The 257,820-nt window shown below is 43.7% G+C and overlaps 7 protein-coding genes across 14 annotated transcripts in view; 4 read left to right on the top strand and 3 right to left on the bottom strand.

Annotated features, from left to right (window-relative positions):
* Nucleotides 1-3,037: 3,037 nt before the first annotated feature.
* On the top strand, nucleotides 3,038-56,900 carry LOC112244682 (histone-lysine N-methyltransferase 2A-like). Its single transcript, XM_024412412.2, is given in 35 exon segments — nucleotides 3,038-3,418; nucleotides 16,341-16,413; nucleotides 18,241-21,605; nucleotides 22,431-22,608; nucleotides 22,851-23,085; nucleotides 23,206-23,270; nucleotides 23,355-23,614; nucleotides 23,617-23,917; nucleotides 24,141-24,220; nucleotides 26,147-26,386; nucleotides 27,163-27,309; nucleotides 27,977-28,072; nucleotides 28,289-28,409; nucleotides 29,575-29,688; nucleotides 30,035-30,219; nucleotides 32,133-32,306; nucleotides 32,656-32,766; nucleotides 34,478-34,551; nucleotides 39,331-39,533; nucleotides 39,721-39,821; nucleotides 39,916-40,053; nucleotides 42,875-43,033; nucleotides 43,346-43,463; nucleotides 43,936-44,014; nucleotides 44,105-44,265; nucleotides 44,483-44,650; nucleotides 44,762-49,358; nucleotides 49,491-49,559; nucleotides 49,671-49,849; nucleotides 50,051-50,125; nucleotides 50,259-50,433; nucleotides 51,156-51,260; nucleotides 51,481-51,564; nucleotides 51,760-51,889; nucleotides 52,221-56,900. Coding segments are annotated over 35 exon segments (12,882 nt in total). The 5' UTR covers nucleotides 3,038-3,172; the 3' UTR covers nucleotides 52,497-56,900.
* Nucleotides 56,901-66,454: 9,554 nt separating this feature from the next.
* Nucleotides 66,455-70,711, top strand: c1qtnf5 (C1q and TNF related 5). Of its 4 annotated transcripts, none has more exons than XM_024412435.2 (4): nucleotides 66,455-66,693; nucleotides 66,969-67,063; nucleotides 67,638-69,364; nucleotides 69,520-70,711. In XM_024412435.2, exons 3-4 carry the CDS (start codon nucleotides 69,013-69,015, stop codon nucleotides 70,053-70,055), a joined length of 888 nt encoding a protein of 295 aa, XP_024268203.2. In that variant the 5' UTR covers nucleotides 66,455-66,693; nucleotides 66,969-67,063; nucleotides 67,638-69,012; the 3' UTR covers nucleotides 70,056-70,711. The 4 variants fall into 4 exon arrangements, with proteins under 4 accessions (XP_024268203.2, XP_042151773.1, XP_024268206.2 ...); XM_042295839.1 differs by having other exon boundaries at nucleotides 66,458-66,693; nucleotides 69,129-69,364; XM_024412438.2 differs by lacking the exon at nucleotides 66,455-66,693 and having other exon boundaries at nucleotides 66,714-67,063; nucleotides 69,126-69,364.
* An 11,622-nt stretch (nucleotides 70,712-82,333) lies between these two features.
* Nucleotides 82,334-87,848, bottom strand: LOC112244704 (E3 ubiquitin-protein ligase RNF26-like). Its single transcript, XM_024412448.1, has 2 exons — nucleotides 87,644-87,848; nucleotides 82,334-83,598 (listed from the first exon to the last, which is right to left on the bottom strand). Exons 1-2 carry the CDS (start codon nucleotides 87,846-87,848, stop codon nucleotides 82,334-82,336), a joined length of 1,470 nt encoding a protein of 489 aa, XP_024268216.1.
* Nucleotides 87,849-97,774: 9,926 nt separating this feature from the next.
* On the top strand, nucleotides 97,775-142,533 carry LOC112244714 (cell surface glycoprotein MUC18). Of its 4 annotated transcripts, none has more exons than XM_024412467.2 (17): nucleotides 97,775-97,945; nucleotides 125,569-125,693; nucleotides 126,023-126,254; nucleotides 126,403-126,473; nucleotides 126,729-126,816; nucleotides 127,279-127,458; nucleotides 127,810-127,937; nucleotides 128,196-128,331; nucleotides 128,698-128,813; nucleotides 134,943-135,084; nucleotides 135,170-135,300; nucleotides 135,637-135,775; nucleotides 136,022-136,057; nucleotides 137,278-137,367; nucleotides 138,406-138,532; nucleotides 138,951-139,056; nucleotides 139,467-142,533. In XM_024412467.2, exons 1-17 carry the CDS (start codon nucleotides 97,882-97,884, stop codon nucleotides 139,494-139,496), a joined length of 1,941 nt encoding a protein of 646 aa, XP_024268235.1. In that variant the 5' UTR covers nucleotides 97,775-97,881; the 3' UTR covers nucleotides 139,497-142,533. The 4 variants fall into 4 exon arrangements, with proteins under 4 accessions (XP_024268235.1, XP_024268234.1, XP_024268236.1 ...); XM_024412466.2 differs by having other exon boundaries at nucleotides 125,566-125,693; XM_024412468.2 differs by having other exon boundaries at nucleotides 125,566-125,693; nucleotides 139,462-142,533.
* A 4,031-nt stretch (nucleotides 142,534-146,564) lies between these two features.
* On the bottom strand, nucleotides 146,565-201,400 carry LOC112244677 (Cbl proto-oncogene, E3 ubiquitin protein ligase). The gene is made up of 16 exons (XM_024412405.2): nucleotides 200,610-201,400; nucleotides 188,565-188,812; nucleotides 171,287-171,433; nucleotides 170,568-170,724; nucleotides 157,773-157,894; nucleotides 156,646-156,783; nucleotides 155,667-155,754; nucleotides 155,175-155,306; nucleotides 154,809-155,021; nucleotides 154,020-154,151; nucleotides 153,305-153,682; nucleotides 153,034-153,128; nucleotides 151,297-151,449; nucleotides 150,963-151,051; nucleotides 150,021-150,245; nucleotides 146,565-149,565 (listed from the first exon to the last, which is right to left on the bottom strand). The coding sequence occupies exons 1-16, from the start codon at nucleotides 200,751-200,753 to the stop codon at nucleotides 149,252-149,254; spliced, it is 2,775 nt and encodes a 924-aa protein (XP_024268173.1). The 5' UTR covers nucleotides 200,754-201,400; the 3' UTR covers nucleotides 146,565-149,251.
* Nucleotides 201,401-224,919: 23,519 nt separating this feature from the next.
* ccdc153 (coiled-coil domain containing 153) lies at nucleotides 224,920-228,817 on the top strand. 2 transcript variants are annotated; one of them, XM_042294998.1, is made up of 6 exons: nucleotides 224,920-225,062; nucleotides 225,227-225,295; nucleotides 225,791-225,910; nucleotides 227,075-227,167; nucleotides 227,343-227,473; nucleotides 227,847-228,817. In XM_042294998.1, the coding sequence occupies exons 1-6, from the start codon at nucleotides 224,990-224,992 to the stop codon at nucleotides 227,973-227,975; spliced, it is 615 nt and encodes a 204-aa protein (XP_042150932.1). In that variant the 5' UTR covers nucleotides 224,920-224,989; the 3' UTR covers nucleotides 227,976-228,817. The 2 variants fall into 2 exon arrangements, with proteins under 2 accessions (XP_042150932.1, XP_042150933.1); XM_042294999.1 differs by having other exon boundaries at nucleotides 227,701-227,989.
* A 12,370-nt stretch (nucleotides 228,818-241,187) lies between these two features.
* Nucleotides 241,188-257,820, bottom strand: part of LOC112244702 (glutamate receptor ionotropic, kainate 4) — a 439,406-nt gene continuing 422,773 nt past the window's right edge. The window contains exons 14-21 of the mRNA XM_042295838.1: nucleotides 254,734-254,847; nucleotides 248,495-248,604; nucleotides 247,372-247,545; nucleotides 244,889-245,054; nucleotides 244,156-244,381; nucleotides 243,385-243,513; nucleotides 242,955-243,073; nucleotides 241,188-241,731 (exon numbers count right to left, since the gene is read on the bottom strand). Coding sequence (XP_042151772.1) covers nucleotides 241,330-241,731; nucleotides 242,955-243,073; nucleotides 243,385-243,513; nucleotides 244,156-244,381; nucleotides 244,889-245,054; nucleotides 247,372-247,545; nucleotides 248,495-248,604; nucleotides 254,734-254,847 — 1,440 coding nt within the window. The 3' untranslated portion in view covers nucleotides 241,188-241,329. The remainder of the gene's footprint in view (nucleotides 241,732-242,954; nucleotides 243,074-243,384; nucleotides 243,514-244,155; nucleotides 244,382-244,888; nucleotides 245,055-247,371; nucleotides 247,546-248,494; nucleotides 248,605-254,733; nucleotides 254,848-257,820) is intronic.

Below are 257,820 nucleotides of genomic sequence, written 5' to 3'. Positions count from 1 at the left end.
GGCCTCCATCATTCTTAAAAGAAGTTTGGAATCACCAAGACTCTTCCAAGAGCTGGCCGCCCAGCCAAACTGAGCAATCGGGGAGAAGGGCCTTGGTCAGGGAGGTGACCAAGAACCCTATGGTCAGCTCCAGAGTTCCTTTGTGGAGATGGGAGAACCTTCCAGAAGGACAAACATCTCTGCAGCAGGAAGCCATTCCTCAGTAAAAGGCACATGACAGCCCGCTTGGAGTTTTCCAAAAGGAACCTAAAGACTCTCAGACCATGACAAACAAGATTCTCTGGTCTGATGTAACCAAAATGTAACTCTTTGGCCTGAATGCCAAGCGTCACGTCTGGAGGAAACCTGGCATCATCCCTATGGTGAAGCATGGTGATGGCAGCGTCATGCTGTGGGAATGTTTTTCAGGGACTGGGAGACTAGAGAGGATCGAGGCAAAGATGAACGGAGCAAAGTACTGAGAGATCCTTAATGAAAACGTGCTCCAGAGCGCTCAGGACCTCAGACTGGGGCGAAGGTTCACCTTACAACAGGATAATGACCCTAAGCACACAGCAAAGACAATGCAGGAGTGGCTTTGGGACAGGTCTCTGAATGTCCTTGATTTGCCCAGCCAGAGCCCGGACTTGAACCCAATCGAACAGCTCTGGAGAGACCTGAAAATAGATGTGCTCCCAATCTAAACTGACAGAGCTTCAGAGGATCTGCAGAGAAGAATGGGAGAAACTCCCCAAATACAGGTGTGCCGAGCTTGTAGCGTCATACCGAAGAAGACTCGATGCTGTAATCACTGCCAAAGGTGCTTCAACAAAGTACTGAGTAAAGAGTCTGAATATTTATGTAGATGTGATTCTTTTTTATAAATCAGCACACACTGAAGCCACTCCTGCACAACAAAACATATTCCCCCTCAGGAGACTGAAAAGATTTGGCATGGGTCCTCAGATTCTCAAAATGTTTTACAGCTGCACCATCGAGAGCATCCTGACTGGTTGCATCACTGTCTGGTATGGCAAATGCTCGGCCTCCAGAGGGTAGTGCATACAGCCCAGTACATCACTGGGGCCAAGCTTCCTGCCACCCAGGACCTCTTTACCAGGCTGTGTCAGAGGAAGGTCCTAAAAATGGTCAAAGACTCCAGCCACCCTAGTCATAGACTGTCCTCTCTGCTACCGCACGGCAAGCGGTACCAGAGTGCCAAGTCTAGGTCCAAGAGGCTCCTAAATAGCTTCTACCCCCAAGCCATAAGACTCCTGAACAGCTAATCAAATGGCTACCCAGACTATTCGTATTAGCCCCCCCCCTCCCCTCTGGAACACTGCTGCTACTCTCTGTTATTATCTATGCATAGTCACTTTAATATACCAACAATATTACCTCAATTACCAAGACACTGGTGACCCCGCACATTGACTCTGTACCGGTTCCCCCTGTATATAGCCCCGCTATTGTTATTTACTGCTGATCTTTAATCATTTGTTATTCTCATCTCTTAGCTAAAAAAAATATTTTCTTAAAGCTGCATTGTTGGTTAACGGCTTGTAAGTAAGCATTTCACTGTAAGGTCTACACCTGTTTTATTCAGCGCATGTGACAAATAAAATTGGATTTGAATTGATTTGACTTCGCTCCGTTCATCTTTCCTTCGATCCTGACTAGTCTCCCAGTGCCTGCTACTGAAAAACATCCACACAGCATGATGTACATTTCTACCTCAATTACTTCATACCCCTGCACATCGACTCGGTTCGGGTACCCTGTGTATATTGCCAAGTTATTGTTACTCATTGTGTATTTATTCCTTGTGCTATTATTTGTCTATTATTCTATTATTTCTCTTTTAATTTTTCCCTCTGCATTGTTGGGAAGGGCCCATAGTAAGCATTTCACTGTTAGTGTACCTGTTGTTTTCAAAAAATCTGGAAGGGTATGGCTTCTAATTGATTTAAGTAGCTGAGATGAAAGTGCAATTTGTTTCTGACAAATAGTTAAAATATTTTTAATTAGATTTATTTTCAACTGCAGTGTTTGTGTTTCTGACATCTGAAATAAGAAATCATATATTACATAATATAGTGTTATACAGGTGATCAAGTTATAGTGTAAATATAGTTGAAGTAACTGTTATACAAATAAATGATAAATTAACTATCATTAAAGACTGTAAATTAGTGTAAATTAAGTATTTCAGAATGTCGTGTGTTTCAGGTACAATTGCAGGTGCATTGCAATTTTAACACTAACAATTGTAATTAAAAGTTTAATAACAGACCAAAAACAATGTTAGTGACTGTCTTGTAGGATTTATGAAAGTAAGCAATTTATGCTTTGCGTTTTCATGATTTTGGCACCAATCCCGATCGATGTCTGACCCATATATGACCACGTTCCTTCTGCTCATATCAGGTTGTTTATGGCGCAATTAAATAAATAAAAACTTAAGCCTAGCTACTTCCTGATAGAAATTTAACCACTTGTATGTGTAGTCGCAGTTATATTTTTTATTTGGTCAAATACCTAGCTAGTTGTTTCAATCATTGTTTAATTAAGAAAACGTATCTATTTTTTGTTGTTGCCAGTCTACACTTTCGAACTAACGTTAAAATGTGGCTAGCTAGCGAGTTGGTCTACCACGTCATGTTGTAAGACACGGTCTAGCTAGCTAACGTTAGATACTTTAATTTCCAGTCTGCCATTTGGGATTCGTCGACTAAATGTAATATATGTATCTATTGGCATAGTTGTGAAGAACAGCGTTAGCTAGCTATTAGCTGTTCGTTAGCTAGCTACGACTTCTCTGCTCTGTTTGACTGCGAGTTCGTGGCTTTCTAGTTGGCTGGCAGCTACACATCTTTCGTGTGGGCTAGCGTTGGATGGATCATATAATTAGGAATTTAATCGGTTCTCTGAGATGGATCAAGCATCAGTAGCTAAGAACTGTTAGGTGTTTTTCCGGACCCGGCCCTGGAACCTGTTTAGCTATGCTATGGCTATACGCTTTTTGACTAGGAACATTGAATAAATGCATATTCGGGGCCACTTTATCTCCACCCCGCAACATGGATACGGATGTTTTTCACCGTGGTGAATGGTGCGGGGGTTATGTGAAACGCTGGTTTAGGGCTACGCCCACTGAGCTCTCTGATCTTAGGGCAGACAGGCAGAGTGTAAAATGGCGCACAGCTGTCGGTGGCGGTTCCCCGCTCGGCCCGGAGGGAGCAGCAACTTAGGCACCGGGAGGAGAGCGGGCCGAATCCGGGTCACTGCCTCCCTTCGAAGTAGCACAGGGACCCACCCGAACACGGCTGGGCTCGGACCCGGCTTTGATGCTGCGTTACAGGTCTCATCTGCTATCGGTTGCAACCTGCAGAAATTTCGGGATGTTTTGGGAGAGTCGAGTGGTTCAAGCAGCGGGGAGGTAAGTGAAAGACCAACTTGATTGTGGTTGGTTGTTAGCTAGCTTGCTAACGTGAAATAGCTGCAATGAGAAGTGTAACATGAAGTGTCGAACACGCGCTAGCTATGGTATAGTACCAAGGAGTTATGTTGCTGCCTCCGTATTCGGTGTTAAGAGTGTGACTCAACTTGTCATCGCAGAGTAGTTAACTTTTTGTTTGGCCTTGATCCCCACACTGGGTATCAACATGCTTCAATCCATGTGCTGTTACTAACGTTACGTTATCCCTTTCACATTGATTCACCACACAAGTCACAACAAGGAAGCCCGTTTAGGATCAGTAGCTATCTGAGTAGCACCAACGGTACTGATGTTGTTTATAGTTAAAAGTAGCCTGGTGACTTTCTAGACAAAATTTGGCCAAAGTGAATTCATTATTGTCTGTCTAGTTGTCTAACATTGCCACAGAGGTGAAAATAGAGGGATGTGATATAAAGCTACAGTATCTGGTTAGCGGCCATTGTTGGCTTAGTTGTAGAGTGGTGACTTGTGGGGATAGAGCCTCATCATATCTCACCATCAACTCCTCTTCAGAGTTCAGGATTAGGTCCTACGAGCTAGTGTGATACAGTAACATGCTAACTTTAGCTAACGTTGGCTCAGTCTTTGGTACATTTCTGTGATGCTAGTGTTACATTGATTAACACTGTAGCATGGGACCTCCCGGTTAGCTAGCGAGGTTCCTGTTTGAAAACAAAACATGTCAATTTAGGGAGGACAAGTTAACAAGAATCAAAAACATGAAGTTCAGGTTAAGGCATCTAGCTACCTAACGTTAATTATACTCCACTCATTTGAATTGCAATAACCTAGGAACGTTAGACAATTTATTTTGCAAACATTGACTAGCTTAGCATTAAACACCTATAGTAAATCGAAGAGTTCAAGAAGCTGTCGTTATCCATAGCTTGCTGCGAGGTGTCAGTTCAATGCTAACCATCGAACGAGGCTATTTACCTTGCCTAAATGATCAGCTAGCTACTATTCGTCTTTCTGCCTTGATCCACGCTTCTAAAGTTGCTAGGTAGACGCTACAATAGTTAGAAACAACATTGTCGATTTAGATATTTGGGTATGGCTAATGGTCGGGGTATCTCGCTAAGTGATGAATTTGAGCTTTTGTAGTAAGACTCGCACATTTGGCTAAGTGTTTAGCTCATGAACCTAACGTTACCATGCTACGCACTACGCCACGGTAGCTAGCTATTGCTGATCCATAGGAAAATGGGAGGTGGACATGTTTTTCCCCGTCTTCACACAGTGCGTAGTATCAAAATAATGTCGGCATTGTGGACATCTGATGAAGTGCTAGCGAACTACATTTTTTTTGGTGGGCTGAGAATGGTTCGCCAGTGTCATGTGTGTTTGATGTGTGCTCCTCCGAATTCCATCTTTCTAAGTACTGACCGTAGGCTAGCGAGCTACAATAACGAGCCTTTTTTTTTTTGTCGGACCTTGTAATGTGGGGGTGTGTTCGGGTTTAGCGAACTACCATCTTTATTTTTTCATGATGAGCACGCGTTCAATGCAGTGGGAGTAGACCCTAGTGTTAGTAGAATCGGACATGGAGGGTAACTCAACACTTTATCAACGTTGTAAGATGTACTGTTATATTAGAGTACTTATTGGGGTAATTCAGGTTTGATGTTAAGAAAATATATCTTGAGGTTTCTCCAGTCCCTCACTCCCTCATGTGTGATTTTTCAATAAGCCCCTTATCATAAGAACTATTGCGGTATCTGGAAACACTGATTCTGTCCTGTGTGTGTTTACACGTCTCCTACCATCACTAGTAGATTAGCCGAAAGGTTAATATAATATACTTTGATGCTGGCCAGTGCTATAGAAATGAGTCCCTCTGTCTGGGCTAACACTTTTTTTTTTAAATAGGAAGGCAGATCAACATGTCCCCCTCTATCCCAAGACACACAAAGAGTGGGGGAAACACGCTGGGATGCAGTGGGGACATACGGCCAAAATCCCAGTGTAACTTGCCACTCATGGATGTTGCAGACACAGCATTGTGATTTCATTCAGTGGCTGTTGCGCCTGGGCAGGATTGTTCTGGCTCATCGCAGCCTGCTGAGCTCATGGAGCAGCCGGACACTGAGCCCCGCCTTCCAAGCAGACCAAATCCACTTCAGCCACACAGGGGCCGTCTGAGCTCAACTTTTCTTCTGACAGCTGCCACTTTGGAATAGATTAGCCAAGCCTTTTGGGATCTCTCAAAAGAGGGCTTGTAGACCATTGTTGTTCAAATTGCAGCATTTGTAGGCTATTGAATTGGCTATTTAAATGTTTATTGATCCAGCCAAATGATGGTTGTCTATTTAAGCGCCCATCTGCCAAAGGTGTCTTTTTGGGGACATTTGTTTGGCCTTTAACAAAAATCAGACTCACTTTTGTTTTGTCTTTAGAATCAAACCCCTCTCGCTTGACTCCGATTTAAGACCGATGTCAATCCCTCACACAAGTGCAGCTGAATAGATGTTAGCAAACTGAATGCTTTGCCTCACTGGTTTTTGCTAAATGTTGTTTGGGCGGAAGGGGTCCAGCAGGTGTTTGCCCTATTTATATGGCGGAGCTCCCGTCCCGGAGACAGTGTGTGGATCCAAGCAGGAAGCTTTGTCTGCTTTTATTCCAGCTTTCATGAAGTGCAGACGGCTGAAAGAGCACAGGCACTGATATCAAAGGGTGAAGAGCGAAGCCTCCTCCCCTAGGGACTACGCTGGGAGGAGAATTAGTCACAGACCCTCCCATCCACTGCTTTATTCTGCTCTAGCAGGCGGCCAAAGGGTTTTCACCTCTACTTTCAGGGCTGTGAGAAAGCCATCAATTGTGTGTGGGGTTGGTCCCCCATACTTTATGCCCCTTATTACACCTCGCAGGAGGCGTCTTCAGCTTTGTTTTGATTAGGGTGCTGGTCGGAGCTGCCTCTCTCTGCCACTGTGGGTGTGAGGTGTTGGGAACATGAGCCATCAATTCTAGCAGTATCTGTTTTTTTTACCCAGTATTTTGGCACCCGAGAGAGACGAATATCAATCTTTAGTGGGACACTCAGAATTCACTTTTTTTTTTCTTGAATTCTTCCGAGACTCCCGATTGGCGCAGCGGTCTAAGGCACTGCATCTCGGTGCTAGAGGCATCACTACAGACACCCTGGTTCGAATCCAGGCTGTATCACAACCCGCAATTGGCCCAGCATAGTCTGGGTTTGGCTGGTGTAGGAAGTCATTGTAAATAAGAATTTGTTCTTAACTGACTTGCCTAAATAAAATTTAAAAAATCAGTCATTGGCCAGAGCAATCTGACCAGAATTCCCCAGTGGCCTTTTATTAGGAATGTGCCACCGGAAGGGCATATACATACAGTATGATCTCCTCCTCAATTGAAATTCAAAGGAGGGGAGAAGTATCCATAGTAAATCGGAGTGAAGCCTCTAGCTCTTCATTTGGCTGCTCAGAGGTATCAAATCAAATTTATTTATATAGCCCTTCGTACATCAGCTGATATCTCAAAGTGCTGTACAGAAACCCAGCCTAAAACCCCAAACAGCAAGCAATGCAGGTGTAGAAGCACGGTGGCTAGGAAAAACTCCCTAGAAAGGCCAAAACCTAGGAAGAAACCTAGAGAGGAACCAGGCTATGTGGGGTGGCCAGTCCTCTTCTGGCTGTGCCGGGTGGAGATTATAACAGAACATGGCCAAGATGTTCAAATGTTCATAAATGACCAGCATGGTCGAATAATAATAAGGCAGAACGGTTGAAACTGGAGCAGCAGCACAGTCAGGTGGAAGTTGAAACTGGAGCAGCAGCATGGCCAGGTGGACTGGGGACAGCAAGGAGTCATCATGTCAGGTAGTCCTGGGGCATGGTCCTAGGGCTCAGGTCAGTTGAAACTGGAACAGCAGCACGGCCAGGTGGACTGGGGACAGCAAGGAGTCATCATGTCAGGTAGTCCTGGAGCTCAGGTCCTAGGGCTCAGGTCCTCCGAGAGAGAGAAAGAAAGAGAGAAGGAGAGAATTAGAGAACGCACACTTAGATTCACACAGGACACCGAATAGGACAGGAGAGGTACTCCAGATATAACAAACTGACCCCAGCCCCCCGACACATAAACTACTGCAGCATAAATACTGGAGGCTGAGACAGTGTGGATTTTGAGGGAAGGCTGCTCCAAATTACTATCATGAGAATATGATCAGGAGGCACATTTGTCTGTACCCAGCTCCAGACCTTTTCTGTTTTTATTTTTAATTTTTTAATTCTTGTAGCCCACATTTGAATAATACAGTTGTGTAGTACAAAATATCATGCTGTTTTATCCTGCCCTCCATTCATTGCATCAATCGCAATTGTTAAATAAACACAGATTGAGTTCTCCCTTTGCTCGTAATCTTATTCCCTGACCACGTTCAGAATTTTCAAACTGCAAAGCAAGTCTCTTGGCATACTTTTTCCCCCCTGACACCTCTCGATATTCACTCGGGGTTTTGCGCAGTGATGTACAAGGACACTCTGAAACTTCAAAAGGCAGATGTCTCGACAGATAATTATACAGTATGAAATTATTTAGAATTCTGGGGGAAGCGTCAAAGTTTAAACTTTTAACAATGCTAGTAATTAAAGGGGTACTTAAGGTTCTCTAGGCATTTAGATAGCTCCAAACTTCCAAGTTGAATTCTACAGCTTTCAAATATGCCAGGGCTGAGAGTTAATGATCAGTTGCACTACATGATGTGGATATATGGGGTTACAGGGATGGCAGGCAGCCATGTGTGTGTGTGTGTGGCGCATCAGCAGTCCTGAAGAGCAGAGCAGCCCTCAGTGACTCTAATTTACTCTGCGTTTTAAAGGGAGCTACTGCTGGGACTTCTCTGTCTGGTGTTTTAAAATGACAGATGTTGAAAGTAGGTGAATACATTTTATAAAGGGTTAGCTGAATAGAGCTAACTAGTGTTTTCTTCTGATTCAAGAACCGTCACATTGGGCTTCTCACCTCGCCCACATACACCCACTTGCTAGTGATGCAAAACCGAATACCTTAAACCACTTTTACATCCGCTCTGATAGTTATGTGCTTGCAAGGGACAGGCCCAACTAGCAGACCGGAACATGAACATCTCCGCATTGAATTGGACTTGTTGCTCTGTTTTAGCTATTCTACGAGGCAATTCATGATGTGGAAATGTAGGTTCAAATTAGCATGTTGTGGATGGGAAACAAACACAAGCAGGAGTAAGAAAATGTGGAGTCTGAGTAGACGACAAAAGCTTTTGTCACCCTCTTCTAACAAGAGCCTTCCGACTAGGCTATGCATGCTGCCTTTCATCCCCTTTCTCCCTGACTGTACATTCTACATTTTTATTTGTTTTGTAGACACTCTTATTGATTTAGTAGACACTCTACATTATGGCCTTGCTCAAGAGCACAGACATTTTATTTTATTTTTTTCCTTTTTTTTTCTTCACCTAGTCAGCTCGGGGATTTGAACCAGCGACCTTTCGGTTACTGGCACAATGTTCTTAACCGCACGTCTACCTGCCTTCCCCTGTCCTAGCCGTAGCAGGTGGCTCCCTGTCCTGCAAGCGAGCCCATAAGCCTTTTTGGTTTCGCAGCATGCTGCTCTCCCCGGGTTGCCTGTGGGCGCGGAGTGAGTGTGTGCCTCTGTAGCGCATGGCTGGCTGCACGGGGAGTGGGAGGCTTTTAGTGTGTGGGAGGCTTGTTTAGATTGGGATTTAGCTTGCTTCTGTGCGAGCGTGTTCAACCCCAACCCCTTTTCATCCTCGCAGTCCCCCTGGAGACATGCACAGGCTCAGTTGCTGTACCAGGTGGTCAAGATGCTGCCCCCCACCTCCCCCTTTTACACACACACACACACACATCCTCCTTTTCTGCCCATCCCCCTTTCCTCTTCCTCCCCTCGTGTTTTGGCTCTGTTGTTTACATCTTGCGGTGTGGTTCATGCGAAGGGAGGACGAGTGTTTGTGTGAGTGCCAGAGAGGCAGAGCTGTGATGTCATCGAGCTACTCGCGTTTGTCACTTTCCACCCCCCTTAGTTCCATGCAACCAACCAACAGCTTTAGCAGCCTGCCTGAGAAGATGCTGAGAAACACTGCCTGTATGAACTGCAGCACAGAGTCAATCAGTGTCAGAGTTGAAGTGAGAGATGGATCGATCTAAAAATTCAGGTATCGGTGGGCAACATGATTTAAAAATAAACTATTTTAAAACGGCAAAGCTGGTCATTTGAGGCTGCTATTATATTGCAAATGATCAACACTTGTCGTCACAAACAAAAATCTAGGCTATATGCCAAATTAAATTGCAGCTGACCGAATGTGGCCTAATCACTATATTAATAGTAAATGTGATGTTAACAAGTTGGCTGTGCTATTCAGGTTGGAGTTAAAACTGTAGTGTGGACTCCTAGACAGCAGCTGCTCTACAAACTGGGCCGAAGGGACTTAAACTGCAGCCCCACATGCTGCTCTAAATAAAGATTATGAAATGACACACCCCCACTCCTCTGACACGGAGTCACACAAAAGACTTCCACGGGAACGTTGAGATATTAATCTCACCAGCCCTAGGGTTGGGTGGCTGTGGATGGTCTGTGGGGGTAAGGCCTAGCAAAGATGGGCATCTAAGGACTTTTTTTGTTTTCTGACATGCATATATGAGTTGTCTTTGGCCTCTTAACTTGCCCAGTTGTCCAAGTCTCTAATGGTCAGTACTGCTGACTGTCATAAACAACAATACTTGTGATAGTTAAGCTGACAATATAATATAAGTTTGCTGATAAATTTACAGGCATTTTGCAGTTCATGAGCAGAGTCCCTCCTTGGTGTTGGAGGACATTGAGTCCGTCTGCCTCCTGTTTTATCTGCTTTCTCTATAATTACTGTTACACACTCATCCTGTGGCCCAGACATAATTACAAATGGAGGGTCCTGGAGACTGAGTAATATTCAATTTCTGTCCAATTCCAAGTGAGCGGAGCGGATCTTTAATTGAATCAATCCAAGGACACACTTCCTGGTGCTGTGATTGTGACTTGTTTATATCCTGATATAAAGTATCCCACACCCCACCGTAGAGACTGCACTGATTAGGTTCACCATCATCATGTACAGTTGTAGATGAGGGTTGTGTCCCATATGACACCCTATTCCCTGTCTAGTGTGCGACTTTTGACACACGTAGTGTTTTAAACCGGCATTTGAGACGCAGCCTAGTCAACTGAGAGATCACTATTAGTCATGTGTAACATGCTGTTTGGGTTGCTTTGGAATTTTTGAATTCCGGTAACTCCTACAGATGGCCTCGTTCACTGTGCCTTACCTCAAAATTTAGAAGAGAGAAACATTTAAGAGGAAATTACAATAAGTACCCCAATAATGAATGTGTGTTATGTCAGGAGATGAGTCATCCAATCAGGCCCTCTCAAAGATGACCTGACTGAGTGGGTGACATCACAGCAGATGTTAGGCAGCCTAGCAACCACTGCTGCTATGGATACCTGTGTGCTTTGATGGTACTTCCTGGAAGTGAAGAGAAACAAATGTCATTCTCAACAGTGCAATAGATATCATTAAATACATCTGTGTAGCCTTATGACTGCCTGTGGCCATCAAATGCTATAAGAAATGTTTCCCCAAAGATTTTAGAACTAAACCAAGGTAGGCCACAGCTTGTCGTTTCAAATGGGAACAAATGAGCCATAGTGGGCAGAGCCAAGCACGAGCTAGATCCGATGGCGCGTTCTAGCATACATTAGCATATTTCTGTTGGAGAACGTCTGCTCTGAAGTGCGCGTGTGCAATAACTCAATTTGCCTTTGCATTCCTTTTTAAACAATGCCATTTTTTGCAACTTTGTCAAAGGCTAATATCTACAAAACCTAGTCCACTCTGTTGGTAACCGATTCTAGTTTTGGGAACAGAACTGTATTGAGATCAAATGTTTCATCGATAAGTACATTTGCAGAATGTTGGCCCAAATCCATCTTCTGAATGCCATCCGGATGCTTCACATTTTATACATCTGATAAAATATCTAGCTCTAGCTTCTCTATCTAGCTATGCTAATAGGCTTATTCAGCAATTTTCCTTTTGTGGTATAGGCTACGAAAAAGCCTTTAGTTCACAGGGGCCCTGTTAACGCAGAATTCTGTGTTTTTCACACAGCAAAAAAGAGTGCCTAAGAAATATCTTGCTGCTTTTGTTAAAACCTCTTGATGCTACCCATCCCGGATCCGGGATCGTGACTACGGCTCAAGCTCATTAGCATAACGCAAAATGCGAAAAAATATTCTTAGAAATATTTAACCTCCACACCTACACAAGTCCAATAGCTCAAATGAAAGATAAACACCTTGTTCATCTACCCAGCAAGTCAGATTTCTAAAATGTTTTACGGCGAAAACATAGCACACATTTATATTAGACCACCACCGAAACAAAAGGCAAGCGGCGGCCATTTTGTCCCAGAAAATATAAAATTTAAAAGTAGGATTAAAAAATAAATAATTCACTAACCTTTTGAAAATCTTCATCAGATGACAGTAATATTACATGTTACACAGTACATTTTTTTTTTTTTCAATAATATGCCATTAATATCCATAAATCTCTGTTTACAATGACGACATTTCAAAAAATGCTACTCAAAATGTCCGGAGAAATTATGATAGCTCCGACAGATAACGTCAGATAACAAGCAATAAACATGACTAAATATACATGTTCTACATATAGTTACAAAGATGCACTTCTTCTTAATACAACCGCTGTGTTACATTTATTTTTAACGTTACAGAATTCGTTCACTAGTCTATGCTATGAGTCGGCGCTCAGATATTAGCAGTGTCTCCTCTACGTTTGGAGTCCACAGAAACCCAAAATAACCACATAAATATTCCCTTACCTTTGATGTTCTTCGATCAGAAGACGTAGAAGGAGTCATACTTACCCAATACATCGTTTGGTTTCAAGTTGTGCGTCTTTGTATTAGCATATGCTAACAGCTTCAGCTGAAATGCACCCAAAATAACTTCTGCTCCTTCTGGTCCCGCACTCTTGCGCATCAAAACTTCAAAATTACATATTATATGTCGACTAAACTGGTCAAACTAAGTGCAGAATCGAGCAAAATGATGTTTTTATCATGTAAAACAATGATAATCGCGAACAAACGAACCGGCTTCAAATGGTGTCTATTGGAAAAGAACGTTCCCCAAATCGGCCGCGCGCAATAGAGTGCATGTATTTGAGAGTGACCCGGGCATTTTCGCCCGCCAAAGGATGAGGGAGCGCGAAATTCAAACAATGAACGTGCCAATTGAAAGCGGACATCGCGCTGAACAAATACATACTGTTCCCAGATCGGTAGCTGCCTGGGAAGGGTGGGGGCGATGACGTCAAAGTTGACCCAACTTTTCTCTTGACAAGAGAGAGTTTGGGAGAAAGGCTGCCCTGAGAGTTCTGCTTTACATACAGACATAATTTAAACGGTTTTAGAAACTTTAGAGTTTTCTATCGAATAATAATAATAATTATATGCATATATTAGCAATTTTGGAAAAAAATATTTTCAGTTTACTATGGGCACGCACTTTCTCCAAAGGGGGCAGTATTCAGCCATAAGCTCGAGGTTAACGCATCTTAAATTATTCTTATTAGGGATGAAAGATATCGTAATTGGCCGATATTAGCTAAAAATGCCACATCAGTATCTGCTCTAACGCCGACGATAACCTCTTTTGGTGGGTGAACCGCTAGCGGGACACCTACGACAACATCCAGTAAAATTGCAGAGCGGGAAATTCAAAATACAAAAATCGTAATATTAAACATTCATGAAAATACAAATGTCATACATAATTTAAAAACTTAACTTCTTGTTAATCCAACTGTTGTCAGATTTCAAAAAGGCTTTATGGCGAAAGCATACCATGCAATTATCTGAGGACAGCACCCCACACGCATACTTTTTCAATTAGTACAGGCGTCACAAAATCACAAATAGCGATTTAAATAAATCACTTACCTTTTTGATCTTCCTCTGTTTGCAATCCCAATGGTCCCAGCTACATAATGAATGAGCGTTTTATAGTAGAATAGTATGTTCAATAGGGAAGATAAATAACGAAGAGCGAGCACCTCATTCACCCACCAACAAGGCTACTTTTCTAATGAGACACCTTGGAAGAACTACAACTACTTGCTCATTTACAAAAAAAGAGCCTGAAACCCTTATTAAAATCTTTACATCTAGTGGAAGCCATAGAAACTGCAATATGGGTCCTATCTATTTGTATTTCCCATAGGCTACCACTGAAATGGCCTGTGACCTCAAAAAAAAAAAAAAAAGAACTGGATGGATTTTCCTCGGGTTTTCTCTTGCCATATCAGTTCTGTTATACTCAGACATTATTTTAACAGTTTTAGAAACTTCAGAGTTTTCTATCCAATGCTACCAAGTATATTCATATCCTAGTTTCTGGGCCTGCGTAACGGGTCACGTCAGTCATCTGAAATTCTGAACAAAAACCGGTCTCCAAAACAGGTTTTAAAAACCGATGTGAAAGCTACCGTGCATACCTATATAACGTAATAACTGCACGTGAAATGTTGCGCTACACGTGCAACACAGGACTCCTAACCCAGCCCACAATGTCTGCTGTGTAGATCGAGCAGTCATTTGAAAGAGTAAGACATTTTTCAGCGAGGCAACTCAGCCGAAATTCATTAAAGCAAAGATAATGGAATTCATTGCCCTTGACAATCAACCGTTCTCTGTCGTGGGTGATGTTGACTTTTGCCGACTGGTCGAGCATCCGGTACACACTACCGAGTGAGCTATTTTTTTCAGATGTTTCCTTACCGGAGTTACACAGTAATAGCGTCACTGCTATTAGCTTCACGACATGCATACTATGGAATGCCGTTTGGGTCTTTGCGTGTCAAAGATAGTAGCACTGTCAAAGCTGTACAAAAAAAAGTTTGTTCGTGGCCGGTGTTTGCAATACCGCATTGGTAATAAAGCATAATTTGTTTGACCACAACTGCTGGGGTAGCTAGCTAGCACCAATGTAACCAACCTGAAAACAATCACCAGTGGAACCTGCAGTCATTTTCATTATTCTTAGCAATGATTTAGGGATCCTTGTGAGTAAGTATTAGCTAGGTTGCCACTTGTTGTTCGTCTATTGAAATTTAACTTCAGTATATGAAAATAAATAGCTAGTCAGCTACTTCACCCTGTTTCCCAAGCAAACATAAGCAGCCAGATAGCTTCATCTGGCTAGTGATGCTCGACCGGACCGGGTTATGTGTTGTGAAGCTAGCCACAATAAGAATTAGGAAAGAAATGAGTGAAAGAAATACGTTTGGTTATGTTTTACTGGTAATGGGGATTTATGTAAATTCCGACAAAATAACTTTTGGTTAGTCTGTGTGTGTGACCTTTTCTTTAATTAGGCAAGTCAGTTAAAAACACATTCTTATTTACAGTGACGGTCCGGATGACGCTGGGCCAATTTGTGCCGCCCTATAGGACTCCCAGTCGCTGCCGGATGTGATACAGCCTGGTTTTGAACCAGGGACTGTAGTGATGCCGCTTGCACTGAGATGCAGTGCCTTAGACCGCTGCGTCCATGTGTTTGTGTGTGAGCTATTTAACTGTACTAGAATGCTTAAATGGCCGCAAAAATTGTAAGTATCGGTTATCGTATATATAGGATATATAGGATATCGGCCAAAAATATCATATCGGTGCATCACTACTGCCTGACATCAGAAAAAATTTTGTGTTTCAGTTGCGCTTCCCCAGGATGGGAATTCACTAACAGGCATTATATCAGCAGACTGCGCTCTGACTGTGTAGCTACATTTCTCTGCTACTTTTCTCGCTGTAGCCTACTTTTCTCAGGTAAAATGCCAGATTAACTTCAAGCCAAACAGAAAATGTAGCTGGATACATAGTTCTAATGTTTATCATTGAAACAATCATGGCCACGAATAATTTTTGCACAAGTACCTTGCTTTTTCAATGTAAGCTCATTTACTTGTGTGGCTCCTAGCCAAATAGTGTTGCGCTTCTGATGAAAATTAAGATTTTCTGCTGTATTATGTTTTGCGCTAATGTATTTTCTGTGAAGGGAATAGTATATTTGCATGCCCCTGATCACTCTTATTGAAGAAAAAACAACAACTTGGCTTTCAGTATAAAACGCAGGTGAAATGGTTTAAAACGCAGATTATTTTTAATTTTTTATGCTCTGCGTTTGAAAAGGTTGATTTCTGAACTCTAACGCGGACCCCTGCTTCAATTGCTCTTCTTGGCTTTTTTCCACCTGGCCTCTTATTCAGATATTTTAGATGGTGAGACTTTTTTCCCCCTGAGCGTGCCTAATCAGCTTAGCATTTACCTAAGACAGGAAAATGCTCGACTGACTTGTGGTTTTGGCTTTACTGTGTTACTCAGCTCCAAGTTGGACATTTTCAAATTGAGAATGTCTAACGTTCTGACAACCTTCTCCAGCGGGTTTAGGCACCTAATCTGGAAAGCATAGGGAAACGGAATGACTGGAACCTGACTGGAGTGAGTCAGCAGCCTGGTGAAAGTGAGATGGGACTACTGTAATTTTAAGGGGACTAAACTCTTCATTGTGAGTGGTTTCAGTACAGGGATGACTGAAGTGCACAGCTAGGCCTGAATATTGTCTTTGGATGCTTTGAATTCTGAATCAGTTTATTCATTCATTACTTTGACCTTAAAAAAAACAACACTTTAATCATGCTGTTATTCTATTGAAGTATTTCGGCAAACGTGTTAACGATTTGGTCAGATTTCATGTTTCTTGTCTTTTCCCGCCATAGGAAGGAGCGTTTGGAGGCTTTGGTACAGTCAGTGAACACCGAAGAATGCAGAGTCAGTCGAGGACGTTGGCAGGTGAGGTGTTTTTATTTATGTACACTACATGACCAAAAGTATGTGGACGCCTGCTCGTCCAACATCTCATTCCAAAATCATGGGCATTAATATGGAGTTGGTCCCCCTTTGCTGCGCCACTCCTCTGGGAAGGCTTTCCCGCTAGATGCTGGAACTTTGCTGCAAGGACTTGCTTCCATTCAGTCACGAGAGCATTGGTGAAGTCGGGCACTGATGTTGTGCGATTAGGCCTGGCTCACAGTTGACATTCCAATTCATCACAAAGGTGCTTGATGGAGTTGCGGTCAGGGCTCTGTGCAGGTCAGTCAAGTTCTTCCGCACTGATCTTGACAAACAAATTCTGTATGGACCTCGCATTGTTCTCGGTGGCGTTGTCATGCTGAATCAGGAATGGGCCTTCCCAAAACTGTTGCCACAAAGTTGGAAGTACAGAATCATCTAGAATGTCTTTGTATGCTGTAACCGTTTAGGGGCCTAGCCCAAACCATGGAAAAACAGCCCCAGACCAATATTCCTCCTCCTCTCAACTGTAAGTTTGGCACTATTTCTATTTTATTTAACCTTTATTTTAAAGTCAGTTAAGAAAAAATTATTATTTACAATGACGACCTACCAAAAGGCTTCCCGCCTGGACGAGGGCTGGCTTTAGAATAAAAAATATAGGACAAAACACGCATCACGACAAGAGACAACACTACATAAAGATACCTAAGATGACAACACAACATGGCAGCAACACATGACAACATGGTAGCAACACATGGCAGCAGCACATGGTACAAACATTATTGGGCACGGACAACAGCAAGAAGGTAGAGACAACAATACATCATGCAATGCACCCACAACTGTCAGTGTCTATACATTCGGGCAGGTAGCGGTCTCCTCGCATCCGCCAAACCCAGATTTGTCCATCGGACTACCAGATGGTGAAGTGTGACTCATCACTCCAGAGAACGCATTTCCACTGCTCCAGAGTGCAATGGCGGTGACGCTTTACACCACTCCAGCCGACGCTTTGCATTGCACATGGTGATCTTTGGCTTGTGTGTGGCTGCTCGGCCATGGAAAACCATTTCATGAATCTTTCGACGAACAGTTCTTGTGCTGATGCTGCTTCCAGAAACAGTTTGCGACTTGGTAGTGAGTGTTGCAAGCGAAGACAGGTGGTTTTTGCATGCTTCAGCACTTGGCAGTCCCATTATGTGAGCTTGTGTGGCCTACCATTTCGTGGCTGAGCCATTGTTGCCGAATCCACTAATTTGAAGCGGTGTCCACATACTTTTGTGTGTGTATATACAGTGCATTCGGAAAGTATAAAGACCCCTTTTACTTTTTCAACATTTTCTTACGTTACAGCCTTATTCTAAAATGTATATATTTTTTTAATCCTTGGGAATTTACACAATACCCCATAATGATGAAGCGAAACAGGTTTTTAGACATTTTTGCACATTTTATAAAAAAATTAACTGAAATACCACATTTACACATGCATTCAGACCCTTTACTCTGTACTTTGAAGCTCCTTTTGGCAGCGATTACAGCCTCGAGTCTTCTTGGGTATGACACTACAAGTTTGGCCCACCTGTATTTTGGGAGTTTCTCCCATTCTTCTCTGCAGATCCTCTCAAGCTCTGTCAGGTTGAATAGAGAAAGTCGCTGAGCAGAACCTCCCTTTTAATGCCCAAGATATTGGAATGAGATGTTTGACAAGTAGGTGTCCACATACTTTTAGTCGTGTGTGTGTATATATCTATCTCTCTCAAAAGTAGTAAAGTAGCCCCACTTATTTGAAACCCATTATTTTTGTTTGTTTTGTACCAGTTACTCCCACGCAGGAGAAGAAGCCCAGAGGCCGACCCCCGCGGGCCCTGACTGCACAGAAAGGGCCCGCGGGCGCCGGCCCTTCCCCCTCGCCTTCCTCGGGGAAACCCGAGGGCCAGGAGTGGCCTGTGGAGAAGGCCAAGCGGCTGCCCGGGAGGCCGCCTGGCTCTGGAGAGAAGAGGAGAGGCCGTCCTCCGGCCTCTGGCACCCAGAGAAGTTTGCAGGCAGGCAGCCATACAGACAATGACAGCAGGCAGGTGGAGCAGGAGCACAGCTCCACAACTACACACCGCAAGGACCGGGACGAGGAGAGGAAAGCCACAAAGAGAACGCCCCTGGGCTCTGTGCAGCAGCACGACACAGAGGCCAAGCCTCCCAAAGCGAGCCGCGAATCCAAGGTGACCAAACTGAAGCGGCTGCGGGAGGTCAAACTGAGCCCACTCAAGGCCATCGCCAGGAAGTGTGTGCCGGTGCCCGGTGTGCCCCGGCGCAGACGAGGACGGCCTCCATCTGCCGAGCGCCTCAAAGCCGAGGCTGCTGCTGCCCAGGCCTCTTGTTCAGAGGAAACCAAACAAAAGTCCTTCAGCGTCCGCCGGGACAGAGATACGGACCCCCACACTCCTCAACAGCAGTCTAAGCTCAGGGCGTCCCACTTTGCTGAGGAGGACGACAGCCCCGACGTCCACAGCTCCTCAAGCCCGCTCCCCTCATCCTCTCCCTCCAAGCTGGGCAGGCCACTGAACCTGAGAACCAGCCCTCGCCACATCAAGCCCGTGCGCATCGTTCCCCCCTCCAAACGCACTGATGCCGCAATCGCCAAGCAGCTGCTGCAGCGCGCCAAGAAAGGTGCGCAGAAAAAAAAACTGTTAGAGAAGGAGGTGGTTACCATAGGAGGCCAAGGGGTAGCAGCCATGGAGGCAGGCATCCGGAGGAGGAGGAGAACGCAGCTGAAGAACATCAGGCAGTTCATCATGCCCGTGGTGAGCACTGTCTCGCTGCGCATCATTAAAACCCCAAAGCGCTTCATCGAGGACGAAGGCAGCTTCGGTGCCTCTCACCCCCACATGAAGATGGCACGGTTAGATGCTGTTCCGCCCCCCGTCGCTGCCCCCCATCCCGCTTCGGCGGCCTCCCCCATGCGGGCGTCTACAGCTGCAGTCGCCGCTGCTAAAGCTGTGACCGCAGCTCCGGTCGACACCATCCCTCCCCCGCCTCCCACTGTCACACCCAGCAGGGCCACGGCCGTGGCGGCCAGCCTGCTCAACAACAGCTGCAACAACAGCACCAGCAATGGGCGCTTCAGCAGCAGTGTCGCCTCGTGTGGCTCCAGCGCGGTGTCCCTGCACTCATCCCAGCTCTCGTCGGGTGAGTCGTCCCGATCCAGCAGCCCCAGTCTGGACGACTCGTCGTGCGACTCCCAGGTTTCGGAGGGCACTCAGGCCCTGTCCGAGCCTGATGATGAGCATGACGACGAGCGAGACCACTCCCCATCCTCCCAGGGAGAGAGGGAGGGGGACATGCTGCACTCCTCCAGGCATCCGTCAGAGCCCGAGCCGGAGCAGCGTGTTCTGATTGAGCGGGGCCGGAGGGGCCGCAGAGGGCAGGGTGTGGGCAGGGGCAGCCTTGGGGCGAGGGGAAGAGGCAGCCTGGTCACCGGAGGGAAGAAGGCTATCATCAGCCCGGCCACGGGAGTTTTGATGTCCAACTCTCAACAGGCCGCCTCCGCCGCCTCTTCGTCCCCCCCGCCCCCCCCTCTCCTTAGCTCCCCGCAGCAGGCCCAGTCAGGCTCCAACACAGCGGAGCATCACCCCCACTCCCCTTGGATCCTGCCCCACCCGTTTCTCCAGGGCCAGTCATTGGTGCTCTCCAGCCTGCAGGACAAGCGCAGGTCCATCCTGAGAGAGCCCACCTTCCGCTGGACATCTCGGTCTCGCACCGATCAGCAGTACTTCTCCTCCGCTAAGTATGCCAAGGAGGGCCTTATCCGCAAGCCTATCTTCGACAACTTCCGCCCTCCACCTCTCACGGCTCAAGACGTGGGTCTAATGCCCCATGGCGCTGGTACCGGGGCGGTTGCTTCAGCGGGTTACCCGGCGCCGGGCGGTGGGTCCGGGGCGGGCACCCGCCTGTTCTCTCCACTACATCACCACCACCACCACCAGCAGCACCCCTCGTCCCGCTTCGAGTCGCCACTCCAGAAGCGTAGCCCCCTGCTGCGCGCCCCGCGCTTCACTCCCAGCGAGGCGCACTCGCGCATCTTTGAGTCGGTCACCCTGCAGTCGTCATCGGGGAGCAGCCCGGGATCGCTGTCTCCCCTCCAGTCCTCCCCCAAGTCGGGCCGGTCGGTGAGACGCAAGAAGAGGACAACCCCGGGACCCCTGCGAGGTCAACCCCGGTCCCCCTCACACTCCATGACCACGAGGAGCAGCCAGCCAGGGGCCCCGCCCGGAAAAGGTCCCTCTGAACCGTCTGTACTGACAGGCTCCATCTCCACTGGTGCCAGCAGCACCAGTAATTCCTCCAGCTCTCTGCCCACTAGTGCCTTAACGCCTGCTGCTTTCAGCACCTTCTCACCGGGCCCCCTGGGCCACTCCACACATGGACCTTCCTCCTCCGACGGACATAGAGCAGCCGGGAGCCTTGGTGGTGCGGGTGGCAACTCCGCTTCTTGCTCCTCTTCCCAACTCTTCTCTCTCTTCACTTCCAGACCCCAGGAGACGGGCCGCGGTGCTGGGAAAGGGGGGAGAGAGAGGAGCGCCTCGGCTTCCCGGGACTCTGCTCCTGTCAAGGAGAAGGAAAGGGAGACCGAGAAAAGCAGAGAGCGTGAGAAAGAGAACAAAAGGGAGGGCAGAAAAGATTGGGAGAGGAGAGGCAAGGCGTCCACTCCAGACGCCTCTCCCAATAGGACACCCAGCCTGTTTGCCGGGGAGGGGCAGGAAGGGGAGGAGTCTCTGACCTCCCTCGCTCCTAAAAAGACACCTGGGAGGAAGAAGTCTGTTCCTGTGGACTCGGGTACAGAGGCATCACCTGTAGAAAGGGCTGCAGTCCACTCCTCTATCCCCCTTATCTTGACCAAGGGCCGCGCCTCCAAAAAGACCCGGCCTTCGGAGAGGGGGCCAGAGGCTGAACTTGGGGAGAAGGAGAAAAGAACATGTGTCCCTGCCCAGCAGGCAGGCCTTCCCCCGGGGCAGACCGGCTGCAAGAAGCCCCCGGCGGTCCCATCCTTGGGCTCCATGCTGGCGCACGCCGAGAAGCAGCCTGTGGCCGACAAGCGGGTGGCAGGCCTGCTGAAGAAGGCCAAAGCGCAGTTGTTCAAAATCGAGAAGAGCAAGTCGCTGAAATCCCCAGACCATCCTAAAGTTCAGGTTAGTTCCCCTCTTCCTCCCCCGCAGCCTCTTCTCTGCTGACTAGGGCTATTTCTGTTGGTTTACTTGAACACGGAAAGGGTTTTGATACGTTTTATTGCTGTCTCCTCACAACCACAATGAAATCATTTGACATGATTCTGAGAATGTTTGCTGCCATCAATAGCACTGTGAGTGTTTTGAACACCGACTGAAACTTGATAGCAGGAATGTCCCTGAAAGGGGTTTATTCAAGGGGAATTCTGCCAAACCACGTTGTACATTATGCATTATGCAGACAGATGTGCACAAATATATTCTCCTTTAGAAAAACCACCCCCAAAAGATGTGTATGTATTTAAGAGGACTGTCGTCAACTGGTAAGAGAGCCTTGAGAGTGATGGTTTACAGATTAGGGCTGTCACGATACCAGTATGGTGATACTTGATTTTCCACCAAAACAAAAAGAACTTGAAGCAGACTGAACTCTGCTTCAAGACTTTACTGTATGTAAATGATTGTATGGTAGTCTATAGCTTGGAAAATAAACAAAATGTGACTGCGATAACAGGCTATGTGTCTGCAACATAACTATTTTCCTCAAGAAATGTAAGTCTGCTTCATGCTTTGCTTCCTTTCCACGAATCTGCATAGCTTGTCAATACTGGTATTGGGACAGCCCTATTACAGAGTAGCCCCTTTCAGAGTCTGATTTAGAGTTAACATAATTAAAAAACTTTTTTTTTTTTAAATAATCATAATTTAAACACAGACCCAGAATTCGGCCACTTTCTCGAGCCAGTGGAGTTTTAACTGTGCAGATTTGTTTTGGCTTTACTCCACCAGAGTCATGAGAGCGACTCTTCGGAGACGTCGGTGCGAGGGCCGCGCATCAAGCACGTGTGTCGGCGCGCCGCTGTGGCCCTGGGCCGCAACCGGGCCGTGTTCCCCGACGACATGCCCACTCTCAGTGCCTTGCCGTGGGAGGAGAGGGAGAAGATCCTGTCTTCCATGGGGAATGATGGTGAGATCCGTGTTAAACGGGCACGTCCCCTTTTGAATATTTGTAATGAAGTATGACCCGCTCGCATAATCAAATGCTCCTCCGACAAATCAATGAAGTCGTGGCGTTTGATGATAAGGGCCGTATCTCATTCTGTTTCATATGTTCCTGGCCTGGCACCCCATTACAAGAGTGATTACCTGTTTCCACTTGGGACCTTTTTTGGATCCGTCACCATATTATGCTGTGAATGCTCCCCCCAGACAAATCTTCAGTGGCGGGCTCGGAGGAGGCGGAGCCCCAGTCCCCTCCCATCAAGCCGGTGATGAGGCACACCAAGATCATCCAGGAGGGAGGGGCGGCGCCCAGGAAAGGGCGGCGGTCGCGGCGCTGCAGGCAGTGTCCCGGCTGCCAGGTCCCCGACGACTGCGGAGTCTGCACCAACTGCCTGGACAAGCCCAAGTTCGGGGGCCGCAATATCAAGAAGCAGTGTTGCAAGTGAGTATGAGAAATTGAGAATCCTGTTATGTTGACTTGAGCGATTATCCCAGTCTCACTCATTTCACGCCACAATGTTTGACTGATGTGACTGACTGTAATGCTTGTATGTTGTCGCAGAGTCCGAAAGTGTCAGAACTTGCAGTGGATGCCTTCCAAGATTTTTCTCAAGAAGCAAGTGAAAGGTCTGTGTCTGCATAAAGCCACATTGTCTTTGTCATTCACAGTTCTCAGTGTAATTGATGGGATTGTATCATTTTTATTTTTAGGCAAAAAATACAAGAAGAAGAACAAACTGTCTGAAAAAAAGGAGGTTTTACACCCCGTCAAGGGCCCAACAAGCACTGAGCCCAGTCTCAAACAGGTCCCGCCCCCTTTGAAGGAGGAGCCTCTTCGCAAAAAGAGTGTAACCCCTCCCCCGAAGCCAGGTGAGGAGAAGCAAAAACAGTCACCGCCACAGTTGCAGTCCCCCCCAGCCGACAACCCTACCCCCCAAACGACCAGGCCCCCAGCTGCACCACCGCCCCTGGGCAAGACCAGAAACATCCTGCACCGGCACCCACGGGTGCTGCTAGTAGGAAGGAACGTAAGCCCCAGCAGCCCACCCCTCCCTCCTCCCCTTCCTCCTTCTCTTCTTCATCGTCCTCCTCACTCCAGAGCTCCCCCTCCCCACCAACACCCCAGCCCCAGCAGCTACCACAGCAGCATCAGAGGCCACAGCCCACCCAGGGGACTGCAAAAAAGGAGGGTGCAGGGGCTTCCAAGTCTCCGCCCACAGAAACCAAGAGGAAGCCCCAGCAGCAGAGCTTAGCCACGCCCATCACAGACACGGGTAGGATGAGTCATAGCATGAAATCTCCAATTGTAATGGTTATGATGACCCCTTTCTGAAATGGCTAGAATATAGCTGTTTTCCCTTGGATGTTAGTATATCCAACTGTTAACGCTATTAAATAATATAATTAAGTTTCTCTCTTGATGCGGTCTAAAGCACTGATTTGCTCTAAATGGGATAGTTGCTAACGTTGGTACTCTTATAACCTGTGTCTCCTCAGCACCCGAAGGGAAACAAATGAAGAAACAGGCATCTCGCTCTGTCCCACCACCACCTAAACCCACCAAACCAAAAGAGAAGGTATGTTCTGCACTAGGGCTGTTGCGGTGACTGTCTTACCACCACACCGGCAGTCATGAGTCATGACCGCAGTAAAATTCCATGTGATCGCTGAGTCACGGTAATCTCCTCTTATGCACTCAGGACTTGCGTTGGTAGTACCTAACTCGCTAACAACCATCAGGTCGCTAATGGCCTGATAATCAGGGCTCTATTGTCCATCTAACCACTCTGACATCAATGCAAATGCAATCAAAAGTCACAAACACTTATCATCAAAACAGTATCATGCTTTTAAAACTCATCTCACTGGGGGATGATTCATTTGAAGGATGAAGTTCAACAGCCGATTGAAACTGAGTGAAAAAACACACACACGCACACAGTACCGGTCAAAAGTTTGGACACAACTGCTCATTCTTCTTTATTTTTACTATTTTCTACATTGTAGAAGAATAATATTGAAGATTTCAAAACTATGAAATCGCACATATGGAATCATGTAGGAACCAAAGAAAGTGTTAAATATATTTTTGATTTGTTTAACTTTTTTTTGGGGGGGGTTACTAGCTGCAGAATGCTGTGGAAGCCGTGCTGGTTAAGTGTGCCTTGAATTCTAAATAAATCGCTGACAGTGTCATCAGCAAAGCCCCCCCCCCACACCATCATACCACCACCTCCATGCTTCACGGTGGGAACCACACATGCGGAGATCATTCGTTCCCCTACTCTGCATCTCACAAAGACACGGTGGTTGGAAGCAAAAATCTCACATTTGGACTCCAGACCAAAGGATATATTCCACCGGTCTAATGTCCGTTGCTCGTGTTTCTTGGCCCAAGCAAGTCTCTTCTTATTGGTGTCCTTTAGTAGTGGTTTCTTTGCAGCAATTCGACCATGAAGGCCTGCTTCACATAGCCTCCTCTGAACCGTTAATGTTGAAATGTGTCTGTTACTTGAACTCTGAAGCATTTATTTGGGCTGCAATTTCTGAGTCTGGTAACTTTACTTTTTTGGTTACTACATGATTCCATATGTTTTATTTCATAGTTTTTGATGTCTTCACTATTATTCTACAATGTAGAAAATAGTAAAAATAAAGAAACCCTTGAATGAGTAGGTGTTCTAAAACTTTTGACCAGGTAGGTAGGTATGAGAACCGGCAGAAAAGCGGCCTCCATTTGCTATTCGAGTGCATACGAATGACGTGATCACTTGACGAGAGAACAGCGCCTGCGACCTATCCTTCACAACTAAAGGTGCCAGATAACTCTAAATCTAGCATATAGGACCTGGTTTTTAAGTGATCACTTTTACGCTCAACATAGCCACTTCATATGCACACTTGCCCTAGAATGGGAAAAATGTCTTATTTATTCAGTTATATTCTTCTTACTATGCGATTAAAATAATGGCACGGGACTTATAAGCATATCTTGTCTGCTAAATGAACAAGCCTACATCCTATGGTATGGTGCGTAGCCAGAAAACATACAGTAGGCCAACTCATCTTCTTCTGAAATGCATTTTCTTCATATCATAATGGTTCTTTAGAACTGCCTAAAAAAGATTTATTGTCATGGTGTACATTTCTAAAATACATTTATTAGACTTTCTTCAATGTTGATGTTCCAAAGATGTGCATCAGCTGCTTGTATGTGGTGTGGAGGCCTGGAAATGTTAGATGTGTTTCTGTTTGTTAACGGTCAGTTACCGTGAGACCGTCAGTCTTTTGCATGACAAGAACTGGCTGACCAAATTCCATGACCGCCACAGCCCTATTCTGCAGTTCCCTTTATGACATGATGTTTTTTGTAAGGCGTTGCCAAAGGCAAATAAATGTCCATCTTTGGATGGGCAATTAAGTGATATACAATTATATTCCATGAGTCCCATGCATGCCACTTGGCCTTCATCCCTGACCCCTCTCCTCTACCTCCCCAGCAGCAGAAGCCGTTGGCCAACAAACCTGAGAGCAGTACTTTAAACTTGCTGAGCACTCCCTCGACTGGGGGCACCGCCAAGCAGAAAGTGCCCTGCGACGGAGTGCACAGAATCAGAGTGGATTTTAAGAAGGACCATGACGTGGAAAACGTGTGGGCCACGGGCGGCCTCGGCCTCCTCACCTCCGTGCCAATCACCCCGCGGGTCGTCTGCTTCCTCTGTGCCAGCAGTGGCAACGTCGAGGTGAGTCACGGGCACCACTTGCAAGCTCTTGCTCGCTCTACCAAGGTGAGGACCGGCTGGCCTCACTCTCAAAATGAGGGAAAAGGAGAGCTTCTTTGTATTTCAAAAGAACAATTGAATAAAGTGAGCTACTCCTCTAACATAACATGGTGGTACACCCCCTGGACAGGCTGCTAGTCTATCACAGGGTTGTACCGGACAGCACCAGCGGGCCCACTATGACATATCAAAGGCTACGAATGGGTTTGGAAGGTATTCAGATTTCCATACATATTCTGTACAGTATACGGTATTACCAAAACAATTTAGGTCGGAGGGGATTCTTGGTCCAGGAGGGGATTGATTGTCTCTGCTGTAACCAAGAAGCTTGATCTTGCCATCTAACCACTTGGCTAGCAATTTGGCAAACCAAATGCATAGCTGGAGCCCTGAGCTGGATAGAATCTATTTGGCACATCTTAGTTAACTTATAGTTAGTTATAAGCAGTGGTGTAGAACGCCCTGGTGAGGGTATTGATAATCATACCGTCGGAATATCTAAATACCCTAGTATAGTATACAGCAACAAACACTCAGATGGCACACATGCCACATGGTTGAGACCCATAGTGGTAGTCTTCAGGCAGTTCAAAGTGTCTGAATAATTCCTCTCTCACACACAGCCTTTTTATATCCACACATCCCACTTTAGTCCCCATTTTTATTCATTTGGAACTGACTGAAAACTCTCCACTGACTGTGTACTGCACCAACACGCCTCCCTCCTTCTCCTCCAGTTTGTCTTCTGCCAGGTGTGCTGCGAGCCCTTCCATCTATTCTGCTTGGGGGAGACTGAGCGCCCTCTGGAGGAGCAGTGGGAGAACTGGTGTTGCCGCCGCTGCCGCTTCTGCCACACCTGTGGCCTCCAGCACCAGAAGACTAAAGTAAGGCTCTCCCTTTTGAATGATTTGAGTGAGTAACACAGGCTATTTAGCAGTTTGAGATTGCGTATTTGTTTGTGGTCATTTCTTCTCCTGCTTGTGGAAAGAAACGCATGAATGTTAATTCACGAAGCTAAAGCGAAACAACATTATTTTGAAATCTCATAATGACACGCCCTCATCTTCCTGAGTTATTAGATTGGGATGGGGATTTTCCAATATCCCACGGGGACTTTTCAGAAAATATTCATTACAGAACCAGTTACTTAATCATGCTGTTTACTCCTCTTTGTCATTCTAATCAGGGTTTTGAGCCAGACAAATAAAGTATGTGTCCCAAATTGTTCCCTTTTTAGTGCACTACTTTTGACCAGACCAGGTCAAAACGGAGTGCTCTAAATGTTGAATAAGATGTCATTTGGGACACGTACCTTAACAATATCATGATGAAGGCCTTTCGGTATGCACTATTGGGAGGAAAACCTCCCATCCCTTGTCTAGCCTTGCTATATCATTATCCCTGTAATGTCTGGCTCTATTCAATGTCTTCCACAAAGGGGTAGAGAGAGATTTACATTTCAAGCTTCAATGTTTGTCTAATTACAAAGTGAGGCAAGATTGGCAGTTAGGTTGCTAACTTGCTTCTCTCTACCTCTTCTTCCCCAAGCAGCAACTTCTGGAGTGTGAGACGTGCCGAAACAGCTATCACCCCGAGTGCCTGGGACCCAACCATCCCACCAGACCCACCAAGAAGAAACGAGTCTGGGTATGAATCACGCCATTCTTCTCCTGCTCCCTTTTTGTTAGTGTATATCTGGCCAGCAGACTCACAAGGTTAGGGCTAGGCATATAGATTGAATTTGGTGAAGTTTAGGGTAAGGTTTAGACTGGTTAACTGCCTGCCTTTTTGTTTAACCATTAATTGTCATTGAATGAGTTTGTCATGAATTCTCCCTCTGTGTCCTCGTGTCCTCGTGTCCAGATCTGCACCAAGTGTGTTCGCTGTAAGAGTTGCGGGGCCACAAAACCCGGGAAGGCCTGGGATGCCCAGTGGTCACATGACTTCTCCCTATGTCATGACTGTGCCAAACTTTTCGCTAAAGGTGAGTCACAAGCAGGACCATAAATAATATTTTTATATTGGTTACACTAATGCTCCCAAATTAAAGTTTGGAGCACCACATGGAATTTAGGAACACCCAGAATCTTTTTTTACACAATTGATAGCCTGTATTGGGCCTATATAAATTTGAGATACTTTTGAAGCACTTTTTTTTTTTGCCCCAGAAAGGAATATGTAACACTGTAAATACATCTTTTGTTTATTATAAAAGCTTAAACGTTGATACGAATACCTGTCATTGAAAGTAGTCTTTTGTGGAATATTAGGTTTCTACACTGTGTAAAATAACTCTTCCTATTGTGATGCATTACATTGAAAATCGTACACGGTCTCTTTAAAACGTCAGGTTTGTGATGACAACATGCAAGAGATCTGTCAATCATTGTCGTCCTGAAGAAGCTATCCCTTTTCCTTTCTGTGCCCCCCCAAACCAGGTTGTTAGCCAGTCAATGAGGTAACATGACTGAGCAAAGTGTAAACAAATGGTTAACCACGTCCACCCGTGACTACTTTTAGAACTGCCCAAGACATAGTTTATGAATGTGTAATGTGGTCTCGGCGAGCTGCGACAGGAACGTAAAAATGTTGCACCATTTAATATGGGTCAGCTCTTGACCTGTTTGGGCTTAGAGGCAAGCTGTTTTCGCTGTAGTAGTGGTGCAACCAGGACGCTAACGAATGTGCACTCGCTAGTTTCTCTAGGGCACTTGGAAACAACGATAATTCGAAGCCCTGTCATTACAACAACTATTTTTCTGGGAGATGAGTCACACAGTACTCCCCAAATAAAACTCATGGTCGCACAGCAAAATATTTTGTCACAAATGCGACCAAATTGAGACCTCTGGTCTCAAGTAATGTAGAAGGATGTAGCTCTACAGTACTCGGGCTATTGCCTCACTGTCTACATCTGTAATTGACCAAGGAAAATGTCAAAAGCATTCATTAGGAGGCACATCGATATATAAAATGTTTTGCTACAGAAAACAATGTTTCTAGTCGGCAAAGTCCAGGTAGTCCCTTCTGGTTTTGTCCCTAAAGAACACTACCCTGGCATCTGTCTCCTCAGTACTATGAGAAGGGTTGAGTAGGGTTTGGGGGGGAGAGATTATTTTTTCTATGACCCAACGACTTGTGTTTTCCAGGTAACTTCTGCCCCCTTTGCGATAAGTGCTATGACGACGACGACTACGACAGCAAGATGATGCAGTGTGGGAGGTGCGACCACTGGGTCCACTCCAAGTGTGAGAACCTCACAGGTTAGCGGGCACTCTTGTTTCACAACTCGACTCACTGGAAACAATGCCATCTTTCAGTCTGTCTGTTTTTCATCACCACTCCTGTTATGTGATACAGATTTGAACACTGTTCTCTCATTTGGCTGCTATATGTTCACTACTTAGGGGTATTATATTTAAATGTGTTTATCAATTTCAACTTCTGTTGATATACCCAAAAACACTTGTAAAATGCCTTTCCGCAGTCATATACTCGGCATGGATCTGTTGTCAACACTTTTTGATACTGAGAATTGACCGATAACCAACTGATAAATGAGTGTAAAAAGTCAACCTCCCTCTCTGCTCCCTTGTCTCCCACGACCAGACGAGATGTACGAGCTGCTTTCCAATCTGCCAGAGAGTGTGGCCTACACCTGCACCAGCTGTACGAAGCGCCAGCCGGCCGAGTGGAGGACGGCCCTGGAGAAGGAGCTGCAGGGCCTGGTGCGCCGGGTCCTCACCGCGCTGCTCAACTCCCGCACCTCCACGCACCTGCTCCGCTACAGACAGGTGAGGAGAGAAGGGGATATCGGGTTGCATGTTTAGGGCCAGGAGTTTTTCCTGACCGTGTAACTTCGCCAGGGAAAGACTCAAAGCTCTGGTTATGGGATGTAACCTGGCCAAGTTTTTCCTGCTCATGTGATAGGGGTCAGGAAAAACTCTGGGGACTGGAATGTCGGCTATAACTAGGGCCTAGAGTTTGTCCTGGTTTGGTCGCATGACCAGGGAAAAACACCTGGCCCAACAGATTAAACAGTGGCAAAAAGTATGTCAACCCTTTGGAATTACGTGGACCTCTGCATGAATTGGTCATAACATTTCAGTCAACACAATAGACAAATAGTCTGCTTAAACTATTTAACACAAACAATTCTAAGTTTTCATGTCTTTATTGAACACACCGTGTAAACATTCACAGTGCAGGGTGGGAAAAGTATGTGAACCCTTGGATTTAATAACTGGTTGACCCTCCTTTGGCAGCAATAACCTCAAACAAACGTTTTCTGTAGTTGCAGATCAGACCTGCTCAACAGTCAGGAGGTGTTTTTGACCATTCCTCTTTACAAAACTGCTTCAGTTCAGAAATATTCTTGATGTCTGGTGTGAACCTCTCTCTTGAGGTCATGCCACAGCATCTCAATCGGGTTGAGGTCAGGACTCTGACTGGGCCATTCCAGAAGTCGTATTTTATTCTGTTTTTGATTTACTTCTGTGTTTTGGGTCGTTGTCCTGTTGCATCACCCAACTTCTGTTGAGCTTCAATTGGAGGACAGATAGCCTTACATTCTCCTGCAAAATGTCTTGATAAACTTGAATTCATTTTTTGTCGATGATGGCAAGCTGAGGCAGCAAAGCAGTCCTAAACCACCCTCCACCATAGTTTACAGTTGGGATGAGGTTTTGATGTTGGTGTGCTGTGCTGTGCCTTTTTCTCCACACAGTGTGTTTTCCTTCCTTCTAAACAACTCAACTTTAGTTTCATCTGTCCACAGAATATTTTGCCAGATGCTCTTGCGAACTTCAGACGTGCAGTGGCTTCTACCGTGGTGTCCTCCCAAGAACACCTTTCTTGTATAGTGTTTTACATAACATAGATTCGTCAACAGAGATGTTAGCATGTTCCACAGATTTCTGTAAATCTTTAGCTGACACTCTAGGATTCTTGTTAATCTCATTGAGCATTTTGTGCTGTACTCTTGCAGTCATCTTTGCAGGATGGCCACTCCTAGGGAGAGTAGCAACCGTGCTGAACTTTCTCCATTTATAGACAATTTTTTTTTTACCATGGACTGATAAACAGCAAGGCTTTTAGAGATTTTGTAACCCTTTCCAGCTTTATGCAAGTCAACAATTCTTAATATTAGAGGTCTTCTGAGATCTCTTTTGTTTGTGGCATGGTTCACATCAAGCAATGCTTCTTATTAATTAGCAAACTCAAATGTTTTGTTATATATTTTTTTATATGGCAGGGCAGCCATATCTCGACTCATGTCCAATCTCGGCTTAATGATGTCCAATCTCGGCTTAATGATGTCCAATCTCGGCTTAATGATTGGACTCCAGGTTAGCGGACTCCTGACTCCAATTAGCTTTTGGAGAGGTCATTAGCCTAGGGGGTTCACATACTTTCCCCAACCTACACTGTGAATGTTTAAATGATGTAGAATCAATATAAAATGTTTGTTTTTAATTTAAGCAGACTATTGTTGTGACTTAGATGACGATCAGATCAAATTTGATGACCCAATTTATGCAGAAATCCAGATCATTCTAAAGGGTTCACATACTTGTTTCTTGCCACTGTACATATTTTCTTTCTATGTCTGACATGTTAGGAGAGCAAATGGACAAATAGATCAATGTATTTTGTCATTTGACTGTCTCCCCCACCCCGCTATATCCCCATCTCTCGCTCTCTTTAGGCTGTGATGAAGCCACCTGAGTTGAACCCTGAGACGGAGGAGAGCTTACCCACACGTCGCTCTCCCGAGGGACCCGACCCCCCGGTCCTGACCGAGGTCAAGCCCCCCAACGACTCCCCCCTCGACCTGGAGTCGGTGGAGAAGAAGTTAGCCACTGGGCGCTACAAGTCTGTGGTGGGTCTAAAATCGCATCCCACTCATGTGATCTCACAACCTGGCACTTTGAAAACACAATCAATCAACTGCCCCGCAAAAGTGGTTTGTATATTTGCAGACTCTGTTGTCTCAGTCCATTTCAATCCTTTCATCCCATCCGTATCCACCCAGCATTGTGTGAGAACAGGAGCTATGTTTGTATGAGTGCAGAGCCACATTATCCACAGACACCTGAGTAGTGGCATGAATGCTCATCCCCTGGGGAGCTCTCTTCGCTCAGTTCAAACGCAGTTCACTGTCAGAGAGAGGGATGAGATGGAGGGCAGTGTGTCACTCACTCAGTGCGGTGTTTTCTCCTTTCTTTCAGCTCGAGTTCAGTGACGACGTAGTGAAGATCATCCAGATGGCCATCAACTCAGACGGCGGGCAGCCAGAGAACAGGAAAACCAATAGCATGGTCAAGTCCTTCTTTATCCGGGTGAGGAGAGCCAACAGGAATTGGCCTACAGAGAGCTTGCTCAGCCTCTGCTTCAGTAGTATGCTGAGGAAATATATATAAATGCAACATGCAACAATTTAAGATTTTACCGAGTTCATTTTTATATTTTTATTTAACCTTTATTTAACTCCCAAGGAAATAATTAAATTGAAATAAATTCATCAAGCCCTAATCTATACATTTCACATAACTGGGAATACAGATATGCATCTGTTGGTCAGAGATACCTTTTTTTATTTTTAAGGTAGGGGCTTGGATCAGAAAACCAGTCAGTATATGGTGTGACCACCATTTGCCTCATGCAGTGCGACACATCTCCTTCACATAGAGTTGATCAGGCTGTTGATTGTGGCATGACAATGGGCCATAGGATATCGCCACGGTATCTCTGTGCATTCAAATTGCCATCGATAAAATGCAATTGTGTTCGTTGTCCGTAGCTTTTGCCTGCCCGTACCATAACCGCACCGCCACCATGGTGCACTCCTGTTCACAACGCTGACATCAGCAAACCGCTCGACCACATGACACCATACACCTGCTCTGCGGTTGTGAGGCCGGTCGGACGTACTGCCAAATTTTCAAAACAAAGTTTGAGTCGGTAGGGAAACATTCCATTCCATTCTCTGGCAGTCGTCATGCCGATTGCGCACTCCCTCAACTTGAGACATCTGTGGCGTTGTGGCACAATTGCACATTTTAGAATGGCCTTTTATTGTCCCCAGCACAAGGTGCACCTGTGTAACGATAATGGCTCTTTAATCAGCTTCTTGATATGCCACACCTGTCAGGTAGATGGATTATCATCGAAAATGAGATGCTCATTAACAGGGATATAAACAAATTTGTGCACAATTTGAGAGAATTAAGCTTTTTGTGCATATGGAATATTTATGGGATCTTTTATTTCAGCTCATGAAATATGGGACCAACATGTTACGTGTTGCATTTATATTTTTGTTCAGTATACTAGTATTCACCCTGATTTCAAAAGTGGTGCACTATGTAGGGCGTAAGGTGTCATTTGGGATGAAGCTATAGCTGTTTGCTTTTGTTTCTATTTGAGTCATTTTGGGTTATGTTAAGACGGTGCTAAGCTCTTGACACAGTTTAAGTTTATATTCTTAAACTATTTAAAAAATGCCCAGGTCTGAGACTGTACCTTTTTTTTTTAAGGGCCCAATGTATGTGTACCTTTTTTTTTTTTTAAGGGCCCAATGTATGTTTTTATCTCCATATTAAATCATTTCTGTTTAACAATTTAAGTTCCTTAACTGTGTTTTTCAATTAAAATGGTTAAATAAAAAAATAAAAAAATATATATATAAAAATAGCCTCTTAGCAAAGGGCAATTTCTCAAGCAAGAATTTGGCTAGGAATGTCAGTGGTCTGAGTGGGGAAGGGAAAACTGAAAATGAGCTGTTATTGGCAGAGAGGTTTAGAATGCTTATTGGTCTATGAACTAATTTACCGCATGGCGACGTCACCATCGACGGCCAAAACTCCATCCCACCAAAACAGGCTGACATTTCAGCTGGTCTTTTCAACCTGCTCTTACACTAAAAGGGCATTTTCATAATTTTCACAGTATTACTACAACCTCATAGTGGAGAAATGTATAGAAAACATGCAACTCAGGTTTTTGACTGCAGTGGGCCTTTAACGTCTATTTTCCCCGTCTCTGTTGCAGCAAATGGAGCGCGTATTCCCTTGGTTCAAAGTCAAGGAGTCCAGATTCTGGGAAACGCACAAATTCTCCACCAAGTGAGTGTTTATAACAGCAACATATCAATGAGATTACACAAGAGTCTAATAGATCGGTACACATGCTGCCTGTCGCATTAATGATTCATATTGAAATGACACACTGAATTATTGTTACAGTAGATTATTACTCAAAATACAGCTTATATCCTAAGTGAACTTAACTTTTCAATGTACTGTCTGATACTCCCATGCGTTGTAGGCCCCTATGTAACTGTGTAAACACCGACTGACCCGCTCGAGGAGCCAAGTCCATCTGAATGTTTAGCTCTCTTGCCATAGATCATGAATTGTGCATGGTCCCACTTCCATTGTGTGAACACTCCTCTGTGGTCGCCCTGCGGTTTCAGCAGCACCGATTTTAGTCCTGCCTTCCAACCCCATTTTTGTTGATATTAAATATTTAAAGTGAGTGTAGCAGCTATTTCTCAATGCCAGAAATGCATGTAGTAACTTGGAACACCCCAAGAAAACATTCCCAAATCAAAAACTCATCTTGATTTTTTTTTTTATAATACTTTTAATATTGTTCTATTAAGTTTGGTTTGAGTTTTTTTTCCAAAGCGGCTCTAACTACGGAAACAACCCGACAAAGCCTTGCGGTCAGCATTGCACAGTGAGGAATTAAAAAGCCATGCTCACCCTTCATATACTCAGGGGTAAAAACAATTTAAGAAACAAGTTGTGGCATAGTAGTATGGAGCTAGCTAGCAATTGCATAGGAAGTGTTGCTGCACCCTACCACACAAAGCTTGGCCAGCTTGAATAAACAAGTGCCAGTGTGCCTCTATAGCAACGCAAATTAAACACTTTGGGGAAAAAGTGCGATACATTTGTAAGAATGAGGCGGACAAATTGGCCGCCTACTCGTCAATCTGCGGGGCACACCGGTGGAAGGGGGGCTTCAGCGAAGCATTGCTTTTCAAAGTGGATGCTGTCCCTACCAACAACGTGGCTTATAAAGTATTAAAAACAGCCAGCAGAGCGCGCATTATTCAAGGCTTCACCGTGTAAGTGAAAGAGCTAGCTTATTACAACCAACTAATTCCAGCAAGTGGAAGGGGGAGAAAGTAAGGAACTTGTCTGTCAGCCCTGCATTAAAGACCAAAATTGGCAAAAGAAAATGGTGATAAATAATGTATACTAGTTTAATTAAAGGACCCAAAAATTAACAGCTGCGCCATACAGGTTGCAAAGGAGTTGAAGAGATTTCCGATGTACCGATTCCATGGCATATGGTTTAGGAACTGATGCACAAAACAATGCTGGATTCAAAACTTCATTTTTCAATTTGAATTATTATACAAAATTCTTGCAGTAATGATATATGGGGTATAGCCATCCCAGATCATTGGCCATTGGTACTGTCTGTATGCAGCTTCTTTTTGGTCGCAGGTCCAGGAAGAAGAATTGCAATGTTTACCTGGAACTAACTGCAAATAGCCCTGTTGGCTAATTTCTTTAAAGTCAGTCAATTGACGGATAACACTCTTATCAAAGATGTTTCTTGAATTCACAAAATGTCAAATCTATAAGAATAGAAAGTTTCAGAACTTTTGAAACAGCACAGTTGAAAAAAGGATGGGACGAAAAACAAACACAGCATAACTATTGTAAACTGTACTGCATCTGTAAAATGTATATAATATGCAGAAGCCTTAGTAGTTGTCCATTAGTTTACTCCAATCAGGGGAGGGATCAAATCTATTCAAATGGTATTTCACATGCGCCAAATACAACTGGTGTAGACCTTAGAATGAAATGCTTACGTACAAGCCCTTAACCAACAATGCCGTTTTAAGAACATTTTTATTTTTTACTTTAACACTTGAGTAAAATAACAGTAGTGAGGCTATACACCGGGGGTACCTGTACAGAGTCGATGTGCGGCGGCTCTCGTTAGTCGAGGTAATTGAGGTAATATGTAGAGGTCGACCGATTAACCGGAATGGCCAATTTTAATTAGAGCTATGATTTGATAGAGCAGTCTGACTGAGCGGTGGTAGGCAGCAGCAGGCTCGTAAGCATTAATTCAACCAGCACTTTCGTGCGTTTTGCCAGCAGCTCTTCGTTGTGCGTCAAACATTGAGCTGTTTTTGACTTCAAGCCTATCAACTCCCGAGATTAGGCTGGTGTAACCGATGTGAAATGGCAAGCTAGTTAGCGGGGTGCGGGCTAATAGCGTTTCAAACGTCAATCGCTCTGAGGCTTGGAGTACTTATTCCCCTTGTTCTGCATGGGTAACGCTGCTTCGAGGGTGGCTGTTGTCGTTGTGTTCCTGGTTCGAGCCCAGGGAGGAGCGAGGAGAGGGACGGAAGCTATACTGTTCAACTGGCAATACTAAAGTGCCTTTTAAGAACATCCAATAGTCCCAATAGTCAAAGGTTAATGAAATGCAAATGGTATAGAGAGAAATAGTCCTATAATAACTACAACCTAAAACTTCTTACCTGGGAATATTGAAGACCTTGTGTTAAAAGGAAACACCAGCTTTCATATGTTCTCGTGTTCTGAGCAAGGAACTTAAACGTTAGCTTTCTTCCATGGCACATATTGCACTTTTATTTTCTTCTCCAACACTTTGTTTTTGCATTATTTAAACCAACTTGAACATGTTTCATTTATTTATTTTAAATTCGACCCCGTTTTCTCCCCAATTACATGGTATCCAATTGTTTAGTAGCTACTATCTTGTCTCATTGGTACAACTCCCGTACGGGCTCGGGAGAGACTAAGGTTGAAAGTCATGCGTCCTCCGATACACAACACAACTGCTTCTTAACACAGCGTGGAAGCCAGCCGCACCAATGTGTCGGAGGAAACACTGTGCACCTTGGTTAGCGCGCACTGCGCCCGGCCCGCCACAGGAGTCGCTGGTGCACGATGAGACAAGGATATCCCTACCGGCCAACCCCTCCCTAACCTGGACGACGCTAGGCCAATTGTGCGTCGCCCCACGGACTTCCCGGTCGCGGCCGGTAACGACAGCCTGGCTGCGAACCCAGAGTCTCTGGTGGCACAGCTGGCGCTGCAGTACAGCGCCCTTAACCACTTATAATAAGTCTTTTCAGTCTCCTGAGGGGGAATGGGCTTTGTCGTGCCCTCTTCACGACTGTCTTGGTGTGTTTGTACCATGATAGTTTGTTGGTGATGTGGACACCAAGGAACTTGAAGCTCTCAACCAGCTCTCAACTACAGCCCCGTCGATGAGAATGGGGGGCGGGCTTGGTCCTCCTTCTCCTGTCGTCTACATCATCTCCTTTTTTCTTGAACACTGGAAGGTAGATGTTGCTATCCTGGCACCACACGACCAGGTCTCTGACCTTCTCCCTATAGGCTGTTTCATCGTTCTCGGGGATCAGCCTACCACTGGTTTGTCGTCGGCAAACTTAATGATGGTGTTGGAGTCATACCTGGCCTTGCGATCATGGGTTAATGGAGTATAGGAGGACTGAGCACGAACCCCGGCGGGGCCCCCATGTTGAGGATTAGCGTGGCAGATGTTGTTGCCTACCCTTACCACCTGGGGGCGGCCCGTCAGGAAGTCCAGGATCCAGTTGCAAAGGGAGGTGTTTAGTCCCAGGGTCCTTAGCTTAGTGATGAGCTTTGAGGGTACTATGGTGTTGAACGCTGAGCTGTTGTCAATAAATAGCATTCTCACGTAGGTGTTCCTTTTGTCCAGGTGAGAAAGGGCAGTGTGGAGCGCAACTAAAGGTGCTTCAACAAAGTACTGAGGGAAGGGTCTGAATATTTCTGTAATATTTACGTTTTTTTATGGGTTGTTGTGTGTAGATTGAAGGGGGAAAAACAATTTTAATCCGTTTTAGAGTAAGGCTGCAACTGAATACTTTCCGAATGCAATGTATATATTAGGTACTAAACAGAACCAACTACATAAATATCTGATAGGGTCCATTATCTGCTACCATGGCCTTTTTTGTGTTTTGGCTAATTAACGTTGTAAACCCAATTTTTAGTGAGTCGTTCAGAAGATTATAATTTACATTTTGGATTGTCTGCACTCTTAAATGTACTGCTTTTCGGTATAACAGTTGTGTTTGCAATAATTCTCAATCTGTGTTAGACCCTGTTCATATGTTCTTGCTGTACTTTCTTGAAGTACTGTATTCACTGATCTAAATTGCAATAATTGGTGAAATCAATGCAGTGTGAACTTGCTTTCACCAAGTCAATGTTGACCCTTCAAGAGTGGAAGGCCGGCCTCCCGGGTGGTGCAGTGGTTAAGGGCGCTGTACTGCAGCGCCAGCTGTGCCACCAGAGACTCTGGGATCGCGCCCAGGCTCTGTCGTAACCGGCCGCGACCGGGAGGTCCGTGGGGCGACGCACAATTTGGCCTAGCGTCGTCCGGGTAAGGGAGGGTTTGGCTGGTAGGGAAATCCTTGTTTCATCGCGCACCAGCGGCTCCTGTGGCGGGCCGGGCGCAGTGCGCGCTAACCAAGGTTGCCAGGTACACGGTATTTGCTCCGACACACATTGGTGCGGCTGGCTTCCGGGTTGGATGGCGCTGTGTTAAGAAGCAGTGCGGCTTTGTTGGGTTGTGTATCGGAGGACGCATGACTTTCAACCTTCGTCTCTCCCGAGCCCGTACGGGAGTTGTAGCGATAAGACAAGATAGTAGCTATTAAACAATTGGATAGCATGAAATTGGGGAGAAAAAGGGGTAAAAATTCAACAAAAACAAAGAGTGGAAGGCCGGAAGGATGCGTTTTATATACGATTCAAAGCGGGTCTGAGTCTATACCTGTGTTTTTCTTGCAGCAGTGGCCTCCTCCCCAACGCTGTGTTGCCCCCCTCCCTGGACCACAACTATGCCCAGTGGCAGGAGCGTGAGGAGATTGCCCGCGCCGGGCAGCCCCTCAGGAAGAAGATCATCCCGGCCCCTTGCCCCAAGACCCCCGGAGAGCCCTACTCCCCCCCTCTGCCCCGGCCTCTACTTCCTCAAACACCCCCTATGCTCCATGGTGAGTCTGCTCAACACAACTATAGGGCAACACCTAGGGACAAAAGTAGTGCACCCGTTCCCTATATAGGGAATATGGTGCCATTTGGGTTACACACCTACACTAAGTATTTAATGGATACACTTTTTGATACTGTTTCAGTTGCAGGAAATGATGTGTTTATGGCTTGCTTTCTTGTCTCTCTCAGACCTGAGCTGTGAAGACAGTCCTGAGCTGCTCCCACCCCCTGGTGTCAGTGACAACCGCCAGTGTGTGCTGTGTCTCAAGTACGGAGATGATAACACCAACGTAAGTCAAAGTTGGGCTAAACACCACCTTAGCAGTCGCGATTAGTCGTGGTACAGCTCTTGATCGTGTTCTTTGTGCTTGTGTCTGGTTTCAGGAGGGCGGCAGGCTGCTGTACATCGGGCAGAACGAGTGGACCCACGTGAACTGTGCCCTGTGGTCAGCCGAGGTGTTCGAGGATGATGATGGCTCTCTGAAAAACGTCCACATGGCCGTGATCCGAGGGAAACAGTTGGTAAGACTAATAAACCAAAATACCTATTTGTACGAGATGTACAGTGCTTTTGGAAAATATTCAGACCCCTTGGCTTTTTCCGCATTATTTTACGTTACAGCCTGAGTATAAAATGTATTAAAACAGTCCTCTGCAATCTACACACAATACCCCATAATGACAAAGTGAAAATGGGTTATTAGAAACTTTTGCTTTTCTAAAGTATTCAGACCCTTTGCTATGAGGCTCAATTGAGATCAGGTGCATCCCGTTTGCATTGATCATCCTTGATGTTTCTACAACCTGATTGGAGTCCACCTGTGGTAAACTCAATTGGTTGGACATGATTTGGAAAAGCACACACCTGTCTATGGAAGGTCCCACAGTTGACAGTGCATGTTAGAGCAAAAACCAAGCCAAGAGGTCGAAGGAATTGTCCGTAGAGCTCCGAGACAGGATTGTGTCGAGGCACAGCTCTGGGGAAGGGTACCAAAAACATTTATTCAGTATTGAAGGTCCCCAAAAACACAGTGGCCTCATCATTCTTAAATGGAATAAGTTTGGAGCCACCAAGACTCTTCCCAGAGCAGGCCACCTGGCCAAAATCGGGGGAGAAAGGATTTGGTCAGGGAGGTGACCAAGAACACTATGGTCACTCTGACAGAGCTCCAGAGTTCCTCTGTGGAGATGGTTGTCCTTCTGGAAGGTTCTCCCATCTCTGTAGCACTCCACCAATCAGGCCTTTATGGTAGAGTGGTAAAAGGCACAGCCCATTTGGAGTTTGCAAAAAAGCACCTAAAGGAATCTCAGACTATGAGAAACAAGATTCTCTGGTCTGATGAAACCAAGATTGAGCTCTTTGGCCTGAATGTCAAGCGTCACGTCTGGAGGAAACCTGGCACCATCCCAAAGGGTGAAGCATGGTGGTGGCAGTATCATGCTGTGGGGATGTTTTTCAGCAGCAGGGACTGCTAGTCAGGATCACAGCGAAGATGAATGGAGCAATGTCGAGATCCTTGAAGGATTTTGGGCTCCTGAGTAGCGCAGCGGTCTAAAAAACTGCAACTCGTTGCAAGAGGCGTCACTATAGTACCTGGCTGTATCACATCCGGCCGTGATTGGGAGTCCCATAGGGCAGCGCACAATTGGTCCAGTGTCGTCCGGGTTTGGATGGAGTAGGCAGTCATTGTAAATAAGATTTTCTTTTCTTAACTGACTTGCCTAATTTATTTAATAAAGGTTAAATAAAATAAAACATTAAAAAAATTAATGAAAACCTGCTCCAGAACGCTCAGGACCTCTGACTGGGGCAAAGGTTCACCTTCCAACACGACAATGACCCTAAGCACACAGCCAAGGCAACGCAGGAGTAGCTTCTGGACAAGTCTTTGAATGTCCTCGTAGCCAAGCCGGAGCCCGGACTTGAACCCGATCAAACATCTCTGGTAAGACCTGAAAATAGCTGTGCTTCAATGCTCCCCATCCAACCTGACAGAGCTTGAGAGGATCTGCAGAGAAGAATAGGAGTAACTCCAAGTACAGGTGTGCCAAGCTTGTAGCGTCATACTCAAGAAGACTCGAGGCTGGAATCGCTGCCAAAGGTGCTTCAACAAAATACTGAGTAAGGGTCTTAATACTTTTGTAAAAAAACTATTTTTGCTTTGTCATAATGGGGTATTGTGTGTAGGGGGGGAAAAGTTTTTTTTTAAATACATTTACGCTTTATCGTAAATTTGTTTGGGAAAAGGTCCAGGGGTCTGAATACTTTGCGAAAGCTCTATTTATTTTTAGTAAATGGATATTCCATCTTTTGTATGTGTGTGTATTAATTTAGTATGTGGACACTCCTTAAAATTAGTGGATTTGGCTGTTTCAGCCACGTGTTGCTGACAGGTGTGTAAAATTGAACGTACAGCCATGCAATCTCCATAGACAAACTGGCTGTAGAATGGCCTTATTGAAGAGCTGTGACTTTCAACGTGGCACCGTCATAGGATGCCACCTTTCATCAGTTCGTCAGTTGGAGCGATAAATCGTGCTTCACCATCTGACAGTCCAACGGATAAATCTGGGTTTGGCGGATGCCAGGAGAACACTACCTTCCCAATGCATAGTGCCAACTGTAAGGTTTGGTGGAGGAGTGGTTCATGGTTATGCCCCTTAGGTCCAGTGAAGGGCGATCTTAACGCTACAGCATACAATGATATTGTAGACAATTCTGTTCTTCCAACTTTTGGGAAGGCCCTTTCCTGTGTCAACATGACAACGCCCCTGTGCACAAAGCAAGGTCCATACAGAAATGGTTTGTTGAGGTTGGTCTGGGAGAACATGACTGAGCCCTGAACATGACAGAGCCCTGAACTCAACCCCATCAAGCACCTTTTGGGATGAATTGGAACACCGGCTGCGAGCCAGGCCTAATCGCCCAACATCAGTGCCCGACCCCACTATTGCTCTTGTGACTAAATGGAAGCAAGTCCCCGCAGCAATATTCCAACATTTAGTGGAAAACCTTCCCAGAAGAGTGGAGGCTGGTACAGCAGTGACGGGGGGACCAAATCCATATTAATGCCTATGATTTTGGGATGAGGGGTTTGACAAGCAGGTGTCCACATACCTTTGGTCATGTAGTGCATGTTTCACTTGAAAACGCATGTTGCCATTACTTTAGTTCGGTGCATAATTTACATTGTCTTCTATTATGCATGCTCTTGATACTAAATATACAAAAGTGTCAAAAAAAATCATAATTATTATTACTCAAATGACCTTGAGTTGTTGTTGTTGTTGATTATCTATGTCTAATGGCAGTGTCCTGTGATGTTTGTTTTCCTCTCGGCAGCGCTGCGAGAACTGCCAACGTCCCGGCGCAACAGTGGGCTGCTGCCTGACCTCCTGCACCAGAAACTACCACTTCATGTGCGCCCGGCAGCGCCAGTGTGTCTTCCTGGAGGACAAGAAGGTCTACTGCCAGCGCCACCGGGACCTCATCAAAGGAGAGGTGAGACGCAAAGCTGAACTCCTTCCTCATCTTCTCCAGCCCACCTCCCTTACCCACCTGCAGCATCACACACAAACAAACATCTAGAAGATACCAACACTTTACATATGAAAATGTTGACTCAATGTCAGTGTTTTTTTTTGTGTGTTTTTTTTAAAGCTCTGGCTTACCGGTAAAAGGTAAAAACAACATGCATGCAATTAGCCCGTATCTATCGAAATCATACTGCAGCATGGGTCAAACTGTGGTCATGGTGAGGAGAAGGGCGCACTTGTAGGTACTTTGTTTGAAATGCATGACTTCCTTGCCCAGGTGGTGTCCGAGTCTGGCTTCGAGGTCACGCGGAGGATCCTAGTGGACCTGGAGGGGATCAGCATGCGGAGGAAATTCCTGACCGGCCTTCAGCCGGAGAACATCCACATGATGATAGGTGTGTATGTTTATTATCCCCCTTCACAGCCATATATAGAGATCTCTATGGACTAGTCCCAAACAGCATTACTTTTGGCATTACTTTTGACCAGGAATCATAGGGTTCTGGTCAAAAGTAGTGTACTTGTATAGACATTAGTGTGCCGTTTGCGACGCACACTACATATGGCTCTGCTTACTCTGTCTGTAACTTCTCTCTGGGACCCCCAGCCGTTATCTGGGGTTATCTGATCATATATTCCAGCGCTATGCAGCACACCTGGTTTTTCAAATGGTCGACTGATCATCAAGTCCTTGAATTAGGTGAATGAGCAGTGCTAGTTCAGGGCTTTCCCAAAGTAGTGAAACGGCCAGGGGACGTCCGCGGCGTTTTGAGACACTAGCTGGCCCAACAAACATGTTTCTGAATGGCCTCCTTGGATTAGGGGCTCGTAACTTTTTTTTCTTTTTTTTTCTCCCCCCCATCGCAGGCTCCATGACCATCGATTGCCTTGGAATACTGACCGAGCTCTCGGATTGCGAGCGCAAACTCTTCCCCATCGGCTACCAGTAAGTACACACAGTGCTGCGCCTGTCTTTTTATGTGAAGTAGTCAGTGCAACAGAAGACTGATCAATTTGCTGGTTTCTGTCAACACAGGTGTTCCAGGGTGTACTGGAGCACTCTAGACGCCCGGAAGCGTTGCGTCTACACCTGCAGGATCCTGGTGTGTCGTCCCACTGTGGTGGAGCCTGACCTGAAGAGTGCTCTTCCAGAGGAGAACCGCACCATCTCCCACAGCCCTTTTACGCCCATTTTAGGTGTGTGTGTGAGCCAGAATGCTGCATCACTACATTATTAATTATTCAAATTTATGCAGCACTGCATTTGGTCTAGTTTGTTGCCAGCGTGTAAACGCATTCAATACGTTTATTTGACACGTGCACAGGGTACAGCAGGCAGAAAACTGTACAGTGAAATGCTTACTTGCAAGAATTGAATCTGAAGAATTGATTCCATCAAACTTTTCATTGACAGACAAAGCCCTGTCTCCGGTGCCCGATCCTTTTGACTCTCTGAAGCCCTCCAACCGCCTCTCCCTGCTGCCCTCCAGCCCCAATCCTCCTAAAGTTTACACACGAAACAGGCACCCCAGCTACCCCCCGTGCCAGCGCTCCCCTGGCTCCAGACCACTTCCATCCCCAGGTATCTTCAAACTCTTTACCCCATTTACCTCAAACTGTCATTGTAAACTCCCATTCACACGTGGAGACATGCAGTATGGTAAAATGTGTTTTTGTCCATGTTGTTTTGCAGGCGGATCCTCTCAGTCGGCCCATGAGATTGTGACGGTGGGGGACCCCCTTCTGAGTTCCAGCCTAAGGAGCATCAGCTCCCGGCGCCACAGCACCTCTTCCCTCTCTCCCCAGCCCAGACAGAAGGTAGTCTCCCCTCCACAGGCTGGGGAGGCTGCCGCCATGAACCAATTGGCCCTGCTCTCTTCTTCCACCCCACCCCCTGTGCTCTCCTCTTCCTCTGCTTCCAGAGACCAGGGTCTAAGGGATACAGGGAAGCCGCCCGCCGGCGGAGTCCGAACGCAGAGCCGCGAGACTAGCTCACCCAGCCCTGGAGGTCAACACCGACACCACCACAGCATCTCTGAGATGAAGACAGACGGTGGGAAAGAAAGTGCGCCTTGCAAGCAGGCTGTGGGGGAGAACCCCAAACTTTCCCCAATGGCCCCAGGGATGGCAGGAGCGAGCCAGACCTCCCCACCACCAGGTACAGGTGTCCAGACAGGGCACCAAAGGGCCAGCAACAGCAAATCCCAGGCGGAGAAGGGGAAGCAGGGCGGGAAGGTCCCTGACCTGTCGGCTGGCGTCACGCTCCACTCCCGCCACTGTGTCACCACGACCCTGTCCAAGGACAGAGGTGGTGGTGGTGGTAGTAGTAGCAACCTGGCTAAGGAGGGAAGTGTGACCTTGGCGCAAGCCTCTAAAGATTCTGTGAAATTGGGGTCTCCCCAGCCCCTGTTCCACAAAAGCGTTGGGAGGCAGTCCCATCTGTCGGGGCCAGCCCCTGCCGCCGCCACAAAGCCCCTGTGGTTTTCGGGGGCCGATGATGACGTCATCAAACGGAGCTCCCAAGCCACCCCGGCTGTTCCCTCCAGCCACTCGGCCGCCACCACCAAAGACAAGCACTCCAAAGTCCGAACAATCGACAGCCGAGAGGCATCTAAAGAGAGGGAGAAGACCCCTCAGAACAGCAACAAGAACCCCACGCTCAACAACAACAATGCTAAAGAGACTGGTGGAACCACTAATGCTCCAACCCCAACCTCGCAGAACTGCAACAGCAAAGCTGCAAACCTCAGTAACAACACCAAAGCCATTGTCAAGCAGGAGGTGGAAAAGCTGGAGAATCAGGGAAGAGGACGATCTTCAAAGAGCAGGGAGAGATTCTCCAGTCCTGAGAACAGCTCCAGCCTAGAGGCCATTAAGCAGCCCAGGATAGCCTCGGAGAGAAGCATGAGGGCTTCACAGGTTCAAGCAAGAGTAACAGCCAACGAAGTCGCGGCTGCTAGAGACAAAAAGCGGGCTATAGTCAAGGCGTCCCTGACGCCGCTGAAGACCGACCCGAACGGGACCAACACCGTGAGCACTTCCTCTGACTCCTGCACTACCACTTCCATCTGTCCAGTAGGCCTGGAGGGACCCCCCCACCGCAGGTCCTCCTGCTCCATGCTCTTCTCCCCGTCGGCCTGCTCAGTGTCGAACAACCCGCCACTGCACCCCGAGGACCGCGAAGAGAAGCGACTCCTGGCTCACTGCACCGAGGACGAGGGGACCAGCGACAGGGACGACCACGCCTTGCTGGAGGAGGAAGGCGGCGACGGGGACAAACGCCACGAGGACGACAGTGACTGCTCGGGCTCGGCCAAGCGACGTTACCCAAGGCGCAGCGCCAGGGCCCGCTCCAACATGTTCTTCGGCCTGACTCCTTTCTACGGGGTGCGCTCCTATGGAGAGGAGGATATCCCTTTCTACAGCAGCAGCGGGGACGGGCCTGGGAAGAGGAAGGCTGGGGGTGGCAGGCGCTCGGCCGAAGGCCAAGTGGACGGGGCAGACGATAGGAGTAACTCCTCCTCAGGGGACAGCGGAGAAGAAGAGGAAGGGGGATTCAGCCAGTGTTCCAACAAGGATCCATACTATTACAACTTCACCCGCACCATCATCAACCCCGGCCCTGTGATGCCCTCAATCGAGGGGATTGACCAGTGCCTGGGGAGGGGCTCTCAGCTGCAGCGCTTCCTGAAGGATGAGAAGGAGGAGAGGGTTGTTGCTGCTGTGGATGGAGTTCCCACCCGGAGCCTCCTGGGCCACCAGCAGATTGGCCAGCTGGACGGCATTGATGACAGCTCAGAGAGTGACGCCAGCGCGAGCACCACCAACACCACCACGGCCACCGCAGCGTCCTCTTCCCACAAGAGCACAGGAAAGAGGAAGGGCAGAGAGAGGCACATGGAGAAGCTGGAGCACGACTCTGGGAAGGAGGTGGACAACAGCAGCGGAGGGGGTGGGAGCAGCGGTAGCAGTAGCAACAACAGCCGAGAAGGCAGGAAGAGCCAGAAGGACAGCTCTCTCCCTCTGGGTGGGGTGAAGTCGTCCCAGAGACAGGACCCCCTGGAGGCCCAGCTCTCACTTAGCACTGATCTGCTCAAGTCAGACTCGGACAACAACAACAGTGACGACTGCGGCAACATCCTGCCGTCGGACATCATGGAGTTTGTCCTCAACACGCCCTCCATGCAGGCCCTCGGGCAGCAGCCTGAGGCCTCCTCTTCTGAGCTCCTCTCCCTGGACGAGGGCTATGGGGTGGGTGTCAACCGCCGCAAAGACATCCTCTTCGAGGACTTCCCTCAGCCGCTGGCCAGTGCTGAGCCCGCGGAGAGTGGGGTGAGCACGTCCATCTCGGTCGAAGAGCCATATGGTCTGCCTCTGGAGCTGCCCTCTGACCTCTCTGTCCTGACCACTCGCAGCCCCACGGTCAACAACCAGAACCATGGCGGCCTCATCTCAGAGGGCTCAGAACGCACCATACTGTCCCTGGCAGCCTCTGATGAAACCATCGCAGAGAAAGGAGGCGAGGACAAGCAGCAGAGAGGGGCCGGTGTGTCCCCTGAGAGCCAGCAGGAAGGAAGTGGAGGTAGCCGAGAATCTCAGGTAAGAGAAGGCCACATGACCCCGGAGCAGTTTGAGCATATCACTAGTCCCTCCCTGGGCCAGGTGGTCGAAGCAGATAACCAGGATCTGACCAGGCGCTCTGGGACCCCCGTCCTACCCAGCTCCCCCACCCCACCTCTCCAGGGACAGAAGTACATCTCTGCTCCATCTTCAGCCAGCCCCGGACCCTCCCAGGTGGCCAGCATGGCTGTCCAGACCACCTCTCATTTAAAACAAGGCCCAGAAAAACTCATAGTGGTCAACCAGCATCTGCAGCCCCTCTACGTCCTACAGACGCTCCCCAATGGTGTCACTCAGAAGATCCAGATCACCCCATCGGTCAGCGCAACAGGAGTGATGGATACCATGACTCTAACCACAGGGCTCACCACCGGGATAACCACCTCCCAGCCCATCTTTCCTGCTGGGGGTAAAGTGTTGGGCACCATGTCCCATCACCCTCAGATCCATACTTTCACCGGCACCACCCAGACGGGCTTCCAGCCTGGCATTCCCAGCACCACCTCCGGCCTCCTGATCGGGGTGCCCTCCCATGAGCCCCAGATCCTGGTGACCGAGGCCGGACGGAGGCACGACTTGGCCCCCAACATGACCATCGTGTCCAGCGCCGCCTCCATCTCCACGTCCTCGGCCGTGCTCGTGTCTGGACACGGCAAGAAGCGACCCATTTCCCGTCTCCAGCCGCGGAAGACCAAGAAACTAGCCCGCTCCAGGAGCCAGCCCACCCTGGCCCCGTCTGAGGTGAGACCCAACATGACTCTGATCAACCTGTCTTCCCCACAGATAGCCCAGTCCGGACTGGTCGAGCTGGGCACCCTGACCACGGCCGCCACCACTTCTCACCGCAATGTCCCCAACATTATCAAGAGACCCAAATCAGGAGTCATGTACTTTGAGCCCATCCAGCAGAGGAGACCTCTTCCCAGTGGGCAGCCTGGCATCCTGGGCCACGACTCCTCCACCCACCTGCTGCCCTGCACTGTCTCGGGGCTCAACCCTAACCAGTCAGCAGTGCTGAACATGGTGTCCATGGCTCAGCCCAGCGGGCCCGGAGGCCTCATTGCGCCAGGCTCTGTCTCTCTCAGCACCCCGGTGCTCAGCTCTGCTGAAATCACGGGACCCATCAGCAGCCTCCTCTTCAAAGCCACCCCGCACAACCTGGGCCTTCCGGAGCAACAGATGCTCCTCCAGTCTGGAGCACCTCTGATGTCTCAGCTGTGCAGCCCCGCCCAGACCTCCATCGCCAGCAGCATCTGTGTGATTCCCTCCCATCAGACCATCAGCATGTCCTTAAGCCAGCAGGTGGACCCAGAAAGCAGCGCTTTCCAGCGGCAGCAACACCCGCCAAATGCTAGTGGACAACCTGTTGCTCTGGCCCCCAGCCCGGTCTCACAAGACGCCGGCAAGGGACATCCAGTTGGGGTGTTCTCCCAGAGTTCCCGCTCTCAAAGCTCAAGCACCATGCCTATATCCAGGTCCTCATCAGAGCAGAAACAAGAGCTGAGGTGTAGCGCTGCAGCAACGGCATTTACGGGCTCTGGGAAAGGGAAGCAGAAAGCCAAGCGGACGAGGCAGAGTCCAGACAAGGCCAGCGGGAAGAAACACAAGGGTTGGCAGACAGAGTCTCCTCGGGAGACAAAAGGAGACCGGGCAGCACCCTCCACTCCTGGGTAAGATTCTCACATCAAAGATAACTCATGAAATAATCAACTAGTACTATACTGATTTCACGACAAGTGTGTTATGATACTATGGTTGGCATCCGCTACATATCCATATTTGAATTCCCTCTACCACTGCAGCTCTAGAGAGCCAGTCTCTCCTGAATCCATGGACACAGGCAAGCCCAGAGACAGGGGCACCTGCAAAAGGTAAGTCATGCAAGCTTGTCATCCATTTCCATTTTTTTCCTATACTATTAAAATGTCAATGGGTAATGTTTCTCCTGCTCTAACCAGTAATGTTTCTCCTGCTCTAACCAGTAAAACCAGTGAGTTCCCTGAGGAGAAAGGCGAGACCACCACTGGCTCTCTACTGGTGGCCACCCCTGACCAGGAGGGCAGCCGCAGGGACTCTTCCATGGACCACAAGCCCAAGAAGGGACTCATCTTTGAGATCTGCAGCGACGATGGCTTCCAGATCCGCTGCGAGAGTATCGAAGGTATCCGAAGTCCTGACCTTATCCTCTTGCTCCGTGTTTCCATGCAGCATGGTTATGAAGCCCAATGGTAGAAAATAGCTCTACATTTATTGAAGTGAATGTGTAACAGTCAAGATCTCTCATTTCCAAATCCTCGCGCAGATTAAGAAAACTACAGGTGTACTTCAATGACCTGTCGTGTCTTCTCCCTCTCACCCACAGAGGCCTGGAAGTCCCTGACAGATAAAGTCCAGGAGGCCCGCTCCAACGCCAGACTCAAAGAGCTCTCCTTTGAAGGTACCATTTCAGATTTTTATTTTGTTTATGCCGGTTCATTTCTTTTGAAGAATGAAATGATCACTCATCACAAACTTTGTATCCTCTGTACCCCTCAACTCCTTCCTTTGTTCTCTCTTTCTTTCTTTCTCAGGAGTTAACGGTCTGCGGATGCTGGGGGTCCTCCACGATGCCGTGGTGTTCCTGCTGGAGCAGCTGTATGGTTCCAGGCACTGTCGCAGCTACCGCTTCCGCTTCCACAAGCCCGAGGAGGCCGACAAGCCCCCGATCAACCCTCATGGCTCGGCCCGCGCCGAGCTCCACCAGAGGTACAGCCCTCTTCCAACACATAAAGGCATAGGATGCAGACAAATGTACAGTATTTGCCGTAGGAAGTGCAATATGACCCCATTTACACTGTATATTGGAATGGCAAAGAGTTGAAAAACTACAAACCTCAGATTTCCCACTTCCTGGTTGGATTTTTTTTTTCTCAGGTTTTTGCCTGCCGTATGAGTTCTGTTCTATACTCACAGACATCATTCAAACCGTTTTAGAAACTTCAGTGTTTTCTATCCAATACTACTAATAGTATGCATATATTAGCATCTGGGACAGTGTAGCAGGCAGTTTACTCTGGGCACCTTATTCATCCAAGCTACTAAATACTGCCTCCCTGTCACCAAGAAGTTAATGTCATCACTGAGTCATGACTGGACAGGTGAAGACCATGTGGCGGAGACCTTGACCCTGATGAATCATGTCTAATTATTGATTAGTTCAGGAAGCACTTCTAAAGTTTATTTTATTTAGCTGGACCCGAGTCTATTAGTTTTCTTTTAATTGTTGAAGAAATTCAGATCTATGCATTCTACTTCAGCAATTAAAATGTAGTGAGCCGTTTGTACACGGGCTCTCTTAACTGTTGTTTTGGAGCTGATAACTGCATCTTCGTTAACAAATCTCAAGTCCCTATTTGGGAGAGGTCCTTCCTAGGGTTAAGAGTCTGCATCATTGATTTGTGTGTCTGCTCCATCTGCCTTCGCCGCAGGAGGTCTGTGTTTGACATGTTCAACTTCCTGGCCTCCAAGCACCGCCAGCCTCCCGAGTACAACCCCCACGAGGAGGACGAGGAGGTGCAGCTCAAGTCTGCTCGGTGAGTCACGCCGCCCCGTTACACAATTCCTGTTTTTAGTTTATTTTTACTTCAGAAAATCAGGACTATTTCTTTATTCTCCGTATCATCATTACAATGGACTTGTAGTCTGTTGTCTTGGTTTTCTGTTCACATACCTGTATCCACCGGTTGGAGCTTCACAGTGGTAGTAGACCATCCTTCCTTCATTGTAACACACTGTGCTACTGTTGTTTTTCAGCCGGGCCACCAGCATGGACCTCCCCATGCCCATGAGGTTCCGACACCTGAAGAGAACGTCCAAGGAGGCGGTGGGGGTGTTCAGGTTAGGAAAACGCTGGCTCCGTGACGTTTCGCCTGATACAAATCCAAATGCAGTGGGATGGTTTTTAACAAGAAGAGGAACTACTACCGTAGCTTTGCTGTAGCTACGTCCTTGTTCCAGAGAGTGGGGTTTAAAAGCGGGAAACCTTTCGTTGAACCAGTTGTCACTTAGCCCCTGTGTGTCCTCCCCTCACAGGTCAGCCATACACGGCCGAGGTCTGTTCTGCAAGAGGAGCATCGACGTGGGGGAGATGGTGATCGAGTACTCGGGCAACGTCATCCGCTCTGTCCTCACCGACAAACGGGAGAAGTACTACGACGGCAAGGTGAGGGAGAAGCCAGGCGTCAATGGAACACAAGTCCTCTGTGCTCATTCGCTTCGAGTCTGAACGGGGTCCCTTTCGATGGGCAAACGTTGTGGAACGTTGCAGATAGAAATGTCATGAAAAGAACTTGCGCGAGTCCTTATTCTGCTTGTCAGAGAGGGACGTTCTGCATAATGAAGGTATTTTCTGTCTGAATGTTCTATAATGTTGGGCCCTGCTGAATGTGGTTTTCATGTGTCAACAGCATTAAACCACCCATCTTTTAGTCATTTGATAATGCAATCCTCAGCCAATGGCGTCTCTCTCTCTTCTCCCGTTCCTCCCTCTACAGGGCGTTGGCTGTTACATGTTCCGCATTGATGACTACGAAGTGGTGGACGCCACCGTGCACGGCAACGCCGCCCGCTTCATCAACCATTCGTGCGAGCCCAATTGCTACTCGCGAGTCATCAATGTGGACGGGCAGAAGCACATCGTCATATTCGCCACGCGTAAGATCTACCGCGGCGAGGAGCTCACCTACGACTACAAATTCCCCATCGAGGAGCCGGGCAATAAGCTTCCATGCAACTGCGGAACCAAGAAGTGCCGCAAGTTCCTCAACTAGCCCCCCCCACGCTGCTGTGTGATGGTAGTGGCGTTAGCAGTCCTTCTCCCACTCTGCCGAAGCAGTCGCCTCGACTAGCGTGGCGCCATCCATGCAATGCCAGGTCTTAGAGCGCAAAGTGATGCTTCCAGTACTGACCTCTCTTTTTGCTGTACGGCTTGTGCAGAAAGAGGCGCGTTACAGACCGGGTTAAGTTCGATACAAGCTATGTTTTTGAAAGAGAACAAATTATTATTGTGCCTCTGGTTGTTTTTGTTTACTTTTCAGACTCTGAGAAGTCAAAGGAAATGGTAACTGTAAGATTAGCAATTTTCAATGTTTTCTGTCTCTGACTGATTCAAAAAGATTTTATTTCCCTTTTTGTTCTGAATTTTAACATCACCTCACATTATTTTTCTAGAGATGATATCTCAATTCTGTGTGAGCATCGAATCCATTGATTATGTGCACACACAAAAAGAATTGCCACCTTGTAAGAGTTCCATTTTACACACCAAAGTGCAATTTGTGGAAGGGAATTTTCTCTGCATTTTAGAAATAGAACGAGGACGTATTAGAACCGATCAGAGGACGCTTTTCTCTTGGCCTCATCTGTTTATACACATCTGCCTGTCGGAATGTGCATCCCGTGCAGCCTTCGGAGTAGCCGCAATAACATAAAGCTTTGCTTGGGCTGCTTCGCTGTGTATTCAAAGACACTGTAAATAGTTCCTATGCCTGTCCAGAGCAACAAGTCACAAGATGTGTTAGGAAGAGAAACACTAGAGGGAGTCGGGGTCGAAACGAAAGAAAGAAGCCTGTAGATTATTTATTTTCTAGTTGTATGTTATTGTTAAGCGCGACTGTACTTGTACAGGGTCATTGTCAGACACGTAGGCGGGCGGCGGTCATTAGATTGTCGTGGCCGTGACTAGCAAGCTAGGCGGAGATTCTGGTGGACTGACAGTTGAGGGACTAACTTTTATTTTAATTTTATTTTTTGCTGTAGTAAATGTTATTGTTGGTTTTGTATAGGGAAAATGATAGACTGAGCCATCTATTTGTGTCGCAGGTATGCACTCGTTATGTCGTCTTATTCGGAATTTGGTGAGAACAGAGTCCGGAATTACAGCGATGAGAACCAAACGTCATCCCCCTAAATCTGATTTCCCCTTAAGCCCGTTTGAAATTATGGCCTATTTCATTTATTACTGTTGCAAAGGAATTGTGTTTTTTTTTCTTTTTTAAAAATCGGGTCATTTGAAGTCTTGTCTCTTCTGGCTCTTTTTTGTTATGGGCAGAAAAATATCATGCTTGCTTTGAGAATGTAAATAATATATATTTTTCTATACAAACGACTAAAAAGCACTCACTAGTGAATAGCACTTAATGTTATAAATAGTATTTATATTTTTAAGAAATCCTATTTATTTTATTGCCATTTTTGTAGGAAATAGAGGTTTACAAACACTAATGCTTGGTCTCTACATTTTTTATTTTTATTGACCTGCCTTTTTTCAAAGCTGTTTTTTCGTTGCAGTTAATTTCATTTTGTAGCCTGAATGTTTCTTTTTGGATTCCAAAGACTGAAGCTGTCGCTCCCCGCTGAGCCCAGTCCACCAGTAGCTCTATTTGTCAATCAAGGACATTTCCATTGACTGCATGTTAGCAGCATGGAATTATTATATGCCCTTGATGGAGTCTGTTAGTGCTCATCTTTTGGAATAGCTGTCTGATATCACCTTTTCCCAGCCTTAATTCCACGTGTCACGTGGAGGCTCCAGCCAGGCCATTCAGACCTGGGCGTTTCACCGTGCGCAATTCATTCACGCTTTTAAATTAAAAAAAAAAAAAGTCTACAAATCTCCCTTTTGGGATCAAACGCGTTCCATAATCCACAAACTGTAAGGACAACCCGGTTTAACGCCTATAGCCACATCAGTGCTCCAAGATTCCCCATGGTAGTGTTGCCTTCATATTAATACCTGTCAATGTTTTATGTTTCTAATCGACTCCCTCGTAAAGTCCAGCATTTGGTTTGTGGCATTTACATGAGACAGGCTACACGTGGAAAGCTTTTTTAGAAGCTGATGAAGTTAGGAAAGGTTGGATGAGGCTCACCGTTTACCATTGACCACAATGCAACCCCTGTTAGAGTTCATCAACATCTCTTGCTTTGCATTTGTTGTAACTGAGCACGCTTTGCTTAGAGAACTTTGTGACTTGTAAATGTAACAGTAGTAGATTGACAGAAGTAGTCCCGGTTTTGGTGAGAATGGGGACATTGGGTACAAAAAGTGGATAGGTTGATGACCGGCATATATTTCCTCGAACGAAGCTCACCAAATTGCTGCTTTGTACAACTCTGGCTCCAGTTGTCCTATAGCGAGCCACTTCAGGCCAGTGACTTTTTTTTGTTATGTTTTTGATTTGTAATCTGTTTTTTCCTCGTAGTCTGTTGACTTTATATCTTGTAAGGCCGTCGCAGAATCTCTCCAACCCTTACCCTGCCCAGGCTGTGAAGTGAAACCATAACTTTGCCAACACATTGCACTTGTGACAGGCACTGAATTAACATGGGAAATGACGTTCTACTCATTGTAAACACAATGGGTTCCTATGTTTTAAAAACCACAAGCACAGATGCTGTTTAAGCTCCCTTAGGAATTGTGGCCCCCAGGAAAGTGCACTTCTGCTCGACCTTCTCCCAAGTGTGTAAGGGACGTTCCGAGTGCAGGGACCACTCTGGAGGCCAACAGTGAACACTCCTCAACTTCCTTGCAGCCTGGGTTTTGCCAGCTAATTCAGGGATACAGTTTTGGTTCAGCTCTCGCTGTCCTCCCATCCTGGCTAGCCTTAGGGTGAGGCACAGGGTCATGCTGAATTCTGCTGCTAGGTCTTTAATGAATGTATATACAAAAACTGAATTGTGGTGATTTCTGGTATCAACCACGTTTTTGTTTTTGAGTTAAATAGAACCCACAAAAAGACTGGGGAAGATGACCTCACAGGACAGTTTGTTTGTTTCATTTCAGAGGGAAAAAGATTGAGGGATGGCTTTTTAGTTTAACGTCAAAAGGTCACACTGAATAAACTAAGACTTCAAAGATCGCTTTGGTAATCCTTTTACTAATCCCAAAGGCTCCGTCTCTGACTCCTCTACAGATCCATAGCAGTAAAGTGTGACGTTTCAGTACTTGGTGAACAACAACCCATTAGTCAAGTGTTTTTAAATGGCAGATAGATTCCGTTGTTTCTTGGACTTCATAATACCATGCCACACCAGTGGCCCTTTTCCTTCACTTGTAATTATGCTATATATACATAAAAACATATACCGAAACAGATAGTAACATGTACTTCAGTATCTATACAATATACGGAATGAACAGACAAACTTAGTTACAGTAGCAAACAGCAGGTTTGTAATGGATAATAGCAATGTTCAATGTACTCTATAATGGTTTTATGTTACAGTATCAGTTTAAAATAACTAACGTACATCATCTTTGTATATTGATGTCCAGTACCAGTTTTCCTGTGCCTGTGTATGTTCCATTGGCAGGAGCATTGCAGTTTCTTTCACTTTTTTTTGTTTTGTTTTTTGCGAAAAGAAACAGTATTTATGTGATAAGATGTATAACGTGGTTGTGAACTTCTTGAAGTCAGCCATTTTGTGTTTGATTGTTGTAGTGAATGTTTTTTTATTCTTTGTAAATTCTTAACAGGGATTTTAGACTGCTTACTTGATGGTGGTATAATTGAGTTGAGTTTGGAGACCAGGGGGAAAAAAACGAATCCCACCAAAATGTTATTTTACAGTCTTCCATGTCTCCCTTACCACCCCCCCTCTCTTTGGAAGCTTTGGTTGTACTTATGTCTTGTTTTATAGAAAGTGATAATGATGATACGTTTTTATTTATTTTGTGTGTTGGAACATCCATGAATTTACAGGTCAAGGTAGTTGCCGGGAACCTGCTTGAAAGAAGTTTGAAAAAAAAATACTTAACTGTATTTGTAATTTTATAATTGTTCCTTGTGTATAGAACTTATCAGCCTGAGAAGGGACGTGGCATCAAGGGGAGTTGGCGGTAGGACTTGGGAACGGTTAAACGGCTCTTCTTATGCCTTGAATATACCTTTTGTCTTGTTAACACTTCCTCCTGAACTCCATGAGAATAATGATGATTATGATGATACTATTTTTCCCTATTAGTTGTACATCAGTGTTCTCTCATCTGTCACAGAAATGAAGGAAAGTTGAACCACAATAGTAAACCACAAACTACTTAAGGTTGAATGTATAATTAGGAAACACAATTGTACATAACTGTAAAAAGAAAAGTTTCTAATCATGTTTATTTTCTATGCACTTTTTTTATTTAAGTGATAGTTTAAATAATAAACATGTCTCGTTTACTCTTTCTTAAGGCTCTGTCTCTGTTTCTGTACCTTGTTCTGTCAACCTAGAATATAGTCCACGTATGTGTTATTGAGAACATTCCCCGATTTAAGCGACGCAACGTAGGCTTCCAAATGTTTTTAACCTTTCATTGTTCCTACAACGGCCGACGATGTAACATGCGTTTTCCAAAACGCCGCGCAGAAAGAGCATTCGCCAAGTGTCGTTTGGAGCATGTAGATACTGATAGGATCGAAAGAAAGGCAGTGCTGCTCTCTTCAGATTTCTCCATTCAAATCTTAATGTTAACGCTGTAATTACTTCACAATCCTGATGATGGATCGGCACCTAGAGAGAGACATCACCTTATGACTACAAATATTGAGGCGGCTTATTCTAATGCTTACTCTGATGCACTAAATCGCATTCATTTGGCACATTGCGCACTTTACATATGATGAAAAATATTCAGGCAAAATATAGGCCGTCCTAATATTGACTTTCACCACCCCCTTTTGCCTTCAGAAAAGCCTCAATTTGTCAGGGCATAGATTACAAACTCAATCGTTCTACAGGGATGCTGGCCCATGTTGACGAATGCTTCCCACAGTTGTCAAGTTGGCTGGATGTCCTTTGGGTGATGGCCCATTCTTGATGCACACGGGAAACCGTTGAGCGTGAAAAACCCAGCAGCGTTGCAGTTCTTGACACAAACCGGTGCACCTACTGCCATACCGCGTTCAAAGGCACTCAAATATTGTCTTGCCCATTCACCCTCAATGGTGCACACACAATCCCTTTCTCAAGGCTTAAAAATCTATCCCCTTCATCTACACTGATTTGAAGTGGATTTTACAAGTGACAGTAAGGGATCATAGCTTTTTACCTAGATTCACCTAGTCTGTCATGGAAAGAAGTTTTTTAAAACTTTTTTTTTACCTTCGCTTGTTCAATTGCAAAGACATTGGCAACTTTGTATTTGTAGTCAACTTTGTTCTGATGTTAACGGTCACAGAGGCAGATTAGAATAGAGCTCTTTATGTTTAGCGGAAATCTTCTGTGTATAAAGTGACGCCATAGGGGGAAAAAACACATCTAACAACGCACTTTAGCTGTTTTATGAGGCAGTTGGTAAATATCGAGAGTTTCAGTGCACTTTTAGGAACTATGGTTTTGGGAAACGGCTCAGAGATTGAACAATGCTCCTACAAAGGTTCTAATGATGAATTTAGCCTTGGGATGCTTTTGAGAAACCGTGGCCAGATCTGTCACTCCTTGTTCAGTTCTCAGTTTCTATGTTTATGAACCCCATAGTACCCTATTGTAAAAAGTGTATCCCACTGATATAAAGTGTGAGGTATGAAGTTTATCTAGTTTGCAAACAACTTGATTTCCTCGGTTGACAACCTATTTTGAAGGCAGCAGGGTAACCCAAACTATAACAAAGCCTAAATTAAGTTGCCAATTCAGAATACAAATCTAGTTCATAAATACTTCCATTGAAATGCAAGTTCCAAACGTGTAGTAGCAGATAACCATCTTTGGTCAACTCAGAAGCAGTTTGTGTTATAGAAATAATAGGCAGTGTTTTGGGTTTAGTGCTCCAAGACACAACAGGTGGCACCTCAGATATAATCCTGCTAGCAGCCCTCTGATTGAGCAGATCACATTTCACTAGATATTCTTCTCCCAGACCTGGGATTCCTCAAATCAGCTACCCAGATCACCCCACGGATATTAGTGTGCCTCTACCTTTTAAAGCTTAATTCACATGCTCATTGCTTTTCCAGCCAGCTCCTCAGATGGAACGAGAGAGCTGGAGGAAAGAAATTGAGAGATAGCGTTAAGGAGAGTGGATGCAGAGATGAAGAAAGACTGAATTCTCTACGGACTGCTGGAGAAAATCCAGGCGGGAGAGAAAATCGAAATAAGAGGTGTTGGATTAGGGATATGAGAGCACAAAGGAGGAAATTAGGAGGGAAGAGGTTGAGAGGAAAGAGGAGGCAATGCAGAGAAATGTAGCAGAGAAGGACAAACAGGGTGAGGAAGGAGGAGAAGAAGCGGGAGGAGGTCGTTATGAAAGACAAGTATCTGGATAGACAAAGAGAAACTGGAGAAAAGTTGGAGTCGGACAAGGAGAAAGAGAAGCTGAAGAGGAATAAAATAGTGGAAAGGTTGACTGGAGAAGAGATGGAAGAAAATGAAAGGAGATGGTCAGAATGAAAACCGATGTGGAAGAGAAGGTGGAGGTGAAGAAAGAAGTTGGAGGGATTGAAGATGATGAGAGGCAAAAGAGAGGGAGAAAAGAGAACAAAGTGGAGATATTTGAGAAATGGAATGACGAGGTGGAGTGTGTGAAGCTGGATATGGAGGAGAAGATGTAAGTAGAGAGGGTGAGGACAAGAAAGAGAAAGACATACAGGAACTCAAGTCCTTCTGCTCACCCGATCTAGAATTCCTTAGAGAATTCTCGTCACTCACAGCTGTGTGCCTTCCCCCTCAAGCAGACAACAGGACGGCCATCAAGGAACTTCACTGGACTATATGCATACTGGAAACCATACATCCTGGGCTGCATTTATTGTAGCTGGGGATTTTAACAAAGCAAATTTGAGAACAAGTCTACCTAAATTCTTCCAGCATATTGATTGCGCTACGCGCATGCGCAACACCCTCGACCACTACTACTCTAACTTCTGTGATGCATACAAAGCCCTCCCCCGCCCTCCCTTCAGCAAATCCGACCACTGAGGCCATCTTGCTCCTTCCGTCTTATAGGCAGAATCTAAAACAGAATGTACCAGTGACGAGAACCATTCAACGCTGGTCCGAACAATTGGAAGCCACGCTTTAAGATTGTTTTGAACACGCGGACTGGAATATGTTCCGGTCAGCCTCAGAGAACAACATTGACCTATACGCCGACTCGGTGAGTGCGTTTATAAAGAAGTGCATTTGAGATGTACCTACTGTGACTATTAAAACCAGAAACTGTGGATGGATGGTGGCATTCGCGTAAAACTGAAAGCGCGATCCACCGCATTTAACCATGGAAAGAGGTCTGGGAATATGTCTGAATATAAACAGTGTAGCTATTCCCTCAACAATACAATCAAACAAGCGACTGCAAGTACAGGGACAAGGTGGATTCGCAATTCAAGGGCTCAGGCACGAGACGTATGCGGCAGGGTCTACAGGAAAACACGGACTACAAAAAGAAATCTAGCCACGTCACGAACACCGACGTCACGCTTCCAGACAAACTAAACACCTTCTTTGTCCGCTTTGAGGATAATACAGTACCACCGTCACGGCCCGCTAACATGGACTGCCCCCTCCTCCTCCTCCGTGGTTGACGTGAGAAAAACATTTAAACGTGTTAACCCTTGCAAGGCTGCTGACCCAGACGGCATCCCAAGTTGCGTCCTCAAAGCATGCACAGACCAGCTGGCTGGTGTGTTTACAGACATATCCCAGTCTGTTGTGCCTACATGCTTCAAGGTGGCTACCATTGTTCCTGTACCCAAGAAGGAAAAGATGAACTGAAATAAGTGACTACCGCCCCATAGCACTCACTTCTGTCATCATGAAGTGCTTCGAGAGACTAGTCAAGGATCATATCATCTCCACCTTACCGGCCATCCTAGACCCACTTCAGTTTGCATACCGCCCCAACAGGTCCACAGACGAAGCAATCGCCATCACACTGCACACTTCCCTATCCCATCTGGATACAAGGAATACCTATGTAATAATGCTGTTCATTGACTACAGCTCCGCATTCAACACCATAGTACCCTCCAAGCTCATCATCAAGCTGGAGGCCCTGGGTCTCGACCCTGCCCTAGGCAATTGGGTCCTGGACTTTCTGACGGGCCACCCCCAGGTGGTGAAGGTAGGAAACAACATCTCCACTTTGCTGACCCTCAACACTGGGGCCCCACAAGGGTGCGTGTTCAGTTCCCTCCTGTACTCCCTGTTCACCCATGCCTGCGTGGCCATGCATGCCTCCAACTCAATCATCAAGTTTGCAGACGACACAGCAAAAGTGGGCTTGATTACCAACAACGACGAGACAGCCTACAGGGAGGAGATGAGGGCACTCAGAGTGTGGTGTCAGGAAAACAACATCTCACTCAACATCAACAAAACAAAGGAGATGATCATGGACTTCAGAAAACAGCAGAGGGAGCACCACTCTAACCACATCGAAGGGACAGCAGTGGAGAAGGTGGAAAGTTTTAAGTTCCTCGGCGTACACATCACAGACAAACTGAAATGGTCCACTTACACAGACAGTGTGGTGAAGATGGCACAACAGCGCCTCTTCAAACTCAGGAGGCTGAAGAAATTTGGCTTGTCACCCAAAACCCTGACAAACTTTTACAGATGCAAGGCTCTCCAGAAGGTGGTGCGGTCTGCACAACGCATCACCAGGAGCAAACTACTTGCCCTCCATGACATCTACAGCACCCAATGTCACAGGAAGGACAAAAAGATCATCAACAACATCAACCACCCGAGCCACTGCCTGTTCACACCGCTACCATCCAGAAGTCCACTTTAATAATGTTTACATATCTTACATTACTCATATCACATGTACAGTTGAAGTCGGAAGTTTACATACACTAATTTTTAACCACTCCACAAATTTCTTGTTAAACTATAGTTTTTGTAAGTCGGTTAGGACATCTGCTTTGTGCATGACAAAAGTAATTTTTCCAACAATTGTTTACAGACAGAGATTTTCATTTATAATTCACTGTATCACAATTCCAGTGGGTCAGAAGTTTACATACACTAAGTTGACTGTACCTTTAAACAGCTTGGAAAATTCCAGAAAATGATGTCATGGCTTTAGAAGCTTCTGATAATTGACATCATTTGACATCAGTTGACGTCAATTGGAGGTGTACCTGTGAATGTATTTCAAGGCCTAACTTCAATCTCAATGCCTCTTTACTTGACATCATGGGAAAATCAAAAGAAATCAGCTAAGACATTAAAAAAAAGCCAAGACCTCCACAAGTCTGGTTCATCCTTACTTGGGAGCAATTTCCAAATGCCTGAAGGTACCACTACTTTGGTGCGAAAAGTGCAAATCAATCCCAGAACAACAGCAAAGGACATCGTGAAGATGCTGGAGGAAACAGGTACAAAAGTATTTTTTGGAGAAATATCCTCTGGTCTGATGAAACAAAAATAGAATAGTTTGGCCATAATGACCATTGTTATGTTTGGAGGAAAAACGGTGAAGCTTGCAAGCTGAAGAATACCATCCCAACCGTGAAGCGAGGGGGTGCTTTGCTGTAGGAGGGACTGGTGCACTTCACAAAATAGATGGCATCATGAGGCAGGAAAATTATGTGGATATATTGAAGCAACATCTCAAAAAATCAGTCAGGAAGTTAAAGCTTGGTCGCAAATGGGTCTTCCAAATGGACAATGACCCCAAGCATACTTCCAAAGTTATGACAAAATGGCTTAAGGACAACAAAGTCAAGGTATTAGAGTGGCCATCACAAAGCCCTGACCTCAATCCTATAGAACATTTGTGGGCCAAACTGAAAAAGGCCTGCAAACCTGACTCAGTTACACCTGCTCTGTCAGGAGCAATGGGCCAAAATTCACCCAACTTATTGTGGGAAGCTTGTGGAAGGCTACCCAAAACTTTTGACCAACTTCTTACGGTTGAAATACCGCTTAACGGAATCGATATGACAACAGCCAGTGAAAGTGCAGGGCGCCAAATTCAAACAACAGAAATCTCATAATAAAAATTCCTTAAACATACAAGCATTTTACACCATTTTAAAGATAAGTGTTGTTAATCCCACCACAGTGTCCGATTTCAAAAAGGCTTTACAGAGAAAGCACACCAAACGATTATGTTAGGTCAACACCTAGTCACAGAAAAACACAAAAAAAAATCCAGCCAAAGAGAGGAGTCACAAAAAAGCAGAAATAGAGAGAATTAATCACTAATCTTTGATGGTCTTCATCAGATGACACTCATAGGACTTCATGTTACACAATACATGTATGTTTTTTCAATAAAGTTCATATTTATATCCAAAAATCTCATTTTACATTGGCGCGTTATGCTCAGTAATGTTTTGCTTCCAAAACATCCGGTAATTTTGCGGAGAGCCACATCAATTTACAGAAATACTCATAATAAACATTGATAAAAGATACAAGTGTTATGCGTGGAATTATACACATACTTCTCCTTAATGCAACCGTTGTGTCAGATTCTTAAAAAACTTTACGGAAAAAGCACACCATGCAATAATCTGAGTACAGCGCTCAGACACAAAAACAAGCCATACAGATACCCTCCATGTTGTGGAGTCAACAGAAGTCAGAAATAGCATTATAAATATTAACTTACCTTTGATGATCTTCATCACAATGCACTCCAAGGAATCGCAGTTCCACAATAAATGTTTGTTTTGTTCGATAAAGTCCATAATTTATGTCCAAATACCTCCTTTCTGTTCACACGTTTAGTTCACAAATCCAAATTCATGAGGCGTTGAGTACTAGGTCCAGACGAAAAGTCAAAAGGTTCTGTTTCAGTTCGTAGAAACATGTCAAACGATGTATAGAATCAATCTTTAGGATGTTTTTATCATAAATCTTCAATAATGTTCCAACTGGAGAATTCCTTTGTCTTTAGAAATGCAATGGAACGCAGTTACCTCTCATGGGCGCACGTGTGATCAGCTCATGGCCTTCTGCCGGACCTCTAGTTGAAAGCTCTCATTCTCTCCTCCTTCACAGTAGAAGCCTCAAACAAGGTTCTAAAGACTGTTTACATCTAGTGGAAGCCTTAGGAAGTGCAATCGGACCAAATTTACACTGTATCTTGGACAGGCAAAGAGTTGAAAAACTACAAACCTCAGATTTCCCACTTCCTGGTTGGATTATTTCTCAGGTTTTTGCCTGCCATATGAGTTCTGTGATACTCACAGACATCATTCAAACCGCTTTAGAAACGTCAGAGTGTTTTCTATCCAAACCTACTAATAATATGCATATCTTAGCTTCTGGGCCTGAGTAGCAGGTAGTTTACTCTGGGCACCTTATTCATCCAAGCTACTCAATACTGCCCCCCAGACATAATAAGTTTTAATTAAACAATTTAAAGGCAATGCTACCAAATACTAATTGAGTGTATGTAAACTTCTGACCCTGGGAATGTGATGAAAGAAATAAAATACATCATTCTCTCTACTATTATCCTGACATTTCACATTCTTAAAATAAAGTGGGGATCCTAACTGACCTAAGACAGGGAACTTTTACTTGGATTAAATGTCAGGAATTGTGAAAAACTGAGTTTAAATGTATTTGGTTAAGGTGTATGTAAACTTCCGACATCAACTGTATTTTATACCATCTACAGTACAATGGAAACATTGGAGTTGTCACAAATAGCAAACTAAGATGAATCAAGCACACTTCAATGAACAATATAAATGCAACATGCAACAATGTCTAAGATTTTACTGAGTTACAGTCCCCATATGAGGAAATCAGTCAATTGAAATAAATTCATTAGGCCCTAATCTATGGATTTCACATGACAGGGTATACAGATATGCATCTGTTGGTCAGAAATCTATATTTTTTAATGGTTTTATTGTCCCCAGCACTAGGTGCACCTGTGTAATGATCATAATGTTTAATGAGCTTCTTGATATGCCACACCTGTCAAGTGGATGGATTATCTTGGCTAAAGAGATATGCTCACTAACAGGGATGTAAACACATTTGTGCTCAAAATATGAGCTTAATAATTTTTTGGTGTGTATGGACAATTTCTGGGACATTTATTTCAGCGCATGAAACTATTTTTGTTCAGTATACCTTCATTTGACATATAATATACCCAGGTGGTCCTGTGAAACAATGATAGCATAAAAAAATGCTATATATAATATAATCAGTGCAGAATTTACAACTTTGAAATGTTATAGTTCCATGACATTTGTGAATCTTTCATGCCACTCGCTTAGGGCCTCCAAAAGGCTGGGGTCAGCCCTGGTTCAGTCTGTCATGATTACTTTAATGATTACTTTTGCTGTATAAATGAAAGGAACATCTAGGGCAGGGATCATCAGCTAGATTCAGCTGCTGGAATATTTTTTACATGTTATTGAGCAGGGGACAAAATATGCTTATATTTCTAATGGTAATTGAAACCATGTATAAATCTGCTCCATCTCAGTGCAGTTATGGCTACTGAGTTCAACACGAGGCTTGTGAAGTCCTTTGTGAAATAGTTTAATTGCCTAAAGAGTGAAAAGGAAAAATCAAGGTTTCAGATTTCAAAGAGCCATTGCCAACCCCTTCTTGACCAATGTCCCATAAACAGTGCTGTAATGTAAAATACCAAACCAAAGTGTAGAAACAGGGAGGTTCCACCCTAAATGTGACCAAGCCTAAACAGTCCCACCAATGTAGTCTGTACCTGTAGCAGTCATCAGTGACATACTACTAACTTAAGGTGGTGTCTTTGTAAATGCTGTAGCAGAATTTAGGGATACATACAGTGGGGAGAACAAGTATTTGATACACTGCATATTTTGCAGGTTTGTTACTAATGGTTTTCTTTGAGACTGTGGTCCCAGCTCTCTTCAGGTCATAGACCAGGTCCTGCCGTGTAGTTCTGGGCTGATCCCTCACCTTCCTCATGATCACTGATGCCCCACGAGGTGAGATCTTGCATGGAGCCCCAGACCGAGGGTGATTGACCGTCATCTTGAACTTTCATTTTCTAATAACTGCGTCAACAGTTGTTGCCTACTCACCAAGCTGCTTGCTTATTGTCCTGTAGCCCATCCCAGCCTTGTGCAGGTCTACAATTTTAACCCCGATGTCCTTACACAACTCTCTGGTCTTGGCCATTGTGGAGAGGTTAGAGTCTGTTTGATTGAGTGTGTGGACAGTTGTCTTTTATACAGGTAACGAGTTCAAACAGGTGCAGTTAATACAGGTAATGAGTGGAGAACAGGAGGGATTCTTAAAGAAAAACTAACAGGTTTGTGAGAGCTGGAATTCTTACTGGTTGGTAGGTGATCAAATACTTATGTCATGCAATAAAATGCAAATTCATTACTTAAAAATCATACAATGTCATTTTCTGGATTTTTGTTTTAGATTCCGTCTCTCACAGTTGAAGTGTACCTATGATAAAAAGTACAGACCTCTACATGCTTTGTAAGTAGGAAAACCTGCAAAATCGGCAGTGTATCAAATACTTGTTCTCCCCACTGTACATTCTGGTGTGCATGGAGAGACAGCAATCAAAGTGAGTGATAGTTCAGTAAAATAGGTCACATCCTCTTTAAGAGTGGCTGCAAATGGTTAAGTGAGATGTGGGATGTTTATTTCACATTCCTCAATCAGCTCAAAACTGACAGGAGGAGAGGATTCCAGCCAAAGTCTCTATTGTTTCAATTTCGGGAGAAAATCGGAAGAAAGAAAAACGTTGCTTCACTCTAAGATAACATAACATAACTTCAAGTCTCTCCCTGTCTCTTAAGTCTCACAAAACTGATCAACTGTCTCGGCGTTAAGGCTAATAATTAAGAATCCTCTGATTTGAAGGCCTTACTGCTTTTTGAGGAGTTCACAATATGACGCGTAGGCTGTAACAGCAGTTAACAGCATTGCTCAAGTTTTCCAGGACTTTGACTCGGTGTATAGTGGATACATATCCCTGACCAGTGACCACAACCCCTTGATCTTCTCCCACTGTTTATGTTTGGGAAAGAAATTCCTCCAGTCTCAAATCTTTAAATCGTATGTAATCTGCCAACCTTTGTTATCCTCGCTGCACCTCCTTTTCCCCACTCCCTCGCTTTCCTGATTTCTCAACATCTCTCTTGTTCTGATCCTGATCTTATTGTTTGACTTATTGACGACTTATTTTCCTCTTTATTATTTGTGCTGGGGAGACTTCAAATATTTCCCTCCTACTCTCACTATATTTTCCTCTCTGTCTCTCACCCTCCCTCTTTCTAGTTTGCTTTCATTGCCGTTTCCTTCCCAGGCTGAGAGTTCTCCTCTTTTCCCAGGCTCTTTGGCTGAAAGCAGCAAAGATAACTTTGACTGTTTTCACTTCAGCACAAGGCAAAGACTGCTGCTCCTAAGGACTTTTGGACGTTGACTGGTAAACTTTCTCTTCAAATAATACCTGATTGAAAATTGTTGTATATGTTTGCTGTCTGCTGTGAGTAGGGGTGGCTCAACATGATCTACAATAAGAAAAATCATCTATTTTACATTGAGAATATTTTGCTGCCACGCAAACAGTCAGTAAAGGAATGGAGGAGTGTATGTTTCATAGGCAACTAATTTTGTTTTGCAAATGTGTTGATGAATTCCTATATAATTGGAATATAAATGTCTTATTGAAGTAACAAATAATGTAGCCTATTCGTCACACTGGCTATCATATTCAAATAGCATACATTTTTTCGAACCAGTGATAACACTGCTGCTATCCTTATCAGAAACGTTTTATACTGGGATTCTTTGTGATACTGCTAACATCCCCTGTATGTTATTGGATGGTTAGTTGCTCAGAAAGTTGCAACAATACATACCAATGTATTACTGTACTTTGCATATCGTACTCCCACACAAACAAAATGGGAGTTTGTGGTCATTATAGGGGATAGGGATACAGAGGTCTGCAGCGTCTCAGAATCCAGTGTTTATCCTGTCTGTCTGTTCTTCCTCAGAATGCTGACACAGCTTTTGGCTAGTTTCTCCACAGGCCAGCCCTCTCTGCTCTGCACGGGTCTTTAAATGCTGCCATAAAGAATACAGCAGCTGAGGCCGAAATATATACCACTGACTCACGAAGGTGGCAGTGAGCTGAAAATAACCTGGAAGACATTGAGGATTTCATCTTTTATCAAAGGTCTTTTCTGGCCTTAAAGTAATATTTGCTCGTAGTGAGCACACTACACGCTGGAAGTCCATATTCGACGATTGTTCTATGGTATGGCTAAAACGGATGTTTGAATATGGGCATATGCTGTGGCAGTGATTTCAAATGTTCAATGTGAGCATAATGTTGTGTGATCAAGTTGCACAGCTCTCTACCACAGGGTCCGCTCTTGCTATCGGCAAATTGATTGTGAGGTTCTCTGGAGACGTGCCCTGTCGTTCCCAGTGTCTGTATGTTCAGGCCTTGTGAGGCTTGTCCTTGTGCTGCAGTCCCATGGTAGCCAACAGTGTTAGTCTGGAGACATACTCTCTCACAGCTGGCTCCTCTCTTTCCCAGCACTGCTAAAGGAGGGGTCGGAGACACTCTTCCTCAATTCAACACGCTCAGGCTTACACACGCACGCACGCACGCACGGGACGGACAAGATGATCCTGAACTCACGCCAAAGGAAAGCAGGGATTAACACTGAGCTTTTGTTTTGAACTGTGTAAATAATGATTGCTTCCATTCTGGCACTGCTGCTCTCTTTAACATTTAATGTGAAACAGCTGTTTTAAAAACGGAGAAAACAAGTTTCCTGAAGTGCAGGTTACTGATGCCAACAGCTACAAGCAGATATAGGGTATGGTCATAATCTGATTGCTCATATAGCCTTTTAAAAAGGTGTAATGCCTGTCGGCCATAGGTGTACGCTCTCATTAAATGTACTGGGGGCCTATACTCCCAATGCTTTGTGTCCGTGGTATGAGGTGTCTTCTGTTATTTTTTTAGATGGTTACTCCCTCTCTCCAGTTGCATGCTTTCTCCCGGTCATCTGACCCCTCCTCTTAGATGTGTCCAGTTGAGTGAGAGTCCAAGACCTGCGACCAATGGGAAAGGAGTTGGACGTCTGTATTCACAATACATGAATCTGTCAATAAGAAAAGCTGATTCAATCTCTACTATATGATATGTTACACTATATTACATGTTCTTTTTCTGCTCTCATTTCATATCATCATTCTTTGAAGGATATTTGCACTCATTTCAGCACATAGTATTTATCGGTTCAAGTGTTGGTGTTATTAGATGTCCTTGTCATTTATGTACCTTTGCGGTATGGTGCTTTTCCTATCATCTGCAGAACAAATCAATGAACTCCATATCTATTTCTAAACTCACGGATGGAACACTATGTGGATCCCCTTGAAAAGTCAGTTCTAGAGAAAAGAGTATCAAGTAGAAAATGTATTTTCTATTCCTTTATGTTGACAGAGAATGTTTCTCCTCTACATAGTAGCATTGAAATGAAATCACTCCAGCTATGGCCCCTCCTCCTCCTCCCCGTTCTACTGGTCAACTTCTCCAACCAATTAGAAGACAACAAGATACCGCCCAGTCTGTGTACGGGACACCCAGGTATCCCAGGCACCCCTGGGTTGCACGGAGGTGCTGGCCAACCAGGAAGAGATGGGAGGGACGGGCGTGATTCTGCCCCTGGGGAGAAGGGAGAGAAGGGAGTCGGGGGAGAGCCAGGTACAGTCACATCAGGGCACCATACTTTCTACAACATACTGTGGACTATAATGATCCATGAGTCTTCCCTTGGTTCAATTGGTTTACTGTTGGTTCAAGTGTTATTGAATGAACAGTAGTAACAGGACTGTGTCTTTGCCCTATTCTCCCTCAAGGTGACACAGGCTTTAGGGGCCTCACTGGAGACCAGGGGAACCCTGGAGATAAAGGAGACAGGGGGCAGTCCGGGGAGTGCGCCATCGCTCCCAAATCAGCTTTCAGCGCCAAGTTGTCTGAGGGCCGCACCAAGCCCGTGGCGGCGGAAGACGCTGTGCGCTTTGACAAGGTTATACTCAACGAGCAGGGCGACTACGACATGGAAACAGGACGCTTCACCTGCAAAGTGCCCGGCGTCTACTACTTTGCGGTCCACGCCACCGTCTACCGGGCCAGCCTGCAGTTTGACCTGATGAAAAACGGTAACACGATGGCGTCGTATTTCCAGTTCTATGGGAACTGGCCCAAGCCAGCGTCTTTGTCCGGGGGCTCGCTGCTGCACCTCATCCCGGGCGACCAGGTGTGGGTGCAGATGGCATTGGGAGAGTACAGTGGTTTCTACTCCAGCTCTAAGACTGACAGCACCTTCACTGGCTTCTTGGTGTACTCAGACTGGAAAAACTCTGCTGTCTTCGCCAAGGGCGAAGGGGTATAGACATTGGGGGGGACCAAGTTTAGTATGGGGGCTGGGGGTCCTGCCTCAGAAAATATTTGAACATTTTAAACAAATTTACTGCCATTCTACATGATTCGTGGCTTCTTTAGAAGGAAACTCTGGTCTTTGCATAAACACATTATGCAATAGGCTATGGCTCATACCATACTGATGAGTTGTGATGATGAATCAGGTGAACTGTCGTGCTTTCAGCTGTGCTTCGGGTTAGCCATTTGACTGCTGCTGTGCGATGGTGAATCGTTTTAACAGACGACCTGACGGCGGCCCTACACCGTTTTTGATCTACATGTATCATTGTTTTTTTGCCTTTACAATCAAGGACAGGGGTTTAAATGAGACATGTTGGCTCCTGCGGTTGGTAGGAATTAGCAACATCAGAAGGTTATATATATCCAGTTTAGTGGTGGAGAGGTAAAGAGGATTCAAGAAGGCATCATACAGGTATGTGAGCTGTTTAGGGCTTCCAACTGTGACATCACTGACTGATGTCATGGTACTTACAGTATTTTGTGGAAGAAAAAAAAAAGAGTTGTAAAGTATTCAAACGGAAGCCCTAAAATAGGCTTTTCACAATCTTTTAACGTCTCTGTCTGTGCAGCCCTCAGTTATGTCACCAATAAAAATGTCAACTCTCATGACTGGCTTTAATACCTAATACTGTGGCCAGGTAAGTACATCTATGGCAACATAACGAACAAGGACCCACAAGAGAGTGGACATCAGGCACGATGTGCTCAACAAGGACAATATGCCTGGTTCCACGTTACATATTAATGATTATGATTCAATGACAAGCAGACAGCTTGTCTGCCAGTATAATGGTGCTGTATTACTTCTAAGATTATAATGTTTATTATCCAAGAAGACCCCCAAAAAAGTGAAAAGAGACTATCAGCATGGATTTATTTTCCACCGAGGCCCCTGTTTACTTCAGTCTAATGGTCTCACCAAACACATGGGCTCCTCTCTTACTAAAGCAGAACTCACAGTAGGTGGAACTAGTGCCACAGCCACCCCACCAGCATTGTTATTGTTTTCAAGGTGAGGAGAAGTCGCGCAGCATGATGAAAAAAATTGCGTCATATATTGTGCTCTTCTATTGTGCGTGCAATGATGTCTGAGGGGGAAAAACAGTGTGCTTTGATTTCAGTCACTTCTTTGTTTTTGTAATATTGCACATGGAGGTGGCTGTTTCACCATTGGGGATCTAAACTTCAAAGTACATTGACAGACTTGTAGCTACAGGCAGACACTCTTTACCTTGCGCTGCCAAAACCAGTGGAATGCTTCTCTAACTGTTAAATATTCTCACTTTGAGACAATGAACTCATATTTTCCCCCATTTGCCTCAAACTCTTGGGCAAAAGGATGTTCCCAAAATACACTTCAATAGTTTTTGCCCTGAAGAAATGAGGGAACGGAGAGTTAAACAATCTTCCTCTCACTAGTCACGTCACTCTTTTCCATTAGCTCAGGCCCTGTAAATCTCTCCCCCTCTCTCTCTGACAGCAAGAATTCCAAACAGTGATGAATGAGACAGTGATGTCATTCATTGACATAGCAAGCATGGGTGAGTGTCTAGAGGAGGAAAGTCAAAGAACAAGATAAAAAAAATACAAAGATACTGTATCACAACACATTCAGATCTTGTGTCTTAAAAACCTTTATGAAGCTGAATCTATTGCCTGCCTGGGGTTACTGATATAGAATGGTAAGAGTAACTTGCTCATTGATCCTATGGTGAGAAGGAGAGTCACTTTGTCCACATGATGGCAGAGTTGTATCACCACAGCACAGCAGTGCCTGTGCCTCATTCAAAACGATTTGTTCCCATTGGTTACTGGAGGCAACCTGGAGGGAACATCCATTACCAAGTGCCTCAAATATAAGAATTCACAAGTAATTTGTGAGCCAATTTATCTTGGTAGAATATGTAAGATAACAGTCTTTAGAGGTTGAAGTGCCCTGCTGGTTATAACAACAGTAGCTAAATGTTTAAATTACATTTACAAAGACATGAACTTATGGCCCACTTCCTTTTTTTCCTCATCCGGCCCAGCTCCAGCCCATAAACTCTCCTCTCGTCGCCTTATTCATGGACAAATGTTTATGCAATGCATCCTTTCCTAGATTCCTATTCTACTTCGAATCCATCACAAAGTGAAGGGGGATCTTGGAGTTGCAGTCCATGGCCCTACTGTGTGGGGGCGTGGGCATTGAGAGAGCTTTTTAAATAGTTCCCATTGGCTCAGGAACTATGGAATGTGTGTGCTGCATAACGGTAAGAGAAACTGAAGCAGAGATAGGCCTACACTTCCTTTTAGAACGAGGCCCCGAGCCAACTGTCAACGCCTGTCTCCGGTGTGAGTAAGATGAACACTTAGGACAGGTCACGTCCATTGGTGCTGCACTCAGAAACGGGAATGAGAAGGAAACTATTCCATGAGATTGAACTATTTATATATACAATTGTGTGCGCCCTCCTGAAAATTCTGTATCACTTAGTCTGTCACTGAACTCTGGACATTGTATGTCATTGCCAAATAGCACCGTCCCATTGATGATAACTACATTAGGATTAGGATTGACGAAGGATACATTAGGATTGACGAATCTTGTTCTCAGATGTGCCTTTGCTCTTTGCTGACAGTATCTATGCATATCCCTCTGTCAAGAAACAGTAGAATTAGTATGTTTCCTTTGGTGAAGTGATGGTGCCTTCTACAGATTGTCACTGGTGTCAAAAACCTACCCAAAACATCTTTGATTATTCCACACACATTCAAATCTATCTCGTAATGTGCTCATCTTTGATGATATTTTGTTTTACAGAATTGACAGTATAGCACTTCTACTTGTATGTACTATTAAAGGAATAGCAGAACTCACGTCTGAGGCGTAAAAATCCGCATAAAACACGCTCTTCTTCCAGTCCTGGTCATTGAGGAGGAAGATGTCTAGAATGTTAGCTGGCAGGCTAAAGTTCCAAAGGCACCGAGCCTTCATGCAGGATGTCCACTTCCGCTGTGAGGGTCCTCTGGCCACCCATGTCCCCATACACACCAACTAACCAACCACATAGAGGTAGACATGCTTGGTGTCAGTGGAGCCAACACATTTATATCAGATGATGACATTAGAGCATATTATACAACTGTACCTTGCAGACCTGTGCTAAGGATGTTAATGCTCTCGGGGACAACGTCCAAGTGTACCAAGGAGGGTTCTGAAATTCTGAAAGTTTTCTCAAGGAGATTGAAAACACAGAAATAATGCCACATGGGTTTTATTATTTAAGGCATATTGAATAAAGAAAACATCCAATTCAAAACGGCAATATTTCTCTGTTGAGGTGTCTTTTAGCTATACAAATAAGGGCAGGATTCAATCTGATCGTGCATTGTCGAACAATGCGCCTTTTAAAGGGAATGTTCCCGCGCTGGAGATCATATTCACAGCAAATGCTGCATATGTCGGCTGAATAGAAATGTACCTCTATATATCAAGCATGCTACAACGCATGATCGGATTGAATCCTTGCCTAAGACACGTTTGGACACACTTTCATAGTATTCTGTAGCACTGAGTTAATAGAGCTAACTCTTAAAGGGAAATTTCAAAAGTGTTTCAACTTCACAATCATCGCCTCCGGCACCACCCCAGCATCAATATAGATAAAATGGCATGTTTCTATGTTTTGTAGTAAACAAGATAGAGGAAGATGTGTGTCCAATGACATCATCTGTGCATATCATGTGATTTTAACCAATTATGAGTAGGCATTACCTACTAACTGGTTGATGATGTTATTGGAAACACTTATCTTCCTCTATCTTTTTTTCCACATATGTTGATGTTGTGGTGGTGCTGGAGATGATGAATATGAAGTTGAAAATGTTGGAAATTTCCCTTCCATAGCTGGGGAGGAGTGATATCGGAACACCTGCTCAGTGCCCAGGAAGATGACTGCTGTGGCTGAATAAAGCTCTGCCCCTGATCGGTGAGGAATAGTAGCAATCATCAGAACGAGAAATGACGGATCTCAAAAGAATGTAAAGAAGTCTATCCGTAATGTATTTTAGATCACAAACACAATATTCGGCGTCGGTGCACTAGTCTAACACTCTGTCCTTGTGTGGAGGCACTGTAGACATCATAAAGTAACAGTATTCACCAACCATGACGAGGTTGATCTCGGGGGAGGACTCAAATTAAACTTTCCCTCTTCCCTTCTAGGGTCACCTTTTCGTTTGAGTAGGCATGTTTGGAGGCACGTCGCGACGTTGCGAGAGGTGTACATTATTGCTGTTATCTTTAATCACTTTGAAAGGTAGTGGAGCCCCTCACAGACAGACAGAGGGAAGGTGTGTGATGTGTGTGTACAGTTAGTTCAGTGTTAATATCCAGAGTATGACAACTGCTTCAAGTCACATGATAGCGTCGAACAAGAATAGAGATGTTCTGTCCTGACTAGGTTATATATGTGATATTGTAGGCGTGGGTCCCACAAACAAACATCCAAATTGTCCAGAGTCTTAAGGGTCTTGATACAGTCTCAGCATTCCAACTGGAATAGGATAAGGTTTGTATAATTATGTGGTTTGTTTCTAAAACATCTATCAGTATATTGCTTCAGAGTTGTCTGTGAGGAGAGATGCTGCATCATAGAATCCACTTGCTTCTGATTTTTTTTCCCCTTGGTCTTGCATTCCTTTTACTGCTGCTTTGAGACCTGCCAGTAGACCTGCAACAACAGAGAGCTTCACATCTACAGGAGCGCTCTGGAGAGCAGAAAATACCACGTACAGGTAACTGCCCCCAAAAAAAGAAACACCAACATAAAGAGTCTTAATAGGGCGTTGGGACTGCACGAGCCGCCAGAACAGCTTCAATACGCCTTGGCATAAATTCAACAAATGTCTGGAACTCTATTGGAGGGATGCGACACCATTATTTGGTGTTTTGTTGATGGAAAACTCTATCTCAGGCGCCGCTCCAGAATCTCCTATAAGTTCTCAATTGGGTTGGAATCTGATGACATAGATGGCCATAGCATATGGTTTACATCCTTTTCATGTTCATCAAACCATTCAGTGACCACTCGTGCCCTGTGGATTGGGGCATTGTCATCCTGGAGGAGACCACTCCTTCATTTTGGCAGTTACCTGAGCTTTATTAGACTACGTTTGTTACCCCAGCCTTTTTCGAGATGTCCATGAGGTCTAGGATGTACACGGCCTCTCAAGCTCCAAGGAACAGGAGACCCAGATCCTCTCTCAAAGTCATGGTGGATTATTATTTTTTTTAAACAACTCTCTGAAACTTAACATACAAATTCCAAAAGAAAGAAATGATCTCACTCCAATACATTTTTATAGAAAGCAAAAATAGTTAAGATCTTGCTAACATGGAAAGGAAAATACCTGTCGATTTGTGGAAAAATCACCCTGATTAACTCTTTAGTCATTTCCCAGTTTACCTATTTGCTTATGGTTTTGCCTACACCTGGTGACCGACCTGCTTTTGAAATTATATGAACATAAAAGATTCAATTTTATTTGGAACGGCAAGACAGATAAAATTAAAAGGGCCTATTTATATTACGAATATGAATTCGGAGGGCAGAAATGATTCAATATTAAAGCATTAGATCTCTCACTAAAGGCATCAGTCATACAAAAGTTATACTTAAAGCCAAACTGGTTCTCTAGTAAATTGGTACGAATGTCTCATCCTATGTTCAAGAAGGGCCTTTTCCCCTTTATTCATATTACACCTGCCCACTTTCGGTTGTTTGAAAAGGAAATAATCTCCAAAATATCTTTATTTTTTAAACAAGCCTTAGAAAGTTGGTTGCAATTTCAGTTTAATCCACCTGAAAATACAGAACAAATAATACAACAAATATTGTGGTTAAAATCAAATATACTAATTGATTAAAAAACGATATTTTTCGAAGAAATGTTTAAAAAAGGTATATTTTTTGTGAACGATATCATAAATAGGACTGGTGGAGTTATGTCACACATGCAGCTAACACAGACATATGGAAATGTCTGCTCTACCCAAAATTACAACCAATTAATTGCAGCATTACCACAAAAATTGAAGAGGCAAGTAGAAGGGGAAAAAAGTAAGGAACTTGTATGTCGGCCCTGTATTAAAGAACATAAATGGTTAAAGAAAAGTGTGATGAATAAAAACATATACCAATTTCATTTATGGACCAAAAAAACTGACAGCTGTGCAATATAAATTAAACTATAGTTGGGAAGAGATTTTCGATGTACCCATTCCATGGCACATGGTTTATGAATTGATACGCAAAACAACGCCGGATTCAAAACTTCAAATTTGTCAATTTAAATTACTATACAAAATTCTTGCAACTAATAGGATGTTATATACAGTGGGGAGAACAAGTATTTGGGCTATATTTGGGCTACAGGACAATAGGCAAGCAGCTTGGTGAGAAGGCAACAACTGTTGGCGCAATTATTAGAAAATGGAAGAAGTTCAAGATGACGGTCAATCACCCTCGGTCTGGGGCTCCATGCAAGATCTCGCGATACAAGGCCCTCGTGGGGCATCAATGATCATGAGGAAGGTGAGGGATCAGCCCAGAACTACATGGCAGGACCTGGTCAATGACCTGAAGAGAGCGGGGACCACAGTCTCAAAGAAAACCATTAGTAACACACTACACCATCATGGATTAAAATCCTGCAGCGCACGCAAGGTCCCCCTGCTCAAGCCAGTGCATGTCCAGGCCCGTCTGAAGTTTGCCAATGACCATCTGGATGATCCAGAGGAGGAATGGGAGAAGGTCATGTGATCTGATGAGACAAAAATAGAGCTTTTTAGTCTAAACTCCACTCGCCGTGTTTGGCGGAAGAAGAAGGATGAGTACAACCCCAAGAACACCATCCCAACCGTGAAGCATGGAGGTGGAAACATCATTCTTTGGGGATGCTTTTCTACAAAGGGGACAGGATGACTGCACCGTATTGAGGGGAGGATGGATGGGGCCATGTATCGCGAGATCTTGGCCAACATCCTCCTTCCCTCAGTAAGAGCATTGAAGATGGGTCGTGGCTGGGTCTTCCAGCATGACAACGACCCGAAACACACAGCCAGGGCAACTAAGGAGTGGCTCCGTAAGAAGCATCTCAAGGTCTTGGAGTGGCCTAGCCAGTCTCCAGACCTGAACCCAATAGAAAATATTTGGAGGGAGCTGAAAGTCCGTATTGCCCAGCGACAGCCCCGAAACCTGAAGGATCTGGAGAAGTTCTGTATGCAGGAGTGGGCCAAAATCCCTGCTGCAGTGTGTGCAAACCTGGTCAAGAACTACAGGAAATGTATGATTTCTGTAATTGCAAACAAAGGTTTCTCTACCAAATATTAAGTTCTGCTTTTCTGATGTATCAAATACTTATGTCATGCAATAAAATGCAAATGAATTACTTAAAAATCATACAATGTGATTTTCTTGATTTTTGTTTTGGATTCCGTCTCTCACAGTTGAAGTGTACCTATGATAAAAATTACACACCTCTACATGCTTTGTAAGTAGGAAAACCTGCAAAATTGGCATTGTATCAAATACTTGTTCTCCCCACTGTATATCCATCCTGCCCTGCCTAAAATCTTCGAAAGCCAAGTTAATAAACAGATCACCAACCATTTCGGATCCCACCGTACCTTCTCCACTAGGCAGTCTGGTTTCCGAGCTGGTCATGGGTGCACCTCAGCTACGCTCAAGGTCCTAAACGATATCATAACCGCCATCGATAAAAGACAGTACTGTGCAGCCTTCTTCATCGACCTGGCCAAGGCTTTCGACTGTCAATCACCGCATTCTTATCGGCAGACTCAATGGCCTTGTCTTCTCAAATGACTGCCTTGCCTGGTTCACCAACTACTTCTCAGAGAGAGTTCAGTGTGTCAAATCGGAGGGCCTGTTGACCGGACCTCTGGCAGTCTCTATGGGGGTGCCACAGGGTTTTATTCTCGTGCCAACTCTTTTCTCTGTATACATCAATGATGTCGCTCTTGCTGCTGGTGATTCTCTGATCCACCTCTACGCAGACGACATCATTCTGTATACATCTGGCCCTTCTTTGGACACTGTGCTAAGAAACCTCCAAACGAGCTTCAATGCCATAGAACATTCCTTCCGTGGCCTCCAACTGTTTTTAATGCTAGTAAAACAAAGTGCATGCTCTTCAACCGATTGCTGCCCGCACCCTCCCGCCCGACTAGCATCACTACTCTGGACGGTTCTGACTTAGAATATGTGGGTAACAACAAATACCTAGGTGTTTGGTTAGACTGTAAACTCTCCTTCCAGACTCACATTAAGCATCTCTAATCCAAAATTAAATCTAAAATCGGCTTCCTATTTCGCAACAAAGCCTCGTTCACTCATGCTGCCAAACATACCCTCATAATAAAACTGACTATCCTATTGATCCTTGACTTCGGCGATTTCATTTACAAAATAGTCTCCAACACTCTACTCAGCAAACTGGATGTAGTATATCACAGTGCCATCCGTTTTTAGCACCAAAGCCCCATATACTACCCACCACTGCGACCTGTACGCTCTCGTTGGCTGGCCCTCACTACATTGGCTCCAGGTCATCTATAAGTCTTTGATAGGTAAATCCCCGCCTTATCTTAGCTCACTGGTCACAATAGCAACACCCACCCGTAGCACGCGCTCCAGCTGGTATATTTCACTGGTCACCCCCAAAGCCAACACTTGCTTTGGCCGCCTTTCCTTCCAGTTCTCTGCTGCCAATGACTGGAACGAATTGCAAAAATCTCTGAAGCTGGAGTCATATCTCCCTCTCTAACTTTAAGCATGAGATGTCAGAGCAGCTTACCGATCACTGTACCTGTACACAGCCAATCTGTAAATAGCCCACCCAACTACCTCATCCCCATATTATTACTTACCCTCTTTCTCCTTTGCACATCTCTACTTCCACATCATCATCCGCACATTTATCACTCCAGTATTAATGCTAATTTGTAATTATTTCCACCTCTATATTGCCTACCTCCCTACTCTTCTACATTTGCACACACTGTAGATAGATTTTTCTATTTTTATTTTCTTTTGTGTTATTGACTGTACATTTGTTTAAGTGTAACTGTGTTATTGGTTTTGCCATACTGCTTTGCTTTATCTTGGCCATGTCGCAGTTGTAAATGAGAGCTTGTTTTCAACTGGCCTTACTGGTTAAATTAAGGTGAAAAGCACAAGGTGCACGTGAATAATGATCATGCTGTTTAATCACCTTCTTGATATGTCACACCGTTTAGGCGGATGGATTATCTTGGCAAAGGAGGAATGCTCACTAACAGGGATGTAAACAAATGTGCGCATACACATTTTTTTTATAATAAGATTTTTGTGCTTATTTTTCTGGGATCTTTATTTCAGCTCATGAAACATGGAACCAACACTTTACATGTCACAGATGGGATATATTTAAAAATTACTTTGGGAATTAAGTCCCAGAAGTTATAAACCACAAAACTCTAGTGAATAACTAGTTCCTGGAGGGAGTGGTCCCCGATGTCCAGTAGAGCCCCCTTTCCTGACCCCTTCCTACACCCATCACCCCCAGCTGCTGCTCTTCACTGGTTCCCTCTCCTCACAGATGGGGAAGTCTGGTGCAGGGGATGGCTACTTTCTCACATTCAGAGATACTATCACCAGGGTTAGCATAATGGCTACATTTATATGGAGTCTTCAACATCCCCACCCTACTTGGTTTTCAAGACAATCTAGCAGTTTTAGTGAACTTCAGAGTGGTGGATCAAAATAGAAATCTTGGCAATGGTGGCATAGCAATGGTAGGAAATAGGACTTTTTAACTAATCCAAGTTCAAAACGTATGTTGGAAACATTGCCCTATCATTTCGGAGTTTGACTCAAGACATTACCAATGTCTGGTGCATGTAATTTTGGGATTCATTGGTCAAGAGGACCGGAATCAATTATACATTAAACATGGTTTTATCCACAAGGAAATAATAGCCTTGATTATCTCAAAGATGCTGACGCATCTAGTGCTGATATGATCTATTATGATGAGCAAAGCATCCTGTAAAACAGAACTGGCTGTGACGCTGTTCTCTTTCTGGTGGATTGTGGCAAACCTAGGTTTGCTCACACAAGCTGGTAAACCCAATCTGTAACAAAAACCCAGTCTATTGACTGCTCTGAACAGGGATGCAAAGTAAATAGTGAAAATGCGTCAAAGACATTTTTTTTTCACAACAGAAAAACAATACCGAAAGATTGTTAGTTTATTGTCTCACAGACATTTGTCATTCTCATTCGTGAGTATGGCCACATTCAGAAACATTTATAAAACAAAATAAATGTGTACATGACACATTTATCCTCTTTTATCCAGAGACTTACAGGAGAAATTAGGGTTAAGATTTTTCAACTATGCAGCTCAGGGATTCAAACCAGCAACCTTTCAGTTACTGGCCCACTACTCTTAACCACCTGCTACCCCATTCATGGATTATTGCAACGTCCATAACTTTGTGCCATGTCCCCTGGATACACAGGTCAGTCTTCCTAGACAAAATAAGCCATGTGAATGGCAACATGTGTGGTCTGTGGTAAGAGTCCACTGTATATGTAGACAGGAATGTCACACAACGATTAAAGGGCTTTGGGAAAAGAGGTCAACTCAGAATATAACCTAGAATTTACTCTGGACATCAAAAATATATGTCTAATCATTTTTCATATTGTATCAATATAATGTCACGTCAGATAATTCATGGGCCCAACCTTTTCTCTCTCCAGATTTTTCTCAATATTTCACATCATAGACCATTGTTGGTTTTATAGTTATTATATTTTTTACATGGGGTGTTAAGAAAATGGCAGGCCTTTTGGAAAATGTTGGTTTGGCACTAGATAAAAGGCAAAGTATTGAATGAGTGATTACAGCATCTGTTGAAATAACAGACACATGTTAAGACTTCTGATTGGAACAAAGACAGTGGGAAATGATTATAGGCTACACAATGTCAATGAGACTAAGACAGTCACAGGACATCAGTGACACTATGGTTCACGTTCTGGCTCCTCTGTCACAATATTGAAGTCAGTCCATCGTGTTTGACCCCAAAATATATTACGGGCAGAGCCTATCCAACATTTATGAAACCTTGGCCCAAAAAAGGCATATCAAATATGACTCACCAGCCTTTTGCTTTTATTGTCACTTAACAGGCCTTTCTCCAACACTTGCAATCTAATTCAATAACCATTGCAGTTTGTGCTGTAAATCTTCAACATGGCATTTCACAGAGCTTTGATCAATACTTATTTTGAGCAAAGAGACAAAATTGAAACAAGGAATTATGAACCCATTACTGACTAATGGTGGTAATTGTGAACATGTCAATGTTTGATCACAAGTTAAAAACATTTTAAGAACTATAAAGATGAATAAACCTTGTGTGGAGCATAAATTAGGTAGTGTTCATGTGTCAGCATAGTGGAAAGAATTGGCTATAGTGACAAAAATGATGGAATAATAATTTGAACAAAACCAACTTTTTTTTTCATATGACAAGACAGATAGATCTGGTTAATAATTTCTGACACTGATATTTTTAGACAACCATAGCTTATGAAATTAACCCTTTCCCACAATACAAAACCATTTCACACTTTGTATGGGTCTCTGGATGTGAACTGCTTGGAACAATATTGGCTATTGACAAATTGCATTTGAGAGGCTGTCACCATTTAAACCTATACATAAGCTACAAAATGTGCTTTTACGACAGCATTTGGTACGTACGGTATTGTCTCCAGTGTTTTAAACTGCCAATGGAATGCTTTCAAACTGAACATATGCTGAATAAAGTAAATTAACTGCTATACAGCAAACATTCCTTATTAGGTTCACACACAGTTTGGAACGACATGAAGTGTATAGAACATGAAGTGTTCAGTAATATGAACAAACAAGTATAAACATTTTGGCAAGCACTGTCATGGTGGTCTGAACAAAATACAGGCATCATTTATGACATCAGCCACGGACGACAAGCCATTTCAGCAGTGCACTGGACTTGGATAGCGTGCGTCTGAGCTGCAATGTACTGCAGGTGTAAATGTAGCCTATAGTCTCTGCACATCCTAAACCTGAGATTCAACATGTTAACAATGCAGCACTCTGGGTAATGCCCCTCCCCCATTTGGTCCCTCAGAGATACACATCCATGGTATTAAGGATCATATGGCGGCAGAGCGGACAGTTCTGCTGGTAGATGGGCTGGCGCAGCAGTATGTGAGTACAGTCCCGACACAGACACAGGTGGCGGCAGGGCAGCAGCACCACTGTCTTGGTGCTGTCCTGGCAGATGACACACTTCTTCCTCTCCTCATGCTCCTTGAGCAGAGTCAGTAGGTTGTTGGCCGGGGGACCCTTGGAGCTGGAGCACCCCTCCCCCGATGAGAGTTTCTGTAAAGGCCTGTCTGTGCTGCTGGAGCTGGGGAACGCTAGGTCCCACAGGTCATCCATTAGCTGGCGTGGCCGGGCTGCATGTTCAGCGGGTGGTGCTGCGTCTCCTTCCCTACTGTCCGTAAGAGCCCCCTGTTCTCTGTCACTGGGCTCAGGTTGCCTGGCGTTGCCGTCAACCCTCACTCTGATGTTCCTGTAGACTGGTGTTATCGTTTGGTGTAGGCGGCTGGCCTGCCACTGAAGCCTCTGCCACACGCCCCTCTCCAGCACGTAGAGGTGATGGAGCGCCCTCTGTATGAGATGCAGGGTGGGGACAGAGTTGACAAAACCGAAGGCGCGCCGGGCTCCAAGACTGGTCAGCTCAGGGTTCATATAGATTGTAGCGGTGACAACAATGGTCGCTGTGAGAATGAGGCCATAGATGTTCAGGAGGAAGACGCTGACGAAGATGTGTCCGAGCGAGCCCATGAACTCCAGGGCCAGCCTGATGGGAGTCCAGAGAACGACTGAGGTGCCAACCAGGCTGCTGTACAGAAAGGTGAAGAGTGTGAGGGTGAGCTCCACAGCCTTCTGCAGGGGGCAGGAAACTGCCTCCCACATGCTGACTACAACAGAGTAGACGTTCTGTGTCCCGATGAGCAGCAGGTTGACCACCGTGTTGACCAGGTAGAACACCAGGCTGACCGCAATGCCACAGCCCTCCCACACCTGCTGCAGCAAGCAGTGGCCACACAGCAGCCCACGGTGCAACAGATCCCTGACACGCAGGAGAACATGTGAGGACAAGTAGCACACCATTTTGAAACTCTCCAGAACACCTCCCAAGAGGTGCAGCCAGCGCCCCAACATGTTGACTGTGCCCTGGGCCAAAAGTGTTACGCTGTCCATCAGGGTGACAATGCAGAACACTGTGAAGTTCCAGCACTTCACAATTGAGTTGGTCAGTAACATGGGTAGGTTATTCACAAAGGTGATACATGCCGCCAGGAGACGTATCACTGAATGGACTATTAAGAAATTTAGGTCCAGGAGTAAAGATATGAAATTGAAACATTTCCCAATGGTGCAAAAGACTAGGTTCACCAGACCCATGACAAAGTTCCTACTCGAGTTGCTTCACTGTCTTGATAAAAATCACGTTTTTTTTTGTCTGGCCAGTAAAAGGTTAGATATAGCTAGATAGATAAGGTTGTCGGATACGTTGTACACTTCTCGTTCGGTATAATTTGCCAGCTAGCTAAACTAGTTAGCGATCTAGCATAACAATGCTAGCTCTATTAACTAGCTAGCATAGCTACCTGCCAAACACGTTGGTAGGGCACATTCCACTTGCAATTTCAAATAAACAGCTGTGCAACCGCGTTTGTTTTGGCTAAAGTGCAAACATATGCACGCACTGTAATCAGCGTATGTTTACTTTCAAACTCGGGCTGGCTAGTAGTTCAACTTTTCTTGCTAAATTACATTTCCGTCTTAGGCTCACACAATGTTACATTTACTCATGGCTCGTCGCCAATAACGTATCTCTCATCTCCCTGTTCAAAGTCCACCATAATCCAATGCAAGATAAATGAAATTGTTATTTACATATTTACACGCTGGCCACCGTAACGGTTTGGTCACATGATCTTCTCCTCCAATGAATCACGTCGGCGAGCTTTTTGCGCCTGTCAGCATCACGGTCAAAAGCAGGACGCATGTATGTAAATTCAACCGGTTTAAAATTAATTTCCTTAATTGAAGCCAATGCAGTTGGAAAAAATATTTGATGAAACAACATTCAATACATTTAATTTAATTTATAGTAACATTTTCATCAGAACTTTATATTTCATTTATTAAATGAAAGTACGTTTAGTGGGCTAGGTCTTTGACTAGGCAACTTATCTTTTTATCTTTTTTTTGTAACTGGGCTTTAATCATACACTACAGCCATCGTTTCATGCACGCTGTAAGGGTGACTCAAATTCCCTTCGCACTCTGTGTGTTGAGCTTCCCATTACCTCACCTGATATAGGATGACAATAAAAACTCTGTTTTTCTGAACAATAACTTCAACCAAGTTTCCTTCCTTGTCTGATGATCATCCTCTCCAGCTGAGGGTATGGAATTGTGGAAGGAGAGCAGATGCCAAAAAGGAACTGATATGATCATGGGAAACAGATTGAATCATTGGAACCAACAAAGACACCATTTGTTTAAGCAATTAATGTCACAGTATGGAGGAAGAGCAGTTGCATGAGTTCAGTTACTTCTTTAGCCTATTCAGAGTCCGCTGTGTTTCTTTGTACTCTATGCCTTTTATGGTAACAGTTTGTCTGGGGGCAGGACTCAGCTTCCCATGTTTGTTTTACTGCTGGACCAAATGCTTCATTTGCAGTACCATCAGTAACATTACATTGTTACATCTGTTGAGAGGCAGTGGGATATCAGGCTTATGAGGAACAATTTTACTGGTACACTGTTTGTTTTTTGCCTCACAGGTGTTTTTGGACTAATCATAATTTTGCGGGGGTGCACGTGCATCCTATAGGTTACCTGGCGAGATTTGGTTCTGGGTTGCCGCGATTACAATGCGACCACCAAACTATCTCAGATGACGATTAGGCATACATGTCATGCAATTTTGCCTGCCTTTGATTATTTTATCCACAAAAAAACAAAGTAATAAACCAGTAATAAACCCATCAATGAGGTAACCAAAAAAAATGATGGCCTCAGTACACTTATAAATTCATCTCTTAAATTATTGTTTAGACTTTACAGAGTAGATACACCCCTCCAGCAAGCTCACATCTGGGATTCATTCCACTAGGGATAAGTGTGACACTCAATCACAACCCCAAGGCACAGGGCTACTTACTTCAGCTCCAAAGGGGCATTCCCAATAAGGAGGAGTGTATTGTTCTAGATTTTCATCTTAACCAAGAAAAATATGTTTTATTTTCCATACTCTTACAAAACCCAGCCAGAGGGTTATCTGTAGTATGGAGGTACGTGTCTCTACCAGACAAACAGCCGATGACCGACATGAGCCCCCCCCCCACACACACACACATTGAACATTTGTCAGTGACGACAGTCCAACTATCTACAACCTCATGCTCTAGGGCAGGGATGACCAACTTTGATGGAGGTGGGGGCCACAAAAAAAACACAACTTATCATGCTGGGCCATAGTGGCTCATGGGTCTGCGTACCTACATCCGGGCCGCCAGTTGCCCATCCCTGCTCTTGGGCCAAAATGGAAACGGTCTCGTCAGAGGCCCTGGGTAAAATAAACAAACAATATTGGAGAACAACAGAAACCAGCAGGATGGGTCCCAGGGAATTGGTCTGCGTTAAATGGCTGTTTAACAACTGGGTGTTGTGATGATCTTGTCAACTCTTTGTTTCTCCAAGCAGGGAAAAGTTAACTAGAATGAATGGTAATTTATTCATATTTTACTGTCCACTGTCTGCAATCAATTAAGCTTGAACTATTATCAATAACTCATAAGAATTAAGTAATATATCACTTTTATATTTCTCATGTGGCAAATCACTATAGTTTCATGACATAATGTGAAAGGAAAGGAAATCAGTTAAACCCCAAATACTTTATTTAACTTTCCTCTTTTGACCTTTAGGCGTCTCTATCTCTGAGATGTGTGACAGTATTTTTTGGTTAGTTTTGTGGTTAGTTTTCGGGTAGCTTTGTATTGCGACCATCTAATCCTCTGTTGACTTTGGCAGCCTGCCAGTGTAACTGGAGGAGAGTACTATTAATATTCACAGACTGGGAGAGGGTGTGACAGCGAGCAGGGGGTAATCAGCAGACCAGAAGCTTCTATGGGAAAACACAAACTCCAAACAGAAGAAATCACTGGCGAGCAGACTGGTCACAACCCAGGCTAAGACCCTGCATACCACAGCAGCCCACAGGGGTAAGAAAGAGCCATACATGTGCAGAGAGAGGCTGAGGCACTGACTCACTGAGAAAGAGAAAGATCTGAAAAAGTAAGGCTACTGTTGAATGTGGAAGTCCCCCAGGATGACATTCTTGGTCTGTGAAAGTTCTCCTTCCCAGGACCATTGGAACGGCTCTACTAGGTTGACACGGTGGTCACTTGTTAGCTCAATGTAATTTAGAAAGTTAGAATGCTCAATGTTATGCTTCTTTTAACATTTTAGAAATGAGTCCAGAGATGTGCAAATTTTGCCATTCCAAAAATAGGCATCACAGATGTGATAAACTGAGTTAACTCAGTTACAACTGGATGGACTTTGGACAAAGAACAGCCTAAATCACTCTCTCACTCTTCATGGCGTTGGGTAGGACTGGACATACCCTGAAACACTGTCTGTGGGATGTTTAATGGTTAATAGCCTATAATTACATGTAATCACCATGGAGACAGGGATTTGCAAAAGCTTGCGTCTCTTATCAAAGTGTCCCTTTGTCACAATCCAAGTTATAGTGACAGAGTTGAGCAGAAAAAAAGGACTCCTGCGCACACTCCGTGCTCCCACCCTTGTGCGCATTGGACAATGGCCCTCACTCATTCGAGCAGATAACCCCAAAACAACTTGCTCTTGGGCCTGGCCTGGAAAGAATGACTTCTTTCCCTCTTTCCTTCCTCTAGTCTCTCCTTAGATCATGAGCTATAGAGTCTCTTTCCACCACAGAGAGCGAGCGCGATAACAAACAGGAGTTCTGTCCAATCATCAATCACACTCATGCAGGGACCAGGGTACGCTGGGTTATATGCTGAGGGTTATAGGCTAGACAATACGCCAAAGGGGAAATGACAGGGCAACCGGATTCAAGGACAACATTTAAGTGTGTTTATTCCCAACAGACGTAATGTCACGCACTGACCTTAGAGAGCCAAATCTATTTGGTTATTTGGTCCAGAGCTTCCGGCGACAGTTCCCAGTCCAGAGCTTCCGGCGAAGGTCCACAGTCCGGAACCTCCAACGACGGTCCACAGTCCAGAGCCTCTTGCGAGGGTTCCCAGTCCGGAGCCTCCGGTGACGATCTACGGTCCGGAGTCCCCGGCGACGATCTACGGTCCGGTGTCCCCGGCGACGATACACGGTCCCGAGCCTCCGGCGACGATCCACGGTCCGGAGCCTCCGTCGACGATCCACAGTCCGGTTCCTCCAGCGACGATCCACGGACCGGAGCCTCTGGCGACGATCCACAGTCCAGTTCCACTGAAGCGGAGGGATCATCGAGCGGAGTGGGGTCTACATCCCGAACCGGAGCCCCCATCGAGGCTAGATGCCCACCCGGACCCTCCCCCATGGAGTCAGGTTTTGCGGCCGGAGTCCACACCTTTGGGGGGGGGAGTACTGTCACTCTCTGACCCTACAGAGCCTTTTTCTTTTCTCTATTTGGTTAGGTCCGGGTGTGATTTGGGTGGGCATTCTAGTTTTTCTATTTCTTTGTTGGCCGGGTATGGTTCCCAATCAGAGGTAGCTGTCTATTGTTGTCTCTGATTGGGGATCATACTTAGGCAGCATTTTTCCCACCTTTTAGTTTGTGGGATCTTGTTTTTGTGTAGTGCCTGTGAGCGCTCCAGTCGTTACGTCTCGTTTGCTGTTTATTGTTTTTGTTAGTGAGTTTCATTTGAATAAACATGTGGAACTCTATGCACGATGCGCCTTGGCCCAATCCATCTCTAAATGATCGTGACATGTAGATTAAGATTGTCATGGGTCTAAAGTTTAATGTAAAGGGACACAAAGACAACCGTCAAGAAAACACTTCCAAAACATCACCTACTCGAGGTAAATAAGTTATGCAGGTCTCAAGTTGGGAAGATCCTGAATGAAAAAGCAGGACGTTTGTTTGGAACACCTTATGTGGGGGTTTTCTGTGTCCCCTCACACAATTCGAGAATATCCTGACTTTCTGTCCCTCTCTGTCAGCCAAGTCAAAAGGTAACTCTCTTGGGTATTCTAGGGTTTTGCAGTCCCTGGGAACTGAAAGGGGGAGAGGCATCCAGGCACTTTTTTGTGTTGTCTTTTCGTTACTCAGTCCCTGTCTATTTTATTTTCCAAACTGAATGCTCCCAATCTTCCCAAACCCTCTGCCTAGGATGTATTATATTACAGGTAAAGAGCACTCATTCTTGAGATTTATCTTGACGAAAAGATGACACTGGCATCTTCTCTGTTTATACTGTACATCACAAATATACAGCAAATCTGACTATTTTACTTGTATCATTTGCATATTTACATCATTTTTTAATTAATAGTCAAGGGAAGAGCTGATGACAGCTATAATGTAAGCATAAACTGACTTACCATCAATAACCTCAGAGGAATAAGGCTGACACAACCTATCATGACAAAGTGGTAAAGACGGTAAGACTATTGTTTCAAAACCCACAACATGGCAGTCATTTACGATATCGCAGCAACGCGGGTCTTAACTGCATTCATCATGACTTCCATGTACTAAATGAGTATGCTCATCAAGGCACAAGGCGAGACCCAGATGCAGACACAGGAGGCAGATGGTTTGAGTCTATGTTTATTAATCCAAAGGGGTTGGCAAGAGAATGGTCATGGACAGGCAAAATGTCAAAACCAGATCAGAGTCCTGGAGGTACAGAGTGGCAGACAGGCTCTTGGTCAAGGCAGGCAGAATGATCAGGCAGGCGGGTACAAAGTCCAGAAACAGGCAAAGGTTAAAACCGGGATGACTAGAAAAAGGAGATTGCAAAAAGCAGGAGAACGGGAAAATCGCTGGTTGACTTGGAAACATACAAGACGTACTGGCCCAGAGAGACAGGAAACACAGGGATAAATAGACTGGGGATAACAAGCGACACCTGGAGGGGGTGGAGACAATAACGACGACAGGTGAAACTGATCAGGGTGTGACAATGCTATGACATATCGTTTCAATATAAGCCTCTTCTCTTCTATTTCAGGAATGGTCACATGTACAGTAAACATATGTCACATAACCTAGTAGTAAAACAATGAGTGATTGGAGGAAACGTTTGGATGTTTTTCCATTTTCTTCTCCTCTACATGTCAACTATAAAACTCCACCCTTCCTCATGTGCGCAAGCTCTGACACAATGATGAGAATTGTCCAACCACCCACTGACTGTGAAACGTAACCTACCATAGCCTACACACCACAGCTAGACTAGTCTGTGCTGGGCTGAAAGAAAAGCAGGAACAAATTCCCAATCTAATCACATTATTGACAGCTGTGTCTTAGGTTGGCCTCTCATCTCACTACTACCAGACTGTCCATTGACCATACGGCTCTACTGTAATTTAGATCAAATCATTTGTCTCACAAAAATACTGCACATTGTATTCTATCATGTGAAAGCCAACAAGGCGAGGCATGGTCCACTGCTGCTTCTGTAGTAGCAAAATAAGTACCCATATTCAGGGGTTGGAAAGGAGAACAAAATCTGTCTGGGGATACACCCATGTAAAATCCTTGGAATCAGTTTTACAAAATACAAGCTCTGTTTTTACAAAAGATGACCATTTATTTCACATTCCCCCATTTCCCCCCCTGCCTGTATTCATGGCTGTTGTTTGCATACATTACATTGTGGATACAAAAGGTATTTCCTTCACCTTGGTCATTCATAACAGAACAATCTAATATGATACATTCTGTTGACATCAGAATTGTTACTTTGCCTAAACTGAACGTGTGTTACATTTCACTGGTTTGTCTGGGAACAGGGGCCCCTTCATCTGCTAACCTATCACTACACAGTGTAAGGATTCTGCCAGGCCATACAGGAAGTGGAAGCATCAACAGCCTCTTTGTTTACGTCCCCTTTTCATTCAGAGGTGTCGTGATCTCCCTGTTTGACTTCTGGTAAACTTCTGAAGGTCATCCACACACCAACCACCACTCCGTTGGCCTCTGTCTTACCTAAGGTCGCAGCACTATTATTCCTATAGTAAAGTATACATTTTCACACGCAAAAAAAAAAACTGAACAAAGATACTCTAGAATCTACATCAAAGTTTCACCTGCAACATGAAGAAATATGTTGGATGAAGCTTTTTCAAATAATGTCAAACATATTTATGTATTGTGTGTGATGACTAGCATTGCTCAGAGACAGACGTGTATTCCCTCCGTAGGAGTACTCTATGAGTGAGTGTTGTGGATCGGAGCTTTAACCAAACCAAAGGAAAATGGATTTGCTGTAAACACAGATGAGGGAGGAGGAGGAGGAAGAGGAGGAGGCAGTTGTGGTCATTTATCTGCGTTTAACTTATGTTTCCATCAAAACAGAGCAACGTCTCCACAAACAGATTGTCGTCTGATATCACGGGGAAAGAAAAACAGAGCGCAATGAAGTCTACTGAGCATAAAAGGAGTTGTCTGGTCTGTTGAATGGCCTTCATTACGGTTTTAGAAAGCTTGATCCCCCAGACGGCAACACACCTGCCATGCACAGGACTACACAGGACTACACAGCAGATAAGGCAACGATGAAAGACTAAAAAGCCTTTGTCTCGAATGAAGCGTGAACACCTCTTCCACCTTTAATCATGGTATTATTATTGATGCCCCCTGCATGTACTGTACCTCACCTCAAGGACTTTTAAGTTCACAGTAGTCTGATCTGGGGAGGCTTGGCAGCTAGCTGAGAAAATAGCTTCACAGAGGCCTCTCCCACAGCCTCCAGTAGGTCACTACAACATAAATAAAATACATATCTTAAAGAACACAGACTTGAAATAGAGCCTATGAATGGCAGACTAAAAAAATATTAAAAACAAAGCCATAAATGTATACAAACTAATGATGAAATATTGAAATCGTAACAATGACAGTTCCTCATAAAATATCATATCCCAATTACATTTTTATTTAGTCATTGTATAACTTATTATAATATATCAGGAGTTTCATTCCAAAATCCTGTACACTTGAGTGTACAAAACCTTACGAACACCTTCCTAATAGTTGCACCCCCCTTTTCCCTCAGAACAGCCTCAATTCATCGGAGCATTGACTCTACAAGTTTTTTAAAGCATTCTACAGGGATGCTGGTGTATGTTATCTCCCATGCGTCCCACAGTTGTGTCAAGTTGGCTGGATGTTCTTTGGTTGGTGGACCATTCTTAATACACATGGGAAACTGTTTAGTGTGAAAAACCCAGCAGCGTTGCAGTTCTTCACACTTTCCAAACCAGTGCACCTGGCACTGCCATAACCCATTCAAAGGCACTTCAATCTTTTGTCTTGCCCATTCACCCTCTGAATGGCACGCATACACAATCCATGTCTCAATTGTCCCAAGGCTTTAAAATCCTTCTTTAATTAAAATGTCTCCTCCCATTCATCTACACTGATTGAAGTGCATTTAACATCAATATGGGATCATAGCTTTCACCTAGATTCACCTGGTGAGTCTATGTCATGGTAAGAGCAGGTGTTCCTAATGTTTTGTACACTCCGTGTATCTACATTTTCAGAAATCTTGGCAAATTAGTTTGTATTAAGAAATTATAAAAGAGGTTGGTGTGTTTTTCATTATCTAATAATGGCATGGTTGTTGAATGACAGACATGCATTTGTTTAAAATCTGTCACTTGATGGTTTTATTTCAGAGAGACAAATAATCATGGAAATGTTTTTTGTTGTTGCTAAATGCTAAATATCCCCCTCACTCTCAGATAAATTAGTACTGCTAGGTTTAACACAGTCAAATGTAACAAATAACTACATTTTTAATAAAGAACTGTACAAATTTCCTCCCAAATGGCGCAGTGGTCTAAGGCAGTGTTTGAGGGGTCACTACAGACCCGGGTTTGATCCCAGGCTGTGCCACAACCGGCTGTGACCGGGAGTCCCATTGGACTGTGCACAATTGGCCCAGCATTGTTTACTTGGCTCCTGGTGCTCTAGTGACTTCTTGTGGTGGGCCCGGGGCCTGCAGGCTGACTTCAGTTGTCAGTTGAACAGTGTTTCTTCCAATACATTGGTCCGGCTGGCTTTTGGGTTAAGTGTGTAGGTGTAAAAGACTGCGTTTTGGCGGGTCAACTTTCAGAGGACGCATTACTCAACCTTCATTTGTGACATTAATATTTAGTGAATGAAATTACATTTAAGTCATTTATCAGATGCTCTTATCCAGAGCGACTTATAATAAGTGCATCCATAGCTAGGTGAGACAACCACATATCACATACTGTATACGAACATGCCATTCCAGCTAAACAATGGATATATAGCGTTTTGCAAAAAAAATACATTTTCATACACGTCTAAAAATCTATGAATAAAAATCAGAGAACAGTAATATTTTACACATAAGGCAATATTTTCTCATGAAAAAACACAAATCTGAAAAATTGGTGGACATAGCTTTTTGGAAATAAACTCTTCATATCTCATTGGAACCTCGGTGCTCCTACATCCATTCAATCCCCTGACACAGAAGGAGAAAGGAGTAGACAGACAGACAGACAGACAGACAGACAGACAGACAGACAGACAGACAGACAGACAGACAGACAGACAGACAGACAGACAGACAGACAGACAGACAGACAGACAGACAGACAGACAGACAGACAGACAGACAGACAGATAGACAGACAAAGAGAAATCTGATCAAATAAATCAAATTGGTTCATAACAGTCCACTTCACTTCAAAGGAGTAGTTCAGTTAGACTCAAAGTCCCACAAATGCAGAGGAGCCAAAATGCTATTGCATTTTCCTACTGCTGCCAGTGCCTAATGGTCAGAAGGAACCTTTCATTACTTGACAGCAGTGACGTGTGTGTGCTCTCCCACAGGTGTACAAACAATCAGCGGGTTTGTATGCAAACACAGTGTATATTGAGACTGTCGACTCGGATACACTTGGTCTCACACCGCAGGAGGAACTCCAAAGCTGATGATAAAACTCCTGGCTCTAGTGCAGCGAGCACACTGCGCTTTTTGTACTGGAACTAGCCTGTTTTTTTTCAGACTACCTAAAAAAAAGACTTCTGTCTACCTGTAGCAGAGGTTTTCTTTCAGCGCAGAGTAGTAGTTCCTTCTTTTCAAGTTCTTTATCATGTGGCAAATGTATTGAGGCTCATAGTTGAAATCCATGATTTCCGAAGGCCCAGATATAGCACATTTTGAGTACAGAGGAATAAGCAGAGCAATCTAAGTTTTCTAATAGGCTTTGATTTATCAATTAGAACAGCTGTTGGTCAAGCAATTGAATGCTCGGGAATGCTCTGGAACCAACTGAAATGTAATTCAATGCCGTGTATGCTTTACGAATCTGGCAAGAGAACAGGCCCATGTATCATTTCAACACAATTACATTTTAAGGGACCCTCAGTCCGATCATACACTATATATACAAAAGTATGTGGACACCCATTCAAATGAGTGGATTCGGCTATTTCAGCTCCACTCGTTACTGTCAGGTGTATAAAATCGAGCACACAGCTATGCAATCTCTATAAACAAATAGTGGCAGAAGAATGGCCTTACTGAAGAGCTCAGTGACTTTCAACGTGCCACTGTCATAGGATGCCACCTTTTCAACAAGTCAGTTCGTCAAAATTCTGCCCTGCTAAAGCTGCAAGTGTAAGTGTAAGTGTTGTTATTGTGAAGTGGAAATGGTTAGGAGCAGCAACGGCTCAGCCGCTCACAGAACAGGACCGCCGAGTGCTGAAGCGTGTAACGTGTAAAAATCGTCTGTCCTCAGTTGCAACACTCACTACCTAGTTCCAAACTGCCTCTGGAAGCAACGTCAGCACAATAACTGTTGGGAGCTTCATGAAATGGGTTTCCATGGCCGAGCAGCCGCACAAAAGCCTAAGATCACCTTGCGCAATGACAAGCGCCGGTTGGAGTGGTGTAAAGCTCACCACCATTGGGCTCTGGAGCAGTGGAAACGCGTTCTCTGGAGTGATGAATCACACAGGTAAACGCTACCTGCCCGAATGCATTGTGCCAACTGTAAAGTTTGGTGGAGTAGGAATGGGGCTGGGGCTGTTTTTCATGGTTTGTGCTAGGCCCCTTAGTTCCAGTAAAGGGAAATCTTAACACTACAGCATACAATGACATTCTAGACGATTCTGTGCTTCCAACTTTGTGGCAACGATTTGGGGAAGGTCCTTTCCTGTTTCAGCATGACAAGGCCACCGTCAGTGCCCAACATCAGTGCCCGACCTCCCTAATGCTCTTGTGGCTGAATGGAAGCAAGTCCCCGCAGCAATGTTCCAACATCTAGTGGAAAGCCTTCACAGAAGAGTGGAGGTTGTTATAGCAGCAAAGGGGAACAACTCCATATTAACGCCCATGATTTTGGAATGAGATGTTCGACGAGCACTTATGTTAATGTAGCGTATTTTTCACTCATACACGTCAAATGGTTTTTCCCACTATTTATTTAAACATTCACAGTGTAGGTTGGAAAAAGTATGTGAACCCCTAGGCTAATGACTTCTCCAAAAGATCATTGGAGTCAGGAGTCAGCTAACCTGGAGTCCAATCAATGATATTTTGGTTAGAGCTGCCTTGCCCTATAAAAAACACTCACAAAATTTGAGTTTCCTATTCACAAGAAGCATTGTCTGATGTGAACCATGTCTCGAACAAAAGAGATCTCAGAAGACCTAAGACTAAGAAATGTTCACTCGCACAAAGCTGGAAAGGATTACAAAAGTATCTCTAAAAGCCTTGATGTTCATCAGTCCAGAGAAAGACAAATTGTCTATAAATGGATAAAGTTCAGCACTGTTGCTACTCTCCCTAGGAGTGGCCGTCCTGCAAAGATGACTGCAAGAGCACAGTGCAGATTGCTCAATGAGGTTAAGAAGAATCCTAGAGTGTCAGCTAAAGACTTACAGAAATCTCTGGAACATGCTAACATCTCTATTGTTGAATATACAATATGTAAAACACTCAAAAAGAATGGTGTTCATGGGAGGACACCACGGAAGAAGCCACTGCTGTCCCAAAAAAACAATGCTGCACGTCTGAAGTTCACTAAAAAGTACCTGGATATCCCACAGCGCTACTGCCAAAATATTCTGTGGACAGATAAAAATAATATTGAGTTGTTTGGAAGGAACACACTACACTATGTGTGGAGAAAATAAGGCCCAGCACACCAACATCAAAACCTCATCCTAACTGTAAAATATGGTGAAGGGAGCATCATGGTTTGTGGCTGCTTTGCTGCCTCAGGGTCTGGACAGCTTGCTATCATGGAAAAATGAATTCCCAAGTTTATCAAGACATTTTGCAGGAGAATGTTAGGCTAGCTGTCCGCCAATTGAAGCTCAGCAGAAGTTGGGTGATGCAACAGGACAACGACCCAAAACACAGACGTAAATCAACAACAGAATGGCTTCAACAGAAGAAAATACGACTTCTGAAGTGGCCCAGTCAGAGTCCTGACCTCAACCCGATTGAGATGCTGTGGCATGACCTCAAGAGCAGTTCACACCAGACATCCCAAGAATACTGCTGAACAGTTTTGTAAAGAGGAATGGTCCAAAATTCCTCCTGACCATTGTGCAGGTCTGATCTGCAACTACAAAAAAATGTTTGGTTGAGGTTATTGCTGCCAAAGGAGGGTCAACTAGGCTACGCTGGGGTGGCAGCGTAGCCTAGTGGTTCGAGCCTAGTGGTTAGAGCTGACAAGGTAAAAATTCTGTCGTTCTGCCCCTGAACAAGGCACTTAACCCATTGTTCCTAGGCCATCATTGAAAATAAGAATTTGTTCTTAACTGACATGCCTAGCTGAATAAGGGTAAAATAATAAAACATATCCAAGGGTTCACATACCTTCCCCACCCTGCACTGTGAATGTTTACACAGTGTGTTCAATAAAGACATGAAAATGCATAATTGTTTATGTGTTATTAGTTTAAATAGACTGTGTTTGTCTATTGTTGTGACCTAGATGACGACCAGATCTATTTTTATGACCAATATATGCAGAAATCCAGGTATTTCCAAAGGGTACACATACTTTTTCTTGCCACTGTAGATATAATTGGCACCAGTGGCACCATAGGATACTAGAGCAATAACTAGTGATCAAGTGGACTTTGTCTTTGCAAATGAATGTCAGACATAAATTATGCAGACAAACAATCTGAAAAATTGTGACTAGTATATCTGTATAATCACATATTTTTGCCCTATTATGTGGTCTGAATGTAGTGAAAAGTGGATATTTTGTTTGGGAAAATTAGAAACTGGAAGTCCTGCCACTTGCGCAGTCAGCCTATTACAGCTGTGAGAGTGTATTGAAGTACTTTCGAATGCTAAAATTGAGTGTACTTAGTGAGATTTAAATCATTTACACAAACAGATTTCAACAAAATAAAGTCCCAGATTACAAAGATGACGGCAATATACAAATAAACGAATGCTGAAAATATTTCACATATCTTAACGTTAGTCAAATTAACCTGAGAATTGGTATATAAATTCAATAGTGTTGGGGAGAAGTGAACTACACGTAGTTCAATTAGTTATTTAACTACATTTTGCAGTAGCTTTGTCATAGTTGAACTAAATTCAAATCTAGGTATTGTTTTCAGTAGTTAATTCACTTTTTGCCATGTAGTGGTGTAGCTAACTACTGAAACTACACAATCCTTTTTTGCAAATAGAAAATAAAATTCCTAATTCTCACTTGAAACATAGTTTTTGTGTTTAATATGCTACATTACACATTCTGTTGACATCTTACTTCAGAGTGATTTGTTCTTGCAATTTCAAGTCTATGACATTTTATATATAGATATGATCATTTATGAAGTAGTTGGGATGTAGTGAACTACTTTTTAAAAGTAATTTTAGTTAAGTAAACTATATTTTTCTTACGGGTAGCTTCAGTTTAGCTTAACTTCTTCCAGTGTGAAGTAATTGGTACCTTGGTAAACTAGATTTCTAGAGTAGCTTCCCCATCACTGAAACTCAATACATTGAGTAATGAGTGCTTGCTTTGTTATCCAAATGATCTTGTGTACCCCGTTCATTGCTGCTCGCAGCTATATGTTATATTCTATTATATTCCATTCTAAACAATCAAGGAACCCTTGTACCCAACCATGTTATCATTAAGGCTACCTGTTCAGAAAGATTAGACTACTGTCTGTACTATCGCCTTTCCCCTACAAGTTCCTCCTACCAACTACACTGTCCCTCTCGACCATATCTGCACCCAGATATCTTGCCCCTCTCGCACCCTGCGTCTGTCTCGCAGTTTTCCAGCATCGTCCAGCCATCACACTCACTCTCAGGACGACACTGGGCAGAAGCAACAACATGGCTTTACGAATGAAGGTTTGCATGTTCGTGGGACTTTTCCTGCTTTCTCTGGCCTGGAAAGGTATGTGACCTAATACAGATCTAACCTCTTGAAAACACTGCATAGGACGCGGTTTTCTGCGGTCTATCGTTTGGTGACTACTGTACTGTACATTGGAAACTTGGCGGGGTTGCTTGTCAACTGAAGGCTGGCTTCTTGATGGAACGATTCTCTGCTCCGCTCCGAATAAGGCTGCGTAGACGCGGCAAACTGCAAATATGTGATGTTGCTACCTTTATTCGGTCGTTTTTCTGGTCAATTGTTTAAGAAAGCTGAAAAGCAAATGGTAGCTTATTTTCACAAATTATGAATATAGTTGCCTAGGATGTTTAAAGCATATCAGTTTTCTACCATCAGTTAAAGTTAAAAGATACTGTAGGTAACCTAGTTACAATAATTCAAGTATTTTAAGTGTTTGAGATTTACATCAGAACACATGTGCACGTCTAATGTGTATAAAGTAGTTATTTATTTGTCATCATATAAATAGTAGTAGTAAGTGGATAGAATAAGTGGATTCAATTAGTCACCCCTATACAGCAAATTCTGTCTTGAAAGATGGTCATTAGATTGTATCACTTAGCCTATGCATATGAACGAAACGCTCTTCATTCATGTTGTATGCATGCCCTCACTATTACTGTTTTTGAGTCATTATTTTGTTTTGACTGAATACCCAAATACTGTAATTTTAGGTATGTGTGACTCTTGAGGAATGCAATCTGTAACTGGCTATGAGAAAGATGAAAGTTGTCGCAAAGAGACCACTTTTCTAGTCTGTTCTATAGCTTGCTTCTTTTAGATCAAAAACGATTTATTCACAGAACTGCAATTGTGAAAAGCATTCCACTGTATTTTTGTCCATAATGAAATAGCTCAATTATTTCAGATTTTATGGGAGCCTACTCTAAGGTCTATGAATGTTTGTGCAGTAAGCCCATCATATACAGCTATGTTTTTGTTATATGCTTCGCAGATACTGGTTGTTACAAATGTTTTTTTGGTCATTTGGTCGAATATGTTGTTGAGAAGGGAAAATCAGCTGCCTAGCTGCGTACTGTCAGGTCATGTCTTCCTACCAGGGTTAATCTTGGTCAGTCATGTTCTGACAACATTTACATTTCCGCCATTTAGCCGACGTTCTTATCCAGAGCGACATACAGTACAGTAGTGAGTGCATACATTTTTATACGGAGTCAGATATGATCACTCTGTGATGGATGCAGTATGCATGCCCTTACCAAATCTACACAGAACGATTCCTAGGGGAAAAGGTAAGGGGAAATGAAGGGAAAAGGATACAGGTCCCTCTGCTAGGCTATACCTTAGTGACATCTGAGATTATAATATATATTTTTTTAAATGGACTAACTCAATCTGTTATACAACAGGAGCACCAATCATTTTAAAACCTCTACGGGATTGGTGTCCCCGCCATTGAGCCAACGTGTAAATGTATTAATAAACCAATTAGGCACATTTGGTCAGTCTTGATACAACATTGTGAACAGAAATGCAATGGTTCATTGGATCAGTCTAAACCATTGCACATACACTGCTGCCATCTAGTGGCCAAAATCTAAATTGCAATAATACATTGTGGCCTTTCTTTTGCATTTCAAAGATGATGGAACAAAAGAAATACAAAAAAAAAATGTTTTTTTTCTTTGTATTATCTTTTACCAGATCTAATGTGTTATATTCTCCTACATTAATTTCACATTTACACAAACGTCAAAGTGTTTCCTTTCAAATGGTATCAAGAATATGCATATCCTTGCATCAATTCCTGAGATACAGGCAGTTAGATTTGGGTATGTCATTTAAGGCGAAGATTGAAAAAAAGCATCCTATCCTTAAGATGTGGAATGATGACTTATAAGTGTATTTTAGGGCGTACTACCTGGGTGGGGTGGGAGGATGGGGGCATGTTGTAGGAAGCGTGGTGCGTATAATATCCTATTTTACAGCTCAGTCATTTCAAAGCATTTTTTCATCATATTTGTCTGTTTCTATTTATTTAGACAGGTGTCTCCGGTCTTTCCCTTACAACCCGTCCTTTGCGTATCTGACTTCCCTCCCCTCTTATCCCTTTACATCTCTGGTGGCCTTCTCTCCCCTCCTGTTTGGACACTCGTCTCGCTAACTCCCTCTCTTTATTGTTTTAGCTCATGCTCGGCTATTGTTCCTAATCTCATCCTTTTCTTGACCTCCCTGCTTCTGGTGAGCTTACTTCCTAAACCCCCGCCTTACTTCTTGGCCTCGGGGGACCAATTGTGGTGTTTTCCCACCGCCCCTCTTATCCCACACTCCTTGTTTCTCAGGAAGTAGATGCTAGTTTTGGACTACGGTGGGAATGCCATAGCTATCATGTTGAACATACATATAGCATGGGTTGATAGAGCAGGTTACATCATATGACTTTATAGGCTACGTCCTCATTATTTACTGTTGGTCATGTTCTTGATTTCTTACTATGGGTTTGTCTGATGTCCATATGTTGTCTATCTGGTCTATTCTTTGATGGGCATCCTTCACATTCACATTTGACAGCCGCATAAATAGTCAGCCGCATTAAATGTTTTTTTCATTCTGAAAAAAAAACAGGTAAAGTCTGGTCTTGCTGTGTTGGATTTCATATTAGCCTCAATTGATTGCTATGCCAGAGTGATCAAAAGGGTTTGCCCTCATCTGGTTGCTATGGAGGCCAAGTGTCATATTGGACACAGACTTCAAAGATATCTTTGTGCCAGGATGCCAGCATGCCAGCTTGTTATTGACCACAAAGGCCCCAGCAAATACTTTGACATTTACCCTCAAAGGAGCAACATCACTTTAATAACTTATCTAAATGCATTAATGAAGCTGCTTACAGTAATACCTAAATTAACCTTCACAATAGTGAAGGCATCAAAGGAGTGGTGGTATCATCAGGGATTCCAATAATGACCTTTTGATAATGATAGAATGTACTTCCTGTAACACCAGCCAAATGCAGGGGTAAACGGCATGCTCATCACAAAGACATCTCCCATTAAAAGGACATCTTTTCTTTTCTTTTTTTTGTTGAGGAATGCTGGTGATGTGATGGGTGTTGAGAGGGGCTGCCAGTCAATGTACACAATAAAAGTGATTGTGCACCACCTTAGAGCTTAGATACAATGAAGTGTAGCTCTGGGCAGCAAATCAGCAGAGAGCTGTGATTGAAACGGAAGTCCCTTTATTCGAGCCTCTGGCAAAGGGGATAGAGTGCGGAATGCCACTGTTTCACTTCCAAGCCCCACTTAAATTTTCACGGTGACAGAGTTCTTACACTGTAAAGCCTTGTTCATCTTAGCCTTCTGATAAGAGCAACCAGTTACAGCCAGTGGCACACATTCTCCATCCTCATCCTGTTTATGTAACAGTTAAGTTTTTAGGTAGAATCCTCCTACAGTCAAATGTATCCAGGAATTCAAAGTAGTAGCCTGGGACATGATCTTGAATAGTTAATATCTTTCTTCACACTGGTTGGAATCCTTGTGAATGAAGCCTCACCACAGACACTTTGCTTGATGTTTTAAAAAAACATTTTTTTTTTTAATGTTTTTTTTTCCACCTTTATTTAACCAGGTAAGCTAGTTGAGAACAAGTTCTCATTTGCAACTGTGACCTGGCCAAGATAAAGCATAGCAGTTTGACACACACAACAACACAGTTACACATGGAATGAACAAAACATACAGTCACAGTAGAAAAAAAAAAAAAAAGTCTATATACAGTGAGTGCAAATAAGGTCAAATAAGGGAGTTAAGGCAATAAATAGGCCATGGTGGCGAAGTAATTATAATATGGCAATTAAACACTGGAATGGTAGATGTTCAAAAAATCGATGTGCAAGTAGAGATATTGTGGTGCAAAAGGAGCAAAATAAATAAATACAGTAAGGGAATGAGGTAGATAGATGGGCTGTATACAGATGGGCTATGAACAGGTGCAGTGATCTGTGAGCTGCTCTGACAGCTGGTTCTTAAAGCTAGTGAGGGAGATGGGAATCTCCAGCTTCAGTGATTTTTGCAGTTCATTCCAGTCAGTGGCAGCAGGGAACTGGAAGGAAAGGCGACCAAAGGAGGAATTGGCTTTGGGGGTGACCAGTGAGATATACCTGCTGGAGCGTGTGCTACGAGTGGGTGCTGCTATGGTGACCAGCGAGCTGAGATAGTGCGGGGCTTTACCTAGCGGAGACTTGCAGATAACCTGTAGCCAGTGGGTTTGGCGAAGAGTATGAAGCGAGGGCCAGCCAATGAGAGCGTACAGGTCGCAGTGGTGGGTAGTATATGGGGCTTTGGTGACAAAACGGATGGCACTGTGATAGACTACATCCAGTTTGCTGAGTAGAGTGTTGGAGGCTATTTTATAGATGACATCGCCGAAGTCAAGGATCGGTAGGATGGTCAGTTTTACGAGGATATGTTTGGCAGCATGAGTGAAGGAAGCTTTGTTGCGAAATAGGAAGCTGATTCTAGATTTAACTTTTGATTGGAGATGCTTAATGTGAGTCTGGAAGGAGAGTTTACAGTCTAGCCAGACACCTAGGTATTTGTAGTTATCCACGTATTCTAAGTCAGAGCCGTCCAGAGTAGTGATGCTGGATGGGCGGGCAGGTGCGGGCAATGATTGGTTGAATAGCATGCATTTAGTTTTATTTGCATTTAAGAGCAGTTGGAGGCCACGGAAGGAGAGTTGTATGGTATTGAAGCTCGTCTGGAGGTTAGTTAACACAGTACTATCAGATATCAGATATGGTGGTTGGGGAGCGTAAACTGTATGTAGCTAGGTGCAATAATGCACATTTAGTGATAGATCAGTGGACGCCATCATTTATCGTTACCTCTTTTATAAATCATTAATGCATGTGTAATGACAACATGTACATCATCAATCAAATGTGTGATGTAACAAATGTAACAGATCTAATTACATCATTTGGAAGACGTTAGGAATGTGTCATTATGTTTATGTTATGCAGGTCTAACCCTATAAAAATGCTTTATCATTTGACATTTGAAAGCAAGCCATAACCAATGCTTTTAAGAACAGTGCGGTAGGTTTATATGTTTGATAAATAGCAGCTGGTTAGCCACCCTGCTCAGAAATGTAGCTGTGGTTGTTTTTTTTAATGCCGTAATGTCCTGTGCTGTACCCAGATTAGGCCACATTGCCCCTTATCATCATAGTCCAGAAATAAACTTTAGCTCAGCTCTCCAAACTTTGTTTACATATTCACATTCAACACAAAGTCCTTGTGACAAAGTCAAGAAACAGGCCACCTCCGCTTTTTGATATTGTTCGGTTGTTACTGTAAAACATCCATCAGAAATGCTTGTGTAATGTAAATTCATTCTTCACACAATGGTCATTCATCGGTTTTAGACCTGTGTGAAAATGTCCAGATCTCTGTGCGAAATCAACAGGACAAGTTATAAACTCAAAGGATAGGCCTTTCCGATGTATGCCCGGAGAGAAAGTTAGTATCATATCCCAAGCAATGCTATACATTGTTTTTATAGAAATATAAAAAATAAACACACATTCATCTTGCAAAGCATAATCATTTCTAAGAATTAGCAGGATGGTACAGGAAGATGGAAGGAGGTCAGGAACAGAAACATGAATGATTTCTTTTTCAGCATTTAGCGTCATCTTGGAACCTACTTGGAATCTGACTCAAAAAGAGGACAGTGAGGCGGAGTTGTGACGATGTTGCTTGGTTACTGGTATGGTGCTCTGAAGTCTGAAGACACATCAAAGCTAACTGGGGAAACTGCCTGATCGATCAGATAGTCACAATGTTGTAAAAACATGCTGTCCTCAGCGCTAAACGGCTAGAGGCCGTTGTCAGGGGTCTGGTTTTGAGGGATGTTTTGGGTCGTCAAGAAAACTTGGGGGCTTTTCCAAATCAACCCTATGATTGAATTAGGTTAGAACAACAACCAGAGTCCGTTAGGGACCTGCTAGCGTAATATTAGTTTAATTGGACCCCAATGGATCTCTCCTTCAACTGGATTACTGCTGTATCTGACTAGCTAGAAAGGAGCACACTTTCTTTATCTTGAGCAGCCTGTCAAAGCTATTGAACGAAGCCAGGCTTCCTGAATGAAGTACCCTCTCGCAGTAGTCTGCAACCACACTGGTGTAAAGGATTCAGGAAAGTTTCACAAGCTGAGCTTAGTGATTATATATAGAATTTGAAAAAGAATCAATCTTCCAAACCATTAACTTTTATTGTTGCTCGCTCTTACTCTCTCCATTAAGTTGTAGAGGACACCATCTGAAGTGTGAAACAAGTTAGAGAGTATAGCAGTGGCTACCGGGGCATTATGTTTGCTGTGTTGTCAGGATGAAATGGCCTAATGATTTTTAGGCTGTAGGGAATGACTTTCAATACTAGAGATGGCACGAGTAGAGACAACAATGGACAGAAGCCAGGAAAGGAAATGTCCTGTGTAAAGTCCAGATCGGAGAGTATGAATCTGCCCCCACAGACAGGTATTACCACAATCAATACATGGTGTGCTGGATCAGACTGGAGAAATGAAAGGAGCAGTCCATTGATTTGATTGTTTGTTTGTGTGGAGGCTCCCTCCCAGGCCCCTCCACTGTTGACGTCATGGCATTGTTGACACTTTGCTAGCACTGGCTATCTCGCTTAAGCTAATTGGTAGCACACAACCACTGCTCGATCAATTAAGCAATCAGGCTCGTTGAATGAAATCTCTGTCGTCAGCAAATGTTTTAAACAGCCATACAAGTTGTTTTTTTTTTATGATAAAGAAAGACAATTCTTGTGTCTTTTTTGTATTATTTCCAGGTGTAAAGGATCTGGTTCCGATCTGGTTTTGATTTCGATTGGTTCAACGCTGCGTTCAGTAATGCATTTACAGATTGGCTTGATGTGAAATTGCCATTATAGTCTTTCAATGTCTCCAGATGTGCAATGAGGCAGCCCGTATGTAAGACACCTGCCACATGTTGCATTAATATGTGTTCTCCATCGGGGCTGTCGGACAGTTCATTGATCCATGAATGTTTAGTGTGTTTGAAATCACTTCAGCTGTTGCTAGAAATTACACCACTATCTTGCCATCAGTTCAACAGAAATCAGAAGAGCTAATGTATGAGGGCACTCTTGCCACTATCTTGCCCTTATACCTTAGCTCTTTTGATTCCCGTTGAACTGATCTCTAGACAGACGCACACACAGCTGCATACACCAGGCGCCAAAACTGTCTGAGAGAACCCAGACGGAGGTTCAGGTTACTGAAGTCTTCATTATCCAGTAGCATGTCTGTCCGCATCCCCCTTGGGGTCATGTCTCAAGCACTGCTGCTACTTGATTCCTCTGAAGTCCTCCAGCCTCTGGAATCCTCCTTTATTGGCCACCCACTCCCACTCCCACACCTCCTTCTACCCCATTTCACTACACCCGCAATAACATCTGCCAACCATGTGTGTGTGACCAACACAATTTGATTTGATTTGATCTCTTGTCGTTTTCTTCGATACAGACCAAGTGTTCTGTCATTGGAGCTGAATAAGTGTCAGACTGGTGTCATTGACATAATGCTTGACCGCATTGGGTGTAATTACCTGCCAATTACCTACCTTACATTTATCGAGCCCAGAGGAGGCTGGTGGGAGGAGCTATATGAGGACGGGCTCATTGTAATGGATGGAATGGAATTAATGGAACGGAGTCAAACATGTGGTTTCCATATGTGTGATGTGTTTCATACCGTTCCATTCATTCAATAGCAGTCATTACAATGAGCCCATTCTCCTATAGCTCCTCCCAACGGCCTCCTCTGATCTAGCCTAACAATTTAGCGGAAAATGCTAAATATATTACTGCAAGGATTGCTGCACTGCCCACACATGTTACAGGCTTGGGCCTTCTTGGTTCTGTCTATTGATGCCTGTTGATGGTGTGATCTCACCATCACAACAACAGTCATGTAAAGCCCCCTTCATCAAACTCTCAGAACAAGAGATCACAGAGACATTTGATTCACTGTTTCAAATCACTGAACGTTGGAATAACAAATAGCTAGCCTGCTTCGTAAGAGAGAGAGGGGGGGGATCTATCAGGGTGCACATCCTTTGATTGGTTATTAGCAGCTTTTCACACAGACTACACGTTTACCCTGAGAAATTGTCTGGGTGGTCCGCAGCACGTTTAAATTCATCATCAACACTCTGATTGCCTGTTGCTGCAGTGCTCTTGAACAATGTAAACAAAGTCACCTCCATTCAACTCCTCCCCAGCTTTACCAGAGCACTTTCACATTGTGTTTATCTCAATGGAGACTGACCCCACTGAGGCACCGTAGGGCTTCCCATGGAGGAGCTAACATGGACATTAAGGGACTAACCACCTCTTCACCTCTTGCTGTTCTTCTCCTGTGACTTGCTGCCGTGTCATCAACACTTTAATATGAGTCTTCACCTAAGATCCTGAGAAGATACCTAGTTCTTAGGAAGTGTTCCTGTTGGTGTCTGTGGTAGCTAGGTGTTTCTGTTATGAGGTCAGAAAACGTGTTATCGCAGTAGAGTCATTTTACTTTCCTGAATAGCTTGTGTGCTTGCTAAGACAGTATTGGGTCTGGGTTAAAGCAACTAACCAAACCAAGTCAAACTCTGTATGCCACTACTGGTCAGCCATAAACTGATGCTTTGTCCACTGAGGAAAAATATTTTAGGTTTTTCTTTGACAAATAGAGAGCTCTCTTCCTGGCCAAAAACATCAGCGGTCACTTAAAATGTTGCTCTGCTCTTGCAAAATCCGTAATATTGGTACACTGAAGTTGGTCATTATTAAACAGGTGTTTGATCAAGGTATGACATAAAAATCTGAGAACTGATTTTCTGTTCAATTTCTTTCATACCAGTTAAACTTAGCTCTACAGTTGTGGCAGTAAGTGTCCAAAGTTGGTTTTGGATTGTTTGTGTTGTCCTCTAGTAAACCTTGATTCTCAAAACTAGTAATTACTTCCGCAACAGTTTGAGGAAGGCCCTTTCCTGTTTCAGCATGACAATGCCCCCGTGCACAAAGCGAGTTCCATACAGAAATGGTTTATCGAGATCGGTGTGGAAGAACTTGACTGGCCTACACAGAGCCCAGACCTCAACCCCATTGAACACCTTTGGGATGAATTGGAACGCAGACTGTGAGCCAGGCCTAATCGCACAACATCAGTGCCCGACCTCAATAATGCTCTTGTGGCTGAATGGAAGTCCCCACAGCAATGTTCCAACATCTAGTGGAAAGCCTTCCCAGAAGAGTGGAGGCAATGGAAGCAAACGGGGGACCAACTCCATATTAATCCCCATGATTTTGTAACAAGATTTTCAAGCAGGTGTAGTGTAGTAGTGTACCACGGCTAAGGGCAGGAACCCGGGTACTCCGCTTTGCGTCATTGGCCATATACCACACCCCTCTGGCATCCAGGACTTCCCTGTTTATAATTAAGCAATAAGGCCAGAGGAAGTGTGGTATATGGCCAATATACCACGGCTAAGAGCTGTTCTTGTCCGCAATGCGGAGTGCCTGGATACAGCCCTTAGCCAAGGTATACTGGCCATATAGCACAAACCCCAGTGTAGTGAGGTGTGTACTGGCAGCAGAGAAGTCAGGCGCAAGAGAGCGAAAACTGATTTACAACGGTGTCGTTTCATATCCATAAACCACCGTCAACCGTACAATAATGGATCAAACAAATACCAGCATACCTGTGCATAAGCACTACAAGAAACAATTACCGACAAGAACATGAATGGGAACAGAGGGTTAAATACACAACATGTAATTGATGTAATTGGAACCAGGTGTAATGGAAGGCAAGGCAAAACCAATGGAAAATGAAAAGTGGATCAGCGATGGCTAGAAGGTCGGCGACTTCAACCGACGAACGCAGCCCGAACAAGGAGAGGGACCAACTTCAGCAGAAGTCGTGACACCCAGAGTTGCCTTATTGCTATTATAAACTGTTTTCCAACATAATTAGAGCAGTAAAAATAACAGTTTTATCATACCCGTGGTATACGGTCTGATATACCACATCTGTCAGCCAATCAGCATTCAGGGCTCTAACCACCCAGTTAAAAATTACAAATACTACACACTAGCCTAGTATGACTGCACCTTCATCAGACTGTCTACCTGTATCAGTCTATGATTTTATTTCACACCTACACAATTAGTTGTGACTCTCAGTTTGTTTTGCTGTCTGCCGTTTTCTCAGAGGACAAGGCATGATACCATAGAAGGACATTATTTAATGTTTGTATACTTTTGGATACAATAACCAAACAAATGTTTCGGGACAAAGCCCAGTTGGCATGTAAACAGTTGCTTTAATACTCGACTCATTACCTGGTTGTTAAAGATTATTTTTGTTTTCTCCAGATTTCTCATTCATTAAGATGTTTTTTTGTGCCAATTCTTGCTGTCTCTGCCTATTTTAGGAATGAAATGTTGGGAGACAAACGCTGAGAGCTAAATCAAATCAGGCTAGCTTTTATTTCCTCTTTGCCCCTCAGGAGCAGTTGAGGTCATTTGTTTCAGTAATTGGCATATTTTGTGCCCAAGCACCTCTCAATGTATTCATGTGGTTATTAGATAATATAGCTCTACTCATGGTTCTCACCCCCTTCCATAGACTTGTGATGATAACGGATCAGAGAGAGTCAGGCATGACAGCTGTGCTCTGTGAGTCTGTGTGAACCAAGGGAGTGACATTTGTTTCAACTTTTCACCCCCTCAGCTGACGACACACAGACACAGATGCAGAGAGAAGCAGAAAGGCACACATGCACACACACTTTGATCTTAACGACAACTAAATGACATTTGTAAACATTCCATGCAACCGTCCAAATTTGGATGGAGATACATATACACTTGATAGAGATATCAAGTGCTAACACACCTAAGGTAGCTCTAACAGCCTGCTTGTGCCATGAATGAAAGAGGCCTGTTCTGTTCTGTGTTCTTCACTGTCCCGTGTCCACTGTCACATGAATTGTGTTGTGTGGAAGCCACATCTAAAGCCTGGAGCTCATTACGCGATTTGCTGGAATCTGAGGCCACTCAGCGGCTTTGTGTTTGGTAAAATGGTCCTTCTGCCCTGTCTCTGTCTAAGCATTAAGCTCATGGAGCCAGATCAAATTGAATAATGCTCTTAGATAGAGTAGACAATGGGCTAAATGAGTGAGATTGCATTTATTTTTTGACCCTAATTGACCTTTTATACACTAAATATGTGTTTGTTTGAGTCTGGCACTTTTCAGGAATCACCATACAAAGTGGTATAGGAAATGTAGGTGACATTGCTGAGTAACAACTGATGGCATTGCAAACACTAACACAGCGGGATCGTACCAGCTAACAGCAAACGTTCCCACAACTTTAGACAGCATTCCCTTAAGAGTCTCTTTAGGTTTTGATAGGAATGTTCCTGTGATGTGCAAGGAATGTTTTCAAGAGACCATTCCGTTAATGTCAAACATAACTTGCGGTTACCATGTTCTCGGGACTTAAGAAATTAATGTTCTTGACATGTTTCATGGGAACGTTGCAAGAACATACATGTGTCCAATTGTCTTTGGGTTAGGAGAATATTCTATCAACGTCCCACCAAACATACACAGAACATGGTTGACGTGTCAGATAACAATATATTAATGTTCTAGACACGTTTCATGGGAACATTGCAAAAACATTCATGTGTTCAAAGAAAAATATATTATACGTCACATCTTTTTACCGAGCCAATCAAAGCCCTGATTGGTGAACCACCGATCCATGTTTAACTCTTTGTCTGTTGGCAAGGTTATGGATACTCACCTGTGGTGGCTCCTCATAGGAGGAAATTCAGTGAATTTCATAAAAATAAAAATAGTGAAACATTTAAAAAGTTATCCTTTTTAGATAAAACTATGCTATATATATATATTCACGTCACCAAATAATTGATTAAAACACATTGTTTTGCAAAGAATGTCTACAGTAGCCTCAACAGAACCTCTGTTGGGTAGCACCATGGTGTAGCAGGAGGACAGCTAGCTTCCGTCCTCCTCTGGGTACATTGACTTCAATACAAAACCTAGGAGGATCATGGTTCTCACCCCCTTCCATAGATTTACACAATAATTATGAAAATTTCCATAAAAGGCACATGACAACCCACTTGGAGATTGCCAAAAAGCACATAAAGACTCTCTGACCATGAGAAACAAGATTCTCTGGTCTGCTGAAACCAATATTGAACTCTGGCCTGAACGCCAAGCATCACGTCTGGAGGAAACCTGGCACCATCTCTATGGTGAAGCATGGTGGTGGCAGCATCATGCTGTGGGGATGTTTTTCAGCAGCAGGGACTTGGAGACTAGTCAGGATCGAGGGAAAGATGAACGGATCAAACTACAGAGAGATCTTTGATGAAAACCTGTTCCAGAGTAATCAGGACCCCATCCAATCTGACAGAGAATGAGAGGATCTGCAAAGAAGAATGGGAGAAACTCCCTAAATACAGGTGTGCCAAGCTTCTATAGCGTCATACCCAAGAAGACTCAAGGCTGTAGTCACTGCCAAAGGTTCTTCAACAAAGTGCTGAGTAAAGGGTCTGATTACTTATGTAAATGTGATGTTTCAAGTGTTTTATTTTTTATACATTTGCAAAGATTTCGAAAAACCTGTTTTTACTTTGTCATTATTGGGTATTGTGTGTAGATTGATGAGGGGGGAAAACGATTCAATCCATTTTAAAAGAAGGCTGTAATGTAACTAAACAAGGGGTCTGAATACTTTCCGAATGCACTGTATTTAACACACGATTACACTGTGCATGTTAATTTATACAGTAATTATTAAACATCATGTCCGCACTTGGGATTTGAATTCACAACCTCTTGGTTCACGGTATTCCGATCTTCCTGCTATGCCAGCATGTCAGTTATCAGTTAATCTGAGTATTCTCATCATTGATTTTATTGACTTATTTCAGCAATTTAAGGGCTTTCTGTATAGTTGCCTAATGTTGGTGAGGCATATTAACCTGTTTTAATGTTACTCCTGAATCACTATAATCAATCAAATATTCTTTAGCACAATTACTGGAAGTCTATGGTATCTACTAGTATGCTAGGAGTTATCATGGACTTCCAGTCATTGCGTTAAACACTAGTCAGCAATTGTGCGACCGCTAGTTAGCAACTTCCTTCAAACTTCACGCAGAAGCATAAACATTTTATCCACGGGTTCATCTGGGGAATTAGATAAATGGCTAAATGGCTTCATTGCCAAAATCCTGAAGTGTCCCTTTAAAATTTGGAGATGGAACTCTGTGCTGTGTAGTGTTTTGGTATAACTGCAGGCTGCATCACATCCGGCCGTGATTGGGAGTCCCATAGGGCGGCGCACAATTGAGCCAGTGTCGTCCGTGTTTGTCCGGGGTAGGCCGTCATTGTAAATAAGAATTTGTTCTTAACTGACTTGCCTAGTTAAATAAAGGTTAAATAAATCAAATGACTGTCATCGTCATTGCTTAAATGTCAAATGTGAGAAAGTACAGACATGCTACTGTAAACATACACATTTCTGATATTCTGAGAATATGGCAACCATGTTCTGGTTATGTTTCTATCAGAAGCAACACTGTGACCTGGTCCATGTTTTGTCAACAAATTAGCATTGTTTCAGATTGAAATGCAACGACTAGAACTGATGTGAATCAGAGACACGTTTGTTCCAAATGTTATATGTGCTGTGGATTTTTAAAAAGACGACAGAGTTCTCTTTGAGATGCTCAGCTATCTAGAATTCTACATTCTTTCAAGGAGAAACACATTTAAATTAGAACAGATAGGTGTGTTGTAACTGTTGCCAAGTAATGACATTAACATACTGTATGTTGCTAAGAATGTGAGAGTAGGGTGACTCCCCTTGCGAGTCTCAAACCTAGGCCACCAGCACCGATGACAAACACTCTCACTACTGTCCCAAGAACGTATATCTCTAGGGCATGTGCTTATTAGGCCAGTACCACCCTATCCCCTCCTCCCTACGCACTTGTGTAAATTTGAAACAACTTGATAGGTGTAAGCAATAGGGTGAATGCACTTTGAAGTAAATCTCAGCTCTGTTAAAAGTACACTCGAGAAAAAAAGCTTTTATTGAGCATAGTGATTCAGGAGAATCATTAAAACAGGTTAATATGCCCCAACAACATTAAGGAAACAAAATCAATGATAGTCCAAATTAGCTGATAACTGACACAGATATGGTGGTGTAGCAGGAAGATCTGAATACCGTGAACCATGAGGCTGTGAGTTCAAATCCCAGGTGAGAACATATTGAACAATAATTACTGTATGAATTAACATGCACCATGTAGTCAAAGTATGTCAAATATGTAAGTTGAAAACACTGTTAAATGCAGTGTGTCAGTATCCCTAACCTTGCCAACAGACAAAACGAGCTGTGAAAGGATCAGTGGTTCACCAATCAAATCAGGGCCTGATGTCCTGACAAATGATACACAGAAATGTTGCTGCCATGTTCCCATGAACAGTGTCTAGAACATTAACATCTAATATTGTGAGAACATGGCAACCATGTTTGTTGGAAAGTTGATGGAATATTCTCCTAATGCTCATAAAACTGGACACGTGAATGTTCTTGCAATGGAAATGTGCCTATTGAAATTTGTGTTGAACATTCATGCTGTATACTCTGAGAACATTGTAACCACATTCTAGATCAGTGCTGCTTGACATTACGGGAAAGTTCTCCTAACTTTAACATCAAAAGGTTCTCAGAAAGGTTTGCTAACGTAGATAGAATGTTCCCGTACGTGCTTCTGATTTGCGAGGTAAGACAAACCACAGCATCTCAAATGTGAAGGCAGAAAATGACTTTAGACCATGTGAGTTTAGAAGGCTGTTTTGTTTCTAGAACATATGTTCTAGTGAAGATTTTCCAGGAAGAAGCTAAGATACACTCTTTGTGTGGATTTTCATCACTGTGTGGAGAATCAGTTGAATCTTCTATGTGGAGTATATTGTAGATCAGCAATATGAAGTATATCAGGAACTTACCATGTACTACAGAACGCTAACTGTTATTACGCTTATTGAACTGTGGTTTTTCACGTCATGACATTGGTCATTTCCATAGCTTTCTCGCTCTAGCTCGGCCGATTGTGATTGTGGTTCTCAACCCCTTGACTTCTGCTCTGGGATCAAACGCACACTGCTTTCTGTTCCTGTGGTGAGGGTTAATGACCTGAGAGAAACCACTCAACACCAGCTAGTCACCATCGAGCAGTCCAGGAGGAGCAGGATAAGGAAGAGGAGGCCCTTCCTGGTACTACCACTCCTTATGATTTCTCCTTGACTCCAAAAGACACGGTGGCCAATCGCTGTTGAGTGCTCGCCCCTGCCTCACTGTCAAGTAGCTAGACACTTCTGGACAGTGGTCCGTCAACTGGGTTCGGTACTGTGAGTTTTCTGAGAGAGTGTTTGTGTGCGTGCGTGCATGTGTGTGTGCACATGTGGTTGGGCCTTTGCTATAACCAAGGCAGCCATAATGGACTGAGATGCCGAGCATTCCTCAGACATTTCTCCCCCTGCCTGCCTGCTTCTCTCTTCTCTTCTGTTCCCCCGCCAGTTTCAGGGGCAGAGGGCCTCTGACCCCTCAGACCAGCCCTGGGTTCCTGCCACGGTTCTCAATTCAAGCCAATCAGAATGAGTTTTTCCCCAGAAAAGGGATTTATTATAGATATATTTTGTAAATACTCCTCGGTTTCATCAGCTGTCAAGGTCTCAGACCATCCCGGAAGTGAAGAAGCCAAATGCAGAGGTCGTGGGTTGGCGTGGTTACATGACCCGGTTGGACGTACTGCCAAATTCTCTAAAACAACATTGGAGGCGGCTTATGGTAGAGAAATTAACATTCAATTCTGTGGCAACAGCTCTGGTGGATTTTCTTGCAGTCAGCATCCCAATTGCACGCTCCCTCAAACCATGAGATATCTGTGGCATTGTGTTGTGTGACAAAACTGCCCATATTAGAGTGGCCTTCTATTGTACCCAGCACAAGGTGCACCTGTGTAATGGCCATGTTGATTAATCAGCTTCTCGATATGCCACACCTGTCAGGTGGATGGATTATTTTGGCAAAGGAGAACTGCTCACTAATGTAAACAAGTTTGTGCACAAAATTTGAGAGAAATAAGCTTTTTGTGCGTATGGAAAATTTTGGGGATCTGTTATTTCAGTTCATGAAACTTGGTGCCAACACTTTACATGTTGCGTTTATATTTTTGTTTGGTATATTTAATTCAGCAGATGTGATTGAATGCCATTATAGATGAACCACAGAGCCAGAATCATTTAGTTCTTAATGAACACAATTATTTTGTTAATGTTCAAACAAGTTGGCCATAATTAATACATTTCCACTAGTGTACAGTTACTGTGCCTCCCAATACCTAGAATGTTGTATTCAAATCTGCAGCTAAAAGCCGAATTGAAAGCTTTTGGAGAGAAGACAAGGAGAGAAGTTCAATTTCTGTAGTTGCTGGTGAACATGACACACATTGAATTTGACAGTTACACCAAGTTCCATATTTAGACATAATATTTTACAGAGGGCTGCATTTGAGAAAACTCAGATGTACAGTAGTTACTGTATTATATCAAATATCACCGTATAGGTGTTCTCTCTCTGGGAGATAAGACTCATATGGTAGGCCTGCTAAACTGGTGCCTGCTGTCAGAGATGGAAAGGGCTGATGGGACAGCCGTGTCAAATATTGTCTTTGGCCTCAGCCACGTCCATTTGCATCTCGGATCTCGGATCAAAAGTGAGGGAACAACGGAGTCCCTCTTGCAGAGCCTCTTAAGAGCCCTCCTTTTAGCTGACGGCCTGTATAGGTATTGGAAAGTACTGGAGTGGCCCTCGGGGGTGCTCACTTGATTGGTTGAAATGTGGGAGCGGGGGAGATCGCTCAGCCCGTGTCAGAATCAGTGTCTCGTCCACTGCCATCAATACACACTGCTGCTTAATAATGAATGCTGTTTTCTGAAACATCAAACGTCTCCCAGCTCATCTAAGGCACATTAGGCATTTTAACCCTAATGCCTAATGCAGACCAGACTACTGACTCCCTTACTGTGTTTGTGCGTGCATGTGCACGTGTGCATGCATGTGCGCGTGTGTTTGTGCTGTTTCATGGAACATACAGCAGAGCACTCTGGTCGTGTCCGTTTACATTCCAGACAATGTTCTTCTCTCTGGACTTACTGTACAGTAGCCATTAGCTACTGTAAAAGATCCTATCGCCATTATACGTTGTATGCCTCCTCCATATAGAGCTGTATTATTGGGCGAGGTCATTTACATCTTAGCATCTTTCATGGGGAAGCACATGAAATAATACAAAGTGGACACTACATTATTTTATTCTATCTTTGCGGTAGCCATTTAGCTAATCTAAGGCGCTTTCAAGTGTAAAATGTTTAAATCCTGTTTAAATGTTTAAAGCCTGTTGTTGAACCCATGCGCCAATCTAAGTAACATAATACCAAAAATCCCCATCAAAATTCGTCAGTTTAAGCTTGCGTGGGCTGCATCTCAATCTACCGCATCCGCCTATGTCGGCCTTCCGCATTTGCGGTGGAAGGTGGCCGAGCTACAGCCGTGTTTGTCCGACCATGAGACCCCCACTAATGTCAGACTAATGGAAGTATGGAGGTAGTTTTGTACCAACAAAAGGGTTAAATATGTGTAAAAAAATAAATAAATAAATATATATATATATTTCCTGGCTTTCTTATATCTCTTAGATATCGGACAGGCACCTTATCCCTTATTAGCAATTTTTAAAATGTATTTTTTGCTGTTTATGAATGTGTTATTCATGCGTTTCTATGGGCTATAGTAGTAAAGGCCAAATTCAATATTTTAATCCTCCCACCCAAAAATATATTGATATCTAAAGGAGTCCTTAAATTCACAATCAAATAACTAAATGATCCATGGTATGACCATCTTAAAACAATTCCATATGTTAGCTTAGTACCTTCTTTATAAGAACACTACATTGCTACTTTTTTCCGGATTAGCATACTACGATAAAGCCCTTATAAAACCACCCACGGGCCATCTGTTGGGAAAACCTTCTTTAAAAGATTTATCTGTCCCAATGGGTGAAAGGCTGCTTCTCAGGCACACTCAACCCCTTGTATAGTACTGTGTACTACCTGGCATTGATTCACGCCACTTTTAGGGTACACCAAAAAAGGAGAGAGCCGCTCTCGAATACTTCTAAAGGTGGCTATCTTTAGAATTGCCATTGGGAGAGAGACAATGCGAGAGAGAGAGAGAGTTCCAGCATACATCTCATATTTCTGAAGGCATGTCATGGGGTTTGCTCTGTCGTCACAGTCAATGCGGCACGAATATAAGATTGTCCCTAATGGCCTTTCCCATACTTTTGTGCTTCAGTGTTATTTTTGCCTTTTCCTGAGTACACAAATCCTTTTGGAGGCCACTTTTTCCCTGAAATGTGGGAAAGAGGATGGAAGGGGAAATTTGTACCACCATGGGATAAGGCAAAAGGCGGGAACCCTGTGAGTTTGCAGTTAAAATACAGCTGTCCATTTTGTTATGATTTCACTTGTATTTTTGGGGGGTGGGAGTCAGAGCTGGACATGGGAAGCTGACCGCATCCCACATAATGTCAGAAGTCATGGACAACACATACTTTTATGCAGAGGTTATCCAAACAGTGAGTGTTGGAGAGTGTGTGTGGAAGAGAGCAATATGTTGCCATGTTATCAAAGCAGGAGAAGAGAGTGAACTCTCTTTGGTGTTCATCTTTTGAGACAATGCCAAACAAATAACAAATATTTCAAGAGCGATGAGCCAGTGAACCTGCTGAATCTGCAGTAGTAGTCTTCAGTCTCTTCACAGTGGGAGACGGAGAATGTTCTAGACTGGGTCGTGTTCATTAGGGTACATCGTAGAAAAACCTCATTGGACAGGTTCAGGTAGTACCTCCCTGTTTCACAACTTTTTCTCCCTATGGAACATGTAATTCAAGACAACATCCAGATGGACCAATAGAAGAGGAGTGTTACATTTTTAAGAAATCCGCCCCTGAGGTGATTTTAGGAACAGGTGTGCTGCTGAAAGAGTAAGAAGGGATCGGATTCACTGAGAAAAAAAATGGATGACATTCTTTTCTGTTACGTGTGTGTGGTCCCATTTCTCCATCTTATGTTTACTTTCTGCTCTCCTCTCTTATACATCATTGGACTGTAACGGTATGTTGACTGGCTCCCAGAGTAGGCATTAGACGACGGCCCAGGGGAAAGCATTTGAGTCATGGTGACCAAGCAGCACACCTGTTTCTAAAATCACCTAAGGGGTGGATGTTTAAAAAAAAAACTTATAACACTCCTCTTCTATTGGTCCATCTGGATGTTGTCTTGAATTTTGGCATGGAAATGTGCCTATTGTAGCTGCCCATGTCAGTACTATCTCTCAGCATGTAAAGTATCAGCTTAGTCACAGCTTCTTGCAGTGCAAGATGTTGGAGTTAGCCTTTCTAATGCTAACTCGCTAGCAGCTAACTCAGCACAGTGAAGTTGGAGTTAGCCTTTCTAATGCTAACTGGCTAGCAGCTAACTCAGCACAGTGAAGTTGGAGTTAGCCTTTCTAATGCTAACTCGCTAGCAGCTAACTCAGCACAGTGAAGTTGAAACCATATAGCAGGTGTGGTGAGTTGAAGCTCAGCCATAACACTAGCGTTATCCCAAGGTTACGCCACTACCGTAGCTAGCACAGTGTCATTAAATGATGGCTGGAATTGGGACCAGTACACATTGTTATTAGGTCTCAAGAGATTTCAGAATATACCCAATGTTACTGTGATGGCATAGAAAAATAGTTATTTGATCTCTGTGTCTCTCTGTTATATTTTCGTTTTTTAAAGTTTCTGCTGGTGTTTTTTTCTGTAGCCACTGTGTATCAAATACCAAGTTTGGTGAGAAAACATGTCTTATTCATGGTCCTTTATATTGAGTCCATTATGCCCAAAGCCAAGGGCTTTTGCCTGTTCGCCATTCACATTCAGACAGGGGCTACTCTATTGTTGTCACGTTCTGACCTTAGTTCTCATCGACAGTACCGAGGCAGCTGTCGATCGTTGTCTCTGATTGAGAATCATACTTAGGTAGCCTGTTTTCTCCATTTTGGTGGTGGGTGATTGTTTTCTATGACGGTGTTTTCCACACAGAACTGTTTCGTTTTCAGTTTGTGTAGTGTTCAGTTTTGATTAAGAATATGACGAATACTTACTTACCACGCGTATTGGTCCGCTCCTTCCTACTCCTCCTCAGAAGAGGAGGACGAAAACCGTTACAGAATCACCCACCACAACTTGACCAAGCAGCGCGGTAACCAGGAGCAGAGGGTTCTGGACTCCTGGACATGGGGTAGTAAGAGGACGAAAACCGTTACAATTGTTGAACACATCATGTAACACTTTTGTTCTAACTTGTTCGGAATTTAATGCAAAGGACAGACATTTACAGAACTACTGCCATTACAATAATTGTTCACGTGGTAGTTCAGTGCACTGATGCTGATTTATGTTTTTTTTTTTACAATAAAAGTAGCATGTTATACGGTACTGCATATGTATCAAAGGGAGCCCATGCAGTCGTCCCACCAGTGAAATCTGGGTTGTTGTTCTTTGCCACAGTGCCAAAGATATACAGTGTGTATGTGTTTTTAAGTTCTCTATAGCAGGGTTTTCCAAACTCGGTCCTGCCCCCCGGGTGCATGTTTACCCTTAGCAGTACACAACTGATTCAAATAATCAAAGCTTGATGATTAGTTGGTTATTTGAATCAGCTGTGTAGTGCTAGGGCAAAAAAAAAAAACGTGCCCCCGGGGGGGGAGGTTTGTGAAAACCCGGGTTATAGCTAGAGGTGAAACATGTTTGTCAGGTAATAACTGCAGTCATCCTGCTGTTGCTATTCAAAACCTAGCATGAAGTTGTAGGAACCTCCAACCCTAATTAAAAGCTCTGGGGGTGAAGTTTCCGCTAGGTACATATCAAGGATCAGCTACCCCTCCCCCAATCCTACCTAATCTTCCCAATTAGTGGGGAAAAATCTCAAATTGACTCAAGACCGGTGTCTAGAGGGGCGACTTCACTCTGCTCCTAATAAAACAGAATCCCAAAAGAGGATATTTAAAGTTAATGAGCCAGGCAATAATTAGGGGACGGCCAGAGTCCTAGTGTCTGATGCTTCACAGTGGGCCCCTTCTCATTCGCTCTGAAGTATGCACGCCTGTGATCACTTTTCCATTCTCTTTTGAAGGTCTAGTCCCAAAGCATATTTGATGATGTGACTTTTAACATGTTCTGTGTGTGCAGACATGCTTGACTGACTGCGAATTGTACTCCTGCGCAGCGTAACCTGTGAGGATCAGTGTTTTTGACAGATAAAAGGGCATTTGATGGTTCTGATGATTAAAGGGGAGCTCTTTCTTTGGTGCCTGTTAGAACACACAGAGGGTACAGCAGCAGAACTCATTTGATTGACGAGCTCTTGACAAGGTCCTCATATTTGCATCTTTGGGAATGCCTCAGAGAGAGACCTACTCTCTTAAGGATTTTAAGCCCTCTAGGCAACAGGGGAAACTAGTGGTACAAGAAGGCAGTTCTGTGTTGGGTTGACACGGTCTTGAACTTTGTTGCCCTCTTAGGAGGTTACTCCACCGCTTGCCATCCAGTATATTTCTCCTGTCGAAGGATGACACCAAAATGTAAGAATCTAGGCTACAGCACCACTCTGTGCCAACTCTCAATGCCAAGTCCAGTGCCAACTCTCTCCTGGTCTAGAGCCAGACAGGCCAGACAAACCCAGCCATGTTGTTCCTAGGTTCTCACGAACACTGACACGGCACTAAAGTAGGGGGACTATTTATGACGCTTAGGGGGTCAACGCATTGTACAGTGTCTACCGTATCGTGTAAGCAAACACACATGACATGGTATTGTTATTCTTAGAGGTGAACTGTCATTATGAACAATGAGTGGTGTATATGAGTATGTATGGAAACATATACAGTGCACTCGGAAAGTATTCAGACCCCTTCCCTTTTCCACATTTTGTTATGTTACAGCCTTGTTCTAAAATGGATCAAATAAATAAAAATCCTCAACAATCTACACACAATACCCCATAATGACAAAGCAAAATCAGTTTTTTAGAAATGTTTGAAATGTATTTTAAAAAACTATCTTAAAAAATACCTTACTTACTTAAGTAATCAGGCCCTTTGCTATGAGACTCGAAATTGAGCTTAGGTGCATCCTGTTTCTGTTTAAGGCTGTGAAGTAACAAAATGTGGACAAAGTGAAGGTTTCTGAAAAATTTCCAAATGCACTGTATCGTGCAGTGATCAAATTCTATAACGAACATCTATGGGGGAAATGAGGAGAAAGCATGGAATAGCTGCTTTCTGTCCTCCTGGTTCCTAAACTGTACCGTTCATCCTAACGAATCATTTTAGATTTGTGAAATTTCAGTTTACCGAAGACCAGGGTAAAGTCCACTATAAATAAAGAATGGATTTATTTTTAGTGGGGAGAATCCACAGCTTATATCTAAATATTATAAAGAAGATTTAGGTGTAGCCCTGGTCTTGTTTAGAATAGATTCATCTAGCGTGCCAGACTTTACAGCTACACAGGGACACACTCACCTGACTGGAAGATCAATCAGAGTAGATGAAATACATTGTAGGCATTATATACGAACATTCTTTGTGGTACTATATGCAGTTTATATGAACACTTTTCAAAAACAAATGATTCTCTTCACAACTGCCTCTAGAGAGTAATACTCAATCACTTATTGAAACATAAACAGACATAAAGTGAAGGGAAGAATGACTCTCCAATGGATGTGCAGAAAGATTCCTTACCGTGTATATATGTACTATAATGTGGTGTGTGTATGTGTGTGTGTAGATGTGTGTCGATCTCAAATGCTGTAAATCTGGCAGGTTGCCTTTAACGTGTGTAGTCTGTATACTGGTGGAATCATGTCTTCAGGTCAAGTTCACGGGCCCCCAGAGCATAAACTTGCTTAAGTTGAATGTTTCACGTTTGATTGGTAAGGTGAAGCTTTATTTAGAGGTAGAGGTTGGTTGTTGAGGGAGTCTCAACACAGATCTGAATCCACAGCCACACCCTCCCCCTCACAGGGATTTGTACCACTCCATAGCCCCCCAAGCCAGATGATAGGGATGAGCAGTATTGTCAGATGACAGGTCTCTCAGTTAGGAAATCACAAGGACATCATCCATAATTGAAAATCATCATTGAAAACCTCAGTGGCAACATGAATCGAATCCCTAAAATGACTGCGGAGACTCTGATGGTATGTAATTTAACAATGCAGGTCTTTGGCTAGTGTGGTTGAAACCCATATATCCTGTCAAGGTCCAGTGGTTATGCTAGTTGAAAGGTGAGACCTTGAAGCGGATTAGATGGGGAGATACAGTATATGAAGAGATAAGAGGTGGTGTGAGTGCCCCACACCTGCTCCCCTAAAGCCAGGCTAGCTAGACAGACAGACAGATGGACAGAGAGAGGGAGGCGGGTAAGGGCGTGTCCCTCCATCCATCCCTTTGAGTCAAAACACATTCCAGGTTTTGAAAAGCCAGTGCCATGTCTCATCTACCTGTCTTGGGATTCAGTTTTTTGTTTTTGCACTGCAGGTTAGGGGAAGAAAAAAAAGAAAGCGTTATAGTATGTGAAATCTCAAAAACATTACTCCGAATGCATGATCTAGTGCGTGATTGCGTTGACTCCCGCCATAGGTCATTTAAGTACAGCGCGTCAATTACCAGCTGTTGTCAAACACGTGAGTGTTTATCTCGAGAGGAGCTGTACGATGTCCGCATTACGGTCACAGAAAAACCCCGAACCACACCAAATGGAATTCAAATAATTGAACCTATGTCATCAATTAGTCGTTTAAAAACCGAGAAATAACCTACATTTCAGATAATCGCTCAGCACTAGGTGTTTGCAGGCAGGAGTTACGTCTACAAATACATCAAGGTCTGGTGTGCAGATATGCAAAATATTTGATATAATATGGCCTGAAAAAGAGGGCTCCGCCTTTACATGCCTTTGAAAGCAGTAACAATAATGAATAGTTAACCTGAAAATGCTTGTTTCTGTTATCTGGTGTAATTATGCCACGCTTTGTTGGCAAGCCCACTGATCTCACATGATTGAGCATGGACAGCTGGAACACTTCCGGTTCCTCACTTGAATTATCAACAGTGACTTCCTTGCTAGTGCATTGTAATGACACTCCTTTTAATCTCTCGTCTTCTGTCAGAGAGCATGTCAACACCTAGAAATAATCAGAGTTGTCAGCCAGCTCCAGACGTGTCTCAGACTCGTTTGTCGTAATTAGACTCAATTATGATGTTCAAGGCGGTTGATTCTTAGGTATGCAGACAACTGCCTCCAGCTAAACTCTGACTGCCGTGAACGATGCTGTGTTTGAAGCCACTTTTTTTTCATGAAACCTTTTTTTAAGACATTCTTAATGTGTCCAGTCTAGTCTACTAGGTAATCACATTTAAAACCTGCAAAGGGTTTCATGTCATAATGATGAAAGGATGTTTTCAACTGCTGGTATCAAGCATTTTGTTTATTTACGAGATAATGCTATACCATGTGATAATTATCTTCAATGTTAGGTAAGATGATGCCTAAATACCATGGGAGAAAGGTCTTGGTAACACCTTACAGTAGGCTGCATTCATAAAGCCTTAATAAGGGCTACATAATGTTTGAACGTATCTCTTCTGCACATGAAGGTACTCACATGACGGTACTCACCTCACCTTAACTATGAAATAAAACATATGTAGTAACCAATTTTTTTTAAACAAATCTAAATATATACTTTGAGATTCTTCAAAGTAGCCACCCTTTGCCTTGATGACAGCTTTGCACACTCTTGGCATTCTTTCAACCAGCTTCACCTGGAATGCTTTTCCAACAGCCTTGAAGGAGTTCCCACATATGCTGAGCACTTGTTGGCTGCTTTTCCTTCACTCTGTGGTCCAACTTATCCCAAACCATCTCAATTGGGTTGAGGTCGGGTGATTGTGGAGGCCAGGTCATCTGATACAGCACTCCATCATTCTCCTTCTTAGTCAAATAGCCCTTACACTGGAGGTGTGTTGGGTCATTGTCCTGTTGAAAAACATGATAGTCCCAATAAGCGATGGGACTATCATGGCGTATCGCTGTAGAATGCTATGGTAGCCATGCTGGTTAAGTGTGCCTGAATTATAAATAAATCACTGACAGTGTCACCAGCAAATCACCTCCACACCATCACACCTCCTCCATGCTTCAGGGCGGGAACCACACTTACGGAGATCAAAAATCTCAAATTTGGACTCATCAGACCAAAGTACATATTTCCACCAGAGCAAGTTTCTCTTGTGTCATTTAGTAGTGGTTTCTTTGCAGCAATTCGACCATGAAGGCTTGATTCACACAGTCTCCTCTGAACAGTTGATGTTGAGATGTGTCTGTTACTTAAACTCTGTGAAGCATTTATTTGGGCTGCAATTTCTGAGGCTGGTAACTCTAATGAACTTATCCCCTGTAGCAGAGGTAACTCTGGGTCTTCCTTTCCTGTGGCGTTCCTCATGAGAGCCAGTTTCATCATAGCGCTTGATGGTTTTTGCGACTGCACTTGAATAAACTTTCAAAGTTCTTGACATTTTCTGCACTGACTGACCTTCATGTCTTAAAGTAATGATGGACTGTCATTTCTCTTTGCTTTTTTTGAGCTGTTCTTCACAGCTTTGATATGGACTTTGTCTTTTACCCAATAGGGCTATATTCTGTATACCACATCGACCTTGTCACAACACAACTGATTGGCTCAAATGCATTAAGAAGGAAAGGAATTCCACAAATGAACTTTTATCAAGGCACACCTGTTAATTGAAATGCATTCCAGCTGACTACCTGATGAAGCTGGTTGAGAAAATGCCAAGAGTGTGCAAAGCTGTCAAGGCAAAGGGTGGCTACTTTGAAGAATCTCAAATCCCCCTGTCCCTTTGTTTACACACACAAATGCATGCACATGGACACACACAGTCCTTGACTTTGGCAGGAGCTCACCGGAGCTGAGTACAAGCACCTAAAGTGTTCTACTGCTTGATGTCCTGTTCGTCTTACAGAATATTAGCTCAAAAGTATTGTGGAGTTCCTGCACCTTAATATAACATGAGTACCACCACCTATTTCAGTCCAAGTCAAGCACTGGACACACACAAGCCTGTTCAGAGTGAGTCAGCATTGGCCTGTTGTTACGTTGCTAATGCACAGGAAATGTTTTTGTGGGAATACCTAATTGAATCACTGTAATAAGACAACATCCTTCTTCCTCCATTAGCCTCTGGTGTGTGTGTGATTTACTGTTGGTGCAGGACAGGGCGGAGAGATAATAACCTGCCTGTCACTGTGTTGTTGAGGTCAAACGTGCTCAGTGAGTATTAATGTGCCCTCCATGTGAACTGTCTCACCTGTTGAAGGGAAAAGGAAGACACGCACACGTACATACAGTACATGTACGTAGACCATGCATCCAATAAGACACACAAAGACACACTGTCCACACACACACACACAGACACACACACACACACACACACACACACACACACACACACACACACACACACACACACACACACACACACACACAAACACGATTGAGTTGCCATATTTCTTCCTTAACTCTTAACTCAGGCTTCTGAAAGTAGCTAATTAACGCTGGATCTGGGCAGAAAAGTCTATAGGCACAGCAAGGGGTCATTGCCAACCTAGAGGCTATAGGAAGGAGCCTGCTTTCATAATGTGTGTAAAGTGCATAATGGCCCTTCTGGTCTGTGTGTCGTCCTAGACACGCTTGGAGGGAAGAACCACTCATTCCTCTGTGAGAGAGCCGAACACTGGCTCACTATGCTGTCTGTAAATTGAGTCTTTCTTCCCTCCTAAACGGTGACACACTGGAATGCAGAACATTACCATGGACATGGGTGGGCTCCCAGAATTCCTGTCATTGCTTCTTTTTTCTTTGACCATTATGAGCTTTTTGTTGCTTTTTTTCAGCTCCGACCATATCAGGCCAGGCCTGTGTGTGTGTGTGTGTGTGTGTGTGTGTGTGTGTGTGTGTTAATGGTGAAACAGCAATGTCCGTTTGTGATATTACAACAACAAAGAAGTTACTGCAAGCAACAAACACAGTTTTTTCATTGATAGAAGATGGTGGTGTGGCGGCAATCGGTGCTGTTTCCACCTACTGCGGAGGCCATCTTTAATGTTGGTACAGAAATTATTACTAAGTATGATCAAAACTGCAAACTTTCACATCATTGTGAAAAGGGTCTGTAAACGTGACTGATTCTGCCCACTCTGCCTGCTGTAAATGATCTCAAACATGTGGCTTGTTTCTCTGTGTCTCTACAGCAGCCTGGGCCAAGGTGCAGGTGAACATGGAGGACAGAGTGGAGGTGTTTCTGGGGGACACGGCCCAGATCACATGCATGTTCACGGTCTCAGACAGCCCCGACAACGTCATTATCCAGTGGTACATGGTGAGTAGTCCCACACACAAATGCATGAACATGGACACACGCGCACACACACACGCACATTAGCCTGGTTGCAAAATCTGTTAGCGCTTTAGCACACATCCCTTCCATCTCAGATCCCTGTTTCACAAATGAACACATGCTCTCTTAGCTCTATGGGCTGATTCCTAACCTACATCTGTACATTTATGCATCAGCTAACATCGATGTAAATGGGAGATTTACATGGGCACAAATATTTACTTTACACCCATGGATCTCAAGGATTCGTCCCTCTGTCTCTGCCCTGTTTTCCAATTGACTTTGACAATGATCTTCGACTTGGATCGTAGATCACGAAGACCAATGTCCGCTTGAGGATCTACTACGGAAACGGCACCATGCAGGTAGTCGACCGGGGCGGGCAGTTCACAGACAAGATCAATGTGAAGGGGATGGGGAATAGCAGCGAGGTGGTGCTGACCATCAGGGACGTGAAGCTGGAGGATGAGCTAGAGTTCATCTGCCACGTCAACGGGATGTCAGCCGGTAGCGACGAGGGACGCACTGCGCTCAAGGTGTTCGGTAAGAGCGTGATGCACCCATTCCTAGGGCCAGTTTCCTGGACCCAAATTTAGCCTAGTCCTGGACTAAAAAGCATGTGGCATGCTTATAAAGCTTCCATATTCTAGCTATTGCTCTCTATTTGATGTCATCCATTGTTCCTCTCTAGCGTCACCTGATCGTCCAATCATCACGGGGGAGGAATCTGGGATCTCTGTCAGCAATGAGTACCCAACTAAGGTAAAGACGAACAAACGAAAAACCACATTGTTAGCGATAGACAGTGAGGACCTCAGGTTATAGCATGGGGATAAGGTAAGGGCTTGTAACTTTTGAGGGCTTGTAACACTGACATTTAGTGAAATGAAAGTATGTCGGTCTTATTGTAAAAAAAAACACAAAAAAAACATTGAGCTTTTTATCCCCGAAATCGAGTACATGGTTTTCAGGAGAAAAGGGTTTACACTGTCCGTGTAACGTCATTTTTCTCCACAGATAGGGAGCTGTGAGGCTAAGAACGGCTACCCCAGGCCCAACATCACTTGGTACCGTGACCAGAGCTCACTGCAGAACACACCAGGCGGTGAGTACTACTAAGGCTTGGACCACAGTGTCCATAGACACATTAGTATCTACGCTATGTGAAACTTCTTCCTGCTTTTTTTGTGCTGGCAACGTGACAATAATAAACACATTTAGAATGTTGTAAAGATGCCTCGTGATCTCACAAGGAATAACTTTGGGGTTATCAAAGGTGAAAGGCAGATTGATGTCAGTCAGGAATTTGACAGTGAAATTGAAGAACAATGATCTACGGATTAGTATGACAGCCTGTTGGAGAAATAGATGTCTGTTTCATGTGCCTGAATATGAGATGTGGCTGTGGAAAATATTAAAAATAGAAGACAAAAGTATGTGATAGTAAACCACCCCATGTATTCTCTCTCCCAACCTGGCCATTGGGGATGCATCAACATGTGTAAGCAGCTACACTTCTCCAGTAACTCAAGTTCTCTGTTTTCCATATGTGCTGCATGTCTCACAGAGGTCAGTGTGGTGACCCTGGTCACTAAGGAGTCCAGTGGTCTGTACACTGTCCAGAGTGACCTTCACCTGAATGTGGTCAAGAAAGACAAGGATTCGTTATTCTACTGCGAAGTCAGCTACCTTGTCCCCGGTGGAACCAAGATGACTGAAACCAACAAGATCAACATCACTGTCTACTGTGAGTCTACTGTGCCACAATCTTAATGTGTCCCCCCTCATATGGAGACAGTAGAAAACTATACACATGCACAGTCACAGATGTACACAAGCACAGTGCCATCTCAAGTCTTGTTCAGTCTCAACAAGAAGCATGAATCTTAAATACAAGTAACTATGCCGCCGTGCAACGTTTTTTATTTTCTGACTCTTTGTGCTGTCGCCACGTGTTTCTGTCAAGTTTCTCTTGTCCTGTACTTTATATGGCCATACTTGCCAATTTCCAAGTCATATTTGTCAACGAGAATTAGAATCTTGTTGACTTGCCTGGATAAATAAAGGTTAAATCGAATGGATGTAAAAATCTCTTCAGATCCAACCACTTCCCTTGATGTGTGGGTGGAGTCACCAAAGGGTAGTGTCAAAGAAGGAGACACAGTTGAGGTTCATTGCCGTGCCAACGGGAATCCTCAACCACCCTTTACATTCATGCACAATATGGTAAGAAACCCTTGCCTATCTCCTAGTCCCATGTAAAACTGTTAAATAAAATGCTTTCTGTCTCCAACTATAAACAGAACTATGTACATTTATGCATGTGTTTACTGTAAGTGATTGGATGGGCCTATACCTCTGGATGTGGATTTTGTGTGTGTGTGTGTGTGTGTGTATATGTGTGTGTGTGTGTGTGTGTGTGTGTGTCTTTGGTCATACACAACACTGTTGATGTATGTTATGAATGCCGCTGTCTCTCTGTAGGAGGAGCTGGAATCTGATCTGAACGTATTGGTCCTGAAAAACGTGACGCGGCAAAGCAACGGCAACATCATGTGTACAGCACTGGACCTGGACACGTATGAAGAAACCCTCGGGCAAACAGAGCTCTTCGTCGACTGTGAGTGAGACATTACTCTGGTACAACTGTCCTGTACTTCCGGGACATTTCTGGGACGTTAGTCATTGTTAGTAGCACCAGGAGTTGTGACATGACTGGGAAAAAACTTTAGGGCCCTCTTTGTGATCTTATTAGTAGCACCAGGAATTATTCCCTGGCTCTGGGAAAAACTCCTGGCCTAATTATTGCAGTAGTAGTGAAATGTAGTGGAATGTAGTGCACTGGTTCTCAAACTGTGGGTTGGGAATGTGAAACTGGATGTGAACAATGTATACCATTGCTCCTTCGATCTGGTTACCAACATTGGCCTACTGTATATAGAGTAGTGTAGCAGTGTTCTTCACAATGGATGTTGTGTGTCCATAGATCTGGATCCGGCTGTATTGATTCCCAAACACACCCATGTCATGGCCCAGGGAGAGGAGCTGATGGCCACATGCAACGCTCTGTCCTCCCTGCCCACACACACTGTATGGTTCAAGGTAAATGACAGTAGCCCACTGAGTCAAACGCTATACTCCTACACAGTTATATTAGACTGTTTTACCGTATATTTCATTTTTAGAGGCGATCTATCTATGCTGATATTTAGTATTTATTAGGATCCCCGTACTCTTCCTAGGGTCCAAACGGGGTTAAATCAATTACCTTACAACAAAACACAACAACAGCCTACATCTTAAATAAAACAGTACATTATACAATATATTGTTACATTATTACTCTCTTAATACAAATGTACAAAATAAAATACACAATACCTCAACATTAACATGTGTGTGTGTAGAGTGTGTTTTAGAGTGTGTGTGTATGCGTGTGTGTGTGTGCGTGTGTTTGTGTGTGTGTCTCTTCGCATTCCATGTTGTGCTATGAGGTGTTGTTTTATATATATTTTTTAATGATTTTACTGCTTGCTTGAGTTACTTGATGTGGAAGAGAGTTCCATGTAGTCATGGCTGTATGTAGTACTGTGCGTTTCCCATAGTCTGTTCTGGACTTTGGGACTGTGAAGAGACCCCTGGTGGCATGTCTTGTGGGGTATGTATGGGTGTCAGAGCTGTGTATTAGCTACTTTCAACATGGCAATACCTCTCACAAAGACAAGTAGTGATGCAGTCAATTTGCCTATGTGCTTCTTTGTGGCATTGACTATATAGCTGTGCAGTAGTTCATCTGTGATAAAACTAAGGCCTGTCGGACTTGTTTGGTTGATTGTGATGTCAAGAAACAGGGGCAGTGCTTTATCTCGGACAGACCTCTCCCCATCTTCGCTACCGTTGCATCAATATGTTGTGACCATGTCAGTTTACAATCTAGGGTTACACCAAGCAGTTCCTCAACTTGCTCAATTGCCACATTATTCATTACAATATTAGGTTTAGGGTTTAGCTAATGCTTGGTCACAAATACAAAGCTTTTAGTTTTTGATATGTTTAGGACTAGCTAATTACCTGCCACCCATTCTAGAACTGACTACAGCTCGTTGTTCAGTGTTGCAGTGATTTCACTGGCTGTGGTAGGTGATGTGAGTCATCAACATACGTAGACACACAGGCTTTACTTAATACTGGTGGAAGGTCAAAAGACAGGTTTACTCACTAACATAAACCAAACTCTACCTGGTTTATGTTAGAGAGGCTTCCATTAAATAACTCCTGCTGTGTTCTGTTAAATAGGTAACTCTCAATCCACGATATGGCAGAGAAAGGAAAGCCATGTTTTTTTCAGCAGAAGACAATGATCGATAATGTTTAACTAAACAGCTCCCACAACCCCCTGATATCTGTCTCAAGTATCTTTTGAATCACCCTGGGTCTTTCGAATCTCCCTGTGTCTTTCGGATCTCCCTGTGTCTTTTGGATCTCTCTGTGTCTTTCGGATCTCCCTGTGTCTTTTGGATCTCTCTGCGTCTTTCGGATCTCTCTGCGTCTTTCGGATCTCTCTGTGTCTTCCGAATCTTCCTGTGTCTTTCGAATCTGCCTGTGTCTTTCGAATCTCCCTGTGTCTTTCGACTCTCCTAAAAGAGGTGTAGCTGTGCTTGATTGGCACCGGAGGGGATGGCGGCCTTTTTATGGGCTCCTAACCAACTGTGCTATTTTGTTTGTTTTTTCGCATTGTTTGTAACTTGTTTTTTTTAACTTATTTTTTAAACTTATTTTGTATATACACATGTTGCTGCTACCAAATCTAATGACCAAAAATAACTTCTGGACATCAAAAAAGCGATTACTCACCTCGAACTGGACAAAGATTCTTTATTTAAGAGTCCGATGCGAAGGATATACATCTTTCTTGGGAACGGGCCCAAATTCCTATAATTTGCGTGAAGAAAAGTCAGAGAAAAGGGGGGAGGAGATCGGGCTGCCTTCTGAGAATTTAAGTAAGTAAATCTCCACTACCATGCGTTCTATTGGCCAATCATTGGAAAACAAAATGGATGATGTAAGATCAAGACTGTCCTACCAATGGAACATTAAAAACTGTAATATCTTATGTTTCACTGAGTCGACAACACAGATAATATAGAGCTGGTGGGATTTTCCATGCAGGACAGAGAAGCTACGTCTGGTAAGAAGAGGGGCTGGGGTGTGTGTCTCAAGGTATTGCTCGCCTGAGGTAGAATACCTTATGATAAGCTGTAGACCACACTATCTACCAAGAGAGTTCTCATCTATATTATTTGTAATCGTCTATTTATCACCACAAACCGATACTGGCACTATGATCGCACTCAACCAGCTGTATAAGGCCATAAGCAAACAAGAAAATACTCTTCTCGAAGCAGCACTCCTAGTGGCTGGGGACTTTAATGCAGGTCCTTTAATGCAAACTTAAATCCGTTTGACCTCATTTCTACCAGCATGTCACATGTGTAACCAGAGGGAAAACAACTCCAGACCACCTTTACTCCACACACAGAGACACATACAAAGCTCTCCCTTACCATCCATTTGGCAAATCTGACCACAATTCTATCCTCCTGATTGATTCCTGCTTACAATCAAAAACTAAAGCAGGAAGTACCAGTGACTTTCTCAATACGGAAGTGGTCAGATGACGCAGATGCTACACTACAGGACAGTTTTGCTAGCACAGACTGGAATATGTTCCGTGATTCATCCTGTGGCATTGAGGAGTATACCACCACAGTCATCGACTTCATCAATAAGTGCATTTACGACGTCGCCCAACCGTGACCGTACCTACATATCCCAACCAGGAGCCATGGATTACAGGCAACATCCGCATCGATCTAAAGGCTAGAGCTGCCACTTTCAAGGAGTGGGACACTAATCCGGACACTTATAAGAAATCCCGCTACGAACCATCAAACAGGCAAAGAGTCAATACAGGATTAAGATTGAATCCTACTACACCAACTCTGACACTCAACAGATGTGGCAGGACTTGAAAATTATTACGGACTACAAAGGCAAACCCAGCTGCGCGCTGACCAGTGACGCGAGCCTACCAGATGAGCTAAATGCCTTTCATGCTCGCTTATAGGCAAGCAACACTGAAGCATGCATGAGAGCACCAGCTGATCCAGACGACTGTGTGATAATGGTCTTGGTAGCCGATGTGTGCAAGACCTTTAAACAGGTCAACAGTCACAAAGCCCCGGGGCCAGACGGATTACCAGGACATGTACTCAGAGCATGCGCGGACCAACTGGCAAGTTTCTTCACTGACATTTTCATCTTCTCCCTGACCGAGTTTGTAATACCTACATGTTTCAAGCAGACCACCATAGTCCCTGTGCCCAAGGAAGCGAAGGTAACCTGCCTCAATGATTACCGCCCCGTAGCACTCACGTTGGTAGTCATGAAGTGCTTTGAAAGGCTGGTCATGGCTCACATCAACAGCATCATCCCGGATATCGTAGACCCACTCCAATTTGCATACCGCCCCAACAGATCCATAGATGACGCAATCTCAATCGCACTCCACACTGCCCTTTCCCACCTAGTCCCCTCCTGTACTCCCTGTTCACCCACGACTGTGTGGCCAAACACGACTCCAACACCATCATTAAGTTTGCTAATGACACAACAGTGGTAGTGATCACCGACAACGATGAGACAGCCTATAGGGAGGAGGTCAGAGACCTGGCAGTGTGGTGCCAGGACAACAACCTCTTCCTCAATGTGTGCAAGACAAAGGAGCAGATCATGGTGGGCCGAACAGGCCCCCATTATCATCGATGGGGCTGTAGTGGAGCGGGTCGAGAGTTTCAAGTTCCTTGGTGTCCAAATCACCAACGAGCTACCATGGTCCAAACACACCAAGACAGCTGTGAAGAGGGCACGACAACACCTATTCCCCCTCAGGAGACTGAAAATATTTGCACGGGTCCCCAGATCCTCAGAAAGTTCTACAGCTGCACCATTGAGAGCATCACTGCCTGGTATGGCAACTGCTCGGCATCTGACCGTAAGGCGCTACAGGCGCTACAGAGGGTAGTGCGTACCCCCCAGTACATCACTGGGGCCAAGCTTGGACCTATAAGGACCTATATACCAGGCGGTGTCAGAGGAATGCCCATAAAATTGTCATAGACTCCAGTCACCCAAGTCATAGACTGTTCTCTCTGCTACCGCACGGGCAAGCGGTACCAGAGCGCCAAGTCTAGGACCAAAAGGCTCCTTAATAGTACCTACCCCAAGCCATAAGACTGCTGAACATTTAATCAGATGGCCACCCGGACTATTTACAGTTGAAGTCAGAAGTTTACATACACTTATTGTTATTGGTTTTTTTTAACCTTTATTTAACTAGGCAAATCAGTTAAGAACAAATTCTTATTTTCAATGATGGCCTAGGAACAGTGGGTTAACTGCCTTGTTCAGGGGCAGAACGACAGATTTTTACCTTCGTTACTAGTCCAACGCTCTAACCACTAGACTACCTGCCACCCATGTTGGAGTCATTAAAACTTGTTTTTCAACCACTCTACAAATTTCTTGTTAACAAACTATAGTTTTGGCAAGTCGGTTAGGACATCTACTTTGTGCATGACACAAATACTTTTTCCAACAAGATTAACAAGACAGACAGACTATTTCACTTATCATTCACTGTATCACAATTCCAGTGGGTCAGAAGTTTACCAACACTAAGTTGACTGTGCCTTTAAACAGCTTGGAAAATTCCAGAAAATTATGTCATGGCTTTATAAGCTTCTCATAGTCTAATTGAAATAATTTGAGTCGATTGGAGGCGTACCTGTGTATGTATTTCAAGGCCTACCTTTAAACTCAGTGCCTCTTTGCTTGACATCATGGAAAATCAAAAGAAATCAGCCAAGACCTCAGAAAACAAATTGTGGACCTGCACAAGTCTGGTTCATCCTTGGGAGCAATTTCCAAACGCCTGAAGGTACCACGTTCATCTGTACAAACAATAGTATGCAAGTATTAACACCATGGGACCACGCAGCCGTCATACCGCTCAGGAAGGAGATGCGTTCTGTCTCCTAGAGATGAACGTACTTTGGTGCGAAAAGTGCAAATCAATCCCAGAACAACAGCAAGGAACCTTGTGAAGATGCTGAAGGAAACAGGTACAGAAGTATCTATATCTACAGTAAAACGAATCCTATATCGACATAACCTGAAAGGCCGCTCAGCAAGGAAGAAGCCACTGCTCCAAAACCTCCATAAAAAAGCCAGACTACGGTTTGCAACTGCACATGGGGACAAAGATCATACTTTTTGGAGAAATGTCCTCTGGTCTGATGAAACAAAAATAGAACTGCTTGGCCATAATGACCATTGTTATGTTTGGAGGAAAAAGGGGGAGGCTTGCAGGCCGAAGAACACCATCCCAACCGTGAAGCACGGGGTGGCAACATCATGTTGTGGGGGTGCTTTGCTGCAGGAGGGACTGGTGCATAATTCTAAAGTTGTGGCAAAATGACTTAAGGACAACAAAATAAAGGTATTGGGGTGGCCATCACAAAGCCCTGACCTCAATCCTATAGAATATTTGTGGGCAGAACTGAAAAAGTGTGTGCGAGCAAGGAGGCCTACAAACTGACTCAGTTACACCAGCTCTGTCAGGAGGAATGGGCCAAAATTAACCCAACTTATTGTGGGAAGCTTGTGGAAGGCTACCCGAAATGTTTGACCCAAGTGAAACAATTTAAAGGTAATGCTACCAAATACTAATTGATTGTATGTAAACTTCTGACCCACTGGGAATGTGATGAAAGAAACAAAAACTGAAATAAATCATTCTCTCTACTTTTATTCTGACATTTCACATTCTTAAAATAAAGTGCTGATCCTAACTGACCTAAGACAGGGAATTTTTACTAGGATTAAATGTCAGGAATTGTGAAAAACTGAGTTTAAATGTCTTTGGCTAAGGTCTATGTAAACTTCTGACTTCAACTGTAAATTGACCCCACCATTTGTTTTTACACTGCTGGTACTCGCTGTTTTACCCCTGTATATAGCCTCGTTTTTGTTATTTTATTGTGTTACTTTTTATTATTATTTACTTCAGTTTATTTCTTGAGCTGAATTGTTGGTTAAGGGCTTGTAAGTAATTATTTCATTGCGCATGTGACATTTGATTTATTTAGACGTGTGTGTGTGTGTGTCTAGAAAGGAAAAAAAGTTGCAGAGGGCCACACACTGACCCTGAAGGACGCTGTGTTTGACATGGCGGGGACGTACGTGTGTGTGGTGAAGGTGTCTTCACTGGAAGGACTGGAGACCAGTGGCTCTTTACGTGTCTTCGTAGAGGGTGAGCCCACAAACACAAACACACACAAACACACACACACATATACACACACACACACAACTAACCCTCCTCCTCTCCCATGCAGGACGCCCAGAGATCAAGAAGTCAGCAGACCCAGTCCAGGAGGTGAGCCCAGAGAAGTCCCAGAAGCTGAGCTGCCACGCTAGAGGATACCCAACCCCTGTTATCACATGGAGCTCCTCTGACAAATCACAGGTAGACAGACAGACAGAAAGAGGTCTTCTCTGGGTCAGCTCATACAGACAATGTTTGACTAGCTTTTGATCTATTTATGCACAGATCTGTTCCCAATCCTGGCTTCCTGGGTCATTTCCTGTAACAATGTTAATCGACAAAGCAACTCACGTTCAACATTCCTTTCTTAACTGACATCTCTACATTTGTCAATAATGTTTATTGTTCGTCCCAAATGGCCGTCTTTTCCCATTGTAGTGCACTACTTTTGACCCGGGACCCATAGGATGACATTTGGGACACACCCTCTGTTCGGTTTCTGGTCTTATCTGTACTTTATTTCGCCGTTTGTGCCAGATCCTGAAGTTGTCCCAAAGAGAGACAGAGGACGAGGTTCTCAGTGTGGTGAGCATCAAGGTGACCTCTGACGTCACAGCCTACTGCAACGCCTCCAACGACCATGGCACAGTCTCCTTCTCCTTCAGCCTCAAAGCCAGTAAGTTCTGTCTGTCCACTTTCTTATTTGTCATATCGTGTATATTTTATGTCAACATGTCCGGTCTGACTGTTAAGAGAAAATCAACAGGCAGAATATACTAACGGCTGAAGGATTTAATTCATGGCAACATAAGAGAAAACTTGAACCTGAGCTTCAAATCATCTTTAGTAAAGCTTCTCTTAGTTTCCCTCAAACTCAGTGTGCTAACAGTAGAGTGTCATTCTCCCCTTTGCCTATTTTCAGTTGTCCAAACGACCTCGTCAGCTCCCAGTACTACAGGTAAGTGTGCCACTCTTTTAGTAGATAACACTCACTGTCATCACTGCTGTGGCATTGGTTGAGTTCCACGTAGTCTTTATTGCGGTCATGCTGCACATTCCTTGAAGATCACTGTATCACATCAACGGGGTGTTTAACATTTCCCAAGCATTGTGAGATCTGATCACCTGTGAATGCAATAAAAAAATGACCATGGTGTTGAAACAAGCAACTTCATTTATCAATTAATCGCGCACCCTGTGCTCAATCATATTTCCCCCAATCTTGTGTTCGAACGGTTTACGGTCTAGTTTAGCTTTCTATGTGAGTCAGGCCGAATTTTTTTTAAAGAGAAGAAAAATAAAAACGCGACAGGTGCTTTTAGAAATGACCCAAATCTGAATTAAAACCCATAAATGGTCTTTATGGGTGCACTAAGGTTTCTACTGATGAGGACGGTCATGGTTGAGAAACCTTTTATTGACTAATTGCTGTGCGAGAGCTGTTTATCTTCCATATGTTGCTCCGTCATATAATACAAACATATCCTGATCTGTTCTTTGATAACTGTCACAATTAGATGTTCGATTAAATTAAATATTCATGCCCCGGCTTCACAGGCACGGATAGATTAAGCCTTGTCCTGAACTGGACTAAAAATGGGCTGTCATTGAGCATGCTTTTTAGTCCAGAATTAGGCTCAATCTGGGTCCAGGAAACCAGCCATAGAACTCTTACTACGCTGTCATCCTATTTCGGACTATGTTCACTAAATGGCTGCGTATCGCCCTATTGCATAAATATAGCCTATAGCTGTCTTGTTTGCACACAGATCAGGATCGAGGCTGAAACTGTAGCCGTGCGCTGATGGTAAAAGTGCCCTCAACACAGTCTCCTGACTCCCATTTCCTCAAGCGGACCGCTCACGTCATGCCAGGAAATCTTTGCCTACGTCCCTCTGAGGGAAAATCCTGTTTGTTGTTTCATTTGCAGACAAAATTGGATTAAGTAGCCAGCGCTGCCGCTCCTGGAAATGATTAGGACATTTTTGGGGGGGGGGAGTGCAGACTGCAGAGCCTTTCCTGGTTCATGTCTCCTGCCTATCTGTGTTTGTAACACGGAGCTAAGTGATTAGGGCCATGCTAAGTAGACAAGGCGGTTGTTGCACAGTCGTTAACAGTGTTGTGTTGCCATAGAGCTGGTGTATTATCGTGACAACTGTGTCCATGTGGTTTGTCCAGTAACAACTCCATTAGTTCCAGTAACAGTGGTAGCTCCAGTGACAGTAACAACAGTAACGCCAGTAACTCCTCCGAAGAGAGTCAAGAAAGGTTTGTGACTTCTTGTCGATGTTGCCACCCACCTAATGCGCTTAGAAGGCTGCCCTGCCCACCCCTCGCTCCACCCAGCTCACACTGCCTAGACTGAACCCCCCCCCAACCACCACCACCACCACCATCACCCTCCACAACCCCCCACACAGCTCTCGCTTTCTCAACACAGGACCCTCGTTCTCTATGCAGGGGCAGGCTTTGTACTCACTACTCAGGAGGCAACACCTGTGACATATGGAATAATTCATAATTTAATAGGATCTCCCGGTTTGTGACTTTGTAATACTGCATGAAAATGTACCGTATTACACAACTTTATCTATGTGGAGAGATACTTATAAATGATAAAGTGGAAAATTATGAAATCTAGATTTTTTAAAACATTTTTTATCATCATACATTGTTAGTTACAATGTTATCATTTGTATATTTTCTCTGTATGATGCTTCATGAATCATTGGAAACATAATCAGAAAAAACTAAGTTAAACCAGGCTGAAAAGTTAAATTTGCACATTGAGCATTTTGAGTACAATCCCCCTCCTGAGAGAATGGAGTGGTATCACCCATTCTCTCCCTTGATGGAAATGGATCCATCCATCTACATCTGCATCCTTCCTCCAGGGGAGGTCCATCCCCAAGTGCACCCATCCGCCTCTTTACCTTCCTTCACTCTCTCTCTCTCCCTGTGTCATGCTGTAGTCATACTGTAGTTCTGGTTGGTATTCTTTGAAAAAGAAACCAAGCAGCCCAACTCTGGAAAGTGTTCCTTCTGGCTGAGCTTTAGTCCTCAATGAAGAACTTCTTCCATGATGAACAACCTGGTTCAGAGATTGTACACCTGTTCATCACCACCACCACCTGTACATGCTGTTGTCTCTGAATGATGCAAGCGACCCCCACGCACATGCACACACACACACACACCATCATCATCATCCTCATCAGAAACTCCTTAAGAGGACGAAGTTATCATAAATCAATTACCGGACAGGAAATGACCAGTGGTTCCGCCTCTTCTTCTTTGTCCCACCAGAGGGCAGCGGTGTGATCATAGCTGTCATCATCATCTGTATTCTCCTGCTGGCTATCCTTGGCAGTGTGCTGTACTTCCTGTACAAGAAGGGCAAGCTCCCATGTGGTCGTTCGGGCAAGCAGGATCTGTAAGTGTGTTTTCCATTTAAAAAAAAATGTATTTAAGGTTTGCAAAATTCCAGAAGCATTCTCAAAATTCCCAGGTTTTCCAGGAATCCTCCAACCAGGATTGCTGGAAGAGCTGTGCATTTTGGGGAAAGTTTTTTTTATATCAGAGCGCTTAATTTGTTGAATATGCCTCAGACGATACCTCTACAATAGCTCATCGTTTTTTTTGTCCATGATTTTACCTGATGTGTCATTATAGTTGCTATCAGATACCCTTTTCACACTATCGTGCTAACCCGAACCGTACTGTGCTGGCTGGGATAGTTTCTAGTCCTTTTTAGTATCGCAACTATGGTGGAGGCATAAACAGGCCAGCTCGTAGTAGTGTGAAAAAGGTAATATATTTGTCATGCTGGTGATTACGAGCTGTCCTTCTAGTACCAAACCGAATAAGGGCGGCATAGTGGTGGAGATGAAGAGTGACAACACAGAGGAGGCCGTGCTTTTAAGTGTCAACGGAGACAAGAAACCTCCTAGTGACCAGGTAACTATGGACACTGGCTATTTTTTTACCATCCTTGTAAATTGTACTACTCATCAAAATTACAGTTAAAATTGTATTTTTTAGTATCTGAACTTCAGTGGTTAATACAATGCAATGTTGTGTTGGTGTTGAATGTTCCTTACCAGCTGTCCTATGATACAATCTATGAGCACATTTACATATGGTTTCTATGAGCACATTTACATATGGTTTCTCTGTGTGTGGTTTCTGTGTGTGTGTGTGTGTGTGTGTGTGTGTGTGTGTGTGTGTGTGTGTGTGTGTGTGTGTGTGTGTGTGTGTGTGTGTGTGTGTGTGTGTGTGTGTGTGTGTGTGTGTGTGTGTGTGTGTGTGTGTGTGTGTGTGTGTGTGTGTGTGTGTGTGTGTGTTTGTGTTTGTCCTCTGGAGTAAAGGGTGATAAGTATATGTACGTGCAGAAGTGAGCGTAGGTGTGTGAGGGGGCGACTGCTGCAGCTGCTCCCAGGCCAGTTCACTCGCTCAGGGTGGGATGGATCCTTTGATGCCTCGTAGCCTACAACTTCCAGGAGAACTCATCTGATATGTGCTGCAGTTCTCTAACCTGATCCCAGATTCGTAGTTCTTTAGCATGGCAGTGGCTAACAAAGGAAGTGGCTATGTTCTCTCAAGTCATGCTATTTCATACTTTATCCTGTTTTTCATATGCATAACGAAGAACATGACAGAGATGCTGGCCTAAGCGCATACATATCTGGGATCAGCCTAGCAATTTTAATGAATGTGGTTATTCTTTGCACCCATAAAATCCAGTTAGAGCATGAAATAAGAGGGACTGTTTGTTATATATTTTCCTTAATCCAAATGCCAACTCGGGCAATCAATCACTGAAGAGCAGCCCGGAACTGCTTTTTCATGAAGTGTAATATATTCTGTATGAATTTCTTTATTTAAAATAACCTGAGACAAACCTTTTAAAAAGACATGGCTAGGAGTTGTTTTGGGTTTGTTGCTTTTTGATGGAGGGACGTCTGTGTAGGCTTCGCGCTAGCTCTGGTCCAGGGCGTTAGTGCGCGTTCCTTCTGCAGCATAGTGGAGCAACGTGAACTAACGCCCTGGACCAGAGCTAGCTTTACTCTAGAGGTCCACCTGCTGTTGTTCTGCGTGTGATTGGCTGCATTCACTTCCTAAGTCTGTACACTGAAACCATGGGTGCATAATGACGGTCTTACCAACCATGTCTACATGTATACAGCCTGCTTCATCTACCCATGTAAACCAACATCCAACCTTTAGAGCTGTTCTCAAAATGGACTCTAGTATGGGTCATGATTCCGTTTGAGTTTAGTCTTTGTATTTTTGTTGTTGTTGTTGTAGCTTTTACTTACCACTGAAACTAATCTTAGATGTGTTTTCCCTTTGTTTTTGGCTTTGTGAATGCGCATGTAAAGCCTTGTCTCATCGTCTGTTATCTTATGAGAGATGGGCCCTGTTTGAATATGTTGGAATGCATCCTTTCTTCTTTCCCTCATTTGGAGTAATCAATGAGCTGACACGACTTGGATAGGTGAAGGCCTATCCAATCAGGTCAAATCAGTGATTTCTTCATGGGAAGAAGGATATGTGGTGAAATATGCATGGATAAGGGTCCCCATTCCTATCAGTTCCGGATTGGGTTATTTTGTACTACAATAGCCAATAGCAGAGCTCCGATGAAGCCGAAGTGTCATTGGTTACTTTTTCATTCTTCCATAGTTCGTGTACTCTTTTTTTTCCCTTCTTCCATAGTTGTTGTACTCCTTGTAAATAAGAGTTAAGAATCACGCTGATATGTTTCCAGTTCTGTCTGCCTTATATACATTCAGCCTCTTATTCTACAAAATCACAGCGAGCAGTACAGCTGACTTTCTTTCACACTTGTTTTATCATTATTCGTGAATATTTGTCCAGTGCACTGATTTTGTTTTGTTTGTTATGATTTGTCGTCATGTTTTGTCTGTGAATCTCTGATTTAAGTTGGGTGAAGGAGTGTTTGCGAGTGAAATGTCAGCTTCGTTTCTCATGAAAGTGAAGATAAAATGGCTCTTTAATGTGGGGAGAGGGGTAAGTTGAGCCACCCTTCTTTCTTGGAAACCATTCACAAAATTAATAATTTGACCAAATATTTAGCAAGAGGTCATCATTTCATGAAGTCTGAAGGAAGGAACCACATGGAAAAAGTGGTAAACAAGTTAGGTCCAAAAAACAGATTTTCACCAAGTCAAATGAATTTTAGGTTTGAGGTTTCGTGATGCTTGTATCTAAACTAAAGTATACAATTTTAAGATTGTTCTATACATTGGTTGGGGTCTCTATAAGCTTCAATATGAGGTCCTAAACATACCATGAAAGTGCTTCCTTGTAGCTGTGTGGGCTAATAAAGTCAAAATGTTGGCCATGGGGTAAGTTGAGGCAATGCCAAGTTGAGCAAAGCGAAGCATTTTCTTCCCAGGTCTAATGCAAGGCATTATCACTGGGATATGAGGTAACAACAGGATAAGGATAGATATGGTTTATAAAAACGTAGTGGTCATATTTAATTCAGTAAAGAAAAGTAAGTATGTAAGTTGTGCCAAGACAGCCCTTTTTATTGGACAAGCTGCTTTCAAAACTAACATTTATATGAATTTGGATTTTTTTCCAGGGATACACAACACCCTGACATATGTAGATATCCTTGTTAGAAAAAATACTATATTTCCCTTGATGGCGTGATGCTGAAAGTAAAACAATTCAAATTTACTCTACTCACCCCTATGGCAAACATAACCTATATGAAAGTCGTCTGAACAGGGACTAAAATGTTCAACTCTGATAGTGTTTTACACAGAACTCCTCGGAAATGTTATGCTTACATGTATATACACATACCTAGTGGTTTTCATTCTACAAACAAAATGGCAAAACTTCATTTCTATCACAATTTCTACAGGAGAGAATGACTTGATAACAATACACTCCTTAGTTTGAGCTTTCTTAATCACAAAGTAAGATCCGAAGAGCTCGCTCATGGCCATATTAAAACACAAACCCCAGAATGTCCTCTCATTACACCACAGGTTAAAAGCTGGTATGCTTAAGTGAGTGCCAAACGTAAGCCTGCGTCAATCATTAGGGCCACCAGTTTAATTTATTTTTACTCATGGTTCTCTCAATCATATGTTACGGTCCAGTCAGGAGAAAAGTAAGACAATCATCAATCTTTGATAGTTTGAGGTAAAAAGTATGTTTGGTTCTTTTTTATTTACACCCTTCAGTATCTCCCCTAAAGATTGTGTTAATATTTTGGACAAGAACTATCAGTGATAATTTTGATTATTTAAAAAAAAAAGTTTTTTTTTTGTGTGTAATATCTATGAGTTGCAAAGACAGATTAACTTCAGGGCAGGTGAATGGATTCCTTTTGTTTGTAATTTATTTTTTATGAAGTAAATGCCAAATAAAAATGACTTGTTCAATGAAAAACTTGTGTCTTTAAGCCCGAAAAGATTGTACATCATCCTGACGACCTTCCACGGTCCGTTTCCTTTGACAGGCCTAGTCATCCATTGACAGAAAGAATACTGTATAATATATATACTCCAAATATAAACACTGCGTTTGGCTTGTGAAGACAGGAATGTAGACTGTACTACAGTCGCTGAGGCAGTATTTTGGTCCTCTCCCATGTTTCCCACGTTGCTTCCCAATTTTTTTTCCCCGATAATTATCCCATTTTTAATTGATACCAAGATGAGGGGGGAACAGGAGTTGGGTGTACTGGGTCTGTGTTCATACAGGGATCTTAGCCTTTTAAGAACACTAAAAATGGGGCTAACAATTCTTACCAAGAGATTCAGATAAAAGGCACAAACGACAAGTAAGCAAGTCAGACCTCGATCGTCCCCTAGTGATCACTGCAGGGAGGATCGTTGTAGTTGGACAGGACGTTGGACTGGCAGAGCATCCACTTCTCACTGGGAGATGCAATGGAGGACAAGCACACCCCATTGTGGATCATTGAATCAAGTGCAGGTTCACTGTAGAAACTAAAATCCAAGGTTCCGATTCTCCACCCTACTCCCAAAAAGCGTGCATGTGCACACTACCCATCATGGATTTAAATACATTAAGTGTAAGCGTTTGAGGTAGTTTCCACCATTGTTAAATCCACGACTGCATGTTTCTGGACTCGGGAGAAGGGTGGAGAATCAGGACATAACCCTAGTTGGGCTTTCTTTTTTTATTTTCTTTGTGATTCAAGTGACAAGACAGGACTGCATCAAATTAATGGATGTCTATGATAATGGATAAATAGCAGAAATAAATCAACAGGATACATGATTATGGACAAAATAAATGCAGCATAGCAATGTAAATATATATTTTTCAAGACATGAAAGATGCTTCTAATTCCAGAAAACGGTTTTATGAAGTTTTTGGAGGAGCAGCAAAGCATCAAATTAATAAATACGTTTATAATGGAAAATGCATAACAAAGAACAATGGACCCTGCAAGGCCCCCGTTATCGGACCATCTACATGCATCGACTTACAGACATGTTTTAACCCAAAGTGGACATGGTGGTACTGACGGTACTGGTGGTACTGAAGCAGTAAGGCAGCGAGAGAGAGGCGGACACTTGTCCAATCCCAAATCCACCCATAGCCCCTATGCACTTACAGAGGTCTCAGGAGCAATTACCACATTACTTCTAAAAAAAGGCACATAGGGTCAAGGGCTTGATTTGCGATTGGACAAGTGTCTTCCAAAAGCCCGAGCCTGGGGCACAATCAGCAGCCAATAACATGTTATGTATAAAACACGGGTTTTTAAAAACTAGATGGATGAAGAAAATATTTTGCTCAGAGTAGTGAGCTGAACACAGTCCTTGAGCAAAGCATAAGTACCGTTAAACAGACACCGGGACAAGACGTCTTACTATTCATTTAATAAACAGTACAGCACTGTGCATACTTCCAAAGTGATATGAGCATTAAAAAACATCAAAAAGTTAAACGCCTTGACTGTTGAAGAGAAACATGGCAACGTGGACAGACAGCGCCCTCTTCTGGTAAAAAGTGGAACAATTCCAATTGTGAAAAGGAGTTTGGTGTGTAACGTGGGGACGCCATCCAATAGGCAGAGAGGGAACGTAGGTACTGTAAGAAGAACACTGGACTAACCGAGACCAAAGGGTTGAAACCATGTTCTCTCGTCGGACAGCGCGTATTCTTAGTCATCAGTAGGACATTACAGACACTTCTAAACATATGGCACTGCTCACAGAATTATTCACAAAAGTAAACAAAAACCGTTGGGGGAAGAATACAAAATAGAATTCTGACATATACAGGAATGCTAAATAAAATAAAACATAGCAATTTCCACACATTATTTTAAATCAGTAAGTATACACCTCATTTTTAAAGTGACAGTATCGTAGCAAAAATTGGTATAGTATGCAGAAAAAGTCCATACACACTTATGAGTGCCTTCAGGAAGTTCACACCCTTTGACTTTATCCACATTTTGTTGTTGTGTTACAGCCTGAAGTTAATGTAGATTGTCGCTGGCCTACACACACAATATCCCATAATGTCAAAGTGGAAAATATTTCTACATTTTCACAAATTCATAAACAATGAAAAGCTGAAATGTCTTGAGTCAATAAGTATTCGACCCTTTTGTTATGGCAAAAAGGAGTAAAAAATGTGCTTAACAAGTCACAAATCGCATTGACTCATTCTGTGTGCAATAAGTGTTTAACATGATCTTTGAATGACTACCTCATCTCTGTATCCCAGACATACAATTATCTGCAAGGTCCCTAAGTTGAGCAGTGCATTTCAAAGACAGAGTCAACCACAAAGACCAAAGTTTTCCAATGCTTTGCAAATAATTGCACCTATTGGTAGATGGGTAAAAATAAATGCTGACATTGAACTTCCCTTTGAGCATGAAGTTATAAATTACATTTTGGATGGTGTATCCATACACCCAGTCATTACAAAGATACAGGTGTCCTTCCTAACTCAGTTGACGGAGAGGAAGGAACCCGCTCAGTGATTTCAACATGAGGCCAATGGTGACTTTAAAACAGTTTGAGAGTATAATGGCTGTGATAGGAGAAACTGAGGATAGATCAACAACATTGTAGTTACTCCACAATACTAACTCATTGACAGAGTGAAAAGGAAGCCTGTGCAGAATAAAAATATTCCAAAATATGCCTCCTGTTTGCAACAAGGCACTAAAGTAAAACCACCAAAAAATATATATATTTTTTTGTCCTGAAAACAAAGTGTTATATTTGGGGCAAATCCAGTACAACATTACTGAGTACAATATTCTCCATATTTTCAAGCTAAGTGGTGGCTGCATCATGTTATGGGTATGCTTGTAATCGTTAAGGACTGGGGAGTTTTCAGGATAAAAAAATTAACATAACGGAGCTAAGCACAGGCAAAATCCTAGAGGAAAACCTGGTTTAGTTTGCTTTCTGCCAGACACCAGGAGATTAATTCACTTTTCAGCAGGACAATAACCTAAAACACAAGGCCAAATCTACACCTGGAGTTGCTTACCAAGATGACAGTGAATGTTCCCAAGTGGCTGAGTTACAGTTTCAACTTACGTCTGCATGAAAATATATGGCAAGACTTGAAAATGGTTGTCTAGCAATGATCAATTTAACAGAGCTTGAAGAATAAAAACGAAAAAAAAAAAAAGAATGTGCAAATACTGTACAATCCAGGAATGCAAAGCTCTTAGACTTCCCCAGAAAGACTCACAGCTGTAATCACTGCCAAAGGCGATTCTAACATGTATTGACTCAGGGGTGTGACTTCTTATGTAAATGAGATATTTCTGCATTTCATTTTCAATACATTTGAAAACATTTTTAAGCACTTTCACTTTGCCATTATGGGGTATTGTGTGTAGATCGGTGAGAACAAGAAATACATGTAATCCATTTTGAATTCAGGCTGTAACAACAAAATGTGGAATAAGTCATGTACATACATACATACATACATACATACATACATACATACATACATGTTCATACATACATACATACATGTTCATACATACATACATACATACATACATACATGTTCATACATACATGTTCATACATACATACATGTTCATACATACATGTTCATACATGTTCATACATACATGTTCATACATACATGTTCATACATAGACAAGAATCAGTACAGTCATCAAGATTAAAGGATACGTGATTCCATTCTGAAACCTGACAATCCCTATTGAAGGTGGTGCATTCAAAAGTGACTTCACCGTTTCCCTCAAGGCAACTAGGAACTAAGAAAAAGAAACAAAAAAAAAAGATGCCACAAACCCCTTCCAGTCTGGAGACCGTGAGATACAGTTGAGAAGCTAGCCTATACGATGATTCTACAGCCCATGGTGGCAATCCCATTAACAGAGCTTCTCCACCTTTTAGGGGCCAACGTACCTCAATTAGTACCGGTCCCGGAGAGAATCATCTAGGAATGTGAGCCAGTGCCATTTCTTTTTTTTTTATATATACATTTGAACCAACAATGTAATAGAAGTCAGCACAAAATGATATGCAAGTTTTAATGACAATTTAGTAATAGGCTACTTTCGTAAATTCAATACGTGTGGATATTCATCGGTATGGGCTCCCTAAAAATAGAGGTTTGTGGATGGCGTTCAAACTCCGAAGGCCCTACTGAATCTGAAAACACAGCAAAACTCAAAAGTGAACGAAGACCTACCACGTAGACAGACAGGAACGAGGTGCACCTGCTGTAATTCAATGAGTGCATTGGTTAGTTTTACAATTTGTTGCCAACTCATTAGAGAGTCAAGACGAGTCTGAACAGTCCATGTGAAGTCTCTTGTCTGGTTAGGGTACAAAACGGTATTTCTGAGTAACAGATTAGGATTGCAACATTTTCCCCTGGAATCAGGAGGTAATGAGCAGGGAGGCTATCTTATCCTCCAACTGGGATTTCTGGGAAACCTGGGAATTCTGGGAAGGTTTCAGTAACATTTCAACCCCAGTTACAGAGGAAAGATGTGTTAGTCCTCCTTCAACAGGGGAGTGTTTTAACAAATTTGGGGAAACCAGAGAAAAATTCCCACACTCCCAACTGGTCCACAAACACGGCTGTTGCGTTGACCCAAACACTGGTTGTAATACCTCTATAGGAAAAAGAAAGGCTTACTCGCTTTAGAAATAAGAGTCATATAGAATGTGAACCCCCCCCTCCTGCCATTTTCTTTTTTTTTGGGGGGCTGCAACTCATCAATGTTTTGGGTGTGCGTCTCAAGATGCTCTTGTTCACTAAGCTACTGGGCTTAGTTGCAGCTGTGCAATTAAGTCAAATCCTTAAATGACAAAGCTCACACAATTATAATCTAGATTAAAAGTGGAGGCATCTACAATACAGATTTCTGAACGAGTTCCGACACTGTTAGTCTTCATCTATCACATTGTTTGTTTTGCTGATGCTACCATTTAGGTCAATCTGCGGGGACAGTGCCATTTACGATGTCATCATAATTCCTCTAAAGGCCAACACTTTCCTAAAAATGGGAAAACAATTGAAGTCGGCTTGAATTGCACAGCCCCAAGCTGCTTGCATGTTCAAGTGTGTTACATCACCAAATAAAGAATACAATATGAGATACTGTCACTTTAAAAAAAAAAAGAGCGGTTAAACAATATTCACAAAATGTACATTTAAGGCTTAATTGTATAGCACTAACAATAGTAGCAGCAGTAAAGCACTTCTGAATTAATAATAACAACAATGATCATAATAATAATATATTATTAAAGTAATCGATGACACATTTTTCTCACAACGCTGAACAGCTTCGGTGCACATCGCAGACGAAGCTCTCCTCATGTCTAAGCTGATGTCAATGTATCATAGAATCTTGACCCGGTACTGGGCCTCTTTATTAGAATCCATCAATCCTTTTTCTCTCACCATTACATTTCCGTACACTTTGCCTCTCCCATTCAGACTCTTGCTTGAGGGCACTACATTTGAGGAGGAAGAAGAATGAAAACGTCTGAGCAATATATTAATTCCACATTCATTTTGCACAGAAGAGGGGTTGGGACATGGGCCAACCGGGACCTCCTAGGTGGCTTCGATTGATTGGCTCTGACAGCAGATCCAGGACTTGCCTCTAAAAACAGTCTTACTGAAAAAACAAAAAAACACAGGCTTCCCAGTCTGGGCATCGGAATCACTGGACGAGATGATCAGGGGTGGTTCGATGTAGGAAACAATGCTACCCACCGTAGAAAATGATGCACATAGACAACAACACAGTCAAACACAGCTTCGCTTTTCACCGGGGTTTTAAGTCAAATGGTCAACCAGTGAGTTAGGTCAGCCATCACGTCCCAACCCTACTAGCTAAGTCATTGGCCCGACACACACACACACACACACACACACACACACACACACACACACACACACACACACACACACACATCATGCTACTTTGAGGCAAACCACACACACATTCTTTTCGCCCCAAAGAAGTACCGAAGCATTAATAAAGGCCATATTTGACATGTTGCCAAATGTTCTGCTGTGAGTCTAGGAAACGCCTGCTTCTGAATGCTAAACGAAGACCGCCGCTCTCTTCAAAGTGAGGGCTGGGGACGACAGAAGGGTGCTCTCTCCCAAAGAACCACCATCTTTATCCTCTGCAATCTATCCTTAAACATGATCGACGTGAAATAAAACAGACCTTCGAAGCGGAACTCATTGGAAATATATATGTATACATTACACACATTTAATATATATTTAGTTATATATTAAATTCTTAGATAAACACACATACGTGTTTTTTTTTTTTTGGGGGTCGATTACATTTCGGTAGAGGCTTCGAGAGGACGTGAAAACGACCGCCGAAGCGTCGGTTGTGCGATGAGCCATCATCATCATCATCACTTCACCCCATGGGGTCTGGAGAGTGGCCCTGCAGCACATTACAAAAGGCGTCCGGTCACTCTTGAAAAGGCGCGTGAAGCGCAGGGCTCGGAATGAGCTAGTTTTGAGAGGGCGCCGGACAGGAGACTGCAGGGGCTCCAGTTAGCACTGAAGCGCTAGTACTGCAGGCAATGGACTTTGGGCTGAGCTGGGCAGGGCTGGAGCAGAGGAGGTACTATGTAAGAATGTGAGCCGTGGAGGGAATGGAGACAAACTCGCGCAGGATATTCTTGGCCATCTCCATATTGTTCTGTGCAATCATCAGGGCTTTCTGGATGTCCTGGTAGGTGTAGCCTTGCCTCATGAGATGCTCGATCTCACTGGTGATCTGGGGGTTGGCTACTCCTCCACCTCCTCCTCCCCCTCCTCCTCCACCACCACCACCACCACCACCGCCTAATCCAGGAGGTATGGGCCGGTGCTCAAAGTTGATGCGGCGGGGGAGGGGCTTGGGCGGCCGCTCTGGGGCGTCGCTGGAATCTGAGAAGGCTAGAAGGACAGGGAGGAGAATAGAACAGCATTCACATCACAAACCACAGAACGACAAGCAGCATCCATATTCACAATCCTGTACTCCTGCCCAAATCTCGATTCGCAATCGGAAGCCTTGAAGACGCCATAAGGGTGCTCTGAGATAATATGTATAAATATAGGAATACAACACTAGAGAAAACCTTGTTAAATAAACAGGGTTATGTAACCGTTCGAGACACATAGGGCCAGGAGTTTCTCCTCAACACGACTGGTCTGGAAAAACTCTGGGCTCTAGTAACAGAATTAGCTATTTATTTAACTCAAATCTGGTGCACCGTTTTGTCGTACATGGTCTCTATCAAACAAACTACCTAGTGCCCAGTGTTCCCTGGTCAGATCAGGAAAAAACTCCCCGCCCTACAAATTAACTATAGGGGTCTGAAACAGGTGGCTCTGAAGCGAACGCTTACAGGCGGATGCTCCGGGCTCGCTGTCCATGGAGAGACGGTTGAAGGCGGCGCTGGAAGTGGCCCCCAGCTCGGACAGGGTGCGCCGGGCCGGGGCCATGGGCAACGCTGGTTTGGGGATGTCGTAGCCGTTTTCCTCCTCTACCTCCTCAGGGGGCTCCCGCACCGGGCAAGGGATCTCCCAGATGGGACAATTGGTACTGGCCAAGGGGGGCAGCTCAGAGTAATCTGAGGAACGGAGAGATTCACAGTGGGGTCAGAAGGGTGAAATGAAACAATGGCATTTGAATCTCTTTGAATAGAATACAGTGGGATAGAATAGAATACAGTGGGGATAGAATAGAATACAGTGGGGATAGAATAGAATACAGCGGGGATAGAATAGAATACAGCGGGGATAGAATAGAATACAGCGGGGATAGAATAGAATACAGCGGGGATAGAATAGAATACAGTGGGGATAGAATAGAATACAGTGGGGATAGAATAGAATACAGTGGGGATAGAATAGAATACAGCGGGGATAGAATAGAATACAGCGGGGATAGAATAGAATACAGCATGATAGAATAGAATACAGCATGATAGAATAGAATACAGCGGGGATAGAATAGAACACAGCGGGGATAGAATAGAATACAGTGGGATAGAATAGAATACAGTGGGATAGAATAGAATACAGTGGGAAAGAATAGAATACAGTGGGATAGAATAGAATACAGTGGGAAAGAATAGAATACAGTGGGATAGATCAGTGGGCTAAAATGAGAATAGAGCTGGAGTGCTGAACTAGGTAAAGATGGGGTATACTGCATGTGTGTTTATAATAAGCAGAAGTAGATGGGGTTTCGAACAGAGAGTGGCCATAAAGTACTGATCAATAGTGAACTACGTAGTGAAAATGGTGCCATTTGGCACGCAGACAGTGTTGCGGTAGGGCAGTACCCGAGTCTCTGGCCAGGTGAGCCTGGACCTGGACGTTATACATGGCTTCATACATTTGAGGTCCTTCATCCAGGTCATTCAGCATGGGCCTACCAAACACAGGAAGGGGAGGAAAACTAATAGGACACGACATCATATGGCCAGTAATTATTATTATTTATTCTTTTAAACTTGTGTTTTTACTATTGACGTGCAAATCAAATGTCAGAATAAGAAAACACATAACAGAAGATGTACACAGTACCCCCTACAATATCATCAACATTATCAACAAACTTACAGTGAAGTGTTTTTCAATGAGAGGATATGCTGACTTATAGCAGAGGGTGCTTACCATGAGTTGAGAGAGGTAGGCTGGGGGGGTTTGGGGACTGGGGTCTCTGCCATGGGGACCAGGACGGGCCGAGAGGTGGGGATCATGTAGTCGGACTCCTCGTCACTCTCGTAGGCCTCCTCCCCAGCCACTGGCTTCAGACCTGGGTGGGGTCTGACAACGCAGGAAGAGAGAGGGGGACACTTCATATAACCAGGGCCAGGAGATTGTGGGACCTGATCAGGGAAAACTCGGGGTTCTGAGCTATACACCTAGGACAGAGTTTTTCATGGGTCACTTGGTCAGGAAAAACTCCTGGCCCTATACAGTGGGGAGAACAAGTATTTGATACACTGCCGATTTTGCAGGTTTTCCTACTTACAAAGCATGTAGAGGTGTGTAATTATTTATCATAGGTACACTTCAACTGTGAGAGACGGAATCTAAAACAAAAATCCAGAAAATCACATTGTATGATTTTTAAGTAATTCATTTGCATGACATAATTATTTGATCACCTACCAACCAGTAAGAATTCCAGCTCTCACAGACCTGTTAGTTTTTCTTTAAGAAGCCCTCCTGTTCTCCACTCATTACCTGTATTAACTGCACCTGTTTGAACTCGTTACCTGTATAAAAGACACCTGTCCACACACTCAATCAAACAGACTCCAACTTCTCCACAATGGCCAAGAACAGAGAGCTGTGTAAGGACATCAGGGATCAAATTGAAGACCTGCACAAGGCTGGGATGAGCTACAGGACAATAGGCAAGCAGCTTGGTGAGAAGGCAACAACTGTTGGCGCAATTATTAGAAAATGGAAGAAGTTCAAGATGACGGTCAATCACCCTCGGTCTGGGGCTCCATGCAAGATCTCACCTCGTGGGGCATCAATGATCATGAGGAAGGTGAGGGATCAGCCCAGAACTACACGGCAGGACCTGGTCAATGACCTGAAGAGAGCTGGGACCACAGTCTCAAAGAAAACCATTAGTAACACACTACGCCGTCATGGATTAAAATCCTGCAGCGCACGCAATGTCCCCCTGCTCAAGCCAGCGCATGTCCAGGCCCGTCTGAAGTTTGCCAATGACCATCTGGATGATCCAGAGGAGGAATGGGAGAAGGTCATGTGGTCTGATGAGACAAAAATAGAGCTTTTTGGTCTAAACTCCACTAGCTGTGTTTGGTGGAAGAAGAGGGATGAGTACAACCCCAAGAACACCATCCCAACCGTGAAGCATAGAGGTGGAAACATCATTCTTTGGGGATGCTTTTCTGCAAATTGGACAGGACGACTGCACCGTATTGAGGGGAGGATGGATGGGGCCATGTATCGCGAGATCTTGGCCAACAACCTCCTTCCCTCAGTAAGAGCATTGAAGATGGGTCGTGGCTGGGTCTTCCAGCATGACAACGACCCGAAACACACAGCCGGGGCAACTAAGGAGCTGCAGTGTGTGCAAACCTGGTCAAGAACCTCAGGAAACGTATGATCTCTGTAATTGCAAACAAAGGTTTCTGTACCAAATATTAAGTTATATTTTTCTGATGTAAAAATCATACAAATGTGATTTTCGTTTTAGATTCCGTCTCTCACAGTTGAAGTGTACCTATGATAAAAGTTAGACCTCTACATGCTTTGTAACTAGGAAAACCTGCAAAATCAGCAGCGTATCAAATACTTGTTCTCCCCACTGTACATCATACAACACATTCACACAGCAGGGAGAGGAGTGTGTGCACTTTACGGTACCTTGTTGACAGAGCATAGATGGCATTTGCCGAGACTGAAGGCTTCACTTTGGGGTTGTCATACGCCTGACTGCCAGACGCCGTGCCTCCAAAACTCTGGGGAGGAACAAGAGAAGACCGACAAGACACACAGTCACACACAGCTAAAGTCGTATTTCTGTAAATACCAATTTGCGATCCCCATACAAATTGTACACCGTCTTGGTATAGGTTAAATCCATGTCTGTGAAACCACATTTAACCGACGGCTCTAACAGAAGATCGTATTAGACCTGGGCTCCCTTCTCCAGCTGATGGTCCAGACTGAGCGAGCTGTTGTTCCTCTGTCCGTCGGTGCATCCGTCTAGCACTGAGGGTAGGGCCAGGGGGAGCGAGTGTCTATTGGAGAGCTCCCGGACCCCCCGTGTGTCTCCCACACTGGGTGGCTGTCCGGGGGCCTTGGGAACTGGCCTGGGGTTCCAGTCGGCCAGGTTGCGGTTGGGCGGGGCCGGGGGCAGCTTGGGCTCCCCCAGGGGGGTGCAGGGTAGGGGCCGTCTGCCGAGCCACCCGTCAGGCCCGGCAGAGAGAGGTCTGTCTGGGGGAGGAGGGGGTGGCAGGTCCCTCAGGGCTGGGGGCAGGGGGAGAGGCTTGTCCTTGTGGTGGGAGGACGCCTACGGGAAAGGAGAGCACAATTACAGACCACGAGGACAATCAATTGAATCTGTTTTCAAAGGAGGAAGTAGCCTACTTCACAGGAGTATTTGTCAACTTATTACGGAAGCACATTAATTAACAGCAAATTATTGCGGAAGCACATTAATTAACAGCTGTCAAGCCTTTGGTTTTTTAAAGAAAGTTGTTTGAGGTTTTTGGTTGAATTATTATTATTTTTTATTTCTAGTCAACCTCCACTGTCCTCCAACAGTGGCTAAATAGGCCCCTCTCTCACACATTTCAACTTGTGACATTCCCATTTGTCTATTGCTGTTTGATGAGCAGAGAGCTTGCCTTGGATGTGGCCCCTGGGCTGGATGCTCCTGGGGGGTTAGGTGGTCGGTGCTGCAGGAGGTCAAGGCGGGGGGGCACGGGGGGCAGGGAGGACTGGGGCGCCAGGGACATGGGCGAGGGGGGACGCTCCACCTGAAACGCACCAACATCCCCACCCCACAGCTCAGGAAGAGAGTTCTGGATACTTTTCACTGCACTTACTCTTCAAAACCAGGGGGAAAAAAACTTTCCCCCATCACGTCAAAGCTGTGTGTGTAGTCTCACTCTCAAAGTAGTCGTCTATTCAAGCTTACTCCACTGGCTGAGTTCTGACGTGTTACAGACAGACAGCCGAGAGATGCCGGCTCACAAGAGGAGAAAAAGAAAGGGGCCCTCCACATCAAATACCTGGAAGAAGCAAAGCTACCCCTGACCTTAGAAGTCAAAGATGAAAGCGATGCGATCTTACACTCTGAAGGTGCGAGACAGAGAGAGGGAGAGAGTTCCTCAGAACAGTTCAGTTCACAGCAGGGGTGCTCAACTATAGTCCACAAGGATTACAGTAGGCTATGTGCCAAAATTCAGTAGGCAAACAGAGGAAAAATTCAGTCACAAATAATACGTTTCTATCTGAACGTTCCACAGTGTTGCGCCTTGCTGAACGTGGCCCAGGGATAGAGGAAGAGTAATGTATTAAGATTGGGGGGGGGAAGCTGATCCTAGACCTGTCACCCAGAGAAAACTTCACCCGGGAGCTATAGAGAAGAGGGCTCCATAATCAGCTTTAGGCCCCAGCTAGACCGCGCTCACCTTGGAACAGGCCAGCTTGCTCATCATGAGGTGGGGGTCGTCCAGCCGGTCGTCGTCGTCATCATCGTAGCTGGGCGAGGGGGCGCCCTCTGCCCCGAACAGGCCCCTACAGGAGCCGCCTATGGGGTCCTTGGGGTCAAAGGGGTCAACCACGATGGGCTCCGTGCCCTTGATCTCACAGCGGCAGAACGGGCAGCCCTGACCCTCCGACTCCTGAAGGAGAAGAAAAGAAGAGAGAGAGGGAGAGAGAGAGGGATTAGGGAAATTCATGTCGATATGGAGGACGCACATGCATGCACCCACACACACTTCCGCCCACTGATCCACCCAACCCAGCAAGTGTGAAAGAGACTAGGGGTACAGTACCTGCCAGGCGGTGAGACAGGAGGTACACATGAGGTGACCGCAGGGCTCGATCTTCACGTCCTTGTCGTTCTCCGCACAGATTTTACACAGCTGGAAGGTGGAGCCCATCTCACAGTACAGCTCATATTGCTCCTGAGGACATGCACACAGTCAGCCATGGGATTTCAGCAGGCCTCCCTGAGCACAGGGTAACACATTCATACAAATAGAGCACATTAAAGCACCCTTAGTCGAGTTCGGTTCGTACCGTATGCGGCCACTGAAAAGAGCCAGGGTCATGTTCAGGAGGACACAGCACGGCAAAGCATTTTGAAACAGACAACTAAATGAGAATTTTCTACTGGGCAAGTTCATATGCGTTTCACTCAGTTTCAAATCTTTTTCCCTACTAAACAGGACCCAAGATTCTGGAAGTGCAGTATGTCCTGTGAGGTTATGAATGCGAGCGAGCGAGACAGAGAGACAGAGAGAGAGAGAGAGAGAGTGACCCACCTGTGTGACTTTAATATGGTCTTGTGGCGAGGGCTCACACAGTCCTGTGAGGTCTGGGTTCTGGGTGCGCCCGTCGGGGAACAGGTAGCTGGGCAGAGGAGATGGAACTCTGGTCACTCACAAGGGTAAAGCAACACACATAGGTTGTCTCAAATGACACCCTATTCCCCTTATAAAGTACACTACTACTGACTAGAGCCACACAGGGCTGCCACATAGGATCAAAAGCACGGCACAATATGGGGAATAGGTTGTAATTTGAGTACTGCATGCTTTTGACTATATCTTTCATGTAACCTTGAGGCCTAAGTGATACTTTCATAGTGGCTTTATAGAACACATGTATCAGGCTCTTTGCAAAGCAAACCTTTCCACAGACTAATTCAGCATTTGATTACAGGTTTGAAGATACTTACCACAGCGTTTATAAAAAAAAGTAAAGAAATTTGAACACTGGCATACTCGAGGACAGTGGTTCCCAACTCCGGTCCTCGAGTACCCTCCAACAGTACACCTTTCTGTTGAAACCCCAGACAAACACACCTCAATTCAACTTGTCAAGGGGTTGATGATTAGTTGACAAGTAGAATCAGGTGTGCTTGTCTGGGGCCACAAGAGAAAGGTGTACTGCTGGGGGTACTCGAGTGTGGAAACACTGCTGTAGGAGACGATATTATATACACTGTCCACCCAAACTACTGCACGTTGCAAACCAAACTCTCCCGTTGCTTATGAAAACAGAAGAGGCGGACATGGAGTCGTGGCCGACGCAACATGAGACGTGTTGGTTTGAGTTCAGTGGCTTTGGGACTTTGAGACGTATCCAAAGTTTATATGGGCGAGGGAGGAGACAGAAATACAGGCGAGACAGAAAGACCAACAGAGAGAGAGACAGACAGGCGAGACAGAAAGACAGACAAGCGAGACAGAAAGAGAGAGAGACCGACACAGAGAGAAAGAGAGAGGTTGGTGAACTCACAATCCTTCCCGGAAGCCGTCGATGAGGGCCTGGAAGAGGGGCTTGTTGTGGGGGATGGTCTGCAGGATGTTCCCATCTGCAGTGACGTAGCCGATGGCCCACTGGCCCAGCCGCGTGCAGCTCAGCCTGAAGATGTAGCTGTGGAACACACACATACACACCAAGGACTAATGACAACAGGGGGGAGGACAAAATAAAATGCCCAATCCCAGCTCATCCCCACCCTAAACAAACTCCTGGTGAGCTTCCCTGCACTGAGTTCAATACTAAAGGACATATTTTCATTAACAAGCCTTTTATAAAGCAATTGTGGGCATTACAAGCTTAGTAAACAATATACGGTTATAAATTGTACTGCTTATAGTGTGAGTGTTTGTGCACACCCACCCACCGCTTACAATGCAGTATATATGCAATGCCTGTAAATGTTCATACATCACAGAATCCTCAAGTATTATCAGTATTAATATACACTATCCATAAAAGAATAAGCTTTACTTAGCTATTTAACATCATTATAAAGCGCCACCAAATTTGTCAACTAGGCCTAAGAGGTGAATGAGAGCTAAATACTGGCCGCGTTGTGTCACACACTTGCGCTCTGTTGGAGCGAGGGTTGACATCAGCCCAGTCTCTACAATACGTCCTATTGATGCTAGGTACCACGCCGTTCCATGTGCCACAGGGGGGTCATTGCCTTCTGGGTCATTGTGTAAGTGTGTGTTAGGTTGGTGGTGCAAGGTTGGGTTTGTTAGTGGTGTGTAAGCTCATGACAGACAGACTGTGTAAGAACGTAGTGTGCTTAACAGTTGTCTAAGTAGCTGTATTGGAGCGTGAGAGTATGCGACAGCACGGGCAAGTCAGTGAGTTGATTATTTATAGATTTTTTTTTTTAAATATGCAGAGTAATAGTTATAATGAGTTGGTAACTTGATTGAAAGTGCATAATAAACAGCAGCATCTGTCACTGTGTGTGTGCTTTGACATTAGCGGAGAAAGTGTATTTAGCTGAGGTGTGTGTGCTCCTGTCAGTGTGCATATGCTATGTGTGTGTGGGTGTGTGTTGATGTGCGCGTGTCAGTGTTGCATGCGTCTGTGTACGTGTACGTATGTAGTCTCTCACTGACCTGCCAGGTTTGTGGATGAACTTCTGCAGCCGGGCCTTGACCTCATCGTAGGTGAGGAAGGCCATGTAGCCCGGGTGAGTCACCGCCAGGCTGTTCCAGTTCCTCAGCAGAGATGACCAAGGCTGTATACACACACACACACATGCAGAGCGTGAGTCCCGTCGTCTCAGAGTGGTACAACGCCGTGGTACAACGTTGAGAGCAATGCACGAAATCATGACTGACTCTTAAAGCTCCCTTTACTTTCTCCAGAGATGCAACCCTATCTTCATATCAGATCTGGCCCCGGGGATGGTAATGTGGTAACGACAGTGAGAAGCTACGAAGGTACTGTACTAAGAGTCAATCACCCTGCGCTGCACTACGCCTTCCTTCTTGACTCAAATTAGTGTTACTCCGCCGGAAGGGGGAGGAGGGACGGACGGATTCACAGAGTACACTGACACACCATGAGGAACTATTTTCAGCTGGCTGGTATTAAAATGTATGCGTGGTGGAAAGAGGAAATAGAGTTAGGCCAGTGATTGTGAAAGTTATACTGCTAGCAATGGAAGCTAAATGCGCTATAAACCTCTTTAAAAATGTACTTAGCAATTAGCTAGCATACATAGCGGTACAAAGGGGGATCCACACCAGTGAGTTTATGAGGTCGTTTGACACGTCAAAAACCGTGAAAGAAATTGTGAAGTGAATTCATGCTGATGGTTTAGAGGAAACACAACACAAAAAATAAAGTGGAAACACAATGACCAAAGGCCTAGCCTTGTTCAACACAGTTAACCAATGGGTTATGCACGTGTGGTGACCCAACAGACAACAAAATGACTCTGGGTTGACTTCAGCTTCAGTCACAATATGACCAGAAAGAAAGCTACGTGTTCATCTTTACCTCAACCGCTACCAGGTGCTAAGTGTCATGCATGCAGTATCACCGATATGAGCCATTAGCAAACCTACTACTTGTCATGACTCTCCTGGTCGAGGATCCAAGACCTCAGATCAGCTTGGCAAAAGGCTGACAGATAGCCAGACTAGACGTCAACCGATTAATCGGAATGGCCGATTAATTAGGGCCGATTTCAAGTTTTCATAACAATCGTAAATCGGTATTTTTGGACGCCGATTAAAAAAAAAATATATTATTACTTACACCTTTATTTAAATGAGGCAAGTCAGTTAAGAACACATTCTTATTTTCAATGACGGCCTAGGAACGGTGGGTTAACTGCCTGTTCAGGGGCAGAACGACAGGTTTTTACCTTGTCAGCTCAGGGATTCAATCTTGCAACCTTACAGGTTACTAGTTCAACGCTCTAACCACCTGTCTCACGAGGAGCCTGCCTGTTACGCAAATGCAGTAAGAAGCCAAGGTAAGTTGCTAGCTAGCATTAAACTTATCTTATAAAAAACAATCAATCAATCTTAATCACTAGTTATAACTACACATTGATGATATTACTAGTTTATCTAGCGTGTCCTGCATGGCATATAATCGATGCGGTGCGCATTCGCGAAAAAGGACTGTCGTTGGTCCAACGTGTACCTAACCATAAACATCAATGCCTTTCTTAAAATCAATACACAGAAGTATATACTTTTAAACCTGATTATTTAGCTAAAAGAAATCCAGGTTAGCAGGCAATATTAACCAGGTGAAATTGTGTCACTTCTCTTGCATTCATTGCATGCAGAGTCAGGGTATATGCAACAGTTTGGGCAGCCTGGCTCGTTGCGAACTAATTTGCCAGAATATTACGTAATTATGACATAACATTGAAGGTTGTGCAATGTAATAGCAATATTTAGACTTAGGGATGCCATCCATTAGATAAAATACTGAACGGTTCTGTATTTCACTGAAAGAATAAACGTTTTGTTTTCGAAATGATAGTTTCCGGATTCGACCATATTAATGACCTAAGGCTTGTATTTCTGTGTGTTATTATGTTATAATTAAGTCTATGATTTGACAGAGCAGTCTGACTGAGCGATGGTAGGCACCAGCAGGCTCGTAAGCATTCATTCAAACAGCACTTTCGTGCGTTTTGCCAGCAGCTCTTTGTTATGCTTCAAGCATTGCGCTTTTTATGACTTCAAGCCTATCAACTCCCTAGATTAGGCTGGTGTAACCAATGTGAAATGGCTAGCTAGTTAGCGGGGTGCGCACTAATAGCATTTCAAACGTCACTCGCTCTGAGACTTGGAGTAGTTGTTCCCCTTGCTCTGCATGGGTAACGCAGCTTCGAGGGTGGCTGTTGTCGATGTTTTCCTGGTTCGAGCCCAGTTAGGAGCGAGGAGAGGGACGGAAGCTATACTGTTACACTGGCAATACTAAAGTGCCTATAAGAACATCCAATAGTCAAAGGTATATGAAATACAAATGGTATAGAGAGAAATAGTCCTATAATTCCTATAATAACTACAACCTAAAACTTCTTACCTGGGAATATTGAAGACTCATGTTAAAAGAAACCACCAGCTTTCATATGTTCTCATGTTCTGAGCAAGGAACTTAAACGTTAGCTGTCTTATATGGCACATATTGCACTTTTACTTTCTTCTCCAACACTTTGTTTTTGCATTATTTAAACCAAATTGAACATGTTTATTTATTTGAGGCTAAATAGATTTAATTGATGTATTATATTAAGTTAACGTAAGTGTTCATTCAGTATTGTTGTTTTACGACACCTCACGCCAATCGTAAATCTTACGCAGCAGAGAGCCCTCTCTTGCTCTATTTAGTATTACTAAAGGAATGCCTTGGTCCCCAATGAAGACTTTTGCAGCCGAAACTATAAACACCCAAAGAGTGAACTTTGGAACAATATTTCTAAGATAGGAATGTTAAAATTGGTCAGTGGGGATCTAAAGAATAATCATGTCATATTGCTATTCGTTTTGTGACGTTATTAACTGTATGAACCAAATACTGTAACTTAGGAAGGAAACCACCATTAGCTGTTAAGTTTCCATCCAATATGATGTTAATACAATATGAAGAACAAGGAAACTATTTTTGTTAAGATAGGAATGTGATTTTAGTTTTCTAACGAGATCATAGTTTTCATGTCCCATGCACATTAACTAAGCCACGCCCCAAATAAGATCAGAAGAGCGTGTCAGTGAGATGGAACCGACCTTTTCGACCAGAGCGCTAAAATGGACTCGCTAAGAAATAACTCCCGGACCAGCAAACGTGAAACATGAGCTATAAGTTACAAATGGTTGAAACTCAAACTCAACACGACGTGAAGAAGGTAACCTCACTCAACCAAAACATTGACAGTCTGTAGCTGTGCATGTAAAGGGGTCTAGAACTTTGACGATCTACCCGAGGAAGAAAAGTCTTGAGAAGCTCACCTCTGAAAATCAATTGTGAATCATTGAAGCTACATACAACTAAGGACATTGTGACCGCTGGTGGACAACCAGAGCCTTACACCCATCGAGCAAATCATTCACAAAACAGCAAAGACCCTTGTGAAGATGCTGGAGGAAACCGGTACAAAAGTATCTATATCCATAGTAAAACGAGACGTATATCGGCATAACCTGAAAGGCCGCTCAGCAAGGAAGAAGCCACTGCTCCAAAACCGCCATAAAAAAGCCAGACTACGGTTTGCAACTGCACATGGGGACAAAGATCATACTTTATGGAGAAATGTCCTCTGGTCTGATGAAACAAAAATTGAACTGTTTGGCCATAATGACCATTGTTGTGTTTGGAGGAAAAAGGGGGAGGCTTGCAAGCCGAAGAACACTATCCCAACCGTGAATCACAGGGGTGGCAGCATCATGTTGTGGGGATGCTTTGCTGCAGGAGGGACTGGTGCACTCACAAAATAGATGGCATCATGAGGGTAAACATTGTGGATATATTGAAGCAAGATCTCAAGACATCAGTCAGGAAGCTTGGTTGCAAATGGATCTTCCAAATGGACAATGACCCCAAGCATAATTCAAAAGTTGTGGCAAAATGTCTTAAGGACAACAAAATCAAGGTATTGGAGTGGCCATCACAAAGCCCTGACCTCAATCCTATAGAATATTTGTGGGCAGAACTGGAAAAGTGTGTGCGAGCAAGGACTCAGTTACACCAGCTCTGTCACAAGGAATGGGTCAAAATTCACCCAACTTATTGTGGGGCTCTTGTGGAAGGCTACCGGAAACATTTGACCCAAGTTCAACAATTTAAAGGCAATGCTACCAAATACTAATTGTGAGTATGTAAACTTCTGAGTATGTAAATCATTCCCTCTACTATTATTCTGACATTTCACATTCTTAAAATAAAGTGGTGATCCTAACTGACCTAAAACAGGGAATTTTTACTAGGATTAAATGTCAGGAATTATGAAAAACTGAGTTTAAATGTATTTGGCTAAGGTGTATGTACACTTCTGACTTCAACTGTACATTGCATTTCTTACCCAGATGGACGGTGGTTCATGTGCAAGGTATATGATTAATGTGAGAATAGTTATAGAATGTATCCACGATAAACGTCCCTTTATCTCTCGCTTTCCCCACCCCCTCTCCATTGTGTAACAAGCCGTCAGATCTTGTCAGTCCACTAGGGACTTTTGTCTCATGTAAGTGTGTATGTGTATTCTGTGTAACTATTTAGTTAGTAAATAAATGATTACATCAATTTGTGTAGAACTGAATAATCAGAAAAGGCTGGGGTCCTTGCCGATTCAAGAAGTCTGCCACGTTCAGAATGAGACTGATATGAGGTAATGATTAATAAATGACAGTTATCGATATATCTTATGTTAGTGATGCACCGATATTACATTTTTGGCCGATACCGATATCCAATATTTTACTTGCCAAAAGAAACGCTGCCCGATATTTTCAATTTTAGCGGCCTTTTAAGCATTCTAGTACAGTTAAATAGTTAACACACACACAAAGAGGTCAAAGGCACTCCATCTCAATGCAAGAGGAGTCACTCCAGTCCCTGGATCGAATCTAGGCTGTATCACATCCGGCTGTGATTAGGATTCCCATAGTGCGGCGCATAATTGGCCCAGCATCATCCGTGCAGTCATTGTAAATAAGAATTATTTTTAACTTCTTATTGCTTGGGGGGCCGTTTTGAGTAGCTTGGATGAATAAGGTAAACTGCCTGCTACTCAGGCCCAGAAGCTAAGATATGCATATTATTAGTAGATTTGGATAGGAAACACTAAAGTTTCTAAAACTGTTTGAATGATGTCTGTGAGTATAACAGAACTCATATGGCAGGGAAAAACCTGAGAAAAAAATCCAACCAGGAAGTGGGAAATCTGAGGTTTGTAGTTTTTCAACTCTTTGCCTATCCAAGATACAGTGTACATTTGGTCCGATTGCACTTCCTAAGGCTTCCACTAGATGTCAACAGTCTTTAGAACCTTGTTTCAGGCTTCTACTGTGAAGGAGGCGAAAATAAGAGCTGATTGAGTAAGAGGTCTGCCAAAAGGCCATGAGCTGATCACGCACGCTCCCGTGAGAGGTAGCTGCGTTCCATTGCATTTCTAAAGACAAAGGAATTCTCCGGTTGAAACATTATTGAAGATTAATGTTAAAAACATCCTAAAGATCGATTCTATACATCGTTTGACATGTTTCTACGAACTATAATGGAATTTTTTTACTTTTCGTCTGGCCTGCGCGTCGTGAATTTGGATTTGTGAACTAAAGGTGCAAACAAAAAGGAGGTATTTGGACATAAATGATGGACCTTATCGAACAAAACAAACATTTATTGTGGAACTGGGATTCTGATGAAAATCAAAGGTAAGTGAATATTTATAATGCTATTTCTGACTTCTGTTGACTCCACAACATGGCGGATATCTGTATGGCTTGTTTTGGTCTCTGAGCGCTGTACTCAGATTATAGCATGGTGTGCTTTTTCGGTAAAGCTTTTTTGAAATCTGACACAGCGGTTGCATTAACTTCTTAGAGATAGAGGGCAACATTTCCACTTTTTGATAAATAGCGTGCACAATTTCAACTTCCTGCTACTCATGCCAGGAATATATTATATGCATATGATTAGTAGGTGAGGATAGAAAACACTCTGAAGTTTCTAAAACTGGTTCAATCATGTCTGTGACTATAACAGAACTTATGTAGCAGGCAAAACCCCAAGGAAAACTGTTCAGAATAAAAAAATGTTTTTCCTCTGACAGTTCCCTCAGTTGTCTTTGCCAAGGGAAATTAGAGTGCCCATTTTACAGTTCCTACGACTTCCACAGGATGTCACCAGTCTTTGGAATTGGGTTGAAGTTAATCATTGTTGAAACAAAGAAGAGGCACATCCTGGAACTTTTGAAATGTTTTGTAGTGACGTGTGTTTTAGCTGTTTTTTCCGGTTTTATAAATGGACATTTGGGTATCATAACGTACGTTTAAAAATACCTAAAGTTGTATTACTTTTGTTTATAGGCAACTTTTGAAATGTTTTGTAGTGATAGTTACGCAAGAGGGAAAAAGGGGCATGTTTTTACTTTCTCTAATTGAATACAGTTTGCCAATTGGCGCTATGCATTTCGAAAAGCCGACATGTTGGGGCTATTGGCCACATGTGTGATTTAATGAAAGTTTGAGACGCTAGCGTCTCACTATCCCTAAGAGGTTTTAAGGAGAAGTTTATCTAAAGTTCCATGCATAACCCTTGTATCTTTTATCAATGTTTACTTTGAGTATTTCTGTAAATTGATGTGGCTCTCTGCAAAATCACCGGATGTTTTGGAAGCAAAACATGACTGAATGTAATGCACAAATGTAAACTGAGATTTTTGGATATAAATATTAACTTTATCGAACAAAACATACATGTATTGTGTAACATGAAGTCCTATGAGTGTCATCTGATGAAGATCATCAAAGGTTAGTGATTCATTTTATCTTATATTTCTGGAAAAATGGCTGGGAAAATGGCTGTGTTTTTCTGTGACTAGGTACTGACCTAACATTATTAGATGGTGTGCTTACATCGTAAAGCCTTTTTGAAATCGGACACTGTGGTGGGGTTAACAACAAGTTTATCTTTAAAATGGTGTAAAATACTTGAATGTTTGAGGAATTTTAATTTTAAAGATTTCTGTTGTTTGCATTTGGCGCCCTGCACTTTCACTGGCTCAGCCGTAAGACTTGCCTAGTTAAATAACGGTTACACACACATCATTTTGTTGGCATTTACACATGTCCCCATTACTAGTAAAACAATCAAAACCTATTTATTTCACTTACTTGCTGTGCTGTTTCGTTATTAATATGTTCAGTCGTTTCATTCTCAACCAGAATTTCTATGGACCGCCGTTTGGGTCTTTGCGTGTCAAAAAAGATGCACGTCAAATAGTGTTATTTGACGTGTCAAATTACACAACATCTACTTCAGTAGCTATAGTTAGCTAGCTAACTATATAGCTAGGTGTCATCATCTAAAATAACCCTAATTTATAAGGCAGTTCTTATTTGATTAATGGTTGTCGGACCCATCTATGTGAAGCAAGCCACAATAAGCATTAAATCAAATCAAATCAAATCAAATTAGTGAAGGCACAATAACAGAATTTGCGGTTAGCCTTCAAAATAAAACTATGGCATAATTCTACTATTTGTATACATTTGCATTACTGTCAATGACATTTTTATTTTGAAGGCAAACCGCAAATTCCGTTATTGTGCCTAATGCTTATTGTGGCTAGCGTCACAACACATAACCTGGTGCGGTTGAGCCTCACTAGCCAGATGAAGCTAGCTGGCTGCTTATAACGCTAGCTTTGGGCAACAGGGTTAAGTTGCTGACTAGCTATTTATTTTCATGAACTGAAGTTCAATTTCAATAGGAGAACAACAAGTGGCAACCTAGCTAATACTTACTGACAAGAATTCCTAAATCATTGCTAAGAATAATGAAATTGACTTTAGGTTCTACTGGTCATTGTTTTCAGGTTGGATGTATTGGTGCTAGCTAGGTACCAATAAAGCTAGCTACCCCAGAAGTTGAGGTTGACCAAATTATGCTTTATTACCAACGCGGTATTGTAAACACATAGTTTGTGGCTGGTGTTTGCTCGTTTGCAGACTTTTTTGTACAGCTTTGACAGTGCTACTGTATCTTTTTTGACACACAAAGACCCAAAGACCAAAAATGGCGTTCCATAGCATGTATGTTGTGAAGCTACACAAGCTAACTCCGGTAGGGAAACATCTGAAAAATAGTGCACTTGGTAGTGCGTACCGGTGCTCGAACAGTCGGCAAAAGCCAACATCACCCACGACAGAGAACGGTTGATTGTCAAGGGCAATGAATTCCATTATCTTGGCGTTAATGGATTTCACCTTTGAGTTGTCTCGCTGAAATTTTGTTACTCCTTCAAATGACTGCTCGATCCACACAACAGACATTGTGATTTAGTTTAGGAATGAGTTTAATTCGGGAGATGGTATCTCGTTAAACAACAACTTCCGTGGTGCCCAAAATTCCAAATGAGTTAGTTGTTACGTGATTAATTAAATCTGGTAACAATTAAACATAAGTTAGTTGATTCTATAAATAACAGTCATCACATTAATCAAAGTCAGGAAACCATCAGATAGCACAGGAGCCATAGTTATAGATAAGACATCCATGGCAGACAGCAGTCCTAATTATACATTTACTAATGTTTGGCTATTTTATAAAGGAAGGTAGCCAGTAGCAAATGGATACGTCACAAATGGCACCCTATTCCATATAGTGCACTACTTCTAAACAGACCACCCTGTCTTGTGTTACTAACTGGAAATGATGCTTCCATCCTACTGCAGTGTCTCCTTCAGCCATCTATCCATCATACAGGTTGATTCACATGCTGATGAGAAGCATGACCTTGATGTCCAGGGGCTTCAAAAGAACATGAGCCGCTGTCGGCAAACACGCAGCGGCTATTTCTAGGGCGCTTCTAAAAACCCAAATAAAGAGCCTGTATTCAGCTGTTCAGCATGACTCGCAGCCAGCCAGCCATCTCGGTTGAACCGCATCCAATCCACTCACAATCACAGGGAGCTAGCTACGGCCTAATGAAATAAAGAAACCATCAAATCAAATATTAGTTGTCCCTTAGAAACAACAAGAAGAAACAGATGACTAAATGGGGAACATTTATATAATCCTTCACTTTTAGGTTTTGAAATTGCCTTGTAAGTGGCGTGGGTCACATTCATTAGGCACCAAACAGAAGAAAATGGACTGAAACAAGGAGCAACTACTTGGACTTGTACAATAAGAAACACCTCATTTCCATTTTCCGTCGCAAAATGTTTTACAATATTTCCCGGTGCGTGTCCTAATGAATACAACCCTGTGCTTTGTGCATCATAGAGCTAACTATAGTGAGACAATTACTTAGTTGGTTGTTGGTCCTTTAGCAGCACTAAACATGACGTGTGTGAAGAAGAGCAGCGGGGGGGTGGGTCCCCAGACACAGATTCATCTAAATTGAAACCAGTCCAAGACTAGGCTTAAACTTAATCTTCAATGCAACTGGAATAGAATCTGAAGTGTCAGATTCCGAGGTCCTTTGTGACAGGACGAATATGTTGTGGTACAGTTTGTGCCTCACAGTTGATCAGCAGGCCCAGTAAGCACTCTCTGTTCTCTGTACAGTGGCCACTTAACGACTTGATAGAATTAGCCCAAAAACACCACTCCTCTCCAAGGCACTTAATTTCATCCAGTCTCCTGACTCCCTGCAAAGCAACGATTCAAAACTGGTGGGTCGCGACCCAGGTTTGAATGGGTTGTGAGTGTTCTCTAAATATACGACAATTTGAATTGAAATGACTAAGACCAGGGAGAAAGTGTGTAGAAATAACAAAGAACCTTTACATTTAAATAATTTAACCTCCAAATTACTTTTCTTCAATCATAGTATTTTCAATATAGAATTATTCATTTAAGAGTAGAGTATTTGGTTGATTTTATAGTCTCAAACCAGAATATGGGCAAAATTGAATTATTGAAAATGAAAAAGATGGGACTGTTGTTCCCTTGTCATATAATTGGCACATTTACTATCAATATAGAATAAAACAGTTTTCCAGATTGCATTTTGGCAAAACTAAATAAAATCACAATGCGAATATTGGATCGCGACTTAGACAACCTGGTTCAACATGGGTCCCAAAGCAAAACCAGTTGAGAACCACTTCTGTAAAGAAGAGTTGGAGCCTGCATTATGCCAACAACAAGGGGCGGCAAGAGGCCTCTATTCAGCCTGGACACACGTGAAGCAGCCACTCAACTCAAAACACTGGCTCCCTGTCTCTCTCTCAGCAGGCAGGGATGCAGACAACTGCCACCCAATAACACACAGCAGAGAAATGGCCACAATAGTCTTGCTTTGGCAAACTCATGTGTAGTTAGAAAGTGTGGCTATGGTAATGAGCATTGTTAGACCCTTTTCTCAACTTATCGCTCAAGAGATAGTGTGTACGATGTCGCAGTGGTGTGTAGCACAAATGGGGCTGTGTGTGATTGTGTGTGTTTGCGACCATGCATGCGTGTGACCATGCATCCAAGCTAGAGGTCGACCGATTAATCGGAATGGCCGATTAATTAGGGACGATTTCAAGCTTTCATAACAATCGGAAATCTGTATTTTTGGACACCGATTTGGATTATTTTTTATTTAGTATTTTTTTACACCTTTATTTAACTAGGCAAGTCAGTTAAGAACTAATTCTTATTTTCAATGGCGGCCTAGGAACAGTGGGTTAACTGCCTGTTCAGGGGCAGAACGACAGATTTTGTACCTTGTCAGCTTGGGGATTCAAGCTTGCAACCTAGTCCAACGCTCTAACCACCTACTTGCACTCCACAAGGAGCCGGCATGTTACGCAAATGCAGTAAGAAGCCAAGGGAAGTTGCTAGCTAGCATTAAACTTATCTTATAAAAAACAATCAAGGAGGGCCTCCCAGGTGGCGCAGTGGGCTAAGGCTCTGTCGCAACCGGCCACGACCGGGGGCGAGGCACAATTGGCCTAGCATCGTCCGGGTTATGGAGGGTTTGGCCGGTAGGGATATCCTTGTCTCAGGTGCACTGTGTTTCCTCCGACACATTGGTGCGGCTGGCTTCCGGGTTGGATGCTCGCTGTGTTAAGAAGCAGTGCGGCTTGGTTGGGTTGCGTTTCGGAGGACGCATGGGAGAGACGAAGGTCGAGAGCCCAGTCAGTACGGGAGTTGTAGCGATGAGACAAGATAGTACTAACAATTGGATACCACGAAATTGGGGAGAAAAAGGGGGTAAAATTCTCGAATAAAAATAAATAATCAATCAATCATAATCACTAGTTAACTACACATGGTTGATGATATTACTAGTTTATCTAGCGTGTCCTGTATTGCATATAATCGATGCGGTGCGCATTCGTGAAAAAGGACTGTTGTTGCTCCAACGTATACCTAAACATAAACATCAATGCCTTTCTTAAAATCAATACACAGAAGTATGTATTTTTAAACCTGCATATTTAGCTAAAAGAAATTCAGGTTAACAGGCAATATTAACCAGGTGAAAATGTGTCACTTCTCTTGCATTCATTGCACGCAGAGTCAGGGTATATGCAACAGTTTGGGCCGCCTGGCTCGTTGCGGACTAATTTGCCAGAATTTTATGTAATTATCGCATAACATTGAAGGTCGTGCAATCTAACAGGAATATTTAGACTTATGGATGCCACCTGTTAGTGAAATACGGAACCGTTCTGTATTTTATCTGAAAGAATAAACGTTTTGTTTTCGAGATTATGTTATCCGGATTCGACCATATTAATGACCAAAGGCTCGTATTTCTGTGTGTTATTATGTTATAATTAAGTCTATGATTTGATATTTGATAGAGCAGTCTGACTGAGCGGTGGTAGGCAGCAGCAGGTTCGTAAGCATTCATTCAAACAGCAGTTTCGTGCATTTTGCCAGCAGCTCTTCTCAATGCGTCCAGCATTGAGCTGTTTATGACTTCAAGCCTATCAACTCCCGAGATTAGGCTGGTGTAACCGATGTGAAATGGCTAGCTAGTTAGCGGGGTTCGCACTAATAGCATTCCAAACGTCACTCGCTCTGAGACTTGGAGTAGTTGTTCCCCTTGCTCTGCATGGGTAACGCTGCTTTGAGGGTGGCTGTTGTCGATGTGTTCCTGGTTCGAGCCCAGGTAGGAGCGAGGAGAGGGGCGGAAGCTATACTGTTACACTGGCAATACTAAAGTGCCTATAAGAACATCTAATAGTCAAAAGGTATATGAAATACAAATCGTAGAGAGAGAAATAGTCCTATAATTCCTATAATAACTACAACCTAAAACTTCTTACCTGGGAATATTGAAGACTCATGTTAAAAGGAACCACCAGCTTTCATATGTTCTCATGTTCTGAGCAAGGAACTTAAACGTTAGCTGTCTTACATGGCACATATTGCACTTTTACTTTCTTCACCAACACTTTGTTTTTGCATTATTTAAACCAAATTGAACATGTTTCATTATTTATTTGAGGCTAAATTGATTAAGTATTATATTAAATTAAAATAAGTGTTCATTCAGTATTGTTGTAATTGTCATTATTACAAATACATTTTTTATTTAGTCTATGTTATTAAATCGGCCGATTAATCGGTGCAGGGTTTTTTTTTTTTTTGGGGGGCCTCCAATAATCGGTATCGGCGTTGAAAAATCATAATCGGTCGACCTCTAATCCAAGCTCATGTACGTGTGTGTTTGCGTGCGTCCATGTGTGTGTGCATGTGAGTGTAGGCCCGACCTGGAAGAGCCTGGTGAAGATATCAAACTCGAAGACGGAGATGTAGTCATTGCAGGCGAGGTCGATGGTGGACTTGAGGGCCATGGCTTCCAGGCCCGAGCTGATAGGGTGGAACTCGTGCAGTGCCTGCCGGAACACCTTCCAAGGCACTATCGTCCTGAAAACACATCAGGACAACATGTTTACTATACTATACCCATTGAGCCGAACAAGCAACATTGATGCAGTTTAAACCTTCCCTGTTATTGCACTTACAATGTCCGATCCCACTTCTGATTTGACCCTTAATATGGACGTTCCAAAAATGCCATTGGCTACAGTGCAATAATAGTGTTCAGGGCAGGGGTCAGCAATGACATTAAGCCATGGCCCGATTCTGTTCTTTTTATGGACACATTTTCGTCAGGCCATATGAAATCTTGTGGGCTTAATTTGGCCAGTTCCTTTTCCTGGTTCTGGGTGTTTACGGTAACTGACAAAAATGTGACTAATAAAACAAGCATAGTAAACAAAAAAAATCTACTCAAGTAACTACTTCCTATCTTCTATCTAGTCTACCTCACATAACTTGAAAAGGTCGAAGCCATTTCTTTCTTCCTGTTTCCATCATGTGGTGCATAAATATATCCAGTCTTACCACTTAGATGTCAATACTTCCACCGTGACTAGCGAGCTTGCAGCAAATGTCTACTTTTTGCAGAGAGCAGAGGTGGACTCACTTGTCCCCAAACGATCTTCTCCAGAACTCGGCGGCGTCAGCCTTGGTGATTCGGAAGTTATCCCCCTGGAACAGGCCGTTGGGGAAGATGGCTTTGAGCTCGGCCAGCATGTGACTGAAGATCAGCGACAACTTGGTCAGGTTCCGTCTACAGAAGAGGAACAGAGAGAGAGAGTATTGTACAACTTCAGGTTAGATGGTTCCTCACCCTGAAAGTAGTCTTATGGGCCAGGAGAAAACTAACCCATGGATCGGTTGCCTTTAAATAGCCACTACACATATCAGCTAACTTTAGCCACCGATAGCAAACATGTCATGTTAACATGGCTTCGTAATTTCCACGCCACAACATAGAAGCCAGGGGCTGAGCTTCATGGTGGAAGCTGAGAGAGAGAGAGAGAGCGCCAGGAGAGACCAGACCCCCATCATGCTACACATGCTAGCCAAGGCCCTGGATGTGCAAGCTGGGGTTTGATGGGCAGAAGGGAGGGGTGGTTGGAGGGAGGTGAGGCCACGACATGCCTGGTACATTTTTCTGATTCCAGCCGCCCCTGGGCACATGAGCAGCGAGGTGGGGCAGACGGGCAAGCGCAGCGGCGGCAGGGGGGGGAGAAAGTGGGAAAGAAAAGCGCGTGATTTACGGGATAGCACAGTGAGGGATTGTGCGAGGCTCTTGGGGCCGGAGAAATTGACATGCACAAGAGAGCGCGAGTGTGGCGGCAGCAGCGTCGTCACAGCTGCCTCCAACCAGATTCTCCCTCTCCTCTCACTCCACAATGCCAGCACAGAGGAAGGGTGGGGAAGGGAAGGGTGGGGAGAGAGAGAGGAGAGGACAGACTGAAGATGAGCTCAAAAAGACAGTGAGGAGTGAGGATACAGACACCCTGACAAAGTGTGTGAGTTGAGTGTGTGTGTGGGGGCATTTCTCACACTCAACTGTAAAAGCGAGAAGAGAAAGAATATTTTTTGTGAATGGCTTTCCAGCTAAGCCTTAGAGCGAGTGAGGCATTCTATCTGCCCCGCTGGAAATCAGTCCTGCGCCGCTTCCCCTCGTCGCAACCTTGGCAAAACTCAGCCTGTCTTACTAATCAATTCTCTTATTCCTCCTTTACACTTCCCAGTTTTTTTATTTATTTTTAAATGCATCAAGAAAATGGACTTAAGATAAATTAACAATTTATTTTCCACTGGAAAAGTATGCCAATGAGTGCCCACATTTCAAGAAGGGGAAGTCCTGTGGGCATTACCGCCCCTAGCTAACAGAGTAGGCTGTGATGGCAAACAGAAAGCGTAAATTGGAGTCACGTTCACACACATAAGCGCGCGTGCACAAACATGGTTTCTGTGAGGGTAGTCTTGCATTGCCATACTGCCTCCCTTAGAGGTCTGGAGAATTTTGTATTGCAAAAATGGTATGAACGGTTTCCCAGCCACCCTCGCGCACTGTTGAATCTACAACACTTATCTAGTAAACACATTGAGTTCTGCCCAAGCAAGGCATTTGATATGCTGTGCGGCATCACTGATTTACACCGGGTGTCCACCTCATTTAGCGTTTTTTTTTTGTTGCCATGAACTACCCCAGTCTTCCAGTTTTAGGGAAGCCTGGTTCTTGACAAGTCTAGTGTGAGGGCATTGCTCTGTAGGTGGAAAAGTGCCCTCGGTGAAGCACACCTGCGCTCAGTCGTTGTGTGTGTGTGTGTGTGTGTGTGTGGTCACCATTAAGTGAAACGTTCTATAAAACAATGAGTTACTGTCAATCTGAGAGTGATATTGTAGCTTATGAGTTTACAGTGTGTGTGTGTGTGATTTCTTTCCTCATATCTCTGACTAGGGTAGGACTCTTGCTATGTATTTCTCTGTGCGACTGGGCATGGCACCAATGCTACAAGGAGAGGCAAGGGAGCCCTAACCCTTAAATGCATTGCCTGTATGTTGACTGATACAGAGACCAGCCTAGTGGACAGTGGAGTAGACACATATCCTTCCTGTTTGGCCCTGTCCGGGGGTGACCTCGGATGGGGCCACAGTGTCTCCTGACCCCTCCTGTCTCAGCCTCTAGTATTTATGCTGCAGTAGTTTATGTGTCGGGGGGCTGGGGTCAGTTTGTTATATCTGGAGTACCTCTCCTGTCCTATTCGGTGTCCTGTGTGAATCTAAGTGTGCGTTCTCTAATTCTCTCCTTCTCTCTTTCTTTCTCTCTCTCGGAGGACCTGAGCCCTAGGACCTGAGCTCCAGGACTACCTGACATGATGACTCCTTGCTGTCCCCAGTCCACCTGGCCATGCTGCTGTTCCAGTTTCAACTGACCTGAGCCCTAGGACCATGCCCCAGGACTACCTGACATGATGACTCCTTGCTGTCCCCAGTCCACCTGGCCATGCTGCTGCTCCAGTTTCAACTTCCACCTGACTGTGCTGCTGCTCCAGTTTCAACTGTTCTGCCTTATTATTATTCGACCATGCTGGTCATTTATGAACATTTGAACATCTTGGCCATGTTCTGTTATAATCTCCACCCGGCACAGCCAGAAGAGGACTGGCCACCCCACATAGCCTGGTTCCTCTCTAGGTTTCTTCCTAGGTTTTGGCCTTTCTAGGGAGTTTTTCCTAACCACCGTGCTTCTACACCTGCATTGCTTGCTGTTTGGGGTTTTAGGCTGGGTTTCTGTACAGCACTTTGAGATATCAGCTGATGTATGAAGGGCTATATAAATAATTTGATTTGATTTGATTTGACACACTGCTTAGTCGACACACTCCTATAAGAGGGCAAGGTGGTGCTATTAAAACATTGTTTAGAATCCTCTCAAGTGCATATGGGCTCCCGAGTGGCGCAGCGGTCTAAGGCACTGCATCTCAGTGCAAGGGGCGTCACTGCAGTCCCTGGTTCGAATCCAGGCTGCATCACATCCGGCCGTGAATGGGATTCCCACAGGGCGGCGCACAATTGGCACAGCGCCGTCTGGGTTTGGCTGGGGTAGGCCGGCATTGTAAATAAAAACTTGTTCTTAATGGACTTGCCGAGTTAAATCAAATAAAAATAGGCTTGTCCTATACTCCTCTCCTCTGTCTGTATGTGGCATCTGCTCTAACTCAAAACCAGTGTACACAGATACAAACAACAGCACCCAACAAAAGTTCAAGTTAGAAATATCTGACAAACTACACCAACTCACAAATACATCCCTTTATTATTTATGTCCATTCCTTTTCCTCTGAAAAACCCAAGGACATCATTAGCCGGAGAGAGAGGGAGAGAAAGAGAGTATGTTTCTGAGTAAATGCAACCTCAGTGAGTGGGCTGCTGGGTGTTTTGCTAACCCCGGCATGGCATTTCTTTCTGCGTTCAAAATGGCACACTACTCCCCATATAGTGAACTACTTTCAATGGCCAAAAGTATTGCACTATATAGGGAAAATGGTGTCACTTGGGACGCAGACCTTTTCTTATTCTGCATGTGCTAGTTAACCCGCAGATACATATGCCACCTCAATCCAGCGCTGCCTCGACAATGGAGTATAGATCCTCGCCGTTACCACGGGGATGAGCCAAGCTCTCCCTGGATACGTCGCTGACCTCTGACCTGCAGCTGGCTGCTCCCTTCTCCCTTCCCATTTACGGTTTTCTGAGATAGACCGCGTTAAGGCCAATCTGAAGATGGTGCTGGCTAAAGCTATAACTGGCGAGTGTAGAGAGTATAGAGATATTGTTATCCCTGTCGGCACCAACAATGTTAGGTTGAAACAGTCAGAGGTCACCAAGCACAACATAGCTTCAGCGTGTAAATCAGCTAGAAAGATGTGTCGGCATCTAGTAATTGTCTCTGGCCCCCTCCCAGTTAGGGGGAGTGATGAGCTCTACAGCAGTCTCACAACTCAGTCGCTGGTTGAAAACTCTTTTCTGCCCCTCCCAAAAGATAGAGTTTGTAGCCAATTGGTCCTCTTTCTGGGACTCACCCACAAATAGGACCAAGCCTGGCCTGCTGAGGAGTGACGGACTCCATCCTAGCTGGAGGGGTGCTCTCATCTTATCTACCAACATAGACAGGGCTCTAACTCCACAATGAAATAGGGTGCAGGCCAGGCAGCAGGCTGTTAGCCAGCCTGCCAGCTTATTAGAGTCTGCCACTAGCACAGTCAGTGTAGTCAGCTCAGCTATCCCCATTGAGACCGCATCTGTGCAATTTTATTACGTTTGCAATCGCAACAAATATTCTGCTCAGACCCCAACCAAGGAGCATCAAAAGTCGTGCTATAAATTCTCAGACAACACAAAGATTCCTTGATGCCCTTCCAGACTCCCTCTGCCTACCCAAGGATGTCAGAGGACAAAAATCAGTTAACCACCTAACTGAGGAACTCAATTTAACCTTGATGCAGTTGCACCCCTAAAAACTAAAACCATTTCTCATAAGAAACTAGCTCCCTGGTATACAGAAAATACCCAAACTCTGAAGCAAGCTTCCAGAAAATTGGAACGGAAATGGCGCCACACCAAACTGGAAGTCTTCTGACTAGCTTGAAAAGACAGTACCATGCAGTATCGAAGAGCCCTTACTGCTGCTCGATCATCCTATTTTTCCAACTTAATTGAGGAAAATAAGACCAATCCGAAATGTATTTTTGATACTGTCGCAAAGCTAACTAAAAAGCAGCATTCCCCAAGTGAGGATGGCTTTCACTTCAGCAGTAATAAATTCATGAACTTCTTTGAGGAAAAGATCATGATCATTAGAAAGCAAATTACGGACTCCTCTTTAAATCTGCGTATTCCTTCAAAGCTCAGCTGTCCTGAGTCTGCACAACTCTGCCAGGACTTAGGATCAAGAGAGACACTCAAGTGTTTTAGTACTATATCTCTTGACACAATGATGAAAATAATCATGGCCTCTAAACCTTCAAGCTGCATACTGGACCCTATTCCAACTAAACTACTGAAAGAGCTGCTTCCTGTGCTTGGCCCTCCTATGTTGAACATAATAAATGGCTCTCTATCCACCGGATGTGTACCAAACTCACTAAAAAAGTGGCAGTAATAAATCCTCTCTTGAAAAAGCCAAACTTTGACCCACAAAATACTTAAAAACGAATCGGCCGATATCGAATCTTCCATTCCTCTCAAAAACTTTAGAAAAAGCTGTTGCGCAGCAACTCACTGCCTTCCTGAAGACAAACAATGCATACAAAATACTTCAGTCTGGTTTTAGACCCCATCATAGCACTGAGACTGCACTTGTGAAGGTGGTAAATTACCTTTTAATGGCGTCAGACCGAGGCTCTGCATGTGTCCTCGTGCTCCTAGACCTTAGTGCTGCTTTTGATACCATCGATCACCACATTCTTTTGGAGAGATTGGAAACCCAAATTGGTCTACACGGACAAGTTCTGGCCTGGTTTAGATCTTATCTGTCGGAAAGATATGTTTGTCTTTGTGAATGGTTTGTCCTCTGACAAATCAACTGTAAATTTCGGTGTTCCTCAAGGTTCCGTTTTAGGACCACTATTGTTTTCACTATATATTTTACCTCTTGGGGATGTCATTCGAAAACATAATGTTAACTTTCACTGCTATGCGGATGACACACAGCTGTACATTTCAATGAAACATGGTGAAGCCTCAAAATTGCCCTCGAAGCCTGTGTTTCAGACATAAGGAAGTGGATGGCTGCAAACTTTTTACTTTTAAACTCGGACAAAACAGAGATGCTTGTTTTAGGTCCCAAGAAACAAAGAGATATTCTGTTGAATCTGACAATTAATCTTGATGGTTGTACAGTCGTCTCAAATAAAACTGTGAAGGACCTCGGCGTTACTCTGGACCTTAATCTTTCTTTTGACGAACATATCAAGACCGTTTCAAGAACAGCCTTTTCCATCTACGTAACATTGCAAAAATCAGAAACTTTCTGTCCAAAAAAATGATGCAGAAAAGTGAATCCATGGTTTTGTTACTTCTAGGTTAGACTACTGCAATGCATTACTTTCCGGCTACCCGGAAAAAGCACTAAATAAACTTCAGTTAGTGCTAAATATGGCTGCTAGAATCCTGACTTGAATCCAAAAATTTGATCATGTTGCTCCAGTGCTAGCCTCCCTACACTGGCTTCCTGTTAAAAGGCAAGGGCTGATTTCAAGGTTTTACTGCTAACCTACAAAGCATTACATGGGCTTGCTCCTACCTATATTTATGATTTGGTCCTGCCGTACATACCTACACGTACGCTATGGTCACAAGACCCAGGCCTCCTAATTGTCCCTAGAATTTCTAAGCAAACAGCTGGAGGCAGGGCTTTCTCCTATAGAGCTCAATTTTTCTGGAATGGTCTGCCTACTCATGTGAGAGACGCAGACTCTGTCTCAACCTTTAAGTCTTTACTGAAGACTCTTCAGTGGGTCATATGATTGAGTGTAGTCTGGCCCAGGAGTGTGAAGGTGAACGGAAAGGCTCTGGAGCAACGAACCGCCCTTGCTGTCTCTGCCTGGCCGGTTCCCCTCTCTCCACTGGGATTCTCTGCCTCTAACCCTATTACAGGAGCTGAGTCACTGGCTTACTGGTGCTCTTTCATGCTGTCCCTAGGAGGGGTGCGTCATTTGAGTGGGTTGAGTCACTGATGTTGTCTTCCTGTCTGGGTTGGCACCCCCCCTTGGGTTGTGCCGTGGCGGAGGTATTTGTGGGCTATACTCGGACTTGTCTCAGGATGGTAAGTTGGCGGTTGAAGATATCCCTCTAGTGGTGTGGGGGCTGTGCTCTGGCAAAGTGGGTGGGGTTATATCCTTCCTGTTTGGCCCTGTCCGGGGGTATCGTCGGATGGGGCCACAGTGTCTCCTGACCCCTCCTGTCTCAGCCTCCAGTATTTATGCTGCAGTAGTTTGTGTCGGGGGCTAGGGTCAGTTTGTTATATCTAGAGTTCTCCTGTCTTATTCGGTGTCCTGTGTGGATTTAAGTATGCTCTCTCTAATTCTCTCTTTCTTTCCATCTCTCGGAGGACCTGAGCCCTAGGACCATGCCTCGGGACTACCTGGCATGATGACTCCTTGCTGTCCCCAGTCCACCTGGCCGTGCTGCTGCTCCAGTTTCAACTGTTCTGCCTGCGGCTATGGAGGCCTGACCTGTTCACCGGACGTGCTACCTGTCCCAGACCTGCTGTTTTCAACTCCCTAGAGACAGCAGGATTGATAGAGACCCTCTTCATGATCGGCTATGAAAAGCCAACTGACATTTACTCCTGAGGTGCTGACTTGCTGCACCCTCGACAACTACTGTGATTATTATTATTTGACCATGCTGGTCATTTATGAACATTTGAACATCTTGGCCATGTTCTGTTATAATCTCCACCTGGCACAGCCAGAAGAGGACTGGCCACCCCTCATAGCCTGGTTCCTCTCTAGGTTTCTTCCTAGGTTTTGGCCTTTCTAGGGAGTTTTTCCTAGCCACCGTGCTTCTACACCTGCATTGCTTGCTGTTTGGGGTTTTAGGCTGGGTTTCGGTACAGCAGTTTGAGATATCAGCTGATGTAAGAAGGGCTATATAAATAAATTTGATTTGAAAGCGAGCAAGTTAAAGCCGCGGACCACTTGAAGCCAATTACTGGACGGACGGTCTGGGGGACTAAATGACAGTGGCTGGGGCACTACACACATTAGGCCTACATGACATTAGGGGAGGGGTGGTGGTGGCGCAGGGGCTAAGGCCTTCACTGCATCTCAGTACAATGTAGCCAGTCAGTCTGTGAACCAGGCTGCATCACACCCAGCAACAAGAGTTCCCAAGCCATATTGAAACTTCTACACCTGCATTGCTGCTGATGGGGGAAAAACTGGGTTCCCCTTTCATCAGCAGTTTGAGATATAACATTGAAGGGCTAAATTTGATTTGCACCAGATCAAGTTAAAACAGCAGACCACTTGCAAGCCTGATAAAGACTGGAAGACACGGTCTGGGGGACTAAATGACAGTGGCTGGGGCACTACACACATTAGGCCTACATGACATTAGGGGAGGGGTGGTGGGGGGGGGTAGGCCTTCTCTCAACGCAATACAATGTAGCCATCAGTCTGTGAACTAGGATCCTCAACACCCAGCAACAAGAGTACGCCACAATACTCATATTGAAACTTCGACAGAAAAAAGAAAAGGTGTTGTGTTGCCTCTGTGTGCGTGTTTGTAATTGCGTGCATATATGTGTACGTGCCTGTGTGCGTCTGTGTGTGCGTCCGTGTGTCAGGTTAGGGGTGATGTGGAAGCCAGTGTAACTCAAGCTGAAACATCAGCCTGGGAAGTGCATTTCCATTCACAGCAACGCTAACAGCTTGGCCTGTATGTGGCATGATGTGTGAAGGCCAGTCAGTAAAAAGGGTGTGTCCGAAATGGCCCGCTATTCACTGCACTGCGTGATCTAAATTAGGGAATAGAACAGTCAGCGGCTCTCGTCTGTTTCAGTTCCATGGGAAACAATAAAGAATATGAAAGTTAGTCATAAATAGGAGTGTGAATGGTTAAACGAAATTGGGATCCTTAACGTTAAGAAAAACCCGTAACTGAAAAAAATCCGTAAAATCAGGGCTCAGTTATCACAAATCATATGATTTTCCGTGTTATCGCCGCCTAACTCGACAATATGCTATAAAGGCCTGTGGAAAGTTGTGTAATTTAAATAAAAACCAGAGGAAGAGGCGAACTTAAGGCTACTTTGGTGAATTTGTGAGGCATGCAAGACATTGCGAGATACAGATTACCAAGACATATGCGCCCGTTTCTTTCCACCTGCCACCTCGCGCTGGTTCGCCTGGTCTTTCTCTTATCTAATGATGCGAGTACGTGTTCAGTCTTCGGTCTGTTGCGTGTAGAATATCCTAGCCGCAAGACACTAAGCCAAGAAATTGTCATAGCAGGATTTCGTATAAGTGTACGGGTTAGAGTCCGCCTCCTCGAAAGCAGCAGCTCTGCCCTTTAGCTCAGTGCGGATGTTGCCTGTAATGCATGGCTTCTGGATGGGGATGTACTGTGGGGACGACGTCATCGATGCACTTATTGACGAAGCCAGTGATTGATGTGGTGTACTCCTCAATGTCATCGGATGAATCCCGGAACATATTCCAGTCACTGCTAGCAAAACAGTTCTGTAGCTTAGCATCTGCATCGTCTGGCCATTTTGGTATTGAGCAAGTCACTGGTAGTTTTTGCTTGTAAGCAGGAATCAGGAGGATAGAATTATGGTCAGATTTGCCAAATGGAGGGCGAGCTTTGTATGTGTGGAGTAAAGGTGGTCTAGGGTTTTTTTTCCCGTCGTTGGTAGAAATGAGGTAAAACTGATTTAAGTTTTTCTGCATTAAAGTCCCTGGCCACTATGAGTGCCAACTCTGGATGAGCATTTTCTTGTTTGCATATGGCCTTATACAGCTCGTTGAGTGTGGTTTTAGTGCCAGCATCGGTTTGTATTGGTAAATAGACAGCTACGAGAAATATAGATGCAATCTCTAGGTAAATATAGTGCGGTCTACAGCTTATCACGAGATACTCTACCTCAGGTGAGCAAAATCTCAAGAATTCCTTGATACAAATAGACACAGACCGCCACCCCTCGTCTTACCAGAGGCAGCTGTTCCATCTTGCCGATGCACGGAAAACCCAGGCTACACCAGGGGTCGGCAACCTTTTCCACTTGGAGTGCCAACTTATCTTACCATTTCTACCGATCTGCATGCCAGTTATGATTTTTATATGCACATTTTTCGTGAAAAAAATATCTAAAATGTAACATGCAAAAATGTCAAAGATTTTACTGAGTTCATAAGGAAATCAGTCAATTGAAATAAAGTAATTAGGCCCTATTCTATGGATTTCACATGGTATGGGCGCAGCCAATCAGAATGAGTTTTCCCCCACAAAAGGGCTTTATTGCAGACAGAAATGCACCACTCAGCACCCCCTCAGACAATCCCGCAGGTGAGAAATGAACATTAAATTCTTTGGCAACAACTGTGGTGGACATTCCTGCAGTCAGCATGCCAGTCAGTCAGCACGCTCACTCAAAACTTGGGCCATCCATGGTATTGTGTTGTGTGACAAAACCGCACATTTTAGAGTAGCCTTTTATTGCCCCCAGCACAAGGTGCACCTGTGTAATGACAATGCTGTTTAATCAACTTCTTGACATGCCACACCTGTCAGACGGATGGATTATCTTGGCAAATGAGAAATGCTCACTAACAGGGATGTAAACAAATTTGTTGTCAATATTTGAGAGAAATAAGCTTTTTGTGCAAATGGAACATTTCCGGTATCTTTTATTTCAGCTCATGAAACATGGGACCAACACCTTACATATTGCACTTATATATTTTTTCAGTGTAACAAAGTCTTCGAATCTCAAAATAAATTATCATGTGGTTAATCAAAATGATTTTAAAAAATTACTTCTATAGCCATTGCCAACTACGTAAAAAATAGCATATATAAATAAAAACATTGCAGCCTGGAGGTAGAAAATATCCTGATTTAAACATAAATATCCTATAAATCACATTGGCTAGGCATGACCTATCTGCAAAGAACTTGAAACACTGTATCAACTATTAACTTGGGGTCTGACCTAGCTACTGTAGCTCTAGCAAATTTGCAACATTGTATAAAATATTCTGGACAGACTGTGCAAGGAATAAGAAGTAATCAGGTAGGCCTATTTTATGACATTTCCACCATTTTCCCCCACGCTGAGTGGTTATCGAAAAGAGAGCTGGAAAGATTTTTCAAATAGGCTACATTGAGGGACCATTCTCAATGGGTGTAAAAACAGACTTTGTTCACTTGCTGTTTGGGGTGAAGTAAAAAATGACTGAGAAGTTCCACAGTGGTGGTGAGTTAAGACAATCAGAAATACTAATCAGATCCCCAAATGGGCACATTTATAGGCCTACATTTACACACAGGCCAGGCAGGCATACATCTATGTGTAATGTGGTGCGTGTCTTTCCTCAACACTGACAAGATCGCTTCAAACAAACGACAATGACAACTATTTATATAGTATGTATAAGCTTGGAAGCAGAAGCCTAAGCGTTGTTGTTCAGTAGTTTACTTCGATTATGGGAGGGGCATGGTAGGGTTAGAAAGTAAAGGCAAAATATATATTTTTTAAAGTGTGTGTGTATATATATATATATATATATATATATATATATGTGTGTATTTGCAAAAAAATGTATGGGGGATTGGAAGTGATACAGACAATTACATTGACATATATATAATATGTCAATGAATAAATTAACAACTCCTAAATGGAATGAAATGAACTAAAACTAGTGTAGCCTAGGTTGTGCGGTCTGCAAATGTGTCCACCGAAACAAAGAAAACAGTAAAAGACTGTAATCAAAATATATTTAATGCATTAACAGAAATTACCGTAACCAAACAAGCATTATAGATTAGAAATTATGGGAATTAACGGTAAATGTACTACTGGTGATACTGGTGCGCCATCCCGCAGCGTCCGCAATGGATAAGTCAACTGAGACAGGTGTCTCATGCGCAATAAAATATTTATATATTTATATTTTGGACTGCTCTACAATTTAAAAAAATAAATCTTGGTCGACCAACAGCCTGTCCACCAAACAACAGACCAGTTGACTAAATGGGGTCAGCCCTCCCTGTACGGCAATACTTTGAGAAGTTAAATGAGAAGGATATGCAAACTTTGCGAGGTGGAATTGAGGTACAGGTGCAATGTGTAACTCTCTGAAAGGGACTCGGACACAAACCATTGCTGGAAGCAATACAGCTGTATTGGAATTTTAAGATTTTTTTCTTATTGAAAACGTTAAATGTTTTCCCATTTGTCACATCACTAGTCAGAAACCAACCACAAACCTTCTGTCTGATCTTACAGAACCCATCATGAAATAGCCTCACATTTCAGACAGAACAGTTATATAAAAGCATGAATGGTGTATGAATGAATGAAGTGGCAAAGAATATGTAAAATTCAGCAGCCCAAAACACAGATAAGCAGACAATGAGTGACGCTACAGTATGCATTATGCAAATGCAGGCTATATCACATTCACTGCAAGCACTCCAAAAATGTACACATCCTTTTTGCATGATATTGTTATCCGACAGTGCATTTCCCTATTGCTAGAACTGATCCGTTCACATAGACCTTTGCCAGCAGATAAGATGGGAGAGATAGTCAAAGCCAATAGCCTGCTCCTGAGAGAGAAACTATTGTTTCACCAGCAGGCTGTCTGCCCGTCTAGTCAGACACATTTATAGAAAATGGGAAGTCATACTTTATCTTAGGCCAGAGCTTTGAGGGACAAATTTAGCAACTGGCACAAGTGCCCTTTGCAAACACAGTGATGGTCATGGTACGAATGCTGGAAGGGACATGAATACCACAGAGTTCCAGCAGCATAGATAGGAGGCAGAGAAGCCCCTTTAGATAGCAACTACATACTGTAATGACAACCGTTTGGTCAACATTCTCAAAAGCTATCAAAATAAACCATTTGCAAATCATTTCTTTGTCTTATTTAGAGAAGAGATCGAACATGTCAGAGTAAAGGTGGTTTTAGAAGAGACGGACACAACAAAAGGGGTTGTGTGAGCCACCGAGGCACTTGCAGACTGGCTTGAGACTGCCAGGTGCAAGAAGATATGAGAGGCTAGCTCTTCCTCTGTCTGCAGAGAGAAAGGATGGCATAGAGACGGTGTGGGTGTCTGCAGACGTGAGGAAGAAGAAGTAGGAGGCCCAGGGCCAACCACGCAGATCCTTCTCCCAACGTCACTGGGGTGTCACCATCTGCAATACCCTCAGCTGTAACCAGCGGAGGCTGCAACAGGCAGCAGGAGGCTGTGACGGGGACACATGAACATAGAGGGAGTGTCCTTCCTCTTATGTTGATCTGAGCACGTTCAAATCTAACTAGGCCGGGATCATGGGCATGCGGTGGAGGGAAAGAAGGATGAGAGGGCAGGCCCGCTAAAAAGGAAAGCCGGACTCTCGTTCTGGTTTCCTGCCCCGTGGACATGAAAACGGCGACAGGAGTTAAAATGACAGCCGCGCCGCGGACTACAGACACCGGGACTACTCTCCTCTTGGCAGCATCCCAAATGGCACCCCATTCCCTACATAGTGCAATACTTTTGACTAAATCCGCATAGGCCCTGGTTAAAGGTAGTGCACTATATAGGGAGTAGGATGCCATTTGAGGCCCTTCCTCTCCCCTTAGGATATATTAACCACCAGCAGTCAGGATGGCTCGCTTGTCATGGGCTTAGTCAAGAAAGCCAGATCAACCAGCAAAGCTCAGGGAGGTCAGAACGATATCTGGATATAGGGGAGGTAGGAAGTGCCTGTTTTCTGCACACATCGACTCCATACTCAGCCTGGACTTTGCGGTTATAGACAGGCTAGTGTTTGTTGTGCACCCTCCCCCTCTCCCTCTTTGAGCAGGTTAGAAAATGGAATTAGCTGGCCTGTGAGAAACAGGAAAAGGAAGCTCGCAGGCTACCGGGAAGAAACTGTGGGGCACACAGTTTGTGACTGTGTGTCACTGTTAATAATTAGGTCCCTTCTCGCAGACAACACCTCGCCCCCTCACACAGCAGCGTTGCAGCTAGACTCCCATGTCAGACCACCGCCGCACAAAAAGCGGAACTCAAATTAGCACAAGGTTGGGCTTTCAGTCTACTGTGGTTGTGGTAATCAACCAGCAATACAGTCAGAACACTGAATGCAAAGTTCACACTCCTGGGAACAATTCAAATATATATATATATATAATAATAATAATAATTTAACCTTTTATTTAACTTGGCAAGTCAGTTAAGAACAAATTCAACAAATTCAAGTCAGTTAAAAGAACAAAATTTACAATGACTGCCCAGCCAAACCCGGGCGGGGTCGAACCAGGGTCTGTAGTGATGCCTCTAGCACTGAGATGCAGTGCCTTAGACCGCTGCGTCACTCGGGAGCCTATGGGGGCTCTGTGTCTGTGTACAAGAGAAGCAAAAACGATTTGTACTGCTCAAATCTAAATATGGAGGGCTGGACGCCAAAATTAAAATAAACAGAAGAGTACATTTAGCGGGGGTAATAGTGGCAAAATCTGCATTGCATCTCAGCACCACATCCACCCACTCTATCGCTCTTTGTACTGCAAATGGTCCAAGGAGAAACGACCATGTAATCATCACATATCATTCATAACTACCATCCACCATTTTTCACTAAATGGTGCTCAATCTTTAACAACCAGAGGAAAGGGAATAGCTCACATTATGTCGATACAGGAAACTGTTTCAGTCGAGTCTGAAGCTAACAGTGTATCAAATTGTTTCAACCATCTCCATCCTGTCCAGAAGGAAAGAGAGTGGTAAAGTAGGGCTTTATAGTGCGACCATTTTAAATCGCATACGCCCCTAAATATTTAACTACGTGACATGGAATTTCAATTTAGGAGCTTTAGCTTTAGTACCTCAAATATTTCCCATTGTGCTCCTAAATGGAGAGGGTAGTAAGTTTTAAGTTCCTCGGCGTACACATCACAGACAAACTGAATTGGTCCACCCACACAGATAGCATCGTGAAGAAGGTGCAGCAGCGCCTCTTCAACCTCAGGAGGCTGAAGAAATTCGGCTAGTCACCAAAAGCACTCACAAACTTCTACAGATGCACAATCGAGAGCATCCTGGCGGGCTGTATCACCGCCTGGTACGGCAACTGCTCCGCCCACAACCGTAAGGCTCTCCAGAGGGTAGTGAGGTCTGCACAACAGACACTTTAATAATGGGAATTGATGGGACACTTTAATAAAATGATGTGAGTAAAATATATCACTAGCCACTTTAAACAATGCTACCTAATATAATGTTTACATACCCTACATTATTCATCTCATATGTATACGTATATAGTGTACTCTATATCATCTACTGCATCTTTATGTAATACATGTATCACTAGCCACTTTAACTATGCCACTTTGTTTACATACTCATCTCATATGTATATACTGTACTCGATACCATCTACTGTATCTTGCCTATGCCGCTCTGTACCATCACTCATTCATATATCTTTATGTACATATTCTTTATCCCCTTACACTTGTGTGTATAAGGTAGTAGTTTTGGAATTGTTAGTTAGATTACTTGTTGGTTATTACTGCATTGTCGGAACTAGAAGCACAAGCATTTCGCTACACTCGCATTAACATCTGCTAACCATGTGTATGTGACAAATAAAATTTGATTTGATTTGATTTAAATGTGTTGTGTCCACCTACATTTTTTTCAACTTAGGCAAACACGTGCTCCTTGTGAAAAAAAATAAAAAAGGTAACGTAGAGCTGGGAGGAGTGTTTACTCGGCTAAAGCCATTTTCTAAAAGTGTTAACACACAAACCACACACTACCGGGCAATAGCCTACTCATTTGAGCCCTCCCCTAGGCACAATAGCGCTCTTTGTCTCTGGTCTCCGTGTGGGGGAGCTTTCGTCGGTTATTACCAGCTCCGGCTCTAGAACCCACTCCCTCTGTAACGAAGTGATGAACATGTATTTCTCAAAAGGAGTGGTTAAGACAGCTCAAAAATGGGCCCAATGCCAATTCAATTAGGGGGGAAGACAGAACAGAGATGAACTTGTGAGCGGCGCCTCCTCTCCCTTAGTTTCAGCACAAGGAGACCCGTTGTCCGAAAAAAACAGAAGCCGTGCAAAAACTACAGGCAGGCAGAGTCATCGCTACTCTGATTCATTGCATTAAAAGAAGGAAATTAACCAGTTTTCATAAAAAGTTTTGAGAAAAATAAAATAAAAGGGTAGTGTTTCGAGTCGATTGGAGATTGAATGAGCTCAGGGGTCTAATTGGTGTATCAGTTTATGGACAAAATATATGCTATTGATACTTGACTCAAGCCATCATAGTCATGCTCCCCCTGCGTGTCACCGATTGGGCTGGCAATAAGATAGATATGTGCAAATCAAGCTTAGTCTGTCGTCCTATTTAACTGTATAACCTGGGGCTGTAGTTATCAAGCATCCCAGAGTAGGAATTATACAGGGTGCCGTTGGCAAAGATGAATGACCACCTATAATAGCCCACCCACCCCAGATTTAGGCCAAATCCTGCATTTCTGACGGGATTTATAAATGGCAGTCAAAAATGTTTAAACTTTGCTAATGGGCTTCGCATACAATACCTTCTCTGAGATGCTTGATTACTCTGGCCCCTGACCTACCAATCATAAAGGGAATCAATGGACAGCAAGGGCTGTGGCAAAATATGAGCTCAGTCATCTAAAAAGACGTTATAATGCATTTTGTTGAACAATTTCATATATTTAAAAAAAAAAAAAGGTGTTAGTTAAATTGATTCAATTTAAGGCCTACTGGCAAACAATAATGCAGGCGCTAGGGATGGGGGTGTGAGTCATTGTTTGTGTGCTTCTGTAAGTTATTTGTATGTATACCTTTGCATATATACTGACTTTTGTTGATGTCATTAAGAAAATAAAATAGGTGTTTGACTACATTTTGCAGTTTCTTTAGCTCCTTATAACCTGCTACTGCCCCCAAGGCTGTGAACACAGAGACAGAGTCACAGGCAAGTAGATCAGCGTCATCCTGACCACAAACATTCACTTGTGAAAACCACAGCACACTTCTCTTTGGCTGTTACTCAGTACAAGCCTAAATTGCTCCATTTTAAGATAGGTGAAGAAACATACCCACCGATGAGATCTAACCCTACACCTGCATGCTATGACTGGGAAGGGTTCAACAAAAAGTACCCCCCCCACCACCACCACCACCACCACACTTCACTTCAGACATAGTCTGCAAAGGCTCTGAATTTGTTTCTCCTACTATTGTGCCATCCCAAACCGTACTGGCTCAGATACTTGCTTTTCACCATGTTCCTTCAAATCCCGGTTTTCTGGACCTATGGTGGATGTGTAACCAAGGCCAGTGCCGTACAGCTCGGCTTAGCTCTGGGCTCATGAAAGGGATGATATTCTGGTAGTGAGTGAACTGAGCATCACCCAACACAGGTCAGGGTGCAGACCTACCTCACAAGAGAATTTCAGGAGGAGGATGACGAAACCCAATTCTCGCACAATGTACAAAAACAGAGGCCCTTCTCTTGATGTCTCGTAAAAATCAGGATACGGCAAAAGTACCTAAGTATTACAGGAAAATAAACTATATTTCGTCAACAACAAGTTCCATTGCCACCTCAATCTCCAAAAAAAGTAATCCTCTCACCTGGGCTGCGAGTTCTCCTCGTACATGCGCTCCTTTCCCTCCTTGAAAAGGCTGATGGTCTGCTTGGTCTTCTTGGTCAGGTTCTCCATGAAGACGCGGAAATACTCGTTGTCGCCGAGCGTCTCCATCTTTCCCTCGTAGCGGGACAAGATGGTGCGAAGGTGCTGGTAGGTGTCTGGCAGCAGATCCAGGATGTAAGGTGGGCTGTTCTTCAGGGCCAGCTTGGGGTTCTGGCAGAGTCGCACCACCTGGATGGAGGGAGAGGATATGACATGTTAGGGGAGATGATGAATCAGCTTAACCGAGACAAATAAGAAGCCGGAAACCGTGGAGGAAGAGACTAAGTAGCACGCTAATGCATAACAGGGTTGGGATCCATTCTGTTTTAATACAATTCAGGAAGTGAATAAAAATGCTAGTTCTTGAATTGAAAGTTGCACATTGCTTTCCTTCGAAGATCTTTTCAATTCAGGGAGTGAATTGACCACAACCCTGACAAGTAGCCTAACATTAACTGAACTAACTTCAAGAGTTTACAGTGTTTAAACTAGCCTACATACACAAACAGAATTTCTGCACATAAAATAGTCAGTGAAAAGGGACCATCAAAAATCACGAATGAAACTACCACTGAACACCATTTGACAAATACATGGGTATTATGATAGTGTGACGACGTGGACAATATTTATCATACCACTTTTCGCGTGAATGTAAAATACACCAGCTCTATCTGACAAATATTACATTTGTGCAGCAGTGTGTTGCCAGAGCATCAAGGCAAGTAAAGACGCGGTACAAAAGGGAAGAGAGATAAGCCTCTCCGGAGAAGAGGGAGATCTAGTAAAAGTGAATGGGAGAGCGAGTGAAAGATCAGTGCTGAGATCGTAACATTCAGGGTTTGCTACAAGAGTCTATTTTAAAGCCTTCAACACAGCGAAGAAAATTAAAAACACACTCATCTCAGGCTTACAGCTTCCTGTTGGTCTGGTAATAGAGGACACACACACACATGTGCATGTACACACACACACACACACACAGTGAAGACCTGTTTTCTTATGAATCATCATGTCATGGCTTGTACAGTGCATTTGGAAAGTATTCAGACCCTTTGACTTTTTCCACATTTTGTTACAGCCTTATTCTAAAATGGATTTAAAAATTGTTTTCATAAATCTACACACAATACCCCATAATGCCAAAGCAAAAAGGTTTTTTTAGAAATGTTTGCAAATGTATTAAAAAAACTGAAATATCACATTTCCAGAAGTATTCAGACCCTTTATTCAGTACTATATGTTGAAGTGCCTTTAGAAGCGATTACAGCCTCTCGTCTTCTTGGGTATGGAAGGTGAACCTTCGCCCCAGTCTGAGGGCCTGAGCAGGTTTTCATCAAGGATCTCTCCATACCTTGCTCCGTTCACCTTTCCCTCGATCCTGACTATTCTCCCAGTCCCTGCCTCTGAAAAACATCCCCACAGCATGACGATGCAACCACCATGCTTCACTGTAGGGATGGTATTGGCCAGGTGATGAGCAGTGCCTGGCTTCCTCCAGGCTTGGCATTCAGGGCCAAAGAGTTCAATCTTGGTTTCATCAGACCAGAGAATCTTGTTTCTCATGGTTTGAGAGTTTTTTTAGGTGCCTTTTGGCAAACTCCAAGCGGGCTGTCATGTGCCTTTTACTGAAGAGTGGCTTCCGTCTGGCCACTCTACCATAAAGGCCTGCCTGACTGGTGGAGCGCCCCAGAGATAGTTGGCCTTCTGGAAAGTTCTCCCATGTCCACAGAGGAACTCTGGAGTTCTGTGAGCGTGACCATCGGGTCCTTGGTCACCTCCCTGACCAAGACGCGTCTCCCCCGATTGGGGACTGAATACTTAAGTTTTTTTTAAATGATACCTTATTTACATATGCAAACATAAAAAATAAAAAACCTATTTTCGCTTCGTCATTGAGGTATTGTGTGTAGATGGATGAAAACAAAACATGTATTTAATACATTTTTAGAATAAGCCTTTTACATAACAAAATGTGGAAAAAGTGAAGGTGTCTGAATACTTTCTGAATGCACTGTACAGCAGATGTTGATGCAAGGGGCTGACAGTACTTGTTTTTTTTACAAGTATTTGTCGGAGGCTGGCATCTTAGCTGTGTGTGGGTTTGCACTTCCCATTGTCAATCCCCTCAAGCTACAAACACATCTGGTGAAAGATAATATAGCGAAGCATGGCATGCAGCTGAGACACAACCATAAACACAATCAATAAACACAAACACGCATGCCATGGCATTCTGCAATGAATGAGTAACGTTATCAGAATGAAACAAGGAAGATGGGCATAAGTTCCCAAAAATAATAAAATCAACTACACTATCTACTTTTTCCGTCAGCTTCTTCTTTGTATATAGTATAAAAGCCAGATAAAAAAAAGAGACAATCTGTGTCTACCTTAGACTTACTGGCTACATTCATGTTCAACTTGCAGACAGTCAAAAGCAAATCAAATTTTATTGGTCACAAACATATGTAGCAGATGTTATCGCGGGTGTAGTGAAATGCTTGTGTTCCAAGCTCCAACAGTGCAGTAGTATCTAAAAATGATTCACAGCAAAACAAAACACATTTAAAAGTAAAATAATGATATTAAGAAATATATCAAATATTAGACTGAGCAGTGTCGGAGTGGCATTGGCTAAAGTACAGTAGAATACAGTAAAAACAGTTGAGGTCAGAAGTTCACATACAGCTTAGCCAAATACAAATAAACTAAATTTTCACAATTCCTGACATTTAATCCAAGTAAAAATGCCATCTTAGGATCACCACTATATATTAAGAATGTGAAATGTCAGAATAATAGTAGAGAGAATGATTTATTTCAGCTTTTATCTATTTCATCACATTCCCAGTGGGTCAGAAGTTTACATGCTACCAAATGCTAATTGAGTGTATTGCCTTTAAATTGTTTCACTCGGGTCAAATGTTTCAAGTAGCCTTCCACAAGCTTCCCACAATAAATTGGGTGAATTTTAGCCCATTCGTCCTGACAACGCTGGTGTAACGGAGTCAGGTTTGTAGGCCTCCTTGCTTGCACACGCTTTTTCAGTTCTGCCCACAAATGTTCTACAGGATGAGGTCTGGGCTTTGTGATGGCCACTCCAATACATTGCCTTTGTTGTCCTTACGCCATTTTCCACAACTGTGGAAGTATGCTTGGGGGTCATTGTCCATTTGGAAGACCCATTTGCAACCAAGCAATGGTTCCTGATTGATGTCTTGAGATTTTGCTTCAATGGGAAAATCATAGCATTATGAAGCAGGAAAATTATATTTTTTGTGAATTGCACCAGTCCCTCCTGCAGCAAAGCACCCCCACAACATGATGCCGCCACCCCTGTGCTTCACGGTTGGGATGGTGTTCTTCGGCTTGCAAGCCTCCCCCTTTTTCCTCCAAACACAACAATGGTCATTATGGCCAAACAGTTCAATTTTTGTTTCATCAGATCAGAGGACATTTCTCCAAAAAAAGTATGATCTTTGTCCCCATGTGCAGTTGCAAACCGTAGTCTGGCTTTTTTATGGCGGTTTTGGAGCAGTAGCTTCTTCCTTGCTGAGCGGCCCTGAATCCCTGTTGTTCTGGGATTGATTTGCACCAAAGTACGTTCATCTCTAGGAGACAGAACGCGTCTCCTTCCTGAGCGGTATGACGGCTGGTGGTCCCATGGTGTTTATTCTTGCGCACTATTGTTTGTACAGATGAATGTGGTACCTTCAGGCATTTGGAAATTGCTCCCAAGAATGAAGCAGACTTGTGGAGGTCTTGGCTGATTTCTTTTGATTTTCCCATGATGTCAAGAGGCACAAAGTTTGATGGTAGGCCTTGAAATACATCCACAATTGACTCAGATTATGTCAATTAGCTTATCAGAAGCTTCTAAAGCCATGATATAATTTTCTGGAACTTTCCAAGCTGTTTAAAGGCACAGTCAACTTAGTGTATGTAAACTTCTAACGTACTGGAATTGTGATAGTGAATTATAAGTGAAATAATCTGTCTAAACAACTGTTGGAAAAATGATGTGTGTCATGCACAAAGTAGATGTCCTAACCGACTTGGCAAAACTATATAGTTTGTGAACATGAAATTTGTGGAGTGGTTGAAAAATGAGTTAATGACTCCAACCTAAGTGTATGTAAACTTCTGACTTCAACTGTATATAAGAGTTGAGTAAAGCAGTACATAAACATTATTTAAACATTAAAGTGGGCAGTGATTCTAAGTCACTGTATATAGGGCAGCAGCCACTAAGGTGCAGGGTTGCGTAACCTGGTGGAAGCTGGCTAGTGATGGCTGTTTAATAGTCTGATGGCCTTAAGATTGAAAAACAGCTTCTGTCTTCTGAAGCAAGGGGGAGGACAGTAGACTGGGATAAAGAATACGTCCATAAAACACTCCAGCCAGCTGGTCTGCGCATGCTCTGAGGACGTAGCTAGGGGGGCGGGCAGCCCTACGATGGTTAACAGGCTTAAAATGTCTTACTCGTGTCGGCCAAGGAGAAGGAGCCCAAAGTCCATGGTAGCGGGCCATGTCGGTGACACTGTGTTATCCTCAAAACGGCAAAGAAGGTGTTCAGCTTGTCCAGAAGCAAGACCTAAGTGTCTGGGATGTGGCTGGTTTTCCCTTTGTAGTCCGTGATTGTCTGTAGACCCTGCCACACACGTCTCATGACTGACATCCCGACCACACCGCTCGTGTAGCATGCACGAGTGTTGTAAAATAAATGTACACACACTACCGGTCAAAAGTTTATAACACCTACTCATTCAAGAGTTTCTTTATTGTTAGTATTTTTTACATTGTAGAATAATAGTTAAGACATCAAAACTATTAAATAACACATATGGAATCATGTAGTAACCAAAAAAACAAATCAAAATATATGTTATATTTAAGATTCTTCAAATAGCCACACTTTGCCTTAATGACAGCTTTGCACACTCTTGGCACTCTCTCAACCAGCTTCATGATGTAGTCACCTGGAATGCATTTCAATTAACAGTTGTGCCTTGTTAAAAGTTCATTTGTGGCATTTCCTTCCTTCACAAGGCATTTGAGCCAATCAGTTGTGTTGTGACAAGGTAGGGGTGGTATACAGAAGATAGCCTTATTTGGTAAAAGACCAAGGCAAGAATGGCAAGAACAGCTCAAATAAGAAAAGAGAAACAACATTTTATCATTACTTTAAGACATGAAGGTCAGGCAATATGAAAAATGTCAAGAACTTTGAAAGTTTCTTCAAGTGCAGTCGCAAAAACCATCAAGCGCTATGATAAAACTGGCTCTCATAAGGACCACCACAGGTAAGAAAGACCCAGAGTTACCTCTGCTGCAGAGGATATGTTCATCAGAGTTACCAGCCTCAGAAATTGCAGCCCAAACAAATGCTTCACAGAGTTCAAGTAAGACATATCAACTGTTCAGAGGAGACTGTGTGAATCAAGCCTTCATGGGTAAAATTTCTGCAATTTGGTTCCAACTGCCGTGTCTTTGTGAGACGCGGTGTGGGTGAACGGATAATCTCTGCAAGTGTATTTCCCACCGTAAAGCATGGAGGTGGTGTTATGGTGCTTTGCTGGTGACACTGTCTGTGATTTATATAGAATTCAAGGCACACTTAACCAGCATGGCTACCACAGCATTCTGCAACGATACGCCACCCCATCTGGTTTGGGCTTTGAGGAACTATCATCTGTATTTCAACAGGACATTGACCCAACACACCTCCAGGCTGTGTAAGAAGGAGAGTGATGGACTGCTGCATCAGATGACCTGGCCTCAACAATCACCCAGCCTCAACCAAATTGAGATGGTTTGGGATGAGTCGGACAGCAGAGTGAAGGAAAAGCAGCCAACAAGTGCTCAGCATATGTGGGAATTCCTTCAAGACTGTTGGAAAAGCATTCCAAGTGAAGCTGGTTGAGAGAAAGCCAAGAGTGTGCAAAGCTGTCATCAAGGCAAAGTGTGGTTATTTGAAGAATCTCAAATATAAAATATATTTTTATACTTTTTTTTTGGTTACTATGATTCCATATGTATTATTTTATGGTTTTGATGTCTTCACTATTTTTCTACAAATGTAGAAAATTGTGAAAATAAAGAAAAACCCTTGATAGAGTAGGTGTTCTAAAGCTTTTGACCTGTCTTGCACATGTTATTCAATCATTGCAACCACACTGCTCACGAGCGTCTGCGTAGCCCTAGACACCAGGAGTTTTGGCGTCCTACAACTGAGAGTGCAATGCAGCTACTCAGTCAGACCAGGATTGACACCCCTGACAACACCTGGCAAAGGTGAAAAGGTATCTGGGGAAGTGAGAAGAGTGGCAGAACAGGCACAGGCTATGTTCCCAAAAAAACAATATAGTTGGGTCCTACCAAGAAAAGACGTCCCAGGAAAGTTGATCAACTAAATCAACAGATCACCGTGGACTGTGCCTCACTGCTCAATGTCAGAATGGCTCACCATCCAACTCTGACATGTGAACACTTACACGATAATGTACATCTTGATCAGGACAGTGTCAGAACCTTTTGCTAAGGACCTAAAAGGAAGCAACACTTAGCAGGGACCCACACCCTTCACCACAGCAGCAGTGGCCCCCCGATCCACTTTCTGAAACAACAGTACCCCCACCGTCCCTAGGAGAGAAGAGCCAGACATGGTCCAACACAGCACAGATTGACCAGACCGGGCCCATCACAACACAGCTCTACTAGACCCGGCCCATCACAACACAGCACTACTAGACCCGGCCCATCACAACACAGCACTGACCACTACTCTAGGGTCAGGCAGAACATAGTCCTTCAGAGAAGTGTAACACATGATGCAGTCCACACCATTTATCATTCAGATTATCAGGCTACATATGTTGAGGTAACCTCTGGCAAAAGACACCTAGAACTATCAGAGATTGGAGAGGTGCACCAACTACTGCATCTAATATGCTGACTACTTGGCTGGAAACCCCCTTTAATTCACACACACACACACACACACACACACTTACAGATTGCATTGCACTTATTTTTGTGTGCAAAATTATTCCATTCTTTCCATTAGTTTACAACTATCCTTTATTTTACTGGTACTTATATGTAGTGTGTATATAGTATATAGTGTGTATATATATACACAGATACCGTTCAAAATTTTGGGGTCACTTAGAAATATCCTTGTTTTTGAAAGAAAAGCACATTTTTTGTCCATTAAAATTAACATCAAATTGATCAGAAACAGTGTAGACATCTTTAATGTTGTAAATGACTATTGTAGCTGGAAATGGCACATTTTTTATGGAATATCTACATAGGCATACAGAGGCCCATTATCAGCAACCATCACCTCTTCACTGTTAACGTTGAGACTGGTGTTTTGCGGGTACAATTCAAATGGGATTTTTTACCAAATTACCATACGACAGACCATGAATTTCACCCTGCACACCCTAATTGACAAACAAACAAACCAAAACAAAGGCAAAATCTTCTCATGCTTGGTTGATTTTTTAAAAAGCCTGAGACTCAATTTAGCATGAGGGTCTGCTATACAAATGATGGAAAGTGTTTTGTGTGAAAAACATACAACGTTATCAAATCCATGTACACAAACAAGTGTGAGGTTAAAATTGGCAAAAAACATCTCTTTCCACATGAGAGAGCCATGAGGTGAGACAGGGATGCACCTTAAGCCCCATTCTCTTCAACATATATCACAACGAATTGGCGAGGGCACTAGAACAAGTCTGCAGCACCCAGCCTCACCCTACTAGAATCTGAAGTCAAATGTCTACTGTTTGCTGATGATCTGGTGCTTCTGTCACCAACCAAGAAGGGCCTACAGAAGCACCTAGATCTTCTGCAAAGATTCTGCCAGACCTGGGCCCTGACAGTAAATCTCAGTAAGACAATAAATAGTGTTCTAAAAAAGATCCAGTCGCCGGGACCACAAATACAAATTCCATCTAGACACCATTGCCCTAAAGCACACAAAAAAATACACATAGCTTGGCCTAAACAAGAAGGGCCGTCTATGCCATCAAAGGTAACATAACAATTAGAATTTGGCAACAAAAAAAATACTTGAATCAGTTATAGAACCCATTGCCCTATATGGTTGTGAGGTCTGGTGTCGCTCACCAACCAAGAATTCACAAAATGGGAAAAACACCAAATTGAGACTCTGCATGCAGAATTCTGCAAAAATATCCTCAGTGTACAACGTAAAACACCAAATAATGCATGCAAAGTCAAATTAGGCTGATACACGATAATTACCCAAATCTAGAAAAGAGTGGTTAGATTCGACAACAACCTAAAAGGAAGCGATTCCCAAACCCTCCATAACAAAGCCATCACCTACAGACAGAACGTGGAGAAGAGTCCCCTAAGCAAGCTAGTCCTCTGTTCACAAACACAAATCAGACCCCACAGAGTCCCAAGACAGCAACACAGTTAGGCCCAACCAAATCATGAGAAAACAAAAAGATAATTCTTTCCAATGTGTCAACTAACAAAAAATCAGAGCAAACTAGAATGCTATTTGGCCCGAAACAGAGAGTCGTCTCATATTCTACAGCTCTCTGAAACTTAACGAAAGCTTTGACTATGTACAGACTGAGTGAGCATAGCCTTGCTATTGAGAAAGGCCGCCATAAGCAGACCTGGCTCTCAAGAGAAGACAGGCTATGTGCACACAGCCCACAAAATGAGGTGGAAACTACTGCACTTGCTAATCTCCTGCCAAATGTATGATCAAATGTCATACCGCTGCCATTTCAATGGCATTTCAGAACATGAACACACTAGCTAGCTCCAGCCGAACAACTGACTCGAGGATTAAGCGCATCAACCGTGCCTGAAGCAGACGTGATAGCCCCGGTCATGGCATTGAAACGCCTGCTCAGCAAAGCGATTCGGTGGCATTCTCTTTACTGTGTCACCACCATGCTCGATGCTATGTACAAGGACCGCTACCTCGAGGCAGACAAGAAACAGGGTTTACGTGAAATGTTACATACACATCTGGACAAGATGGAAACGGACACAGTGACAGTGTGCACCGAGGAAGAGAAGCCAAGGACAGAGAGAGCTGAAACTTCACTGCATGACATGTATGATGAAATCTTGGTTGAGAATGAAACGACTGAACAAATGAACAACGAAACAGCACAGCAAGTAAGTGAAGGAAGAATATGATTGTTTTACTGGTAATGGGGACATACATAAAACACCCAAAAAATGTATTTTTGGTCAGTGTGTGTGTGTGTAACCTTTATTTAACTAGGCAAGTCAGTTAAAGAACAAATTCATATTTACAATAACGGCCTACCCCGGACGACGCTGGGCCAATTGTGCGCCGCCCTATGGGACTCCCAATCACGGCTGGATGTGATACAGCCTGGATTCGAACCAGGGACTGTAGCGACGCCTCTTGCACTGAGATGCAGTGCCTTAGACCGCTGCGTCCATGTGTGCGTGTTAACTATTTAACTGTACTAGAATGCTTAAAAGGCTGCAAAAATGTTAAATATCGGTTATCGGTATCGTTTTTTGGGGGACCAGGAAAATATTGGATATCGGCCACACATGTCATATCGTGCATCACTATTGTAAATACAACCTATATTTATGTTGATTTATTTTCCCTTTTGTACTTGAACTATTTGCACATTGTTACAACACTGTACATTGACGTAATATGGAATATTATTTTGGAACTACTGTTCATTTCACTTTTGTTATTTGTCTACTTCGCTTTGGAAATGTTAACATAAAAGTTACCCATGCCAATAAAGCCCTTGAATTGAAACAGAGAGAGAGATAGATGGATACAGAGATAAGCATGCTATGTGTTGAGTGTAGCCAGCTATGTGTTGAGTGTAGCCAGCTGAGAAGGGGGGTTTGGCTGAGCAGCAGCACTGCTGACGTCAGACAGAGGGGGTCACAGTACACCCTAATGCGCTTCCAACCCAAGAATATGAGTCCTGTCAGAGAGCAAATAAGCCCTCGGCTAAACATGCACAGACGCATACGCAGACGCATCCAGTCGTGGTGGACGGGACCGAACCAAAAACGAAGAGAAGATTGCCTTATTCCCCTACTCTGCTCTCTCGCTAACCTCAGGATTGGAGACTGGGAGAGAACCAACCCCCCCCCCCATACTGCAGGGCTGAGCTGACCTCCCCCAGCTCTACACCACTGTGTTCTAGATCATTGGTACATCCCAAATGGCACCCTATTCTCTATATAGCCCACTACTTTTGATCAGCACCACATAGGAGTCAATTTGGGACGTAACCCATGACTGCACGTTCCAGCTATGATAAAACCACTAAAATATCGACTGTTTCCCGTGCCAATAAAGCCCCTTAAATTGTCATTTAATTCAGAGAGAGAGAGAGACACACACCCAATCAACATGGGAAGAGTAATAAGCCTATAATAACCCTAAAGGCCACTTATACTCTATTCAAACACTTTTGCTGAACTTTGACGTTCTTAGGGAGATCTATGACAAGCATGCACTGTTGTTCGGGTTGTCCTCATGATATTTGAATGAGCAGATAGGCCAACTTGTGCATGGAGCCTAACTGTCTGAAGACCAGCTTTAATCATTGGTTAAACCTGATGCCTTGAAGCACTCACACACTATTTGACAGAGACCTGTTGATACTGGGTAACAGTCTGCTAAAATCAGCAGGCCAAAGATCACATATCGCAGGTTCCACCGTGGTTTTCCTTTCAACAAAACCTCCACCGTGGATAAACTCCTGTATTTCAAAGGTCTTGTGGAAACACACACACACCTCTTCCTCAACTCGGCCTCATAAAGACTAGACATTGTGCCACTGATTGGGAAGCCCAGGCTACTGAAACAGAAAAGGAGAACTGACATTGCAGTGTCACTTCTGTTTTTCTGTTTGTGTGAAGTGACCTCTTCTTCATAATGAGTCAATGCAGATGTGCTTGTCTGGTGGAAAGAAATGCAAATTGGCCCCCCCAAAAAGTGCCATTATGACAATCTTCAGGGGCTTGGGTTCTTACAGATAAGAGAAAATAATGACAGATGTGTAGACTACCCCTAGAGAAACAAACATAAAAGGCTGTCTTGTCCTCTGAGTCACTGTGATAATTCAGTGTGAATTACACAGGAAACTAGGGGTCAGCCAGCTACATTTTTCAAAGAAGTAATGCTGTAAATGTAGCTAATTCTTTATTATGCTCACATGTATTAATTTCATTGCTGCACATTTACTCTGGATTTCAGGGGCCACAGCTAAGTGTTGGACTCGAGCAGTTAGATTGTTGGCACATTGTTTAGACAATGATTGTGTTTCATATCTGATCATACAATTGGCAGATTCAAATCTCATTTAGCTAGCTAAATATCACATTTTACAACCTTATTGAACAACTTTGTCAATGGGATGGATCTTGTTCTAAATAGTAAAATATAGCTCGGTGGGTGATCAAAACCCAAGCCTAACTTTGCTCAGCTAGCTACTACTCAGCTAGCTACTATTTTCATGACCCTAATCTGGGATGATGATTGAGTCACCATCCCCATGCACACGAGATTATATTGGTCAATGTTGCTAACTAATGTTAATTGGCTAGCTAGTTGCCTAGGTAGCTGGCCAATGTAGCTAGCATTCCAGACACCAGCATTAAACTAACTAGTTACAACCATATAGCCAGTTCTAGCTACCTTCAGCCATCTACATATTCTACAGATGAATACAATATATTATAGATTATTAACGTTAGCTAGCTACCACCTTCCCTACTATTCGGCGTAGCGTAGCTGGTCGGTGTACCCCTAGCTAACTAATTTTTATCTAGCTGGCTAGAAACTGTCTCGTTAGCGAGGAAGCTAGCCAGCAAATTAGCTAAAGTTAGCTAAGCTAACTTCCTGGGCCACTGATCATCAGCTGGGTACTGTAGCTAGATAGATATTCTCCGACTGCTAGTCACCCACCTTGTCCATTAGTTTCCAGCATTTCTCCACCGTCTTTTTGTCCACGGCCCCAGGTTGGTGATGGGAATGGAGGTGGTGATGGGGCTGAAACGCGTCCTTCATCATCCCGATCAGTCCTCCGCCTTTCTTCAGATTTCCTGCCATATTAGGCTCCACTAGGGTCGGCCAGAGCGACAGTCAATGCTGGGGGGGGCCGCCCTCCTTCCCCAGTCAGACTGAGCAAAAACCGGCACCCCCCGGGGAAGACAGCGCCCGAGACGGATTCGAGCGAAGGTCCGTCGGGGGGTGGGAGAAGGGAGTTCTATTGAAACAAGGATCCCATTAAACCCCCCACCAGTGGTTGTATCGAGCCTCGACGACAGTGGGGCAAACTGCAGCTAGGTGCTCAAGCAAGGAATACAACGCAGGTTGGTAAGCAAGCCAGTCGAGACCCGTCTCGTCGACTAAAAGAAGACAATGATATCGATTTGTCTACCCGTCTGGTCTTCGTGTAGATTGACAACCCCTATATTCCCTATTCAGCTGCTCGATCTCTCCGTCTGCGTTCTTCTCAGTGACGGGAAGTTCAGTGGCAGGCTGGATCCAGTCAAGATAGCTTGATAATACGCTTACTGTTGAGGTAGAAGGAAGAGCTGACGGTGGCGCCAATAAACTAAAGGGACATTTACATAGCTAACACAAATCATTAACATAGGCGGAACGGAGACGAGGTGCATAAATACATTTAGAAAAATCCACACAGGCTGCAGTTTCCCCCCCTCCTCTGTGTGCACGGCCCTTGCTCTTCCTGTTCATCCCCTTCCGTTTGCAGAACCTCTCCCTGCCCTCCCTGTTGCACAAATGTTGCCCCCCAACACCTCCTCTAACTACGCCCTCTTCGTGCGCGATCTCGAGATGAAAATACAGACACGCGCTTCTGTTTTAACAGTAAAATTGCATGTTCAAGAACATCATGGTCGGAAATTCCTTTCTGCCAAAAACATTTGGCTGTGTAAATTCAGACACAGGTTTTTGTTGTAAATTCCTGAAAACAACTGAGGTGACATTGACCTGTGCCAGCTCCTGTGGCATGAATCATTACGTTATACTTAATGTTGTAGCCTACGTAGATGGGTACTACTTCATGATAAGTGTGCAATTGGCACTAAAACGTGTAAGGCTATGTCTGTACCGTTGTCGTTTCATCAACTCTCTCAGATGATAATTCAGATGTTATTTAACGGCAGAGGCTTTGGTTCTGAAGGTAACTGCCGTTCCCGCGCAGGTTGTGTTAAACCTTCCTAAACATTTCTCAGTGTCAATCGTGAATAAAAATTCAAGTTTTACCAGTGAAACATCCATGACGCCAAGTATTTGAATGAAAATCAGTTTCATATCAGTTTTCATTCCCGTGGGAATGTGCAGGGGTGCAATTTTCGTTTTCGAAGTAGGTGGGGGGCATTACTATTAATATTTTTTAATCCTGTCGAATAAACACTCTAGCATATCCGCATGGTCCTAAAGCACACAGTTGCCCTGTTTTGTATGACATTCCAATGATAACACTGGAGGGGTACAATTTCAGAATGTGTCTGAAAAAAAGTTGTGGAAGTTGTGACCCTGGGAATATGCATTTAGATCTTCTTGTGTTATGTACAGTGTTGTTTAAAAGTAGCCTACAGTGTTGTTTCGAATTATGTACAGTGAGCGAATTGTAGAGCAGATGGTCTTAAACTATAGCATAGGCCTATCTGTGTTATGTTTCAATCAATCCACATATTTTGCCTATAGAGCCCCACAGTGGTGTCGTAATACCCATAAAACCTAGTGGTCAAACAGGGTAATGATACCATTCATTTTTCCCATAGGGGATTTTAGAAACACTTAAAACAAGGGCTGTGTATTGTGTAGGCTTACCCTGGCGTGACGTTTTGATAGCCATGTAAAGGTCTCTTGGCTACTTCTCAGAGAGTTTTGAATTGACGTGAGGAGTTAAACAAGGGTGTCCGCTGTCACCATATTTATCTATTCTTTATGGTCATCGAAATGCTAGCTATTAAAATCAGATCAAGTAAGAACATTAGAACATTTTCTTTTCTCTGTGTATATCAATGATGTTGCTCTTGCTGCTGGTGATTCTCTGATCCACCTCTACGCAGACGACACGATTCTGTATACATCTGGCCCTTCTTTGGACACTGTGCTAACAAACCTCCAAACGAGCTTCAATGCCATATATATATTCCTTCCGTGGCCTCCAACTGCTTTTAAATGCTAGCAAAACTAAATGCATGCTCTGTAGCTCCCTTCAGTAACCACGAGCACAACCGTTCCTTGATTTTAACTGGCGGCTTTATTCTGTAGTTTTAGTCAGAATTATCACCTTCCGTGAGAACTATAAAGTAAATGAAAAATACAGTTAAGCTGCTGTGAAGGTACCTGCATCAGAGGAATTGCATGGAGGGATTAACAATGTCACTGGCATTCTCTCAGAGACAGCCTGTTAGTGACATTGGACTCTTTGGATATGATGTGTACATACATGTGTTAGTAGTACCTGTAACTGAGCTTGTTAACATCATTGTTGATGTTTGTGATGACTTTGGTGAAGACCATAGTGGTATCATCAGTGAAAGGTCCTACCTTCGCAAATTAAATCCTCAGATGGTCTGTGAACTCCACAGTATTTCAACTACACTGTACACTGTACAGTACCATCGAGCATACAATACACTGTGTTACTGTAATGTGATCCATGTCTGTCACGGCGTACCTGAGATTCCAACCAGTGCTCCCAACAACACAGCATTCATATTGTTGACCTAAAGAGCCTGAGGCTGCTACACTTTGTAAGATACATTCACAAATTGTTTCCGACTTCTATAAGAAAAATGGAAACAACCCGTGTAGCATCATGTGACTCTCGGATGATAATAGATGAGGAGATAAATAGATTGTCACCAACCACTTCTGGAAATGATAGATGCACAGTTTGTGAAAATGTTTCTGTTTCTGGTAGAATTAGTTGGCATCAACACTGTGACCAAGTTATCACACTATAAAAGCCTCTTACCTGCATTCTCTCTCTTCAAGTCCTCCATCTCTTTCTTGTGGAGGCAGGGTAGCCTAGTGGTTAGAGCGTTGGACTAGTAACCGAAAGGTTGCAAGTTCATATCCCCGAGCTGACAAGGTACAAATCTGTCGTTCTGCCCCTGAACAGGCAGTTAGCCCACTGTTCCTAGAATTTGTTCTTAACTGACTTGCATAGTTAAATAAAGGTTTAAAAAAAAATCTCTTTCTTGCTAGCTGTCACTTGGTCCCGGGGGTGGGAATTACAGAGAGAACATGTTTGGAGCTCTTGCGAAAAGTAATCAACGTAAGGGCATTTTGTCTTTTTTCAACAACTTTTAACCTAAATACAATGAAATGTTTTGTTTATTTCACGTTGAATTCACATTAGTTGACAACTCAACCAAATGTAAATCAAAACTAGACATTGAACTGAAGTCTGGTCCCAGTGGGTATTGCCCCCTGATGGTTCTGCTGCTTGGGCTGGAACTATACAAATAAAACATACTAACTCAGGGCATTGTTAAAGAGTGTCCCCAGGAGGCCTTACATTGAATTTCAGCTTCCTGCAATTACACAATTACAGGAAGTGACTTTAATTGGGGGTAATAGGGGCGGTTTTGAAGGGTTAATTGACCCAGAATAATTTTTGACCTCCACACAATGGTCTTGCAGTTCTAGAAACTAAGATCCTTGTTAGAATGAATTCTGAAGAGGATATTGGTCACATTTATTTAGATTGAAACTGCCTGTCTGTCTGTCTGTCAGTTTGTCTGCGTCTACTTGCCTGTCTGTCTGTCTGTGCCAGCCTGCTTCTGCCTGCCTGCATGTTTCTGTCGGTCTCCCTGTGTGTCTGCCTAACCTTCTGCCTGTCTGTCTGTCAGTTTGTCTGCATCTACTTGTCTGTCTGTCTGTCTGTCTGTCTGTCTGTCTGTCTGTCTGTCTGTCTGTCTGTCTGTCTGTCTGTCTGTCTGTCTGTCTGTCTGTCTGTCTGTCTGTCTGTCTGTCTGTCTGTCTGTCTGTCTGTCTGCCTGCCTGCTTCTGCCTGCCTGCATGTTTCTGTCGGTCTCCCTGTGTGTCAGGCCTAACCTTCTGCCTGTCTGTCTTTCACCAATTTACCCATTGCAGCTTTATCGCCAACTGTTTTGCATTGAATATCATTTTTTACTTACTCTGTGTCAAACCCCTTGACACATATGTATGCGTCAATATCCTGTTTGTGGAGGTGGGAGAGAGAGGAGAGAGAAGAGAAGAAAGATGAGTAGAGGGGTAGGGAAGGAAAGAAGAAGGTAAAGAGAATGGGGGTGGAGGAGGGAGAGAGAGACAGGGGGAGAGAGGGGAGAGAGAAACAAACACCATTGTAAATACAACCCGTATTTATGTTTATTTATTTTCCCTTTTGTACTTTAACTATTTGCACATTGCTACAACACTGTATATAGGCATAATATGACATTTGAATTGTCTTTATTCCAGTGGCAAATCGTGACTATTGGAGCTAGGCCCTCCGTTGCGGAAACAGATCTGTCGTCATACATATAGAGAACTCGGATGCCTGTGTATACAGAGCATGACTTGAGACCTTTCTTTTGCAGACCTCTGTAGGAGTTGTAATTCTTTAATGACAGAGTCAAACGGTCCTAAGCCACGCCTCGGCTGTGGCTCACAGAAGCAGCACACGTACACAACGGTTGCAAATAACGATAGCAGGAACCACGTTAGAAGAAAATACGGTTGCGTCGTTTCAAAGAAACATTTGCCAAAACAAACAGTCACTCAAATAGTGGTGGAATAAATTCAATCACAGAACGACTCACATTGTTTCAAGACCACGGACAGTATTTGCTGTCAGAGAGAAAAGAGTTGTATTCGATGTTCGATCTCCAGCATTCAACAATTTCTAAAAAATGCACCACAACACGAAATGTCATGTACCCAGTACTTCCAATTGCAACGTCATTACCTTTGTTTTTACCACACAATCAGTGATCTAACGTTGAAATAATATTTTACACATTGTATTCAAAATGATATGAACGAGATAGCAACAAAAAGCAAGCTGTAGATGAAAATATGCAGAAAATGCAGAAGATGCAGAAAATATTATTTCTATTGATGCAGTGGACACTGGAATATTCAAAACTAGACAGGTAAGCAGATACAATTGGTGCATACTATCAAGTGGAGCAGATCAGCCGGGCTCTTACCTTCGAAGTCAGACATTGAGTATGTAACAGTATAAATTTAGACCGTCCCCTCGCCCATACCCGGGCGCGAACCAGGGACCCTCTGAACACATCAACAACAGTCACCCACGAAGCATCGTTACCCATCGCTCCACAAAAGCCACTGCCCTTGCAGAGCAAGGGGAACTACTACTTCAAGGTCTCAGAGCAAGTGACGTCACCGATTGAAACGCTATTTAGCGCACACCACTGCTAACTAAGCTAGCCGTTTCACATCCGTTACAAGTACAGAATGGTGAGTTCTGTTTTAAGCCATGGCAAATCAAAATTAGGGCCATAGATTTCCTCGAGACTTGAGAACGCAGCGTTTGGAAAGTTTGGGGTTTCCCTTTGGGGGTCAAGGAGGGCAAGGAACATGAGCCTTTCATGGTCATTGGACCTGTTTCTTAGCTGAGTGACAATGTTGTCGATGATCGCAATGTGCAGCTATTGTTACTGCCCGCGAACGTCTCCTTGCATGAGTCCCTTGGCACTCCAGTCTCACTCACAGTGTCCTCGTAGATGGAATCAAATTTTCCTTTTCCCCCTCTCTGTGGTGTTGTAGAAGTCGTCCACCCTGGACAGGCAGAAGTGCATGTTAAACTCCCTGTTCTGAAATTTTCCAAGCAGCACGTCGGAGAATGCAAATATGGAGTATAGCAGGAAGCAGGATAGCAGGAAGCAGAACTCGAAGCTTGTCAGGTGCATCATGTATCCATCTGCGTTGTGAACGGTGTCTTCATCAAAGTCACCGTGATGCTCCACTATATATTGAAAGAGTTCAATGAGTTCCTCCTTTTTTTCATACACAGCGCAAACTAAGCGTGAGGAGAAGTTCCATCGTGTTGGCGCCACTCTGGGTAGTCTTCCCTGGCATATTTCATCCATTAGTTTTGTTTGTTTTGACAGATCTCGAGAAAAACGATGCTAGGCCACCGAGATAAGGAAAACAAGTCTTGCATTCTTTAAGTTTACCAGCACCTTGTGACATCACCAGATTAAGAGTGTGCTCATAGCAATGAATGAACAGAGCTTGTGGGATAGATTCTTTCACCTTGGCTTGTACTCTGTTTATACCAGAGGCCATGACTGGGGCCCCATCGTAACACTGTGCCACAACTTTGGCCATGCATTCACACTCCTCTGAAAAGCTGACAATTCGGGCAGCAACCGCAAATTTGAAAAACCTTTCCTTCACACCACCATTGGTAGCATAACGCAACACATAAGACATTTGGGCTACATTGCTGATGTCTGTCGTCTCGTCAACCATGATGGTCACAAATGGGGTTTTCTTCCATTCTTCCTTCATGACATCTGTCATTACATTCGCTATCGCGTGTATCATCAAGTGTTTTTAAACTCACTGTAGCTCTCAGGTGTGAAGTTGAGTTTTGGTGTTGAAGTGCTGACTTTGTCAAACAGGCTAAATCTTTGAAACCAGTTGCCCAGGTTGAGCTATTATCAGTGCTGAAGAGTAGGCAATTCCATCAGTAAAGCTTTTTTCGTCAGCTCACAGCCGGTTATCCACGAATAGCGCTCATAATTATTCACTTGAAAATGCCTTTCAAAACTCTTTCCTCATTGCACCAAATCATGCAGTGCAGGTGTTGGTCTCCTGGCCTGTGCAAGATTGAACTTTTCATAAAAGTTAGTCTTGAAAAGGGTGATGCTAACAATTTAGCCACCACATCGTCCAGGATTACTCTCTCTGCAGTTGCCATCGCCATTGTTACATACACTTACATACACTGCAAAAAGCTAACCAGCTAGCTAGGCTCAAGCGTGAGAAAACAAGATAAGGCTCTCTATTGGCTCTGAATTAGTGATGTATACTTAGGCCTTCTAGAGGGCCTTGAGGCATCATACACTTGTCCCACCCAAGACATTTTGTGATTGGTTGATTCTACTGTCATTCCAAAATGCTGCTCTAATTGCAGTTAATGTCAATGACGTTGGCTGGTGTCTTCTATTCAAAGCCTGAGGGCCTAGCCAATGAGTGTTGAGCCCAGCTAAATGATTTCTACCAAGAGACTACCAAAGAAAAATATATTTTTCTGTTGGATATTAACCTGTTTTTTTCCAACACAAACTGAAGAAATTAAAAATGATAATATATAAAAAAATATATACAGATTAGTATCTATCCTTATGCCCTTCCCACTGCTTTATTCTTTTGGAACTTCTGTGAGTGTAATGTTTACTGTTCATTTGAATGGTTTATTATCTATTTCACTTGCTTTGGCAATGTTAACATATGTTTCCCATGCCAATAAAGCCCTTGAATTGAACTGAATTGAAAGGAAGAGGGTGAAGGAGGAAGGTGGGAGAGATAGTCAACAGACAGAGAGAGGAGCGAGAGAGAGATGAAGGAGGGAGAGTGAGGAGAGGGTGAATGATGGAGGGGGAGAGAAAGGAGGAAGGGGAGAGAGAGCGATAGGGAGGTAGGAGGGGGAAAGAGAGCGATAGAAAAGAGAGGGGCGGGGGTAAAGAGTAGGTAGAACGAAGTGGAGGGAGGGCGAGAGAGAAGAGAGAGACGGAGCTAGGGTGGATAAGGGAATATATATATATATATATATATAGAGAGAGAGAGAGAGACGTCCGTATGCCTGTCTGTAAGACTCATCTTTTTATATTTTGTATTGTATTGACACAGTGCCTTCGGAAAGTATTGAGACCCCTTGACTTTTTCCACATTTTGTTACGTTACAGCTTTATTGTAAAATGTATGATATATTTTTATCCCTCATCGATCTACACACAATATCCCACAATGACAAAGCCAAAACAGGTTTTTAGACATTGTTAATTATGAAAAAAATATCAACTGAAATATCCCATTTACCTAAATATTCAGACCTTTTATCAAGGATCTCTCTATACTTTGCTCCGTTCATCTTTGCCTCGATCCTGACTAGTCTCCCAGTCCTTGCCACTGAAAATATCCCCACAGCATGATGCTGCCACCACAATGCTTCAGATGTGACGCTTGACATTCAGGCCAAAGAGTTCAATCTTGGTTTCATCAGACCAGAGAATCTAGTTTCTCATGGTCTGAGAGTCTTTAGGTGCCTTTTGGCAAACTCCAAGCGGACTGTCTTATGCCTTTTACTGAGGAGTGGCTTCAGTCTGGCCACTCTACCATAAAGTCCTGATTGGTGGAGTGCTGCAGAGATGGTTGTCCTTCTGGAAGGTTCTTCCATCTCCACAGAGGAACTATAGAGCTCTATCAGAGGGAAGGCCCTTCTCCCCCGATTGCTCAGTTTGGCCGGGTGGCCAGTTCTAGAAAGAGTCTTGGTGGTTTCAAACTTATTCCATTTAAGAATGATGGAGGCCACTGAGTTCTTTGAGATCGTCAATGCTGCAGACATTTTTTGTCATTCTTCCCCAGATCTATGCCTCGACACAATCCTGTCTCAGAGCTCTACGGACAATTCCTTCGACCTCATGGCTTGGTTTTTGCTCTGACATGCGTTGTCAATTGTGAGTCCTTATATAGTGTCATGACTACACATGAGGATCACAATGGGTCAGATCAGCTTGGCAATGGCTGACAATCAGCAGACCCTCTCCCAACCACAAAAGGGGGGGAGGAGGGAACGGTGGGGGTTTTGACACCTCCACACCCGGTCATAAATTTAAGCAGGAGAGAACTCTCTCTCTGGCTATCTAGTATTGGGATTGGAATGTACTTTGTCTCCAGACGACTTTTACCGCCAAAAACTCTAACATCCAAAAAGTGAACACTGGAACAATATTCCTAACATCAGAATGTGGGGAATGGTCAGGTGGGAACTAAAGAAGAATCATGTCATATTGTTTTTCATTTTGCGAATTCATTCGTAACTTGAAAAGTAGTTGCACTACAGGTATGAAGTCTCCATCCAATATGTAGTGTAGACAACATGAACAAGTATGAACATATTTTTGTTAAGATAGGAATGTGATTTGAGTTTTCTAACAAGGTACTTGTTTTTGAGAATACTTTGCACAGTAACTAGCCACACCCCAACTTATCTTCCGATAAGAAATTGTTTGCTTAAATATAGCAAATTGTGAGGCAATTACACCTGCCCGGAAGTGTATATTTTCATGAACCTTGCCCCTGACTCCATGAGTTTGATCTCCAGATGTGTAGATCACAGATTACAGCATATTACTCTGTATCCACACAACATTTGAAGTAGACCTGGGAGGAAGACCTTGGTATGGAGATTACTGATGACAGTTGGGCTGATTGCCTTCGAGATATTCACTTGTGCTCGATAAACTCCCGACACCAACTTATTCAATACAAAGTGATTCACAACTACACTATTCCTGTACCAAATTACACTCGTTCTACCCCTTAGTCTCTCCGATATGCCCTAACTGCAAGTCTGCGCAGGGTACCCTTGATCACCCGTGGTGGAAATTCTACCCTTAATCAATAATGAGGAGAGGCAAAATTAATAATCAATCAAGGTATTACTTTTATAAAAAGACTTGTTACAAGAAGGAGGCTGGTCACCCCACCCCCACAGGTGGTGGAGTGAGAGCCCACTGAGTGGAGTTAGTATTTAACCCAGAAGCTATCTCAGAATAGGTCAGAATAGGTGCCACTTCGGAGATGTCATACAATGGTTCCAAACACTAACCCCACACATCCTGTGCCAGACCTTGAGCCCCAAATACAAATAACTTGTTGTTTTGTTCAGTACTAAGAACTTAGGACATTTGTTGTTACTTAGTTTCCACCTTGAACTAGGGGAGAGAACAATCTCCCCCTAGGAGGAGGTGACTGACACACAGACACTGTGGAGACAAGTGATTGGTTCCCCATTACTCATGCCATCCCTTCACATGGTTTGCAATAAAGACACACATTTCACATAAGGAAACAATGTTTCCTTTTGACCTCCTTTGCGATACTCCTTGCTGATATTTTGCATAACAACAGGGACATGTGATAGATAAGGCTGACTTCTCCCCTCTCTGGACCCAAGGTGACTGAGGGAGGAAGTGCAGCTGCCAACACCAGAATCCGAAAGAAGACATTCTAATAACAAGAGTTTCAACAGTTCAATCATATAAGCATATTCTGCAGATAAGACATCTTAATTATCTGTGTTACTTAGCTAATTCTGATTTCTCCACCACAATCTTTCCCCAGAAACAGGCTCCAAAACAGAACAATAGCTCTGTTACTGGTGTGCAGGATATAATCTTTACTCTGTCTAGGATCAAGAGGAACCAGTCAGTTTCTGTCATATTCTTGGCTGAGTGCCTGAACATCATGGGTTCATTCTACACACACAGAACAGTTAGAACTATATCAAAACACACACACACTTTTCTATGTTATAGGAGTTTGTTAAAACTTCTTATGGCTGGGGGGCAGTATTGAGTAGCTTGGATGAATACGTTGCCCCAAGTAAACGGCCTGCTCCTCAGCCTCAGTTGCTAATATATGCATATTATTATTAGTATTTGATAGAAAACACTCTAAAGTGTCTAAAACTGTTTGAATGATGAATGTGAGTATAACAGAACTCATACGGCAGGCAAAATCCTGAGGAGAAATCAAAACAGGAAGTGAGAAATCTCAGCTTTGTATGTATTCACCAGAGTCCCCAATTAAATCCCCTTGAGATATTAATGATGTTGCACTGCCTAGGGGTTCCACTAGATGTCAACCATCAATAGAAATTTTAATGAGACTTCTATGGTGTTGTGGGAATGAATGATGGTGAAAGTGAGTCGTGCTCGCTGGGGTATATCGGGCTAAAAGGGACGTAGTAAAGGGAACTAGCCTGGACATTTTTGTTTGTTTTTGCCTAATGGTTTGTAAATACCCACTCACAATACATTTATGGTTTAGTGTGTTTTCACGGGTTAGTGCCGAGGTATATTAAAGGGGTACACACATGGAGAGGTATATCTATAATTCCATGTGTATAACTTGTATTATCATCTACATTTATGATGAGTATTTCTGTTGAATGATGTGGCTATGCAAAATCACTGGATGTTTTTGGAACTAGTGAATGTAACGCGCCAATGTAAACACATATTTTGATAAATATTAACTTTATCAAACAAAACACATGTGTATTGTGTAACATGAAGTCCTATGAGTGTCATCTGATGAAGATGATCAAAGGTTAGTGATTCATTTTATCTCTATTTGTGTTTTTTGTGACTCTGGCTGGAAAATCTTTTGCTGAAAAAAATGGCTGTGTTTTTCTGTGGCTATGTGGTGACCTAACATCGTTTGTGGTGCTTTTGCTGTGAAGCATATTTGAAATCGGACACTGTGGTGGGATTAACAATGAGAATAGCTTTAAAATGGTATGACATACATGTATGTTTGAGGAATTTTAATTATGAGATTTTTGATGTTTTGAAATTGGCGCCCTGCACTTTCACTGGCTGGTGTCATATCGCTCTCGTTAACGGGATTGCAGCCATAAGAAGTTAAAGAAACTATCTCAAGCCCAATGTCTAGGCTTAAAGAAGGGTATCTTAGTACACAAGCATTAGTAAGGTTTAACAGAAATTTCGCTCTTCGAAACCTTCAGTTAAACCCTTCCAGTGTTAATATAATCATAAAACAATAAAATGAAGATAAAAGAACGATAAAAACACCATTTGCAGTTGCCCCTCTTAAGACAACGTTTACAAACCAAATGGGCCATCAGATCAGTTTGGGCCCTGTGCTCAGGGTTTGGATCAATATCATCAAAAATGTCATTTGGAAATGGATATAGGTTAGATAGATTAGGATCAGTTTCATTCTCAGGATCAGAGTTCACCCTCTCCATTCACCGGGGCATGCTGAGAATGTCAACATCTTTAGTACACAACTTCTTTACCCATGTCACAATCAAAACAATACATCCATAATACATAAATTGCCTCACTCATGTAGTTATTAGCATACTAAGAACATACTCAAATCAGTTGGTCAGTTTTCAAAAAAATCATTCAGTTTCCAATCATAATCGAAACCCAAATAATTATCCAACCCAAAATTAGAATAACAATGCTTCAGTGATTCACATTGGTCCCAGTACTCAAAGTTAAAAACCCTCAACTTAGCACATTGACACTGGTACATTTATGTACATTTATATTAACATTGATATTAACCCTTCAAGCACTAAATCTTCTGGCGCCTCAGTTTTCTTCAGATAGCTTCATAGTTCAAGTGGATGGCTCATGATAATATCCCAATTTCAATGTCTCACTTGGGCCGCATGGAGGAATTGGCCAAAATACCAGCAACAGTGTGTGAAAACAAAAGTTTATCTCAATACAAGGTTATTGACCAAATACTTATTTTCCACCATAATTTGCAAATAAATTCATAAAAAATCATTCAATGTGATTTTCTGGATTTTTTTTTCTCATTTCGTCTGTCATAGTTGAAGTGTACCTATGATGAAAATTACAGGCCTCTCTCATCTTTTTAAGTGGGAGAACTTGCACAATTGGTGGCTGACTAAATACTTTTTTGCCCCACTATACATGTAGTTATGGTTAAAGTGACTATGCATATATGATGGAAAGAGATTAGCAGTAGCATAAAAGAGGGGTTGGTGGGTGGCGGGACACAATGCAAATAGCCCGGTTAGCCAATGTGCGGGAGCACTGGTTGGTCGGGCCAATTGAGGTAGAATGTACATGAACGTATAGTTAAGGTGACTCGGCAAATATGATAAACAGAGAGTAGCAGCAGCGTAAAAGAGGGGTTGGGGGGGGGGAACACAATGCAAATAGACCGGGCAGCCATTTGATTACCTGTTCAGGAGTCGTATGGCTTTGGGGTAAAAACTGTTGAGAAGGCTTTTTGTCCAAATGGCTTTCCAGTGAAGGTGATCAAGCCACACTGGAAAGTCAGGACAGAGGTCATACAAACCCTTCAAAGAAGTGTTTCTTACTATATTAGACTAATTAATGAAAAACAGTCAAACATTTCATACATTTCGTATCCCAGGGTTACAGTCAGTTTACAGTATGTTTCTTATCAAAATAATTGACGTGTTCAATTAAAACTCAGAAAATAAAAACTTCTGAAAATTCCATGTGTGTACCCCTTTAATATACCTCGGCACTAACCCGTGAAAACACACTAAAACATAAATGTATTGTGAGTGGGTATTTTCAAACCATAAGGCAAAAACAAACAAAAATGTCCAGGCCAGTTCCCTTTACTACGTTCCTTATAGCCCGATATAGCCCAGCGAGCACGACTCACTTTCACCAGCGGACTAAAGACATGGCATTAGTAGTCTATCCAAAAACCACCAATAACTAATAACATATTTCCATTCAAATTCTTAAAAGGCTTTGTCTTCATTTCAGTCTACCCAAACAATATTACTCTATATTTTTAATACCAACCTCTGCTTCACACTTATTAAACGTCCATGACTTTCAAATTAACATGTAATGCGCCAAATAAAATACAAGGGGGAAAAAAACATTTAGATGGGAGCCAATACTTCACAATGATAGAGACTCTTTCTGTCCACATCAATGCATTGCTGTTGTACCCTTGTTATCATGTGATAATGAATACCCATATCGTCACGATTGTTTGAAGCATACTCGGACCAAGGTGCAGCATGATCTGGGTTCCACATCTTTTATTAGAAATAAGTGAACCACACAACAAAACAATAAAGAATAATGAAACGTGATGACAATGGAGTGCTAACAGGCACATAAACAATATTCCACAAAACACAAGTGGAAAAAATGCTACTTAAATATGATATACCAGCTGCCTCTAATTGGGAATCATACCAATCACCAACATAGAAAACAAAACTAGAACCCCACACAGAAATAATAAACTAGACTAAACCCCAGTCACGCCCTGACCTACTCTACCATAGAACCACCCCCCCAAGGTGCGGACAATGGACCAAAAGAGAGGGTTGGGGGGGATGTCTAGTGGCGGTGGCGGCTCTGGTGCGGGGCGAAGAAACCGCTCATCCCGCAGATCCGCCAGCATCGGGGGCGGCTCTGGTGCGGGGTGAAGAACCTGCTCAGCTCACGGAGCCACCATCTTTGGTGGCGGCTCTGGTGCGGGCCAAAGAACCCGCTCATCCCGCGGATCCAGCCATGGACCCAGGCTGAATACTGTGCCTGGACTGGACCTAGATGCCAAGGAAGGCTCCTGCCATGGAGTGGGACTCAACACCTGCCCTGGCCTGGACATCGGTGCAGAGGAAGACTCCTGACAGGGAGCGGGACTGGAACCGTGTCTGGACTGGGCATTGGCGCAGAGGAAGGCTCCTGCCCTGGAGCTGGAGGTTCCGGACTGTGGACCGTCTCAGGAGGTTCCGGACTGTGGACCGTCGTTGGACGTTCCGGACTGTGGACCGTCTCAGGAGGTTCCGGACTGTGGACCGTTGTTGGAGGTTCCGTACTGAGAACCGTCGCCGGAAGCTCTGGACTGGAAATTGTCGTCGGAAGCTCTGGACTGGGGACCGTCGCAGGACGCACCGGACTGGGAAGGCGCACTGGAGGCCTAGTGCGTGGAGCCGGCACAGGTGACGCCAGACTGGTGACACGCACTTCAGGGCGAGTGCACAGGACGTACCGGGCTGTGGAGGCTGTGGAGACGTACTGGAGACCTGGTGCATATAGCCGGCATCAATGGTACCGGTTCGATGACACTCCTCACCCGGCAAGTGCGAGAAGCTGGCACAGGATGTACTGGGCTGTGAAGGCGCACTGGAGACCTGGTGCGTATTGCTGGCATCAATTGTACCGAACGTTAACACATTTCGCATGGCAAGTGCGAGGAGCTGGCACAGGACGTACTGGGCTGTGAAGGCGCACTGGAGACCTGGTGCGTATAGCCGGCATCAATTGTACCGGAACTTTAACACACTTCTCAGGACGAGTACGAAGAGCTGACTCAGGTGACATTAAACTAATTACACACTCCTTAGGGCTACTGGTTCACTCCTCGGCTCCACCGACCACCCCATGTGCCCCCCCCAAAAAATTGGGCTGACTTTTGGGCTTTCTCTGTGGCCGCGAACCCCGGCATCGTCGCTGTCCTCCCTTCTCTCCTTGCGTCTCCCACCAAGGAAGATGATCCTGTCCTGCCAGGATTTCTTCCCAAATCCAGGATATTTTCTCCTTGATCTCCTCCAAAGTCCAGGATGCCATCTCCTCCTGGGCACGCTGCTTGGTCCCGGTGTGGTGGGAGGTTCCCCAGGATGTCGAGGCAGCAGGCAGGGCACTAGTGGATCATCCCAGGTGAGTATGCACCCAACTCACCCAGAGCTTCCTGTTGCGCACATGTGTATATCTATAGACTTTCCTGAGTTTTCCCTGCATTCCCAGCATAAGGCGCTAGTAGGTTCAGGAGCAGCTGGGAACTTTATTGACCGTTTGTTTGTAGATTAGGGATCCCTATTGTTCCTGGTTTTGTGTTAATCTTTTGTGTTAGTCTTTTGTGTTAGTCTTTTGTGTTAGTCTTTTGCGTTAGGGTTTGTTATCCCTGCGTGGATTTATTGGCTGATTATTTTTCTGAGTAAAGTACCTTATTTTACTCAGTTCTGTGTCCTGCGCCTGACTCCGTCCTCACCTCTGCACAACTGACACTTGACACATTTAGTTATCAACTATGATCATGGTCACAGATACAGTATATCGCAATTTCCCATCCACTATTAATTAAAATTCATTAGATTTAGTAACTGTCCCTTCTGATTAGGCTACAGGTAATAAAACAAACACTTGCATTTTTTTTTTACAACGATATATTCAATTCATATCCATATCATTAATGTTTTATTCAGTGATTTAAAATGACGACATCATTCCCAGTAGCCTATACGATGGGGCGATTAAAGTGTCGTTCAAAATGGAACTAAGCAAGCTGCGAAATCATTCAGTTTATATCTTAAAACAAAACCCTGGCAGTTATACATTTCAAAGAAAGAAAAACATGGCAATAGTTGAAATTACAATCAGAAACAGTCAGTAAAATAGACCCAATGCTATTGAAATGACAAACAAATCCCACAAAATAACCCAATTATAACGGTCTGTAGTATTAATATCTGGCACATAATACCGACACAATTTACCAGAAAATATCCTTCAAGTCCAGTCAAGTGTTCTCCACAGAGATTCACACATGCGCAAACGGGATCTATCCTAGCAGTCAAACAAATTGTAATAAAAACAAATGATCTTTTCTCATGCAACGTATTTACCTTACTACATCACATTAGCTCTGGAAAGATAATTTGTTTGATGGAAACCCTAATTTGACTCTGTATGACGGTATAAATTACGTTGAGATTCCATGTTAATTTGCTGTAACTGTATGTGGAAAGGATTTACTCAATAAATATAGCAACTCATCTCTTACTGTGAAAAATTCATTTTCAGGCCTTAAGGGCTGTTTAGACAGTCATATTGTAACGGCTTTCTTCTTCCTCCTCCTCCGAGGAGTAATAGGAAGGATCGGAGGACCAAAATGCAGCGTGGTATGTATCCATCATATAATTTAATGGAAAATGAATACAAAATACAAAAAGTAATCTCTAGTAATCGATTATACACATACAATTCATCATTCTTTAAAAAATCACAGAATCAATATATAACGTAAAAATCTAAGGTACTCAAATTAATGAGCCACTCCATGTGCATTTCCAATGACTCCTTGCTACATGGCAGCACTGCAAACACATTCCCAGCAGAATCCAAAAACTCTAGACTTACAGAATTATAGACTTGCCCCTACCCCGTGATATTCTATGATGGGCAGTGATGGACGGAACCCCAAGATAACGAAATATATCGAAACTTATTATCCAAATTTCAATCACAAATTCCAACCTCTTATTATGCTAATTTCTACATGTTATTATCCAAACTTCAGATGGACACTTATTTCTACACTCAAACAACTCTCATATCACATTCACACACACATAGGAACATGAACACACAGGCGAATGAGACAGACCAGGAAAAGCGGTTAGCGCTGATTTTAGATTTCATTATCTTGGTCACTTGTAAAGGGTTGCCAATATTACTCTCAGAGTATTGCCTAATCAATGGTCCCAGAACGGGATTGTCACACCCTGACCATAGTTTGCTTTGTATGTTTCTATGTTTTGGTTGGTCAGGGTGTAATCTGAGTGGGCATTCTATGTTACATGTCTAGTTTGTCTAGTTCTATGTTTGGCCTGATATGGTTCTCAATCAGAGGCAGGTGTTCGTCATTGTCTCTGATTGGGAACCATATTTAGGTAGCCTGTTTGGTGTTGGGTTTTGGTGGGTGATTGTCATTGTTCCTGTCTTTGTGGCACCAGATAGGACTGTTTTGGTTTTGCCACGTTTCTTGTTTTGTAGATTGTTGTACTTTCATCTTTATTAAAGATGCACAAAACTAACCACGCTGCATTTTGGTCCGCCTCTCTTTCCCCAGAAGAAAAACGTTACAGGGATGTTGTCTCCACACGGGAATGTTACCTATTGCAACCACTGTGGTACAACTCCTTTTTATTTCACTCCTTTTTTTAACTTCATCTTTTATATTTCATTTTTATATTTATTTTATATTTTATATTTAACTCTATCTTTAAAAAAAACTCTATTGCAAACACTGTGGTACAACCCAAATATGCAAAACTGCCTACAGAGTACCTGTGTCTCCTATTTAACTATGTAACACGGTCCCAAATTCCAATAACAAATCACTCACAATAACATCTAACAATAGTAACCCAGGGCATGCCTGTTTACCTCATTCACAACAAAACCTTTTATCAATGACATACACCAAGTCAAATCAAATGCCCTCTGGTTAATAAACTTGAACCTTCCCAAGTCAAATGCCCACTGGTTCAAATGCCCTCTGGTTAATGAGCTTCGCCAAGCCAAGTGCACTCGCACTCTGGTCCTTCACTCCACACCACCTCACCAGATCCTACTGTGATCAAATCAATACCACGGATCTGGAATTTTGGTTGCCCGCAACTGGCCAATTAACAATTATGTCCAAGGATACCTCACTTTAACACTCTTATCAATTCAACTCAGTCCTGCTAGTTACCTCAGCTGTGGCCCTCTTAACTAAGACCTCGCTCCGAGCATACCCTCAGCAGGGGCTTCAAAAATATGTATTTTAATGAAGTATTGTTTTCTTGACTCTATTGGTTAAATGAACCAATCTCACCTTTTATACTATGTTCGGAGGTGGTATCCACCCACTCCATCTTTCTGTTGGATCCTTAAGTGGGTCTCAGTCTGCTCCTCCTCGGGAGTGCGGCTTCCCTGGACTCCCAATTTGGAGGCCACTGTGCACAGTTTAACCCAGGTCCTCAGGAACGGTCAGCGGGTGGAGTTACACCTCCTGGCAAGCTCACCAAGAATATGGTGGGAATTCTACCCTTAATCAATAATGAGAGGCAAAATTAATAATCAATCAAGGTATTACTTTTATTAAAAGACTTGTTACAAGAAGGAGGCTGGTCACCCCACCCCCACAGGTGGTGGAGTGAGAGCCCACTGAGTGGAGTTCGTATTTAACCCAGAAGCTATCTCAGGATAGGTCGGAATAGGTGCCACATCGGAGATGTCATACAATGGTTCCAAACACTAACCTCACACATCCTGTGCCAGACCTTGGGCCCCAAATACAAATAACTTGTTGTTTTGTTCAGTACTAAGAACTTAGGACATTTGTTGTTACTTTGTTCTCTCCCCTAGTTCAAGGTGGAAACTATCTCCCCCTAGGAGGAGGTGACTGACACACAGACACTGTGGAGACAAGTGATTGGTTCCCCATTACTCATGCCATCCCTTCACATGGTTTGCAATAAAGACACACATTTCACATAAGGAAACAATGTTTCCTTTTGACCTCCTTTGACATACTCCTTGCTGATATTTTGCATAACAACAGGGACATGTGATAGATAAGGCTGACTTCTCCCCTCTCTGGACCCAAGGTGACTGAGGGAGGAAGTGCAGCTGCCAACACCAGAATCCGAAAGAAGACATTCTAATAACAAGAGTTTCAACAGTTCAATCATATAAGCATATTCTGCAGATAAGACATCTTAATTATCTGTGTTACTTAGCTAATTCTGATTTCTCCACCACAATCTTTCCCCAGAAACAGGCTCCAAAACAGAACAATAGCTCTGTTACTGGTGTGCAGGATATAATCTTTACTCTGTCTAGGATCAAGAGGAACCAGTCAGTTTCTGTCATATATTCTTGGCTGAGTGCCTGAACATCATGGGTTCATTCTACACACACAGAACAGTTAGAACTATATCAAAACGCACACACACTTTTCTATGTTATAGGAGTTAGTTTCTTTAACATTCTCAAACCCAATGTCTAGGCTTAAAGAAGGATATGTTAGTACACAAGCATTAGTAAGGTTTAACAGAAATTGCCCTCACACACCTCTTTTGGTCATGCCCCAAACTACACACATTCATTCTGGCAGGATATTTTTTAAGTGTTACTCAGAAGTATACAGCTGTAACCTCATACCAGCTCCAGACACTGCTGTTTTAGGCAGGTCACAGCACTGAACGACTTTAAGCCACTGGGAACAGATGACTGTACATGTTAAGCCTTTGGAATAAGAAGACTGTACCTGTTTTTAAAACCTGGCTAGCTGAAGTCACCCATTTACTACATATCTACCAAGAATTTACCATGATATCTCTGGCAGAACTAATACATTCGTTGAGATATGGTAGCCCTTTATAGCGTATCTATCGCGTGATGATGGGCAACACAACCTGCAACCCGCCCTGATCCACAGTCATTATTTTTAATGCTGAGCATAATTCTGATACTGTACTACTGTATGTCAAATATCAATGAAGCAAGGTGCCAATTCCTTAAGAGCAATGTTGTTGTCATGCCTACTCCTGCTCCTAAACCATCGGTCCTGGCACACCACATTGCGCACACCTGTTACACCCATTGAACTGCAGTAATCATGTAGAGAAAGAATCCTTCTTAGATGTTCAATGCCAAGATTCAGAGAGGGCACAGGGCCAGATATGATGGGTCTTTTATTAGTGTCTAGCAGAGAGTCAGTCAGCTCTTTAAAATCAAGTTTTTACTGCTCAGAGCTGCCCCTCATAATGTCATTAAAACCCAGATGGACTACGATATAATTCATTTCCATGTCCTGCCTGACGTAGTACATTCGGGAGCAGCTTAGTAACGTAATTTACTCGTTTTTGCACCAGGAATGGTCACATTTCTTACCACGGAGCTGCCCAAAATCCCGGTTGGCGGAGAAGGACGAGGAAATCCGCCCACTCCTACGCTTCACAGGATTCGGGGAACCCGTTATGGACGGGCGAGAGGCAGGATGACTTGTGCCCATTGCTCCCTGTGCCTGGAGCAGGCCTCCGACAGATGGAGAAGCCCCGCTCCATCCAGAGCAGGGACGGAAGGTTGTCGACTTTGAAATCGTAGGAGTACGCACTGCGGCCGCAGACACAGGTAACCCCAGCGACGAAGGTGCAGGAAGATCAAATCCAAATTGTATTAGTCACATGCACCGAACACAACCGGTGTAGACCTTACAGTGAAATGCTTACTTACGAGCCCCTAACCGACAGTGCCGTTTCAAAAAATACAGATACGAATAAGAGAAAAGTAGCAAGTAATTAGAGGAGCAGTAGAAAAATATGTGTATAGTCTGGGTAGCCACTTGACTAGATGTTCAGTCTTCTGGCTTGGGGGTAGAAGCTGTTTAGAAAATAACAATAACATTGACAACCAACCCGTCTATAGAGCCAGATTAAACATTTTAGCTTCACTGTCCAAGTAAATATGGAGGAGAGTGTATATAATATTCACTTTTACCTTCATTCTCTTGATTCAGTTCATCCCCTTATTTCATGTACCTCAGCTCCACTCTCTGTTCCACCACCATGTCTCGCAGCGCTCTCGGCTCATCCTAGATGTCAGAGTTGGTGGCAGTCTGGTCAATTGACTGTGCGTGGGCTGTCTACAGCTTCAGTCTTTGGGCTCCTGAGCTTAATTTCAATCCACTCTCTCTCTCCCTATCCACTTTCTCCCTGAGCCCATGCCTCAAACAAACACAACAGGAACACCAGCAGAGCTACGGCACACTTCATTCTAAAATGACACCTCTTCAGAACTAATGGGAGCCTAGTCTCATCTGGGCTCAGTCCCCACTTCTTATACAGACTGGTCTTGGTGAACCAATACTTGGGAACTGAACACTTGTCTACGGTGGTCTAAGGCACTGCATCTCAGTACATAGCCAAGGTGTTACATAACACAGGTAAAAATGACTTTATGCCAAGTCGGCCGATTGTGACACAGTCAGAGCTCTACAGAACTTTTCCTTAAGTGAAAAGTCATCAAGGCGGAGCTCCACCTCGTCCTTGGGTAGAAAGGCATCCAGCCAGAGCTCCATCTCGTTTTGGGGTCAAAGGGCCTCTAACCCAAGCTCCACAGATGGAGTTATACCTTCTCCTTGAATGGAAGGGCCTCCAGCCAGGGATACACCTCGTCCTTGGGTGGAAGTGCCTCCAGCCAGAGTGACGGGGTCCAATCTTGCTTCCCTTGGGATGTGGTCTGCCCTAAAAGGCCAGTGGTCCTGCCATTCTGAATGACTTAATCCTCTTTGTGCCTTGAGGCACATAAGGCCTACACAAGAAAGCGCCAGTGCTTCCATTTTGCGGCCTTCTTAGTTGGGGTTCCCCAAGTCAGGCTACACTCCATCATTCTAATTGTTCTTCTGCATGTCACAGCCATTCTGACTACACTACCGGTCAAAAGTTTTAGAACATCTACTCATTCAAGAGTTTTTCTTTATTTGTACTATTTTCTACATTGTAGAATAATAGTGAAGACATTAAAACTATGAAATAACACACGTGGAATCATGTAGTGACCAAAAAAGTGTTAAACAATTCTAAATATATTTAACATTTGAGATTTTTCAAAGTAGACACCCTTTGCACACTCTTGGCATTCTCTCAACCAGCTTCATTAGGTAGTCACCTGTAATGCATTTGAATTAACAGGTGTGCCTTCTTAAACGTTCATTTGTGGAATTTCTTTCCTTCTTAATGCGTTTGAGCCAATTAGTTGGGTTGTGACAGTGTGTGTATGGGGGGGTATACAGAAGATAGCCCTATTTGGTAAAAGACCAAGTCCATATTATGGCAAGAATAGCTCAAATAAGCCAAGAGAAATGACAGTCCATCCTTACTTTAAGACGAAGGTTGAAATGAAGATGAAGGTTAAAATGGAAAATTTCAAGAACTTTGAAAGTTTCTTCAAGTGCAGTCGCAAAAACCATCAAGCGCTATGATGGAACTGGCTCTCATGAGGACCACCACAGGAATGGAAGACCCCGAGTTACCTCTGCTGCAGAGGATACGTTCATTTGAGTTATCAGCCTTAGAAATTGCAGCCCAAATAAATGCTTCACAGAGTTCAAGTAACAGACACAACTCAACATCAACTGTTCAGAGGAATCAGGCCTTCATGGTCGAATTGCTGCAAAGAAACCACAACTAAAGGACACCAATAATAAGAAGAGACTTGCTTGGGCCAAGAAACACAAACAACGGATATTAGACCGGTGGAAACTTGTCCAAATTGGAGATTTTATGTTCCAACCACCGTGTCTTTGTCAGACATGGTGTGGGTGAACGCATGATCTCCGCATGTGTATTTCCCACCGTAATGGAGGAGGAGGTGTTATGGTGTGGAGGTGCTTTATGGTCTGATTTATGGCACACTTAATTCAAGGCACACTTAACCAGCATGGCTACCACAGCATTCTGCAGTGATACTCCATCCCATTTGGTTTGGGCTTAGTGGGGCTATCATTTGTTTTTCAACAGGACAATGACCCAACATACCTCCCAGCTGTGTAAGGGCTATTTTACCAAGAAGGAGAGTGATGGAGTGCTGCATCAGATGACCTGGCCTCAACAATTACCCGACCTCAACCAAATTGAGATGGTTTGCAATGAGTCGGACCTCAGAGTGAAGGAAAAGCAGCCAACAGGTGCTCAGCATATGTGGGAACTCCTTCAAGACCGTTGGAAAAGCATTCCTCATGAAGCTTGTTGAGAGAATGCCAAGAGTGTGCAAAGCTGTCATCAAGGCAAAGGGTGGCTATTTGAAGAATCAAATATAAAGTATATTTTGATTTGTTTAACACTTTCTTTTGGTTACAACATGATTCCATATGTGTTATTTTATAGTATTGATATCTTCACTATTATTCTACAATGTAGAACATAGTAAAAATAAAGAAAAACCCTTGAATAAGTAGGTGTTCTAAAACGTTTGATAATAGTGATAATTATTAGTGATAATAATGGTAGAAACCTCCACTGTGCAGTCAATCATCTCCAAAATGAAGGCCACCACTTGCTGCCTTACTCCCTACTCAAAACCGGTTCATCTAGCTTGCTTATGTTTGTTCAGCCAGCGTCACCACCCTGATCAACAAGTTCCTTCTGACCTGAGAGGTATCACTGATCTTCAAAACAGCTGCAGTCACCCCCTTACCCGAAGAAATCCAGGCAATTGAATGCAAGCTTTAAAAAAATTAAATCTAGCCTGTCTATTTATGGGTTGACATATGCTTGACTTGCTCAGTTTCCCACCACAAAACACCAAAAATAGTAGAACCAACTCACCTGCTTTTAATCTAGGATTGGACTGTGATATGTTTAAATAAATACAACGTGTATGCCCCTACACCGAACATTCGAATAAATAGATCCTATAAAATAATTGTATCTCACATTATTACTCTACACGAACTTAGTTATCAGTTGACCAAATACATGCTTCTCTGCTATTTCATATTTGTTCATGAAACTTGTAAATAAATCCAACCGAATAGAACATATTCGAATAGAACATTATAGGCTATTAACTTGAAAAACTTCACCGTGCACGTTTTTGGAGCGTTCAACCTACAAAGCATTCCTGAATAAGGATTCCATGAATATGACTCGTTGTCACCACAGCAACAACGGGACGCCAAGCAATGCGCAATTGCTTGTAGGCATATCGATTGTAGAGGAATTTTGCAGCAGAATAATGCCTCCAAAGAAGAAGAAAGGGAAAAGTAATATCAATAAGCCCAAGACCAAAAATAAGAAAGCTAATGAGGGTATGTTTATTTGTTTTCTCAGGGCTGCTTACTGTTACATTTTCGATTTAATATGTTTAATTTTCGTAATTATTGAAAACCTTATTTTGCCTGTTAGAAAGAGCGCACACTTTTAACTGGGCTCTGCATATCTGAGGATTGTCTAATTCACTGTGTTCATGCAGGGGGAAGTGAATTGGAGGAGAAGTACAGGCGAAGTGCATTGGATGTAACAGTTCTGAGGGACCATCTTGGTGAGAAAGCTACATTGCGGCCACTTCTCTAGAGCTCCTAAAATGTGTTCATTAAAAGCAGAGCAGCGACTCTAAAATGTAGGCTATTCTAGGGGAACCTTGGTATGTTTTTGCTACAATCATCAAATAAGTCAGTTAAATCAGTTCAACTCAATTTATGTATATATATATATATATATATATATTCATATATACATATATATTATAAATTCATGATAATCTGGAGATTAGAACAAATGAACTAGCCTGGGTGCCGCCTGTTTCTGCTCTCTTGTCAACTTCTTATGGAATAACAGTGGAGAAGGCAAGAGCACAACACATCTTTTGACTAGGCTACCTATCAGGAAGTTAAAACACTTAACTCAAATAATTACACAGGGATCCCACACCACTTCTGATATGTACTGATTTCAATGTGAACAACTATGAATTGATGGAACAATAACTACAAAGTTATTTTACACACTGATCAAATACATACTCCATGTGTGACAGCTCTGCGAGGGGATGTGGCACAGCAGGCCCAGTCCATCAGTCATGACCTGAGATCTCGTATGCGGGACATGGAGCAGGAGCTCCACCATGAGAGACTGGACCGCAAAGACGTCAATGCAGGTTAGTGGGAGGGAACAATGTCAAACACACACATACGTATATGCACACAGTAACGCACTATATACACACACACACACACACACACTCAATATGCATACTATCGTGCTCCACACTGTCGTGCTCAGAGTGCATTCTCCGACCACGTTCTCTTGAGTACATTCTTGTGAGGACTAGAGTGTGGAGAATGCATCAAACGATACATTTGAGAAGGACTCGGACTCCCCCTACTGTATTACCTCACACTTCACCTCCCCATTCACTGAACCTTCTTCCAAGATATACACAAAAAGCAACCGTTTTACTTCCTAATTATCATTATCAGATAGATATGTGAATCGTAATAATCTAGCTAGCCAGCTAGTTAAACAGGCAATAATAACCTAAAACTACTGTTGTGGAAGGTAGATGTACATTTTCCTTGGGTGGCTACCAATACTTCATGGCTAGTTAGCCAGTTAGCCCTATTGACTTACTATGGACTTACCCATTCACTGAACCGTCTTCCAGCCAGGACAACAATGGCAATAGAGACAAAACAAGATATACACAAAGCAACCGTTTTACTTCATAACTATCAGCTAGCTATATGTGAATCGTAATAATGTAGCTAACCAGATAGTTTAACAAGCAAACATGACCTACAACTAATATTATGCAAGAGAGTAAATTCTTAGACCTATTGACTTATTATGGGCTTGCAATCTACAGTACATAGGCAGGTAAACATGCCAAAATGAACACAGCATGTATTTATTATAGTATCAACATAAAATATTGTAGTCAGGCAACATATGAGATGTGAATAGGCAACATTTCATTCCGAAGGCGGAGAGTATTTTCTCTCAGCTCAAATAATGGCCGCCATTGATTTCAAGAAATGTTGCTTTATTTTTTTATGTGGTTGCGTCATATGTCTTTGCGTACTTTCCGTTGAAACTTATGTACTAACGGAATACGCATTCTGGAAGTGTCCTCTGCTCCGTTTTCGCATACTTTGATTTGGACTCATACTCCTACCCTCCCGTGGTCCAATTTGCGAGAGCGGTAGTATGCATTTTGAGAAACACCCTAGGTGTCTTGAAAAGCGCTTAAAATTAAATGGATTATTCTTTATTATTAGTAGGTAGCTCTTTAGGTAATATGTAATACTGTCATACCTCGCAGATCTCACCCGTCAGCATAAGACCATGCAAACCGACATGACGGTCAAAGTGAAAAGGCTGGGGGGTGAGGCCATTTTGCTGCGAGAACAGCTTGGTAAGCTATTGAACACATGTAAGCTTCCTACAGTATAGCCAGTTCATTCAAGCTGCAACAATCGTTGTTTTAGTAAGAATCAGATACATTGTAAGTGATGACTGTTTGTGTGTGTGTGTGTGTGTGTGTGTGTGTGTGTGTCTGTCTGTCTGTCTGTCTGTCTGTCTGTGCTCAGCTCAGTGTCAGGAGGAGTTGAGGGCAGAAAGGAAAGCGCATGAGCAGTTGCAGCAGGAGAAGGATACCACAATAGCTGACTTACAAAACAAACTGGACGACATGGAGACCAACTACGAGAAGATTCTGCATGTGAGTGAACTGATTTCAGCTCATCAAAGGGGGCTTACGTTGTAACATTATCACAGGGAACGAGTATGAAAGGAATGCAAACACGTGTGTTAGTTGCCTGAAGAAAATGAATGTCGGGCAATGATATTGATGCTTTTGCTACCACGGATTATGTCTTTGATAGCAACGTGTGCTATACGTGTGATAACGTTTGAGATATTATAGGTATGTCTTGTCTTTCTCTTCAGGAGAATGATTCCCAGTGGGATTCCCAATTGGCACTATTTTTCCTGTATGGTGCACTACTTGGCTCTCGTCAAAAGTAGGGAATAGAGGGCTTTTTGGGACACACACCCTCTCTCTGATATAACAATTTTTGATTGACCCCTACCAGGACACTTTGGACAGTTTGACCTCCCAACTGGCTGAGGCTCGACTGCGGTGGGAGCATGAGAGTACTGTTGTCCATCAGGAATACAAAGAGCTGCTCTCTGACTTTGGCTTGAACTCACTGGACATCTGAAAGGCTCTTATTATGTAACCAGGGCCCGTATTCATAAAATGTCTCAGGGTAAGAGTGCAGATCTCGGTTCCATGTCCACCCCCTTTCACCCCCCTGTTCATGTACATTTCATTATAATCTAAAAGGCAAAATGGATCCTAGATCAGCACTCTCACTCTGATGATCTTTATGAATACTGGCCCTGATCACCACCACATTGTGTCATTGCTACGATAAGACCAGGCACACCAGGGGCTCGTATGTGTCAAGCATCTCAGAGTTGGAGTGTTGATCTAGGATCAGTTTTCTATTTTAGATAAGAATGAATAACATTACATGGACAGTGAGGACCTGATCTACATCAGCACTCCTACTCTGTGACACTTGACACACATTATGGTAAAGTAAATAGATCGATTCCATGTGGATTTGAAGTAATTCATAACGAGAAGGAAAACTTAATGACAATAATGTAACAACCAGTGTTTGATTCATTTGGTTACTGTGTCTTTCATGATGTATAATACTTCTTAAAATACTTCTTAAAAACATGCAGTTGTTTGATTTTCTTCCTATAGTTATTGTGGTATTGATGGTCATTCACAAATATTACGTTTTTGAGTCTTTGGGGTGACACAAATTGTCATTTGAAATGATCCACAGTAACTTACATACTAACTCTCAAACTAATGGCTATTGTTTGAGCGGGAAACAACTACTGTGCATTGATGGGCTTTTTTACTCTTACAACACATATTTATGGAAGTAAGGAAGTTAGCTTATGTATCGTACATTTCCACCAGGGTGCGTCTTCCATTTTTCCTGATAGTCATTCAGGTATTTTATTGAACACTACCTTTTCATGTCCACTAGATGTGGCTGATCATGGCACAACACTAGTCTCAATGTCAACAGTGAAGAGGCGACTCCGGGATGCTGGCCTTCTAGGCAGAGTTCCTCTGTTCAGTGTCTGTGTTCTTTTGCCCATCTTAATATTTTCTTTATATTGGCCAGTCTAAGATATGGCTTTTTCTTTGCAACTCTGCCTAGAAGGCCAGCATCCCGGAGTCGCCTCTTCACTGTTGACGTTGAGACTGGTGTTTTGCGGGTACTATTTAATGAAGCTGCCAGTTGAGGACTTGTGAGGCATCTGTTTCTCAAACTAGACACTCTAATGTACTTGTCCTCTTGCTTAGTTGTGCCCCGGGGCCTCCCACTGCTCTTGTTATTCTGGTTAGAGCCAGTTTGCGCTGTTCTTTGAAGGGAGTAGTACACAGTGGTGTACGAGATCTTCAGTTTCTTGGCAATTTCTCACATGGAGTAGCCCAAGAATAGACTGATGAGTTTCAGAAGAAATTGTTTGTTTCCAGCCATTTTGAGCCTATAATCGAACCCACAAATGCTGATTGCACCAGGTACTCAACTAGTCTAAAGAAAGCCAGTTTTATTGCTTCTTTAATCAGGACAACAGTTTTCAGCTGTGCTAACATAATTGCAAAAGGGTTTTCTAATGATCAATTAGACTTTTAAAATGATAAACTTGCTGATAATGAGCCTCTGTACGCCTATATAAATATTCCATTAAAAATCTGCCATTTCCAGCTACAATAGTCATTTACAACATTAACAATGTCTACACTGTATTTCTGATATGTTTTTATGCTATTTTCATGCACAAAAAAAGTGCTTGTCTTTCAAAAACAAGGACATTTCTAAGTGACACCAAACTTTTGAACGGTAGTGTTTACATACAACGAAAATAAAACGATTCAAAAATAGATAGAGGAAATGGGAAACCAAAAGGTACAAACAATGGAGTGTAAAAGACAAATGATTAAAAAGAGCCATGGCCCAGTAAATGTGATTTTGTGTAGCTAGATTAAACCTAATATTCCCTGAGGGAGAAGGGATAAACAGACTTATCTTCCAAGACTGTTCATTTGTGAGTCGTCTACAAGGACTTTACTCTCGTCTCACATTACCCTAAGGTTTTATTACCCTAAAGATGAGAATTTTAAAAAACTGCACAAGTTCTTTAGGCTAAGTTTGTGCTTACAACCAATGAACACATGATGAAGTCTGAAACTTTATCTGAGCGTCAATATTTGCTTCTTCAACCAGAAGAAGCACTTTCTCCACTGGGGCCTGTAGGTGTCTCTGCTGCTTTCTGCTGTTTTCCTTGTGCTTCCACAGCAGCTAACGATCCACACTTCCCTTAAATTCAATCCAATAAGAAGTATGAACCCAACTTCATTTTAGTCATGTGTGTGTACACGCATTGCAATTAGTTTGTTGCTTTAGTGGCATAAATCATAAACAACTGAGACATGTTTCTTGAGTGAATCGCAACTCCACAAGTAGACAGAAATCACCAGACTCTGTCCTCGGTCACATTGGTGGGAAGGTTAACATGAGCCGTATGACTTCCCTGGTTCACTCCGCCAACCCGGATGTCCTAGCCGGGTCTCAATCCTGGTTCAGGAAGGCCACAAAAAATCTTGACATTTCCGTCCCTAACTTTTCCGAAAAGATAGAACTGCCAAAGGCGGCGGAGTTGCAAAAGACTGCAGAGATAACCTGCAGAGTTCTGTTATACTATTCAGGTCTGTGCCCAAACAATTCGCACTTCTACTTTAAAAAAATCACCTTTCCAGAAACAAGTCTCTCACCGTTGCCGCTTGTTAAAGACCCCCTTCAGCCCCTAGCTTTGTCCTGGACACTATATGTGAATTGATTGCCCCACATCTATCTTCAGAGTTTGTCCTGTTAAGTAACCTAAACTGGGACATGCTTTAACACCCCGGCCGTCCTACAATCTAAGCTAGATGCCCTCAATCTCACACAAATTATCAAGGAACCTACCAGGTACATCTCTAAATCCGTAACCATTGGCATTCTCTTAGATATCATCCTGACCAACTTGCATTCTAAATACACCTCTGCTGTCTTCAACCAGGATCTCAGAGACCATTGCCTCATTGCCTGCGTGCATAACGACCACCCCTCATCACTGTCAAACGCTCCCTAAAACACTTCAGCGAGCAGGCCTTTCTAATCCACCTGGCCCGGGTATCCTGGAAGGATATTGACCTCATCCAGTCAGTAGAGGATGCCTGGTTGTTCTTTAAAAGTGCTTTCCTCACCATCTTAAATAAGCATGCCCCATTCAAAAAATGTAGAACTAAGAACAGATAGCCCTTGGTTTACCACAAACTTGACTGCCCTTGACCAGCACAGAAGCATCCTGTGGCATTCTGCATTAGCATCGAATAGCCCCCGCGATATGCACAATTTCAGGGAAGTCACGAACCAAAGTCAGTTAGGAAAGCTGAGGCTAGCTTTTTCAAGCAGAAATTTGGATCCTGTAGCACTAATTCCAAAAAGTTTTGGGACACCGTAAAGTCCATGGAGAATAAGAGAACCTCCTACCAGCTGCCCACTACCCTGAGGATAGGAAACATTGTCACCGCCGATAAATCTACGATAAACGATAATATCAATAAGCATTTTTCTACGGCTGGCCATGCTTTCCTCCTGGCTACCCCTACCCCGGCCAACATCTCAGGACCCCCTGCAGCAACTTGCCCTGCTTCTCCTTCGCCCAAATCCAGACAGCTGATGTTCTGAAAGAGCTGCAAAATATGGATCCCTACATATCAGCTGGGCAAGACAATCCGGACCCTCTTTTTCTAAAATGATCAGCCGAAATTGTTGCAACCCCTATTACTAGCCTGTTCAACATCTCTTTTGTATTGTCTGAGATCCCCAAAGATTTGAAAGCTGCCGCGGTCATCCCCCTCTTTAAAGCGGAGACACTCTAGACCCAAACTGTTATAAACTTATATCCATCCTGCGCTGCCTTTCTAAAATCTTCAAAAGCCAAGTTAACAAACAGAACACCGACCATTTCGAATCCCACCGTACCTTCTCCACTATGCAATATGGTTTCCGAGCTGGTCATGGGTGCACCTCAGCCACGATCAAGGTCCTAAACGATATCATAACCGCCATCGATAAAAGGCCTTGGCCGTCTTCATCGACCTGGCCAAGGCTTTCGACTCTGTCAATCACCACATTCTCAATCACCGCAGACTCAATAGCCTTGGCTTCTCAAATGACTGCCTCGCCTGGTTCACCAACTACTTCTCAGATAGAGTTCAGTGTGTCAAATCGGAGGGCCTGTTGCCCGGACCTCTGGCAGTCTCTATGAGGGTACCACAGGGGTCAATTCTTGGCAGACTCTTTTCTCTGTATATATCAATGATATCGCTCTTGCTGCTGGTGATTCTCTGATCCACCTCTACGCAGACGACACCATTTTGTATACATCTGGCTTTTCTTTGGACATCATGCTAACAAACCTCCAAATGAGCTTCAATGCCATACAACACTCCTTCCGAGGCCTCCAACTGATTTTAAATGCAAGTAAAATTAAGTGCATGCTCTTCAACCGATTGCTGCCCGCACCCTCCCGCCCGACTAGCATCACTACTCTGGATGGTTCGGACTGTGAGAATATGTGGACAACTAGAATGTAAACTCTCCTTCCAGACTCACATTAAGCATCTCCAATCCAAAATTAAATCTAGATTTGGCTTCCTACTCCTTCACTCATGCTGCCAAACATACCGTCATAAAACTGACTATCCTACCGATCCTTGACTTTGGCGATGTCATTTACAAAATAGTCTCCAACACTCTACTCAGTAAATTGGATGTAGTCTATCACAGTGCCATCTGTTTTGTCACCAAAGTCCCATAAACTACCCACCACTGCGACCTGCATGCTCTCGTTGGCTGGCCCTCACTACATATTCGTTGCCAAACCTACTGGCTCCAGGTCATCTATAAGTCTATTTTAGGTAAAGCTCCACCTTATCTCAGCTCACTGGTCACCATAGCAACACCCACCCGTAGCACGCGCTCCTTCCTCCGCCTTTCCTTCCAGTTCTCTGCTGCCAATGATTGGAACGAATTGCAAAAATCACTGAAGCTGGAGTCTTATATCTGCCTCTCTAACTTTAAGCATCAGCTGTCAGAGCAGTTTACCAATCACTGTACCTGTACACAGCCAATCTGTAAATAGCACACCCAACTACCTGGTCCCTATAGTGTTACTTATCCTCTTGCTCTTTTGCACCTCATTATCTCTACTTGCACATCATCATCTGCACATCTATCACTCCAATGTTAATGCTAAATTGTAATTATTTCGCCTCCATGGCCTATTTATTGCCTTACCTCCCTACTCTTCTACATTAGCACACACTGTACATAGATTTTTCTATTGTGTTATTGACTGTACATTTATTTATGTGTAACTCTGTGTTGTTGTTTTTGTTGCACTGCTTTGCTTTATCTTGGTCAGGTCACAGTTGTAAATGAGAACTTGTTCTCAATTGGCCTACCTGGTTAAATAAAGGTGAAATAAATCAAATAAATAAAAGTTTAAAAAAGACTAAGAGCCATAGAATCTTCATTACAGGAAACAGTATTGAGTTTTTGGGCAAAACCCAGTATCATCCCCATCCTATCTAGAGAGAATTCTATTGCCTCATTCAAATCAGAATGGTTCCAACTTCCATGGCGATGTCAGGGGAGTCACACATGGACTGCAGAGAGGGAGGCCCTGATCCTAGACCAGCACTCCTTCTCTGAGACGTCTTATGAATACAGGCCCTTGTCTAGCGAGGCATCTGCATGACGATAGAAAAGGAGAGGGAGAACCTGGGTTGGGTAACAATATAAAGAAGTTGTAGCCATCTCTGAGGTGTCATCGCTGCAGTCATGGATAGAGATAGAGAAAACCCCATTGAGGAAATGCAGACAGATTGAGTTGTGAACAGGGTTGCAAATCTTTAGTAATTTGGGTAGTTAACAGAAAATGTATGGCAATATATCGTAACCTTGGTCATTTATACTTGAATAACTTGAATCCATATACAGTATTATTTATATATCTGTGTCCATAATGTCCATGAGTTCTAGTAGATAGACCATATGGTTCAAGAGAAAATAGCCTAATTAATGAAAAAAAGCTTCTAAATCAACAATGGCATTATTTTCAATTACCTCTGCAACTCATTCAACTATTGACTTTTTTCGCAACTGCCACCAGTTTGATGCCAAAAAATGTACACCAAATACATATTGACATACAGTACCAGTCAAAAGATCGGACACACCTAGTGATTCAAGGGTTTTTCTTTATTTTTACTATTTTCTACATTGTAGAATAATAGTGAAGACATCAACACTATTAAATAACACAAATGGAATCATGTAGTAATCAAAAAAGTGTTAAACTAATCGACATATATTTTATATTTGAGATTCTTCAAAGTAGCCTTAAGAAGGAAAGAAATTCCACAAATGAACTTCTAACAAGGCACAGCTATTAATTTAAATGCATTCCAGGTGACTACCTCATGAAGCTGGTTGAGAGAATGCCAAGAGTGTGGAAAGCTGTCATCAAGGCAAAGAGTGGCTACTCTGAAGAATCTCAAATATATTTTGATTCGTTTAACACTTTTTTGGTTAATACATGATATGTGTTATTTCATAGTTTTGATGTCTTCACTATTATTCTACAATATAGAACATAGTTCTTTTTTTAAAATAAGAAAAACCCTTAAAATCTTAAAATCACTTTATTGTGCACACAATGTCCAACTTAAATTTGACTTCCGCTTTTAACCCAAACCCTCTGTAAGACATACATATATATATACATATACAGGTTTTGGAGAGGTTCGGGGGCTGCCACACTGTGTTGTGGTGGATTAAGGGCCTTGCTCAAAGGCACAGAGGCAGGCAATGGCATCTATGATTTGACACCAGCAACCCTTCAGTGGCCAACTCACTTCCCGCCAGATTTTTCCCGTCGGCCCCCGGGATTCGATCTAGCAAACCCTCCGGGTGCTGGATCGCCCCTCTAACTGCTAGGACACCTGCCAAGTTACCTGTGAATATTGTTCACCATACGTGTGAAAATTTTACATGGCTTGACAACGTTGAATAAAGACAATAGGACAAACAGGAAACCCTCAGATCGGCGGTTTATGTTTTAAGAAATGTATTTATATTGGAATAAAAATGACAACATAAGAAAATAAAGCATATAAAATATAGCAGCCAAATCCTGCCACCCTACTCAGGGTCTCCCAGTGAAAGTCTCAGAGTGCTAGTTCTACATGACGATTCCTCTTCATTCCAATTCAACTCCCTTTAGCCTTCAAGGTAATTGGCAATCTTATTCCAACTACGCTTGATTGAACGTCTGTAAATGTTTTCGATGCATAAAAGTTGGGAGCACAGAATCCCACTATCCATTCCCTAAACTCGGGAGTTCATCCAGCTGACCCCACGTTGTCTCAGCGTCTGTCCCAAACGGCGGCCTATTCCCTGTATAGTGCACACTTCTTTTGTCCAGAGCGGGGAATAGCAAAAGGGTGCCATTTTGTATGCAACCTCTGTGACCTAGCAACTACATACAATCTCCTAATAGAAAAACCTGCAGATTGAATGTTTGAATGCATCATTATTCATCATGCCTGTAGACGTGTGTGCAGTATGTGTGTGCTTGTATGTGGACGTGTGTGTGTTCACACAAGTTCAATTTGATGTGGATACTGGTTAAGGTGAGGGCTTGTAGAACAAAGAGCCCCTGGAACCTCCATTGGGAAACCCTTGTTGAGCATTCTGTATTCACACACCTACGACAATAAAGTTCCATAAGAGGATTAACACTATAGCCTCTATATGATATAACAATGAGCGCTGTACAGCTTATTCTTTAACCCCTCTCTCTGTATCCTTAGGAGCTCAAAAAACAAACACACTGTACAGCAAACACCTCTCAGAGAATAGTCATACAGCAAAACCAGGACGACTTCACTCACAGGGTAAAGCTTCTCGTAGAGCATTAAACAAAATGTATTTACGGGTATTCACATTGTATGGAAACATGTCGGACTGGTCTTCAGTGGTAAAATGAACAGACATGGGAAGAAATCAAATCCTTTGAAAACAGATGATGATCCTAAGTCTATTTGTAAAATCAAACTAAGGAAAAGTATGGCTGTGCATACCACGAGTAAATGAATTGTTAAGTTGCAACACCATATTTGGTGTAATTGAGGGACTTTTAATGGGGAATATGAACTTCATATTTGTTGAATGTGGCGGCATTGGCTACTAAAGGAATTCACTAGCGATTTTCTAGTATTGAAGCAAGAGAACATTCTTAAAAAGTGGTATTCAAAGCTAGGCTGCAGTGGGGTCGGCAAAATGTAGAAAACAAAACATAATATATATATATATATATATATATATATATGTATACTGTATATACAGTGGGGCAAAAAAGTATTCAGTCAGCCACCAATTGTGCAAGTTCTCCCACTTAAAAAGGTGAGAAAGGCCTGTAATTTTCATCATAGGTACACTTCAACTATGACAGACAAAACGAGAAAAATAAATATATATAATAAATATTTTTTTTCCAGAAAATCACATTGTAGGATTTTTAATGAATTTATTTGAAAATTATGGTGGAAAATAAGTATTTGGTCAATAACAAAAGTTTTTCTCAATACTTTGTTATATACCCTTTGTTGGCAATGACAGAGGTCAAACGTTTTCTGTGAGTCTTCACAAGGTTTTCACACACTGTTGTTGGTATTTTGGCCCATTCCTCCATGCAGATCTCCTCTAGAGCAGTGATGTTTTGGGGCTGTTGCTGGGCAACACGGACTTTCAACTCCCTCCAAAGATTTTCTATGGGGTTGAGATCTGGAGTCTGGCTAGGCCACTCCAGGACCTTGAAATGCTTCTTACGAAGCCACTCCTTCGTTACCCGGGCGGTGTGTTTGGGATTATTGTCATGCTGAAAGACCCAGCCACGCTTCATCTTCAATGCCCTTGCTGATGGAAGGAGGTTTTCACTCAAAATCTCACGATACATGGCCCCATCCATTCTTTCCTTTCCACGGATCAATCGTCCTGGTCCCTTTGCAGGAAAACAGCCCCAAAGCATGATATTTCCACCCCCATGCTTCACAGTAGGTATGGTGTTCTTTGGATGCAACTTAGCATTCTTTGTCCTCCAAACACGACGAGTTGAGTTTTTACCAAAAAGTAATATTTTGGTTTCATCTGACCATATGACATTCTCCCAATCTTCTTCTGGTTCATCCAAATGCTCTCTAGCAAACTTCAGACGGGCCTGGACATGTACTGGCTTAAGCAGGGGGACACGTCTGGCACTGCAGGATTTGAGTCCCTGGCGGCGTAGTGTGTTACTGATGGTAGGCTTTGTTACTTTGGTCCCAGCTCTCTGCAGGTCATTCACTAGGTCCCCCCGTGTGGTTCTGGGATTTTTGCTCACCGTTCTTGTGATCATTTTGACCCCACGGGGTGTGATCTTGCGTGGAGCCCCAGATCGAGGGAGATTATCAGTGGTCTTGTATGTCTTCCATTTCCTAATAATTGCTCCCACAGTTGATTTCTTCAAACCAAGCTGCTTACCTATTGCAGATTCAGTCTTCCCAGCCTGGTGCAGGTCTACAATTTTGTTTCTGGTGTCCTTTGACAGCTCTTTGGTCTTGGCCATAGTGGAGTTTGGAGTGTGACTGTTTGAGGTTGTGGACAGGTGTCTTTTATACTGATAACAAGTTCAAACAGGTGCCATTAATAAAGATAATGAGTGGAGGACAGAGGAGACTCTTAAAGAATAAGTTACAGGTCTGTGAGAGCCAGAAATCTTGCTTGTTTGTAGGTGACCAAATACTTATTTTCCACCATAATTTGCAAATAAATTCATACAAAATCCTACAATGTCATTTTCTGGATTTTTTTTTCTCATTTTGTCTGTCATAGTTGAAGTGTACCTATGATGAAAATTACAGGCCTCTCTCATATTTTTAAGTGGGAGAACTTGCACAATTGGTGGCTGACTAAATACTTTTTTGCCCCACTGTATATATACAGTATATACACACTGAGTGTACAAAACATTAACACCACCTTCCTAATATTGAGCTGCACTCCCTTTCACCCTTAAAACAGATTCAATTTGTCAGGGCATGGACTCTACAAGGTGTCGAAAACGTTCCACAGGGATGCTAGCCCATGTTGACTCTAATACTTCCCACAGTTGTGTTAATATGGCTGGATGTCCTTTGGGTCGTGGACCATTCTAGATACACACGGGAAACTGTTGAGCGCCAAAAACCCAGCAGCAGTTCTTAAAACACTAACTGGTGCGCCTGGCACCTACTACCATACCCCATTTAAAGGCACTTGAATGGGGTATGGTAGTCTTGCCCATTCATTCTCTGAATGTCACACATACACAATCCATGTCTCAATTGTCTCAATGTTTAAAAATGGTTCTTTAACCTCCTCTCCTTCATCTACAGTACACTGACTGAAGTGGATTTAACAAGTGACATCAATAAGGCATCATAGCTTTCACCTTGATACACCTGGTCAGTCTATGTCATGGAAAGAGCAGGTGTTCCTAATGTTTTTTACACTCAATCAGTGTATATTAGGAACAAAACATTATGAGTACAGATTATTGTATGGAACAATATTAAACATTTTCTGAGAAAGATAATTAGAAAATATAATTTTATTGAGTAAATGTATTGATTGGTTTCTGTATATGAGGAAAATGCAATGAATTTATGGTTTATTGTTGATGTAATAAACATAATGATTTTAAGGTTGTGCCATTATATTTGAGGTGGGGTCGCAAGAAATTCTTGGGAAGAAAATGGTGTCCCCAGAAATTCTGGTGGAAAAAATGTGTGCCCCACTGAAAAAGTTTGAATACCACTGTTCTTAAGAGACCTTTTGCATTTGTGGCCTGCTGCCGTAAGGGATATAGATTAAGGCATTATGAAAATAGACAACAGTTCCTTCTACAGTCTCAGACCCTCATTGACCCAAACTAAGCTATCTGCTCAGCCATTTCATTAACATCATTGTAAAAATGCATGGCCTAGGTCATACACTTTCAACCAAGTACACTAAGGCAGGAGAATGCATATCCTGTGCGGAAATCCGGTGTTTGACTGGCACTTTGTATAGATGCCTTGAAAAGCAATTTTGGAGATGAATGAAAACAACTTAATAGTGGATTTAATTCAAATGCTGAAATAGTCCCTTCAGATTAAAGGTTCAGGTTTTAGATTGGATGTGACAAATACAAATTAACCTGACATACCTGGACGCCTCCAATCGAATACTTTGTCAAGATGGCCTGGTTTCAGGCACTCTTGACATACGAGTGGCACACCCCTTGGGCATCGTCAAGGAGACGGATCCATCAACAGACAGACCACAGTTGTTCACTTTCGCCCACTCATTTTAGTCAATTTAGTAGAAAAGCACAGACAAAACAATGAATCCCAAGGACACCACCAGCAACGTATAAAACATTCAACTTCCTAAAGGAAAATGTGTAACACTACATGCCACATCAATGAATTTGCGATATGGTACATTGACTAAATCAACTTGAATGAACACATGGAGAAAGTACAGCTTTGCTCCTACAAATCCAATCTGATGGGGATGGCCTTCATTTCTTTACAAGGATTGTATTCATTAATTAAGGCATGTGATGGAAAACGCTTTTTAAAAAAAAAGAAAAAATGGCAAAGGAAAATTCAAATGATTGTTTCTTATTGGACAAGTTCAAGTAGGCCCTCCCTGTTTCAGTCCTTTTTGTTCCGTTTGGTGCCAAATGAATACGGTCTCTGCTGATGGTTACAGGGATTAGCTCACCCCAAAATTGAGGTTTGTTATCATTGGGAAATCTGCAGGCCTATATCCTAAATTAATGTGAATAATTGGCACCATATCCTTTTTCGAAATTATATTTGTGGAATTTACAAAATGGGGATCCAGGAACAAATGTCACATAAAAGACTTCAAACCCCTCAGACTTATGAAAAAGTCAGACAATGTTTCATTTTGGGTGGAGTCTTTAATAAATCAGAGTAAAATTCCTGTAGAAAACATTTACTGGGAGTTTTAATTTGTTCTGGAATGTGTTGAATTCTTCCCAATGCCACCATCTCAGTATGACTACCTCTGCAGTGTGACTATCTGCATTGGCTGCGTGTATTGTTTGTGTGCGATGAGTCCGTGTGTGTGTGCACATGCCTGTGTGCCTGCATGTGTGACTGTGTGCATTTCTGTGCGTGTGCATGAGTGTGTAGTGCATGCCGCAGAGATTGTGTCTGAGTCATGTCGAGGCAATGGTGCAGCACGATGACAAAGAGAGTGAGTTGAACAGAGGGAATGGAGGGCACAAATTGTAAATAGCAAACCAATACCAATTTCTTACAGTATATGGGATTCATATGATACTGTATACCACAGTGGACAATGGAAAGAAACTCAAAATGGTGGTATGTAGTGGTTCCTGGTATTGTTTATGACTTGTGATCTGGGGGCAATATCAAGAGACAGGGCCCACACATGCGCAAAGGGAACGAATGAGGACTATTTCTGATTACATTGGGGTTCTTTGTGTCTCTGGGCAAATTGTTTGAACGGGAAACTCATTCTCCCCTCCAATCATCAGCATCACACCTGCTGACATGCGTTGCTGTCTTTCGGAAATATGTTGCAAACACATGTTCCATATAGAATACGGTCACTATTATAAAACAAGTAATTGTGTTTGTCTTCATGTTCAGTTCTCTTTCCCGTCGCTCAATATCCTCGGTTTTGTCGGCACTTGGAAGTCTTTTTCTATGTGTTCTCTGTTTGTAGCTCTGAAAAGGCAATAATGTCCACAGTTCTCGGGAAAATAAAAAATTGTATCGTCTCAGAGAACAATAGAAGAGTAACAATATGATTAATATCAAGAACACAACAAAAGGACAAATAATTTATAAACAAATCAACAATTAGCACGAGTGACAGAAAATACTGCATAGTACAAATGCCCCGTAACCTGTGTCCTTCACATCCTAGACAGGGCATAGGGCCTTCGAGACAGACAGCCCATACAGAGAGGTCGTGTCCCACCTCACGGACTTCCTCTGGTAAGTCTCTATGGACATGTACAACGGGAGTTCCAACACTAAGCCCAGGGCATCATTCCAGAGCTCCACTCAACTCAAAGATCCCTTCCAGGGGGGACGTGCCCAGAATTTCCACAGCCGAAGCCAACGCCCCAGCCACCGTCCTCCCAGATGAAATACACCAGGATCAAGGCAGCTCCTGTCACAGTACCACATGACCTTTCCATGATGACCCCCTGTTGCCCTTGTGGAGATGTGCCTACTGGGTACAGTGGGTGTGTGGTGGTCTAGGTAGGTAAAAAGGGTTGTCAAGGGGGAGGGGGTCATTGTTATTCGGGTTCGCTGCTGTTGGTCGTTTTCTCCCACTCTATGCTCTCCTCGCTGTGGGTGGGCGAGGCGCCGTGGCTGGGGCCTCCCCCGGGACGCATGGCGCGCAGCCCCTGGAAGCGCCTGCACTCGGGGCAGATGCGGATGTGGCTGCAGCCACGCGCCACCAAAGCCGCCTCCTGCGCCAGTCTGTGGGAGAGGGGCTCGGAGAGGGGCAGGCCGGCGGCAGCGCCACACAACTTGCCATTGCTCAGGCTGACAGCAGCCGCCCTTGCCCGGCGCTCTTCCAGGGGCAGGGAGCGAGGACGAAGCATGGTTGTCCCCCGCCGACGCCTCAGCTGTAGGCTGTCCCGGCACAGGACGATCCCCTGGAGCTCCCGTAGCATCTCCTCACACACCGACAGCTGCAACACACACAGGGAGAGAGAGGGAAGAGAGAGAGGCCGGGAGATCTCACTGGCACACTGCAAGATCAGAGACTGACAGACAGACAACAGCCACACAAATAAGATAGAATCGGATGTACTGGACATTTAAATGTGACAATATCTAACAAAAGGAACTGAAGACGCAGTTTGTTGAGAAAATGTAACAACAACCTAGGGTCTTCAAAGAAAAACAGACAACTGACGGGTTAAATATTGATATATTTCCTCTAGATTGTTTAACATTCTTATTTATTATATGAAATGATTGTAAAATATTGGTTACATTCTACATTTAGCCATTGTCATCTCCATAACACAAGACTAATTGCCCATATTGCCCAAACTGCATTAAATGGGCGTTACTGTATCTGTGTGTGCTAGTGTGCCTGTTTCCTCTCTGTGAGGAGAGAAGAACAGGGATGTAGTCACACAGTACATCTTTCTAACTGTGTTGGCCCATGGCATCTCCCTTTGTACCATGTGATAGAAGGGATACGCTTACAGAGGCACTGTGTGGGTTATGAGCCATGCCATCTGACAAAAGTCAAATAAGTCAATCCAAATAAGCAACTAGATAGATAGACAGCTTGTACGCACACACACTCACTTCATTTCCTAGTCCCCCCCTCCCAAATAAGTCAGGTGGCATAGGCTTTTCTGTAAACATGCTGGTTTATTTAGATATTATTATAATTTGTTATCACAGTGTATTGTATAACAAATCCAATTGAAAAAAATTATCATATTTCGTAAAGAAAAACATGACAGAAAAATACTGCAGAAATGAAAATAATATAAATGTCAAACAACGAAATGACGTCTCATTCAAATGTTAATTCAAAGGGGGATGATTTTTGAGGTTGTTCAAGAAGAAAATCACAGCATTTGAAGCCACATTCACTACTAGTGGAGGCAGCTGAAGTCTATTACCTAAAGGCCTGCAGATTGATAGTTAGATACTGTGTGTCGGGTATTATCTTTGGCTTTGTGCTGTAAGGTCTCGGAGGCAAATAAAGGCAATGGCGCCCACTCGGCAAGGATTGGCAGGGATAGGAAGCTGTGTGTTTCCCCATGTGTGAGGCAGCATAGTGGGCTTGTGGGGATTGCTGCTCCTGGAGTTGAGCTGTGTCTGGGAGAAGAGAGCATCAGGGCGGGGAGAGGGAGACAAAGCAGATGCAGGTAAAATAGTCCTCTCTCACCTCTGTTCCGGGCGTCTGCCGCAGAAACCACATAAACTCCAGCACCGCCATGAAGATGGCCACCAGCAGACCACACACCAGCACCACGAAGATACCGCCTATGTTTTCCATGCCTAGTCCTGAGAGGGTGGGAGAGAGAGAAATAGAGAGAGTCACAAACGCACACACATATACAACGCACATATATACACCCCCCCACCACTGTGTGCACGCACGCACACACACACACACACACACACACACACACACACACACACACACACACACACACACACACACACACACACACACACACACACACACACACACACACAGCATCTCAGTGACCCTGATACTACACCTGTCTAAATAGGGTGGGTAAAATGAGAGGGGGCGGACAAGGGGGATGGATGGATAGAGAGAGAGAGAATGACAGATGGAGTAATAGCACCTTTGGCACGGTGATCCTCCTCCTTTGGACACTTGCCACCATCCCACCATTTCCTCTTCAAGATCTCTAGACGGTTGTCTTCTTGCAGCTTGAGGATGGCAAGGTCAAACTCATCCCGGTACACTGACCCTGAGGAGGGAGGAGATGTGCAGAGGGTCACCGCCCTGCAAAGGCCATCTCGTCAATGAGTGAGCATATCGATGAATTCCTGGGAGGTTTCCTGTAGCATGTGTATTTATGCATTACGATGAGTGCAGTTTACAATAAGTGCTAGTCTGTACGTGTGTGCGTCAACGTAACCTTCCTATGACCTATGATTTGCATATCCCACACTGTATACCAAGGCAGTGTTTTCCAAATTGAACAAATACTGGTATGTGGCATGGCTGGGGGTTTCCGAGGACCGGTTTGGGAAACACTTTTCAGAGACAAAAACCAATGCACTTGCTGGTTTCACTTTGAACAGTAAAATATAGATTTTTCAAGCAGCAACTCCAGTCCATACCAAGAGTCGATTAAAATAATTTCACTCATTCCAGTTCGCTCCACTGTTCCTGGAATGTGAAAGGGATGTAGTGACAGCATTTCCTTTTCATAAAAACCGCACTAAGGAGAGTGAGCAGAGAAAACCCATACATTTTGCCCCCCAAAAATGCCCGCTCCAGTTGGAGTTGTGTAAAATCGGTACTCTCTCCTTCTCCTTCTCCTACCTACCCACCCCTCCTTCTCCTCCATGCCCTTCTCTCCTCCCCATCTTCCCTCCACACTTACCCACTGGCATGCCGATGCCGTAGCCCTTGGTGTCCAGCAGACCTCCTATCTGGGTGAGGTTACAGTTGCGCTGCCGGTAGTACTCGTTCATGGTGCTCTCTAGCAGGTAGGCATAGTTGGAGTTGACCACGCGGGCGATGCCCTCCTCCGTGCTCTTCACAAACACACTGGGCTGCTTGGAGTGCATGAAGTTCCACATGCGCTGGTACGTCTGGTAGCGCGAGTTCTGTGATATAGGGGGGTCATGTGACAAGAAGAGGGAGAAGAACGGTCAGATCTGGTCTGATCTGAGGGCTGAGAGCATGCTTTGGGCTCTGGAGAACAAAAGAGGCCCCACAGGAATCTAAAGGAGAGAGAGACGATGCTCCCTTTCGGTCTTTGTCTTTCTCTCGCTGTCTCCACCCTTTCTCTTTCTCTTTGACAGATGAAAGCCTGCTTTGAGGCCAGCTACATAGGCTGAAAGGGAAAGTCAGCGGCTGACCCACACTGCCTATCTCTCCAGGTGCAGCTCTGAGCTTTCTTTCAGGGGGAAGAGGATATTGACAATCAGACAGGAAACAGATAAGCCATAGTCATTGGAGGTGGAGCGGCTGGGACAGACAGTGAGGTGACAGGGTCTAAGAGAAGATCAGTGACAGGTCATCTATTATAGTGGAGGGGGCCATGTGTGTGGTATGCATGTGTGTGTGTGTGTGTGTGTGTGTGTGTGTGTGTGTGTGTGCGTGACCTTCACCTGGAAGAAGGTCATGGTGGAGCCCCCGTGCATGGTGCCATACTCGATGGCCGTCTGATCAGCCAGGTCGTCCACTGACTCGATGGGTACCTCCATCCTCTGGACAGTGAGGAAGGCAGCCAGGTTGGCCGTGTAGGACGAGATGATGATCAGGGTGAACGCCCACCTGGCGGGACAGAGCGAGCAGCAGTCAGACGTACCGACTGGGACTACCTCAGAGGTACAGTATCAGCTATAGACTCACACAGACTACCTCAGAGGTACAGTATCATCTATAGACTCACACAGACTACCTCAGAGGTACAGTATCATCTATAGACTCACACAGACTACCTCAGTGGTACAGTATCATGTAAAGACTCACACAGACTACCTCAGCGGTACAGTATCATATTTAGGCTCACACAGACTACCTCAGAGGTACAGTATCATATTTAGACTCACACAGACTACCTCAGAGGTACAGTATCATCTATAGACTCACACAGACTACCTCAGTGGTACAGTATCATGTAAAGACTCACACAGACTACCTCAGCGGTACAGTATCATATTTAGGCTCACACAGACTACCTCAGAGGTACAGTATCATATTTAGACTCACACAGACTACCTCAGAGGTACAATATCAGCTATAGACTCACACAGACTACCTCAGAGGTACAGTATCATGTATAGACTCACACAGACTACATCAGAGGTACAGTAGAGGTTTATGGTTCACTGTCTCAGGCAAAACCAATAAGTTATGGCATTCCGCAGGGGAGCGTGCTTGGGCCTCTACGGTTTTAACTGTATATAAAGAATATGAAAGATGCTTGTTCTTGCAGTATTTTCCTTTATGCGGATGGTGTCTCATCAAAAGTAAAACTATGTTGGAGAGCATTCTTAGCACAGAGCTTACTAACATTAACAAATGGCTTGGAGATAATAAGCTATCTCAGCACATAGGTAAAACTGAGGCAATTACTTTTGGGTCCAGACCTAAATTGTGTAGGTCCTCTGAAATCAAAGTGGAGTTAGGTTTTAGTAGGCAGCACCTCACCCCCTATGTTAGCTACCTGGGATGCATCCTTGATGGAAGCTTGGGAGGTGTGAGCATGGCCAGTAAGGTGCTACGGAAGGTTAATGTCAGGACTACATCTTTGGCTAGAAAGTCCAAGCTGTTTGATAAGGACTCCATGAGTGTGCTAGCCACTGCCTTCATCTAATGCCATTTTGACTACGCTAGTACTTCCTGGTTTGGGGGCTTATCTAAGCTTCTGAAGGGGAAGCTCCAGATAGCCCAGAATAAGCTGATCAGGGTAGTATTGAAGGTGAGTCCACATACTCACATAGGCAGGAGCTGCTTTCAGGAACTCAACTGTCTGCCTGTTGAGGCTAGGGTGTCCCAGATTAGACTGAGTTTGGTTTGCATGAGTATTTATGGTTCTGCGCCCCGATATCTAACTGATTACTTTCCCCGTGTTAGGAATGCACACAATCCCAGCACCAGATCAGGTGTTGCTAATGTGTGCTTATACAGGTTCAGGAGTAATGCTGGGAAAGGTACTGTCTAGTATACTGGAGCCTCAGAGTGGAATGAGTTGCCTCTGCACATAAAAATGACGTCCTCTCTGGGCATCTTTAAAAAATAAAGTCAAAAACTGTTTGATGTCTTCTGTGCCCATACGAATGACCCTTATGATGTAACTGCAACGATGGGATAGATGTTCCTCTTCTTTGTTTTTATGTTTTGGTATCTCGCTGTCGTACTGTGTTCAACCGGGTTCGACCGTGCCTAGCCATCTTGTCTCAAGAGGACCACAATGGAAATAAGTACCAGACTTCATTGTGTGTTATCCTCCATGACTACATTCAGGTGCATCTATGGCTTTTTCAAGTTTTACATGTGCTTGTTTTTTAAAAACGGTTGAATGAATTAATGAACGAAATGAAGTATCATTTAAAGACTCACACAGACTACCTCAGCGATACAGTATCAAGTATAGTATCAGACTCTTAATTGGATAGGAAATAGGAAATATTCAGGGCCCAGATGGTAGGCTAATTGGAGTAGGGGCACATACATGATATGATCATAGCGTCGTCTTAAGGGTTTATAAGTGGTTGCTAATTAGAGGTTCACCTTTTGCCTGTGACCTTGACCTCTCTGCTGCAGCTTCAGGAACTTCAAAGTAACATTTTCCCATGTTTCCCTTATCACACTACTCAACCGAGCCGAGCTTACCTGCGCTAGCCTGTCTGGTTAACCATCCACCACATTACGGTTCTGGTGTGCATCGGGACAGATGTGCAAAGCCAAGGTGTCTAAGTCAAGCGGTATGATTTATCAAGTACACTATTACCGTTTTCACACTACCGCGCCAAACCAAGCTGTGCTAAGCCAAAGGTGTGCTAGATGGGCCTGGTTACGCATCCACCATCGTTGCTGGAACTCTGCTGGAAAGGGCCATGTGAGTAAAAAATTCATTTGTACTCACCATACTCCACTGACGCAGCGCGTGGAGAGGGCGCGGGGGGCGATGGTGGACCCCTGCTGCATGAACCCCCCCACGGGGAACCAGAAGCTGTTGCCTAGCGAGTATTGGTTGATGAGGAGGTTACAGCGCCCCTTCATGCAGGGGTGGGGATTGTACCACTCGTAGGGGGTGAGTCTAAACAGACACACAAGTGAGAGAAATTAGAGGGGAAATACAACAACTTAAACAGTCAGCGAAGCACCAAGTCACCTTGAGTCCCATGAGGTGGTGTGAGGTGTCCCCCTGGGTCAGCCGAGGTACACTCCCATACACCTGCTGCTGTCTGCTGTGAGTGAAAGCACTCTAATAAGCTACTAAATATGCTGTATGGAGCAGAAGATTGAGCTGCCATGACAGCTTCCCGGATATATTATCGTGTTTGTAGAATGATGCAAGCTCTAAAAAATGCATGCTTTGACTACTCGGGCAAATCTCCCAGGGTAATACTTAACACAGAGTGTAACACACTGTATATAGATCATTCAACATACAAACGAGACAAGAATAATGGACTTCCAACTAATCAAGTCACTTGGACCGTGATGTCAGCACACCATTGGCAACCCCTCCTCTCAGAATGTCTCGTTACAGTTGTGTTCGTCGACACTGCTCAGGGGTAGGTTGTCTTCTTGTATTGTTGCTTTTTAAATGTACCCGATTTTTCTTTCAGGCACATGACATCAACATTTCATCAAGATGGTTCCACTTCCATCAACTTTCAAAATCATCACCTTTCAAAATGACAAAGGTGTCCCCCCCCACCCCGTTTTTCACCTCACCAAAATAAAATCACTATTTTACACAATAAATACATACAAGATTATATCAAGGGGTTGCTGCCTGCTACTAAATCATCTCTCCTTCCTATTGAAGTGTGCACTCGTTCACAACTCCATGACCTATAGGGAATTTACAAATACCAGTCATTTCCTATCAAATCCATGAACAACTGCACAATTTGGGAAAAGGAGAGATTATTGAGACACAACACGTGTGTACTGTTGTTGTACTGCATATGACATGTCAGTTCCTCCAAAGCACCATTAGATGTCAATGTGGAGCTGAGAGGAGTTGGAAGACTCACCTGGCAACCAGAAAGAGCACACAGCTGACTGCCAGGTAGGCTAGCAGCATGAAGAGCCACACCCCAGGGGAGAAAGGGTCTAGGAAGGAGAAGTAGCCAGGTCTGCGGCCCTACAACACACACACACACACACAGAGAGAGAGAGAGAGAGAGAGAGAGGGAGAGAGGGAGAGAGAGAGGTGGTTAGCTACATTACATACACACAGATACACCCTAAGCCAGTACATCTGCTACAGATTTATCCCTGTGACTGAACGTTCCTGTGTTTACTATGACTGTCTCCAGTCATAGTAATGGGGTTCATAGTAATGGTAGTACATGGGGTTCCTTCATATTGCTTCATTATTTAGCACCGATTGCCATTGTCCACAAAATGAAACAAACCAATTACATCTGAAATAGAGCTCTGGAAAATGCATGGTTGAAAGTGACTGCAGAAGGCCAGTGCACCAGCTAGGGGCAATTACATTATCTTCAATGGCCATGGAGAAACCCAAACCAGTACAGTCGATCAAAGACAAGAACTGTAAGGACGGACGTGGTGTTGTTAGGGGCAACAGCACAGCTATCTGACATCAAATGTGGCCTCACTGTGTATTCTTAAGAATATGTCATAAGAATAGGTCTACTCTTACAATAAGCTGTTTGACCACTTACAGTAAATGTAACATGTACCATCAATTCACCAAGACGACAATCCCCTTGATAATAAGCAATACAACATGCATGCAATGCAAATGCCCCCCCAAATATATTGCGAGGGGAAAGGATTTAAGGGCATCTAAAAATGTTAATGATGAATTAATCCATAATTAGGCCTGGTTGAGGTCGGATATTCATTAATGTGTCTGTAATCACTCCTGTATTAGTGTAATTGAGAAACATAGGAGTGGAGCTGGAGAGTTCTAATTACAGTAGAGAGAATTAGGACTGTCTGAGGAGCCTGGTGCTACCAGCTGATGGAGGCTTGCCTGGTGAAAATGATCAATTTATGGTACCAGCGTCACCGTACTCTCTGTTAGGGGGACTCTGTAACGGTACTCAAACTGGTCAGAGGCCATTCTAGTGCCGGAGAGAGTCTTGAAACGAGAAAGGGTAGTGTGTGTGTGTGTGTGTGAGTATCTTTTTTGAGGATGTGACCGCAGGGTTCAAACCTGGGTCTCCTGCATGGCACAAGACTGTCTTAGCCCACTGAGTTAAAGGCATTCCAAACCACCTCGGTTACAAAGGCAAGGGCGTACATTAAAAGGTCATGCCAATAACGGTGCAATGCAGTGGCAACTCCCGCGAGAACATATCGGAGAAACGTAACTAGGTGAAGGTTGTGCTGACACGAGGCGCCTCGTGGTCATCCAATCTGGTGCCAAGTGAAGCGAGCATTTTGTTTACAGAGCTACTCTATTTAATCCCCTGTTTAGTTTCCACTAAGGGACCATTAAGGAAGGGCAGAGCTGTTGAGGAGACAAGCACAACACTAGCAGATGGAAAAGATCAGAGAGAGAGAGAGAGAGAGAGAGAGAGAGAGAGAGAGAGTGAGAGCGAGTGAGAGAGAGAGAGAGAAAGAGTGAGACAGAGAGAGAGAGAGAGAGAGACAGAGAGAGAGAGAGAGAGAGAGAGAGAGAGAGAGAGAGAGAGATGATGGATGGATGGAGGGGGAGAGAGACATACCGCACAATGACACTATGAAGTGAGCTCAACTTTCAGGAAGTAACGGCGGCACATAGAACAACAACGTAGGCACACCGGATGTAATGTAAACAGTTGCCTAGGAGAATCAGAAAATGCATGTGCAGAGTGAAAAGGACTCTGACAAAGGGAAGGTCTGTGTGGCCAAACGATATTTTTTGGGGTTAGACCTTGAAAGTGTTACAGTAGTATGTTTGTATTCTCTCGGCATTTCTATCAAGTATGGCTCAGCCAACCATTCTATTTGCTTGTGTAAAGCCACTTGAGCATTTTCTACTCTTGTCCTGTATTCAACAGTAGCTCATTCACCTGTGGCCCCCCAGACATCACAGCACAGCACTGTTAAAACTGGGCGTTGGAGCTCATTTTGACAACCAATTTGAAATTAAATTAAACATGTGAATTTTGTTTGGCATATTTTATCATCTCAACCAATGACATTTAGTAAAATGATCATGTGGTTTTCATTTTAACACCCATTCAAAGATGGCTGAAAACCTCATGTACTACACATTTTTTTGTACTAATTTATGTATAAAATGGGAAATTAGAAGGTTGTAAAATGTTGTGGGACTTTAAACCACCATTTAAGAATGATTCAATTACTAATATGTTTACAATTTTAAGAACTCTTGAAAAGTATGCTCTATCTGGTGGTTGAGTTGCCCATTAAAGGAATGCTATTAAGTCAAAGTTAGTGATACTGGACAATAGAGAAATATTGTTCTGATATTTCTTTGTCAGTGCAAATACAACAATCCTTTCAAATCCATATAATTATTTACTGCCAGCACATTCATTTACATGCATTTGAATATTCATATTATGACACACAAATATATCACACTTCATTCTTATTTGATATCATTCCTCATTTACCTAGGCCTATCTTCCATTATAAGTAAATGAAGCTGATATAATTTAAATGAAAAAGTATATGCAAATTCCAAAACAAAATGTATTTACTCTAATTGGGCAACTCAACCGGCTGGGTGAGATGTTTGCGATTCATTATTTATCAAAGTTTATGTCATGCAAACAAAAATTCTCCATAAATAGCCTATATTGAGGCTATATACACATATTTTGCAGAACAATACTTTTTATTATATTTTTTTCTTGATGTGCCAGTTAAAGGGTTAAGTTGGTAAAATGTTATTCTGTGTGTGTTTGTGTACTGGGCGATGGAGGGAGGGAGGTAGGTAGGGATGGCAAGCTGTGATGGTACGTTTGTTTCTTCTCAAATAGGAGAGAGAGCCCCCTCAGCCTGTCAGGATGCCCTTTGAGGTGCCAGTCATCTGCACTGATCTGTAGTCAAGGTGGGCATCCCGACTGGCGAAGGCAGCTACGATCACAACAGGTCATTTTGTTTGGTAACACTTTACTTGAAGCCTGCAGGTATAATGGATTATAACTTGTTACATACAAATATGCACCTATGACTCATTATACAGTTTATAACATGTAATGGCTCTTTCTTTTACAATTTAGACATTGCGGGAAAGCGGGAATTGAACCCTGGTCTCCCGGATCATGTGCCAAAAGTCAGGACCGTTACCACTCGACCATGGGCTCTGCACTGTACAACAGGTACATAAATAAAGACTGTACTCATGACTGTATCCAGGGGCATGTATGGCACTCTGACTAGATAGGAAGGTCTTTGTTGGACATGGGCTTTACAGAGTGCAATAATAATCATCATCGCATCAAATGGAGAACCGGGGGAGAGGAAGAGAGGAGACAGGAGGCACCGGTTGTGACAACTGCCTCATTGCCCATGCTGATTTTACAAGCCAATCCAAACAATCGGAAATGAAGCGTTATACAAACCCCTCTCCCCATAGGCTCTACTTTGTGTTAAGTGGCGGGATATAAGAACTTTAGCACCGAGTTTCTAAACCCAGAGGCGCAACATCACGAGACTTCCCGGGAACGCTTGCGAAGCAGACCAAGCAGACCAGGCTGGGGTTTGAGAAGTCAATGAGAGAGAAGTGGAAACTTCTTCCTTAGCACAAACTGGATTCGAGCCATTGTCTTAAATAGTTGAACTTGTTATTACTCCAACCTTGTGAAAGTGACAAGCAGGTTTTCATTTTTTGTCAAAAACAACTTTTTTTATCAAAAGGTTGCCTTCGATTTGACTGTCTGCACATGCGCAGTTCGGAACGAGACGACCGCTAGACCCGATGGATGACGTGTTCCTGTGCATGAGTTCAGCTAGCCAACGTCGCCATGACATTGCCTCTGGGATTTCTATTGGAGAAGCTATTTCTATCTTCATACTGTACGGTCGATACCTTTAGTGAGTTCAAGGATTTCACCAGCATATCATATCCCTCTTCCCGCCCTTTATTGTCATTCCCCACGTATTCAACCTAGGAGGGAGGCGGGACTGCACTACAGAAACACACCGAGTGAAGGAGAGCAGCACGTCTTTTTTCAAACGCCGGCCACTTTAAGAGATGCGTCCCTATTCGTGGCCCGCCACTCGCATCCCTGCTATTATGGTCTCCGTGAACACCGAGGCGGAGGAGTTCTGTTTACGTCAGGGGGGGCTGCTGATTTGCGCTGTCCCAGATTCCCTCAGTGCTCTCTCCCACAGGAGAGGGTAGTGGGGAAGGTGGAGGTTGGGGCGAGGTTGGAGGAGGGCAGGAACACTCAGTCAGGATCCCAGTGCAACACTCCTACAAGGCAGCTCGTGAAAGTGACACCGTTCCCCTCTCTCTACCAACCCCTAATGAACTTGTGGGTCTAATTAGGTTTTTAATATCCATATGCACCCTCAATAGTCTCTCTTTCTCTTCTCCATTCTCTCTCAGTCTGTCTTTACTACTACTACTAGGTGGGAGGGATTGGTGGAAAGATGTCCTCAGAACATAGAAGTGGGGGATGATGAGAAAGGGGGTTTGATGAAACAAATGGACAGATCGGGGGAGTGTTAAAGCCTCGGAGTATACTCCAAGATGGAGAGAGGAAGGACGTAGGGTAAAAAAAGGACATCAAAAGGAGATTAAGAGCACACAGGTACACACACACAAACACACACACACACAAAGACACACGCTATTGGGGTGCACCATGGACAGAAATAAATTAAACTGTGGTAGGCAGGGCCAGACTAACGCATTTGGGGCCCCAGTGCATCTACTTCCAGGGGCACATGCCCTGTATGCCTGTTCGGTAATTCGGCCCTGGTAGCAAGCCTATTCTACGACCATGCAGCAGGTCATTAAAAATCAACAGGCTTCTCTATTTTACTCCATTTTCCATTGTTATTGATCAGGCTGAGAATTTCAATCATAGTCTGAAATAAGCAGCAGGGTCCCTTGTAGAAATCACTGCGTCAGAGATCAATAGCTAGTAGATTAAACCTAAACAATTGCAGTCACAGAAATTCTAATACTGAATGGTGGAGCTGGAGCCTTGTAGCTCTGTGTGAGACCTAAGAGATTGCCAAGGGGAGCTGGGAGGGAGGGAGTCCTGGGTAGAGAGATGAAGAGAGAAGAAGAAGGAGACACCAGGGACAGGTACTGTGTAAAGACTCCAGACAGACAGATAGACAGAGAGAGATCAGTGCAGCAGACCCTCACACTTTGTAGTTAGTCTCTTCCGCCCGTCACTCCTGATCTTAAGCAGTGGAGGCTCCACATCTCTCTCTGCCAGTTACCTTACGCATGGTCTTCATCCCTCTATCCTTCCCCCTCTCTGTCTGTCTGCGCCTGCATTGTTAGGGCAGTAGGAGTGTGTGTGTGTGTGTGTCAATCTTGCACTGCAGTGTGTGTGGGCTTCCCCTCTCCTCCTCCACGCCGCGTCAGCTCGCAGGAACACGCCGATGAGCATGTTCCAACACGTCAGCAGTAGCAGCAGCCTGCCGCAGAGGTGATACGGCAGCCCACTTACTGTGCACCTGCTGCTATCGATTCATTTGACCAACTGTTGGCCCAATGGAGCCTCTCTCCTGGCAGCTACACCTATTAGCACCAAGGAAAAGGGGAGGGACGCAGATGGGGGGACAGGGGCGGCTGTGAGTAAATGCCCTACTGGGACGCCGTATTAATGTTTTTACACACCACCGCTCGGCCCGAAGCGGCTCCATCCGGCCGGTGGCCAGAGGAGATACCAGCGTGTCACCTTGGATATTGGGGGAAGGGCTTTGATTAATGGTTGGCTGGTGTTAAAACATAGAAACAGCCATATTGGATTTCCACAACTGTTGCCTGGGTCTTGTTCTATACGCAGGGCTCAGGGCTGTTATTGGTGCGAATTAGATCCCATTCAAAATCAGAGGAGAAGTGAGATTAGGAATGAAAGGTCGATTCACACCATCTGTTCCTCTGGCAGAGGTAGAGAGAGGAGAGGGATGTAGTGACAGGAGGAGAGGGGCTGAACCCGTCTCCCAGACCGAGGCTGATGATTGGCCGCTAGGTCATTTGCCACGGTCCACTGACTCCCGTGGTACCTGGGGTGTGGGGTCGGCGCAAGCTGTTTGTAGGGGTCAGGGGTCAGCCAGGTTGTTTGTAGAGGTGGGAGAGGTCAGAGGTTAGTCTTACCAAGTGCACACGGTACATGATGCTGATTCCCAGGGTCATAAAAGGCTTGGAGAAATCGATGACCTTCTCCCTCTCCGCGGTGATGGTGAGCCCCGCTACGGCTAGGTCCGCTTTCTGGAATAGACACGCACGCACGCACCCACACACAGACACACACACAGACACACACACAGACACACACACACACACAAACACAGCACTAACCATTCAGATATGCACAGATAGGTAAAGCTACGGTAGCAAAAGTTGGGTTGTGGTGGTGGAAATGCATGGAAACTAAGTAGTAAGTAGGCGACTAGTGTAATTCCACACCTACTGTGCTGCCATTGTTGTCCGTGATGCATAGTCTGCCAGCAGTATGTAGCATAATCCACCACTGGCTTTGTGTCCAAGACCTGACTCACGCAGGACACCAGGGAGAACTGAGTGCAGAACAAAGGGGAGGGTCTGCGTCCCAAATGACACCCTGTTTACTGTGTAGTGCACTGCTTCTGAGCAGGACACATAGGGCTTTGGTAAAAATGTGTGCCATTTGAGACACACAGAGTGCAATGTTTTTGCGAGCAGGCGAAGGGCAGATTGTTATGACAAATCACTTGACACAGCAGCCAGTCAGCCAGCCAGGCCGAGTCAGCCAGCCAGCCAGGCCGAGCCAGCCAGCCAGCCGGTCAGTCAGTGCTACTGGGCATGGTAGGGCTGTGGCGGTGGCTGCTCAATCCCACTAATCATCCGACGCTACAAAGTGCATCTGCAAGGGATTTTCATCTCTCCTGGGACCCAGTGCAACCCTATGCTGCTTTGTCTTTTGCAGTTGGAAAATAAGAGGATTGTCAGAGCTCAACTCTAAATGAGAGGAGAGCCTGCCTGCCTACAGTGCTGGATCCGGCCATCAGCATTCATGACCCTATTTTTTTTTACCCATCAGCCCCTTTTCTGATTGTCGGGCCAAGTGAGTGTGCCCCCTGTTAACTTGGCTAGAAGGCTCTGTCCAAAAGAATTTTGCTCTCACTCATCATCAGTTAGGGCCATGCCATTATGGTCACAGTGCACCTTGACACACAAAATAAATTAACTAGCAAACAAATATGGACCAATCAAGAAGATGAACTTTGTTTGAGACACAGTATAGACAGTCGTATAGCTGTAGGGGTCTTGTTATGTTGTAATGTACCTTGTCAAGTGGGTATCATACACCTTTCATTGGTCCTATGGGGGACTCTGCCTATCATAATGCCTTTGCCTTGATCTGAGAGCAGCAGTTGAGAACAGAGAGAGAGGGGGGGGGGCTTTTCACAGCTTCAGTCTGTTTGAGTACACTCCCCTGAAGGAGTTGACCAGTCCTGTCCAGAATAACTTGAACAGCGAAAACAGAGCTCCATGTGCTAACACAGTGGTGAACAAGGTCTGGGAGGCTTTTTAGTGGTTGTTTTACAGTGTTTTCACTGACAAGCATTTAGCCAACCCCCAGCAAGCCCCAATGCAACAACAAAAAGGCAACAAAAAAAATCAACAAAAGAAAGAAGTCACTCCTATTCTGAAAAAGGAACATGGAACCATAGCGGCTGCTGAAATATTGATGCACCTATTGAATATTAATATTGATTACTGGACTCTAACAGCTATTCAAAGTATTCTGGGGGGAGAAAGAGAGAGAGATAGAGAAAACAAACTGTATAAAGTCAGCTTTTAAATAATGCATCGTTGTATTCTTTCCCCATGCCACCACACTTGTTTCCACTTTCGCTCAATCATAAGATTGTGCCCCAGAAAAAAAAGAGAGATAGGGAAAAAAAATCTAAGCCGTCCCTACAGCTGCTGAATAATGCATTGAGTTAGAGGTTCCCCACTGTACGTGGCATTTCATCTTCCCGCTAGGGCTTTGTCTCCATCTCTATGGCTGCTTAAAGTAAAGCCCCCGTCCCCAGCTAGCAGACTGTAGCCTTGCATAGGAAGCTTGTGGAAAGCTGGGCCATACATTCTCTTCTCTCAGCGTTCGCTCTACTTTTCTGTGTTAACCCTGTCAGCCACCATAGGCTAGCTACAGTACAACCTCTCTTCTCTCCCCCTCTCTTCCTCCCTCTCCTCCTCCTCTTCTCTATTCTTCTCCTCGATTGTCCTTTCCATTTTGAAGGTCTTGCCCGAGAGTGGAGCTCAGAGGCAGGGACCCAGTGATCCCACACCTTCCCGCTCTGTCTCCCCTCGACCTTCACCCTCTCCGACGTTCCTCGGCACTCCGTAGCAGTATCGTGTGAGGCGCAATTAGACAGAGTGGAGACCTCCTCAAGGTCACCAAACCAGATACAACTTGCAGGGGGGACAAATTGATACAATAATAAGAGTAGGCAATCCTTTCTTTATTTCCTTAATGGCTTTGCATCACCAGCTGCTGGTTAGCTGGGCCCTTTTCTGTGCTGTGTGTGTCCGCTCAAGGGTGGCTGGGGCTAATGGAGATTCATTAGGACAAGATGAGCTGTGCCCGAGTGGGAAGGGTGAACGGAACACAGCCACGGCCGCGTCCCAAGTGGCCCCCTATATGACCCGTGCCCTGGTCAAATGTAGTGCACGACAAAGGGAGTAGGGTGCCATTTGGGGAGGCGCCACTCAAGACTCTGTGTCGTCCGGATTGGGCATAATCTGGACTAATTAACAGCCGTCCTCGTCCTGCTCCTCTGCGACACCCTTGTTCTCCTCCTCCTCCTCCTCCACTACGCTACTCCTACTACTTCTCCTATTCTCCTCTTTCTCCTCCTCATCACATCTCTGCATGGTTACATCCCCTTACTGTAGAATGCTCTGAATGTGAAAACATCAATCAATTGCTTTGGGCACTACTTTTCTCGATCACTGGGGACATGTTTCACTACGAGACACTCAGCCTATCACGTATCAGATGGAATCATTTGACCCTGGAGTCCACGGAGACACAGTATGTCTGCACACATAACACCCACATATAGGCCCCTGTACAGACTAAACTTGTACAACTGATGCAACGCATTTGGCATAACGGTTGTAATACCACGCAGAGCTATCCCGCCAAAAAAAGCCAGAGAACACAATGGTTGCGTACACATTTCCGTGACGACA

This window comes from Oncorhynchus tshawytscha, linkage group LG13 (genome assembly GCF_018296145.1).
Source record: "Oncorhynchus tshawytscha isolate Ot180627B linkage group LG13, Otsh_v2.0, whole genome shotgun sequence".
Classification (NCBI taxonomy): Eukaryota; Metazoa; Chordata; class Actinopteri; order Salmoniformes; family Salmonidae; genus Oncorhynchus; species Oncorhynchus tshawytscha.
The sequence above is the reverse complement of the archived record's forward strand: the minus strand, read 5'-3'. Positions and strand labels throughout refer to the sequence as shown.

What these genes read in the sequence shown, in the direction of transcription:
- ccdc153 (XM_042294998.1), top strand. Translation starts at nt 224,990, where the DNA reads ATGCCTCCAAAGAAGAAGAAAGGGAAAAGTAATATCAATAAGCCCAAG. An exon ending in AGTTCTGAGGGACCATCTTG is followed by an intron (nt 225,296 to 225,790) that starts GTGAGAAAGCTA and finishes CATGTGTGACAG; the next exon opens with CTCTGCGAGGGGATGTGGCA. An exon ending in CCGCAAAGACGTCAATGCAG is followed by an intron (nt 225,911 to 227,074) that starts GTTAGTGGGAGG and finishes CATACCTCGCAG; the next exon opens with ATCTCACCCGTCAGCATAAG.
- LOC112244677 (XM_024412405.2), bottom strand. Translation starts at nt 200,753, where the DNA reads ATGGCAGGAAATCTGAAGAAAGGCGGAGGACTGATCGGGATGATGAAG. An exon ending in GCTGGAAACTAATGGACAAG is followed by an intron (nt 188,813 to 200,609) that starts GTGGGTGACTAG and finishes CCCTCCATCCAG; the next exon opens with GTGGTGCGACTCTGCCAGAA. An exon ending in TCACCTGGCCAGAGACTCGG is followed by an intron (nt 150,246 to 150,962) that starts GTACTGCCCTAC and finishes TCCGTTCCTCAG; the next exon opens with ATTACTCTGAGCTGCCCCCC.
- LOC112244714 (XM_024412466.2), top strand. Translation starts at nt 97,882, where the DNA reads ATGGCTTTACGAATGAAGGTTTGCATGTTCGTGGGACTTTTCCTGCTT. An exon ending in GCAATGAGTACCCAACTAAG is followed by an intron (nt 126,474 to 126,728) that starts GTAAAGACGAAC and finishes TTTTCTCCACAG; the next exon opens with ATAGGGAGCTGTGAGGCTAA. An exon ending in GTCAGCTCCCAGTACTACAG is followed by an intron (nt 136,058 to 137,277) that starts GTAAGTGTGCCA and finishes TGGTTTGTCCAG; the next exon opens with TAACAACTCCATTAGTTCCA.
- LOC112244704 (XM_024412448.1), bottom strand. Translation starts at nt 87,848, where the DNA reads ATGGGGGCTCCGGTTCGGGATGTAGACCCCACTCCGCTCGATGATCCC. An exon ending in GTCGCCGGGGACACCGGACC is followed by an intron (nt 83,599 to 87,643) that starts GTAGATCGTCGC and finishes ATTTCTTAATAG; the next exon opens with TCCATTCAGTGATACGTCTC.
- c1qtnf5 (XM_024412435.2), top strand. Translation starts at nt 69,013, where the DNA reads ATGGAACACTATGTGGATCCCCTTGAAAAGTCAGTTCTAGAGAAAAGA. An exon ending in GGGAGTCGGGGGAGAGCCAG is followed by an intron (nt 69,365 to 69,519) that starts GTACAGTCACAT and finishes TTCTCCCTCAAG; the next exon opens with GTGACACAGGCTTTAGGGGC.